Below are 283,302 nucleotides of genomic sequence, written 5' to 3'. Positions count from 1 at the left end.
TTGTTAGGTGGGCTTCCCCAAGTCCCCCCTTTATGATTTTCATTTTACCTCATCTTTAGTAGTTTGCATATAGCATAATTTCTAACCATTTTTTTTATCACACTTACTTTTACCATAAAAATCTTCACATTTTATCACTTACAAATAATACTGTTTTAAAATACACTCTCTTCTACTTCTAACCCTACAGCCTATATCCACTTCCAAAGCTATTCTAATATTTAAATATTAACATATATTTTTTTCAAATATTCTTTAAAATTCTTCCAATCTTCTTCCACCGTCTCTTCTCTCTGGTCTCAGAGTCTCCCCGTCAGTTCGGCAAGTTCCATCTAGTCCGTCATCCTCATCTGCCATTCTTCGATAGTTGGTAAATCTTGTTTCTTCCAATTCTTCACTAGTAATATTCTCGCAGCTGTTGTGGCATACAGAAAAAAAGTAACATCCTTTTTGGGGATTTCACCCCCCACTATACCAAGTAAAAAGGTTTCTGGTTTCTTAATAAATGTGATTTTCAACACTTTTTTCAGTTCATTATAAATCCTTTCCCAGAAGTCTTTTACCTTGGGGCACGTCCACCACATGTGATAAAAGGTTCCTTCTTTTGGCTTTGTTAAGATTTTGAGTGCTGCTTTGAGTGGGGCTGGTGGAGCCACAGTCCAAAGGCTCTGGCTGGCAAAATCTGGCCTGAATCCCGTTTCCCAGCCTTTGTCATGCTGGCTGAGTCTGTTGGGAGTTCAAATCCAGCCACATCTGAAAGGGCCACACACCTGTCAGTTGTTTCACAGCTGTGTCCTAGCTGAGATAGATAGATGTTAGCTTCATGGCCTACACTGGAGCTTCTCAGCCCCGACTCTATAATGCAAACTGCTCCCTTATCTCCATGAGGACTAGAACATTTGCTCCGGCAGGTATCAGCATCCTTCAAGAGCGTGATGAACTTGATTTACCTTCAACCAGCAAATTGCTTCTGGATGGACTGACCCTTCATTTAAAGCATGTGTGTGTGTCAGAAATGCAGCACAGCCAGCTTCTCCCTTAAGAACCTGGGTCTGCAGAAATTAGCAGATGGGACTTTTCATAGTGGGACGCAGGTGGCGCTGTGGGTTAAACCACAGAGCCTAGGCCTTGCCAATCAGAAGGTCGGCGGTTCGAATCCCCACAATGGAGTGAGCTCCCGTTGCTTGGTCCCTGCTCCTGCCAACCTAGCAGTTCAAAAGCACGTCAAAGTGCAAGTAGATAAATAGGTACCTCTCCGGCGGGAAGGTAAACGGCGTTTCCGTGCGCTGCTCTGGTTCTCCAGAAGCGGCTTAGTCATGCTGGCCACATGACCCGGAAGCTGTACGCCGGCTCCCTCGGCCAGTAAAGCGAGATGAGCGCCACAACCCCAGAGTCGGTCACGACTGGACCTAATGGTCAGGGGTCCCTTTACCTTTACCTTTACTTTTCATAGCAAGGCGTAATATGGCATTCCTGCCTTCTTGCTGCTGTTTTTGAGCTGCTCAAGAGCTCCAAAACGATGGCGATGGCTGCAAAAAATATATCTGCACACCAGAGAGAAGCGAAACAAACCTCTTCATTCCTTTTCCTCCCTGCGCTGGTATTGATTCATCGTCTAGTTTCGATTCTCCATTAGCCCCAAACAAAAGCAGAACAAAAACACTTGTTGCAAGAGCGTTTATAGCTTGCGAGAAGAGCTATAAGCCGCTTTGAGCTATAAGCCTGCTCCCCGGAACTGGAATCCCTTCTCCTAAATTCCAGGCACATGGGAAGTGGTTGCAGTTGCAGGGAGATGCCAGGAAAGCACTCTTTGCATGCTCAGAAGCACAAATATGTGGGGGGGGGGAAGGGTCTGATCTGGTGCTTTTCCGCTCTGCCTTGGGGTCCACTTTGGAATGCTTTCCTATTCATTTTCTGTTTTGTTTGTTTTGTTTTGTGCTATTTTTAACGGTTCTTATTTATTCATGCAAATATTTATCTACCCCTGTTTCATAAAGCACCTCAAAGCAGTTTACGGCAAAAGGACGTAAAAGCATGCAAGAAAAGCCATAAAATGAAGATTAAAACCAGACATCAATTTTATTCTTTGCATTGCTTTGGGACATATGGGGAAATAATAATAATAATAATAATAATAATAATAATAATAATAATAATAATAATACAGTGGTACCTCGCAAGACGAATGCCTCGCAAGACGGAAAACGTGCAAGACGAAAGAGTTTTCCGTTTTTTGAGCCATTCCACAAGACGAATTTCCCTATGGGCTTGCTTCGCAAGACGAAATGTCTTGCGAGTTCTTGCGAGTTTGTTTCCTTTTTCTTAAAGCCGCTAAGCCGTTAATAGCTGCTAAGCCTCTAAGCCGCTAATGGGCTTGCTTCGCAAGACGAAAAAACCACAAGACGAAGAGACTCGCGGAACGGATTAATTTCGTCTTGCAAGGCACCACTGTAATAATAATAATAATGGGTGCATTGTGACCAACTGAGTCTTTCATGATGCACAGTGCAGATTATTTCACTCCAAGTAGTCTTACAACAGCTTGAGAATCTGAGTTGCTACTAAAGCTGGTTCCAAACAACGGACTTATTCATCCTCATTTGTTTGCAAGATTAGACAACATTTGTCTATATAATGAGCATTCATTCTGATTCGTTTGGGTGCCGTTGCGTGAAAGCAAGTGTTGTCCTGATGATTAAGACAAATTAGCTGTGTTTGGATATAATATACAGCTAAAAGAATGGGAGAGGTTGTGGAAGGAAAGAATAAAATTTACAGCGTGTAATGCTTTGAAAGAGAATATGATGAAAATGATGTATAGATGGTATATCACACCTGTGACATTAGCTAAAATGTATAAGACAAGTAATAAATGTTGGAAATGTAAAGAAAAAGAAGGATCATTTTATCATATGTGGTGGGAATGTAAGAAAGTAAAAAGACTTCTGGGAAATGATATATAATGAGATGAAAAAGATGTTGAAATATACATTTTTTAAAAGACCACAAGCATTTTTACTTGGTATTAAGCAAGGACATTAATAGACAGGATATTAAAACTGTTTTTATATGCAACAACAGCGGGAAGAGTATTGTAGCCCCAGAAATGGAAGCAAAAAGAAATTCCGACGAAAGAAGAATGGCAGACGAAATTAATGGACTACGCAGAATTGGACAAAATGACAGGAAGGATTCGAAACCTGCGGGACCAGAGATTCACAGACGATTGGAAGAAATATATGAACTATTTGAAGAGCAACTGTAATCAACAAATTACACTAGTATGACTACAAGAAGTTTTGTAAGGAGGAATATATGAAACATTGCAAAGAAAAGAAAGAAGAGAGATATTATGATATTTAAATGTAACAGTGAAAGTAAGAAATATAAATTAAGTGGAAAACATTGGAAAATTTTCAGATGTGATTGATGGAAGTAAAAAAAAACTGTATAAGATATAAAAGTATGTTTAATAATTGTTGAAAATGATATGTTAAAAAAAACCAATAATAAAAAAGACAAATTAGCTGTGATTCCTGCATTGTAGGGAGTTGGACTAGATGAATCACAGCTCTGTGATTCTATCCAGCGCATTTCGCCGTCACATTCCTCACCCCAAAAACTCTGATCTCTCGGGGACGCAGGCGTCTTGTGCAAGGGCTCCCAACTATAATCGCACAACTCGCATTTGGAGGCATGGGGTGGAATCCCACCCATCTGGAAGCCCCCCAAGGGAGGCAGGATTATTTGTAACTTTGCAACTTCACCCATCGCCTTGGACCATTAAGGTGGAAGGTTTTGCTGCCAGGGTGGGGGCAAAGTTGCCGCATTACCTCTCTTGCCCTGACCTCGCCACTGTGATCCAGGCGACGGTCACCTCCAGACATGATTATTGTAACTCGCTCTACATGGGGCTGCCCTTGAGACTGACCCAGAAACTCCAGCGGGTGCAGAATGCTGCGGCGAGACTCCTTACGGGGTCCTCACCGCGGGATCACATTCACCCAGTGCTTTACCAGCTGCACTGGCTCCCGGTGGAGTACAGGATCAGGTTTAAGGTGCTGGTTTTAACCTTGAAAGCCCTATACGGCCTAGGACCCTCGTACCCACGGGACCGCCTCTCCTGATATGTCCCACGGAGGACCTTACGGTCTTCAAACAAAAACATCTTGGAGGTCCCGGGCCACAGGGAGGTTAGGCTGGCCTCAACCAGAGCCAGGGCTTTTTCACCTGTGGCCCCGATCTGGTGGAACGCTCTGTCCCAAGAGACCAGAGCCCTGCGGGACTTGACATCTTTCCGCAGGGCCTGCAAGACGGAGCTGTTCCACCAGGCCTTTGGCCAAGGCACAGTCTCACCCCCTCTCTCCTTCTGTAATCCTCATAGAACTCTAGCCCTATGATTGCCATTAATTTGATTTTGAATTGATTTTAGAAAGAATTGATTTTAGAATGCTGTGTTACTTTTATTGTTGTTAGCTGCTCTGAGTGCAGTTTCAGCTGGGGAGGGCGGGATATAAATAAAATTTTGTTATTATTATTATTGTTGTTGCTTAAAGCAGGGGTCAGCAAACTTTTTCAGCAGGGGGCCGGTCCACCATCCCTCGGACCTTGTGGTGAGCCAGACTATATTTTGAAGGGGGGAAAATGAACGAATTCCTATGCCCCACAAAGAACCCAGAGATGCATTTTAAATAAAAGGACGCTGATTTAAATAAAAACACACTCATTCCCGGGCCGTCTGCGGGCCGGATTTAGAAGGCAATTGGGCCAGATCTGGCCCCTGGGCCTTAGTTTGCCTACCCATGGCTTAAAGGCTATAATTCTGGATGACTTGGGTAGGCTGGGGAAGGCCCTAGAAAAAGAGGCAGGAAATTATTTTTCTGTCTCTTCCTATAACGCTACACAAGGGATGCAAGAAGGAAGCACTGATTTCCTTCGTCGCCCGCACCACCGTTTCCTTTCTGCTGCAGTTCAGCTTCTTCGGGGGGGGACCCTATGATATCTATCTCAGCCTGCTATGTTGTTCTACCCCATTCATTTCAACCCAAAGAAAGCACAATGCAAACTGTGAGCAGGAAAGGGGAGAACGATCATCCATTGCATATTGGGGCTACCCTTGAAGGTGACCCAGAAACTACAACTAATCCAGAATGCAGCAGCTAGACTGTGAGTGGCCGCCGAGACCACAGAACACCAGTCCTGAAAGACCTACACTGGCTCTCAGTACATTCCCAGTGTTGGTGCTGACCTTGAAAGCCCTAAACGGCCTCGGCCCAGTATACCTGAAGGAGCATCTCCACCTCCATCATCCAGCCCGGACGCTGAGGTCCAGCTCCGAGGGCCTTCTGGCGGTTCTCTCTCTGCGAGAAGCCAAGTTACAGGGAACCAGGCAGAGGGCCTTCTCGGTGGTGGCACCCGCCCTGTGGAACGCCCTCCCACCAGATGTCAAAGAGAAAAACAACTACCAGACTTTTAGAAGACATCCGAAGGAAGCTTTTAATGTTTAATAGACTGTTGTATTTTAATATTCTGTTGGAAAGCTGTCCAGAGTGGCTGGGGAAACCCAGCCAGATGGGCGGGGTATAAATAATAAATTATTATTATTATTATTTTGTTTGTGGGTGAAAACAACAACAGCATGCCCCACAAGGGATTGCCCTTGATGACTGGCTGTGGCTGTTGTTTTTGCCAGGACAAAATGCCTGAGGGGTGAGTTTAAAGCATTACTCCATACACACACATAAAAGAGACTTCCTTGTTGCAAATCTCCGTAACTGAAGTGACACAACTTCTTGCACGTACACAGCTAAGGTGCAGTTCTCCGTATTGTGTCAAAACAACAGACAGAAGTTGTGCCGCATTGCTTGGAGAGGAGAAACTTCCCAAATCCCAGCTGCGGGCAGCAGATTAATGTTTGCGCTCTGCACATCACTCAAGTCACTCTCCACTTTCCCCCCTTTCATTTCTGCCTCTGTCCTAAGACTGAAACCCTCTGGGATTGGGAATGAGGCTCAGGTGCCAAAGAGAGACAGGTGGGCAGAAGTGGGCGGGGCCAGAGGCAAAACTGGGCGGAGCAACCAAGGTGATTGCCGCCTTTGTGCAGTAGGCTAGCTTCGGCTAGCTCCAGGTAAGCAAGTTGGCATGGTCAGAGTTCGAGGGCAAACCCCAGCCAGGCAAAAACACCTAAGGAGGGTGCAAAACAGGTCCGACAAGGGGCACGGCTGGCTGGGAGAGGCTTGTGGCCTGGGGAGAGATCTGAGGGCCACATTGTGAGGCACAGGGGTCCATATTTAGCTCTTGGACCTGAGGTTTCTTTTAAAAAAAACCCTTTGTTCAGGCACAGGAAAATTGTGGGGTTTAATCTGAGTCGATTAGCACAGAATACTGTCTGCAGCATTAACGGATCAACAAGCATGGAAACCCGGCTGCTTTTTTAGAAGGGGACCCCCCCCCCGGTTTTTCCAAGCACGGTTGCCGGGCTCTGGATGGGAGGAAACATTCCTTTACGGAAGAAGGGGGGGGCGAGGTTTCGGCGTGACAAAAACCAGCCAGTTCGGGCCTGGCTCGGCTCAGCAGAGGAAATGAGAACAACGGGTGCTTTTATGGGACGAAGCGGGGAGGGGGCCGGATCGGCACAAAGTGCCTTTGTTAAGCTGCTGGGTGCAAAAGGGGAATTCTGAGGCTTGACAGGACTAGGAAGTACCAACCTCACTCTGCCCCCAACCCCACCAGCGTGAACGGTGCCAGGGCGACCCAGGCCAGGGTGGCAATGTCGTCTGCAGTCGGGGAAACAATGCTGCCACTCTGGTCAGGGAGAGCCAGACTCCACAACCGGGATGAAGGGTGCGTTTTGGGGAGCGTGGCTTAATTATTTGGTTTGGCTTTTGCCATCGAAGAACCCGTAATCCTTCTCAATGCCCTACCCTATCCCAGCTGTTTTTGGATGCCGTTCCCAGATTTCCCAAGACTTGGGTGGTGGCCACCTACGTCCTACTCAGAGTAAAGATAAAGGGACCCCAGACCATTAGGTCCAGTCGTGACCGACTCTTGGGTTGCGGCGCTCATCTCGCTTTACTGGCCGAGGGAGCCGGCGTACAGCTTCCGGGTCATGTGGCCAGCATGACCAAGCCGCTTCTGGCAAACCAGAGCAGCGCACGGAAACGCCGTTTACCTTCCCACCGGAGCGGTACCTATTTAGCTACTTGCACTTTGACGTGCTTTCGAACTGCTAGGTTGGCAGGAGCTGGAACTGAGCAATGGGAGCTCACCCCGATTTGAACCGCCGACCTTCTGATTGGCAAGCCCTAGGCTCTGTGGTTTAACCCACAGCGCCACCCACGTCCCTCTCCTACTCAGAGTAGACCCCCTGAAATACGCCAGCCTGGTGCAAACCTGGTGCTCTGCACTGCAACTCCCCAAGGCAGTTTTGCCGCAGTCTTTGCCGATACGCGTTAAACTGACGAATTTCCATGCGATCCTAAATACACCTCCCGAGACATATGTCCCATTGCATTCAAATGAGACTGAAAACAGCTGGCTTTCATGTGGAAGCGCCCAGCTTCAATTGCCAGCATCTCCAGGGAGTTCCAGGAAAGATCTGGACCAGTCAGTGTGGACATCCCTAACCTAGAATGATGCTTCATTTAAACGAAGGGTTCAAGGCAGACAAGAAAAGAGCCTTTACAAAGGAAATCTCATTACTAGATAAAGAGTTATTACAAAATCAGACCAAGGTACAGTGGTACCTCGGGTTACATACCCTTCAGGTTACAGACTCCGCTAACCCAGAAATAGTACCTCGGGTTAAGAACTTTGCTTCAGGATGAGAACAGAAATCATGCTCCAGTGGCGCGGCAGCAGCAGGAGGCCCCATTAGCTAAAGTGGTGCTTCAGGTTAAGAACAGTTTCAGGTTAAGAACGGACCTCCAGAACAAATTAAGTACTTAACCTGAGGTACCACTGTAACTTCTAAAATTTATGAAACGCTACTGGAGTGGGAGTTGAGGGACGAATAGGTAAAAGAGTTAATGATTGGATGGGCTATAGCTATAGGTAAAACTATCGAATTATCATCATGGGGAAAATTATGGAGAGAGTTGGAAATTTACAGCTTGTGAAGTGATAAGGGAAAATTTAATAAAGATGTTTTACAGATGGTGTTTAACACCAACCAAAATATGTAAACTGTATAAAACAAAATCAGATCTGTGTTGGAGGTGTACCAAAGCAGAGGGGACACTCATACATATGTGGTGGACATGCGGCAAAATCAAAGGCTTCTGTGATATATGAATGAATTTATTAATACGGTCATAGACCAGCTTCAACACACACAATATCACAGATCATAAAAAATATCAGGAATACAAGGGACAATATGCAATAACAAGAATTTAAATATAAAAATTAAAATTAATTGTTAGCGTGCCCCCTGTAATTAACATTTAAGGGATTGGACATTATGGGATACCACTTGCTTCCTGCGATTGATTGCAGACGCACAGAATTTAGCTACATTTAATGTAGTCTTGGGCTTCTTGTCCTCTAGCAGTAGTTTTAGACTATGGTATTCCGATTCTTTCCTAGATTTTTGCAAAACAGGTGTAATAAAAGTCAAACGTATATCCTCATAAAGACAACAACGTAATAGTACATGTGAAGCAGTTTCAACTTCCAACGAACCACAAGGACAGACCCGTGCTGTGTATGGTTTACCCTCAAATCTGCCCCTTCTGTGATATAGTGTACAAAGAGTTAAAGTAAATGTTTAAACAAAACTTTGTTTAAAATTAAAAATAAATAGAAGGGCTGACTCTCTGACTCAGAATAAAGCAACTTCCTTTCTTCTGCAATACAGAGTTTGGAAATAAAACAAAACAGGATAGAGGAACACTCTGAATGAACCTGTTCCCCTTCAGAAACAAGAGCAGGTCCAAAGGCTGGGAAAAATTTGGGCCAGGAGGAGAATCTTGGAAGCAGCCCTTGCTGCCAAAGATGGGCATGTTGCTAGGGTGCAATATGTCTGGAAGTACAGGGTCAGGTTTAAGGTGCTGGTTTTGACCTTTAAAGCCCTATGCGGCCTAGGACCCTCGTACCTACGGGACCGCCTCTCCTGTTATGCCCTGTGGAGGACCTTAAGGTCCACAAATGACAACACCTTGGAGGTCCCAGGTCGCAAGGAGTTTAGATTGGTCTCAACTAGGGCCAGGGCCTTTTCAGTACTGGCCCCGACTTGGTGGAACGCTCTGTCCCAAGAGACCAGGGTCCTGCGGGACTTGACATCTTTCCACAGGGCCTGCAAGACAGAGCTGTTCTGCCTGGCCTTTGGTTTGGACTCAGTCTCACCCTTATGTTTCCCTCCCCTTATGATCTTGATCTAAGGGCTACTATTAAAATAAGGCTGCATTTTAAATTGTATTTTAAACCTGTATTTTAAATTGCCCCCCCCCATTATGTTTTTATTGTAATTTTACTGGTGTTAGCCGCCCTGAGCCCGGCTCTGGCCAGGGCGGGCAGGGTATAAATAAAAATTTATTCTTATTATTATTAATACCGAAGTCGGCAGTAGTGTCCGGGCGGAAATCGGCCAGATGTCCAGGAAAATCCAAATTTACGGCAGCCCACAATGGCAGTGCTGTTCTTGCCAATTTTCCATAACAACAAATTTGGGCAAAACTAAAAAAAAGCGCAAAAACTTTGCCAAAAATAAAGTTCGACAACTTTCCTAGCATGTGCTTCCATCCTGTGCCATAAGAGATGGATGAGCCTTGCAGTGGGAAACCTCACCGGCTTCATGCAGGGAAACCAGCGCCAACAGACACCTCTCCTTTGCTGAATTGGAGCTGATAGCTCTTCTCCCTTTTCCAAAATTAGCAATCCTATTCGGGGCCTGGCAAACGTTTGGAGCATGACTCTCTGCGGTGATACATGTGGCAGAGATTGCACAGAGAATACCTGTTGCGGAACCGAAGTGAGAATCTAACTAGCAGTTAAGTTGCCCGTGTAAAAATACGCCCGTTGTCCACAGAGGCAGGGGCCGGCCGGATCATTAGGCAGAGTGAGGTAGCTGCCTCAGGCAGCTAATTCTGAGGGTCAGCAGCCAGGACAGATCTGTGTGCGACCACGGATGTAGGAGAAACTATTCGATTCACATTTAAAGGCGAACCTGTGGTTTTCCCAGTAGTGATGTATGGAAGTGAGAGCTGGACCATAAAGAAGGCTGATCGCCGAAGAATGGATGCTTTTGAATTCTGGTGCTGGAGGAGACTCTTGAGAGTCCCATGGACTGCAAGAAGATCCAACCGATCCATTCTGAAGGAAATCAGCCCTGAGCGCTCACTGGAAGGACAGATCCTGAAGCTGAGGCTCCAAGACTTTGGCCACCTCATGAGAAGAGAAGACTCCCTGGAAAAGACCCTGATGTTGGGAAAGATGGAGGGTACAAGGAGAAGGGGACGACAGTGGACGAGATGGTTGGATAGTGTTCTCGAAGCTACCAGCATGAGTTTGACCAAACTGCGGGAAGCAGTGGAAGACAGGAGGGCCTGGAGTGCTCTGGTCCAGGGGGTCACGAAGAGTCGGACACAACTAAATGACTCAACAACAACAACTGTCCAATCTGTGCTTTCCAAAACATTATGCAAAGCAAAATGCAGCCATCCTTCAAAACTCACGCTTCTTCCAGTGTTGTGATGCAGCTCTTCAGCCAAGGAATGCATAGAAAAATGTACATTTAACTGCGTAGATTGGTGAAAATATGCTACGAGAATGCATGACATTGGGGGAAATGGCTTTGCAAAAACGTATAAAGAAAATTTGTGTACAAAAAGTCCTATGCTGTGGGAGATTTGCATGAAAACGATGAGTTTTCACGAGGACCTGGAAAAAAATAAATTGGCATCCTGATGTGGAAATGAATGAATCTTTATTTGCGACAGCCATCAGCCATAGTAATAAAACAACAATACGATATACAAAGAATAGAAATAAAAAGTCCATTGTATAAAACACATTTTAGGGTTTGGGGATGTGGAAATGTGGAAAGCTGAACTTGGGATTGCAAAGGTGAGAAAGGAAGAAAAAGATGAAGTTGACAGACCTGCCTGTCCATTGTTGCAGGAGACCCTGTCACAATGACAAATCCCTCATTGCCCCACAAGTGTGATGCAAGTCAAATTGTTTGTTTGTGTGGGGGAGCAGGCGAGCCTTGCTGTGTAATTAGAAGGATCTGACTTCTTTTACTCTGTAGGGCAATCCTTTCCGGTTAAGTCACAACTGCTTCTGTTCCCTCTGTTTTGAAGAGTGATGCGATGATCAGCAAAGGAACGTGACGCAGAGTTTGATCTCAAAGCAAAGTCAGGGATGCCTGAGACCAGACTATCTGCATTCCCGTTACAGGAGCTGGGAGGGATGTCAGAGAATTCCAGCAGAAGTGAAAACAGGAGCGGAAATCGCTTCATGTTCGCTTCCTCGCCCCACATCCAGAACGGAAATCCGTCTGGTATTCACTCTTGTTGCTGCTTTCTGTCCACGAGAGACACGTAACTGATGGTGTTACTTCATTTCATTTCATAAAATTTATATACCACTTGCTTGCAAAAACAAACCAACCTCAAAGCAAAAGAGCAAAACAATGAAATAATCTGTAAAAAAAATAAAAACCCATCATCTGTTTGTTACCAATACCCAATAATATTTTTAAAAAACCTTTAAAAAATTGAATTAAATTCCCCACCTCCCATTGTGTTATCTTTTTATATATTGGAATAAATAATTTCATTAAAATGAATAATTTTATTAAATTGTACTTATTTATTAAATTTGATATATGGAAGTGGGTGGGATAATGTCACGACAACATAAATGATGCAATTAAAGATGAAAACGTTAAGTAATTTCACAATAGGGGACAGCAAGTTGAACACTGTTTTTGCCGGGAGACGAACTGCAGCACAATGGAAACAAAGCTGCGTGCAAGGAATCTGCAAAAGGAAAACGAGGCTTTCTTACATTTGTGCATGCCCGGCCCTATCTCTAATTAAGCTTGTTGTTGTTGTTTAGTCGTTTAGTCGTGTCCGACTCTTTGTGACCCCCTGGACCAGAGCATGCCAGGCACTTCTGTCCTCCACTGCCTCCCGCAGTTTGGTCAAACTCATGCTGGTAGCTTCGAGAACACTGTCCCACCATATTGTCCTCTGTCATCCCCTTCTCTTTGCGCCCTCCATCTTTCCCAACATCAGGGTCTTTTCCAGGGAGTCTTCTCTTCTCATGAGGTGGCCAAAGTCTTGGAGCCTCAGCTTCAGGATCTGTCCTTCCAGTGAGCACTCAGGGCTGATTTCCTTCCGAATGGAGAGGTTTGATCTTCTTGCAGTCCATGGGACTCTCCAGAGTCTCCTCCAGCACCAGAATTCAAAAGCATCCATTCTTCGGCAATCAGCCTTCTTTATGGTCCATCTCTCACTTCCATACATCACTACTGGGAAAACCAGAGCTTTAACTATACGGACCTTTGTTGACAAGGTGACGTCTCTACTTTTTAAGATGCTGCTTGATTTGTCATTGCTTTTCTCCCAAGAAATTAAGCTTGTAGCTTGCTATTTTCTTCTCCAGGACTTGGTTCTATGCCTTTAATGGTCCCCTGACTTCTCTTAGAACGATTAAGATGCAGAAGGCAGGACTTGACACTCTTGTCCTTCTTCATGTTCAAATTATTTGTGTGAGAGAGAGCATGAATGAAATCCACAAGCCCTGACACCCATCTCCCCGCAACAAAAAAATCCTGAGCACTGATTCTTCCCCACTGGGGTCTTCCTCTCCTCATCCCTTAGGGCAGGGGCTTCTGCAGAGGCTGAACTGCGACCTTCCAGGCACAAAGGGGGAAGAACGCTGCTGTAGAAATATAACTGTTAGAAAAATGCAACCTGTGTTGCTGATGGAAGCAGTGCGACTCATGCAACACGTTGGCGATTAATATACACAGAACAATAATTATGCATACTTTATCAACCTCCTGAAAAAAATACAAAACATTAAACAAAGACTTGCAAACTACCCAGCCTAAAACGATCTTATAATGTCTGGTTTCAATAGATTTTTTTCAAATGCTTCACTCGGTCTATTAGATAAGTTCATGAAGATACCAGCAAAAGGTAAGTTTGGTGATACAGTGGTACCTCAGGTTACATACGCTTCAGGTTACATACGCTTCAGGTTACAGACTCCGCTAACCCAGAAATAGTGCTTCAGGTTAAGAACTTTGCTTCAGGATGAGAACAGAAATCTCGTGGCGGCAGCGCAGCAGCAGCAGGAGGCCCCATTAGCTAAAGTGGTGCTTCAGGTTAAGAACAGTTTCAGGTTAAGAACGGACCTCCAGAACGAATTAAGTACTTAACCTGAGGTACCACTGTATTCACAATACCGAGAGATGCTAGTGGAGTTGTAGAGACAGGGTGCCGGCGTTTTGCACCTGTTTCGCCCTGGCAGTCCAAGGAATCAAAAGGCCGCTGTTCACCCCCCATGGGGCCCTTTAACTGGGGCTTGCAGGTAGCCCACTTCCAAGGTAGTTTTTCGGGCTTCTTCAGTGGTCTAATCTCAAAGTCTTGATATTGTATATTGATATTCAATCTTATAGAGAATGCTCTTTCTTGGCTTAAGCGACTGATTTGCGTAGAAATATAACTGACATTTACTGCTGCTGAGCTACCTCCTACAATCTCGAGACTTGCCAGCAAATGTCAACATCCACTAAGTTGCAGACATTTCCCATAAAGTGGATATACTTGTTTTTTTGTTTTTTAAAGTTAGACAGCGCCCGTGGGGTATCGAACTGCCGTTAAGCAATTGATGAAAGTGCAAAGACTGCTCCAAAGTAACCGCTAGGCTAAGCTGGCCCAAGTGTATATACTTATGTGTTTTTGTGTGCACTGGTGTGCATGTACCCTGTGATCCTCGTGAGCTTCATTGCCATCATTTATAATAGTAATTTATAATAATAATAATTTATTACTCATACCCCGCCCATCTGGCCGGACCTCCCCAGCCACTCTGGGCGGCTTCCAACAGAACACCAAAATACAATAACCTATTAAGCATTAAAAGCTTCCCTAAACAGGGCTGCCTTCAGATGTCTTCTAAAAGTCTGGTAATTGTTGTTCTCTCTGACATCTGATGGGAGGGCATTCCACAGGGAGGGCGTCACCACCGAGAAGGCTCTCTGCCTGGTTCCCTGTAACTTGGCTTCTCGCAGATAGAGAACCGCCAGAAGGCCATCGGAGCTGGACCTCAGTTTCCAGGCAGAATGATGGGGGTGGAGATGCTCCTTCAGGTATACTGGGCCGAGGCCGTTTATTCATCTTTTTTTTTGCAGGAAGTCTCAAAGCGACTACAAAACAGCTGAATAGTCATTCGAAACCATCTGTGCAGGGGGTGGGGTGGGGACAAAAACAATAGAAGATAATTACTGAAAATGGCCATCCATCAATATAAAAAGGATGAACTCTGCCCCTATGACTGTGTACACCCAAATAATCCTGGGAACTGCGGTGGGGAACTCATGAACAGGAGCACAAAGATAACAGACTCACACCCTTGTATATCCTCAACATCATGGGTAGGCAAACTAAGGCCCGGGGGCCGGATCCGGCCCAAACGCCTTCTAAATCTGGCCCATGGACGGTCCAGGAATCAGCGTGTTTTTACATGAGTAGAATGTGCCTTTTTATTTAAAATGCATCTCTGGGTTATTTGTGGAGTATAGGAGTTCGTTCATTTTTTCTTCTTCAAAATATAGTCTGGCCCCCCACAAGGTCTGAGGGACAGTGGACCGGCCCCCTGCTGAAAAAGTTTGCTGATCCCTGCTCAACATCTAATATTCAGATGTAGACTGCACCTGTACACAGAGGTTCTGGATATAGCTGACAGACATAGAGTTTCCCATCACCAGCCCCACTTTATCAGACCCCCCTTTGAAATCTGTCTAAGCCAATGCCTGTTTCCCTGTAGCGGTGAGTTCCGCAGGCTTTGTAACGTGTCATGCCAACGTGTGCATCTGCCGCCCAGCTGCTGCTTGTGCATTTAGCAGGTGACTAAGAAGTGAGGAGACAGGGAGGGAGGGGAAACTTTCACTCGCTTCTTTCCAGGGCCCAAGACGGTGCTCCTGGGAGCACGTTCGCAGCCAGGTGCCTCAGGCCTCGACATGTGCAATATATACAGATATTTGGCGTTGTCAGCTGGGTGAAGCCAGCTGGCAAGCGGGGCAATGCCCTTCTTTATCAGAACGAATGCATTGGGGCTTAAATGCCAAGCAGGTTCTTCACAGTACAGTTGCCACTCTGCCTCTCTCATCTGATATCAGGGCTGGCGTTTTACCACCTCCACCCCCGGTTAAAAGAACATAAGCACACGTGTTTCCAGAGGGCGAGAATTGCAGTTTTATAATGGACATAGTCCATAGGGAAGGAAAGTTCATTCTTAATGGCCTCAATAATATCATCGGAACTGGGTGTTACCGCTTCCCCATGCCAGGATTAGTCTCAAAACATGCAAAGGTCGATAAGCAAAAGCATCTGAGCCAAACTTTTCTCACACCCACCAGGGTACACAAAAACCCTTCGTATCGAAGTTAGATTGTTCCTGGTCACACCAGCTGCCTCAATTAACCTGCACCGGATCTTGCTAGCAGGAGCGGAAGGGAAGCGTGATTCAGTTGACATCGAAAGGCGACATTAACCAAACCTGCGCTTTCTGAAATGATGCATAAACAATGAAACACAGCCACCCCTGAATTTTCGCAATGCAATTCTCCAGCCGAGCAACTTGTACGAAAAGCGTGCGTATAAATTTGTCCGTTCACGAAAGCAACGTACCAAACGAAAACATTACACTGGTTTGCAAAAGTTTGCATATTCAACAAGATTGCATAGCGGGGAAATGGGGGGTAGGGAACCGAGGGGCCACATGCAGCCCTCTCTATGGCCCTCAAGTAATTTGCATGCATTGTTCCGCCCATTTTTGCCTCTGGCTCCTCCCACCATTGCCATGTCACTCCCGGAAGGCTGCTCAGAAAGGAATGTGGCCCCCCAGCTAAAAAATGTCTCTCCCCCCGCACCTCCGTGGGAGAGGGTCCCGGGGTCAGTTTCCTAAGAATCTCAGCTGCTTCTTCAATTAAAGAGGAAGACAGCATCTTAAAAAGCAGAGACATCACCTTGCCAACAAAGGTCCGTATAGTCAAAGCTATGGTTTTCCCAGTCGTGATGTATGGAAGTGAGAGCTGGACCATAAAGAAGGCTGATCGCCAAAGAATGGATGCTTTTGATTCTGGTGCTGGAGGAGACTCTTGAGAGTCCCATGGACTGCAAGAAGATCAAACCTCTCCATTCAGAAGGAAATCAGCCCTGAGTGCTCACTGGAAGGACAGATCCTGAAGCTGAGGCTCCAATACTTTGGCCACCTCATGAGAAGAGAAGACTCCCTGGAAAAGACCCTGATGTTGGGGAAGATGGAGGGCACAAGGAGAAGGGGACGACAGAGGACGAGATGGTGGGACAGTGTTCTCGAAGCTACCAGCATGAGTTTGACCAAACTGCGGGAGGCAGTGGAAAACAGGAGGGCCTGGCGTGCTCTGGTCCAGGGGGTCACAAAGAGTCGGACACGACTAAACGACAACATGTGGAAAATGCCTGCTGATGTCTTGGGAGTCAGAGCAGTCGCATCTGGCTGCATGCGAAGGACCAAATGAACCTCATCCAGTTCTTACATGACAGCAATAAATCACAGTGAGCAAGCTGGAGTTATCTCTCTCTTAGCGAAAACAGGGTGTGCACAGGAGTGCCAGGCCTTGTGAGCATAGCAACTTGTGTCTGGCAGGTCTTGCCCCCATGAAGCAGTCGCCGAGACTGAAGCTCCCTGCCTCCCCCCAGCCGTCTAATTCCCCTCCCCTCCAGGGCTTTCCCCAAGCAATCAGAGACTGTGCCTCTGCAAAGCTAACTTATCCTCTGCCCTTTTAATGCCTCTTCTGGGTCTGGGAGACAAGGCGGAAGAGGGACTTTTTGCAGCAAGAGAGGGAGACGCCTGTGACTCTTCCCCAGCCAGACTTAAACTTTGCCTCTTGGCACTGGCGGAGGAAGGTGGGTTCGGTAGGTGCGACCCACCCTGGGTGTCATCCCTGGGGGGGGGTCACATCGCTGTGCCGCCCCCTTGGGACACTCACTGCGGGATGCACCCTCTGGGGATGCTTGCCGCTCACCGCAGACGACACCCCCCTGGCACGATCGCCCCGCCCCTGTGGGTGACTAGCCCCTCCCCTGCAGGCGGCTAGCCCTGCCCCCAGGTGCACAACATGTGCGCTGCTCTGGGTTGCAGAGCAGATAGCTCTGCCTCCGCCTCTTGGCCTCTCTTCCTCTCCTGCTCCTGATTCTGGACTGCTCTCTGACACAGAATCTCCCCACTCACTAAGCCCTGTTGCCTCTTCAGCTTCCGATGCCTCCTCTTCCTCATCTTCTCCCTCTGGCCACCCATTGCCGTCCCACCGCCAATCCCCGGGCTCTGAGCCATCTTCCCTTGGGGGGTTTCCCACCTCGTTCCTCCCACCATTCCTCTTCACCCAACCAGTCCATGACCTTCCATCCAAGGCAGAACGCGACCACCTCGAGAGGCTATCCCTGAGCACGTACAGAGAGCGGCTCCCTGCGCACCCGCGTGCAGCACTTATCCGTAGCCAAGAGTCACAGGAGAAGCTGGGCGAGCTGGCCCTGATCCCGCATGCCTGCTCACCCAGCAGAACAGGGAGAAACCATCGCTCAGTTATGCGTGAGACCTCACGCTGGTTTCTCCAGCAACACGCTCATGCTCACACCAGCCCTGTCTTCCTCTGCCCAGGCAACAGTTGTTTGCAAAGGGCAAAACTGCTCACACAAGGGAAAACGTGCTCTGCTGAGTTGGCAGAAACAGGCCCTGTTGCACTCATGCACCACCCAACCCACATCTGCCTCGAGCGCTGCTTCTTCGCCCTGGCTCTGACACGGCCTGATCAGCAGCCGAATACTTTAGAGAAAGGGCAAGTGAGAGGGGACACGTTAAGAAATTTATAGATATCCAGATGCGATGCAGAAAGAGGATAGAAAATGTGTGTTTTTTATCCTTCTATCATATCTATTCTGAAGGAAATCAGCCCTGAGTGCTCACTGATCCTGAAGCTGAGGCTCCAAAACTTTGGCCACCTCATGAGAAGAGAAGACTCCCTGGAAAAGACCCTGATGTTGGGAAGGATGGAGGGCACAAGGAGAAGGGGACGACAGAGGACGAGATGGTGGGACAGTGTTCTCGAAGCTACGAACATGAGGGAGGCAGTGGAAGACAGGAGGGCCTGGTGTGCTCTGGTCCAGGGGGTCACGAAGAGTCAGACATGACTAAACGACTAAACAACAACAACATCATAAGGCTAGAACACAGGGACAGAGAATGAAGCTGAATGTTGGGACGTAGAGGACAGAGAGAAGAAAGTATTCGGACATGTAGCATGCCGTTAATCTGCGGAACTCACTGCCACAGTCGTGGCTTTAAAAGGGGATTAGGCAAATTCTATCAATGGCCACTAGCCACAATGGTCAGCGACACTAATTTTTGTGAATTGCTAGAAATCTAAGGGGGGGCATGCTCTTGTGTTCAGGTGAGGCCATGGTGAGAACTAGACGGGCCTCCTTTGGCCTGATCCAGCCACATTCTTGTGCAGCGCCAAGGTGGAGTGTCGAGCCTGTGCCTGCCCCGCCAAAAGAGATCGGAGGTCATGCACCGGCGCGGAGACCCCATAGCCTGGTTTGTCTACCAGCTCCATCTGGTATGCAGGATGAGACCATCCCTGCCTGCAGACTGTCTCACCAGAGTGGTGCATGCTCTGGTTATCTCCCGCTTGGACTACTGCAATGCACTCTACGTGGGGCTAGCTTTGAAGGTGACCCGGAAACTGCAACTAATCCAGAATGTGGCAGCCAGACTGGTGACTGGGCAGCCGCCGAGACCACAAAGTCCTACATTGGCTCCCAGTACGTTTCTCAGCACAATTCAAAGTGTTCCTGCTGACCTTGAAAGCCCTAAACAGCCTCGGCCCAGTATACCTGAAGGAGCATCTCCATCCCATCGTTGTGCCTGGACGCTGAGGTCCAGCGCCGAGGGCCTTCTGGCAGTTCCCTCATTGCGAGAAGCAAGGCTACAGGGAACCAGGCAGAGGGCCTTCTCAGTAGTGGCGCCCGCCCTATGGAATGCCCTCCCACCAGATGTCAAAGAGATAAACAACTATCTGACATTCAGAAGGCATCTTAAGGCAGCCCTATTCAGGGAAGTTTTTAATGTATGACATATTCGTGTATTTTTGCTCATTGTTGAGGCCGCCCAGAGTGGCAGGGGAGGCCCAGCCAGATGCGCGGGGTACAAATAATAAATTATTATTATTATGGCTCAGAAGACGCAGGGTTGCGAAGGGACGCAAAAGGATCAATGCTTCCTGGAACGCTCCGCAAACAGTGAGTTGTATAGGGAGCCACGCAGGAGGCAATGAGCCTTTGTCACTGCGGTTGGCAGGTACATGCTTGCAGCATTTTTGTAGCGTCCCTAGAAGTCTTGCTGCCACCATCACACACACACCACGCAAACCTATTTATGAAGGAATGCAGGCTGTCTCTCTCAGATGTCGGACTTTGCCCCTCCTTAGCAACACAAACTGTTCTCTGCTGGGAGCTTCATATGGACTCAACTATTCAGCTCCAGAGGGGCACTTTCCAATAATAATAATAATAATAATAATAATAATAATAATTATTATTATTATTATTATTATTATTATTATTATTATTTATTATTTATACCCCGCCCATCTGGCTGGGTTTCCCGGCCACTCTGGGCAGCTTCCAACTGAATATTAAAAACAATACAGTGGTACCTCGGGTTAAGAACTTAATTTGTTCTGGAGGTCCATTCTTAACCTGAAACTGTTCTTAACCTGAAGCACCACTTTAGCTAATGGGGCCTCCCGCTGCCGCCGCGCAATTTCTGTTCTCATCCTGAAGCGAAGTTCTTAACCCGAGGTACTATTTCTGGGTTAGCGGAGTCTGTAACCTGAAGCATCTGTAACCTGAAGCATCTGTAACCTGAGGTACCACTGTACAGCATCAGACATTAAAAACTTCCCTAAACATATCTTCACAAATTACTTCCCACCTGGCTCCACTCTGCTTAAGGAAAATCCGTTTCTTAGGCAATGCCCAGGTTTGGAATTACTAACGTTGCCGATCCGATCCAGGCTCGGATAAAAGTTTCTGGATTCTAAATGTTCCTGATATATATATCACAGGGAAACGGGAACACTTAACAACATAGCCTTTAAAAGAAAAAGCATCACAAACATTTGATATAAGAAGGGATGGGGGGGAATTCAATCCAGGTGCAAAAATGGCTTCTGCTAGGTTGAAGGGTGCACAGAAATGCACAGTTGAGCGAAAAAAACATGCAAAGTTGTGTCATGTTAGGGGCAATTGCATTGCCAAATTGTGTCTGTTAGGCAGTGTGGTGTAGTGGTTAGAGCACTAGACTAGGACCTGGGAGAGACCAGGGTTCAAATCCCCACTCAGCCGCATGAAGCTCCCTGACCTACTTTGCATGTGGGGATAAAATGGGGGCGAGGACTATGCGTGCCACCTTGACAGGATAAAAACGCAATAAATGAAATAAATGAAGAATCAAAATTGCATGCAAAAAGGTGTTCTATTAGGAGAAACTCACACTTAAATGCTGATGAGTTTTCATGAGAACTTTATATCTACAAATTGCTAACGGATACAGAAATGTAGATAACTGAACTTAAGCCTGGAAAGACTGAGCAACCAAAAGAAGCTGAAATTGATAGATTCGCTGATTCCTAGATAAAAGACAATCCGACGAGCCAATTGGCGCACTTGAAAACAGGAAGACGAGCTGTTTTGAACGAAGACAGAAAATTTTTTGTTTTTCTTATGTGGTTGGGTTTATGAACAGCTGGGTTATTTCTGCGATCCAGAGGAAAGCACCCAGAATCCCAGAAGGGGCTTGTCAACCTGGCTCTTCAGTGTCAACAAAGGAGATAAAAACACTCGCCAAGTTCTCTTAAAGTTTACCCCTCCCTGAGCTACATCATCACGCCATCTTAACAAACTACAGTTCCCAGAATTCTGTTTTTTCGGCGGGAGAGTCATGCACTTTAAACGTATGAAATTTTAAACCACTTTAAATCCTCCCATTTACAGTGGTACCTCTGGTTACATACTTAATTCATTCCGGAGGTCTGTTCTTAACCTGAAACTGTTCTTAACCTGAAGCACCACTTTAGCTAATGGGGCCTCCCGCTGCTGCCGCCCCGCCGGAGCACGATTTCTGTTCTCATCCTGAAGCAAAGTTCTTAACCTGAGGTGCTATTTATGGGTTAGCGGAGTCTGTAACCTGAAGCGTATGTAACCCGAGGTACCACTGTAAACCATTTCTGGGGCTCCATGATCACTGCAGATGGTGACAGCAGTCATGAAATTAAAAGACACCTGCTTCTTGGGAGAAAAGCAGTGACAAACCTAGACAGCATCTTAAAAAGCAGAGACATCACCTTGCGAACAAAGGTCCGTATAGTTCAAGCTCTGGTTTTCCCCGTCGTGATGTATGGAAGTCAGAGCTGGACCATAAAGACGGCTGATCGCCAAAGAATTGATACTTTTGAATTCTGGTGCTGGAGGAGACTCTGGAGAGTCCCATGGACTGCAAGAAGATCAAACCTCTCCATTCTGAAGGAAATCAGCCCTGCGTGCTCACTGGAAGGACAGATCCTGAAGCTGAGGCTCCAAGACTTTGGCCACCTCATGAGAAGAGAAGACTCCCTGGAAAAGACCCTGATGTTGGGAAAGATGGAGGGCACAAGGAGAAGGGGACGACGGAGGACGAGATGGTTGGACAGTGTTCCCGAAGCTACCAGCATGAGTTTGACCAAACCGCAGGAGGCAGTGGAAGACAGGAGGGCCTGGTGTGCTCTGGTCCAGGGGGTCACGAAGAGTCGGACACGACTAAACAACTAAACAACAACAGCAAAACCACCCCAAGAGTCCTGGGGCCTGCAGTTTGTTCAGGGTTGTGGGGGAAAACACCTCTCCTGAGTGCGTAAGGAGAATCTCCTAACTCTCTGCCCCCTTTGCAAACTAGTTTGTAGGATTCTTTGCACGGGGGCGCAGTTGGGGCAAGCCCTGACTTCTACAGTTTGCACAAAAGTGCTTTCAAAGTGCTGCGCGGCCGGCCAGCGGGCTCTCACCTCCTGCTGAGCCCCGGAGGACGGCTGGTCCGCATTCCTGGCATAGCGACCCATGAACTGCACCCCACGTGAATCAACAATGCTAGGATTGCAACAATATTTATACTTCTCTGTGGTACCTGGCAGAGCCGCAAGTCAAGTTCCGTAAACTTGCCCTGTTTATTTCCATTACAGTTTTTGGACCCAGGTTTCTCCAGTTCAGTGCCTGGTGGGAGAGGCTTCTGCAGTGGCTCAGCACAATTTTTTTGTTGGAAAAAATTGAAATCTGTTGCTGCAACATTGGGGGCGGAAGCTGAACAGCCATTGCCACCCCTGCCCTCCATTCAAGGCAAGGCTGTACACAATGGGGCATCTGCGAAACTGCAGGGTTTGCAGTCTTGCAAAACTCAGGTTTGAAATGCCACTTAAGGTTCTAGTCCTTATGGATTGCAAAAATAAAAAAGCTGGGTACTATAGTGGAACCGTATAGGTCCGTATAGTAAAAGCTATGGTTTTCCCAGTAGTGATGTATGGAAGTGAGACCTGGACTGTAAAGAAGGCTGATCGCCGAAGAATGGATGCTTTTGAATTCTGGTGCTGGAGGAGACTCTTGAGAGTCCCATGGACTGCAAGAAGATCCAACCTCTCCATTCTTAAGGAAATCAGCCCTGAGTGCTCACTGGAAGGACAGATCCTGAAGCTGAGGCTCCAAGACTTTGGCCACCTCATGATAAGAGAAGACTCCCTGGGAAAGACCCTGATGTTGGGAAAGATGGAGGGCACAAGGAGAAGGGGACGACAGAGGACGAGATGGTGGGACAGTGTTCTCGAAGCTACCAGCCTGAGCTTGACCAAACTGCAGGAGGCAGTGGAAGACAGGAGGGCCTGGTGTGCTCTGGTCCAGGGGGTCACGAAGAGGCAGACACGACTAAAAGACTAAACAACAAATAGTGGGACGTGAGGGCAATGTCTGCCTATCTTTTTGAAGAAACATGTGCACCAGAACAGAGGAAGCTGCCTTGTTCCAAGTGAGACTTCTGGTCCATCTACCTCCATATTGTCCACACTGACTGGCAGCAGCTGTCTCCAGTCATCTCAGGAAGGGCACTCTTCTGTAACTGCCGGGCTGAGGAACCTTTGTCAGCTGAGGGCCACCTTCCTTTCCATGCAGGCTTCCAGGGGCCACATACCACTGTGGGTGGGGCCAGAGGCAAAAGTGGGGGCGGAGAAACGAATGCAAATTTCTACCTTTGTGCAGGTAGGCTCATTTTTACATACACACAGTTGGTGTGAGCTTCTCTATCCTCCATCCAGGCGGAGCTCAAGGACAAAATTCAAGCTTGGGGAGAGGAGTGTGGTCTCAGAGAGAGTCCCAAGGGCCAGACAGAGAGTTATGGGGGCCGCATTTAGCTCCCCACCAAAGAAAGGGACACGGATATCATTTCCACGGGTTTATTTGCACCGTGGACCATGCCACGTGGTGGATGCAAAACCCTTGACTTGCTCTCTCTCTCTTTTTGCATTTTTCAAAAAGCTGGGATCGAGCGAGCCAATGGCTGCAGGTTGTTTTGCTGCGGGCTTCCCCCGCCCTCCCCATCAGGCCCCGATCAGCCGCAAAGAGCGTGTGGGTGGCAGAGAGAGGAAACCACCCTGCCGTGGATCCTCTTGCACCAGCCTTGCTCCTTCCTGCCGCTTCTTCTCCTGGTGCAAGCAGTACCGGATTTACGTATAAGCTAAACAAGCTATAGCTTAGGGCCCCACTCTCTTGGGGGCCCCCAAAAAATCTAAAGGGGAAAAAAAACAGATGTACATTTCCAAAAAATAAGATAAAAAACAAATGAAATAAAACCTACATACAGCAAGAGTGTTTTGTGTTGTGTAGGCTCCTATGATATAAGTCATGGCCCCCGCCGGCTAGCCTGCTCCCTAAAATATCACTGCTTTGCTCCTTTCTATATCTAGGGTGCCTACATTCTGCATGGACTGGTTGAAGGGCAACACGTGCAAATGGCTTTAGATACTTATTAGGTCCATAAATTAGCATATGGCATATATTCAACACAAAAAACGGCGACAATCATTATTATATTAGGGGGAACTGCTTTGCAGGAATTGGACAAAGGTTGCACAGAAAAATATTAGGAGAATTTTGCACTAAAATACTGGTGAATTTTCATGAAGGCTTTGAAAAATAAATAAATCGCAAACTGTTGTGGAAAACAATGTAAGGGTGGGGAAATCAGAGGCCAGAACTGACATCCACTCAAGAAAGCGGGACTGAATGGGCCTTTGGCCTTTCTTACGCTGACTTCTGAGCGCCACGAATTTGCCTAACCCTCTTTTAAAACCCACCAAGTTGCTGGCCTGTGGCAGAGAGTTCCACAGTTTAACTGTGCTGCGTGAAGTTTCTCCTTCCGTCCGAATCTTCCGCTAACAGTTGCACATTGCACATTGCTTCGAAAAGCTTTCCCCCCCACCACCACCACCAAAAAATGGGGGAGTTGCACTCTGCATTTGATCGGTAGGTACATTCCCTGCCCCCAAAAGGACGGCTATTCGTTTGCAGGGCACTCTGCATATGCTCAAAGCCACCCTGGCAGAAATATTTGTGCATAAACAGGGGGCAAAGTTATCTAAAAACAGCGGATCAGTGCTACTGAGTACCACTGAGTTAGAAACAAATGAGGAATGTAAATGGGTAAAATTGATGGTAACTGCAGCCAGACAGGTTATAGCGAGTAATTGGAAAAATGCAGAAGAGCTTGGGGTGAACCAATGGAGGGAAAAATTGAAAAATATTATAATCTTAGAATACCTGTGAAGATACATAAAATGAAAGAGTTTAAGGTCAGTGAGAAGGAGGAGGATTGGTTTGAGAAGATATTGAATTATCTGGGCAGGTTTGAACAATTTGGGGCAATTAAAATCTTAAAAGTTAAATAAACCTTGTGGAGGGAGGAGTGTTAAGGTATATAGAACTGTACATATGGTTGATTTGAATATGTTATTATTGATTATGTATACCCAATGTATCAGCCCCCTGGGGGCGGGGTTCACTGTTTGTGTTTTGGTTGTTGGTAAAAAAAATTTCAAAAACATAGCAGTTCAGCATTTAACGGAAAGAAAAATGCAGGGACACATATATAAATCTTTATCGGCGAAGCGGTACCCTGTCCCCCATTCCCACACGTTGGAACATGCCTTTTCCCTATCGCTGAACCGGGTGCATTCAGGTACAGAAACGCCAAGCTGGAATCCGATTTCCCTGCGGCTTGTTTACCTTGGAAGCGGCTGCGCCAGGCCAGAGCTGAGTCAGACCTCTGGAATGTCTCTCTGCGGGGACAGAATGTTCAAAACAGACCCAGCGGCCAAACAAACACGAATCCGGCCATATTGGAGGGTTTAGTCTGGGGAGCAATGCATTCCTCTGTGCGCACTCACAAGGGCAAATCCCCACCATGCTTTGGACGCACATTACTGCCTTCAAAGGGGACGCGGGTGGCACTGTGGGTTAAACCACTGAGCCTAGGACTTGCCGATCAGAAGGTGGGCGGTTCGAATCCCCGCAATGACGGGGTGAGCTCCCGTTGCTCGGTCCCTGCTCCTGCCAACCTAGCAGTTCGAAAGCACATCAAAGTGCAAGTAGATAAATAGGTACCACTCCGGCGGGAAGGTAAACGGCATTTCCGTGCGCTGCTCTGGTTTGCCAGAAGCGGCTTAGTCATGCTGGCCACATGACCCGGAAGTTGTACGCCGGCTCCCTCGGCCAGTAAAGCGAGATGAGCGCCGCAACCCCAGAGTCGGTCACGACTGGACCTAATGGTCAGGGGTCCCTTTACCTTTATGTTTATGTTCCTGATGGGATGCAGGTGGCACTGTGATCTAAACCACAGCTCCTAGGGCTTGCCGATTGGAAGGTCAGAGGCTCGAATCCCCGCGACGGGGTGAGCTCCCGTTGCTCAGTCCCTGCTCCTGCCAACCTAGCAGTTCAAAAGCACGTCAGAGTGCAAGTAGATAAATAGGTACCACTCCGGCAGGAAGGTAAACGGCATTTCCGTGCGCTGCTCTGGTTTGCCAGAAGCGGCTTAGTCATGCTGGCCACATGACCCGGAAGCTGTACACCGGCTCCCTCGGCCAATAAAGCGAGATGAGCGCTGCAACCCCAGAGTCAGCCACGACTGGACCTAACAGTCAGGGGTCCCTTTACCCAAAGTGCTGTGATACCGCTTTAGGCAGTCATGGTTCCCCTGAAGAGTCTTGGGAGCTGTACTTTGTTAAGAGTGCTGAGAGATGTTGAGAGGCCCCTGTTGCAGAGGTACAATTCTCAGAGTGGTTTAACAATCAGAATTGCTCTCCGCAGGGAACTCTGTGAATTGTAGCTCTGGGAGGGGAACAGGGGCCTCTTAACATCTTCTCCAAGATCTCACACCTGCCCTGTGGAACGTCCTCCCGTCAGATATCAAAGAGATAAGTAATGACTGGACGACTGGACCTAATGGTCAGGGTTCCCTTTACCTTTACTGCCTTCAAAGAATCCTGGGAACCGTAGTTTAAGAGGGCTGGGAACTGCAGCTCTGTGCGACGGGAAACTACAGTTCCCGGGAATCTTTGGGCAAAGGCACAGACACGTAGAATTGTAGCGTTGGACGGGGGTCATCTAGTCCAACCCCAGCAATGCCGGGAACACAGCTAAAGAACCCCTGATAGATGGCCGCCCAAACTCTGCATAAAAACCTCCAGTGGCGTCGTGCGCCTTAAATGTGCTTGCCATGGATCTGCACCTGTAAGCCAAGCTGGCTCTTGGAATCAGTTCTAAAACCAGAGTTTGAAGCAGGCGGACAGGGAAACATCACCTTGCTGGCATTATGAAACTACAGTTCCCACCATTATTCCTGAGTACTGACTGCACTGGTTGCTGGGAGATTTTTATGTTATTGGTTCATCACCAAGGTGATGTTCCCACCCTACATTTAAAGCACTACGATACCGCTTTAAACAGTCATGGCTTCCCTCCCAAAGAGTTCTGGGAGCTGTAGTTTGCCAGGTGTGCTAGGCGTCGCTCCCCTCACAGAGCTAAAATATCCAGTGGTCTAAGAAACAATCCCTCTTCCCAGGGAACTCTGGGAATTGTAGGTCTGTGAGCAAACAGGGAGTCTCCTAACAGCTCTTAGAAACACCCTTAACAAACTACAGTTCCCAGAATTCTTTGAGGAGGGGGAGCCATGATGGTTTAAAGTGCTTTAAATGTATGGATGTGGCCATCGGATCCTTTTATGGCTAGAGCCCAGTTAAAAGCGGGTGGTGTAAATGGATATTATGGCATCGTTGGATCCTCGTGAGTGGGGAACACACCGAGGCCTCGAACGGACGCTGTCATCCTCAAATGAAGAATCTAGAATGGGTTCGAGATGAGCAGAGTTCGAGTCCCACACTGGGCAAGAGATTCCTGCATTGCAGGGGGTTGGTCTAGATGACCCTTGGGATCCTTCCCCACTCTACAATTCTAGGAAATGCAGCAAGAAATAATTGCCGAGCTGAGATTTGGGGAGTTCTCCCTCCCCAAAACATCCAAACGGAATGCCAGTTAGAAACCTGGTCTGTGTGCGACGAACTGTTTCAAAAGGAGCAAATTTATTACATGAAAGAATATTGTAAATATCTGAAAACGTTTGTAGCTTTGAGTTCAAATGTTTTGTAATGACAATACAGTGGTACCTCAGGTTACAGACGCTTCAGGTTACAGACTCCGCTAACCCAGAAATAGTACCTTGGGTTAAGAACTTTGCTTCAGGATGAGACCAGAAATCGTGTGCCAGCGGGAAGCCCCATTAGCTAAAGTGGTACCTCAGGTTAAGAACAGTTTCAGGTTAAGAACGGACCTCCAGAACGAATTAAGTACTTAACCCGAGGTACCACTATATAAGGAACTGATTTACATTTAATAAGGGGAAATATAAAAATAAGAGTGAAGGTAAAAAAGTGGTTATAGAAATGCTAAGAGTAAAGTAAATATGTACGTAATTCAGGAAGAGGGGCGGGGGGAGGTCAATGCTCGGTTAGAACGATGTATGAGCTTATTGACTTATGTATGGATATTCTGATTACAAAAAATTAAAAACGTAATAAAAATTACTTTAAAAAAAAAATGAAACCTGGTCTGTGTTGTGTCTCTCTGGCCGTGGTCAAGCTATCTGCCTGTGCACATCGCGCACTGTGTCGTAATCCCAGGGAGAGTTCTTTACCTCTGGCATTTCCGGCCAGAATGCTCAGATGGTTGGGTAGCGACGCCTAGTGGTTTGAAGGGGGGAAGCAAAGCATGTTTAGGACTGATCAAATGACGCACCTACATTGAGGATCCCGGGAAGCTAGCTGGTTTACGCTCCGTCATCTAGCTCCGTATTGCTGACCCCGAAGGCCAACACTAGGGTTCCCAGGCTGATTCCTGAGCCAGATGTGGAGGCAGCCAGTCCAGCTACCAGACTTTTAGAAGACAGCTGAAGGCAGCCCTGTTTAGGGAAGGTTTTAATGTTTAATAGACTATTGTATTTTAATATTCTGTTGGAAGCCGCCCAGAGTGGCTGGGGTATAAATAAATAAATTATTGTTGTTGTTGTTTAGTCGTGTCTGCCTCTTTGTGACCCCCTGGACCAGAGCACGCCAGGCACTCCTGTCTTCCACTGCCTCCCGCAGTTTGGTCAAACTCATGCTGATAGCTTCGAGAACACTGTCCCACCATCTCGTCCTCTGTCGTCCCCTTCTCCTTGTGCCCTCCATCGTTCCCAACATCAGGGTCTTTTCCAGGGAGTCTTCTCTTCTCATGAGGTGGCCAAAGTCTTGGAGCCTCAGCTTCAGGATCTGTCCTTCCAGTGAGCACTCAGGGCTGATTTCCTTCAGAATGGAGAGGTTTGATCTTCTTGCAGTCCATGGGACTCTCAAGAGTCTCCTCCAGCACCAGAATTCAAAAGCATCCATTCTTCAGCGATTTATGGTCCAGCTCTCACTTCCATACATCATGACTGGGAAAACCATAGCTTTTACTATATGGACCTTTGTTGGCAAGGTGATGTCTCTGCTTTTTAAGATGTTGTCTAGGTTTGTCATTGCTTTTCTCCCAAGAAGCAGGCGTCTTTTAATTTCGTGGCTGCTGTCACCATCTGCAGTGATCATGGAGCCCAAGAAAGTAAAATCTCTCACTGCCTCCATTTCTTCTCCTTCTATTTCCCAGGAGGTGATGGGACCAGTGGCCATGATCTTCGTTTTTTTGATGTTGAGCTTCAGACCATATTTTGCGTTCTCCTCTTTCACCCTCATTAAAAGGTTCGTTAATTCCTCCTCACTGCCATTAAGGTTGTGTCATCTACATATCTGAGGCTGTTGATATTTCTTCCGGCAATCTTAATTCCGGCTAGGGATTCATCCAGCCCAGCCTTTTGCATGATGAATTCTGCATATAAGTTAAAGAAGCAGGGAGACAATATACAGCCTTGTCGTACTCCTTTCCCAATTTTGAACCAATCAGTTGTTCCATATCCAGTTCTAACTGTAGCTTCTTGTCCCACATAGAGATTTCTCAGGAGACAGATGGAGGATATTATTATTATTATTATTATTATTATTATTATTATTATTATTATTATTGAGGAGCCTGTGACTCTCCAAAAGTTGGACTCCAATCCCCAATATTTTGGGGGGGGGGTAGACCTCAAAATTGATTTTTTTCAACTTGCCTCAGATCCAGGACAAAGCGCCGCCTTTCAGAAATCCCTCCAGACGTCAATTCTGCCTTTGAAATCCCAGTAATGTCCGGGATAATCAAGACGTATGGCAGCCCTACAGTACTGCCAAAACTGGGTGGATGTTCATGTTACAGAAGATCAGCCTGCAGTTTAACGGGGAGAGTTGCTGACAGTCCGAGCGGGCAATACCAGCCTGTATGCCAGCCAATGGGAGTTGAGTCAACAGTCAGATGGCCAAAGGTTCCCCAGGTTAAAGCTGCATGGGCATCATTTAATAATAATAATAAATAGTAAAAAAAAATTATTTATATCCCGCCCTCCCCAGCCGAAGCCGGGCTCAGGGCGGCTAACAACAATAGGATAATACAAGATTCTAAAATCAGTTCATTATAAAATTAAATCAATTCAAATTGATGGCAACCATTGGGCTAGAGTTCTGTGGAGATTGCCAAAGGAGGGGGTCAGGCTGTGCCCTGGCCAAAGGCCTGGTGGAATAGCTCTGTCTTGCAGGCCCTGCGGAAAGATGTCAAGTCCCGCAGGGCCCTAATCTCTTGTGGCAGAGCGTTCCACCACATCGGGGCCACAGCCGAAAAGGCCCTGGCTCTGGTTGAGGCCAGCCTAACCTCCCTGTGGCCCGGGACCTCCAAGATGTTTTTGTTTGAAGACCGCAAGGTCCTCCATGGGACATACCAGGAGAGGCGGTCCCGTGGGTACGAGGGTCCTAGGCCGTATAGGGCTTTCAAGGTTAAAACCAGCACCTTAAACCTGATCCTGTACTCCACCGGGAGCCAGTGCAGCTTGTATAGCACCGGGTGAATGTGATCCCGCTGCAAGGACCCCGTAAGGAGTCTCGCCGCAGCATTCTGCACCCGCTGGAGTTTCTGGGTCAGTCTCAAGGGCAGCCCCATGTAGAGCGAGTTACAATAATCAAGTCTGGAGGTGACCGTCGCCTGGATCACAGTGGCTAGGTCAGGGCAAGAGGGTTATTACTAAATTATTATTTAGTAAACTTACTAGTCCTCTTTTTTTTTAATGAAACTTTTTATGAAACTAACTCCAAGCAACTTGCACCAAATAATAAGTAACATAGAACTAAGCACACACCGCTCACCCAAGGAATTCTGGGAAGTGTAGTTTCTTAAGGGAGTTGGGAATCGTAGCTCCATGAGGGGTAAACTACAGCTCCCGGGTGTCTTTTTTTTTGGGGGGGGGTGCTTTCAAAGCATTTTAAAGAGGCTTCTTGTCACAGCAGCAGTTGAGGTCTTCTTCTCCAAAAATTATTTATTTTTTTAAACCACCTTTCATCCGAAGATCAGAGGATGCTTTGCAAAATAGAAACACAAAAATACTTAATATCGTGACAAACAAAAACAGCAACCTCCTTCCCGGTTTAAAAAGCCACAGCTTGTTTAATCCCAGTATCCAAGAGGCAAAGGATTTTATACAATTGTGTTCTGTTCAGCATGGACCCACAAAAAAAAATAAGGGATTTAAGTTAGGCCTATCCAATAGTTTCAAGAGTAGAACTAACCCACCATTTATAAGATCCGGAGTGGCGGAGGCAATGAAACAACTTTTAACAAAACATATACAACCATTTTTATTTTTATTTTAAAAAATTAATGTGCATATGGTTTCTTCGGTATTTATAATGGAAACAAGAGGCGGGAAAGGAGAACTTAGAAGAGGCGAGTAACAACTCACACGAGTAACAAAAAAAGGAGCAAATATGGGTATTAACTTTTTTTAAACTGCCCCCAGGTCAGTGGACTCTCTGGGAGAGAGACTAGGGGATATGAGGGCGCCACTGGTCTGTGGCCAGGCTACGACTCCTGCTCTCCCTGACCACTAGGCCTGCTGGCTGCTGGGAGTCCAGCAACATCTGGAGGGACACCCCCCTTGCCCCACCAATGTCCCCAAGCCCCTGAGCTGGAAACCGAGAGGGGAGAACAACAAAACTCTTTGGGATGTTGGCTGCAAGGTGATTGTCTCTAAAGTTCAGAGTAGAAGGGGTTTGGGGGGTTCAGGGTCAGGATCCGCACTCGGAACGCAACACTATTTCGCCCCCTTTGGATCGAGAAAGATTTGTGCAGAGATTCCAAACGGGAGAAGATTCTCCACTCCCTGCCCAGCCCTTTGAAGTCCCAAGGAGAGCGATGGAGAGATTGGTGTCAGGGCGGAGGGGTCCCGTAAATATGCCCCCATTCCCATATGTGGCATGCCTAAATGACCTCCGCAAAAACCTTTCCATTCCCGACATTTTCACTCCCCTTATCAGAGTATGGTAGGCCGCTTGGACTTTTGAGAAAAGGATTTGGGTGTGCGGTGGCAGCTGGTGGGCCAGGAAGTGGGGAGCTGAACAGTAGGTGGCGCCAGAGCCCAGGTCAGGCAACTTCTCAGCCACATAGCCTTGCAAGGCGGCCAAGGAAGAGGCATGACAGGAAGTCGCTTTTGCAAGCTCACATCGCCGTGTATTTCCCCCCCTACACGCGTGCATTAAATTAGTAAAAGCAAGCAGAACCAGGGTGCCTTTGCGCGGGAGAGCTTGGCATTGGGAGACGCACACCAGAGCAGGGGTGGGGCTATGTTATCGGCTGGGGGCCTGCGCCGATGTCCCTGGCGGACTCGCCATCTCTGCTGCCTTCCCCTGGTTCGCACTGACCCTGTGCAAGTTTACGGACGAGGGCCGCAAGCCGCAGGCCTCCAAGCGACCCTTGGCGGGCGGCGGGGCAACTTTGCGCATGGAAAGATCGGTGGGTTGGAGTTCACCTTCTGAGGAGCTCTCACTCTCCGGATCCTCCCAGTCCCTCGTGACGGTGATTCTGGTACCAATCCCTGGCGCTCCTGCGCCTTCAGCAAACTGCGGGGGCTCCCCTGGGCCACTTCCTGTCTCTTTGGAGCCACTTCCTGTCTCTTTGGAGCCACTTCCTGTCTCCTTCCAGTCACTTCCTGTCTCTTTCGCAACAACGGGCATGGCGGACCTCCGGCCCCTGATGACGCTCACCTGGGTGGGCAGGACAGTGGCTTTTGGGGCAGGGCTGACAATGAGGCTGCCGGCCCGGGAAGGGCCCTCTTCGCCCGTCTCCTGCGGGAACGGGCTCTTGGGCTTCCCGACGTGGACCACCTCCACCTCCGTGCTCTCGTCCCGAGACCCGGAGCGGGAGGACGGGCGGGCGGCCTGGTCGCCGTAACCCACAGTCACGACAATGATATCCGACTCCTCCTCGGCGCCAAGCCCTCCCTCCTTGACACCGCTCTTCTCGGGCGAAGGGGGGTCCGCCTTCTTGCGCGGCCGACCCCGCTTCCTCTTTGCCGTCGCCTCCCCGGGCGCTTCCGCGGGCCGCTTGGCGGGGGGCTTGGCTCTCTGCGGGTCCTGGGGGCTCCGCTGGGCCTCGCAGCCGTTCACCCCTCCGCCGGCAGGGGCGCTCTTGTGCTTCAGCGGGATCTCGGCCACGGGCGGCACCGCCATGTTGATGACCGGCATCATGTTGATGACCGGCACAGCGCTCGGAGGGCTGACCACGCCGGCCGGCCCGTTCACCGCGGGGGCCAACAGAGTGGAGGGCCCCGGCCCCATGGAGAGGGCCATCTTGACCGTCCCTCCCGAGGCAGTCAGCTTGGGCGCCAAGACAGCGGGGGCCGGGTGCATGGCCGCCATCCCCGGAGACACCACCAGCCGGTCCCCGGGCTGGACCTGGACGCGGGGCAGCAACAGTGGCAGCCGAGCCACCAAGGCGTTGATCTGCGGGCTGCTGGCGGGCTTCGCTGGGGCGTCCGGCGGCTTCTTGGCCTCGCTCCGCGGAGCTGCGGCCGAGGGCTTGGCGGCGTTTTCCGCTTTGGCCTGAGGAGAGGAAAGGACGAGAGAAGCGTTGGGTTCAGCTGCCCTTTGGCCCTCGGCCAAGCTGCAGGCCCAAACCCAGGGATGAGCCACAAGGCCGGAGTTAAAATGGGTAAACTACAGGTGGGGCTGCAGAAATCGAGAATCTTGCCCAAATTGGGGGTGTGTTTCCCCCTCACAAAGCTGAATTTCGACTTTTGAATCTACGTGCCCCACCTGCCACCACACCTGGGTCTTTAGACTTCTTCCAGTGTGGTGTTGTGTATTTCCCAGACCAGAGGCAAATGGCACCAGATAACACCTTAGAGGCCTTTTTGGGCACGGTGGGAAGATGATGCTGAACTGGTCCAACTAAAAGGCCCTTCTGAGGTGCTTACATAAGCTCAATTCTGCGTCCAGGGCAGCTGTCTGCCAGCTCCATCTGGTATGCAGGATGAGACCCTCCTTGCCCGTGGACAGTCTCGCCAGAGTGACGCATGCTCTGGTTATCTCCCGCTTGGATTACTGCAATGCGCTCTATGTGGGGCTACCTTTGAAGGTGACCTGGAAACTACAACTAATCCAGAATGCGGCAGGTAGACTGGGGACTGGGAGTGGCGGCCAAGACCACATAACACTGGTCCTGAAAGACCTACACTGGTTCCCAGTACATTTCTGAGCACAATTCAAAGTGTTGGTGCTGACCTTTAAAGCCCTAAACGGCCTCGGTCCAGCAGACCTGAAGGAGCGTCTCCACCCCCATCGTTTTGCCCAGACACTGAGGTCCAGCTCCGAGGGCCTTCTGGCGGTTCCCTCATTGCAAGAAGCAAAGCTACAGGGAACCAGGCAGAGGGCCTTCTCGGTGGTGGCGCCCTCCCTGTGGAACGCCCTCCCTTCAGATGTCAAGGGGATAAACCACCACAGACTTTCCAGAGACATCTAAAGGCAGCCCTGTTCAGGTAATCTTTTATGCAGGATGCTGCCCAGAGTAGCTTGGGCAAAGCAGTCAGATGGATGGGGTATAAGTAATAAATTGTTGTTGTTGTTTACTACTACTACCTGGGTCTGCTTATTGTCTGCACTCTCCAGGCCTTCTGGCTCATTTTTCTTCATGGTTTGGGGCGGCCGTTTGTCACGGTGGTTCTCGGTAATTTCTGCAACCAGAAAAGATTTAGATCAAGAGACCCTTCTCCGTACAAAGCTCCCAGTTACAAAAAAAGTTAAAGAAAAAGTGGAGAAATCACTGGGGGATAGGAACACAGCTGTCTTATGCAGAACCAACCCATTGGTCCATCTAACTTAGTATTATCTACACTGGCCGGCAGCAGCGGGTCTCCAGGGTTTCAGGCAGGGGCCACCTCCAGCCCTACCGGAAGACGCCAATACAGGATTGAAATGGGGACCTTCTGTATGCAAAGCAAACGCTCTACCCCTGAGCTGGCTGTAAACATAAAGCAAGATTCTAGTCCTCATGGTTTTGACCAATTTAACTCAGGAGCTGCTCTTGACTGCATCACCGATCTAGCTCAGTGTTGTCTGCAGACTGACAGAGGCTTTCTCAGGGGCCAAACTGGACTCCCAAGTGTGGCCCACGATCCAGCAGTTCCCCATCTGTTTTATCTTGCAAGTCAAGAGGTTTATATTTTGTATTCCAATGTGGGCATCAGTCTCATCTACACTCAAAGGCCGCTTAGAAGCCTGCGGCAATTTACAAATTAAATTATATCAACAAGAAAGCCATCTTCAAATACCGTATGTTCCGGCGTACAAGGCGACTTTTTATCCCTGGGAAATCACCCCAAAAGTCGGGGGGTCGTCTTATACGCCGGGTATACGCGTTGGGAAGGAGGAGGGGGATTCAGTGAGCAGAGGTGCACCTTCTGGCATCGCTCCTCCTCCCTCCCCACAGAAGGGGACGCAGAAAGTCCTTCGGAGCGTGGCGCTCGCCCGCCCGCCCGCCTGCCCAACGCCTCGGGCTGCTGCTGTGATGGCAGAGGAGGGGTGCGCGCTCTGCCCCGGCGGTGCTCAAACTCTCTAACTCTAAAATTGAACAGCAAAAGTTGGGGGTCGTCTTATACGCCCAGTCGCCCAATACGCCGGAATCTACGGAATCTCAAGGAGCTTGTTTTCTCCTGCTCCCGAGGGCAGGACTCAAACCCGTGGCTTCAAGTGCCAAGGAAGGAGCTTCCGACTAAACTTCAGGAAGAACTTTCTGACAGTAAGAGATGTTTGGCAGGGGGACAGAGTCCCGGGAGAGGTGGTGGACTCTATGAAGAACCCGTTGGGCAGCGCGATGGAGGCGCAAGGAGCGGAGGCGGGCGTGAGGAGGGGTCTCCCACCTGAGACCACCATGGCCATGATGAGGTCGACGTGGGGCGAACGGGAGCTAATGATGTGCTGCTGGATGAGGAACTGGGCAACCTCCACGATGTTGTTGAATGAGCGCTTGAGGATCTTCTCGGCCCAGTCGCAGGTCAAGGCGCAGGCCGCTTCCATCACCTCGTCGCTGTAGGACTGGAACACCTCTGGCCGCTCTGGCTGCAGGAGAGGAAGGAAGAACAGGAAGAGTGAGGAGTGCCAGGCACCGTTTTCCCACATACCGTCAAAAGCGGATCTGAAGCACCGCTTTGGGCCCAGATATTCCATGCTTCTGCCATTCCGCTACTGCACAACGCAGCCTCCATCTTGAGCTCAGAAGGCTTTATTTACAGTCATACCTCGGGTTACAGACACTTCGGGTTGCGTGATTTTGGGTTGTGCACCATGCCGAACCCGAAAGTACTGGAACTGGTTACTTCCGGGTTTCGGCGCATGCGCTGCGGATTGCGAACACTGCGAGTTGCGAACATGCCTCCCGCACGGATCACATTCGCAACCCGAGTGTCCACTGCATTGGTGTTTCAGAAGACTCGCGCGCTGCTCAAAAGACCTCAAAACAGTTTACCAAAAAAGACATAACAAGAACCAGCAAGAAAAAAATTACAGACACACGCAAGAAAATAATGAGTCAACAACCAGGGCCTTACCGACTCCGTCTCTTTCAGATCCAGGCTGGGAAGAGGGGGCATGTTCACCACAGTCTTCCTCCGTATCCCGCTGTAGCAATACGTGGGGGGGGGGCAGAATTAAGGAGGAAACTCAAAAGGCTCCATTTCCATTGCGCACATCCATTTATTTCATGCCTGGGAAGGCTCAAAGGTGTTTGGGGGTACCCTTGGCGGAAAGAATCTGCACTGCATCTGTTTTTTGTTTGGAGGTACCAGTTTTGTGAAGGTGGGACATACAGCTGGGCCCAACACGCCTGTGTTTGGGGAGCGTGAGACGGACCTCTGCAGCCTTTCACTGACCTCACTGCCGCCCACACCGCCTGGCGACTTTTTACACACAAAAAAAAGGATATTTCGACTGCCCACGACCCCCCAGCCTCCTCGCTTTGATGTTCGGGAAGATTTCCCGGATGATCTTGCCGAAGTTGGCCGCGCTCAGAGAGCGGCTGCAAAGGTTATCGCAGTAGCGCCTGCCAGCGGAAGGACAAAAAGGAAAGGCGGTTTATGTGTCAGTTGCATTTAGATCCCATCTTCTTCCCTTCCCCTCAAAGCGGCATTTGCGGTTCCCTCCCCTCCTCGTTCGATCCCCACAACAACCCTGGGGGGCAGGTTGGGCTGAGAAGTCACCCACAGGGAGCTTCGTGTGGCCGAAGAGGGATCTGAACCCTGGTCTCTCCCGGGTCCACACCCGACACTCTAACCACTACACCACCGCTGCCTCGCTTATGGTTTACATGCTGTCTCCGAAAAATTTTACACATCACTTGGGAAGACAGGCAAACTAATACCAGCGTACTGGAAGAAGCAAAGATCACCAGTGTTGAAGCAGATTCTTCAACATCCACTTCGTTGGACTGGTCATGTCGTACGGATGCCTGATTATTGTCTTCCAAAGCAACTGCTCTATTCCGAACTTAAAAATGGAAAGCGTAATGCTGGTGGTCAACAAAAGAGGTTTAAAGGCTGTCTCAAGGCAAATCTAAAAAAATGTAGTATAAACACTGACAACTGGGCAACACCGGCCTGCGAGCGCTCCAGTTGGAGAACAGCCTTGACCAAAGGTGTCACGGGCTTTGAAGGCACTCGAAACTCAGGACGCAAGGGAGAAACGTACTAAGAGGAAGGCACGCTGGGCAAATCCACACCGTGATCAACTCCCGCCTGGAAACCAATGTCCCCACTGTGGAAGGAAGTGTGGATCCAGAATTGGCCTCCATAGTCACAGACTCACTGTTAAGGCCATGTTTATGGAAGACAATCTTACTCGGCTACGAGGGATCGCCAAATTAGAAAAGGAGGCAACCTCCGCACCCCGCAGAGACGCCTCTGGTTCCCACTCTTCGGAGCCAGAACTCACTTGTAAGCATCGAAGACATCTTGTTTTGGCAAGCAGGTGTCTGGGTATTCCTCCAGGTGATTCCGGATCCACGTGCAAGCATGCATGTGCTCAGCTGAGCTCAGAGAAGTCAGGTCCAGGCTGGTGGCCCCGAGAAAGGAAAATAAAATAAAATAATAATAATAATAATAATAATAATAATAATAATAATAATAATAATATACCGTCCTATACCTGCAGGTCTCGGGGTGGTTACAGCATAAAAGCACAATATAAAAACAGAAAGCACATAATGAAACCAAAAACACAATACAGTGGTATCTCAGTTGTCAACAGTAATCCACTCCAAAAGACTGTTCGACTTCCGAAATGTTCAACAACTGAGGCGCAAAGGGCAGCAGGCAATTTCAATGGAGAAAATGGAAAAACACGCATTCGAAAACGGAAGCATTTACTTCCGGATTTTCGGTGTTCGAAAACTGAAACGTTTGGCTTCTGAGATGCTCAAAAACCAAGCCGCTTCCCCTGGATTTGGCAAGATATGTGTAAATTCAGCACCCTCTTCCTTTTCCCAGCACACAGCGTCCCTTGGGGAACACCTGACATCTTTCGAACCCTGCCCCTCTCGCATTCAAAGCCTGCCTCGGGAACCATGAGGTCCACCAACTTGAATTTCAACGGTGGTTCCAAGGATGGATTCTCAGGCCTACACCTCACAGATTCCTGCATCCTCTGGATCCATAAGGACTAGAAACCTGCCCTTTGGTTTTTAAATTCCACGGCAGCACTTTGCTGAATTTTAGGCCTAGCTGGAAGTCTCACTGGTTCGGATAAGTCAGGGGTCAGCAAACTTTTTCAGCAGGGGGCCAGTCCACTGTCCCTCAGACCTTGTGGGGGCCGGACTATATTTTGAAGGGGAAAAAAATGAATAAATTCCTATGCCCCACAAATAACCCAGTCTTTTTTATTTAAGTGTTTAATTAAGTATTAATTAGGAAGATTTAAGTTTTTTTGTATATAAATTTGCTTTTTCTTCTTTCTTCTTTCTTCTTTCTGTATTTTCTTAATTGTTCTTTAATTTTCATTTTGTAGTATGAGACTGTAAATTCTTTGTTTCAGTGTGTAATTTAAATTAATAAAGATTTTAAAAAAACAAACAAACAAATAACCCGGAGATGCATTTTAAATAAAAGCACACATTCTACTCATGTAAAAATAGGCTGATTCCTGGACTGTCCACGGGCCAAATTTAGAAGGCGATTGGGCCGGATCCGGCCCCCGGGCCTTAGTTTGCCTACTCATGGGTTAAGTTGTAGGGTGCAGGCTGCCAACAGAGTGAGGCCATCAGGTGCTGTGTAGGGTTCACCTCTGCCTACAATAGTTTGCTTCCAAGTTTCATTCCTACACTCGTTTAGGTGGGCAATGAGGGCAGGCCCAGAATTATATCTCCCATGGGGTTGGTTTCGCTTGGAGGCTGCTAGTTGCTGACCCCTGAATGATCTTTTTATTTTATTTTAAAGAAAGCAGCTTTCTAATTTCCTTGCCTTTCCACCACACCGTTTCCATCCCTCCAGTATATACAAAGCAGTAAATGAACAGGATTAGGGAAACAAGGTGGCAACCACTCACTTTTTCTCCCCTGAACTTGGGCCGGAAGGGAGTTGGAGGTAGAGATACAGCTTGGCGTGGTCAGTAAACCTCTGGACATCTTGCTGTGTTCATAGAATGGGGAAAGAGAGACAAGTGAAGATCACCAGGAAATGAAAACTGCCAAGAAGTAAACACAAGCCATGTTTTGTGATCAGCTGTTGCGACAATGCACAGCTTTGCACCGGATACCTCAAGGACTTCCGCTCCCTATAGGAACCGACCCGGGCCCAGCAATCATCATCTGAGGCCCTTCTCCAGGTGCCCCTTCCAATATTATTATTATTATTATTATTATTATTATTATTATTATTATTATTATTATTATTAATTGAGTTCTTTATTAAACATATTTCACAAAATTATACAGCAATATATTATATTACAATTTGTATCCCATACGGCAGAAAAATTAAAAATACTTTTTTTAAAAAAAAAGACCTAAAATAGACTTCCAATTGTTCTAAAAAAAACCCCCTAAATTACACTTGTCATATTTTACACAGTATCCTATTAATATATCATTTTCTTAAATCTTTTTGATAACGGGAAAAAAACTCATTAAATTTAGATATATTGTCTCTACAACGCAAGAGTCATTCAAGATCTGCCAGGTGGTTTGTGCTGTCACAAGTAGTTTTTCAGGTACTCCTTGAATATACCGTATTTTTTGCTCTATAAGACTCACTTTTTCCCTCCTAAAAATTAAGGGGAAATGTGTGTGCGTCTTATGGAGCGAATGCAGGCTGCGCAGCTATCCCAGAAGCCAGAACAGCAAGAGGGATCGCTGCTTTCGCTGCGCAGCGATCCCTCTTGCTGTTCTGGCTTCTGAGATTCAGAATATTTTTTTCTTGTTTTCCTCCTCCAAAAACTAGGTGCATCTTGTGGTCTGGTGCGTCTTATAGAGCGAAAAATACGGTGATCCATTCTTGGTTTAGTTTTTGCGTTGAATTCCCTCTTACCCTCCAGGTGCCTCTTCCATGGGGGGATCTGGAGGGCGGCGACATGAGAATGGGGCCTTTTCAGTGGTGGCTCCCTGCTTGTCGAACGTTCTCCCCAGGGAGGCTTAACTGGCGCCACCATCGTTACTTATCTTTAGGCACCAGGCAAAACAGCATTTCTTTTCCACCGGGCCTTTGGCTTTTAATTATCTGTGGCCCCTGCAGCACAGTGGGTCAGCGCATCTGGCCCTTAACCAGAAGGTTGGTGGTTTGAGCCCACCCAGGGACAGTTGTGGACAGAATTCCTGCAATTGCAGGCGGTTGAACTTCCAGCTCTAGAGTTCTATTATTCTGTCCCTTCCAGTGGGTGGGATGTTTCATTCCTGCCTTTTAAAAGCATGAATAGGTTTTCACCCTTCCTCGCGCTTTCATTTTATGCTGCGCGAATGATCCACTGCTAAATTGTGTCAATGACCGATATGCTTTGGAATACACCTGGTGTTTGCCCTCCACCCCCTGACTTTTGCCCTCCAATTTTTCGGCGCGTCCTTTCTGGTTAAATGTCCTCTTCCCCTGCCAATAGCCTCTTCCACTGCCTGAGTTTCCTTTCCAGAAAAAAAGACAGGTAAATAAGGTTATCCGCCCACCGGTCTCCCTTCCTCTTCTTCATTTTATTCCTTTAACCTAGAGACACTTGCCAGAAACTCCTGCACTCATCAATTCTTTATTTAAAGGTCCAACCCGAGCATATTCCACTCCGAAAGTCCCACTTTCTCCTTATTTTGGGGCTTCTAACTTGCTTCTGGAGGGACGCGGGTGGCGCTGTGGGTTAAACCACAGAGCCTAGGACTTGCCGATCAGAAGGTCGGCGGTTCGAATCCCCACAACGGGGTGAGCTCCCTTTGCTCAGTCCCAGCTCCTGCCAACCTAGCAGTTCGAAAGCACGTCAAAGTACAAGTAGATAAATAGGTACCACTCCGGCGGGAAGGTAAATGGCGTTTCCGTGCACTGCTCTGGTTCGCCAGAAGCGGCTTAGTCATGCTGCCCACATGACCCGGAAGCTGTACGCCGGCTCCCTCGGCCAATAAAGCGGGATGAGTGCCGCAACCCCAGAATCATCAACGACTGGACCTAATGGTCAGCCGTCCCTTTATCTTTACTAACTTGCTTCTAGCTATGTTTTTGTAGTTAGCTTCTTATAGTAACCCTCTAAAACATCGGTCGGAACCCACAGGTGAGTCGCGAGGCTACACCGGACAGGACACGGCAAATCTTATTGCTGCCACATTCAACTCCAGCCAAGGCTCAACCAGACCAAAAGAGTAACCCATGCCATGTGCGCTAGGATACAATCTTCTGACAAGACACCCTTTCTATCAATTCCCATGAATGCTGCAAAAACGGAATGAGAAAGGCACGATCTATTTGTCTTACAAGATACAGATTTCTGGCCAACCATTTTTTCAACAGCTCCTCAACCTTTCGGCTAAGGCGTAAAAACTGCTGCTTGTCATTGAGGAGCAATGCTAATTTTAGTAAGCGCCGCTTTAGGATTAATGATGTGCACTGCTAGAATTGCTAAGAATAAATCGGAAAGGGGGAAAAATGCAGACGTGGGCCCCAGGTTGCAGGCTGGCAGCCAGTCTTGGGTCCAGACCAGGTGATGATCACTGCACTAGAAGAATATCAGAAGCGCTGCGTCAGGCGGAAGCTGCCCAGCATCCTATTCTCATAGAGGCTTATCAGATGCCTCTTTGGAAACCGCCAAGGCGACTCTCCCAGTCTCTGTTCCCAGCAGCTGGTATTCTGCCTCCGACACTGGAGGGAGAACTCAGCCCATATTTACCCAAAGCGCAATTCATCGGCCACATATTGTATGAACAGGTGCATGTTATTTTAGTTCCCCCAGCTGCTTTTGAAGTGCCCCATCCGGCCACTCACCAGTATGTAGTCAATTTTGCACTGCACAGACTTCCTGTAAGAAGAAAATCATGTGTTACTCTCTTGATTTTTTCAGCTCCCCTCACCCTCTAGGTCAGGCACCCCCAAACTCGGCCCGCCAGATGTTTTGGGGACTACAGTTCCCATCATCCCTGACCACTGGTCCTGTTAGCTAGGGATGATGGGAGTTGTAGTCCCAAAACATCTGGAGGACCGAGTTTGGGCGTGCCTGCTCTAGGACATATGCAGGCAACCTCAGGATCATAATAATAATAATAATACATTTTTATTTATACCGCACCCGTCCCTGTACAAAAACCGGGCTCAGGGCAGCTAACAACAAATTTAAAACACTTAATTGTAAAAACAGCATAAAAATATAGTATAAAAACATGAATAACAATAAAATTCAAAGTGCAGAAATCAATTTAGGGGAAATCCATCTAATAAGCATTAGATAAATCACCAGGGCTAGCTGGCTGAATTAGTCCTACTTGGGCCAGCGAGGAGGCCAGGGGAGAATTAGCTGTGGATCAGGAGTCTCTCTCCCTCTGTGTTGCTTGTTCAGGGTGCTGGGAGTGGTTAAGAGACCCCGTTCCGCTCAGGGATGGATCGCTAAACCCCTCCAAGAGTGGTAGGCCTGTGATGGGGAACAGAAGTCTCATCGCCCTGAACAAACTACAGTTCCCATGATTCCTTGGGGGGAGCTGTGACTGTTTAAAGTGGCATGTTCTTATTCGGGGGGGGGGGAATATATTTATTCATTCACAAAATTCAGATACCGCCCGATTGTAAAACAAACCTCAGAGCGGTTCACAAAAGAAAACGGTGACGTTACCAGTAAAAAAAATGCAGTTTCAAACGACTCTTTCTAAACATCCGGAATTAATTAAAACCAGCAATAAGCTGGAAACCAGACTAAAACGCGTGCCAACTTTCTACATGTCTGGATGCAGGCTGTGCCTAAGCAAAGACGTTTCTAGCAGGGGTCTAAAAAAGGACAGAGATGGGTCAATAGGCAGGGAGTTCCAAAGTGCTGCCACACTAAAAGATATGATTTATTGCAAACTGGTATGTCTGGTGCAAAGGGGGCCGAAGAAGGAAGGAAGGAGGGAAGGAAGGAAAGAAAGAGAAGGGAGAGAAGGAAGGGGAAAGGAATAAGAAGCGTCGCCCTTACGAAATAGTTCCTCTCAGTTTCTGTAGCAAGGTACTTGACTCCACGGAGACGCCCTGCGGATCCGCCTCTAAGCTTTCGCTCACGTTTTCCGCGATCTTCGTATACAGTCCGTTGTCGTCCGCCATGGCACCCGGTTCCCTGGTTCAAAGAGAGAAAGAGGACCCCAACGCCTTAGTCCAGGGCAGCGTGTGTCTGCACATAATAATAATAATAATAATAATAATAATAATAATAATAATAATAAATTTTATTTATATCCCGCCCTCCCCAGCCGAAGCCGGGCTCAGGGCGGCTAACAACAATCAAATAATCAAACAATCAAATAAACCAACATTCTAAAAATATTTCATTATAAAAATTAATTAAAATCAAGTTGGTTAAGATGTACAAAGTAGGATCAGATCTGCGTTGGAAATGCAGAGAAAACGGAAGGAACTTTTTTCACATGCGGTAGACATGGGAAAAGGTTAAAGACTATTGGGAAATGACATACAATGAGTTAAAAAACATGTTTAAAACAACATTCCCCCCCCCAAAAAACCTGAGGCCTTTTTGTTAGGCATAGTTCAGTCTGAAGAGCCCAGTTGTCAGAAAAAGTTATTTATGTACACAACCACAGCGGCTCAAATTTTGCTAGCCCAAAGATCGAAAGGGAGCGAGATCCCTCGTTAGGAAGATTGGCAAATTAAGATGGTAGAATTTGTGGAGGAAGCTGGTTTAATTTACAGAATAAGAGAGCAAGAAGAATCTTTATTAGAAGAGAAGTGCTGCATATTTAGAAAATAACTTTGTACAACTGCAAACGCTGGTAGCGTTTAGATAAATTCAACAGTATGATAAATATTTGAAGGATATAAAATGGAAAAACGAATAGATTGGTTATAATAAAATATGCAGGAAAGTTAAATAAGTAAAATAAACCATGAAAGAGGAAGGAAGGAAGTCAATTGTTACATGTAAAATGTTTATTTTGAGATGTATAAACTGAAAAAACAATAAAAATCGTTATATATATAAAAATAACCTTTAGAGGTTGCAACAAGAAAAGTGGAAATTCGGCTGAAAAAGCAAGCACCCAGCAACACGATCACTCCTGAATTTGTCCAGTCCTCTTTTCAAGCCACCCAAACTGGCGGTCCTCACTTGCCCCTGTGGCAGTGAGTTCCGCAGTTCCTTCCACACTTTCAAAAGCTGCCCGTCTTCCATGCATCCTGTGCACCTCAGATAAGATTCCTCCTCTTCTTCCCACCCCCAACGCCTCTGAAACAAAATCAGACTCATCTCCCCGGAGATATTATCTCTTCTCCGCAGCTCCTTTCACACCTCCTTCTAACCTTCACCTGAACTGCAAACTCTTCCAAGGTCCATGGCCCTGTGAGAGAATCCTGCCTAGCAACAGAGAGCTCCTCCACTTCGGGAGGCTGAGATTGGTCCGAAACCATGGCAACAGCAAGACGAGCAAGTCCACTGACTGAACACTGGCCGGGGGGGAGAAAAAAGAAGCTTTTAAAGTAAAAAAATAATAAACAGGAGTTGAAGCACACCCTCAACCTGAAACAACAACGACCCCTTTTTCCAAAGCGCAGAATACCATCTTCCAGGAGGGAAGCAGCCCCACAAAGTCCATGGATGAAAAACACGCAACAGCACCTGCCAGTGCGCCACAGCCTCTTGTGAACTTGTTCAAACTCAGCCATTTCTTATCCTTTTCACCCCAAATTCGGCAGGGACCGTCCTCAATCCTTCCTCCCCTATGCTGCCACGTCCCAAGCTGTTGCGCTGAAACGTTTCGGAACTATAAGCCGTCAAACCTGCTCTCCCTCACACACTATTTCTCATTACAGTGGACACATGGGTTGCGAATGTGATCCGTGCGGGATGCATGTTCGCAACCCGCAGCGCCGCGTCTGCGCATGCACTGCAATTCGGCGCTTCTGCACATGCGGAAAGCACAATTTAGCGCTTCTGCGCAACCGCCGAAACCCAGAAGTAACCCATTGCGCTATTTCCGGGTTTCGGTGGGTCCGTAACTCGAACAAATGCAACCTGAAGCGTCTGTAACCCAAGGTATGACTGTACAGTCATACCTCATGTTACATTTACTTCAGGTTGAGCGTTTTCAGGTTGCGTCCCGCGGCGACCCAGAAGTACCAGAAAGGGTTACTTCCGGGTTTTGCCGCTCATGCGTGCGCAGACGTGCAAAATGACGTCACGTGCATGCGCAGAAGCGGCAAATCGCGACCCGCAGGTTGCGTTCCGCTCATGTTGCGAACAGGCCTCCGGAATGGATCCTGTTCGCAACCAGAGGTACCACTGTATTATGGTGGGATGTGATCCTGCCCGTGCTCCCTTAAGCGTGGCCCTATAATTCTCTTTTTAAAAAAATAATAATTAGATCCCACATCAACCCAAAAGCCAGCTCTTTTGCAACCTGATATGAATATCTGGGCACTCTGCGCATGATCAAAGGCACTCACCTCTTGACAGCGGCACCACAGTATTCAGAGTAGAGCCCGGGTGATTTAAACCTGTAACCTCTTTGGGGCAGGGAACTTTCTCCTGACCATAAACAGCCCTGTACATTGCTAATATGTAAACAAGTTAACAGTAATTTCAGTTGAAAGTCCTGTCCGGCTCTTGTCAAACCGCCCATCATAGTTAAGTTGCCAACTCTTTTTTGCAGCCAAAGCCCCTGAGCCTTTAACAACAAACAGAAACTCACCAGCTGCTTTGCCAGAGAGATCTGGACTCATAAATTTAAACCACATCGCCCCAAAAGAATCATGGGAACTGTAGTTTACTCCCCAGAGAGTTACAATGCCAAACACCCTTAGCAAACTACAGTTCCCGGGATTCTCAGGTGTGACCCTGAAGCCGGCAGTCGCACACATCAAGCCTTACCTACCTCACAGGGTTGTTGTGACGATAAAATGGAGAGGGGAAGACAGCAACATGTATGCCACCTTCAGTTCCCTGAGGAAAAGAGACATACACACATAAGTTAATACATTCAATTAGAAAAAAGTTTTACTTTTTATCTTACGAATTTATTTTAAACATTTTTTCATTCTTCATTTCTGCCGGTCAGCCGACAAAGACACCTGCGGCAATGAACAATGCGTTAAACTCAGTTTTCCAACAAATGTAAGCTCCTTGGGGGCAGAGACCTGTGCCCATAATAATAATCATTTTTATTTATACCCCGCCCTCCCCAACCAAGGCTGGGCTCAGAGCGGCTTACAAGCAATAATAAAAACAAGTTAAATGATTACAACTTAAAAACAACATTAAAAAATACAACATTAAAATACTGAAACATTAAAATATTAAAATGTAGCCTCATCGCAGAAGGAGAAGGAAAAGAAAAAAGAAAGAGAGGGAGGGAATCAAATTGGCTCCAAGCCAAAGGCCAGGCAGAACAACTCTGTCTTACAGGCCCTGCGGAAAGAAATCAGATCCTGTAGGGCCCTGGTCTCATGAGGCAGAGCGTTCCACCAGGCCGGGGCCAGTGCTGAAAAGGCCCTGGCTCTGGTTGAAGCCAATCTAACTTCCTTAGGGCCCGGGACCACTAGGGTGGTGCTATATATGGACCTTAAGGTCCTCCGTGGGGCAGACCAGGAGAGGCGGTCCCGTAAGTACGAGGGTCCTAGGCCGTGAAGGGCTTTAAAGATCAAAAGCAGCACCTTAAATCTGATCCTGTACTCCACTGGGAGCCAGTGCAGCTTGAAAAGCACTGGGTGAATATGCTCCCATGGCAGGGACCCCGTAAGGAGTCTCGCACTCTGCACCCGCTGGAGTTTCTGGGACAGCTTCAAGGGCAGCCCCGCGTAGAGCAAATAACAGTAGTCAAGCCTGGAGATGACCGTCGCATGGATCACTGTGGCCAGGTCGGGGCGGGAAAGGTAAGGGACCAACTGCTTGATGCGGCAAAGGTGGAAAAATGTCGCCTTGGCTGTTGCTGTAACCTGCGCCTCCATGGAAAGGGAGGCGTCAAGGATTACACCCAAACTCTTAACGGAAGGCAATGGCACTAATTGGGCCCCCGCAAGAGAAGGGAGTTGGTCCCTCATCCCCAATGAAAGGCATGTGTGGGGAGAGAAAGCTGGGGACTGTTTTAAGCGCTGAACATGTTGAAATCAACCTTTCATGCTCTGGATTGATCGCAGAAGGCCAGCCACCCCCTCAGCGTACATTTTAGACGTTAAAGATCAGGCTTTTAATTTTAAATTCCTGCATCCCACGCGAAGCTGACTCAGAAGTTCGGCTAAGCATCCTCGTGTCAGGTTTTCAGCAGCTGTGCAAATCTAGACGTGACAATGAAATAGCTGCTGTTCGCCACAGTACCCTACCTATTATTTTGGTTTTTTAGCAACTCCCAAAAGGGTTCCAGGCAGAGCTCATGTGAAGGGCTGCTGGGTGCTTTTTATAAATATACAAAATATATCACTGATAAGACCATCTGTCTCAGCTGACGGTACATTTCTGCCTTGGGGGGGGGATTAACTCACCAAGATTGCTACTCCAAGTGGATCCCCTCTGTTGGATCCAGATTAAAATCTAAACACCCCATAATAAACACACACATTCCTTGGGCGGGAAACTTAAGTTGATCTCCTCTGTGCCCCAGAGGCGGGTGATCATCCTAGCAGCTGCACCACGTATTTAAATTCCAAGAGGAGGGAAATTCGAATTCCTGCAGTGAGAATGTGGGAAAACCCGAAACCTCCTTTTGCAAAAAGAGAGAGAGAGATTGGGTCAACCTTTTTTTTTGCTTCAGATCACACAAACCACCTCTTCTTCCCCATCCTCCTACCCTTAGAAGGAAACCCTTATTTTTCAGGAGTCTCCGCTGCACAGCTGCCAACTTTTCCCTTTTTAAAAAAGGGAAATTCCCTTATTCCGAATAGGATTCCTCGCAAGAAAAGGGGAAAGTTGCCAGCTATGCTCCCCTGCTTCTAAAATGCATGCATCTCAAGCCAAAAACTCGCCATGAAAAACAACAACACAGGCGCCTTTTTGCGAAGTTCCTCCATCAGCTCAGATGCATTTTAAGGGATCTGTCTTAATCCATGCCCTCTTTTTGGAAACGGATCTCCCTTGAACACACCCAATTCGATCCGTTTCCTTAATCCAGAAAACTCCCAGAATTGTAAACTCTTCCCCCCCCCCATCAACTCTCTCTCTCTCTCTATATATATATATATAAATTTATTTATTTGGAGAGAGAGGGTGAAATGGAACTTACCTTTTATTTCAGGCTGAGATTCCTCTTCCTGCAGCTTTTTAAGATCCGGGCCGCCTTTTGCAAAAAGGGAAGGCTCAGAAAAAACTCAGCAGCTGCAAACATCGCTGCTCCAAAACCCAAACTTCTCCCTGCCCCAAAGAGTTAATAGATTCCTCCCCCCCCCAAAAAAAAAACAACAACTAATAATATTTCCTGGATCTTTTAGGATCCCCTTTTCCCAATGCGGATTTCCTACTCCGCTTGCAAAAGGATCCACCCCTCTTGCAGTTTGCGCGGCGCATCTGAGCCCTTGCAAAAATAAAAGGGAAAAAGAAACTAGCAGCCGAGGGGGGCGGGGGGAAGAGGAGCGGGTGGGCGGGGCCGGCGGGGTTTTCTTTTTCTCTGATTGGCCCGCGCGCCTCTGGTCTGCCCGGATACGGCGCTCTTCTTTAATGCAAATGGCTGCCGCGTGGTTTTCTCGCTTTCCACCCGGATACAGCTCGGGCTCGGCACCGGATTGGCCAGCGGGGTCGGGAAGTCTGCCTAGCAACGGGCTTCTGGTTGGTGCGAGCTCTGCCAGTTCAGGAGCGGACGAGGAAAAGGGGCGCCTTTATATTTATATTTGATTTATTTTCTCTCTCCTTTTTTTGCAAGGAGTGGACTGGCTGCAGCAGGGTCACGTTAACCCCCGAGGGTCTCTAGGATGCAAAGGTCTCAGGCTCCAAAACCCAGAAAAAGTCATTTTCTTTCTTTTTTCCCCATTTTTTTTATTGATTTTCCAAAAAAATTTAAACAAACATAAATCTCAACCGCAATTAAACCAATCTTAGTAACCTTGTTAAGTGACTTCCTCAAATCCCCCTAGTTGAATTTCAGTGTGCATCATTTTAACAGTTTTCCAAGACCAGTTTCCTCATAAAATTAACTTAATCACTTAACATCTTCCATTCTTTCTATTTTAGCTTTAGACATCTTAATTCCTGTCATTACATATCTGAATCCTAAGCCTATCCACAAATAGTCATTTTCAAACTGATCTCTATTTATTCCCATTGCCCCTCGCTCCTCTTTCTCGAAAATCATACTTTTTTGGCAGGGGGATGGCAGGCACCTCGGCTGTGGTCTCCATATATGCCCGGAACAATTCCCAGCACCCTTGAAATACTATTCCCAGTGTTATTTGGTGACGGAGACCACGAAATACTGGGAATTGTAGTTCAAGGGTGCTGGGAATTGTAGCGCCCTGAGAGGGCACTCCGCCAGCATCCACATTTGCTGGTCCTTTTGCTCCCGCATCCTTAGCACACGGCCACATAATACATCTAAACCAGGGATCACCAACTTTTTCCGGATTCAGGACCCTGCTTTTAAGCCAAACGTGCATTTAGAGGCCTATTTCTTAACTTTTTGGCATCTATCTGCCTGGCCGTAGTGTTCCTGTGATCCACCTTGGATCAGGCAGAAACCCACTAAGGGGTCCTGACCTACCCAGTGAAAAGCTGTGATCCAAAGTATATGACTGTTTACATTATTTCAAACTGCTTTTTAACTGTGTTTTTTTTCTTTTTAAAAATTGTTTTTAACTGTTTTTATGTGTGTGGGGGGGTTTGGTGGGGTTTTATTTGAGGGGGGTTATTTGGCTGTTTCCATTTATATTTTGATTATGTATTTTGTGGTTCTATATTGAGACCTGCAGGTATAGGGCGACATATAAATTTAATTACGGTAATGACAGTAAAGCACTCTTAGGCCGTGTAAACACCTTAGCTCAGTTGGCAGAGCATGAGAGTCTTAATCTCAGTGTTGTGGGTTTGTGCGCCATGTTGAGCAAAACTCCTGCATTGCAGAAGGTTGGACTAGATCAGGGGTAGGCAAACCAAGGCCCGGGGGCCGGATCCGGCCCAATCACCTTCTAAATCCAGCCTGTGGACAGTCTGGGAATCAGCGTGTTTTTACATGAGTAGAATGTGTCCTTTTATTTAATATGCATCTCGGTGGTGGCACCTTCCCTGTGGAATGCCCTCCCACCAGATGTCAAAGAAAACAACAACTACCAGACTTTTAGAAGACATCTGAAGGCAGCCCTGCTTAGGGAAGCTTTTAATGTTTAATAGGTTATTGTCTTTTAATATTCTGTTGGAAGCCGCCCAGAGTGGCTGGGGAGGCCCAGCCAGAAGGGCAGCGTATAAATAATAAATTATTATTATATTATTATTATTATTATTCCAACTCTACGATCCTGTGATACACTTGAAGCACATCTAGAGCACCAAATAATCCCGAGAACTTCCATTTACCCCCCCCCCATCTAAATATTTTTCTATGCGATTTTTGACAAAGAGAGTTGTGGTGTGGTGGTTCGAGGGTTGGACCTGGGTTCAGATTGCCACTCGGCCATGAAGGTGCCCATGGGCAAGATCCTGCCTCTCTACCCAACCTACCTCACAAGAGTGGTTGTGGGGATTAAATTAGGTGTGGGGGACGCATGCATGTCACCCTGAGCTCCGGGAAGGGAGCAGGGAATGGAATATGGAGGCAATAAATAAATAAAATAACCCTTGCAAAGCGGCTTCATGGCTATTGCCTGTTCATTTCACTGAAACACGCATCCTTTGTCTCATTCAACCTTTGCATACCCATTTTTGCAGTGCTTTCCCCCCCTAGAGGGACGCAGGGGTACGCATACCCCTAAACTTTATGTGAATCTTTGTACTTTGGTCCATTTACTGTATTTATTTTTCCCAGTTTGAACGATAGAATGGTGGTTTTTCTTGAGTCCAAAGGAGAGTACCCCTAAACATTTTTTTAAGGGGAAAAAAAAGCACTGCATCTTTGCACCCATTACTTGGCTGCATTGCAAAATTAAGAAAAGGGCATGTTCTGCAGTGTGGCAGTTTGCAGATGGCTTCAGAAAGTACAACTTACACGGGCTTTGCCTTTAAATGCAGGCTGGGTCAAAATTTATCATGCACAGCTATTTGCTTCTGTCAAGAACTAGAAGTGGTTTAAGGACAGTCTCCCCTGGATCTCAGCAATAATGGAGGGAGACAATTTAGGGTGCCAGAGGGCTGGGCCCTATACTATACTGGATCCCTATACTGGATCCCTATACCTGCAAGGGATCTGGGTGGACTTTTTGCTACAGGAAGATGCTGTTTAAATTGCTAGGTGGCGGTTTGGGCACCAGGTGACGCTGCAGGCCCAGGAATGAATGAGCTTGCGGAAACTGTGGGTCTCACCCATTCGTCTGGGTCTGGAGGGTGTTTTTGGAGACATGGGAAGGGCAGATCTCCTGGGTTTCAGGCAGGGAGCATCGCAGCCCTATATCGGGAGATGCTGAACCTGGGAACTTCTGCATGGTAAACGGGTACTGAAAAGAGGCTCCATTTTAATGTTGTATTTTAATCTTGTTTTTAAGTTGCATTTTAATCAATTGTTTTTATACCTGATGTTAGCCACCCTGAGCCCGGTCTTGGCTGGGGAGGGCGGAGTATAAATAAAATTTATTGTTGTTGTTTAGTCGTTTAGTTGTGTCCGCCTCTTTGTGACCCCCTGGACCTGAGCATGCCAGGCACTCCTGTCTTCCACTGCCTCCCGCAGTTTGGTCAGACTCATGTTTGTAACTTCGAGAACACTGTCCCACCATCTCGCCCTCTGTCGTCCCCTTCTCCTTGTGCCCTCCATCTTCCCCAACATCAGGGTCTTTTCCAGGGAGTCTTCTCTTCTCATGAGGTGGCCAAAGTCTTGGAGCCTCAGCTTCAGGATCTGTCCTTCCAGTGAGGACTCAGGGCTGATTTCCTCCAGAATGGATCGGTTTTATCTTCTTGCAGTCTATGGGACTCTCAAGAGTCTCCTCCAGCACCAGAATTCAAAAGCGTCAATTCTTCGGCGATCAGCCTTCTTTATGGTCCAGCTCTCACTTCCATACATCATCATCATCATCATCATTATTATTATTATTATTATTACTCAACCAGGGCAGGAAAGTTGTGTGTCTCGTAATTGTTTCAAAACTCCCGGTTCTTCCCACGCAAACACATTGTCCCCTCTACCTGGTGGTGGTTTGGAATTCATTGATCATTCTCTCCCATTCAAAAATATACCGAAACCCCAAACCTCAGCCTCAATCGAAACCACGGTTTCCTGTTCCACTGAGCTGCATTCATTAACTGAGCCAAGATTAGGGGGAGATTTTTGAACACCGGGTGCTCTCTGCTTATCTTAAGCTCTGTTGCGAGCTGGGCCTATTTGCTTTTCATAGTTAGGTTGTTTCATAAGGCGGGGCTAGAGGGCTGGTCAAACAGCCACCCCATATCCTATATTGGGGCCCTTGGAGCTGGCTGGCTCATTAAAGGGTATGGAAGTCGCTCAGCAGTGGAAGGAGTGTTAAAGTTCACCTGGAATAGAATGGCAGGACATGGTTTGAGAGGGGCTTCTCGGTGGTGGCTCCCAGGCTTTGCAACTCTCTCCCTAGAGAAGCAAGACTGGCTCCTTCCTTGTTCCTCCACCACCAGATGCGGTGCTTTTTTTCTTTAAAAAAATGGTTTAGGGGTACTCTCATTTTGACTCAAGAAATCATATTTTTTTAGTTCAAATCAGGAAAAATAAATTCAGTAAATGGACCAAAAGATTCACAAAATGTTTAGGGGTATGCGTACCCCCAGAACAAAAGCACTGAGCAGGTGAATACTGTTTTATTTCAATAGGCCTTTGGCGACTGGCCTTTATGAAGGAAAAGGCTTTTAATGTTTCTGTGCTGTTTTTATTATCTGTATTTGAATAGATTTGTTGTTATAGAATCATGGAATTGCAGAGTTGGAAGGGACTTTGAGGGTCCTTTATTTCAGCCCTCTGCAATGCAGGAATCTCAGCCGAAGCATCCATGAGAGATGGCCATTCAACTTATAAACCTGCAAGGAAAGAGAGCCCACAATCTCCTCATGGAGACCATTCCACTGTTGAACAGCTCTAACTGCCAGAAAGTTCTTCCTGAAGTTTAGTTGGAATCTCCTTTCTTGTAGCTTGAAGCCACGGGTTCGAGTCCTGCCCTCCAGAGTAGAAGAAAACAAGCTTGCTCCCTCTTCCATGCCACAGCCCTTTAGGTATTTGAAGACGGCTATGATATCTATTAGGGAGGCGGGTGGGTTAAACCACAGAGCCTAGGACTTGCTGATCGGAAAGTCGGTGGTTCTAATCCCTGCGACGGGGTGAGCTCCCGTTGCTCAGTCCCTGCTCCTGCCAACCTAGCAGTTCGAAAGCACGTCAAAGTGCAAGTAGATAAATAGGTACCGCTCCAGCGGGAAGGTAAACAGCATTTCCGTGCGCAGCTCTGGTTCGCCAGAAGCGGCTTAGTCCTGCTGGCCACATGACCCAGAAGCCGTATGCCGGCTCCCTCGGCCAGTAAAGCGAGATGAGCGCCACAACCCCAGAGTCGGCCACGACTGGACCTAATGGTCAGGGGTCCGTTTACCTTTACCTTTATGATATCTATTCTCAGGACTCAGCTACACAGCTGCAAATAAAACGTTTTAAGTGTGGTGTAAAGTGCATCATACAAATGTGATACTAGATGGGAACAGTGAGCTATAGCAAATTCAGTCTATTTTTCAAAACAATTTTTTTAAATAAAAGCATTTTCACAACTTTTTTTTATGTGTCTAAATTCCACCTCAGAGGGACGCGGGTGGCGCTGTGGGTTAAACCACTGAGCCTAGGACTTGCCGATCAGAAGGTCGGCGGTTCGAATCCCCGCGACGGGGTGAGCTCCCGTTGCTCAGTCCCTGCTCCTGCCAACCTAGCAGTTCGAAAGCACGTCAAAGTGCAAGTAGATAAATAGATACCGCTCCAGCGGGAAGGTCAACGGCGTTTCCGTGCGCTGCTCTGGTTCGCCAGAAGCGGCTTAGTCATGCTGGCCACATGACCCGGAAGCTGTACGCCGGCTCCCTCGGCCAGTAAAGCGAGATGAGCGCTGCAAACCCAGAGTCGGCTACGACTGGACCTAATTTCCACATAAATTCCACCTCAGTCTCCTGTTTCCCTGGTTAAACATACCCAACACACTTAGGCAGGAAGAACCAGATGCACAAATATAAGGTAGGAGACACCTGGCTTGCCAGTAGTACCTATGAAAAGGATCTAGGGGACCACAGACTTAACATGAGTCAACCGTGTGATGCAGCAGCAAAAAAAGCTAATGCTATTCTAGGCTGCATCAACAGAAGTCTAGAGTCCAGATCAAGGGAGGCAATAGTCTCACTCTATTTTGCCTTGGTCAGAGCACACCTGGAATACTGTGTCCAGTTCTGGGCACCACAATTTAAGAAGGATCTTGACAAGCTGAATGTATGCAGAGGAGGGCGACCAAAATGATCAGGGGTCTGGAAACCAAGCCTTATGAGGAATGTTATATTGTTTTAATTCTATTACAGTTTAATTACCTTTTAACTATTACCTTTTATATATTTTTAGCTTTCTGTATTTTAACTGTGTTGCTTTCATTTCTGTTAAGCCGCCTTGAGTCCTCCTGGTCTGGGGAAAAAGTGGAATATAAATAAACATTATAATAATAAATGCTCTCTGAGCATTTAGCACAGTATAGATGTGAGGTGCAAGGGAAGATTAAACGTGGCCCATTTGATACCTCCCAGTTTCCCTTTTTCAGTTACCGTATTTTTCTGTCTATAAGACACCCCTATTTTGGGGGACTCAGATTTAAGAAAATGGGGAGAGATGTATCTGTGTACAGTGGTACCTCGGGTTAAGTACTTTATTTGTTCTGGAGGTCCGTTCTTAACCTGAAACTGTTCTTAACCTGAGGTACCACTTTAGCTAATGGGGCCTCCCTCTGCTGCCACACAATTTCTGTTCTCATCCTGAAGCAAAGTTCTTAACCTGAGGTACTATTTCTGGGTTAGCGGAGTCTGTAACCTGAAGCGTATGTAACCTGAAGCGTCTGTAAATTGAGGTAACACTGTATAAGACGCCCCCTAATTTTTGACATTATTTTTTTCAGGAAAAAATACGGTATGTAAATAAATCAGGCAATCGGACCACCTGCTACCCATTAATGAAGGGGCCATGTGTCAAGCATATGAGATTTTAAAAAATGTTTATTCATTTTCTGCAGTTCTGTTTTCAACAGTCTTGTCGTGCAATGAGTTGAGTGCCAAAACCACCCTATGAAGTTCTCTCCTTTAGACTGGTTTATTCTTGTACGAAATACATATTAAAAAAAATACTTTGGAGGCAGGCAGGGAAGAAAACCGCTGACTCAGGAGAGACAGGGACTCCCATGACTCAACACGTGCATACAGACATTTTTAAAGGGTGAAAACCTGTGATGAAGAGATGCTTCCGTAAAATTAGCTTAGCAGGAGGAAGGAGGGGAGAGAAATGCCTGCCCAGATCACCTAGATCCGCCTAGATCCAGATGTCCGAGGTGCAATCTCCCCCGGGGTAGCGCATCTCGTGAGCACGAGCGGGACCAAAGGGCTCCTTCCCGAAATCCACCAGGAAGTCCGGGTTCACACAGAGGCCGCCGTTCTCGGTGTCCACGTCTATTTGCAGCATGACTGAGCCTTCCCTGCAAAAGGCAAAGGCAAAAGAGAGCTCAGAGGCAGATCCTTCGCTTGGCATTCAGAAGGCCCTGTGATCCATTCCCCAGCATACAAATCTGTAGGCGCAGACCATCGCCCAACTCAAAATAATCCGGCATGAAAATCCCCAAACTCAGTTCCATGGGTGACTCTGAGTCAACTCCCTGGGATAGTTTATTGTTGTACATGGTTTCTAAATTTATTGTTGTACATTGTTTTAATTGTCTGTTTTAACCATATTTGCACATCAGTTTCTAATGTTGTGAGTGTCCTCTGTCTCAGAGGCTTCTACTCTGCAGCCTCTTACAGTTGTTTTAACTGCGTGTTTTTATTTGTTTTTAGTTCTTATCTGTTTTAATTATCAGTTTTTATCCATCCATTATCTTTGTTTAATTTTGCATTTTATTCAGATGTTTTATCCTATGCTTGTTTCTTTGTCCTTATTTGCTCTAAAAATTATCGGTTAAAAAATAAATAAATCCTAACTGCTATATTATTTTTATGTTGTTGTTGTTTTTTTATCCTGGTCTGTGACCGTAATAAAGTTCATTCATTCCCCAGCACCTCGAGGTACAGCTGGGAAAGACTCTGTGCCGGGAAGCAAGAGGGATGCTGTCGATCAGTGCCATAGCTGTCAACTTACAGGTTTGAAAATAAGGGACCAGCAGCGTCGAAAATAAGGGATCAGCAGCCAAAATAAGGGATTTTCCCAGCACAGGTATGTTCAACTTCTGAGCCCCTCTGAGCCAAAGGCAGAAAGCCCAGCCAGCAACCAAACGAAGCCTCAAGCGGTGGTTCCCACAGCGCAGCAACCCGGCAAAGGGGATGCAGCAAGGGAAACCACCATCACCTCTCCGCTGGGAAGCGCTGAGCAAAGGCGAGTCCCCAGGCAACGCGGCCGATTTGATCGGCACAAGGCATGCAGGCTCCACCCCCCCAGTCGTTCTTAGACTCCTTATTCGGTGAGCAACGTAGCCAAGCAACACAGTTGGAGCCTCCCTCCTCCCTGGCCGGCAGGGAGGGAGGGAAAGGAGCTGCTTCCTTTGAAACCCGGGGAATTTAAGGGACATCATCAATAAGGGACAGCAGCGGGACACGGCGCTAGGATAAGAGAGTTTCCCGCCAAATAAGGGACGGTTGACAGCTATGCTTTAAGCTGAACACACTAAACCAAAGACTGTCCAGTCTGATTGGTCCTAGAACAATAGGATCCAGAATGCAGCAGTCTGATTGGTCCACAGGAGCCACCCAATCTAGCTCCAGGTGGAAGAGAATCCACAACCTGATTGGCCTACAGGAGAATCCCGGAATTAGCCAATCACGTGGGGCCCATTGTGTAAATAATGTATATAAAGCAGATTCTGGGGGAACTTCCATTCCTTCTCACCACTATGAGCTGAATAAAGAGCATGAAATCCACTCTCGACTCCGAGTATATTTCAGCTTTAATAAAATATGTTTTAAGAAAAAGAGCCACGAGGACTGGAATCTTGCTATTATATTTAAGGGAAGGGGCATAGCTCAGTGCATTAGCACTTACTTTGCCTGCAGAAGGTGCCAGATTCAATCCCTAGCATCTCCCTGTCAGGGAGGCTGTGACACTTAAAGAATCACAGAATTGCAGCATTGGATGGGATCCCCCGAAGGTCATCTAGTCCAACCCCCTGAACTTATGATACACACATACCAGATTTCAGTACAGAGCAGGAAAGAAGGGGCGGAATCAGCCAGTTAGCAGCTTGATTTTCTTACCTGACCATCTGAGGGTAAAACTGCTTGTCCCAAGGTGTGTACAAAGAGGTCGTTGTGTACAGCCTCTTGCCATCCAAGCTGAGTTGAATCATTTGAGGTCCGCCATAGACCCTCTTTCCCTAAAGGCAGAGAAAACACGGGGTGAGGAAGGTTCAGTTTGGATTCCTCCCGCTCCCTCGCCACCCTTGCAGCTCCAGGTTTACTCACCTGGATCATAAACGGGTCAGGCTGGCAGTCCAGCTCATCGTCTTCCAAGACGGTCACGACGCCGCCTTTGTAAATGTTCCCGCCAACAAACACCTGGGGGCGCGACACAAGTCCCCCAAAACCCCAGAGAAAGAGAGAGATAATCATCTGAGCTCATGAGGAACAGCATCTTCCAAGGAGCTGTTTGGCTTGACAAGGTCATATCCATGCCGTACTTTTAAAACGTGGCTTTCCCCGCAAAGAATTATGGGAACTGTAGTTTGAGGAGGGTGCTGGGAGTTCTAGCACCACGGGGGGGGGGGACTACAGTTTCCAGGATTCCTTGGGGGAAGCAGGGAATTTTGCCTGGCGCCTTCATTATACACCTGTAGGCGCCAGGCAAAAACATTCCTTTTTAACCAGGCCTTTGGTTGACCTGATCAACAGCCCATACCCTTTTAAAAATATGACTCTTTGCAAGGGGTATTATTGGTTTTTGCTTTTATTTTTATTTTATATACTGTGATGTTTTTATGTGAACTGCCCTGAGACCTCTGGGTATAGGGCGGTATATTATTATTATTATTATTATTATTATTATTATTATTATTAATAATAATAATAATAATAATAAGTGTTAGAGCAGCAGTGGGGAGTTCCAGGAACATTGAACCCCCTGCTAAAACAGAGCCTTCTTCCTCCATTTTAACTGTGTTTTGTTCCCTGCGAGGTACTTTTAAATCCCCAGTCGTCTTCGTGATGTCCAGGGATTGACAGATGGGTGTTGATTGTGGCCCTTCTCAGTAGTGGCGCCCAGACTGTGGAACGCCCCCCCCCCCATCAGATGTTAAAGAAATAAACAACCACCTGACGTTTAAAAGACATCTGAAGGCAGCCCTGTTTAGGGAAGTTTTTCATGGCTGATGTTTTATCATGTTTTTAATATTCTGTTGGAAGCCACCCAGAGTGGGTGTGGAGGCCTGGCCAGATGGGCAGGGTATGAGTAATAAATTATTATTATTATTATTAATTATTATTATCATCATCATCCCTGAGGTGTAACTGAACCAAGAGTGTGGATGTGATAAGAATTCCGCGGTCATTTAGCCCAGTATCCTGTTTCCAACTGTGGTCAGCCGGAAGCCACAAAGTCTGGCAAGGGGTCAGGTGCTATTTTACCTGGCCAACCAGTTTAGGGCAGAATGGGTTGGTGATGTCATACTGGCGGAGATCGCCATGCAGCCAGTTGCTCAAGAAGAGGAACCGGTCGTCCATCGAAATGAGGATGTCGGTGACGAAACCTGGAGGAGAAGAGGGCAGGTCAGCATTCACTTTCTTTTATTCCTTAATAATAATAATAATAATAATAAAATTTTATTTATATTCCGCCCTCCCCAGGCGAAGCCGGGCTCAGAGCGGCTAACAAGAGTAAAAATAACATGTACATAAAATCACAATCAATTCATTGAAATACATTCTAAAATCAATTCATTCTCAAATCAATTCAGAATCAAATTAATGGCAACAGTTGGGCTAGAGTTCTATGAGGATTACAGAAGGAGGGGGTCAGACTGTGCCTTGGCCAAAGGCCTGGTGGAACAGCTCCGTCTTGCAGGCCCTGTGGAAAGATGTGAAGTCCCGCAGGGCCCTAGTCTGTTGGGACAGAGATCGGGGCCACAGCCGAAAAGGCCCTGGCTCTGGTCAAAGCCAGTCTAGTTTCCCTGTGGCCCGGGACCTCCAAGATGTTTTTATTTGAAGACTGCAAGGTCCTTTGTGGGACATACCAGGAGAGGCGGTCCCGTAGGTACGAGGGTCCTAGGGCTTTAAAGGTTAAAACCACTCACTAGGTTATTTTCTGCCACACAGATTCAATGACCACACCATTTGTTGAAAGCACTTCTGACACCACTTTAAGCCATAACGGCTTCCTCTAGCCCCCAAAGGATTCTGGGAACTATAGCTTGTTGAGGGTGCTGAGAGTCGCCAGGAAGCTCCCAAATCAGAACTATGATTCCAGGCTGCCTTCAAGGGCTGCCCTGTGCGGAGCACATTGCAGTAGTCTAATCTAGGGCTTCACAAAGCACGGAACGACAGTGACTGGTTCTCTGTCTTCCAGGAAGTGACGCTAGCTAGCTGCCCTATCAACCAAATCCGAGGCTAGGTTTTACTCCGGGAATAGTGGCTGCTGGATTCAGTTGAAAGGAACGTGGAAAGTGAAATATATTCGGAGTTGAGAGTGGATTTCATGCTCTGTATTCAGGTCATAGTGGTGAGGAGGAATGGAAGTTCCCCCAGAATGTCTGCGTTATATACATTATTTACACAATGGGCCTCACGTGATTGGCTAATTCCGGGATTCTTCTGTAGGCCAATCAGGTTGCGGATTCACTTCCACCTGGAGCTGGATTGGGTGGCTCCTGTGGACCAATCAGACTGCTGCATTCTGGATCCTATTGTTCTAGGACCAATCAGACTGCTGCATTCTGGATCCTATTGTTCTAGAACCAATCAGACTGCTGTATGCTGGGTCCTATTGTTCTAGGACCAATCAGACTGCTGTATTCTGGATCCTATTGTTCTAGGACCAATCAGGTTGCTGCATTCTGGATCCTATTGTTCTAGGACCAATCAGACTGCTGCATTCTGGATCCTATTGTTCTAGGACTAATCAGGCTGCTGCATTCTGGATCCTATTGTTCTAGGACCAATCAGGTTGCTGCATTCTGGATCCTATTGTTCTAGAACCAATCAGGCTGCTGTATTCTGGATCCTATTGTTCTAGGACTAATCAGGCTGCTGCATTCTGGATCCTATTGTTCTAAGACCAATCAGGTTGCTGCATTCTGGATCCTGTTGTTCTAAGACCAATCAGACTGCTGCATTTTGGATCCTATTCAACTCAGTACATAACAGAAAGCGAGCCGCCGGCCGCCTATTTATCGTTCTTTACTCACCTGGCATTTCAGGAAAGTACCATCCGGACACCTTCTTGTTTGGAATCTGGATCACCTTTTCGGCTGCCCAGTCCCCGTCCTGCAGCAGAAAAGCATGTTGAGAAGGGGGATCCACTGTGCCAAGACGCTACAGCATGGAGGGATCTCTGCTGAAGAGCCCAGACAGACCACTGCATTCCTCCCCAACCCCTGGCTTTCGATTTCCTCCGCTCCACCATCAGTCAGCATTCCTCGACCAATCTGCACACACAGCTCTCTGTGGGCCATGTTTTGGGGTTCCCTTTCTGGGATTCACCACGAAGGAAGGTCTGTGCTCCTACAAACCTTGGGTCTTCCTCTGAAACTGTTCAATCACAGGCCGTTCCATTTTTATCCCTCTTGTGCAAGGGATAGAATCCAAGAATCTTAAGAGCTGGAAGGGATCCACGGGTCATCTAGTCCAACCCCCTGACAGATGGCCACCCAACCGCTGCTTCAAAATCTCCAAGGAAGGTATATCTGAAGGTATATCCAGTATACCTGAAGGAGCGTCTCCACCTCCATCGTTCTGCCTGGACACTGAGGTCCAGCGCCGAGGGCCTTCTGGTGGTTCCCTCCCTGCGAGAAGCCAGGTTACAGGGAACCAGGCAGAGGGCCTTCTCGGTGGTGGCCCCCGCCCTGTGGAACGCCCTCCCACCAGATGTCAAAGAGAACAACAACTACCAGACTTTTAGAAGACGTCTGAAGGCAGCCCTGTTTAGGGAAGATTTTAATGTTTGATGGATTGCTGTATCTTAGTATTTTGTTGGAAGTCAGCCCAGAGTGGCTGACCACTGTTTAGACCACAGCGCCACCCGCGTCCCAGGTGATAAGTAAACAGTGATATTTTATTGCTCCTGTCTCATTTTCTGGCCCTTGGAATCTCTGTAGTTTGTCTTTCCTTTTTTCCTAGCAACCAGGAAGCGTCCTGGGTTCGTCTGAGATCAGGTACTCCCTAGAAGTTAATTTCTCCAAGTACTGCTACGTGAGAAGTGCGGGTAGAGGATGCAGAACCCCTTCCCCAAATGGGATGCCCAGATTTTGTGCAAATCTGCGTCCTCATTCCCAAGTGAGTCAGAGGGCCCAATCCACCAGCTGCTTAAAAAGGCAAAGGTAAAGGGACCCCTGACCGTTAGGTCCAGTTGTGGCCGACTCTGGGGTTGTGGCGCTCATCTTGCTTTATTGGCCAAGGGAGCTTCCGGGTCATGTGGCCAGCATGACTAAGCCACTTCTGGCGAACCAGAGCAGCACACGGAAACGCCGTTTACCTTCCCGCTGGAGTGGTACCTATTTATCTACTTGCACTTCGATGTGCTTTCGAACTGCTAGGTTGGCATGAGCAGGGATCGAGCAACGGGAGCTCCCCACGTCGCAGGGATTCGAACCGCCGACCTTCTGATCGGCAAGTCCTAGGCTCTGTGGCTTAACCCACAGCGCCACCCGCGTCCCTTACTGGGCCCCCAGACTCCTGTGGGCTCCCCTGCCCCCATTCATTCTAACCTCTGTCTTGAAGAAATGATGGATGGAACTCTGCAATGTGCAGCCCACCATTCCGTGTGCGGCGTCGGGGTTATGTAGGAACCGGATCTCCAAGGGGGCAGAATCCTCTCCAACGTCAATCTGCTGGATCAGGCAGTGAGTTGTCCAGTCCCAGACGTTCAGCCGACGCCCGTAGCGCTCTGCAGAGGAGCAAAACAAGGACAACATGAACCACAGAGGGACCCTGGTCGCGATCCTGCAACACCCAACGAAACAGGCTGCTCGGCGTTTTTAAGCCCTGAGTGTCAGGAGTGAGCCAGCAGTAAATCACACTGTGCAAGTTGGAGTTAACTCTCTAGTGGCAAAAACACAATATGTGAAGGAATCTCAGGGCTAACTCATGTCTGGTAGGTCTTGCCACAGACTCTCCCCACTCACTAAATCCTGTTACCTCTTCAGCTTCTGACACTTGCTCTTTCCTGTCTTCTCCCTCTTCTCCTCCTGACCAAACAATGTTGTTCCACCTCCCTGGGCTCTGAGCCTGCTTCCCTTGGAGGTTCCCCAGCTGGTCGCCCCCACTATTCCTCTGCGTTCAACCAGTCCACACGAGGGTCATGGGTCGGTGGTTCCCATCACCAGTCTAGGTGCCACTATGTCAGGCGTGCGTGCAGGAGCCAGGCCCTGTGACCAATAGGACTCTGCAGGACTGGGGCCTTCCAAAGTTTGTTCTGGAGAGGCAAGGCGCGGCCGCACAGGTGAGGCTGATTGGTAACTCACAGCACCTGGTGGCAGGAGCCGGGAAGGGATATAAGGGCAGCATTTCCCTTCGGCTCTTGGCCACAGCAACACGTTCCTTGCCTTGCTGCGTTTGGCTCCTTGACTCCTGGCTTCTTGATCCTCTGACCCCTGACTTCGTGACTCCTTGTTCCTTGGCCCCTGACTTCGTGACTTCTTGCTTCTTGATCCTCGGACCTCTGACTCCGCGACTCCTTGCTTCCTGACCCTCGGACCCCTGACTTCGTGACTCCTTGGTTCTCGACCCTCGGACCCTTGACTCCGCGACTCCTTGCTTCCTGACCCTCGGACCCCTGACTCCGCGACTCCTTGCTTCTTGACCCTTGGACCCTTGACTCCGCGACTCCTTGCTTCCTGACCCTCGGACCCCTGACTTCGTGACTCCTTGCTTCTTGACCCTCGGACCCCTGACTCCGCGACTCCTTGCTTCCTGACCCTCGGACCCCTGACTTCGTGACTCCTTGCTTCTTGATCCTCGGACCCTTGACTCCGCGACTCCTTGCTTCCTGACCCTCGGACCCCTGACTTCGTGACTCCTGGCTTCTGGACTCTTGTTCCTGCTCCCACCCCGCCATCTTGCCCCTGGTCCCGACGTCCCCAGCCGGGACTTTGATCGCCCATGAACCGGACCGTGACACACTAGGACAGGAATAAAGCCCCCTTCTCTGCTTTCTGACTCCACAAACCACTGGGATCTGAAGGCGGCCCTGAAATCGACCGCCTCAATGGCAGGTGTTCCCACCCACCCCCGTCTCAAACGAAGGATGTACCTTTCTTCAGATCCTCTGGGTTGAAACCGTTCGCAAAGTACTTGGGCACTCCCCACTCGGTGCTGATCATGACATTGTGCCTGGGCTGGTACCAGAAGTCGTAGCCTTGCGGAGGCTCGTCCCCCGGCCGCTCCCAGGTCCCTTTCACTTCCCAGGTCTCCGCGTCAATCAGGATGAATCCGCCTGGAGTCACAAGAACAACTGTTCTCAGAAAGCGACGTATTTATGGAGATAAGCGTGAACATACGATTTGGGTTGAGGGCATTGCGGGTAGCGGGGGTGCAAATTAATTCAAACAGGCGTGGGGAGGCACACATTTGTGCATGTGTGTGTAGACTGGGGTAGGGTGCAAGGATGTGAATAGATGCCAGGAGACAATATATTTCTTCGATATTAATAAATATGATGATATATTTATACCCCATCCATCTGGCTGGGTTTCCGCAGCCACTCTGGGCAGCTCCCAACAGAATATTAAAAACACAATAAAACATCAAACATTGAAAACTTCCCTAAACAGGGCTGCCTTCAGATGTCTTCTAAAAGTCAGATAGTTGTTTATTTCCTTAACATCTGATGGGAGGGTGTTCCACAGGGCGGGGGCCACCACCGAGAAGGCCCTCTGCCTGGTTCCCTATAACCTCACTTCTCGGAGGGAGGGAACCGCCAGAAGGCCCTCGGCGCTGGACCTCAGTGTCCAGGCAGAATGATGGGGGTGGAGACGCTCCTTCAGGTATACTGGACCGAGGCCGTTTAGGGCTTTCAAGGTCAGCACCAACACTTGGAATTGTGCTTGGAAAAGTACTGGGAGCCAATGAAGGTCTTTCAGGACCGGTGTTATGTGGTCCCGGCAGCCACTCCCAGTCCCCAGTCTAGCTGTTATTATCCTTCCTCCCTCATGTCTGTTGTTCAGCAGAGTGCATCCCTTTGCAGCTTAAAAGGGGAGCTTAGATAGGCTGATTTTAGGTTTTTATTTTAAATAATCCAGGATTCACTGTAAGTATCCCACATTGGGGAGCCTGTGGCCCTCCAGATATGGCTAGATTTCAACTCCCATCGTCCTTCCTGATCATTGTCGATGGTGGCTGGGGGGTGATGGGAGTTAACATCAGGAAAGCTCTGCTGGGTCAAGCCAAAGGGATCCTATTGGATCCAGTGCTGGGAATCACAGGGGGAGAGAAGGTTCTCGTGCTCAGCTCCTGCTTTTGGGTTTTCCACTGGGGTATCTCTGGGAGGGCTGCATTAAAACCGTTAGATGCCCCAAACACTTGAAGACTTTGGTGCCTCCATATAGATCTCTAATTCAAAATATAAACCGTAAAATAAAAAATTAATATTGTGTGTGTGTGTAATTTTTCCTTTTATTTTGGGAGGTTTTTTTGTGGAACCTGGTTCACAATACGGTCCATAGTAAATCCGGCAATGGAAAATTTCTGTGGTTCTCCACTCGATGCCCTTATTTCGCTGAATGGTTAATCCAGCCCTGGCCATTGTGAGAAGAGAATGCTAGACTGGATGACCCCCGCTTTGGCCTGATCCAGCGGCAGGGCTATCCTCATGTTTCTAAACTATTCTTACAGGATCTCTGGGTGCAGAATGCAGTGCTGGCGAGGTCCCAGCCACTCGCAATCTAAATATTTGCCCAGAGGCATCTATAAACATATACAGGCGTACCTTGGTTCTTGAACACCTTGATACCTGGACGTTTTGGCTCCTGAATGCCGCAAACTTGGAAGTGAGTGTTTCGGTTTGCGAACGTTTTGTGGAAACTGAATGTCTGACGTGGCTTTGAGTGCAAGAAGCTTCTGCAGCCAATCGGAAAGCTGTGTCTTTGTTTTCGAACGGTTTTGGGAGCCGAACGGACTTCCAGAACGGATTAAGTTTGACAGCCAAGGTACAACTGTAGTAGCATATGCCAACTGCATATACATTTTACACCATGGGTCTCTGCCTCCCACACCCTTTAAGATATAAGTGACACACAAACACAGCTGGCCATACCTTTCCCGTTGCCAAGTGTGTCGGCCAAAGCGCTGATCATCACCTCTCCGCTACCCAGGCAGTGGGATGTGTGTGGGAAAGTCAAGTTGCACTTCTCAAAGACTTCCCTGGGCTCAATAACCTGCGAGGAGAGTCAGGGAGAGAATTAAGTTTCTGGTGTGATTATTCTTCCTGTTCTTTACACAAAAGCACTTTTTTCTTAAAATCCAGGATTCAGCACACCCACAGATCAAACTCCAAAGGCCGTCACCAGTGAGGGCTGCGATGTGATCTTCCCCAGTGGATCATGTGAGTTTTGCTGAACTCACCAGTTCTTAATTGCTCCATGTTCTATAAAGATATGTTTTTTCTCAGAGGAACTTATTCTCCTGTTGATGGTTCTTTGCTCCTTATAAAACCTGTCCCATTTCTCTTCTAGATCTTTCTTCTTTCGATACTTTAGTTGTGTGGACACCACACATTTATATCACATGACTTCCCCCAAAGAACCCTGGGGACCGTAGTTTGTTATGGATGCTGGGAATTATAGCATCATGAGGGGTAATCAACAGTTCCCAGGATTCTTAAAGGAAGTCACTTGTTTTAGATATATGGTGAGTTTCTCTGTTATTTCAATTCTTGAGGTTGCGTGCTTGACCTTTTCAGAGTAGACCAATTGAAATTGCAAGACAACTAATTTAAGTACATTAATTTTGTAGATTAGAATTTAGAGACAGACTTTGTACTCAATTTACTTCCCATTTGCATACATACATACATATACACATACATGTATGTATGTATGCAAATGGGAAGTAAATTGAGTACAAAGTCTGTCTCTAAATTCTAATCAGAAATTAATGTACTTAAATTAGTTGTCTTGCAATTTCAATTGGTCTACTCTGAACAGGTCAAGCACGCAACCTCAAGAATTGAAATAACAGAGAAACTCACCATATATCTAAAGCAAGTAATTAAGCAAGAATTCTGGTGCTGGAGGAGACTCTTGAGAGTCCCATGGACTGCAAGAAGACCAAACCTGTCCATTCTGAAGGAAATCAGCCCTGAGTGCTCACTGGAAGGACAGATCCTGAAGCTGAGGCTCCAAGACTTTGGCCACCTCATGAGAAGAGAAGACTTCCTGGAAAAGACCCTGATGTTGAGAAAGATGGAGGGCACAAGGAGAAGGGGACGATGGAGGACGAGATGGTTGGACAGTGTTCTCGAAGAGACCAGCATGAGTTTGACCAAACTGCGGGAGGCAGTGGAAGACAGGAGTGCCTGGTGTGCTCTGGTCCAGGGGGTCACGAAGAGGAGGACACAACTAAATGACTAAACAACAACATGTATATGTATAAAAACTGCAATATAAAGTCTTGTTTCTAATACATTCATTTGAATTTTAAGTCATAGTTAAGAGGTGGAGGAACTCAAATCTGTTCTTTTTTGACACGTTCGTCGGCTTTCCGTCTGTTCTGTTTTCCTGATCTATTTCATCAGGAAAACCATATCAATTTACCCCTTCCTGGGCATGTTTACTTTTAATGCCCAATCTATTTCTGCTCTCACGATCTCGACTGCATCCTCTGAAAACATTTTAAACATCCCCCGCCAAAGCCAACACTTTTGATGGGAGGGGACCCGCCTCTGCTGATCGTGGCTCAATATCATCTACTCTAATTACAGCTTCCGGGCGTAATTGCTTTTGTATGAATTATGAATCATTCTCCTCCGACGAAGCCTATTCTCGGCTTCAGCAACGCAACAAACTTTTTTTACTCCAGCCAATAATGGAGTGAGCCAAAGGTGTTTTTCTGGGTCAGCAATATATTACCTATACGCCTTCCCTAATTTCTACTCCTCTTCTCATCAGCAACCACAAGGGTGGTTTCTTGTTCCCCTCGTTTGGACTCATTAAAAGCGGTCCTGTCTTAAGTGCTCATTTCCATTTTATTCATTGACGTGGGACGTAATAACTGGATCGTTCAGGGGTGGGAACCTCAGGAGAATAATGCGGCCCTCTATTTGTGTGGGATGTGATATATAAGTAGCAGTCAAGTACAACATTCCTTGTTTTCCTAGAGTGGACATGCAAAGGCGATGTTTGTTCCAGCCGGTCGAAAACTTCCTGTTTCCTCCTGGGCTGGAGCATCCTTCCTTTCGCATGTGACCAGAGGTGGGCGTGACCTTACCTGTGCAGGTAACAAAAGCACATGGGCACGCAGCCCCCCTCCCTTCTTCTCCATCTTCCTTTTGTCGTGTGAACTGCAGTGATTAACCCCCTATATGGTGTAGATCCATACGTACATATTTGTAACTAAGTCTGCCTTCAGGGATCCAACTGTGAACTGGTGATGTGAGTAAACTTCTTATACTTTACACAAGATTGTGGCGTGTTTATTCTTTTAAATAAATAAATAATTTTTTATTTATACCCCGCCCTTCCCGGTTCAGAAAACCAGGCTCAGGGCAGCTAACAACAAATTTAAAACACTTAATTGATGCAACAAAAAAACAGCATAAAATACCATACAAAACGTAAATAACAATAAATTCAGAATTCAAAAATCAATTTAGGGGGGGAAATCCATCTGATAAACATTAGATGATCACCAGGGCTAGCTGGCTAAATTAGTCCTATTTGGGCCAGCAAGGAGGTCAGGGGAGAGTTAGCTGTGGGATCCCAGAGCGGGCAATCTTCATAAAAAGGGATGGGGGAGGGAAAGGGGATATAAGGGAACTTACCCGGAACCTAATACTGAGAGGCTTCAACAAGCCTGCAACCAGCTATCTGCTCTGCGTTTAAAAGGGGAATGTAAACCTCTGCTAAGTTATAGAACTTGCTAGCACAAGTTAGGAAGGATATTAATAAACAATATATCCTCTCCTGTCTCCCTGAACATCTCCACAAATTGGCCCTCGGAAGTCTCCCCAGGCCAGAACCCCTACTGACCCTGCCCCACATCCTTCTTGAATGCTTTCACCTGACTGCAATGTGTGCTTGAACCCTGACCAGGCCTGAATGGAGGACAGAGAGGGGCGTGTGCAGGAATCCACCTACTTTACATGGGTATAATTTGCATCTGTTGCTCCTCCCACTTTTGCCTCTGACCCCGCCCACCGCTGGCACGCTGCCCATGGGAGGGTTGCCCGGAAAAAGTCTGATACTTTGTCATTCTCCATCCAGGCAAGCAAGGAGCTCAGCTGGCGAGACTTTTAATTTCAGGGTCACGGGTTTGAATCCCACATTGAGGCGAAATATTTCTGCATTTCAGGGGGGTCAGGCTAGATGACCCTCAGGGTCCCTCCCGACAGTTCTATGATTCTGTGATTTGACGCCTCATCAGAGTCCAGGGATCCATCCCAGCCAGGCAAGAACTCGAGGAGGGTGGGTAAGAGGTGTGGCCTGAGAAGGGGCGTGGCTTAGGAGGGGGCATCGCCTGGAGAGAGTCCTGAGGGCCAGACAGAGAGATCTGGAGGGCCACATCTGGCTTCCACCGCAGCATTCGCCATCCCTGTGTTCTAAACCTGCCACTGCCAACCTCAGTACATTTCAACACACATCGCGAATGCCATTAATGTGGCAGCACCAAAACTTCGGAACTCCCTTCCTACAGATGTCAGAGATGGGCTTTCACTGCCCTCTTTTCAGCGTCTGCTAAGAACATTTCCTCCCAGACACGCAGGATGTTGACCTGTGTCTTCATCTGGTTTTTAGCTTAGCATTGAATGTAATTTTTTAAAAGAAAATGTTTTAAATCAGTGGTTCTCAAAGGGCGTGCCACGCTAGTGTGGCAGAAGAGGATGGCAAGTGTGGCAGGAATATTCAAGGGCAATCAATGTTACATTTTGGGAATGATTCAAATGTTCTTAGGTGGCTGCTGTGCTGTTTTATACTTTCTTGAAGTTCCATGATCATATTACAGTACACACACAGTAGTTTTGTTCTTCTGTGTTACAAATCAAGCACGGCCAAGAGTTGTTTCTTTTCATTTTCCAATGTATTCCTTATCAATAAAAAATTTGTTGTGCTGCCACCGAATTTCTGAAAGTGTGGCCTAGAGAGAAAAGTTTGAGAACCACTGTTTTAAATATTTGTTTTTAACTGTTTCTCATTGGCGTTTTTTTCTGAAGGGTCCTGAAGACATCATTCATTTATTTCATAATATTTAGGTAAAAAGAATAAAAAAGAATAAAACCGCGGTAAAACCACTTGAGAGGTGGGGTTTTTTTATTCTTTTTACAATCAAGATGCACCTAAATATTATGAAATAAATGAATGATAACTTCAGGACTCTTCCGCTACATCCACCCTCCCCACACTCTACCGAAGCCTAGCTCAGTCCTGCTCCTTTGAGGGAAGGAAGACGTACTTTGAACATCCTGGGGGCTCGCAGGTCCGTCCCCGTATCCACTATGTAAATGCGGGAAGACCCCAGGCTGGGCAGGACCAAGCGGTTACGCTTCTTGCTGGTGTCCCCGAAGCAGCTGCTGCAGGCGTTCCACCCCGTGTGATGAAGCTCATCGTCGATATACAGCATGGGAAGCCGATGGATCACCTATTGGGAAGACGGGAGAGTAAGGTAAGACTTCTGGGCGAGGTGGGGGGGGCAGATGTCCACTTCCATGTTCGTCTCATTTCCAAAAGTGCAAACTGAATAGGTTCCCCTTGAAATGTGAACTGAATTCATTTTTTCTTCCATCCTTTCCTCCTTGCATAGCTATGCCCTCGCCACCGCCTGAGTCAGCTTGCTCACTTTGCCTAACAATCGGGCCGGCCCCTGCCTCTTCTGACGAAGGGCGTATTTTGACACGGGCAACTCTATTCTTTTTATTTTAAAAAACAGAAATGTTATTTACTGAGTTGAATAGGATCCAAAATGCAGCAGTCTGATTGGTCCTAGAACAATAGGATCCAGAATGCAGCAGTCTGATTGGTCCTAGAACAATAGGATCCAAAATGCAGCAGTCTGATTTGGTCCACAGGAGCCACCCAATCCAACTCCAGGTGGAAGTGAATCTGCAACCTGATTGGCCTACAGGAGAATCCCAGAACCAGCCAATCACGTGGGGCCCATTGTGTAAATAATGTATATAAAGCAGTTACAGATAGGTAGCCGTGTTGGTCTGCCATAGTCAAAACAAAAAAATTTTTTTCCTTCCAGGAGCACCTTAAAGACCAACTAAGTTAGTTCTTGGTATGAGCTTTCGTGTGCATGCACACTTCTTCAGATACACTTCTTCAGTGTATCTGAAGAAGTGTGCATGCACACGAAAGCTCATACCAAGAACTAACTTAGTTGGTCTTTAAGGTGCTACTGGAAGGAAAAAAAAATTTTTGTTTTGTATATAAAGCAGACATTCTTGGGAGAACTTCCATTCCTCCTCACTACTATGAGCTGAATAAAGAGCATGAAATCCACACTCGACTCCGAGTATATTTCAGGAAACGTTTTCCTTTTTCTTTTACGAGAGCCTCAGCTAGGCTATGAATACTGAAAGAGCAAATATACACGAGGTGCTTATACAATGAATAATGCGAAGATGCACATTAGCAAATATGGGGTTGTATACGATGGAATGAATGGGCCCAAATTAGTTGCTGCGGGGCTAGTGACATTTCCCAGACAAGTGATGCCAGCGTCATGTGCTTTCATTTAAGGGAGTGTTTATTTAAGGAACCTGAACAAGTTATCACTTCGCACTTCAAGTGGTGATTCCAGCGATATGAAAAAAGGTTGATTTTACCCCTGGGGTGCAGTTCATGCAAATGAACTGCAGGTGCACAGCTCTGCCCGATCTGGAAGAAACTGTTCTATTAATTTGACGCATGTTAATTGTTCTCAGGTCTTATTAAGTTGCTTCATCTTCGCCTTTCCAGCAAAAAGTATCTTGGAGATTGTCAGTGAAGGCCTTCCCGATATTTCTTAACTGGGAGAGGGGGTGGAAATAACACAGGGCATGTACAAAGGGACCCTGCAATGCAGAAATATGCAGCCGTACCATAAGGGGATTAGACCTGCAAATTTGGCATTATCAGAACCCGACTGAGCTAGCCAGGTTTCGGTATGGCTATTCAAAAAGCGAATGAAACAAGGAGGTAAGGAGAGCCCTGCTAGATTAGGTTGGGATCAGGAGAGGCAATATAAAGCTCCTTTTCAGACAGCGCATAGTTAAACTCCGGACCTCCTTCCCACAAGACAGAAGGGACATGATAAAGGTAAAGGTAAAGGGACCCCTGACCATTAGGTCCAGTCATGGCCGACTCTGGGGTTGCGGCGCTCATCTCGCTTTATTGGCCAAGGGAGCCGGCGTACAGCTTCCGGGTCATGTGGCCAGCATGACTAAGCCGCTTCTGGCGAACCAGAGCAGCACACGGAAACACCGTTTACCTTCCCACCAGAGCTGTACCTATTTATCTACTTGCACTTTGACGTGCTTTCGAACTGCTAGGTTGGCAGGAGCAGGGACTGAGCAACGGGAGCTCACCCCGTTGCGGGGATTCGAACCGCCAACCTTCTGATCGGCAAGCCCTAGGCTCTGTGGTTTAACCCACAGCGCCACCCGCGTCCCAAGGGACATGATAGATGCATATAAAATTAAGTATGGAATGGTGGAAGTGGGTGGAGAATTTTTTCCCTCCTCTCATAGCCCTAGACTTTCATGGGCATTGAACTCATCCAACGAAGCTGAATGCTAGAAGATTCAGGACAGAATCTCTGCTGTGCAAAGATCTGCCTTTTGCTGATTCCGCCTTTCAGCTTTTTGGCAACCAGTTTCTGCAGAGTCCTTTGGTTTCGGAGAATGAGGAGTGTTGAATAATGAACCCGTAAGAGGACTTCTAAGGCAGAGATGCTTCCCTAGAAACTCTGACCATCTTTGAGGCTCCCATCGGTGCTCGAAGGCATTCCACAACGCCTTCTGAAGTCTCTCCCCACCCCTTAGGTTTGAGTTTTGTTCCATCTTCCCCCAGGGGGGGTGTCTTTCCAGACGATTCTAATCGAGGTTGCCTGTCGCTGCTGTTTATAAGCGTCTAGCTCTGCATCTCCACAACGAAAGGGAAGAAAACCCTGCAATGGGAATAGCCCAACAAGGGAATAGCCCAAGCTCAGGTCCAGTTGGGAGCCTGGTGAATCGCCCTGGGGAAGATGCCCTCTGCCATTTGGGAGGGGCAAAGCAGCACCCCTCAGAGCAGTGTTGAGTGCCTGGGTTCAGCCGCCATCTCTGCCACACAGGCAGCGTGGTGAAGTGGTTAGAGTGCAGGACTAGGACCTCTGGGAGATTGCAGGGTTGAAATCCCCACTTGGCCACAAAGCTCATTTGGGGTGAGCTTGGGGCAGCCTCTATACCTCTCAGCCTAAAGTAATCTCACGGGGTTCTTGTGGGGATTAACTGAGGAGGGAGGGAACCATGTACGCCACCTCCTTGGAAGAAAACACAGGGTATAAATGCAACTGAAAGCTCAGTTGGTTAAGAGTGCAGTGCTGATAATACCACCTGCATATTCCTGCATTGCAGGGGGTTCAACTAAATAATAATAATAATAATAACAGTAATAATAGTAATAGTAATTTATACCCCAGCCACTCTGGGTGGCTTCCAACAGAATATTAAAATACAATAATCTATTGAACACTGAAAGCTTCCCTGAGCCTGGCCTTGGCTGGGGAGGGCGGGGTATAAATAAATAATAATAATAATAATAATTATTATTATTATTATTATTATTATTATTATTATTATTATTAAACAGGGCTGCCTTCAGATGTCTTCTAAAAGTCTGGTAGTTGTTTTTCTCTTTGACATCTGGTGGGAGGGCGTTCCACAGGGCGGGTGCCACCACCGAGAAGGCCCTCTGCCTGGTTCCCTGTAGCTTTGCTTCTCGCAATGAGGGAACCACCAGAAGGCCCTTGGCGCTGGACCTCAGGTCCCTTTCAACTCTGCAATTCTGTGAGTCTCTGCTTCTATCACAGTAACCCAGAGCAAGGCCAGGTAGGGGGAACAGTAGGGAATTTAAATGGTGGCTACACTTCATGTGAGGGGTGTGTGTGCTCAGGGCTCACGTTGGCAATCGATCTCCTCCAAGTGCCAAGGCCCCTGGCAGGTGCCCAGGCGCCGGTGTTCACCTTGCTAAGTTTCCCAGGCTATAAATCAGCTTGTGGCATAAAGCGTAATTAACCGCTGCTGGCAATACACAAAAGGAGTCAGAATCCATGTTTACATGGAACGGAATTGAGTCGCAATGCCTTTCCCGACCCACTTTGGGCCGTGGGTTATGAATTCGAATCCTGCCTCGCTGAAGTAAGGCTCTCTTCCCTGGCCAGAGATAGTTTGGCTGCTAAACAATTTCTTTCCTACATGTTGCTTTCCAACCTGAGAAGTGTGGATCTTTCTCAACCATTCTTGGAGGTGAATCTTTCATGAGGCTACAGTCCCCAAAGGCAGGCTTTCGGCTGTGTAGTAAAGATTCCTAAAGCCAGCTTTCCCAAGTCGGACGCCTTCTCCAGCTGCTTCGGACTACAGCTCCCATCAGCCCCACCTGCACTAGCTAGGGCTGATGGGAGTTGTAGTCCGAAGGAACTAGAAGGGGCACCAGGTGAGAGAAGGCGGATCTAATGCGATACCTGGCAATAGCAGGGAGATTCCGGATCCACATCCACCGTAGCAAGGTAATCAGGCTGCTGTGTTCCAGTCCCAGTTAAGATGCAAGGCACGTAGATCAGCTTCTCTCGTGGACCTTTGCGGGGGGGGGGAGTCGATATTTAGGGATGTGTCTTGGGTGAGGAAAGGGACGAGCTCTGAGCCGCTCAGCCCAAGCTAAGAGAAATCTTTTTGCAAAGCTTACCTGTATCTAATGCCATCCTAACAGTCTTTCAATAACAGTCTTGTCGCAATGATCCCTGTAGGATAGGCAACAATCTGTCCCAATATTACATACCGAATGTGATTTCTCTAAGGTTACAGTGGATGTTCGGGTTGCGAATGTGATCGCAACCCGCGTCTGCGCACGCACGGGTCGCAATTCAGCGCTTCTGCGCATGCACAAAGCGTGATTTAGCACTTCTGCGCATCTGCAACCGCCGAAACCCGGAAGTAACCCATTCCGGTACTTCCGGGTTTCGGCGGTCTGTAACCTGAAAAATCGCAACCTGAAGCGGCTTTTCCCGGGACAAGATTGTGGCACCCAAATGGCCGCTGCAATCTCATGTGAGAAAATGGGATGTCCTGTTTTTCCCAGCACATTTGGCGAGTATGACATTGCCATCCTGACTAACAGCCATGGATAGCCTTATCCTCCACAAGTTTGTCCAATTCTCTGTTAGTGTGCCATGATCCAATACACGGAAGCTGGAATGTTTACACCAAAGCCTAAAACTGAAAATCCTGCTTGAGGGATCTGGTCGGCCGCTGTGAGAACAGGATACGGAACTGGACGGGACACTGGCCAGATTCCGCAGACTCTCCTTATGTTCTTAATATTTCAGTGGAAGATTAAACTCCCATCTCTTGCGGGGGTACAATTAGTGCCAGCACCGTCCGTTAAGAGTTTGGGTGTAATCTTCGACACCTCCCTTTCCATGGAGGAGCAGATTGCAGCTATAACAAAGGCGGCATTTTTTCATCTCCGCCAAGCTAAGCAGTTGGCTCCTTACCTCTCTCGCCCTGATCTGGCCACTGTGATTCACGTGGCGGTCACTTCCAGGCTTGATTATTGTAACTCACGCTACGTGGGGCTGCCCTTGAGACTGACCCAGAAACTCCAGTGGGTGCAGAATGCCGCGGCGAGACTCCTTACGGGGTCCTCGCTGCGAGATCACATTCACCCGGTGCTATACCAGCTGCACTGGCTCCCGGTGGAGTACAGGATCAGGTTTAAGGTGCTGGTTTTAACCTTTAAAGCCCTATACAGCCTAGGACCCTCGTACCTACAGGACCACCTCTCCTGGTATGTCCCACAGGGGACCTTACAGTCTCCAAACAAAAATGTCTTGGAGGTCCCGGGACACAGGGAGGTTAGGCTGGCCTCAGCCAGAGCCAGGGCTTTTTCGGCCGTGGCCCCGATCTGGTGGAACGCTCTGTCCCAAGAGACTAGGGCCCTGCAGGACTTGACATCTTTTCACAGGACCTGCAAGACGAAGCTGTTCCACCAGGCCTTTGGCCAGGGCACAGTCTGACCCCCTTCTTTGGTAATCCTCGTAGCACTCTAGCCCAATGGTTGCCATTAATCTGATTTGAACTGATTTTAGAATGAAATGATTTTAGAATGTTGTATTATCTTATTGTTGTTAGCCGCCCTGAGCCCGGCTTTGGCTGGGGAGGGCGGGATATAAATAAATTATTATTATTATTATTATTATTATTATTATTATTACTATTATTTTATTAAAAGAGCTGCTTAGTTGTTTTAGGTACAAGAGGTGGAACTTGTGGACCTCCAGATGGCACTGGGCTCCAACTCAAATGCAGGTGGTACAATTAAAAGATGGTTGGAAGGTCTTGCGTCCACAAAATATTAGACTTTATGGGACAAAGAAGTGCCTGGAAACTGTGGAAGTGAAATCAGAGTGAAGCCTCTTTAAATAGCCGTACACATTCAAAACACATTCTTTCCCTCAAAGGATTCTGGGCACTGCAGTTTTACCTCACACAAGAGTTATAATTCCCAGCAACGAACTACAGTGCCCAGAATTCCTTGAGGGGGGAGAAGCGGCTTCAGAGGAGCTTTAAAAGTATTGTGCGCACCACAGCCTAAGATGAATGCTCAGTCAACAGGCCGCCTAGAAGCATCCTCTGAGTCACAATTCCCAGTGACTCTGCATTTTCTGAATTCAGGCGCCCAGGGAAATTTTAATAAGCTTTGATGAACTGAAAGTAATTTGTTACCTGCCAGCTTGGACAACTTTCCTTTATTGTGCTGAGTGTAATATGCGGCGCTGTTAAGAGGCGTGGAAGGTTAATATAGAAGACTCGAAAGACTTTGAGTGTGGTTATTAATTCTTATTTCACCCTTCATCCGAGGACCTCGGGGCAGCGTAAATGTCCCTGCTGCTGCTTTATCAAGGCAGGTGATGCCTGGCTTAATGTGTGTTTAGTGGGGAATTTAATTCAGGCCTCTTTGATGTCAATCCAGCGCTCTGGGTGCAGTTTCTTACACATTTCAGAAAGGGTATTTGAATGCAGACAACGAAGCAGCATTCATATAACCTGGCCATAATGATGCGGGCCTAGGTAACTACTAGGTAACTACTACCGTGATGCGCTCTATGTGGGGCCACCCTTGACGTTGATTTGGAAACTGCAGCTAATGCAGAATGCCTTGACTTTTGGCTGGAACAGTTCTGCACCGGTGCATTCAGCACTTTTTGTGTGTGAAAAAAACGAGGTGCCGGCACTCATATCTTGATAAAAGTGCCAGGCGTACCAGCACACAGTGAGTGTATTATTCCAAAGCTGAAAGCTTTGCGGTGGCTACTGGTATATTACCGAGCTAAGTTCTGTTAGTGTAAAAAGGTAAAGGAACCCCTGACCATTAGATCCAGTCGTGGCCGACTCTGGGGTTGCGGCGCTCATCTCACTTTACTGGCCAAGGGAGCCGGTGTACAGCTTCCGGGTCATGTGGCCAGAATGACTAAGCCGCTTCTGGCGAACCAGAACAGCGCACGGAAACGCCGTTTACCTTACCTCCGGAGCGGTACCTATTTATCTACTTGCACTTTGACGTGCTTTTGACCTGCTAGGTTGGCAGGAGCAGGGACCGAGCAACGGGAGCTCAACCCGTCGCAGGGATTCTAACTGCCGACCTTCTGATCGGCAAGTCCTAGGCTCTGTGGTTTAACCCACAGCGCTACCCTCGTCCCTGTTAGTTAGTGTAGAAATCCCTAAATGGACCAGGTTACCTGAAGAGTTATTTTTCATTCCTTATACACCAGCCAGATCATTGTGATCATCTGGAGACGCCCTCCTGACTGTCCGACAGTATTCATGTATTTATTTATGCCACATTTGCGCCACATTTTTAAGTGTTATGATAGCACTTGAACCAGTCATGGCTTCCCTCCCCCAAAGAATTCTGGGAGTTGTAGCTCAATATGGATTATCATTGTTATGATAACAATAACAACTTGTTTTTTGTACCCCACCCAGCTGACTGGATTGCCCCAGCCACTCTGGGTGGCTTCCAACATAATATTGCAGAAACACAACAACACAACACAACAGCACATATTAAAAGCATCCCGATACAGGGCTGCCTTCATTCAGATCAGTGCCGGATTTATGTACAGTGGTACCTCGCAAGACGAATGCCTCGGAAGACGAAAAACTCGCAAGACGAAAGAGTTTTTCGTTTTTTGAGCTGCTTCGCAAGACGATTTTCCCTATGGGCTTGCTTCACAAGACGAAAACGTCTTGCGAGTTTGTTTCCTTTTTTCTTAAAGCCGCTTGAAGAGGTGCAGCTGCGACCGACCGTGTTTCGCAAGATGAAAAGCCGCGCAAGACGAAAAGACTCGCGGAACGAATTAATTTCGTCTTGCGAGGCACCACTGTATAAGCTAAACAAACTATAGCTTAGGGCCCCATTCTTTTGGGGGCCCCAAAATTTTTTCACTATTACTATACTTCTATTTAATTGTATTTCAGTTCAACAATTACTTTGATAAAATACATATTTTGTTAAGTGCAAATGGCTTAGATACCTATTAGGCCCTTAAATTACCATATAGCGTATATTCAGCACAAAAAACAGCAACAAGACTGTCTTCAGATGTCTATGGAAGATTATATCATTACTTATCTCTTTGATATCTGAGGAGGAGGTTCCACAGGGCAGGTGTGAGATCTTGGAAAAGATGTTAAGAGGCCCCACCCAGAGCTACAATTCACAGATTGTTAAACCACTCTAAGAATTGTACCTCTGCAACAGGGGCCTCTCAACATCTCTCAGCACTCTTAACAAAGTACAGCTCCCAAGACTCTTCAGGGGAAACCATGACTGCCTAAAGCGGTATCACAGCACTTTAAATAAACAGTGCAAATGTGGCATAAGTTTCTTCACAAGCCAAGGCTTCTAGTGTGGTGGCCCCCACAATTTGGAATGTTGTTCCTACTGAAATCAAACAGGCGGCAACAATCCTGACATTTCGTCACCTGCCGAAAATGTTCCTGTTTTGCCAAGCATTTTCTGAGAACGAATGAGATCCTTCTGCATTTTATAGTTTTATGAAGCTTTGATGCTTTTATTGTAAAGGTAAAGGGACCCCTGACCATTAGGTCCAGTCGTGGCCGACTCTGGGGTTGCAGCGCTCATCTCGCTTTACTGGCCGAGGGAGCCGGCGTACAACTTCCGGGTCATGTGGCCAGCAGGACTAAGCCGCTTCTGGCGAACCAGAGCAGCACATGGAAACGCCGTTTACCTTCCCGCTGGAGCGGTACCTATTTATCTACTTGCACTTTGATGTGCTTTCGAACTGCTAGGTTGGCAGGAGCAGGGACTGAGCAACGGGAGCTCACCCCATCTCGGGGATTCGAACCGCCAACCTTCTGATCAGCAAGTCCTAGGCTCTGTGGTTTAACCCACAGCGCCACCTGCTTTTATTGTACACCACTATTATATAGCTATAGCTAGTGATGGTTTGTAAATTTTCTTATAATAAAATAAAAAAACTGAGCCCTGCTGGAACAGAGCAGTCCCCACACCTTTCCTCCCACTGCAGCTAACTGGATGTCCCTGGGAAGACCACAAGAAGGGCACAAACGGAACAGCACATCCTCTTTTACACCCTCAACAACTGGCCTTTCAATGTATCCTGCTCCTTTACCTGGAAGTTTTGCCATAATTATTAGCCACTGATAAACCACACCTCCTCTGTACTAGTGCCTAATCCCTTAATCTTCCTCCTGAGCAATCTTGATTTGGGAGCACTGCTAAACCTGATTGTCCTGTGGCTTGAAATAAGGTCTCAATTTTTTCTGGCCGGTGGTGGAATCAGTTTGAGACTTACCTCTCATAGCATCCAGAGGGGTTGCATAACCTGGGCCATGACATCCACACTGCTCTGTAGGTTTTGGAAGAGGGAGAGGGAAAGAGTCAGCATATCCACATCAAAAATATTATAATTATTATTAAAATTAACTTACAGCAATAAAAAGCACATACATTAAAACCAGCATTAAAAAACAGAGAAAGATGTCAAACTTACTCACATTTTTTAAAAAGGCAGGACTGAAACAGACATCCCACCCACTGAAGGTTCTTTAAATTATTTACTTCTAATGAGAGACTGACAATTAAGGGATGCAATCACAGGGGCAGTGCTTTTTTCTGGGGAGAAGCAGGGGTACACATACCCCTAAACATTTTGTGAATCCAAGTTTGGCCTCATTGAGGGGCAGTATTTCAATGTGAGTAGGAAAATGAGAGTACCCCTAAACATATTCCAGGAGGGGAATAGGGTGTGTGTCCCCAGTGCCGATTTCCGTATAAGCTAAACAAGCTATAGCTTAGGGCCCCACTCTCTTGGGGGCCCCCAAAAAATTTAAAGGAAAAAAAACCTGCATGTTTCCAAAATACAGTGGTACCTCGGGTTACATACGCTTCAGGTTACAGACTCTGCTAACCCAGAAAGAGTGCTTCAGGTTAAGAACTTTGCTTCAGGATGAGAACAGAAATTGTGCTCCGGCGACACGGCAGCAGCAGGAGGCCCCATTAGCTAAAGTGGTTCAGGTTAAGAACGGACCTCCGGAACGAATTAAGTACTTAACCTGAGGTACCACTGTATAAGATAAAAACCAAAAAAGCAAATAAAATAAAACCAGCATACAGCAACAGTCTTTTGTGTTGTGTAGGCTCCTATGATGTAAGTTATGGGCCCTGCACATAGCATATATTCACCCAAAAAAACAGCGACAATTTGTGGTTGACAAAGGACAGCTGGACGTATAAAGGGCCCTGTTACATTCAGTAGTGTTGTAAACAAAAATATGCCCTTTTCCCTTATGGGGTACCCAAGAGCCCATATAGAGTCCTTACACAGGTTCCCTATTGGTAGGAGAAAATAACAGAGGCCAACCAGAGACTATTGAGAAGCAAAGCAGCTAGTAAGCTTGATCTTTATTGATCTGTTGCAACAGAGTGCTCCCCTCACACGCAGGAAAGGAGGAGGACCCACAAAAATGCTGTGCAAGGGCTTATAAAGACTTTTGAAATTCCCCTCCTGTAGATCCAGACCACCCCCAGAAACATCATACATACATCACAGAAGGGGTGTAACCTAAGACCACCCCTCAGATACATCCCACCTACATCACAGAAATTTTAATATTGTTTTTCTCCTGTTGTTGTTGATCTCCTGCCTGGCAGGTTACTTGACTGGATTTCCTGAGGAGCCTGGCCAGTCTTTTGTAATGATAAGGCTCACACCCTTATTCAAACACAGACATACCCTTAAGACAGGATTTGTGAAGGAAAAGACAAGGGGGAGGCTTTTCCATTTTGACCTTGCAGAGAAAACATTTGGTCAGTTTAGGAATCAAAATGGTTCCAGGTTGGCCTTCCTGCGCTGATCTATGTATGTGCGGTTATGAACATTACCATATATCTAAGACCATAAAATTCTGTGTATCTGAAGAAGTGTGCATGCACACGAAAGCTCATACCAAGAACTAACTTAGTTGGTCTTTAAGGTGCTACTGGAAGGAAAAAAAATTTTTTGTTTTGACTATGGCAGACCAACACGGCTACCTATTTGTAACATAAAATTCCTATCACAGTAGCTGAGGGCCTCATCAGACCTCAATCCGGCCCTGTGCATGTCTCCTAACAACTGTCCACAGCACCCTTAAGAAACTACAACTCCCAAGATACTTGGGAGGTGGACGGATGGGAACACGGCATCATAACATTTTAAATGTACGCCGCCACCAAGAAAACACCCTCTGCCCCTCGATATTCAACCGAAATCTTCCACCCTGAGCCCGCTAGAGCTAATCTTGAGAGCAAGAAGCCTTTTGGCTGCTGCTTCTGCTTCTTCTTCTTCCTCCTGGGTATCCAGTTTTTGCACCTGCTTGCAGTTTGAGTTGAGCAAGAGTCGAGCTGTACACTCGTATAGCCATTCCCACAACCTCTGTGGACAGTCCTTCTGGTCTTTTGAAGGGAGGCAGGTGGCAAACCAGAGGGGGGAGCGCAATAAAGGACGGACCAGTCAAGGCTGGGGGGCACAAATAGGGGACGGACCACGAGAGGAAGACTTGGTTCCAGAGGCCCATGCAGATCAAATTGATGGATTTTATGCCTAAATGGCTTAAATGAAGTGTCAGAAATCAGGGAGACCAAAAATTTCAATAAGGAATGGGGGAAATTGATAAGCTATCTTAAAAAGCATTGTAAACAGTTAAAACTGTTATTGGACATTGGAATATCCCTTGTAGCTTAGTGGTGAATTTTGGATGAAGATTTGGATGATCATAAAAGATGCAGGAGGAAATGAGGAAAGTCCAAGAGATTCCTTGGAATCTTGTTTTTACTTTATGCATTCGATACAGGTGACTGTAAAATTTCAATCTGAAAAGCCAAATTTATTTTAAAATTTATTTTAAAAGAGAATTTTAAATTTATTTTAAATAAGAAAAGAAAACAAGAAAGAGCTCTGGTTTTCCAAGTTCACTATGATAATACCCAGATAACAGAGAGGTGTTTTGTTTTTTTAATGTAATTTTTAGGAGAGATTAAAAGGTAAAATAAAGGGTTTTTTTTATTAAAAAACATGTAATTAGGGTTGTGTTCAATACTCCCCACGCACCGACCGGGCCAATTTTACAAGTTATATTGTTTGTTTCAGTGCTTTAACAGTGTAAACCACTGTTGCAGAAAGGCAGCATATAAAGGCAATTCATAATTATTAATGATAAAATCATAATCATAATAAGCTACTAAGACATTGAAATCCCATTTTTTGAGCTATTTTAAAGGATTATCAGCTTACCATACACCTGAATTTTCCCGGACGTTTTTGCCAATTTCTGCCTGAACACTGCTTCCAACTACAGCATTCCGAGAATGTCAGGGGATATTATGGGTTGGATCCAAGTACGTTATACTGTGGGTAGACCTATTCAAATGAATAGCCCTAAGTTTGTCGGGTCCATTTATTCTTAATGGGTGCACTTGGACTAACGCTAGACACAACCTTCAGAATTTGTAAGGAATGTGGAGATAGTATGAAGTTGCATGATATAGAAATTATGGGATGCGTCCAGCTAAGTTATGCAATGTATCCTGAATAGACACATTGAAATTGAGGGATCCAAATCAGTCAGGTCCATTCACTTCAACAGATTTACCCTGAAAAGATCTAACACTGGCTACAACCCTATAATAAAGCTTTTTTTTAAGAAGAATTCTAGAGAATGTTTAGTTTGTCACTGTAATGCACACATAAGGTGTTTGCTTCACGATACCACAAGTCATGATCAATATCTCCATGTGCTGCCCATTAATTAATGCACTCCAGACTAGTTTTGAGGGTGCGTGGCCTGCTTTACAGAAGAGAACCCTATATTTAAAGGTGGCCTATTTGATGGGCTATCTAGTAGGGCTGCAGTACGTCCAGGTTTTCAGAAACACATCCGGGGATTCGGCCCGAAAATGGCGTCTGTGCGGATTTTTGGCAAATTGGCAAAATGTCCGGGAAAACCTAGACATATAGTAAGGGGGGGTAATGTTTTTTATAAAATCATTTAAAAATTCAAAAAAGGCCCAATACTTTTATCACTAAAAAAGCTCTATAACTTTCTCTGGATTTTCACTTTTGGGAATATGGCCACCCTATATCTAGTCCAGGTCTGATTTAAAGATGAAGTAAGGTACAGTAAGAAGGGAGAACAGAAAATGCCTTCATGCTGCCCGTCCACAAGGTTCTAGCCAATGTTATTCCTGCTGAGAGTAGACCAATAGAAACTAATCCACATGAGTAATTTAGGCCCTTTAATCTAGCTAGATCCCATCAGCAATTAGCTCCTGGTAGATGACTGTGCGCCCTTGAATGGAAACTCCCTTGTCCGTGTCAATCATTGTTGTTTATTCTCTTCCAATATCATTTGCATGGGTGCAGACCTCAAAACTGGTCAGACCACACCTGGAATATTGTGTCCGGTTCTGGGCGCCACAGTTTAAGAACCATATTGACAAGCTGGAATGAGTGCAGAGGAGGGCGACCAAGACACGATCAAGGGTGTGCAAGCCAAGCCTTATTGGGAATAGTTGATGAAGCTGAGTATGTTGAGCCCGGAAAGGAGGAGATATGCTTTACCAACTGCACTGGCTCCCGGTGGAGTACAGGGTCAGGTTTAAGGTGCTGGTTTTGACCTTTAAAGCCCTAGGACCCACGTACCTACGGGACCGCCTCTCCTGGTCTGCCCCACGGAGGACCTTAAGGTCCACAAATGACAACACTTTGCAGATCCCAAGTCACAAGGTGGTTAGATTGGTCTCCACTAGGGCCAGGGCCTTTTCTGTACTGGCCCCGACTTGGTGGAACGCTCTGTCACAAGAGACCAGGGCCCCGTGGGACTTGACATCTTTCCGCAGGTCCTGCAAGACAGAGCTGTTCCGCCTGGCCTTTGATACGGACTCAGTCTGACCCTTATGTTTCCCTCCCCTTATGGTTTTGATCTATGGGCTACTTTTAAAATGAGGCTGCATTTTAAATTGCAGTTTAACCTGTATTTTAAATTGCCCCCCCGCATTATGCTTTTACTGTAATTTTACTGGGGTTAGCCGCCCTGAGCCCGGCTCTGACCGGGGAGGGCAGGGTATAAATAAATTATTATTATTATTATTATTATTATTATTATTATTAAGAGCCATCTTCAAATATCTGAAGGGCTGTCACATGGAAGATGGAGCAAGATTGTTTTCTCCTGCTCTGGAAGGTAGGACTCGGAACAATGGCTTCAAGTTATAAGAAAAGAGATTCTAACTAAACTTCAGGAAGAACTTTCTGGCAGTAAGAGCTGTTTGACAGTGGAACGAACCGCCTCAAGAGGTTGTGGGCTCTCCTTGGAGGTTTCTAAGCTGAAGATGGATGGCCACCTGTAAGATATTATTCAGCTGTGGCTTCTGACGAAACCCTGTCGCCCCTTCAGCATCCAGACCAGGGGTCCCCAAACTAAGGTCCGCGGGCCGGATAAGGCCCGAGGGACTCGTTTATCTGGTCCGCGGCAACGCCCGCTGCCGCCGCTCACTCTTACCGGCACTGCGCTGCACAGCTGCCCACTTCTGGGTCGGAGGAACACCGGAAAGAGCTTGTGCGCATGCACAAGCGTTATTTGCGCATGCACAAGCGTTATTTGCGCATGCACAAGCGTTATTTGCACATGCACAAGTGTTATTTCTGGTGCACGTCTGGGTCAGAGGAGGCCCATGCACGTGCGCACAAGCTATTTCTAGTGCTCTTCCGCCCTGGAAGTGTGCCAGAAATAGTGTGTGCGCACGTGTATGGGCATGCGCCCCCCCCCGCCCTCTGGCTTGCTGCGCGATTTGCACTGGAGACACAGGCCCGAGGTGCGGTAAGTTTGCTGACCCCACCACCTATCTCTCAGCTCTGAGCCTTCCTCCTCTGGGGATGTGTGGGTCTCCCTCAAGGGTTCCCCAGCTGGTGCCTCGCAGCACTCCTCATCATGCTTTTCATTGCGCATTCATGACTATTTGTGCTCATCATGGTGTCAGAGCCTTTATACACAATCCTGCTTTCCAAAGTTTCAGGGAGGGCATATGGCTTCATTTCCAATCAGATATTCATTTCCCTTCACATCCTACCGAAAACATTCCCCTTTATTTTTCGTCCTGCTTTCGTTTTGCAAAAGTGCCCCCTCCTGAGGACGATTGTGCAGTAACGTTGGGGAAGCATCTCAGAAAAATAACTACAGTGGTACCTCGGGTTAAGAACTTAATTCGTTCCGGAGGTCCGTTCTTAACCTGAAACTGTTCTTAACCTGAGGTACCACTTTAGCTAATGGGGCCTCCCGCTGCCGCCGCACGATTTCTGTTCTCATCCTGAAGCAAAGTTCTTAACCCGAGGTAATATTTATGGGTTAGCGGAGTCTGTAACCTGAAGCGTCTGTAACCTGAAGCGTATGTAACCCGAGGTACCACTGTAATGGAAGTGGAATTCTGTGTGGACAGTCTGGTATCAATCCAGCACCGAGGCACTTTTATTGCATCAATGCCCCTACAGAAAAGCCTCGCCAGTCTGGAGAGACCCTGAATGAATGAATGAATGAATGAATGAATGAATGAACTAAAAGAGAATGCTAACTTCAAGTAGGCTTGCTAAGGTGTATAAGACTGAATCAGATAAGTGCTGGAGATGCCAAGAGGTGGAGGGAAAATTCTTTCACGTGTGGCAGACTTGTAAAAGGGTATTGGGAAATGATTCATAATGAATTGAAAAAAATGTTTAAAAGTTCTCCCCCCAAAAAACACACACACAATGTCCTTTCCGTTGGGGATAATTCAGACTGAAATTCCCAGGTGTCAAAAAAGGTTATTTATGTATGCTACTACTGCAGCCCGTATTTAGTTAGCCCCAAAATGGAAAACGAGCGAGGTCCCAGCTAAAGAAGAATGGCAACTGAAGCTGACGGAATATGCACAGCTTGCAGACTTAACGTATAGAATAAGAGAACAAGAAGAACATATCTTTAGAGAAGGTTGGAAAACGTTTATTGACTATATGGAGGGAAATTGCGTACACCTGAAAACGCTGTGAGCATTAAGATAAATTCAACAGTGTAAATAAGTTTTGATGGAATACGGAAGGGTTTAGTTTTTGTAAAATACGCAGGGATTTATGATATGCAAAATGAACCGTGGAAAGAGAAGAAGGGAAGTCATTTATATTTTAAGGATGTTAAAATGAGTATTTTAAATTGTAAAACAGAAAATTTAATAAAAATTATATATAAATAATAATAATAAAATAAAAGAGAATACTAATTATTGCTCCAGCCGGCTGAAGACAGAGAGGATCAATTCTTACCTCCTTTGTCGGGCTCCTCTTGTTCCGGGACAACCCCTCCTTTTGTCTGATACATTCTCTGGCAGCCCGGGCTTGTGCGTCTGACAGTAGTGAGAAGATGCTCGAGATCTGCTTATACCCAGAGGGATCCTCTAAATATATAAGTGTGCACACACACCCAAGAGGATGCCAAAATGGTGGGTGAGGAAGGTGTGGTCTTGTAAAGGAACTCATTAAGGGAAAAGCTGACTCCCAAGAAAGCTTTTTTCCTGCCCACCCACCCCATCCACCTGTAGCCAGGTGATCACACGCCCTTTGGAGATCTCCGACCTCAGGAGGAGACAGTCGCAGAAGATTTGGATTCCGGTTGGTCCAGTTCCTCTTCTCACACGGGCTTTAAGGAAAGCACATGCTGGGATGGCATGATCTCTAACTGTGCCTGTTTATCTGAAGCCCTCGTTTCTCTCTCTTTAGTCAATTTGGGGGCCTTTAAAAAAGGTAAAGGGATGCGGGTGGCACTGTGGGTTAAACCACAGAGCCTAGGACTTGCCGATCAGAAGGTCGGCGGTTCAAATCCCCGCGACGGGGTGAGCTCCCGTTGCTCGGTCCCTGCTCCTGCCAACCTAGCAGTTTGAAAGCACACCAGTGCAAGTAGATAAATAGGTACCGCTCCAGCGGGAAGGTAAACGGCGTTTCCTTGCGCTGCTCTGGTTCGCCAGAAGTGGCTTAGTCCTGCTGGCCACATGACCCGGAAGCTGTACACCGGCTCCCTCAGCCAGTAAAGCGAGATGAGCGCCGCAACCGCAGAGTCAGCCACAACTGGACCTAATGGTCGGGGGTCCCTTTATCTTGACCTTTAGGGGTGGTATTGGCTGGGGGGGGTCATTGGAAAATGGGTGGATGGGCGTAGCCAGGGGGTAGGGAGGGGTAGCTGCCTCCCCTAAATCAAGTAAATAAATAAAAATACTTAACTAAAAGTAGAAGTTATCAGAATATTCAAAATTGAAATGTTTGCTGAGGTCACTTGTACTGTGGAGCAGTCATTCAGGAGAGAGTAATCACCTGGCTAAGGAAAACGTCTCCATGGTCTCTGCTTACTGAGCGTGCAGAGAAAAGCTGCCTTGGGGAGGGGAAAAAGGAGTTATTTGAGAAGAAAGTGCTGAAAGGGTTTTCAGCAAATCCAAGAAAACTTGTTTTAGTTTAGATTTTTTAAAAACAAGATGTAAAAAAGGCGTGCTCTTTGTAATTGTGCAAAATAGGCTGGTTAACCGCATGGAAGGTACTCCCTGGTATTTATTTTTTGCTTAACTTCCTAGTTTTCAAACGACTGGAGATTTTGACAGGTTTTTCTGGGCACTTGGGATCAGAAGAAAGTAATTGAAGACAACTGGGGTTGAGACATTCCATCCCAAATCTGCCAGACAGAAGAAGGCGGCGACAGGTGGGTGTCGCGCACCCCTAACATAAATCCAGGCAACACCCATGGCGTTCTTTTTGTGCTCCCGCCACCCAGTTCATCATTGCAAACAGTTCATCATTATCACACCTTCTTTTCCGTCTTGTGTTGTTTGGCACTGATTGTGAGGCAGGTGGCACGGATTCTGCCTGGTGCCTGGAATTAATTGCAACTGAGGGTGAGCTACACACGACTCTGCCTTTATCAGTGAGCATGACGCAGCAAAAAGTTCCCATAAATCTTTTGGTTGCCTCGTTCAAGCACATGGCTGGGGTCCAGGAAGCAGCGGGGCGTGCCTGCAAGCATATATGTATGTATGCTCAGCAGTTCATTAGCGCTTCTTATTTGTCTTTGAACCGCCCTGTCGCCATATCGCCGCTTCTGAAATCACCCCAAGCTTAAGACGTGAGCCAAAGTGTTGGGGGGCTGAAAGGAGGGAGCCTGCCGTTCAAGAAACGCAAGACAGAAAGCCCTGCTGGGCGTCTGGGGATGAGAACATTTGAGATCTACACCGTGTGACCCAACTTGCTGATACGAGCTCAGCGTTTTCAGATGTGCTGGGCTGCGGGATGTGACAGAGAACAGGAGAGGCGATTGGTCAATTGGCTGCTGAGGTCACAGCAGCCCTTGACACTACATGAAAGTTAGGTTCTTATTTTTTTATATAAAAAAATTTACCGTATTTTTCGTTCCATAAGACGCACCTGATCATAAGATGAACCTAGTTTTTAGAGGAGGAAAACAAGGAAAAAAAATTCTGAATGTAACAGTGGATATATGATTTTTGTTGTTCATTCTGTGGCCCCAGACATGATATGTGATTTGATGGTGAGTTTGGGGTAGCCCAATGCAAAAATCCTGAGAATCCATGTGGATCCGTGCTTTGTAACCACATTTTTGCGCCACTGCGGCCCCACAAAACAATGGATGCATGGTTTTTTTGGTGCAGGCTGTAGTCATGGACATGCTATGTGATCTGATGGTGAATTTGGGGTGACCCAGTGCAAAAATCCTGAGGATCCATGGGCTTTTAGCCTCCTTTATCGACAGAGTCCCTAATCTCGCTCCTGATCACTTGCCGATCAGCTGCTTCCTTTCAACACCCACTTCCCTCTTTCTAAAAAAAGAGAGCATGATCTGCTTTTCACCTCTGGGCAATTCGGCTCCAGGGACCATGCATTCGCTCCATAAGACGCACAGACATTTCCCCTTACTTTTTAGGAGGAAAAAAGTGCGTCTTATGGAGCGAATAATACAGTATATGCCACAATTCGTTAAAAAAAATCAGCATGCATAAACCCTGCAATAAAAATTATGTAAAAAGTTATATAGTGGAGGACGAAGGCAGAATTGATGCCCAGGGGGAATTTATGAAAGGCAGTGCTTTGTCCTGGATCTTAGACATATAAAAGGTCAACAGTTTGGAGGTTTCCTAAAAGAAGCTCCAGTTGTGCAATATACACCTTCCTCAACACACCTTAACTGGATTCTGACCTGTCACCTACCTTCCCTGGAAAGGACTCGCATACCTTTCTGATATGTTGGTCCCTTCTGCTATTTGTTAAAACGCTTTATAAATTTCTCCAAAACATGCACTCAATTTCCACAGGAATGCCTGCAGCTTACTCTGTCATGAAAACATTCTCTAATAAAAAGTTACAGGATTTCAAGCTGGAAGTTACAGGGCATGCAACGACTGGAACCGAAGCAGTTATGTCCTCTCCAAAACTTTTGTAGGTGCAAACAGAATTGTGTATAACTGCCTCAGTATTATCATAAGCACGGATAATCATAGGTAAAGGTAAAGGGGACCCCTGACCATTAGGTCCAGTCGTGGCCGACTCTGGGGTTGCGGCGCTCATCTCGCTTTATTGGCCGAGGGAGCCGGCGTACAGCTTCCGGGTCATGTGGCCAGCATGACTAAGCCGCTTCTGGCGAACCAGAGCAGCGCACGGAAATGCCGTTTACTTTTTTATATATATATAATATTTATTAAAGTTTTAAAAGTTACAAAAGGAAAAAGGAAAAACACCATACCAAGCAAAAACAAAACAACACATCACAGTAATGAAAAAAGAAAAAAAGGAAAAAAAGGAAAAAAAACAGAAAAATAAAATCCTTTTAAAAAAAACCAAAACACAGCGAATCTTCCCATAACTTATCTTTCATTTGCTTGTTTCCTTGACCTCCTCACACCTCCCTTTTTTGTATTCTAGTTCGGTTAACTATTTCAGCAAATCCTTTCCATCTTTTCCAATTTTTGTCCTGTAATTTATCTTAATATAATGTAACTTTACTTTCCCTCCTTTCACCAATTAACAGTCTATTTTTTCTTAAACCTTTATAACATTTCTGCTAAAACCACATAACTTCATTCCAACATCCTTCTAACATTCATTGATTTTACAATGTTTCTGTAAATAATCTTTAAATTTCTTCCAATCTTCCTCCACCGACTCTTCTCCCTGGTCTCGGATTCTGCCAGCCATTTCCGCCAGTTCCATGTAGTCCATCACCTTCATCTGCCATTCTTCCCGGGTGGGTAAATCTTGTGTCTTCCAATACTTCGCTATAAGTATTCTTGCTGCTGTTGTCGCATACATAAAGAAAATTCTATCCTTCTTTGGCACCAATTGGGGAAACGCCGTTTACCTTCCCGCCGGAGCGGTACCTATTTATCTACTTGCACTTTGACGTGCTTTCGAACTGCTAGGTTGGCAGGAGCAGGGACCGAGCAATGGGAGCTCACCCCGTCGTGGGGATTCGAACCGCCGACCTTCTGATCGACAAATCCTAGGCTCTGTGGTTTAACCCACAGCACCATAAGCATTATTAAAAAGGATGTCTGGCAGGGGCCTTAAACCAATTTGAAACCTCTCCCTGGGGATTGTAGCCTCACTACGAATTCCAATAATTTTTGGTGAAGGCCACCTTCCGCAGGTTTGTTGGTCGTGATAACACAGTTGAACTTATCGTCAAGTTGGTTTAAAAGCAGTAATGTACAGTATTGTAGATGCAGGCACACCCCTAGTTAAATGGCGTGTGGTAAAATACGAATGTGACCTCTTGTGGCAGAAAGTGGTAGTTACCAAATAAAGAGCGAACCATTCATTTTTTGGACAGGAAGCATGAGTAATTTCAGACCTCACTGCAGAACCGGCCATTCTTGGGTCCCCAGATGTTGTTGGACTACAACTCCCATCATCCCTGACCCAAAGGTTCAGCCAGCTAGGGATGATGGGAGTTGTAGTCCAACAGCATCTTGAGAAAGGCTGCTGTAGACTGTGGGTATTTTAACACATTTTCATCATTCAGTAATGATGAAGGGTGAGAAATAAATTGTGCTTGGGTCCAAACCTTATACATTCAAAAAATCCATTAGCCTTTAGGCCCTGTTGACACTTTTAAAGAAGATGGAACGTTAAAATATGGTTACCAGATTTTTCTCAATGAATCCGGGGACACTTTTTTTCTTTGAAGCTGAGTAGCAACAGGGAGTCAGTAGCGGGGATGGTGAGGCAAAAGACCCTGGGCCCAAGCACACATGCATATTGTATAAAGGTGCAAAGCCCTTCTTTCGCACCCTGTGAAACATAAATGCGCAGTTTTTAAAAAACTGGGCAATGGCGCGCTGCCCGCCCGTGACTCCCGAGCCTCCCCTGATCTCCTGCCCCCTTCCCCCTTTGTTTTGACTGATGTGGGGAGGCTCAGGAGTTGCGGCCGGCCGTTGCCCATTTTTAAAAAAACTGCGCATTTATGTTTCACAGGATGCAAAAGAAGGGCTTTGCACCTTGCCTGGCAGAGAAACCACGCGCCTTGCACCCCTCTTGGGCAACGGCCACCCACCCGCAACTCCTGAGCCTCCCCCTATCTGTCAAAATAAAGGGGGGAGGGGTCAGGAAATCTGTACCCCCCAACGTCCCCGGTTCCCCCTCGGCAGTGACAGCGAGCAGCTCCTGAAGCCAGCCAGAGCCAACTGCGCTACCAGGCTGGCTCCGAGCTACTGAGGCTGCCGCTGCCACATTTCCCGGGGACAGATTTGCAAATCTGGGGACTGTCCCCAGGAACTGGGGATGTCTGGTAACCCTACGTTAAAATCCAAGTAGGCGGTAGGAAGGAAGCACCATATTTTTCGCTCCATAAGACGCACCCGACCATAAGACGCACCTAGTTTTTAGAGGAAGAAAAAATATATTCTGAACGAAACAGTGGATGTATGATTTTTGTGGTTCAAGCTGTGACCACAGACATGTGATCTGATGGTGAATTTAGGGTGACCCAGTGCGAAAATCCTGAGGATCCATATGGATCCGTGCTTTGTAACCACGTTTTTGCACCATTGCGGCCCCAGGCAACAGTGGGTGCATGATTTTTTTTGGTGCAGGCTGTAGCCATGGACATGCTATGTGATCTGATGGTGAATTTCGGGTGACCCACTGTAAAAATTCTGAGGATCCATGGGCTTTTACCTTCCACCTCCCAGGCAGCCTCCGCTAGCCTCCCTTATCTCTCTTCCGATCCCACCGATCAGCTGCTTCCTTTCAACACTCCCTTCCCTCTTGTTTGCCTTAGTTTCTTTTCCTTGAGCAGTTTTTTTGCTCCTCCTTTTCTTCTAATTTCTCTCCTCATTGCTTTAGTCTTCCCGTTTCCCCCCTTTGCAAGTGTGCTGTCTTTACCTCCCCCCTCCCAGGCAGCCTCCTTTATCTCTAGCGTCCCTTATCTCCCTCCTGATCGCTTGCCGATCAGCTGCTTCCTTTCAACACCCACTTCCCTCTTTCAAAAAAAAAAAAAAAAAGCACGATCTGCTTTTTGCCCCTGGACAATTCGGCTCCAGGGACTACGTATTCACTCCATAAGACACACAGACATTTCCCCTTACTTTTTAGGAAGAAAAAAGTGCATCTTATGGAGTGAAAAATACGGTAGTTTACGAGGGCAAAGCTAATGCCCGGATCCAGAGCCACAATAGCTGTGTGCACTGGAGGTAGGGTGACTCTGAATACCACTTCCTGGGGAGCACAAGTGGGGAGAAGGCCTTTTTATTTTTATTTTGCCAGTGGCCCTTCTAGTCCAGCATCCCTGTTCTCCCTCTGGGTAGCCAGATGCCTCAATGGGAAGCAGGATCTGAGCGCAGCAGGGCTCAACCCACCAGAAATTCCCCGAAACTGGTATTCAGAAATATTACTGCCTCCACCATCAAAGTCACTAGGTATTGCTAGCTTTCTCCTCCATGAATTTGTCTAAGACTTTTAAAAAACCATCAATACATCCGGCAGGGACCACATTCCACAGTTTAGCTATTCGTTTATTTATTTCGTAAGATTTATACACTGATTGGTTGTGAAAGAAAACTCTCCAAGTGCTGTGTGGAGAAGAACTTTCATTCATCCGCCCTGAATCTTTCCACATTCAGCTTCATTGAATGGCTCCAAGGCCTAGTGTGATGATCTATCACGTGCAGAATAAATCATGTGAGCAAGACTACAGTTTGCAATAGAGAGAGGCAGGCCGACCAATAAACACCCAGGACAGTCTGGTATCATTAAAAGCATCAGGTAATACACCTGTTCCAGAGATTCTCATAATCTACCCACTGAGCTATGGATGATTCCTTCAGCCTTCAGGAAGCGGGAGTTACATGTTGGAAAACTTCCCCTCCCACTCCCCCCAGACTCCCTATACATAGAGAAAGCTGATCATAAGCCTTACTGCTAATGTACTAGTTTTCTATGTGCATATTTTTTTTTTATCATTGTGTGGGAGAGTCCTAACGTGCCACACCCCGGCTTACTGCCTGAAATGGTACAGTCCAGGAAAAGCTGTACAGTCGTACCTCGGGTTACAGGTGCTTCAGGTTGCGTTTTTTCAGGTTATGGACCCGCCAAAACCCGGAAGTACCAGAACAGGTTACTTCCGGGTTTCGGCGGTCGCACATGCGCAGAAGTGCTAAATTGCACTTTGCACATGCGCAGAAGTGCCAAATCGCAACCTGCGTGTGTGCAGACGCACCACTGCAGGTTGCGAACGCTGCAGGCTGCGAACATGCATCCTGCACGGATCATGTTCGCAACCCGAGAGTCCACTGTACTGTTCAGTTCCACAGACTATAAACTTGCTCCCTGTCTGCAAGAACATGGAAATCTGGTTAGAGGCCCCACCAAGATCAATTTTCATATGTGGAACATAGAAAGGACAAAGGGTCAACATTAAGGGTCCAGCTGCTCTCTGCCCTGCTGCGAGCCTTCCTCAAATCCAGATATCGGAGGTGCAGTCTCCTCCTGGGTAGCGGATCTCGTGGGCGAGCGCAGGGCCCTCTGGCTCTTTCCCAAAATCCACGAGGAAATTTTTATTCACTTTCAAGCCGCCTTTCTTGGTGTCCACGTCGATTTGTAACATGACAGAGCCTTCCCTGAAGTGAAGAGGAGGGGAAACGGGAGTGGAGAAAACATGTTGTGAAGGAAGGCAGAAATAAGGCCATAATCATTTATTTTTGAGGACAAAAGGGAAGAGTCCAGTAGCAGAATCAGGCCAGTGGCCCATCTGGTCCAGAACCCAGCTATCTTTCTTTGCAGGTAGAGAAAGACCAGGCAGGTAATTTTCTGGTACACCAAACGCAGAAGCTTGCTGATGTATTAACCCGGCTGAATTTGGTTGATGCAAACCCAGCAGACACACCGATGGTAACAGGTTACCAGGTAGATGGTACTGCTGAAGCATTTTCTGACACTACGCTGTACAGATGCATTCCAGGCAAGTTGAATTTCATTGCTAGATGTTCAAGACCTGACATAGCTGTAAGCACTAACCTGCTTAGCAGACGTGCTAACAATCCTACTGTTCAGGATTGGAAAGCTGGACCAGATGCCTCAGTGGGAACCCGCAAACAGGATTCAAGCACAGAAGCCCTCTCTTCTCATCTGCGGTTTCCAGCAACTGAGATTCAGAAGCATCACTGGATTCCAGCCACGAAGTCAGACCATAGTAGCCATTGAAAGCCTTATCCCTCTACGAATTTGCCCAATCCTTTTAAAAAGAAAGCCGCGGAGACTTGCAAACTACGCAACCTAAGATGAACTTATAACATCTGGTTTCAATAGATTTTTCAAATGCTTAACTCAGTCTTTTAGATAAGTTCATGAAGATACCAACAAAAGGTAAGTTCGGTGTTATTCACAATACCGAGAGATGCTAGTGGAGTTGGAGATAGATATTAATGAAGCTCTGGTTTTCCCAGTAGTGATGTATGGAAGTGAGAGCTGGACCATCAAGAAGGCTGATGGCCGAAGAATGGATGCTTTTGAATTCTGGTGCTGGAGGAGACTCTTGAGAGTCCCATGGACTGCAGGAAGATCCAACCTCTCCATTCTGAAGGAAACCAGCCCTGAGTGCTCACTGGAAGGACAGATCCTGAAGCTGAGGCTCCAAGACTTTGGCATCGACCTACAACTCCACTAGCATCTCTCGGTATTGTGAATATCTCTGAACTTAACCTTTTGTTGGTATCTTCATGAACTTATCTAAAAGACTGAGTTAAGCATTTGAAAAATCTATTGAAACCAGACATAAGTTCATCTTAGGTTGGGTAGTTCGCAAGTCTCTGTGGCTTTGTTTATGTTTTGTATTTTTCTCAGAAGGTTGATAAAGTATGTATAATTATTGTTCTGTGTATATTAATCGCCAACGTGTTGCCTGAGTCGCACTGCTTCCATCAGCAACACAGGCTGCATTTTTCTAGCATTAATCCTTTCTTAAAGGCATCCATGGCCTTAAGGGAGCCAGTTCCATAGTTTAACTGGGCGCTGTGTGAAGAAGATGCTTTGAGCAGAGGGGCAGAGGCTCTCCAGGGTTTTAGGGAGGGGTCTTTATTGACCCAACGTGGAGTTTGAACCTGGGGCCTTCTGCATGCAAAGCAGGTGTCCGGCCACTGGGCTACAGCCCTGACTTTTAAAATATATCCAGGTGAAAGGCGAAAGGAAGTTGAGTGGTGGGGGGGGGGGTGTGTGCAGGAAAAACAACTACTCCTTAACTTAAAGAAAACAAAAGAGATTATTGTGGACTTTAGGAAATGTAAATTGAATATTCAGCCACTTATTATTGAGGGGAAGTGCGTGGAATAGTGCGCAGGATAGTGCGCACCCCAGAAATGATCTCTTTCAGCTTCTGCCTTGTGGAAGAAGGTACAGGGTTATAAAGACTAGGACCAGCCACCTGAGAAACAGTTTCTATCCAAATGCGATTTTGGTTTTAAATGCAGTGTAAGGAGTCTGTATGGGAGTATATTGTATTTAATTACGGGGTATCAGAGTTTTTAGGGGGCTAACCAGGTTGGGATAGCTGGGATAGCAGGCTTGTTGGTTTCTGCATGTCTTATGTAGATTTTTTTCAATTTCGTTGTTCTGTATGGGACAATGACAATAAAGATTATCGTATTGTATCGTCTTACTTGACCATGTCTGGGTAGAACTGCTTGTCCCAGCCGCTGTAGAGGGAAGTACTGACATACAGTCGCTTGCCGTCCAAGCTTAGCTGGATCATTTGAGGTCCGCCTTGAACCCTCTTTCCCTGAAAAAAAACCAGATATGTTAACACACTCCAGAGGATCGTGTGCTGCTTGGCGTACGTGGAAGGACAATTTGGAGCAAGAGTAAAGAGTGAAGCAGGGATGCAGGACATCTGTGCCCTTCCAGATTTTAGGAAGGTAAGAAGAACCTTCTGGACCAGGCCAATAGCCCGTCTAGTCCAGCTGCTTCCTGTGGCAGGGAGTTCCACTGTTTAACAATGTGCTGTTTTGTTGGACTCCCCTCAGCCCAAACAAACCAGCATGGTCAAGGGTTAGGGACAATGATGGTTGGAGTTTTAATCCAGCAAACATCTGATGGGCTACAGGACTCCTCCCAACCCCTGGGATAAAGCATTTGGGGTTTTTTTTGTTTAGAGGCAAGGCAAGCCTAGGGGAGAAATGGGAAGAACAGGGTGGAGGACCTGATGCTCGAGGGATGCTAATTTCATGCTGGTAGTGACAAGGGCAAAAACAGAAGGGGAGGAAGGAAGGAAGGAAGGAAGGAAGGAAGGAAGGAAGGAAGGAGGGAGGGAGTGTTTCTTGAGTGCCTTGGGTTAAAGGCATGATATAAAATGTGATAAACAATTAATAAATAGGGGGGAATGTGGTGGTCCTCATGCACCTTGATGATAAATGGCTCTGGCTGGCAGTCCAGCTCTTGGTCCTCAACCACAGTGACTGGCCCGCCTTTGACGATGCTGCCTCCAACGAAAACCTGCAAGGAAATATACCAGACTCAGGACAGGACAGAATCATGCTTGCAGAGTCGTCAGCTTCCTGGAGCAAATAGCGCAGCCAGCAATCTCCCTACTGTATTGGCCATCTGGCAAGATGGTGTAAATTAAAAAAAATCTGGCTGGTTAGTTGCTAGCTGGTTTTCCTTCCTAGGTATGTGTGACCTCTGCATCTTATTAGAGGTAAGATATTGACTACTGCAAAGGGGTCTACCTTGGGGTGCCCCTTGGAGACAGTTCACCTTTTTGGTTAGTGCAAATTGCAGCCGCCGGCAATGGGCATTCAGAAGCACATTGCCTCCCAAAGGGAAAGTAGAACATTATAGTCAGCACGGCTGATAGCCACTGATAGCCTTACCTACAAATTTGTCTAATCTTCCTTAAAGCCATCACTACATCTTGTGGGAGCAAACTCTATAGTTTTAACTATGTGCTGTGTGGCAAGGTTCTTCCTTTTAATATGTTTTTTGATTGATATACAGTGATACCTTGGGTTACGTTACCTTCGGGTAATGTAAAATTGAGTTATGAACGCAGCAAATCCGGAAGTGTATACTTCCGGGTTTTGCCGTGTGTGCATGTGCAGAAGCGTACAGAAGCATGTGTGCAGAAGCACATGCACAGAAGCGCTCTATCACACTGCGCACGTGCGCAGAAACGGAGCCTCCAGATACGGACTTTTGGGGCTAAGTACGGACCCCCGGGACAAATTACAGTATTTTTCGTTCTATAAGACGCACCAGACCACAAGACGCGCCTAGTTTTTGGAGGAGGAAAACAAGGGAAAAAAAATTTGAATTTCAGAAGCCAGAACAGCAAGAGGGATCATTGCGCAGCGAAAGCAGCAATCCCTCTTGCTGTTCTGGCTTCTGGGATAGCTGCGCAGCCTGCATTCGCTCCATAAGACGCACACACATCTCCCCTTACTTTTTAGGAAGGAAAAAAAGTGAGTCTTATAGAGCAAAAAATACGGTAAGTTCGTATCCAGAGGGTCCACTGTATGTATTTGCTGACTGCTGCTGATAAATGGAGTATGATGTTAAACACATGCATATATTGATGACTTTGCCAGGTATTAATTATCACTTTATTTACAGTTTACACTTCCTTTTTTATACACCAGTGGAAGCCTAGATATTTAACAAACAAACAAATTTATTTATTTATTTTGTTCTGCAGATAATACAATTTATAAAAAACAAAGAATTCCACCCCCCACCCTCCTTGCCAGTATGTTTCAGCATAATCAAAGAAAATAGTTGATTAACTTTGGATTCAATTTCAAAAATGAGTATCTGTCTATAGTCCACCACGTGTTGCTGGCAGTTGAAAGCCTTTTTCTTTTGTAAGTGTGTATGCAACAAAGTCCAACAATTTTTTATTGAAATTGTTCATTCTCTTATTGGTAAATTATTATTAGTAAATACCTTACTGGTAAATATTGATATATATTTTTAAAAAATTAATTAATTGCTCTGATCATTCATTCAAAGCCAGCTTTTACCTGTCCCACCAGTTTGGGCTGCTGGGTGTTGGTGATGTCATACTGACGGATGTCTCCATGAAGCCAGTCGCTAAAATACAGAAATTTGTCATCCAGGGAGATGAGGATGTCCGTGATAAGACCTTAAGGAGAATATTGGAGAGTAATAAAAGAAGCCACAGCGTTAAACTCTTGTGAGTCACCTGTTTGTGTGTATTGAGGGGGGGAGAGGGGGGGAAATATACTAGGTGCTACAAAGATATCACATATCTCATAATATTTTATTCTCTCCAGCGAACTTACTCTCTTTTTGGGGGGCCAGGGAGATGTAGTATTTTTCTTTTTGGTTCAGCCTCTTTAAAGAAATACTTTGTTTTTTGGTAAATTTGTTGTTGTTTTTTAATATTTTTATTAAGCAATTTCAACATAAGAAATTATCAAATCATACAATCACATACATTATTTCCCCCCCTTCCATCCCTCGCTCCCCCCCCCAACTAGGGACTTCCCTCAGCTCCTGTCTCTGATTTCTCTGCACATATTATTCTCTGCATGTTATAAAATTATACATATCCTTGCATTGTCTATCTATCATGTTATCAACCAATAAATTTGTGCATGTTTCTTCAAAACCTGCCAAGGAGTCCAGTTCATTTTGTTGTCTTTTTAAACAATTTGTAAAACTATTTAAAATTTGTAAAAAGTTCCCGTTCTTCCTTAAAGTCACAGTTGTCCTTGTCCCGCAGTCTGTATGTCCATATAGCCAGTTCTGCATAACTCATCCATTTTTCTTGCCACTGTTCTTTCGTTGGGACGAACTTACTCTCTTAAGCTGCCCTGAACTTCTTGCCTCTAGGGGCCTGGTAGGTGGGTTGGGAAAGCTGCTCAAAATGACAAGATAAATCCTACTTGTGGCCCAAATCTGAAACAACGTGGGACTGACCTGGCATGTCAGGAAGAACCCAGCCGTCCACCTTCTTGCCGGGCACCTGGATCACCTGCTTGGCCGCCCATGTCCCATTCTGCAGAAAGAGCAACCACAGCGGAGATTAATCACAGGAACGCCATCGTTGCGCTCAGCACAGATGGATATATTCTTAATATTGCAGGACGGATGGCGGCTAACGGATTGAGGTTGAATCCTGACAAGGCAGAAGTACTGTTCTTGGGGGGACAGGAGGCGGGCGGGTGTGGGGGACTCCCTGGTGCTTAATGGGGTAACTGTGCCCCTGAAGGACCAGGTGCGCAGCCTGGGAGTCATTCTGGACTCACAGCTGTCCATGGAGGCGCAGGTCAGTTCTGTGTCCAGGGTGGCTGTTTACCAGCTCCATCTGGTACGCAGGATGAGACCCTACCTGCCCGCGGACTGTCTCGCCAGAGTGGTGCACGCTCTGGTTATCTCCCACTTGGACTACTGCCATGCGCTCTACGTGGGGCTACCTTTGAAGGTGACCCGGAAACTGCAACTAATCCAGAATGCGGCAGCCAGACTGGTGAGTGGGAGCAGCTGCTGAAACCACATAACACCGGTCTTGAAAGACCTCCATTGGCTCCCAGTACATTTCCGAGCACAATTCAAAGTGTTGGTGCTGACCTGTAAAGCCCTAAACGGCCTCATTGTTAGGAGATGCTCAGGCCTTGGGAAGAGGGTTTGACCATTAAGCCACTCTGAGACCTGGAGCAATTTGAGGGGAATTGAAGTGTGTCTCCTAACTCTCAGCACCCTGAACAAACTACAGTTCCCATGATTCTTGGTGGAGGAGGGAAGTAGCTACTGTCAAAATAGTATAATGTTGCTTTAAATGTATGCTGAGAATGTGACCACACTCTGCGATGGGGCAAAAAGACTTAAGGAAGATCAAAGTCTACTAGCTGATCCCTTCGACTGATTTGCAATATGCCAGCAATTGTTCAATAATTGTTTAACGTCAGCAACAAATTGGGATCCCACCCTCCTAGGTGAAGGTAAAGGGACCCCTGACCATGAGGTCCAGTCATGACCGACTCTGGGGTTGTGGCGCTCATCTCGCTTTACTGGCTGAGGGAGCCGGCGTTTGTCCGCAGACAGTTTTTCCAGGTCATGTGACCAGCATGACTAAGCTGCTTCTGGCGAACCAGAGCAGCGCACGGAAACGCCGTTTACCTACCCGCCAGAGTGGTACCTATTTATCTATTTGCACTCTGACGTGCTTTCGAACTGCTAGGTTGGCAGGAGCAGGGAACGAGCAACGGGAGCTCACCCCGTCGTGGGGATTCGAACCGCTGACCTTCTGATCAGCAAGTCCTAGGCTCTGTGGTTTAACCCACAGCGCCACCCGCATCCCCCTACCCTCCTACCCTATTTCTAAATCAGGCTGCTGGGAGGGGAAGAGAGTTTTTTTGGGGGGATGGGTCCAGGCATGGACTTTTGTGTGACAACTGCTGAAAAGAAATTCTGGTGCTGAGCATGTGCTCAGAGGCATCTTGTTATTTTATTCTTAGAGAATGGGTGCTTCCAGGCCAGCTGTTGGAATAATCCACTTATGATCCCCCCCCACACCACTCCAGCCACTATTTTGCATCTGGTTCCAGTCAGTGGATCTCAGGGGTAAAAAAAAAAGGGGGGTGAGGAATGCTCAGAGCAGGTCCTGCAAACCTGAAGTGTGCCTGGCTCTGTTACAAGGCATGCCAAACATTATTAGTCCCATTTTACAGATGGAAGGGCTGAGGCAGCAGGAGAGAGCGAGTGCAGGGCAGAGGCGAAATCTCTGAATGCTGAGACTTCCTCCGTCACCACTGTCTCTTGGCCACTCCACAACGCACTGCAGAGTAAACAGCTCTTGTACAGTATCACAGCCGCCTATCTTATGTAGACAAGAGAAAGCTTAATGGCTTGAACCGCCGCACAATCGTATGTACACAGCTCGACATATGCGGAGGTGACATGAGACCTGAGCAAACAGCCATTACAATGGGAGCGGCGGCTCAATGAACCACCTCGGGTAAGCCAGGCGGGTTAATGATTGCGCTGTCCCATTATGCCAAAGATCAATAATTCACTCACTGAGATGCAAGGGCGATAACTGCGCATAGTGGGGTGGGGAGGGAACGGCTTGCAGATCTGGGCTTCCGTCAGACAACCGTTGGGATCGCAGAGCCTCCTGCTCACCGCCTGACAACACCTGTTTGACTCCATCGCCAGTTGGACTGGCGCCTATTCCTGCCGACACAGATCCGGTGCACTGTTGGCTTTTTACATGTTCAGAGGGAATCGGACTGTCAGCAATTTGTCCCACCGTGCTTTGCTGCAAGAAGGGATCTTTTGCACCAAGTTGGGGGGTGGGGAGATCCCTTTTGGATGCCCCCATTGGTAAAACTTAATTTCGCCTGCAAATACTTCCCTTTGCCCACCGTCACAAACTGCACAGGAGGTGTGTGTGTGCATCCTCAGTCCAGTATACCTGAAGGAGCGTCTCCACCTCCATTGCTCTGCCCGGACACTGAGGTCCAGCGTCGAGGGCCTTCTGGCGGTTCCCTCATTGCAAGAACCGAAGTCACAGGGAACCAGGCAGAGGGTCTTCTCGGTAGTGGCACCCGCCCTGTGGAACGCCCTCCCACCAGATGTCAAAAAGAAGAACTACCAGACTTTTAGAAGACACCTGAAGGCAGCCCTGTTTAGGGAAGCTTTTAATGTTTAATAAAGGTAAAGGGGACCCCTGACCATTGGGTCCAGTCGTGGCCGACCCTGGGGCTGCGGCGCTCATCTCGCTTTATTGGCCGAGGGAGCCGGCGTACAGCTTCCGGGTCATGTGGCCAGCAGGACTAAGCCGCTTCTGGCAAACCAGAGCAGCGCACAGAAACACTGTTTATCTTCCCGCCGGAGCGGTACCTATTTATCTATTTGCACTTTGACATGCTTTTGAACTGCTAGGTTGGCAGGAGCAGGGACTGCTCACCCCGTCGCAGGGATTCAAACCGCTGACCTTCTGATCGGCAAATCCTCGGCTCTGTGGTTTAACCCACAGCGCCACCTGCGTCCCTTTTAATGTTTAATAGGTTATTGTATTTTAGTGTTCTGTTGGAGGCCGCCCAGAGTGGCTGGGGAAACCCAGCCAGATGGGCGGGGAATAAATTATTATTATTATTATCCTCATCACCTCCAATGCTGGCTCCCTTGGACAAAACACCCTCCGTGAGTTCCCCTCCTCACCACCGCCAGCAGCAGCTCCTCTTCCTCCTCATCACTGCTGACCTGCTTACTTGACAGGCAGAGAAGGAATGAGGAAGCAGAGAGGGGTATCACTGTTTTTCCTGTTCACCACCACCAATGTCTGCCCCAGAACAAGAGGTGGGTGAACAAGCAGGCAGGTTGCAACAGTAGAGAGGAAGAGAAGGTCTGCAGTGGGGGCCGGGCTGTTGTTAATGCGGCCCCTGTTAGGGTGCAGAGCCTCAACAGATGCCCTACCATAGGGACCCTTGCCACATCCCTTCGCAATGTCGTCTATTTTATCATCTCTAACCACATACACTCAAATACAGTGGATGCTCGGGTTGCGAACATGATCCATGCGGGATGCACGTTCACAACCCGCGTCTGTGTGTCTGCACACATGCAGGTTGCGATTCGGCGCTTCTGCACATGCGCAAAGCGCAATTTAGCACTTCTGCGCATGCACAGCCGCCGAAACCTGGAAGTAACCCATTCCGGTACTTCCGGGTTTCGGCAGTCTGCAACCTGAAAAAAACACAACCTGAAGGAGAAGAGAAGAAGAAGAGTTTGGATTTGATATCCCGCTTTATCACTACCCGAAGGAGTCTCAAAGCAGCTAACATTCTCCTTTCCCTTCCTCCCCCACAACAAACACTCTGTGAGGTGAGAGGGGCTGAGAGACTTCAGAGAAGTGTGACTGGCCCAAGGTCACCCAGCAGCTGCATGTGGAGGAGCGGAGAAGCGAACCCGGTTCACCAGATTATGAGTCCACCGCTCTTAACCACTACACCACACTGGCTCTCACTGAAGTGGCTGTAACCCGAGGTATGGCTGTACACCAATAAATATTTTGCAAAAGAGAACGGTCCAACAGAGTATGCTCCCCAAGGCCATATCCAACTAGGCACCTGTCAATTTCGGATTCTGTTTTTCTCCCCTTCCCCCATCTTAAGTTCAGTTCTCCACATTCCCACATCAGTTTGGAATTTTTTTTAAAAAGTCCTCGTGAAAACTCACCAGCACTTTAGTGCAAATTTCTCCCAAACACATTTTTGTATGAAATTTCACCTACCATCCACAATTTTGCAAATCGATTTCCCCTGGTATTAAGTATTTTTGTGTGCTATCTTTCTGAACATATGCGTTTTTATGTACACTTTCCCCCAGTATATGCATTTTTGTACGTGATACTTGGTTGGAGAACCGCACTGCAAAATTTGGAAAAGGGCAAATTTCAATGGAAGGCTGTGTTTCAGTCCATGCATTGTTTCAGAAAGTGCAAACTGAGTGAGTTGGCCTTCCGGCGTGAACTGAATTTAAATTTCTCCCCCAAGTCTACAAAGAAATGCTCTTTTCTAATTGGAGGTGCCTGGGAGGATCTTATGCCAGCGAGCCATACCCTTTCCTCAAGTATTACTAAAAACTTTACTCCTTTTTGTTACCGCGGTCTTGTGGAAACGATGAATTGCACTGGTGAGGGCGCAGCCGATGAACCCTTCTGCCGCGTCGGGGTTGTGGAGAAAGCGGATTTCAAGAGGGATGGAATTCTTCCCCACGTCAATCGACTGGATGAGTTCATGGGTGGTCCAGTCCCACACATTAATGTTGCTACCATAGCAGCCTTCAAAGACGAAGTGGTTGTGGAGAAGGTAGAGTAAATAAAGAGCAGAAAAGTAAAGCTTACTGAGAGGTCACTTTTTCGATTTCCCCTAGCATGGTGTGTGAGGAGAGCTGTGTGATAGGAATTTTATGGTCTTAGATATACGGTAATGTTCATAACCGCACATACATAGATCAGCACAGGAAGACCAACCTGGAACCATTTTGATTCCTAAACTGACCAAATGTTTCCTCTGCAAGGTCAAAGTGGAAAAGCCTCCCCATTGTCTTTTCCTTCGCAAATCCTGTCTTAAGGGTATGTCTGTGTTTGAATAAGGTGTGAGCCTGTGACCTGGCTCAGGAACAAAGTATTTATCACTACAAAAGAATGGCCAGGCTACCCAGGAAAATCCAATCAAGTAACCTGCCAGACAGGAGATAAACAGGGACAGGAGAAAAACAACATGCAAATGTTCTGTTTTAGACAGGTTTTTTTTTTTGTGAAGGTGTGATGTATCTGAGGGGTGGTCTTAGGTTACACCCCTTCTGTGATCTATGTATGATGTTTCTGGGGGTGGTCTTGATCTACAGGATGGGAATTTCAAAAGATCACCACAGCCAATCACAAACAAACAATCACACCCTAGGCCAACCCCAACCTCTCTCACCACCAAAGGAACACAAGTGAACAACACAAGCACGCTGACACCAAACTCTACATACATTAAGCATAATAGAAACACCGCTACCCGACCCCACCCCCACCCATCTCCCCTCCCTCCACCCCCTTTCTTTTTTTTTCCTTTCTTTTTTCTTCTCTCCCTAATGCCTCATCAAATGAAACAGATTTGTAAAAATGTTACATGGAAGAAAAAAAAAATACGAGGCATTACACTTACACTGTAAAAGAAGAAAACCCTTAATAAAATATTTTTGTAAAAAAAGAAATAAAAGTCTTTATAAGGCCTTGCATGCCATTTTTGTGGGTCCTCCTCCTTTCCTGCGTGTGAGGGGAGCACCCTGTTGCAACAGATCAATAAATATCAAGCTTACTAGCTGCTTTGCTTCTCAATAGTCTCTGGTTGGCCTCTGTTATTTTCTCCTACCACTAGGGAACCTATGTAATAATAATAATAATAATAATAATAATAATAATAATAATAATAATAATAATTTATTATTTGTACCCCGCCCATCTGGCTGGGTTTCCCCAGCCACTCTGGGCGGCTTCCATAGAAAACCAAAAATACACTAGAATATCACAGATTAAAAACTTCCCTGAACAGGGCTGCCTTAAGATGTCTTCTGAATGTCAGGTAGTTATTTATCGCTTTGACATCCGATGGGAGGGCGTTCCACAGGGCAGGCGCCACTACCGAGAAGGCCCTCTGCCTGGTTCCCTGTAGCTTTGCTTCTCGCAATGAGGGAACCGCCAGAAGGCCCTCGGCGCTGGACCTATATGGGCTCTTGGGTACCCCATAAGGGGAAAGGGCAATTTTTGTTTACAACAGCTGCCTGTGAAAGACATTCTTTTGTGCACAAAATCCCTCCCATCTAACAATGTAAGAAGAGTTTTGCTGGATCAGGGCGATGGTCCAACTAGTCTAGCATCCTGTTTTCACAGTGGTCAATCGGATGCTCTTGATAGAAGCCCACAAGCAAGACCTGAGGACAATGGCCATTCTTCCCACTTGCAATTCCCAGCAAGTGCCATTCAGAATATAGCCTTATTGTCCTCCGTGGATTTGTCTAAACCTCTTGCAAAGCCATCCTAGCTGGCAGCCATTGCTACTTCTCACAGGAAGCAAATTCCATCATTTCAACTATGCACTGTGTGAAGAAATCCTTCCTTTCGCTACTCTCAATTCTTCAGCGTTCCGCTCCTCATAATTTCATAGAGGAATGCTGCATTGTGAAACAGCACAACAATGCAAGCAACACGAAGACCAGTATACTAGATAGCACTGTAATTCTTATTGCATAATACACATGATTTAGTACAACAAAAACAAAATGTGTACACTTGCAAATTCTCTAATATATTTGAAATCAAAAGAACACACGTCTGTCAATCTTTGAAAGTCCGTAGAAGTATAATAAGTCACTTACAACTTCGGCGCCATGAACGCCTAAAAATGTTTTACCGCTCAGCCCATAGGATAGCATCTATTACTTTCTTTCAACCATAGAGATATTACACTTCTACGGACTTTCAAAGATGCACTATTTCTGGGTTAGCGGAGTCTGTAACCTGAAGCGTATGTAACCTGAGGTACCACTGTAATTTGTTCCGGAGGTCCGTTCTTAACCTGAAACTGTTCTTAACCTGAAGCACCACTTTAGCTAATGGGGCCTCCTGCTGTCGCTGCGCTGCTGGGGCACGATTTCTGTTCTCATCCTGAAGCAAAGTTCTTAACCTGAAGCACTATTTCTGGGTTAGCGGAGTCTGTAACCTGAAGCGTATGTAACCTGAAGCGCATGTAACCTGAAGCGCATGTAACCTGAAGCGTATGTAACCTGAAGCGTATGTAACCCGAGGTACCACTGTATTACAATTATTATTCCCCCCACCCACCCTTTGCTTCAACAGTGCTTATGTGCCGAAGGACGCACTCACCTTTTTCCAGATCAGCTGGATTAAACCCATTTGCCAGGCACTTGGGCACTCCCCATTCTGTGCTCATCAGGACGTTATGCCTCGGCTGGTACCAGAAATCGTAGCCCAGCTTAGGGACTTTGGTCCCTTTTTCCCAGTTTCCCTTCACCTCAAACGTCTCCCCATCCAGCAGCACGAAACCACCTGACATTACAAATAAAAACAACAAAAACCATTAGGAATGTCGTAGGAACACAGGAAATTGAACCTGAGGCTTTCTCCATGCAAGGGAGATGCTCTGCCAATAAGCTACAATCGTTGCCATCAACAAGATGCATTATTCTAAATCCCAAAAGGTATTTGATATAGCCCAGCTGGTGTGTGTGCGTGTTGCAAAAAGACTTGCAGGTTTGAAGGTAAACATGCACCATCCACTGCTCAGTGGTCTGAAGTTCACGCTGCCCTTTCTACATTTGAAGGTAGATTATAATGGTTTGGTTGGCCATCCGTCTGTCAATGGAGGAGTGTGTCTTTTGGAGTGAAGTCAAACTGTTGGAAGGTTGTAGAAACCAATATAGGATAGACATGTTTTGTTGCAGATGAAGGTGCCCGGGGTGTGTGTGTGTGTGTGTGTGTGTGTGTGTGTGTGTGTGTGTACGTACACACACACACACACACACACAGAGTAGTACCTTGGTTTACGAACTTAATCCATTCTGGAAGTCCGTTCTTAAACCAAAACCATTCTTAAACTGAGGCACACTTTCCCTAACGAGGCCTCCCGCCGCTGGTGCCCTTCCACCATTCGGATTCTGTTCTTAGACTAAGGTAAAGTTCTCAAACCAAGACACTATTTCCGGTTTTGCGGAGTTTGCAAACCAAATTGTTCTTAAACCGGATTGTTCTTAAACCAAGGTACCATTGTATATAATGTGTGTGTGTGTGTGTGTTTGTGTGTGTATAGTTTAAGTCAGAATTGATGGATTTTTTTAAAATATTAATGTGAGCTGATGCTATTCCTTTCTTTTCTTTCTTTTTGCTATATTTGTATTAAATAAATAAATAAAAACCTCTCCTGGAGAGCATGCGTGCAAATTGCTGTATCTTGGTTGTGTAACTTTGCCCTAAGCAAGATAAAGAGACTAACAAATTTAACAAATAAATAAATAAGGAGCTGGCCCACAAGAATCCTAACATTTCAGTTTCCCAATTATCTCTGCTTCCTTCCACCCCCCCCCTGCCCTAGCCTTTTCCTTTTTTTAAAAAAAAGTTACATTTGTAGTCCTTATGATTGCAAAGACACAGTCTAGAATTGTGAGTCGTGCCTGTTGAAACCCAACAAGCAGATGAATACACCCAGGAGCTTGGTGGCAGGGGAAAACTGCTCCAGAGTCATCAGTATTGGAATAAATTATGCAAAATAAAAGGCAGGGTGCAAATCTGCATTTAAAAAACTGCATGTGGAAGAACAGAAATTTTCTCCGTTCAGAATTTGGACTGGGACTCGCTTTTGCGCTCTTGTTAACCCAGCCCAGACCACCTCCTTTGCCTGCCCAGCCCCCCAAAACACCTTTTCCATTGCCGGACGGGTCTCCCATGGTGCTGATCATAATTTCGCCACTGCCCAAGCAGTGGGTGGTGTGAGGATTAGCCAGATTGCACTTCCAGTACATGTCAACGGGCTCGACAGCCTAAGGGAAAAGGTGGCACAGAGAAAGCGAAGGTTAGTGCTTTGCTAGAAATTTCTCCTCTGTGTGCTTTTTAAGTTTCTAGCTCTTATGATTCCAAGGGTACAGCGCCGACAGAAATTGTGTGAATCGTGCCTTCTTCTGCACAGAGAAAGTAACGCTAGTGCAATATACTCAGAGTTGCAAAGTGATTTCATGCTCTTTATTCAGCTCATAGTGGTGAGGAGGAATGAATGAAAGTCCCCTCAAAGTTATCTGCTTGATATACATTATTTACACAATGGGCTGCACATGATTGGCTCATTCTGGAATTCTACTGTAAGCCAATCAGGTTGTGGATTCACTTCTATCTGGAGCATGATTGGGTGGTTCCTGCCAACCAATCATACTGCTGCATTGTTCTAGGACCAATCAGACTGCTGCATTCTGAATCCTATTGTTCTAGGACCAATCAGACTGCTGCAGTTTGGATCCTATTCAACTCAGCACATAACAGCTAGTGTTGTCCTGAAAACGTTCTATGTGTGTGTTCCTCACTCCCTAACCGTTCTCCGTCAATGAAGGAGAAGAGAAACTGCCGTAAAGGGAATATTTTTAGCATACATTTCTCCTATGATACTCTTTAAATGCCATTTCCCCTTAATGTATTAACCTTTGCAAGCAATTTCTCCTAATATAATGCATTCCTGTGCGCTGTTTTATCTAATATATGAATTTTTAGGCACACCTTCACTTAACATTTGCATTCTTGTACGCATTGTTGGAGAACTGCGTCCCAAAGTTCAGAGAAGTGTGTGAACTTTGGAGGGTGGTGGCATTTCGGTTCATGCATTGGACTTGGAAAGTTAGAACCGTTTGGCTCGCATTAAAATGCAAAACTAAACGGATTTGATTTCCCATCCATAAAGGTCCGTAAAGGGACCCCTGACCATTAGGTCCAGTCGTGGCCGACTCTGGGATTGCGGCGCTCATCCCGCTTTACTGGCTCAGGGAGCCGGCGTTTGTCCACAGACAGCTTCCGGGTCATGTGGCCAGCAGGACTAAGCCGCTTCTGGCGAACCAGAGCAGCGCACGGAAACGCCGTTTACCTTCCTGCCGGAGCGATACCTATTTATCTACTTGCACTTTGAGGTCCTTTCGAACTGCTAGGTTGGCAGGAGCAGGGTCCGAGCAACGGGAGCTCACCCCGTCACGGGGATTCGAACCGCCGACCTTCTGATCGGCAAGTCCTAGGCTCTGTGATTTAACCCACAGCGCCACCTGCATCCCTCCCCCATCCATAGTGCTAGCATTATTACCTCTTTTGTGAGGGACTGGTTCTGCTGCAAAAAAACCTCAATGCTGATGGCCTTGTAAATACTACAGCGAAGAGCCACTGCGAGCCACTCTGGTAGGGCTTCTGATTCATTGAGCAACAGAGGAACTTGCAAAATGGAGGGTGTGGTTTCTGGTGAACCCCAGAAAAGCCTGTACCTTATGGAGGCGCGGAGCTCGTGGGTCAGTGCCTGTATCAACCACATAAATCCTGGAAGAGATCAAGCTGGGAAGGATGAGCCTGTTTCGCTTCTTGGTCGTGTCCCCAAAACAGCTGCTGCAGGAGTTCCACCCAGTGTGGTGGAGCTCATCGTTCACATTTGGCATGGGCAGGCGATGGATGACCTATGAAATTAATAATAATAATAATAATAAGTGAGAGCTGGACCATAAAGAATGGATGCTTTTGAATTCTGGTGCTGGAGGAGACTCTTGAGAGTCCCATGGACTGCAAGAAGATCAAACCTCTCCATTCGGAAGGCAATCAGCCCTGAGTGCTCACTGGAAGGTCAGATCCTGAAGCTGAGGCTCCAAGACTTTGGCCACCTCATGAGAAGGGAAGACTCCCTGGAAAAGACCCTGATGTTGGGAAAGATGGAGCGCACAAGGAGAAGGGGACGACAGAGGACGAGATGGTGGGACAGTGTTCTCAAAGCTACCAGCATGAGTCTGACCAAACTGCGGGAGGCAGTGGAAGACAGGAGGGCCTGGCGTATAGCTAAAACTACTGCTGCAATCTAATACCGCTGATATTACTGTACTATCTCTCCTCTCTCTTTCAACTCTCTTTTTGTCTCTCTCTCTCTCTCTCTTCTCTTTTACTCTAATCTCCCGTCTCCCTCCTCCTTCTTTCTTTCTTCTTCTTCCTTTTTCTCCCTCCACCCTTTACATATAGCCTATCTGTCTGTCTGTCTCTATTTCTGAGCGCACTCCCAACCCCAACTTCCACCTTAACTGGACCCCAATACCCCTTTTGGGTATATACTGTACAACCCCCTCCTAAACACATATTTCCCCTGGCCCCACCCCTCTTATCTCTTGCATCTCTACCTGCTAACCCCCCCCCCTTTATAGCAGTGCCTGGCATGCTCTGGTCCAGGGGGTCACGAAGAGTTGGACATGACTAAACAACTAAACAACAACAACAACAATCCCAACATGTTGATCTTTAATCTGTCACTGCTTACTTTTAATTATCTTTTACATGTTTTTAATTACCGTATTTTTCGCCCTATAGAACGCACCGGCCCATAGGACGCACCTAGATTTTTTTGGGGGGGGATAAAGGGAAAAAAATTATTTCCCCCCCCCCCCGGCACAGGGCTGGGGCGGGGGAAGTCCGAGCTAGAACAGGCAGCTCTCCGCAAGCCTTGGAGGCCAGTGCGAAGTCGCGCCGGGCTCCCACAGCTTGCGGAGAGCTGTGCAAAGCCCGCTCTGGGAGCATGCGGGGCTGGGGGAGGGGGAAGCCCGAGCTTCCCCCGTCCCCAGCCCCCGGAACGGGTCCCAGAGCGATCCCGAAGCTGCGCACTGTCCCCCGAGCTTGCAGGGCTGGCGGCGGGGAGAAGCACGCGTCTCCCCCCCGTCAGCCTCCAAACCACATCGGGAGACAGCGGGATGGCGGTGTTCCGCCTCCCCGCTGTTCCTCGAGCTTGTGGGGCTGGCGGTGGGGCTCTCCTGAAGCCTGGAGAGCGAGAGGGGTCAGTGTGCACCGACCCCTCTCGCTCTCCAGGCTTCAGCGAAAGCCTGCATTCACCCCATAGGACGCACACACATTTCCCCTTCATTTTTGGAGGGGAAAAAGTGCATCCTATAGGGCGAAAAATACGGTATTTGCTCTTAACTGATTTTGTTGATATTCACAACATTTCTTGTAGACTGCTTAGAGGTGTATACAATTTTGTTAAATAAAAATAGATCTCAAGTGTAAAGAGGTGTGCCTTTGGCATACAGTGAAAGCTGTACAATGAAGATTTTGAGGCAGAAAGGGAGCCACCACCATTTAGGGGCTGCTATTCCCTATACTTCTGAGGGTGGCAGAACTCCCAAAAGGGTCTCCTCTGTTGATCTTAACACCTGAGAGTGTCTGTAGGGAAGGAGGGAGAGGCGGTCTCTCAGATATCTGGACGCTTAGTTGTTTAGAACTTTAACTGCATTTGCAAATGGGTAAAACTTATGGTAATTGCAGCCAGACAGGTTATAGCGAGTAACTGGAAAAATGCAGAAGAGTTAGAGGTGAACCAATGGAGGAAAAAACTGAATATTATAATTTTAGAATACCTAACTGTGAAGATACACAGAATGAAAGGGTTTAAGGTCAGTGAGAAAGAGGAGGATTGGTTTGAGAAGATACTGAATTATTTGGGCAGGTTTGAACAATTTGGGGCAATTAAAATGTTAGAAGTTAAATAAACCTTGTGGATGGAGGAGTGTTAAGGTATATAGAAGTGTACATATGATTAATTTGAATATATTATTATTGAATATGTATATTATTGAATATTGTATACCCAATGTATCAGCCGCCTGGGGGGGGGGGTTCACTGTTTAATTATTTTTTTTAAAAAAAACATCTTTAAACACAACTATCACTCTGAGGTTCCCCCACCCGCACCCCTCTCATACACCGACGTGGCAACTTGCAACATTTATTTACAATTTAAGGTTTTTGAAAATATACAATAAAATAAAATTAACAAGCTTTGACAAGATATCTTGCTGGACCAGATCAACTGCCCCACAAAGTGTGCGGCTAAGTATACAAAAGCCAACAAAAGATTTAGCAATCTGAACCGCTTGAGAATGAACGGGGAAGTGTTTGGAAAAACCACCACACCCCCACTTTTGTTCTGTAAGAATGCACTCTCCAGTTTTAAAGCGAGCAGCTGTCACAAACGACAGCCTGAATGAGGCGGATTGCGATGTTTGCACTTTTAAAAGTGTTTTTAGGGTGGGGTTTTGCTATGGGGATGGGTCAGGGTGTCTTTTGGTTTTCTTTTACGAGATACGACTTAGAATTATCCTTGGAAAGCAAACAGGACTTCTCACACAATTGTGGAGCAATAATGTAACCCTGAAGATATCGGTGCATGCCAAGCCTTGTTGCGTGACCAGCCTTCGCACACTGAAAGATACTTACTTGGCAATAGGTTGGAGATTTGGGGTCCACATCCACCGTGGCCAGGTAGTCTGGTTTCTTTATTCCAGTGTTCCTGTAGATGCAGGGCAGGTATACAATCTCTTCCCGGGGGCCTGTCCAAAAGCAAAAAACCTTGTATGAGCCACCGGGAGTGGGGGAACAGGGAAGCAAACACACTGGTGAAATAAATCAATTAAGGTCTTATGTATATAATAAACGTTCATAAATGTACCAGGCAAACACGTACATAGATATATAGGCCACATGTCTGAAGCTGCACAGGAGAGCAGCCATGGAGCCATTTTGACTCCCAGGCTGACCAGGTGTTTTCTCTGCAAGGTCAAATGGAGGAGCCTCCCCATTGCCTTTTCCTTCACAAATCCTGTCTTAAGGGTATGTCTGTGTTTGAATTTGGTGAGCCTGTGACCTGGCTCAGGAACTAAGTACTTATCATTACAAAAGACTGGCCAGGCTCCCCAGGGTATCCAATCAAGTGAGCATTAACAGGTAACCTGCCAGACAGGAGGTAAACAACGCACTCAGATTTCTGCTGTAGACCGCCTTCTCTGTGATGTAGGTATGATGTTTCTGGGGGTGGTCTTGGACTCCAAGGCGGGCAATTTAAAATGTCTATATAAGGGCAGGTACACCTGGGTACGGGGTTTTCCTCCTTTCCTGTGTGTGAGGGGAGCACCCTGTTGCAACAGTTCAATAAAGATCAGGCTTACGAGCTGCTTTGCTTCTCAGTATTCTCTGGTTGGCCTCTGTTTTTTCCTCCGACCGATGGAGAACCTGCAAAGGACTCTATAAGGGCTCTTGTGTCCCCCATAAGGGAATAAGGGCAGATTTTTTGTTTATTACACTGGTATTAAGGGGAGCCAGATGAGGAAAGGAGAAAAGCTCACCCTTTCTTAAAGACCTTCTTTGGAGGTCTTTAAGCAGAGGCTTGACCAACCATATGTCAGGAGTGCTCTGATGGTGTTTCCTGCTTGGCAGGGGGTTGGACTCGATGGCCCTTGTGGTCTCTTCCAACTCTATGATTCTATGATTCACCGCTGCGTTTGGATGTGACGAACAATGCAAACAGTGTCTTTCTTGGAACATCTCTGCTTTGCTCTCGAATGAAACGGTGGGCAAGTCTTCCATTAGACTTTGGCAAGGTCAAAGGAGTGGGGGAACGACGACATGAGATAATATCGCCCGAGGGGGCAAATCCCTCACGTGAGCCACAAGCTGGCCATTCCTGATTTGCCATGAAATGAGGCCAATTTTTAAAAAGCTTAGTTTATTAATTTATGCATGAATATGCACATGGGAGAGAAATAGTTCTAAAGGGTAGAAAGGGAAGAAACTTTGCTTTTTGGTGATGCAGGTACAGTGGTACCTCCACTATATTAAGGCAAGGGGGACTTTTTAGCCAATCAAAATGCTTTTCAATCCATCTAACCAATCTAACATGATTAAATTTGGCAGTCCTTTTATTTCCCAAATAACATTTAGGGGGAAACCAGATGCTTTTCTACTAGGTATTTTAGGTGCAGGCAATGCGGGTGGCACTGTGGGTTAAAACACTGAGCCTAGGACTTGCCGATCAGAAGGTTGGTGGTTTGAATCCCTGCAATGGGGTGAGTTCCCGTTGCTCGGTCCCTGCTCCTGCCAACCTAGCAGTTTGAAAGCACGTCAAAGTGCAAGTAGATCAATAGGTACCGCTCCGGTGGGAAGGTAAACGGCATTTCCGTGCACTGCTCTGGTTCGCCAGAAGCGGCTTAGTCCTGCTGGTCTCATGACCCGGAAGCTGTACGCCGGCTCCCTCGGCCAGTAAAGCGAGATGAGCGCCACAACCCCAGAGTCGGCCACGACTGGACCTAATGGTCAGGGGTCCCTTTACCTTTACTATTTTAGGTGCAGAGATCCAAAGGACCAGAAATGACTATTCATGTATGAGACGACAGCAGCACGAATGCTACTGGCCCAGAGATGGAAAGAAGAAAAAGTTTCAACCAGAGACGAATGGCTGGTGGAGATGATGGACTACCCCAAAATGGCAAAATTGGCCAGGGAAATAAAAAACCAGGAAGAGAAGGATTTTAAGAAGGAATGAGGGAAATTCACAATGTAGTTAAGAGAACACTGTAAACAACTAAAAACTTTGGCAGGATTTGAGTAATGCTTGTAATATATGAAGAATTATGGTAAAAATGGTTTATTTGTTTTTTTAAAAATAGAGAAAATAAGGCAGGCAGTTGGAAAAAAAGATTGAAAATGGTAACAATGGAAGGGTGGGGGAGAGTCATAGGATTCAGAGAATCCTAAATGATTATGTTGATGTATAATGCTTGAATTCAAATTGGTACTGTAAAACTCAATAAAAATATATTGGTGGGGGAGTGGCAGTCCTACATAATGTAAAAACCTACATGAAAACGTCTGTATTTCTTTTAACATATCACCTACTGGGGGTTATGAAGGCCTGAAGACTGAAGAGGAGAGCAGTCCAGGATCATTTCAGATACATTTGCAGCCGTGGCAATGATACCCTCAAAACCACAGCCTGTTATCTACAGTGCCCAGATGTGGATGAAAAATCGAAGAGGGAGTTTCTTTAGCTTGAAAGCCTTTCCTCATTATTGCTGGCGCTTCTCCCGAGTGTTGGGACACAGTTGCCACTCCCTGACGGAGGCTGCGACTGCAGTTCAGGAAACCTTGGGAGAGGGTGTGCAAATTTCATTAAATTTCTTTAATGCGCAAAAACGAAAACTGAAACATTAGTGAGCAACCAGTCCCAAGAGAGGGCAGGGCCATAGTTCAGTGTCCCATGCCTGGCACTCTGAAGAGCCCTGCCAGTCAGTGTGGACAACACTGAGTTTGGATTTGGATTTGATATCCCACTTTATCACTACCCTGGAAACGATGCCTTATGAGGAACGGCTAAGGGAGCTGGGCATGTTTAGCCTGGAGAAGAGGAGGTTAAGGGGTGATATGATAGCCATGTTCAAATATATAAAAGGATGTCACATAGAGGAGGGAGAAAGGTTGTTTTCTGCTGCTCCAGAGAAGCGGACACGGAGCAATGGATCCAAAATACAAGAAAGAAAATTCCACCTAAACATTAGGAAGAACTTCCCGACAGTAAGAGCTGTTCGACAGTGGAATTTGCTGCCAAGGAGTGTGGTGGAGTCTCCTTCTTTGGAGGTCTTTAAGCAGAGGCTTGACAACCATATGTCAGGAGTGCTCTGATGGTGTTTCCTGCTTGGCAGGGGGTTGGACTCGATGGCCCTTGTGGTCTCTTCCAACTCTATGATTCTACCCTAAGGAGTCTCAAAGCGGCTAAGATTCTCCTTTCCCTTCCTCCACCACAACAAACACTCTGTGAAGTGAGTGGGGCTGAGAGACTTCAGAGAAGTGTGAGTGGCCCAAGGTCACCCAGCAGCTGCAGGTGGAGGAGCGGAGACGCGAACCCGGTTCCCCAGATTACGAGTCCACCGCTCTTAACCACTACACCACACTGGCACTGAGTTAGATGGCACAAGGAAGCTTCCTTTCTCCTTCCTATGCTGTGCATGGCTTCAGAGGCAATCTGATCAGCACGACCCCTTCAGTGGTACAGCGCTGGCTTTGCAATGCAGGGGTCCCAGGAATCTGGAGTCTCAGAAGGTCTGCAGGTAGGTCTCCTGGCTGACCATTGAACTCTCAATAAACTATTTAGAGCAGGGGTCAGCAGACTTTTTCAGCAGGTTCACTGTCCCTCAGACCTTGTGGGAGGCCGGACTATATTTTGAAGGGGAAAAATGAACGAATTCCTATGCCCCACAAATAACCCAGAGATGTATGTTAAATAAAAGGACATATTCTACTCATGTAAAAACACGCTGATTCCCGGACCGTCCACGGGTCGGATTTAGAAGGCGATTGGGCCGGATCCGGCCCCCGGGCCTTAGTTTGCCTAGCCATGATTTAGAGGGATGCGGGTGGTGCTGTGGTCTAAACCACAGAGCCTAGGGCTTGCCGATCGGAAGGTCGGCGGTTCAAATCCCCGCGATGGGGTGAGCTCCCATTGTTCGGTCCCTGCTCCTGCCCACCTAGCAGTTCGAAAGCACGTCAAAGTGCAAGTAGATAAATAGGTACCGCTCTGGTGGGAAGGTAAACGGCGTTTCCGTGCGCTGCTCTGGTTCGCCAGAAGCGGCTTAGTCATGCTGGCCACATGACCCAGAAGCTGTACGCCGGCTCCCTCGGCCAATAAAGCGAGATGAGCGCCGCAAGCCCAGAGTTGGCCACGACTGGACCTCATGGTCAGGGGTCCCTTTACCTTTTTAAACTATTTAGAATGTATAAAGGTGTTTCCAATGTTTAATGGAAATGCCCAGAACGCAAAGGACATTTTATCATGCTTGGTGGACATGTAAAAAGGAGGGGGGAAAGGATACAAATACATGGATGCAGTAGATTTTAAAGCTTAGTATTCAATTGAAGCCAGAACTCTTTATTTGAGGTTTAATGGAGACACAACTGGAAAAGGACGATGGAAGTTCACTCCAATGTAAGATTACAGAGGCGAGATTGTTATATGCACAAAGATGGAAAGATACAGCCCTATCCACTATAGATGAATGGCTGATAAAACTAATGGACTTGGCTGAGATGGCAAAGGTAATGTGTTTAATTAGAGAAAAAATAATTATTGACATTTACTCAGGACTGGAAACTTCTTATGGACTTTTTGCATGAAAGAGAAAATGAACTTGTAATATCTGGATTCGAAGATGGAAAAAGTACTGGTTTATAGACGACAGAATGAGCGAATAATATGTTTAGGTGAAGGACAGAGAACTAGAAATCTTTTTTTATATATTTTTCTTTTCTCTTTTCCCAAGCTTTTCCTTCCTTCCTTCCTTCCTTCCTTCCTTCCTTCCTTCCTTCCTTTTTCTTTCTTTCTTCTTCATATTCTTCCTGCCTCTGTTCTTTTTTTAGATATTTCAGTGTATTATATTTTTGTGACAGGTATGCATTTTTGTACAAGTATCAATAAAAATACTATATATATATAAGAAAGAGAAAGATCACCGGCTGAATCGCTGGAGAGCCACTGCCAATCAGCGTATAAACATTACTGAACTCAGTGGACCAATGGGTAGATTGGATTTCACCATGCTCTTGTTTCTCATTTAGAAACTGTTCCTAAGCTGCACACAAGTTATAAACAAGGGAATCCCAGCCCACAGACTTACAACCTAGAACAGGAACTACACAAAAGGAACAAGCAGTGGGGAAGCAGAGCAAGCACTACTTTCAAATCCCCGTACGATGACACAGACAAGGCACTGGTTTTTCCCCCAGTACAGGGTTGTTGGCAAACACAAACAGTAGCCAGCAATTGGGACTGGCAAAAAAATAAATTGTGGGTCGCTTGTGCTGTTCGGGTACGCAAGCTTGCTCTGAACTCCTTGGAAAGTTGGCAAGATACAGGCATGCTTGTAATAAAAATAAAGTGGCCACAAAGACCCTGGCCCCTTACCTTTCATAGCGTCCAAAGGTGTTTTGTATCCAGGGCCGCACTCTCCGCATTTCGCTGCAAATTGAAATGGTTGAAAGATCAGCAGGTGACAGTTTTGCTGGTCCCAAAAGATGCCTTTCCTGGATATATTCCCAGGCTTTTTGTTTGAACAACAACAACAATTTATTATTTATAGCCTGCCCATCTGGCTGAGTCTCCCCAGCCACTCTGGGCGGCTCCCAATCGAGTGTTAATGTGATTGAATGTCTTTAGTTTGCTATCTTGGGACAGGGGAATGCAGGGAGTAAAGAATGACTCCCAGTGCAGAATTCAACTTCCTGCACACCTTAACTTTCTTTCTTTTAAAATTAGAAATAAATAATAATAATAATAATAATAATAATAATAATAATAATAATAATTTATTACTTATGCCCCGCCCATCTGGCCAGGCCTCTGTGGTTTAACCCACTGCTCCACCCATGTCCCTCGGTCTTCATCTACAGGGTGGCAATTTCAAAAGTCCATATAAGGCTTTGCGCGTCATTGTTTGGGGTTCCTCCTCCCTCCTTCATGTGGGGAGTGAGGACCCTGTTGCAACAGATCAATAAAGATCAGGCTTACGAGCTGCTTTGCTTTGCTTCTCGATATTCTCTGGTTGGCCTCTGTTCTTTTCTCCTACCAATAGGGAACCTACGTAAGGACTCTATATGGGCTCTTGGGTACCCCATAAGGGAAAAGGGCAATTTTTGTTTATAACACATGTTTCTAGCCCTCAGGACTATAGCAATTAGAATCCTCCAAAGTTTGTATCAAATAGGTCCATTCCACCCTTTGCGCATCCACAAGCCTGGCAGCGGAAACTTCCTTCAATGCTAAGGCTGGATAGTTGGTTAGAGAATGGTGCTGATAATATGCAAAGGTTGCAACTCTGTGATTCTAAGCCAAAGCACTAGATGAGGTTGCTCAGTAAGCATGAGGGAGCTCTTGCCTCACCCCACCCCATCCCTGAGGATCTTCCACCCGAGGCAGCTGCCTCACACTGTCTAATGGAAGGGCTGGCCATTGGGAATATCACATTGCGGGAAAGAGGACACTGGGCTACTATGTGAACCTTGGGCCTGTTGCAGGAATTTATGTATAGGTTGGGGGGGTTGCCCCTCCAGAAGATATCAGGCACACGCAGCCCACTACCAAAACCAGCACAATCACTTTTGTGACTTTTGTGATTTGTCCCCACGAAACACTTCATCACAGTTTCTTCCTATAAATCAAAGGGCCTTTGCTGCACGATACCAAATGTAAGAATTCACTGATAAATGTCTCTATGTACCGGCTCACTGGGCAAACTTCAGAAATTCATATAGACACATGAGCTCAGCTCCTCAGCAGCCCCTCTGCCTGAGTGATAATTCCTGGCATCCTGATACCTGAGTGCCAGACAGGTAGCCATTCCAGAAACAACAAACCCAGATGAAGACAAAAGGGTGTGATTAACTTGGCTGGGAAACAGGGAAATGTAAATATCTCTTTTGTTACACTTGATGGGTGTTTGGTGGGGGGCAAGGGGAACCATGGGGCAGGGTCCAGGATGCTCAGATTCCTGCCGCCAGACCTCCCCTTTCGTGATGTAACCGTGATGTATGAGTGATGTAGTTTGGGAGGGTGTAACATGGGGATTAGCAGCAAATAAAAGTTTGGGGGCTCTTTTGTTCAGGGCTTCCATCTTGTTCCACCTGGTGGCAGGTGGGAGTCCTGTCACGACAGTCTTCAATCAAGACCAAGCCTACAGGCTGCTGTTTTGCTCTGGTATTCCTGGCTGGGGTCCTTGTTTTTTGTCCAAGGAAGCCCTCAGATTTCTCCGTTAACAGGCCTGACCTAGCGAGGTTCTTCTTGCTAGCTCTCTGCATGGCTACACTGGAGAAAGCTGCCAGTGTAGGGCTGTGGGCTCACAGCTGGGGTAGATCCACACAGCAGTTCCACTTTTAAGGTTGGTTGAGATCCAAGAAATGGGTGTAAACAACATGAAGCTCTGGAATGGACAAACTTGGCACTGGAGTGAAAATGGAATTTTTGGCACCCAACAGCGACTTGTGCTAAACACACCCCACACTCTAAATTGTATTTTTTAGGAGTGTTCTGTTAAGCCTCTTAGGCAGCTGCTGTCACGCAAGAGATCGGGCGCCGACCCAAAGAGCCTGACCTGGGGTCATTGTAAAACATCCGAGGCCAGCCTTCCCCGACGTGGTGCCCTCCGAACTCCATCAGCCCCAGCCAGCATGGCCAGTGGTCAGGGCGGGGGCTGTAGTTGCAGCAAAACAGTTATCTGGAGATTGTCAGGGTGGGGAAGCTATTCAAAGATAACGTTTTCCAAAAATGTCCTGCCCTTGCTGCAGGACTCCTGTAAGTTGCAATCTGTCTTGGGGAAAGTTGCAAGGTGCACCCATGTTTTAGTTCAGCGGCCAAACCTGTTGCTGTGTGACGTGATATTGTGTGTGTGTGTGTGTGTGTGTGTGTGAAGTGGATCCAGAGAAAAGCTTTTATCTTTCTCACCATAGCACTAGAATCTGGAGGTAGTTAAGCAGAGGTGGCGCTGTGGGTTAAACCACAGAGCCTAGGACTTGCCGATCAGAAGGTCGGCGGTTCGAATCCCCGTGACGGGGTGAGCTCCCGCTGCTCGGTCCCTGCTCCTGCCAACCTAGCAGTTCGAAAGCACGTCAAAGTGCAAGTAGATAAATAGGTACCGCTCCAGCGGGAAGGTAAACTGCATTTCCGTGCGCTGCTCTGGTTTGCCAGAAGCGGCTTAGTCCTGCTGGCCACATGACCCGGAAGCTGTACGCCGGCTCCCTCGGCCAATAAAGCGAGATGAGCGCCGCAACCCCAGAGTCTGCCACGACTGGACCTAATGGTCAGGGGTCCCTTTACCTTTACTTTAGTGAGGCCAGCATTGTGAGAATCTGCATTTACGATACGTTATCTTTATTGTCATTGTCCCATACAGAACAATGAAATTGAAAAATCTACATAAGACATTCAAAAACCCCTAAAAACTCTGAAACCCCATTTTAAAATACAATATACTCCTATAGAGACTCCTTATACTGCGTTTAAAACCAGAATTGCATTTGGGTAGAAACTGTTTCTCAGGCGGCTAGTCCTAGTCTTTATAACCCTGTACCTTCTTCCAGAAGGCAGAAGCTGAAAGAGATCATTTCAGATCCTGCCTTAAATAGAGGTTTACACCAGAAGATTGCCAAGGTGCTACCTGACTCCAGAAGTCTACAAAATTAATTTGCAGCAGATTCTAAACAAAGGATGGATATATTTTTTCACCCAACGCCAAATTAATGCATGGAATTTGTTGCAAAAAAAAAATATGGTGGGTAGCCACAAGTCTTGGTTAATGGCCATTGGTCACAGTTAAACATGAGACTAAGAAGTGGATAAATGTGGCCTCTTCATAAGCTGCCCATCACTTTGGCCTTGGGTCTGCCAACATTTTGCTCCAAATTTCACAATGTTCTTTCCCTCTTGGGTTTTTTCAGGATCCATTTCAAAACTCCCTAGTGCAGTCAACGGTTTTTATGATACATAAAAACCCTTGTAATGTGTTTGCTTCATCTCAGCTTATCGAGTTTTATGAGCTGCAGGCTTTTCTTTTCTTTTTTGGCTTATCTTTAAGTCTTCAAGGCTACAAGCCTACACACATTTACCTGGAAGTAAGCCCTATTGAACTCAGTGGGGCTGAACTCAAAGTAGGCATGTCTAGAACTGTCCTGTAAAAGACGCTTTTTGAGTTGAATTTCCTGCAGCAAGCCAGTGGAGCTGGAATTTGGGCTCAACTGGAATTTGGGCTGAACAAGTCCCAAAGCAGTATATTTGATTTAATAAGTAACAGATTAAGCAAAAGAAGGCAAAGAGGAGACGACTGGTGTCAGATGGCCTTATCATAGCAATAAACTAAAGCGATATATCCAAATTGCAGCAACTCACTTTTCAGTTTGGAGATATTTTAATTGCCCATAAAATGACACAGCCCTCCAGTCGCACAGACTAAAGTGGAGTGGTTACTTTCCGTGCCTTGGAAACGGTGATTCTATCAGTGCAGCTTAAAATGGAATTTGCCTTTTTTGCAGCAGTGTTACATGGCTGGCTCAGCTTGCGATTGAATAATCCCACAATCATTTTCACATGTTCTGCTTCCAAGCCTGGTATTTCCCATTGTATACTTGTTTGTTTGGTTTTTGCCTAAATGCATCTAAGGTAAAGGTAAAGGGACCCCTGACCATTAGGTCCAGTCGTAGACGACTCTGGGGTTGCGGCGCTCATCTCGCTTTACTGGCTGAGAGAGCCGGCATACAGCTTCCGGGTCATGTGGCCAGCATGACTAAGCCGCTTCTGGCGAACCAGAGCAGCGCACGGAAACGCCATTTACCTTCCCACCGGAGTGGTACCTATTTATCTACTTGCACTTTGACGTGCTTTCGAACTGCTAGGTTGGCAGGAGCAGGGACCGAGCAACAGGAGCTCACCCATAATGGGGATTCGAACCGCCGACCTTCTGATTGGCAAGCCCTAGGCTCAGTGGTTTAACCCACAGCGCCACCCGCATCCCTTTTTAAATGCATCTACCACTGCTGAATTTCCATTCTATCAAAGTACAGTAATGCCAGAATTTTATCCCAGCATTCACTACTCCTCTCAGCTTTGTGTCAGTCCACAGATTTGATAAAGATTCCCTTCACCCTTTCATCTGAGTCACTAACAATTTTTTTAAACAATTTCTGGGCCCAGGACAGCTGCGTGGCACTCCCAGTGAAAACCTTCCTCCAGTTTGATGAAGAAGCACTGATGACCACAGTCATCTAGCCCACATTTAGCCAGTTTGCTAAACAAAATATTATGGGGGTCTTTGTCAAATGCGTTGCTGAAGCAAAGATAACTTATGTCCACAGCATTCCCACAAGATACTAATCAGGTTCTTGGTGCATTCCTAGAATAACCTGATTTTTGAAAAGAGAGAGACAAGATTAACCAGCCAGGATTTATTCCGAAGAAATCCATGCTTGCTCCTACTAATCATGCATGAACAAACTGATCACTTTACAAGCTGTTTTGCCATCTTTCCCAGTATCAAAAAGTCAGACTGGGGTTGGACAAGGTTAACTTTAAGATCCCCTCCACCATTGTGAGTCTGCTCTGCGAATTGTTTATAGGCTTATTGTCTCACTTTTATTCACTTTCCAGATTGTTTGATTCTCTTTTGATATGGTTGTATACAATTTTATATCGTGTTGTTAGGTGTTTTAGGCTGGCTTTTGGAAAAGCAGGGCACAAACAGATAATGGTGCATGACCAGTCTGCATTTTCCAGATCTTCCAGATTTTGTATTTGGACTTTCAAAAGGGCTGTCTCTCCATTCCAGTGGCACCTTGCGCAATTCATCTGCTGGCCCTAAAATCTCACTACTTATGCAGATTTGCCCATAGTTCTCTCTATGCAAGATAGAAGCAAAAAAGGAGAACACTCTGTTGGAAAACATTGAAACTTTATCTCCACGTAAACATGCATAGGACTGGGCAGGGGTTTCAAAGTGGAATTACTGCTCACAGGCTATGAAAAATATTAAAGCTCAATCCTAAACATACTTACTTGGAAGTAAGCCTCAGTAAAACAAAAACAAAAAAACGTATTTTTGAGGAAACATGTTTTATTTAACCTACATGTCTGTAGGTGTGTGTGTGTGTGTGTGTGTGTGTGTGTGTGTACCCACACATATTTATGTCAAATTTAAAATGTCATAGGTTCTGGTGCATCGATCTAGACCACAGTTTCCCACATTTGGGTTTCCCACTGTTTTTGTACTACAACTCCCACCATCCCTAGCTAGAAGGACCAGTGGTCAGGGATGATGGGAACTGTAGTCCGAAAACATCTGGAGACCCAGATTTGGGGGAACCTGCTAAATGATATTCATGGGTCTCTTTCAAGCCTCTGATTCTGTATCTGTGAGGTTAGAATCCATAAGAGTAAACCTGCTGAATCCACAGCAATGACCAGAGGAGAATGACCACTGGGAGGAGCGCAGAGAGAATAAAAAGCCATGGTGTACCTGTAGCAGCAAAACTGGGTGCCTTTATCTGCCCCGGCTGCAATAAAACATGTCTCTCCTGTATTGTTCTCTACAGCCGCAGCAAGCGCTGTAACTCTCCAACGGTTTGACTTAGCCCCAATGGTGACTCTTCCACTGTCTCCCGAGACAGACGGATGCCAGCAAAACCTGCTGAACCAGTCAAATCAGTTCTTTTAAGGTAATCGCTAGCCTTTCAGCTAACGTCCTGTCATCAGCATATTAAATAATGAGGTTGTGTATTTATAAGAAAATATTGTACTTGGAGAGCGTATTTTCCTGGAAGCCCCATGGATTTCTATGGAATGTACTCTCCAGACTGCCCCTGCGGGGATAAAAGTTGCGCAGTCCGCTTAAGACGGGCACGTTTACCTAAAAGCAAACCTCTCTTGGAGTTCCACAAGGCTTTACTCCCGAGGAAACATGCATGAAGTTGCAACCCAAACCAGAGACCGCATGGAAAGGTTCTGCAATTGAAACCATACCAGCGCCCACAAGTTGGGCTGGTTAAGCTGCAAAAGAAAAGCAAAAAACACGCACACACACAAACACTTTCAACCCTCCAAGATGTAAACTTGGAGGCAGTGGCGTAGCGTGGAGGGTGCAGGGGGGGCCGGCCGCACCGGGCGCAACATCTGGGGTTAGGGCAAATCCACGGGTTAGGGGGCGCAAATCCACGGGTTAGGGGGCGCAAATTACTTGCCTTGCCCCGGGTGCTGACAACCCACGCTACGCCACTGCTTGGAGGCGTGTGGGTTGTGTGTACAGGATTGCAGAGCAAAAAACCGTAAAACTGGAGCATGTTAGAGCTGGGAGCTACATAGAAAGCAGAAGGAGGGCAAGCTCAGCTTTCCCACAGATCACACAGCTGGGTGAAAAGCAGAAAGAGGTGGTTATTCTCTTACCCATACTGGAGTCCTCTGCTTCTCCCTTTTTCCAGATTCTGAAGAATTCAGCAGCAAAAAGGAGGCGCACAGACTCTGAGATCTGCTCTGCAGGGCTATATATACCAGCTGAATGGGCGGAGAAGGGGAGTGTTGAGTGAAAAGAAGCTGTTAGAGGAGGCAACTGGAAGGAGGAGAGGCTGAAGTGGGAGGAGGGATTCAGGGTCAAAATCCAGTAGTTTCCCTCACTTTCAGTAAGCCACAAAGGACAGATTTGTTCCCTGGCTTGGATGGTGTTTATTTCCCCCACACAGAGACGCAGTTCAGGATGAGATCCAACTCTAGTTTCAGAAGGCAGAAAAAAACATCTTGGGTTCCTGGGCTGGAGAGGAAAGGAAGCAAGCAAGTGGAGTTTAGCAAAAACTCTTGGCTCGAGGTGGTGTTGCAAAATGCAACCCGCCAGCCAGCGCATGCCTGAGCTGACAGGGCAGTTTTGAAACTAACAGGCAAACGGGGCAGTTTTTTTTTAATTAAAAAAGAAACACCATTTTGCTTGCATGTCAGGTGCAAAGCAACCGCTGGCAGGCTCCGGAGGGGTTGCGAAAGCAGCCAAGTTGTGAGTTGTGCCAAGAAGCGCAACGGATGCCCAGTTCTGCCTCAGTACAACATATGGTTGTGTGCCACCCCAGGCTCCGAGCGGTGCAAGACTCCAGGGGTTCCCTGAAATCATAACAATACAGTGGTACCTCGGGTTACAGACGCTTCAGGTTACAGACTCTGCTAACCCAGAAATATTGCCTCAGGTTAAGAACTTTGCTTCAGGATGAGAACAGAAATTGCATGGCGGCAGCGGGAGGCCCCATTAGCTAAAGTGGTGCTTCAGGTTAAGAACAGTTTCAGGTTAAGAACGGACCTCCAGAACGAATTAAGTTCTTAACCCAAGGTAAAGGACCCCTGACCATTAGGTCCAGTCGTGACCGACTCTGGGATTGCGGCGCTCATCTCGCTTTATTGGCCGAGGGAGCCGGCGTACAGCTTCTGGGTCATGTGGCCAGCAGGACTAAGCCGCTTCTGGCGAACCAGAGCAGCGCACAGAAACACCGTTTACCTTCCCGCTGGAGGGGTACCTATTTATCTACTTGCACTTTGACGTGCTTTCGAACTGCTAGGTGGGCAGGAGCAGGGACCGGGCAACGGGAGCTCACCCCCTCGTGGGGATTCGAACCGCCAACCTTCTGATCGGCAAGTCCTAGGCTCAGTGGTTTAACCCACAGCGCCACCCGCGTCCCTATTAACCCGGGGTACCACTGTATAAATCTATGGTGTGCACTTGGAATACTGTGTACAGTTCTGGCTGCCTCACCTGAGGAAGAACATTGCAGAGTTGGAAAAAGGTTCTGAAAAAGGGAACCCAAAACCATCAAGGGAGCAGAGCAACTCCCCAGTGAGGGAAAGTGACAACTTGGGGTGGGTGGGGGACTTCTTAGTTTAGAGAAAAGGCAAGGAGGGGGCAGCATGATAGGTGTATATAAAAATTCTGAATGGCATGGGAAAAGTGAACGGGTGGTTTTTCTTCTCTCTCAAAGCTCTAGACATCAAATGATTCTGAATGTCAAGGTAATTCAGAACAAAAAAAATTGTTTTCCTTCCAGTAGCACCTTAAAGACCAACTAAGTTAGTTCTTGGTATGAGCTTTCGTCTGCATGCACACTTCTTCAGATACACCGAAACAGAAGTTGCCAGATCCTTCTATATAGTGAGAAGGATTTTTCACCTTCTCACCCCTTGCTTTTTCCTGTAAGACCTATTGCAGTCGTTAAGAGTCGTCAACAGGCTCATCACAGCTATCTGCCAATCACCCATTCCCACCACCCTTCTGAGTAATACCCCTCCCCACCTTCTCACTATATAGAAGGATCTGGCAACTTCTGTTTCGGTGTATCTGAAGAAGTGTGCATGCACATGAAAGCTCATACCAAGAACTAACTTAGTTGATCTTTAAGGTGCTACTGGAAGGAATTTTTTTGTTTTGTTTTGACTATGGCAGACCAACACGGCTACCTATCTGTAACTGGAACTATGGAAGGTAATTCAGAACAGACAGAAGGAAGGACTTTTTCACGCACCTCATGGTTAAACTATGGAATATGCTCCCTGTCAGGGGACTGCCATCGGAACAGGGGAGGGAGGCAGGGGGGCCGTTGGGATACAGAGAGCCTTGGAAGGCCTGAGGATCAGTTCCTCTTCCAGAGGTGGGAAAAGCCACACCTCCAGCGGAGAAGAGAGGGAAGGGGCCAGCCAAGCGAGGAGAGGGCTCGAGGATGCTGAGGAGAGCCCCAGCGCCTCACCTGGCCAGGCTCGAAGGAAAGGGCTCAAGGATGATGCAGAGAGCCCCAGCGCCTCACCTGGCCAGGCTGGAAGGAAAGGGCTTGAGGATGATGCAGAGAGCCCCAGGGCCTCACCTGGCCAGGCTCGAAAGAAAGGGCTCCAGGATGATGCAGAGAGCCCCAGCGCCTCACCTGGCCAGGCTCAAAGGAAAGGGCTTGAGGATGATGCAGAGAGCCCCAGGGCCTCACCTGGCCAGGCTCGAAAGAAAGGGCTCCAGGATGATGCAGAGAGCCCCAGCGCCTCACCTGGCCAGGCTGGAAGGAAAGGGCTCCAGGATGCTGCTGAGAGCCCCAGCGCCTCACCTGGCCAGGCTGGCCAGGAGGGACGCACGCCACTTCCGTCGCCCAGCTTGCGCAGAGGGGTGAAACGTAAGGAGGGGAGGAGGAGCCTTGGGTGCCAAAGTTCTTATGTTGGGAGAGAAGCCGGAAGGGGCCACTCCCGGATTATGCAAGTGACTGAGACGGACATGAACTTGGTAGATCTGCACTGTAAATAGTTTGCACAATAAAACCTGTAAAAGACAGGTCGGGGTCCTGCCTGGTTACTCACAAGCAACCACCCCCAGCATCTGACACTCCCACCAGAGATACTGATGGGCACCAACTTAGAATCGTAGAACGGTAGAGATGGAAGGAACCACAAGGGTCATCTAGTTCAACCCCCTGCAACGCAGGAGTCTCTTGCCCAACGTGGGGCTCCAGCCCCTGACCCTGAGATTAAGTGTCTCATGCTCTACCAAGAGAGCTATGGCTTTAAAAGAGGGCTAGACCAATTCATGGAGGGTAAAGCTATCAGTGGCTATTAAGCCCAATGGCTAGGCTCTCCCTCCCCTGTCAGAGGCAGTAGATCTCTGAATGCCAGTTGCTGGAACCCACAGGAGGAGAGAGAGTTGTGTTGTTGTGCACAGGTCCTGCTTTTGGGTTTCCCCTTGGCATCTAGCTGGCCCCTGTGAGAACAGGATGCTGGACTACATCCTTGGCGATCCCTCGTAGAAAAGTAAGATTGTCTTCCATAAACACGGTTATATACACACACACACACACATATATACATACATATAAGTGGTACCTTGGGTTACAGACGCTTCAGGTTGCATACACTTCAGGTTACAGACTCCGCTAACCCAGAAATATTACCTTGGGTTAAGAACTTTGCTTCAGGATGAGAACAGAATTCAGCAGGAGGCTCCATTAGCTAAAGTGGTGCTTCAGGTTAAGAACAGTTTCAGGTTAAGAACGGACCTCCAGAACAAATTCAGTTCTTAACCCGAGATACCACTATATACCGTATTTTTCGGCCCATAGGGTGCACCGGCCCATAGGGCGCACCTAGTTTTTTTGGGGGGAAATAAAGAAAAAAAAATTATTTCCCCTCCAGGCGTGGGGCTGGGTCGGGGGAAGCCCGAGCTTCCCCCGACCCCAGCCCCCAGAACAGGCAGCTCTCCACAAGCCGTGGGAGAGCTGCACGAAGCCCAAAGCCTGGGGGGTGCTGAGCTCAGCGCGCCCCCAGGCTTCGGGGTGCAGGCAGCTCTCCAAAAGCCGTGGGAGAGCTGTGCGACTTCGTGCAGCTCTCCCACGGCTTGCGTATAGCTTCCTGAAGCCTGGAGAGCGAGAGGGGTCGGTGCGCACCGACCCGTCTCGCTCTCCAGGCTTCAGCAAAAGCCTGCATTCGCTCCATAGGAAGCACACACATTTTCCCTTCATTTTTGGAGGGGGAAAAGTGCGTCCTATAGGGCGAAAAATACGGTACATACACACATACACACACAAACATACACACATTTTTATTAATTTTTTAACATATCAGTTCCAACAGTCTTACAACGTAACTTCTCCTCTTATACAATATTTTTAGACTTCGGTCAACACCTCTGATGATTTTTCGTTCTTTATCACTTATTATGCATTTCTTAACTTCACATTACCTTTAATTGTCCTTAACTAATAATTCTCCTCATTATCTTTCTTGCAATATTTCAAATAATTCATCTTACAAAACTTCTTGCAAACCTACTAGCGTAATCTGTTCATCACAGTCGCTTTTCAAATAGTTCGTAAATTTACTCCAGTCTTCTGAGAATCTCTGGTCCCGCAAGTTTCGAATCCTTCCTGTTAATTTATCTAATTCTGCATAGTCCATCAATTTCATCCTCCATTCTTCTTTTGTCGGTAATTCTTCTTGCTTCCATTTTTGTGCCAGTAATATTCTTGCCGCCATCATAGCATATAAAAACAATCCTTTCTATTTATATCATCTCCTACAATGCCAAGTAAAAATACTTCTGGTTTCTTAATAAATGTATATTTCAACATCTTTTTCATCTCATTATATATCATTTCCCATAACTTTTTCACTTTTTTACATTCCCACCACGTGATAAAATGTTCCTTCTTTTTCTTTACATTTCCAACATTTATTACTAACTTTATACATTTTAGCTAATTTCACAGGAGTAATATACCACCTGTACATCATTTTCATCACATTTTCTTTTAAGGCATTGCATGCAGTTCTTTAATCCTTCTTTCCACAATTTTCCCCAATCTTTTAACTGTATATTATACCCAAAGTCTTTGGTCCATAAACATGGTTTTAACAGTGAGTCCGTAAGTGGCTGTGGAGGCCAATTCTGGATCCACACATCCTTCCACAGTGGGGACATTGGTTTCTGGGCGGGAGTTGATCATGGTGTGGATTTGCCAAGCGTGCCTTCCTCTTAGCACATTTCTCCCTTGCGTCCTGGACTACATAGGCCGCCACTAGCCTGACCTAGCCTGCTCTTCTTACGTTGACCAAAGGAAATCCTGTTAAATATGCCCATGACAAATGTTGTGCATGTAACACAACTACAGTCCTGTAATTTGGTTATCTCTGGATTCGAGTGGCCAAGGAACAAATGTCCTCTAGGATTTCACAGCTGAAAGAAGGAATAATCTTATCCTTTTATTTGTCATGTCTTCTTTCATGCATCTCTCCATTTCTTATGTTAATTTTAAAAGGCAAGAATATGCGATACACATTTTATTAATCTCTATCCCATTAACTGTCATCTTCTGGGGTCTTGCTTTCTATTCCATTTGCAGAAACCTAAATGCTTTGTGGTGGTAAATGCTCATAAAAGTGCACTTATTTAATGACATTAGCAGCTCTGAATGCCCTTCTGAGATATTTTAAAAAGTGTGTCCATTTTTTACTTTAGATAATCAGAAATATTTGAAATCAATTTAAAAATGTATGTAAAAATTTGGAAATTATCGCTCCATGTTTTATGGTTGTGGTTTTGATTTTTTTGCAGTTTAAAGATTGGGAATAAATTGGACTATAGCACATAATAGAATTTGTTGTGGGGGTTTAGGCTTAAATTTGGAAAACAATTTTTTTAAAAAGCTAGAAAATACCAGAGTCCTCAAAAAGCAGGAAAGGTGAAACCGTGGGAACACGTTGTGATCTGGGAATAGGGTCTTCGATTAAAGACTGAGGAAAGCTTGTAGAAGGGGATATACATTATAAATGCTTCTAATTTTACTGGCTTCTTTAATCCGTTGCTGATCTACTGCAGAAAGCTTATTTTGTATCACTATCAGAGTATGTGTTGAAGGCAAACTCTTAGAAGAGATATACTCTCCTGCATGGCAGAAGATATCATGTTTGCTATCTGTTGCTTTTATAATTAATTAAAGCATTCACATTCCACTTTTCGACTGAAAGTGGCTCCCAGGGTGACTTACAAAGATTGGAAATGAGATTGTCATTGCTTTAAGCTTACCATTAGAAAGATACAATACAGGAAGAAAAGGCACTGGTAGAGAAGAAGAAAGTAAACTCAGACACCGGTCCTTAGTCACAAAATTATTATAACAATAGGTGGAATGAAAAAGATTCTAGGAAATGTATTGCTGCAAATCTCTCACCCAAACTAGCTGAGTTGCCCAGCCTCCCTCTACTAGTCTATATACTTACATCATTATCACCATCATTATTATAGTCTATACACTACTGAAATATACTCAGAGTCGCAAAGTGATTTCATGCTCTTTATTCAGCTCATAGTGGTGAGGAGGAATGAATGAATGTCCCCTCAAAGCATCTGCTTTATATACATTATTTACACAATGGGCTGCACATAATTGGCTAATTCCGGAATTCTACTGTAAGCCAATCAGGTTGTGGATTCACTTCTATCTGGAGCATGATTGGGTGGTTCCTGCCAACCAATCATACTGCTGCATTGTTCTAGGACCAATCAGACTGCTGCATTCTGAATCCTATTGTTCTAGGACCAATCAGACTGCTGCCTTTTGGATCCTATTGTTCTAGGACCAATCAGACTGCTGCAGTTTGGATCCTATTCAACTCAGTACATAACAATATACTTACATCATTTGTTGTTTAGTCGTTTAGTCGTGTCCAACTCTTCGTGACCCCCTGGACCAGAGCACGCCAGGCACTTCTGTCCTCCACTGCCTCCCGCAGTTTGGTCAGACTCATGCTGGTAGCTTTGAGAACACTGTCCCACCATCTCGTCCTCTGTCGTCCCCTTCTCCTTGTGCCCTCCATCTTTCCCAACATCAGGGTCTTTTCCAGGGAGTCTTCTCTTCTCATGAGGTGGCCAAAGCTTCAGGATCTGTCCTTCCAGTGAGCACTCAGGGCTGATTTCCTTCAGAATGGATAGGTTTGATCTTCTTGCAGTCCATGGGACTCTCCAGAGTCTCCTCCAGCACCAGAATTCAAAAGCATCCATTCTTCGGCGATCAGCCTTCTTTATGGTCCAGCTCTCACTTCCATACATCATACTTACATCATTATCACCATCATTATTATAGTCTATACACTATCATCACCATCATTACTATTACTATTGTTGTTGATGTTATGATCATCATCATCATCCAATTGATGCTGGGCATCTTTTCATACATCAGAAGCAGTTTTATTGGATTAATCTAACCCAGGGGTCAGCAAACATTTTCAGCAGGGGGCCGGTCTACTGTCCCTCAGACCTTGTGGGGGGCGGGACTATATTTTGAAAAAAAATAATGAACAAATTCCTATGCCCCACAAATAACCCAGAGATGTTTTAAATAAAAGCACACATTCTACTCATGTAAAAACACCAGGCAGGTCCCACAAATAACCCAGAGATGCAGTGGCATAGCGTGGGTTGTCAGCACCCGGGGCAAGGCAAGTAATTTGCACCCCCTAACCTGTGGATTTGCGCCCCCTAACCCGTGGATTTGCGCCCCCTAACCCGTGGATTTGCGCCCCCTAACCCTAACCCCCAGATGTTGCGCCCGGTGCGACCGGCCCCCCCTGCACCCCCCACGCTACGCCACTGCAGAGATGTGTTTTAAATAAAAAGACACATTCTGCTCATATGAAAACATGCTGATTCCCGGACCGTCCACGAGCCAGATTGAGAAGGCAATTGGGCCTGATCCAGCCCCCGGGCCTTAGTTTGCCTACCCATGATCTAACCAATTAAATTAACTTAATAAATCAACTGAAAAAGGATGGTTTCTTGTTGGTATTTTACTAATGGTTTGGATCCAGACCATGTTAGTTACACTGTATCAATGGAACCTGAATGAACTGCAACAAACATTTTGCATTGATTTCAATGGAACTAACTTTAGTCTTGATGCAACCCTATGGCCTCATAATTAAATCTATCTGTGCGCCTCTATGAGGCACTGGTCATAATCCCATACAGATCTGTACACCTTCAATCGCTCCCTAATGATTTCGGGAAGATCCCCACCACACATTAAAAGAACACCTAGCACACATTTAAAGCACTTGACTTCCCCCAAAGAATCTTGGGAACTGTAGTTTAAGGGTCTTAGGAATTCTAGCTCTGTGAAAGGGACACTACAGCACCTTGGAGGATACCTTGGAGAAAATCATGTGCTTTAAATATGCATTGACCGTGCCTCAGATGTGTAGTGTGAATCTTCCCTTCCATGGGATAAGCATGTCTAACTGTGCACTGATTTGTGGCTATTGTACACTACTATTGTAATAAGAATTTAAGGTCTCAAATATATATAAATTAAATGTACAAGGCAAACACGTACATAAATACATAAACCACATGTCTGAAACAGTACAGGAAATAAAAATAAAAAATCCTTCCAGTAGCACTTTAGAGACCAACTAAGTTTGTTATTGGTATGAGCTTTCGTGTGCATGCACACTTCTTCAGATACACTGAAACAGAAGTCAGCAGACCCTTATATATAGTGGGGGGGGTACAGTGGTACCGGGTTAAGTACTTAATTCGTTCCGAAGGTCCATTCTTAACCTGAAATTGTTCTGAACCTGAAGAACCATTTTAGCTAATGGGGCCTCCCGCTGCTGCCGCGCCACCAGAGCACGATTTCTGTTCTCATCCTGAAGCAAAGTTCTTAACCCGAGGTATTATTTCTGTAACCTGAAGCGTATGTAACCCGAGGTACCACTGTATTACTCAGAAGGGTGTTGGGAATGGGTGATTGGCTGATAGGCGTGGTAAACCTGTTGACGACTGTTAACGACTACAGTTGGCCTTACAGGAAAAAGCAAGGGGTGAGATGTATAATGAGATAACAATCCAATGTCTCTATTCAGACCAGGTCTCTCCATGGTTTTAAGTTTGGTAATAAGTTGCAATTCAGCAACTTCTCTTTCCAGTCTATTTCTGAAATTCTTTTGTAATAAGACAGCTACCTTGGGATCTTGTATAGAATGTCCTGGGAGATTGAATCCTACTGGTTTCTCTGTCTTGTGATTCCTGATATCAGGACTCTCCCAAACTGACCAAATGTTTCTCTGCAAGGAGGGAAGAACTTAAAAAACCTCCCCATTGTCTCTGTGCTCAAAAATCCTGCCTTAAGGGCACATTTAAGGTGTGAATAGGGTGAGCCTGTGACCTGGAATTAAGTAGTTATAACAACAAAAGGGACGCGGTGCCAATCGCATGGTCGGCGGTTCGAATCCCCGCGGCGGGGTGCGCTCCCGTCGTTCGGTCCCAGCGCCTGCCAACCTAGCAGTTCGAAAGCACGTCAAAGTGCAAGTAGATAAGTAGGTACCACTCCGGCAGGAAGGTAAACGGCGTTTCCGTGCGCTGCTCTGGGTCGCCAGAAGCAGCTTAGTCATGCTGGCCACATGACCCGGAAGCTGTACGCCGGCTCCCTCGGCCAATAAAGCGAGATGAGCACCGTAACCCCAGAGTCGTCCACGACTGGACCTAATGGTCAGGGGTCCCTTTACCTTTATCAACAAAAGAGTGGCCAAAATCCAGATAATGCAAGCAGGTAACCTGCCAGACAGGAGATAAACAACACACTCAGGATTCTGTTTTAGACAGCCCCCTGTGACGTATGTATGATGTTTCTGGGGGTGGTCTTGGACTCCAGGGTGGGCAATTCCAAAAGTCTATATAAGGGCGGAAACATCTTTGTTCTGGGTCCTCCTCCTTTCCTGCGTGTGAGGGGAGCACCCCGTTGCAACAGTTCAATAAAGATCAGGCTTACGAGCTGCTTTGCTTCTCAATATTCTTTGGTTGGCCTCTGTTATTTTCTCCGACCGATAGAGAACTTGCAAAGGACTCTATAAGGGCTCTTGTGTACCCCATAAAGGAATAAGGGCAGATTTTGTTTACGACACTAGTTGATACCGTAGAAGAAAATTCCTGGCTTAAATGTTTCCAACAAATAACATCAACATTATCAAAATTCTGTGAATGGGATTTATTTGCCTAGACTTCATGAACCTGAAAGATGTGTCATAATGCTTTAGTCATATGTGAGAATAAAAACATGATTTGTGTTTCATGTAATTAAGTTTAAAAACATTAATTATGACTGCATTATGCCTTAAAGTGGTAAGTGAACACACTACTTGTTATGCCCGCAGTGATCCCCAGCATCAAACAGAAATCATATGACTCACACATACTCTTCTCTCTAAAAAAAAGAAAGTTCTGTCACTTTGTAAGTGTTCCCAGACATTGCTCTTTCGTTCTGCCACTTTTCCCTCTAGATGCTGTTGGAGTCGACTCCAGGTGACGGAAATCCAAAAACACCTGGAGGGTCACAAATTACCGTATTGGCCTGAATATAAGCCTCACTTTCCCCCCAAATTCCGACCATGAAAAGTTAACATGTGGCTTATTTTCACGACATTACAGTATGCAGCCAGGAGCGTGGGGCAAACAGCGCCAGGAGTGCGCAAAGCGGTGCCCGCCCCATGCGTAGTCCCCCATCCTCTCCCCCAAGGCCAGGAAGGGAGAGAGCGAGGAAGGGGAAAGGCCGCCGCCAACGCAGCGTAACTCCTCCTCCCACCCAGTATGCAGCCAGGAGCAGCGAGGAATAGAGTGGCTTATATTTGGGTATTTTTTCTTTTTTTCTCCCCCCGCTCCAATTTTAAAGGTGCGACTTATATTCAGGTGGGGCTTATATTCGGGCCAATATGGTAGCTACCCCTGCTCCAGAGGTTTGCACTCCTGTTACTATGAGTGTGGGTACACCATAACATTTTATTGTAGATCCCACACATTTGCTCCATTTGTAAGCTCAGCTGATCGAGGGCTGACAGTCACCCCAAAATAAGGCATAGCATGTTTTTGCTGTAACCCACCCTGAGACATCATGGTAAAAAATGGGGAAGAAATTCAATCAATCAATCAGTCAGTCAGTCAGTCAGTCAGTCAGTAAGTTCCAGAGATCTTCCACTTTCAGCAGACATTGCATCATCAGTGATGAGCAGGCAGCAGCACTAACTAAATACATTTATATTTCATGATGGCTGCAGTTATTTCATATGACAATTACAATTTACAGTTTACAATTACAGTTTACAATTAGACATCCTTAAGGCTGTTACCTTCCCAACTAGAAGCTAGTAGATCCATATGTTGAACAGGTAAAGTTACTTTACTGGCCTCGGTCTAGTATATCTGAAGGAGCGTCTCCACCCCCATCGTTCAGCCCGGACACTGAGGTCCAGCGCCGAGGGCCTTCTGGCGGTTCCCTCCCTGTGAGAAGCCAAGTTACAAGGAACCAGGCAGGGGGAATTCTCAGTAGTGGCACCCGCCCTGTGGAACGCCCTCCCACCAGATGTCAAAGAGAAAAACGACTACCAGACTTTTAGAAGACATCTGAAGGCAGCCCTGTTTAGGGAATCTTTTAATGTTTGATGCATTACTGTATTTTAATATTTTGTTGGAAGCTGCCCAGAGTGGCTGGGGAAGCCCAGCCAGATGGGCGGGGTATAAATAATAAATTATTAGTAGTAGTATTACTTTCAGTAAAGTGTATTTTATAGCTGAGACCACACTCCCCACTGATTTCAGACAGAGACAAACACAACTAACTGTGCTCTCTCTAGACCAGTCTAGACCAGGAGGTGGCGAACCTGTGTCCTTCCAGATGTTGCTGAACTACAACTCACATCACCCTTGACTGTTGGCCATGCTTTTCGGGGCTGATGGGAGTTGGGAGTCCAATAATATATGGAGGACAATGTTAGCCAACCCAGGTCTATACTATGGTCTACTGTTTTATTTTAGATTTTAGTTATATGTTACTTTAACGTACTGTGAGGCATTTCTGCCCCCAGGAGCTTCACTTGGGCCCCTTTCCTATGACTTCTAAATGTGTGTTTGTTTGTTTTTTAATCCACCAAGCTGTTAATTGATTTTATTGCTGGCACCCTATTCAATTTTATCTTATGCTGTTGTTGTTATGTGTTTAGCCAATCATTTTAAGAATTTTATTGTAAGATGTATCAAGAGGGCTTCTCCTAAAAGTCAGGGCAAATAATAATAATAATAATAATAATAATAATAATAATAATAATAATAATAATATATTATTTATACTCCGCCCATCTGGCTGGGCTTCCCCAGCCACTCTGGGCAGCTTCCAACAAAACACTAAAATACAGTAATGCATGAAACATTAAAAGTTTCCCTAAACAGGGCTGCCTTCAGATGTCTTCTAAATAAAAGGTGAAAGATTTATACAATCTGAAGAGAAACCAGAGTATATATGTCAGATGTCTTCTAAATAAATATAAATAAATATTACTACATCATCACCCTCATTATTATCACAACCAATAGCATGAAGAAGGTCTGCCAGGCCTGCGTGTTGAGCTCACTGCTTTATGGAAGTGAGTCATGGGCAAAGCACGTTAACCCCGCCGTATGGGAATCCCTTGCAGGTGATCGCAGTGCCTGGAGACAGACAGACAGGTTGTGTAGCGGCAGCAGTGACCAGAGGAGGAATGAGCACTGGGAGGAGGGCAGAGAGAAGAAACGCCATGGGGCATCTGCAGCAGCACAAATGGGCCCCTTCATCTGCCTTGTCGGCAATAAAACATCTCTCTCCCGCATTGGTCTCTACGGCCACAGCAGGCGCTGCAACTCTCCAACAGTTTGACTTGCCTCCAAAGGTGCACTTTTGCATTGTCTCCCGAGACAGACGGTTATCAGAAACAATATTACTTTCATAAATATTGTTATCACACCAGAAGCATTCAGGAACAAAGGATGTTGTTGTTGTTAAACTAAATAAATCTGTTACCCGCTATAGGATATATAAATTTGGGGAACCATTTCAATAGTCAAACCCTTCTGCTACGGTAGCTTATTTTAATTAATTAAAGAAATTTAAAATTAGCTAGAAAGGTTTTTTAATTCTCTGCCCCCCAGAAGTCCTGTTACTGAAGGGCAGTTTGCAACTTAAGCCAATAAATAAATATAAATTTATATCTGTATGATATTATTTGCTTCTGTGCGTTGTTAACAATGATTTTAATTGAAGCACATTACAGGATACTGTTTTCTCTGAATTAGTGGCCTGTCAGGCAAAATGTTTTTAAAATAAATATATTATGTGTGTCTCAGGGAACATATTTTGCATAACTAGCACAATACTATCATTTTTATGGATGTGGTATGTGAGACAGCTTAGGCGACACCATCTATTAAGAATCAAGACTGCCCCTTCATCTGAATTCATTTTGAATTCTGTTGGTCACATGACAGCATGACAGGAGGTTGGAAACCAATATTTACCTGTTCTGATGAAGACTTATTGCCTCTCCTAAAGCTGCCAATAACTTCTTGCCGTTTTCATAAAGGGCTACACATATTGCAATCAATATGATAATGTTGCGATCCTGCTGCCAGCTGGCGTTACCTTTGGCTGCAGTTCAGGTCTTGGCAATGCAACATCTTTATCAAAACAAGTTGTATTTCTGATCCGTCTAGTTTGAGGGGAAACCAAAGAAGCATTTCCAGATACAGCGTAACCTCTGCTTGAAACATGCTGGGAAGTTGCTGCTTTTAAATAAAACTTTGGGTATCCACTGGAATTTGCTGACTTGTTGACTTTGTGGCATTGCCCACTCGCTGTGGAAACATAATAAAACACCTTTAACACCTTTATAGTGCCCAGAGCTACAGAAATTTGTTGGCCCTTCATTCATAATTTCCAACTAACAGAATCTGTTGTGGCAAAGCAGCCCAAGTAATATTGCACTAGGGGACCATTAAGTCGTTATGAGACACGGGTGTTAAGCCAGCACACTTTGCCACCTACATATCCAGCTGTAATTAACTACTAGCTAAAGACCTTCAGCGTTAAAACACTTAGTCAAGTAGGACGGAGCCTCTGGGCACTTGCTCAACGTATACAACAGGAACAACTGTGTTCAGTGTCTTGTCAACAAGACAGAGGAAATTACAGGTATTAATTCAGAGGAAGAATCCCAGGAGCCACAAACTATTTACTGTACAAAGGGATGTTCCTCATTTGGATTTCTACCATCAAGTCCTATCATTAAGCACAGTGACCCCAGTTCTAAGAAGACAGATTCTGGAAAAAGTCAGCTAATCATCAACTACAGTATTTCACTTATTATATATATTCTTACTGCAGCCAGTGGCAGAACTTGGGAGTCTCAAATTTCTGCGGCACCCTGCACAATGCCAAAATTCAGTGCCCCCCGCCTCTCGCCTTCCATTCTACCTCATAGTTGAGGTGCCCCCAATGCTCCATGCCCAGGGCAACCGAACACATGGTGCTCCCCTAAGTCCACCTCTGTAGTAGCCAAGGGTGCCATTTTGATTTTCTGCCAAAGTCACTGGGAAGTCTTAGACCTCAGTCCATTTTGATGGCTTTAAAAGTTTGGGTCAATCCCAACGATGAAGTAAACTAATGACTGATAATTTTTTTAATCTTCCGAAACCCCACATAATCCCTCATTATAGTCAAGGTTTATGTAGACATCAATTTTTTTGGCCTGATGTGACGGAGCAGGTTTATTTTTCCTGATCACATTGTATCAAATGCTGTTCTCTTTGATAACTATGCTATTAGCGTCTTCTTTTTGACTTTAGAACACTTTTGTCTCCACCAGGCCACTTGGACATTTATTTATTTTTTCGGGGTGGGGTGTGTGGGGGCTATTCAACACATGCTTTGTTTGGACCTGGTTTCAACCGGAATGATGATTTTATTGTAATCTGCAGTTTTTTTAGGCAATCCTGTTATGAAAAGTTATGGATGTGAGCTGTCTTGTAAGTTCTTTGAGTGCAAAGGCACTATTGGAACGTTACTAAATAATTATTAAATAAGTTATTAATTAATTAAATGTCCCAAGAGACAACTGATCATCTAGCGGGGAGAAGTAAGACTGCCCACATAATGGGTTGAAATCCATCGGAGACTTTGTTGTAGTTGAGTAATCTCAAATGCTTCTAAAAAAATTATATGTATGTCTGCATAATTTAAATAATCAGTCTTCAAAATCCCAGTGGCGGGATTATTTCTGATGCCTCGCTTCTTTTCAACACTCGTTTGATGGAATGGTGCGGCCTTCCGCGCTTCTACTTGAGCGCCAATCAGTTCCCAACAGCAGAGTCAAATCAAACCTCCAGAACTTTTGCATCTGTTGGAAAAGAGGGAAAAAAATGAAAATAAAAATGAGTAACATATTTTAGCGCAAATGCATCAATAGCTGAATATTTGGCGTGATGCGCTAGCACCACAATGTCTGCTTCAATGGGGAATGGCCAACCTTGATCCCCTGCTCTCCCCACCACCTGTTCTTCCCTTTCTAGCTTGAAAATACCTTTTAAAAAAAGACACCCCCCCAATAAAACACTGGCAGGAACCAGAGGGGAGGGGGGGGGGAAATCACCCCAAATAATTTATGCCTCAGACAAACTTCACCAGGTTGGGTTAGGGTGTGCCAGCCTGCCAGTGACGTCACTCCCCCAGCCAATCCGCCTGCCGCTTGGCGGGACGGGGGAAATGACGTCACCGTATCCCTCCGCCAGCCAGGACCCCTTTTTGTGTGTGTGTGTGTGTGTTGTTCCTTCAGTATCAACCCGCAACCATATTTTTTATTTATTTTTTTTTCCAACGGGGGGAAAAAAAAATAAACCGGAGCTTGGAGGGAGGGAGGGAGGGGTGTGTGGGTAGAAGCTCATGCTAGGCCGCTCTCCTCCGAGGAGGGCTGTGCGTGTCCCTTTAAGAGTGTGGACGCGCCAAGCCTCCGAGGCTCTGAGGAGGGAGACGGGAGGCGCAGAAGCGGCGGCGGCGGCGGCAGCCGCGGCGGCCCGAGCCTGGAAGGTGAGTTGGCGCCATTCCGTTATGTAGGGGAGAGGCGGACGCGACGGAAGGCACGACCCGCTGGCTGTGGGGGGAGGGGAGCGGCAGCGCGAGAGGGAAGAAGGGAATGTGTGTGAGGGGAGCGCGCGTGCGCCATGGCGGCGGCGGCGCGCGGGCGCCCGCCAACGGAACGCAGGTGGCGGTTGGAGACCGTTGGAAACCGGTTCGAACCGCCCGGGTCTCTTTTTCACCCCCTCACTCGTCTCCTCACCGGCCCGCTTTCCTCCCCTTTTTATATATATATATATTTTACCTCAGCCGCGTATTGGGGGGGGGGCAGCGAGGGAGAAAGTGCGCGCGCGCCGTACACAAAGCGAGACGTTCCGCGGAGGGGGGAGGGGTCGCGGAGGGGCGAAGCGAAAGCCGGCGATTGGAGGGATTTGGGGAGAGGGCGGGGCCTCGTCCTTAGAGGGGGAGGAAGGGGGCGGGGCTTCGCTCTTTTCCCGCCCTCTAGGCGGCGGCATACCTCGGCCTTGTTACTTTTTCCCTCCGCCCTCTGTGAGGGGAAGGCGCGGAGTGATCCCGGACTATTTCGTCCTGAGGGGCGGGACGAGAAAGAGAGGAGAAAAAGGGAGTGAGGCGGCCGCGGCTCCCTCCGCCCACTCCCAATCTTCTTTTTTCGTCCCTCAAACAGAACCCGTTTCTTCCTCCCTGCTAAACCCCCCCCCCCAAATCTCGTTTGAGGTACTAAGTAAAAGCATAAATGCACGCTAAAATCAGAATAAACCTATGGACTCCATGTATCTACACACCATCCACACACACACACACATATATATATAGTACAAATTTATTAATATATTAATCTAATGCACCCATCCTTCCCAAGCTGCAACTCAGTTGCTGGGTGGGCGGCCATGTTGGGCAAAGGGATTATTTTTCTCCCCCCCCCCCACTAAAGCATGAGGTGTTGGGCTTTCTAAGGTGGTTTTTAAATTCATACTGGGAGGAATAATGATATTTCGTTGGGGTCCTCTGGAGTGGGAACTAGCTGGTTTTGAATTTCCCTCACTTTGAGGGTGGGGGGGAAAAAAGAGTAAGGGAGATGCTTCAGAAATCGCTTCCCTCCCCCTCACATACACACATAATTATAATAGAATATAAGAATATGCTTGCTTGGGGGGGGGGCTTTTAATATTCTGACAACCCCCTCCATTTCCCCCCCATCAGAATTAAGAAAGGAAGCTTCATCCCTTGACCTGACTTTGTTGTCATGTCAACCACCTCGAGGCAACACGGCTCCTTTTATTCTGCATTAAATAGAATTCCGCATTTGCCGTTGCCGATGTGAGTTCTGTGAGAGTTGCAGGGGGGGAACCCACCCTTTCCATACTAATTCATGCCGAGGGCTGTTTTTGTTCACTGCCAAAGTCTTCTTGTGCAGGGAGTTTGCGGCCATGTGACAGTTGCGGCCGGGGCTTCCCCCTTTCCCTTTGCTTACGATCAGCTGTTGGGCTAGGAGCTACAGGTGAGCTTCCCATTAATTTTTCTTCTGTGCATTATAACATAATGATCGTCCGCGCAACATAGGTAGGAAAGCCTCCGTTTCCCAACTCTGCAAGGAAGCTGGTGGGTTGACACCTTTATGGCTTCAGGGATATGTCACATTTGTATACAGTGGCCTGGTTTAATAAATGGCATGAGCATGGGAGATTAGGATATCAGTGGCTACAAGGCATGATGGCTGTCTTCTCCACTGTCAGAAGCAGTATGCCTCTTTGTACCATATGCCGGGAATCGCAAGTGGGAAGAGTGCTGTTGTTTAATTTCATTGTACACAGGTTGTACAATGACAATAAAGGTACAGTGGACGCTCGGGGTGCGAACGTGATCCGTGATCCGTGCGCGATGCGCGTTCGCAACCCGCAGTGGCGTATCTGCGCACGTGCGGGTTTAGCGCTTCTGCACATGCGCGACTGCCAAAACCCAGAAGTAACCCATTCCGTTACTTCTGGGTTTTGGCCCGTAAAGGTAAAGGTAAAGGTAAAGGGACCCCTGACCATTGGGTCCAGTCATGGCCGACTGGGGTTGCAGTGCTCATCTCGTTTTACTGGCCGAGGGAGCCGGCGGACAGCTTCCGGGTCATGTGGCCAGCATGACTAAGCCGCTTCTGGTGAACCAGAGCAGCGCACGGAAACGCCGTTTACCTTCCCGCCAGAGCGGTACCTATTCATCTACTTGCACTTTGACGTGCTTTCGAACTGCTAGGTTGGCAGGAGCAGGGACTGAGCAACGGGAGCTCACCCCGTTGCGGGGATTCAAACCGCTGACCTTCTGATGAGCAAGTCCTAGGCTCTGTGGTTGAAGCCACAGCGCCACCCACGTCCCTTTTTGGCGGGTGCATAACCCAAAAAAACGCAACCTGAAGTGGCTGTAACCCAAGGTATGACTGTATTATTACTGTGCCCAGGTCCAGTGTGTGGGCTTTCCAGACGCATCCGGTTGACCCCTGCATGAATAGCATGCTGGGTTAGACAGGCCTTTGCAGGGCCCTTGCGCGCTTAAACTATGGTTTATTAAACCATGGCTTAGTGTTGCATGCAAAGGCCAGTTGCTTAACTGGTTTGTTTACTGCCCAACAGGCAGTGATCTGAAACCCTGGTTTGTTGTTGGCTTGCAAAACTTGGTTTGCTTTAACCACATCTTGGGTATTATGTGTTAATTCTCTATGAATCGCCCCTAAGATCTTTTGATGAAATACAGCATATAAATTTAATAAATAATAATAATGGTTTGTTTGGCCACCCCATCCTCAGATGCTCAGTAACCCACAAAGGCACTAAGCAAAAGCAGCTGGGAAACAAACCAAACGCTGGAGAAAAGCCATGGCTTCTTTGATTGTCTGTGGGACAACTCATCGCTTGTTAAACTGTGGCTTAAACCTAGTTAAGTGTGAACCATGCCATTATCTTCATGTGCTTATATAACAAGACAGTAAGTTGGCCCATTTTTCTTAACTCCAAATTACAGGTGGGCATTGAGACAGACATATTTGTTGCTGTTAGGGCATCCTGTGAATTCATGGCAGGTGGTATAAACTTATAGCTCACAGATCACAGTGCAAATTGGCACCTGTATACATGGTGGCAAATTCTGTGAAGGGATTGTCTGCTGTGTAGGGATTTTGTAAAGTGTCAAACAGTTGAAAAGGTGGTACCTTTTAACTTGATTGTGATGTGTAAGCCCTGCTGTGGAAAGGTGACGAACTTCCCCAGTTTTGATATACTAGAAGGCTCCTAAGAGTTTTCCTTTTGAAGTAAATCCTACTGTATTCAGTGGGATTTGTTCCCTAATAAGTGAGTTCAGGAGTCTTAAAAACACAGGATTTGGGCATCCTTAGTTAGTTACAAGGTCTGGGGGTAAAAAATCCAAGCAGTCCACCCAGGTCTATAAGAAAAATAGTTTGGTGATAAATTTAGGATAATAGTTTGCATAAATTTAGGGCACACTCTCTCAGTGCTCCTGCCTTTATGTGCCTAGAACAAAATACTGTAGTCCTTTAAGAAGGGTGTTTTTATTTTATTGCCATATATCACTGTTTCTCTAGCACTTGTTCCTATTGTAATATCAGACACCAGCATGGGCACCATAATGGATTAAATTATCTACATGTTCAGCGGAGTTTTCAATGTCAAGGCTGTATTTTTTAAAAAAAACAAACAAACAAAGCACTCTGTGCATAGGAAACTCATTGAGATGAGTGTTAATGTACTTGCTGCTATCTGCAGCTCAAACTGCTACTGAGGTTGTAGATTCATGGGCTCTTTCAAAAGCTGGCAATCCTACTTCCATGAGGAAGAAGGACACTCTCTTCTTCAAAGTAGGATGGTATTGTCTAGGTAGGACTCTGCCACGTTGTTTAACAATAACAACAACAAATGAATAAATAAATAAATAAACTGTTGAATTGGTTGGCTGGTTCTAATATACCATGCTCTGAACTGTCACTTAAATTAGTCAGCATTTAATTTTGACACATTTTTAATATACCATTTCCCAATGTGCTTAGGAGAGTGTGCACAGAGTTTACCTACTTAGTGTTCACAACAACCCTGTAAAGAGATAAAGACTGAGAGTAACCCAACATCACCCAGTGAATTTCTTCACTAAGCTGGGATTTGAACATCCTTTGAAGGGTGACCAACCATTCACTTTCTTCAGTTTTATCTATCTATCTATCTATCTATCTATCTATCTTATCTATCCATTCTGTCTGAAAACACGAGCAGTAAGTCCTGTTTATCTTCCTTAATCTATGCTAAATACACCCCGTATCTTCAGACTTTCCTCAGACTATCTCCTTATTTTCCAACTTCTTTGGGTTGCCCAAGAGATGCTTCACTGGTCCAAAATAGACCAGTTCCATTGCTTCCAGAATCTTGGCTGTGATATTTCATTGATGCAACATTCTTCTGTATCATAGCAACCTATTGTTGGCTTATCTCATGTCCATTTTGTCGTACTGTAATTCCTGAATCTTCCTTTCGAAGTGCGAGTAGCTAGTGAGTTTTGCCCCATCATGAAGTTAATGTATTCAATAACCTTCTGTGTAACACTTACACTTAACTTCTACTTCCATTCAATTGCATCTTGATTTCTCCTTCGTTTCAGGTCATTTTGAATTTTTCCTCAGAAATGGTTGCACGTCCTCCTACTTTTGTCTCATTTTCATAAGCGTATATGTCAGGGGCGCGGAACCTCAAGCACAGGAGGTGAAAGTGGCCCCCCAGTCCTCTCTCTCTGGCCCTCATAACCCTTCTTGAGAGTATACACCCTGCTTCCCAGGCAACCCCCCTCAGTAGCCCTGCTTTACACCCCCAGTGCTTTTGCCTGGCTGGAATGTGTTGTTGAAGTCTGATAATGCCTCTTGCTGGTCTGGATAGAGGATACAGAATGGTGTGTGAGTGTGTGCAGAAACTAACTTACCGTATATAGGTGAAATTGGTATTAGTTGCTCCTCTCATTTTACCCTCTGGCCCTGCCCACTGCAGACATGTCACCTTCAAAAGCTTGCCTGAAAGTGAATGCGCGGCTCAAGCTGAAAAAGTCTCTATCCCTGTTGTTGTTGTTTAGTCGTGTCCGACTAAACCAGAGCACGCCAGGCACTTCTGTCTTCCACTGCCTCCCACATTTTGGTCAAACTCATGCTGGTAGCTTCGAGAACACTATCCAACCACCTCGTCCTCTGTCGTCCCCTTCTCCTTGTGCCCTCCATCTTTCCCAACATCAGGGTCTCTTCCAGGGAGTTGTCTTTGTCCATGGAGTTTTCTTGGTAGGGATACTGGAGTGGCTTGCCGGTTCCTCCTCCAGGTGGATCACGTTTGGTCAAAACTTTCCACTATGACCTGTTCATCTTGGGTGCCCTGCTCGGCATAGTTCATAGCTTCTCTGAGTTATTCAAGCCCCTTCACCACGGCAAAGCAGTGATCCATGAAGGGGTTATCTATCCCTAGTTTATGTAATTAATGTGGATTTTGAATAGTGCGTGACCCTAGGTCTGACCTCTGCAGAATCCTCTGACTGAATTTCTCTGTAAACATGCATGTAATTGAACAATGTGTAGTATCTTGTCAGTTCCTTCAAGACTAACCTTTGAGTGTGTGTTTTAAACCAGTTCTGCTGTCTGTCAGGTGACTGTGTCTTCTACCCACCTCTTCCCAGGAGTTCTCCCAGGTGCCATGCTTCTTGTTGAATCAGAATCTCCTGCTAGGAAAATGGACCTTTTGAGTTGGAAAGCTTCTCTTCTCTTAACAGTACTTTGAGGAAGTCGTAGACTCTTTGGCCTGAAAAATGCGTCAGAAGAAATTGGATCTAGGGCTGGTTTGTTGCATTCCAGAATCATCCAGCCTCAATCCCTCTGGCCAGTATGACATTATTAACATACCCTTTTAAAAAATAATAATAATGTGTTGATGAAAATGTGAGGGGAGGAACTGCAGCTCAGTGGTAGAGCAACTGCTTTGCATGCAGGAGATACTGGGTCCAATCCCCAGCATCTCCACCTAGGGCTGTGAAGAACTCCTGCCTAAAATCTTGGGAGAACTGCTTCCAGTCAGTGCAGATAATACTGTCTGACTCAGTATGGCAGCTTCCTATGCCCCTGTTCAAATCAGCCGATCATTCAGAATCATGAGGACTGGAATCCTGCTTTAGTTTTGAGGCAAGGACCACAGCTCTGTTTTAGAGCACATAGTTTGCATGTAAAAGGTCCCGGGTTCAACTCCCTGCACTTCCATGAGAGCCACTGCCAGTCAGTGTGGACAGTACTGAGCTAGTTGAATCAAGGATCTGATTCAATATAAGGCAGCTTTCTGTGCCATGTTGTTGTTGTTGTTTAGTTGTTTAGTCGTGTCCGCCTCTTTGTGACCCCCTGGACCAGAGCAAGCCAGGCACTTCTGTCTTCCACTGCCTCCCGCAGTTTGGTTAAACTCATGTTAGTAGCTTCGAGAACATTATCCAGCCATCTCGTCCTCTGTTGTCGCCTTCTCCTTGCGCCCTCCGTCTTTCCCAGCATCAGGGTCTTTTCCAGGGAGTCATCTCTTCTCATGAGGTGGCCAAAGTATTGGAGCTCAGCTTCAGGATCTGTCCTTCCAGTGAGCACTCAGGGCTGATTTCCTTCAGAATGGATAGGTTTGATCTTCTTGCAGTCCATGGGACTCTCAAGAGTCTCCTCCAGCACCAGAATTCAAAAGCATCAATTCTTTGGCGATCAGCCTTTATGGTCCAGCTTTCACTTCCATACATCACTACTGGGAAAACCATGTACACCTTCAATATTCCAAGTTGCTGCTGGAGTAAGGGGGGAAATCTTACATGTTCCTAGGTGCCATTTGTAATTGTTGGAACCACACCCTGGGACCTGCTGGTGAAGAGTAGGCAATAAATTTAACCATCAGTTAATTGATTTTGGGAGCACTATAACCAAATTTGTCAGTGATGGGCAGCCTGGAAATTCCACACACACACGCTGGCCAGTCCCAGGACAATACCTTCCTTTCTTCTTTTTCTGCTAAAAATAAGCTCCCCATTTAACCACCCCATAGCTTCAAACAGCTGAGTCCTGTGGCGTCTTAAAAGACTGTCACTTCAGAGGACCACAGGCCACGTGGTCAGATTTGGAAAAGTGGTCTCTAGCCCAAGAAACCTTATAGCATGAGAAACGTGATAATCTTTCAGGTGCCACTGGATCCTTGGTTTTTTATTCTTACAAAATGTGGTCAGCCCTCTGGAATTGTAAGCCTGATTCTGTTTCAGGGATGGGTAACCTGTGGCTCTCCAGATGTTACTGAACTACAGTTCCCACTGTATCTGATTATTGGCCATGGTGGTTAGGGCTGATGAAAGTTTGAGCCAAACAACATCTGGGGGGGGGGGCAAAGTTTTCCCAGCCCTGGTCTAATTAATTGCTGGATTTCAGCCAATGGACTAGAATGCACAAATGTGGCATTGCTATCTTTCTTTTCTTCTTGGAATTTTTTTAAGAGAAGGGGAAATATTGAAAAAAGGCAGGAAGTAGAGAGAAAAGCAGGGGGGAGTAATAATAATAATAATAATAATAATAATATAATGAGTGTGTGCAGGTTTTTTTTTTATGAAGCAGATTGGTCCTATGTTGTGTGTTAGGGTTAAAGGTCTGAAAGCTTTGGTGACTGCTGTAATGCAGGTGCCTGTGGGCCCTCCAAATATCTCTAGTCTCAAGTTCTCATCCTCCCTGACCAGTGGCTGGCCATCCTAGGTGGGGACTGATGGAGTCCAACAACTCCTGGGAGAGCCAAAGCTTTAGCCACCTTTTCTGTAAACAAATTCCTTCTTTCCACTGTTCTCAGGCTGCCTTGCAACATCTAGGGTTTTTACACACTTTGTATCTTTTACATACTGCTTTTCTGTCAAAATATCCACAGCCGTTAACTCTGTGGTTATGGCCGTGGTACCCCTTGATAACAACCGTCAGTAAACAAGCCACTCACTGTGTTTCACCCAGGCATAATATGTTTTCATCATCCTGACTTTTAATATGCTAAAAGCAGGTTGGCACTATGTGCTCCTGGTTGGAAGAGGAAGACCAGTTTCCTAGACAGACTGGCTGGCTGCTCCTGAGTTGCTTCTTATTGGAGCACGGTCCCTGCGCATCCTCCCCGCATTCTTCTGTTACTGTTGATCAAGTGTGTATCCTTGCCAACCTGCGTGGGTGTTGTGAGGTCTCGGTTAAATACTGGCTGTTGAGTGCACTGGGTTTCTGAGAGAGGTGACACCGTAGCAGTCTCTGGGTATTTACTTGCTGGTAGCATTGTCAATGTGCATGATGCTTTATGATGTACAAGAGGTCCAGTGTGAAATTTAACGTGGGAGATAGTGTTGGCTCCAGGTTTCAGAGAACCTCCTCCCCTCAGCAAATCTACCTCCTCTCCACCATCATCACCATCTCCTTCTCTTCCTCTTCATGGCAACAGAGCTGCTTGCTTGACAAGCAGAGAACGAATAAGATACCTGAGAGTGTCATTTCTGATCCACTTTCTCACCACTAACACTTTCTGGACCAGAGTGAAGAGGCTGATAAACAAGCAAGGAGGTTGCAGTGGTGGAGAGGAGCAGGTCTTGCGGGGAGGTGCTGTTGCTATTCTCACACACACACACACACACACACACACACACACACACACATATGCTCCACCAGTGTGGGCCCCCAGCAAATTCCCAACCATTCCAACCACTGGGGCCAACCGTGGTGGAAGAGGCAACAGAAGCAGGAGAAGAGTAACTACAGGAAGAATATGCATTTCTTTCTAGATAAAAGGCGAGGTGCCTGTCCCAAGGGGACTTAAATTTTAAAATTAGTCAAATGGGAAGTGTGTGTGTGTGTGTGTGTGTGTGTGTGTGGTAGCAAGGAGCGGAATAATATGTGTTTATTCCAGTTGCAATCATTACAATGTAATTTCACACAGGCTTTTTAAATAGCTTTTTAAAAAAAGTTCAGGACCAAATCAATAACCTAAATATGAGTACGATGGTTTTAGCCTCTCATTTTCCTCAGCAATTTTTCAGCCATTCTTTTTCCTGGGGGGGGGGGTGCACGGAGCGTTGTAACACTTGGGGACTTATATTACGTGGGCTTATTAACTCTGTTCATTTTGTATGACTTACTAACAGTGGCGCACAGGGTTTGATGCTGCTGGTTGGAAAATAAAATGGAAACGCAGTTAATGAGCTTCACCTAATAGCGTTGATGTGAAAGGAACAAGGGAGCGTCAGTCAGCGTTAGATGCTTCAGGGATACCCCCCCTAATATCCCCCCATGACAGTTGTAAGGTGAACTGAGTCAGCCTGTGTGTCCTTCCTCATTCAGGGCCATAGCGCCCACCTATATTAGCAGAGTGGGATTAAGAACACATTAAGAGTCTGCTGGATCAGGCCAGCATCCCATTTAGTCCAGGATCCTGTTCTCACAGTAGCCAACCAGATGCCTGTGGGAAACCTGCAAGAGGGATCTGAGCTCAAGAACCCTCTCCCCCTCTTTGGTTTTCTAGCAACTGGTATTTGGAAGCATCGCTGTCTCCAGCTGTTGAGGCAAAGCATAGCCACCAAGGCTAGTATACATTGATAGGCTACTCAATGGATTTGTCCAGTCCACTTTGATCAACACTCCATGGCCTCCATCCTTCAAGGGGTATAGATGAGCAGAAACCTCACCAGTGTGCTATCCTCTGTTTTGAACTATAACTTCCATCACCCACAGCCATCCAGATCTGGAGGTTTTCATCAGATTGGTGAAGGCTTGGTTAGTGGGTACATCCATCATACCCTTTGTATGTGGGTTATAATATTGTAATTATAATATTGAGTATGAGTGCTTTATGTATGAGTGGTTGGTTGAGGTAGTGGAGGAGTATGGTGGTTGCATGGAAGGTGAGTGGACCAAGTGAGTGGGTGTAACGACAATGTGTCTTAGCTGGTTGAAATGTTACGTTGTGCTGCCTTGTAGTGCTCCCCGATTTCATTTACGTGAGTATTGTGTTTATGTATGGATATTGTTTATATATTTGTTTTACAAATCACTTGGTGGAAGATTTTATTGTACTTACTTTACTGTGCTCATATCTATCCATTGTAAATTGCTTTGAGATCTCAGACAACAACCGGTCTGTATATGTAAATAATAAACACTGTTTTCATTTTTCATGGCACTCAGTTTGAAAATAATGGAATGATTCCTTTCCTTGTTGTAAGAAAATTTAAAACTGGTTTGGCTGCTTAAGTTAAGGAAGTGGTCTGCGTTTATTATTATTTGTGCCAGGTTGTTAATCAATTAAGTACACTAAGTACGGTAACTTAATTACTTAGTGCCCACAAAGGTCTATTTTAATAGAACAAATCTCTAATATGTTCGAATCTGGTTTAGAAGGGGGGGGAAAGATATCTTGTGATATATTTAGCACATTCTGGGTCCATGTTTGCGAATGAGCATCTGCCTGTGAGGTGGCAGAAAGCAAAATGTTAGCATTATTTATCACTTGGATTAAATAATTGGATTGAATCAGGGAAGCCTTAGGGTCTCAAAATTATGTACAGCAAAGGCTTTGGGAGGAAAACTGAAGGGAAGAAGAAATGGGGAAGATTTCTACTTAGTTGAACTGGTGTGTGGAAGTGGTACAAATTTGTGCTTGAGGCTGGACACAGTGGCCTGCTTAGAATTTGTCTCTTTGCAGTTCTTGAAGAGTTCTGGAGGTTTAAAATAATGTGCAGGGGTTGTAGGTAGACCAGTGAACCTTGATGCCAGGCTGTATTTGTTCTCAATCTTCAAAGATGTTGATGCAGACAACCAAGAGAATTATCAGAGTTCAATGGGACATCCCAACCAAGCAAAAAGATTCAAGTAGGCTATGAAGTAAGGCTGGTGGAGGTATGTGGCCTGGAGAGAATCTCGAGGGTTGGACAGAGAGGCTTGGAGAACTGTATTTGGTTTCCAGGCCTGTGGCTCCCTGCCTTTGATCAATGTGGACCCAAGGGGTTTGAAAACAGCTCTATCGCTTGAGCAGCATCCAGCTTTCTGCTCAGAGCAGACCTGCTGAAATGAATGGACCTCAGTTGGATGCAAACCCTGGTAACAGAGGACCCACGGAGGTTGTGAGGAAAAGAGGATGAGTCATGATGGGAAGTCAAAGGGAGTTGGCTTCAGTAGGTGACCAAGAGGTTGATGGCAAATAGCACAATGGACAGAGAGTAAAAGTTTAATGAGGTAGGAAATGGAATCATCCACAAGAAGGTGGAATTTAAGCCAAGAAGTGTTATCTGAAGAGTTGAAAGGCAGGAGGCCGAACGGCAAAAGTCTCTGTTCACTTTTAGTTGCTTGCTACAACACCTTTCCAACCAAAGCAGCATCTGCAATAGTGACTTTCATGCTAGTTTCAAGCTTGTTAAAAGCACATAGGAATAATAAAATGAATCATGCAAACTAACACAACCAGCTAAAATGGAAACAGTCCATTCAAATTCTCTTGCACGTTGCTTAGAGAGGACCGCGATTAAGCGGTATGCAAATTGTTGAAATAATATAACAGTAGAGTAGTAGACACATTGAAATTACTAATAGACATGACTAACTTAGGTCCATTGATTTCAGTAGGTCTACTTTGGGTAAAATTTGGTTGCAGACAACCCATTAAAATTGAAACTACTAGGGTTGCCATATTTCAGAAACAAAGAACTAGGACACCCCGAAAGTTGTTGAGCTTTGAAGTCTTAGAGAGTCCAGACTCTCAGTGCTTCTCCAGGGCTTTGTCAAGGAGCTTGTTCAGCCAGTTCACTGTTGGCCAGGGGGTCATCATTCAGGCCTGCTGCTATCATGGCATTGCCATAGATCTGGCCAAGCAGCATATGGGCCAGATGAGGCTGGATGGCTGGAGCAGAGCTAGTTGAGCTGCTTGATCAAAAAAACCGGCAGTAAACATCAACTTTGTTTTGCAAATGTAATGCTACATATATGGAAGAATAGCAAGAAGTATGGCAAAACTGGTCCCTTAAGAGGACATTTTTTAGCTGCCCTGTGAATGTAATTTTTTGTTTAGGGTGTATGAATTAAGTAATAATAATAAAGTCGCCTCCTCTAGAGTGGTTAGAATTGTAGCATTTGGAGAAGCTGGACATTTAACCAGACAAATAACTCTCAAGCATTAAATTAGAGCAACAACAACATAACACTGAATTATCAATAGGTTTAGGCTTTAGTGTTAATTACAAAATCCACCCCCAACAAATCTGTTAACTGTTTACAGTACTGTATTGTGAAATTTTGCTTCAAACAAGCAAAATAAAATTGCAGTGAATCGTTTATAACTTTGAACCATGTCAGCAAGCTTTGAATGCAGAGAGAGTTCACGGGATGGTTCTTCTTTGGCACTTTCTCTCTCTACCAATGAGAACACCTTTTTGGATGTGGCACCTCAGCTGGTTCATTCCATATCAAGTGATCCAACTTTTTTACCTTGTCATCCAATTTTCTTAATATTTTGTACACTTGTTGAATGATCAAAACAAAGTTTAAATCTAAAATTTTAGCTTTTTATCTCATCCCGTTTGTGAGCTATGAGGGTTTGAAATTGTCAAAAAATTTGACAATTTTGGCCTTGTTGGAGTACACAAAAATCTTAAAAGCTCAACCCAGCATTGAGATACGTTAAAACTAAAACACCAATCTCTTCAGAACTTCTTGGGATTTTAATATGATATGTCAAAAGAAGAACTTACTTTAAATTTTAGATTTAAGTTACAAAATTAAAAAATTAAAAAGTGATTAAAAATTAATGATGAAACTTTTTCAAAAAATATTGTATTGATTATTTAATATTTCTAAGACCTACCTGCAAAATTTCATCTTGGGCTCTCAATGGGATCACATTGGAAAAAATATTTTGTACGTATCTGCCTTACTGGGTTCTATTTAGGGTGAATAGGTCTTCTTGGAGTAAAATATAACAGAAGAAACAAGACTTCAAACTATAATATCAGTTACTTCAGGCATTCATTTAGAAAGTTATGCAATTATAAGGTATCTGAAAAGCTAGTCAGGCTTTTCTTTTAAAAACACGTTCTAAAGTAGAGTGATAGCTTGCTGCCGCGTTATAGAATTGCTTTGAAAGAATTAGTGTTAGTGCTTCATTTCATGAACATTACAACAAAATGCATATCAGACTAAATTATAGGGGGTGGGGGTGGAAACCTTACACGTGAAACGGGTCTGAAAACATTTATTCTTCCATTATTTATCCTTCACACCAAACTCTCTTAAAGAGCATTTGTAGCAACACAACGTTTCATTTTTTGTCAAATTGTAAGTGCGGCCAGTTGCAGTTCTTGGTTGACCCTTGTTAGAACTTGTGCTCACCCTACCTTAAGAGCATCCCGGCTAGATGGGTAAACAGAAGATGATACTGGGCTTGGCGGGTGAAAGAAGTCACGGTTCCTTTTTCACTTTCATAGTCCACCAACAGCACATATCCAGAGATTTTGTACCTCCTTCAGTGTCAAACTTCTCAATCTCATTGCTAAAGGAGTACACCTCGGTCACAATTTCTGTTAGACTGGATGTAGATGGAAAAAAGCAGTGAAATCCTTGTGTTTCCTTGATCACCTTCGCTCTTTCAAAGCGTCGTTTTAGGAACATTTCTTCTTTTTTGTACTCCTCATTTGTTGAAAATAAGAACTAGATAGAAGAAATGTTATCTTGGCACTAGTTAAAGCAGGGGTAGGCAACCTAAGGCCTGGGGGCCGGATGCGGCCCAATCGCCTTCTAAATCCGGCCTGCAAACGGTCCGAGAATCAGTGTGTTTCTACATGAGTAGAACGTGTCCTTTTATTTAAAATGCATCTCTGTGTTATTTGTGGGGCATAGGAATTTGTTCATATTTCCCCCCCAAAATATAGTCCAGCCCACCACACGGTCTGAGGGACGGTGGACCGGCCCATGGCTGAAAAAGGTTGCTGACCTCTGAGTTAAAGAGTTCCCACAGTGTCATAATTTGGTTTGATGGGTATTTTGTTGTAATATTAATGAAATGAAGTACTAATAATAATTCTTTCAAAGCTATATAAGTGTGATAGTATGTATCACAGCCAACATACAGTTACAATTTAAATGACTGAAGCAAAACAAAGTAACAGCAAGTATTTTTAAAAAAACAAAACACAAAGCCAGTTTTTAAACTTTCAGTTTAGCAGTTGTTCTAAATAGGCATTGGGCCAATTCCTCAAACACTTTCAGCATCATGGCTTTGTGGAAGATGTGACAATATTTCCTCTTTACTTTAGTTATTAAATAATATTTATAATCTGTCCTCTCATCTGTTCTCTGGTGGGGCACAGATAAAAACAAACAAATAATAAACAACATGCTGAAATATACCATTGAAAAATAGAGCAGGTTAAAACAACCATCAACTTTACAAAACTTGACATGCCTGGGTGAAATGATAATGCTCTTGGAAATGGCTCTACCTGTAAGGGAAGGGCTGTCCCCATTTGGGAAGCCACCACACTGAAGGCCCTGCCATGCACTACCACATAGCCACATTCCCCCAGTCGTGGAATACAGAGAAGAGATCCTTCCAACAATCTCGGTACACAGACAGGGCTGGTATTTGACCAGTCTTAGGCAGGTGTTGAGCACTTCCCAGCATGATCAAGAATTGGGGGCCGCTAGAATGCATAAGGAATTCTGAAACCACTACTGTCAGAGGCATTGTGCCTGTCAGTTGCTGGAAACGGGGTGTGGAGGGAAGAGTGTCTTTGTGCTCATGTCCACCTTATGTGGACTTCTTATTTGCATCTGGTTGGCCACTGAGATGATCCAGCAGGACTCCTACATTCATTGAACGTGGAGAGAGTTCCCAGAGGGGAGGAAGTTTGAGAACCGTTCCATTGGACCGATAGCATATGTTTTCCTGGCTTAGGCCTCAGCTCTTCATTTCCCCACAAAAGACAGATTGAGAAATTTTATTTTCTTCTCCCCCACCCCCAGGATGGCGGACACAGACCTATTTATGGAATGTGAGGAGGAGGAGCTGGAGCCGTGGCAGAAAATCAGCGATGTGATCGAGGACTCTGTGGTTGAAGATTACAATTCGGTTGACAAAACCGCTACAGGTAATGATCCTCTTCCTTTCCTTCTTTAAAAAAACAAAACAAAACTCATGTAAGATGATACACAAATTCTACATCACGTTGCTTGGCAGTTTTCATTTCGGGTGGTATGCCATCCATACCCAGTTTAAATAATTCATCTGCCTTCCAATCTGATGTACTGCAGCATTCATTTTCCAAATGCTTTAAAAAAAAAAAAGAAATCTTGCATTTGGTTCTGTTTCTGTGTCTCACCATTTTCACAATGCATGAATTGAGCCTTTATGTATGTCCCTTCCAGGTGGGCATGGAACAAGAGTCTCCTGGAATTTGACAATTGATTCATAAGAGAAACATGGGCAGCTGCCTTATACCCAGACAGAATTGATCTGTATAACTCAGACTCCACGCTGACTCTAGTTGCTCCGCAGGGTTTCAGACAGGACATTCCCAGCCCTACCTGGCAATGCCAGGGGGTGGGGTTGAACCTGGGACCTTCTGCATGCAAAGCAGATGTTCTGCCACTAAGCTGTGGTCCTTCCAGAATTATCCTTATTACAGTGGTACCTCTGGATATGAACGGGATCCGTTCCAGAGCCCCGTTCGCATACAGAAGCAAATGTAACTAGTGACGGCACGTCTGCACATGTGCATGTCGCTTTTCGCCGCTTTGCGCATGACGTCATTTTGAGCGTCTGCGCATGCGCAAGTGGCAAAACCCAGAAGTAATGCGCTCCGTTACTTCCGGGTTGCTGTGGAGCACAACTCGAACACGCTCAACATGAAGCATATTCAACCCGAGGTATGACTGTACTAGCAAAAGGCTTGTCAAGTCTTGGCGGAGCAGAGAGTTCCAGTACTCTTCTCCGGCCATACTTCCTGCAAGTAATCTCCCTGGCTTTTCACTAAACGTTAGCAGTTCTATTAATTTCAACAGTGATGTGGTTTTTAGGGTTTGGGGAGTTATCATCTTTCTTCTGCTGACAGATTTTAATGTTGTTTATGGGAACCCTTTTCGCACAGCTTTGTAAAATGGCCGTTGATATTCCTATGCGGTTGTATTTATGGATTTTTTAATTGTATTTCCTATTTTGTATCTTGTAAGTCACCTTAAAGACTTTGGTGGGAGTAATGCACACAGTTAATAAATAATAATCATAGCCAGGTGCCCTTGAGAAGCCCACAAGCAACACCTGTGTGTGACAGCACCTCTCCCCATTTATAACTTGGTATTCAAAGACATCCTGTCTCCCAGCAGTGGAAGGTAGTTGTACAAAGCTGTTGTGGTTAGCGGGCCTTTGATAGCATTATTCTTCCATGAATCTGGCCAGTCCCCTTTTAAAGCTGTCTTAAGTTGGTGGCCATCACCCCTTCTTGTGGTTGTGAACTCCACAGTTAAACTGTGCACTGTTTGAAGAAGTCGTTCCTTTTGTCTCTCCTTAATCTCCCCCAATTCAGCTTGCTTGGATAGCCCTGAGTTTCAGTATTATGAGATAGCAAGAAAAACATACCCTTATCCACTTTCTCCACAGCATGTATTGTTTTATGCAGTTCTATCATGTCCCTTATTCACCCCTTTTCCCAACTTAAAGCGCCTTAAATGTTGTAACCTTTCCTGGAAAGAGAGTTGGTCCAGTATTGCACACATAGTCCTGGTTATTTTGCTTGCCCTTTTCTGGCTCTACAATATCCTTTTTGAGGTGTGGTAACTAACCAGAACTGTTTCCCAGTGTGGTTCCACTATAGAGTTGTATAAGAATGCTATGATATTGGTAGTTTTATCTTCAACCCCTTTACCAATGGAATTCAGTCTCTGTTCTTTAGTCTTACATGCAAAGACACAGGGGGGAAAACCCCATTATTCCTTCCCTAGCTATTAATATCCTTGTGGGTGTAACAGATTGGCACATTTAATAGCTTGTCTTCTTGTCTGGCTGTTCTGATTTGCTCCTTCCCTGCCTTCTGGCTGATATAAAGAATAGCTTCAATTTGAGATTGGTATGTGAGACTTGGGTCTTAGATTCTGAGAAGCTGCTGGTGAGATGTTCGATCTTTTTCTGAGCTATATGATTGCAGGTACATAAGAACAACCCTGCTGGATCAGGCCAATGGCCTGTTCTCACGGTGCCTAGCTGGATTCCGGTGGGAAACCTGTAAGCAAGACTCAAACACAAGAGTCTTCTCCCCTCCTCTGGCTTCCAGGAACTGGTATTCAAGAAGCATTGCTGCTTCTGCCTGTGGAGGCAGAGCCTAGCCATTGTGGCTGGTAACCATTGATGTCCTTGTCCTTCAAGAATTTGTCCAGACCTCTCTTAAAGCCATCCATCTTGGTGGCTATCATTGCCTCCTGTGGAATCGAGTTCCATAGTCTATGCACTGCATGAAGAAATACTTTCTTTTATCTATCCTGAGAGGGACGTGGGTGGCGCTGTTGGTTAAACCACAGAGCCTAGGACTTGCTGATCAGAAGGTCGGCGGTTCGAATCCCCGCAATGGGGTGAGCTCCCGTTGCTCGATCCCTGCTCCTGCCAACCTAGCAGTTCGAAAGCACGTCAAAGTGCAAGTAGATAAATAGGTACCGTTCCAGCAGGAAGGTAAATGGCGTTTCCGTGCGCTGCTCTGGTTCGCCAGAAGCGGCTTAGTCATGCTGGCCACATGACCCAGAAGCTGTACACCGGCTCCCTCGGCCAATAAAGCGAGATGAGTGCCGCAACCCCAGAGTCGGTCACGACTGGACCTCATGGTCAGGGGTCCCTTTACCTTTACCTTCTATCTGTCCTGAGCCTTCCAGTGTTCAACTTCATTGGATATCCCCAAGTTCTAAGGTTATGAGAGACAGAGAGAGAAGCTATTCTCTAAACCTTTGGGCCCATCTAGCTCAGCATCATCTACACTGACTGTTTCAGTTCTCCAGAGTTTCAGACAATATGTCTTTCCAAAGCCTTACCTGAACATGCCGAAGTTTGAACCTAGGACTTTCTGCATGCAAAGCAGATGACCCACCACCAGGCTGTGGACCTTCCCTTAAAAATAATAGCAATATTCCAATCCCCATGGTTCTGGAGAGGTCAATAGGAAGCTGCCCTATACCATACCAGACCATTTGTCCATCTAGTATTATCTATGCCAACTGGCGGCAGCTCTCCAGACTTTCAGGTAGGGACATTCCCAGCCTGCTTCTACACAGGAAACCAAATATGTCCCTGCATGTAGAAAGCTATCACCTTTCACTCTCAGCCATGACATGCTAATTTTCTCTGCCCTGGGATTATTGGTTTGTTTACTTTCAGTGGAGGATCACTCTTCATGCTGAAGGTGGGGGTTCATTCATCTGTTTGGATTCTCCTCTAATAAAGAAGGAATCTTTGCATATAGACAACTAGTGTAGTAGAGTGAGATAAGGCTCCATCATATACTGATTTTCTGTCTGCAAGGATTTTTATTTTATTTTCAGTAAATTGATTGATTGATTGATTGATTGATTGTATGGAGGACCATTCCATCCTGTTAGTTCCCTTCCAGTGCTGCTGCACTGGTTTTCAGATCCAGAGCCTTTCATTGTTGGCAGATACTTATTTTCCCCCACAAAATTTATGTACTGCTTCATTGTAAGAAAGAGCAAAAAATCTCAAAGTGGTTTACAGAAATAATAAGATAATAATAATAATAATAATAATTTTTATTTATACCCCGCCCTCCCCAGCCAAGGCCGGGCTCAGGGCAGCTAACAAGCAATAATAAAAACAAGTTGAAGGAATACAACTTAAAAACAAGATTAAAATACAACAATTAAAATATTGAAACATTAAAATATTAAAATGCAGCCTCATCACAATGAAATTATCAGTAAGAATAGTTAAAGGGAACTGTTTAAAACATTAAAACAATAATTAAAATCACTGATGAGCTAAATACCAGATGTCTAGATAGACTTTGCCTAAACAAAAATGGTTTTTTTAGCAGGTGCCGAAAGGAATAGAGTGAAGCTGCCTTCCTGGTGTCAGTCAGTCACTAAGTGTTTCTGCACAAGGAGCTAAGCCATGTGGATGTTCTCTCTGTCCGTACCTGCAGGCAGTAAACCATTTTGAATTTCCTTCCCGGCAGTTTCGGTGAGCGTGCAGCCAGTTGCCACCCCAATGCCGATCGTCGCTCACGCATCCATTGGTGGCGGCCTCACAACCTCCACATCTGTCAGCGGCAGTGGAGGACCCAACAGCGACAGCACAAAGAAGACACTAGTGACGCTTTTTGCTAACAACAGCGGTAAGGGGAGAGGCTTTGGATGGGGGGATCTTGGTTTGGGGGCAAGTGTTAGGATCTGCAGGCCACACACTTCAGATATCCCACTCACCCTAATACTTTGCCAAGGAAAATGGGATTCTGTGGCCAGTACCAATCCTGCCAATTAAGTAAATGACCCACTTTCACATTTGCCACATTCATGCTTTGATGCCACTTTAAGAAGTTGTATTTTCCCTCAAATAATATTGGGAATCCCAGTGTATATGCAGTAGATAATTTGCTCCATCCTGCTGGAGCGCCATTTTGCATCTGACTCCACCACCAGTCCTCCAAGCCGCTGTTTGGCCCTGAAGTGACAAAGCTGATCCCGCAAGAGTTGTAAGTTGTAGGGCAGGTGACAATGATGATTTTGCCCACTTGCCCTTCTCTTTTGTCCAGCTGGGACTCCTCTCGTTCAGCAAGGCGGGCAGCCTCTGATCCTCACGCAGAACCCAGGCTCTGGCCTCAGCACAGTGGTGACACAACCAGTCCTCCGGCCTGTGCAGGTCATGCAGAACGCCAACCATGTGACCAATTCCCCGGTGACCAGTCAACCCATCTTCATCACGACTCAGGTGAGGGAGGGGCAGCACCGCTTCTACGTCTCGATACCAGTTGCTGGGGGGGGGGCAGTCAACAGGGTATGCTCCCCCCCTTCTTGCCCAGCTTATGGGTTTTCCAAAGGCATCTCATTGGCTCTTGCAGGAAGTACAGGGTGGCCGCAAAGTAGGTATACAGTTGAATCAGTGAAATTCACCACAACAGATTATATGGGTACACATCACTGACACACAACAAAGTGGCAGTTAAATTTCAGGCTGGCAGTTGGAAAGAATAGTGGAGTCAGATAAAAGGATTATTATACTGCTATTGTGAATGATGACTGCGAACTTGAGTTACGAACAAAGAAAGTGGATTCTAAAGCAGTATACTTTTGGACCACTCTGTATGTTGCCACATTGAGGATCCGACAGAGCTCTTCTTCTGTTGATAACTCTTTATGAGTACCTGGCACATTCCTGGTTTGTTTTTATGCAGATGTGTAGTTCATTTATTACTTTTTCACATTTGGAGCTGGTGGATGGTACCATTGGCCTGTCACTGTGTTCCGTGGTAGACTTTGACTGGGCCAGCAGGGTGACACCTTGATCAAGGAGCTGACTGAAATGTTAAGAGAATCCACTCATCCCCAGAGCTGTGTACGCTTTTTACTCAATGTTATAATAATTCAGAAACCTCTATAATACGGTGCCAGACTGAACAATTCTATGTAAAAAAATTCTGCACTATTAATTTATTTGTACAATTTGTATTTAATTTAAATGCTAAAAATGTTTGTGTTTAGACAAGCCTACCCAGGTCCCTTAGTTCCTGTGGAATTGCAGCATGCAGCAGTCCTCATTGTCTGCCCCCAGGCCTGCTGTTGAGATAAGCCTGCTAAATCCACTTCTTTTTGCTTGCACGTTGCAGGGTTTCCCCGTGCGAAACGTCCGGCCTGTGCAGAACGCGATGAACCAGGTTGGGATTGTCCTAAATGTACAGCAAGGCCAGACAGTGCGGCCCATTACCCTTGTCCCAGGTAAAGCAGAGGCTGGAAGTGTGAAAGTGAGGAGGGGTCAGGCTGCTGGGCCAGTAGGTGTCAAAAGGGAAGGAAAGAGGCCCAGGAGATTTCCCTCCAGCACCAGAGTATGGGCTGCAGAGGCAGGGCTATGTGTAAAGCTTCACGTTTTTGCTGTCACCTTCAGTGGGAGGGGCTTCCACAGTCCCAGCCCCGCCTCCTTTGAAGGTACAGAGCTCCTATGCACCTGTGTCTCCTTAGCCAAAGAAAGTGTGATGAATATATTATCTTCATATATATAATCCTAGAGGTTCGCTTATCTAGCATCTTTCTGCCTCATTTGGGTTTACAAAAAATGCAGCGCGAGGGCAGGCTTATCAAAGGCGGGACAAAAAGTACAGAAGTAGAAAGAGGGTAGCAGGAGGTGGAGGGAGAGTGGGGGCCGCACCAGGTTTCAGCCACAAAACCAGTTTGCACTGCATGGTAAACCAGGATTCATGGCTGACCGAAGCCATGGCTTAAAGTCTGCAGGGGTTTTTTTCCTGCGTACTTCTGTTAAAAGCAAGAGAAAAGAGAGAGCGCATTTTCCCTGCTGGGGGTAGGGAAGACTGCCTACTTTTGGATTATGGGTGGGGAACATCAGTGGCCCTCCAAATTTTGCTGGACTCCCAACTCCTGATCCCTGCCCAATGGCCATTCTAATTGCTGGGACTGCTGGGAGTTTTGATGCAGCAGCAATTAGAGGACCACAGGCAATCTTCCCCCACCCCTGGTTTCAGCCTGTGCAGTTTGTGTCATACAGACATTAAAAATAAGAACATTAAAATCCGTTTTTAAATCTATCAAACATCAACAGCCCAATATGCAATTGTTTTAGAGAATTGTACAAATCATATTTGTGCAAATATGAGCAAGTTGTTTTAAACTGTTTTTAATATTGTGTTTTAGTGTTGTAACCCGCCCTTGGACCTTAGGGTGAAGGGCAGGTAATAAATGTCTTCCAAGCTTAATATTTCCTAGATTCCTATTGCAATGATCTATGAAGTATGGCCACCTCTCAACTAGTGTCTGTAACGTTTAATTGGATTGAGGGTGATGTGTTTGCAGGATGGATGTATTTGGTAAAACACACACACACCAAAAACCCTGGTTAATCGCAGTCAGAAATTGAGAGACTTTCCTGTTCCATCTTTATGGAGATGGCTCTAAAGTGCCTTGAGTTAGCATAAATGGGCAAGTTACAGATAGGTAGCCGTGTTGGTCTGCCATAGTCAAAACAAAAAAAAAATTTTTTTCTTTCCAGTAGATTTTCTTTCAGAGATCTACAACCTCTCCTGGACAATGACAGTTCTCTTTCTCAAGCTCTGGGAGGAAGACCTTTCATTGCCTACAGACAGCCACCCAATCTTAAACAACTCCTAACCCACAATAATACTACAACCAGACGTAACACGGACACTGGCACCAGAGCCTGCAATAAACCCAGATGCCAACTTTGCTGCCACATACACCCGGACAACACCATTACTGGCCCCAACAACATCACACATACCATCTCGGGACTATTTAATTGCTCATCGTCTAACATTGTATATGCCATCAAATGCCAACAGTGTCCCTCAGCTCTCTATATTGGACAAACAGGCCAAACCTTACGCCAAAGAATAAACGGACATAAATCGGACATCAAGAATCACAAGACAGAGAAACCAGTAGGAGAACACTTCAATCTCCCAGGACATTCTATACAAGATCTCAAAGTAGCTGTATTACTACAAAGGAATTTCAGAAATAGACTGGAAAGAGAAGCTGCTGAATTGCAACTCATTACCAAACTTAAAACCATGGAGAGACCTGGTCTGAACAAAGACATTGGATTCTTATCTCATTATACATGACAAAGCCATTTTTCACCTTCTCACCCCTTGCTTTTTCCTGTAAGACCTATTGCAGTCGTTAAGAGCCGTCAACAGGCTCATCTCAGCTATCTGCCAACCACCCATTCCCACCACCCTTCTGAGTAATACCCCTCCCCACCTTCTCACTATATAGAAGGATCTGGCAACTTCTGTTTCAGTGTATCTGACGAAGTGTGCATGCACACGAAAGCTCATACCAAGAACTAACTTAGTTGGTCTTTAAGGTGCTACTGGAAAGAAAAAAATTTTTTTTTTGTTTTGATAAATGGGCAAGTTGACTGATTTGCCCCATAAGTGGAAGGGCACTTCCTTATAACAGCAGTAATAATTTTTCCAGGAGAGTCTCCTGGAACTGATTAGAATTTCTGGAATTAATGGAAATGAGCAAGCTGATTAGATCCATTGGAGGAATGGCACCTCCTTAATAGTTTTGTTTTAGGAGAGTCTCGAGGACCGACGGGATGGTAACTGTGCCCTCCTTTCCTTTGCAGCCCCAGGCACCCAGTTTGTGAAGCCTGCAGTCGGCGTCCCTCAGGTTTTCTCCCAAATGGCCCAGGTGAGACCTGGTCCGGCCATGCCGGTCCGGCCGTCTTCCAACACGTTCACGACGGTCATTCCAGCCACCCTTACCATCCGGAGCACAGTACCGCAGTCCCAGGCCCAACCGCAAAGTAAGTCCTCTCCCAGCACCTCCTCCACCACCACCACTCCTACTCCAGCACAGCCAACCGCACTGGGACAGTTAACTGTACAGCAGCCAGGGCAGTCCACTCAAGCTACTAACCCCAAATTAGGTAAGACTTCCCATGGAGAGGGAAACTAAAAATGAAAGAAAAAGAAAAAACTGGTATTACTTTGGTCCTCATTTGTCTGGAGGAGCTGGGAAACATTGCGGCCCCTGGGTTTTGCTGCGGCCCCTGCATTATGTGGGGCTCATGGCACAGCAAGTGCTCACCGTTTGTCCATCTGATTGGGAGGTGGGCTAAGGAAAAACACTCCCGCTCTACTCCAGGGAAGGGCAGAATGTGAAAGTATGCAAATATAAGAAAAACAGCTCATGTTGATTAATGATTAATTTTAACCAGTGCATTACAAGACTATTTGTTAATTACATTTTTTTTAATTATTCAAAGCATCTATGCATTTACTCTTCAGTTGGAACAGGTGACAATTTTTTTAAAAATGTTGCAATCCCTGCCTCTCAGGTTTACAGCCTGAAAAGGCATGGCACAAAAGGAAAAAGGGATGGGGAGGGAAGAAGAAAACCTTCCGCTGAAGAACTCAGGATAGCATACATGATCCCACTGCCACCATTTCATCCCTCACACAAGAAACCTGTGAGATCATTCAGGCTGAGAAAAGATGGGCCCAAGGTCACCCAGTAAGCAGGGATTTGAACCTGGGGCACCCCAGCCCAGTAGCTCCTGCTTATTAAATGGTACATTCTCTGACATTGTCCCTGCAACATCCCTGTTAATAACACCTCGCTTCCATATATACAAAAGGTACTTAAGTCAATCCATCCAAAGGCCGATGACCAATGGGCTCCATGTTCTCCAGTTGCTTATTACTAGTCCTTAGTTGTCAAGTCAAAGGAGGGAAATAAAGTGATATTAAAATCCAGTCTACAAGAGGGAAGGGATAGACCATGGCTTTCCTGTCCCTGCCATTTCCAGCACGCTTACAGGATACGTCTCTCACTCTTGCAAGCCTTTATCTGTCTTTCATTCCAAGAAACTTAGGATACTGCTTTATATCAAGTCAGACCTTTGCTCCGTCTATCTCAGAATTGTCTACACTGACTGGCAGCAGTGCTCCTGGGTTTCAGATGGGAGTCCTTTTCCCAGCTCAGCCTAGGCTTGAACCTGGGACCTTCTGCATGCAAAGCAGATTCTCTGTCTACCTATTCATCTCTTTTGAAAGGGTGTGTGTGGAAGGAATGCACTTCCTGCATTTTGTTACCAAAACGCAGAAATTGCGGGGGTCTATATTTCCAAAGGGAATATAGTTAATGTTTTTCTATTAACTGCTTTGCCTGCCCTGTAACATACCTTGAAAGCTTGCCAGCCCTCTCCTGCTTTCTCCATCTAACAACAGTAATAAAAACATTCTGCTCCATCTCCCTGTTCTTCAACTAAAAATGCTTGTTTCCCTGACAGTGAGCATTGCAAGTTTCGTGACGGTGAAAAGGCCCGGGGTGACGGGGGAGAACAGCAACGAGGTGGCAAAGCTGGTGAACACCTTGAACACGGTCCCTTCCCTCGGCCAGAGCTCGGGCCCCATTGTGGTCTCCAACAACAGCCCGGCCCATGTCCCCCAGAGAGCAGGCATCTCGGAGTCTTCGTCGCAGAAAGGTAAGCTCTGCCAGCAGCCTGGGCTTGGGCAGCTTCCGACTGTAACTTGGTCCCAAACCACAGCATCAAGTTTCACTTTGGCCCATTGCACAGAAAACGGGAATTCCCTAGTGATGGAGGATGGTACTACGTGGGTGACTCCTCCCACTCACTCTGGGGGTGGTGCCATGCAAATATGCCCTCCCAATTCTGCTTCTGTGCGCATGAAAGAGATAGGGGTGCACTATGGGAGCGTTGACAGCACAGCCTGGACAGCTCTTTCCTCCATTGTTACATAGGGTGGGAAAGGAGATCCAGGGGAAAGGAAAGGAAAAATGTGACCAGCCCAAGTGAGAAGTCCAAAAAGGTAGTTGAAGGCCTTCTGGATGCTAGCCATGACCTTTTCTCCTTTTTTCTTCCCATTACAGTCAGCTCCTCCCCCATCCCCGCCTTCGACCTGCAGGACAGCGGGCGGAAAGTCTGTCCCCGGTGCAATGCCCAGTTTAGAGTCACTGAAGCTTTAAGAGGCCATATGTGTGTAAGTAACCCCCTTCCCGAATTATGAGATCAAGGCCATTGCAGCGTTACACCCTGCTGGCAGCCGAGAATAAAGTCAAAGGACTATGGTGTCTGCCCAGAGCAGAAGCTCAGGTCGATTGCTGTTGCTAAAAAAACTGGGAGCTCAGGGAGCGGGGCGGTGGTGATGTCACCCTGCAAAGTTGATAGGCAGTGAGATTCAGGACTGAAAGGACCTTTGTTTAAGCAAATTCACAGTTGGAGGCAGGAATGCTTCCGAATACTAGCTGCTGGAACGGACGGGAGTGTGCTCTTGTACTCAGATCCCTCTCACAGGTTTCCCAGAGTCATCTGGTTGGCCACTGTGAGAACAGGATGCTGGGCTGGCCTGATCCAGTAACTCTCTTCTTTCATTCATATATTAACCTTAACTCAAGGACCTCCTCCTTCTTTCCTCAGTACTGCTGCCCTGAAATGGTGGAGTTCCTGAAGAAAGGGAAGCCCCTGGAGTCTGAACCAAATATCCAAGCCCCCAAGCCCCCTTCCCCGGAGAAAGCAGCCGCCGTCGCTTCGCCCCCCTCCTCCACCCCCATCCCCGCCCTCTCGCCGCCAGCCAAAGTCTCTGAGCACAGCGACGGCACGGGCGACGGGGCGCAGAGCAAGCTGATAATGCTGGTGGATGACTTCTACTACGGCCGGGACGGCGGGAAGGTGAACCAGCTGCTCAACTTCCCCAAGGTGCCAACGTCCTTCCGCTGCCCACACTGCACCAAGAGGCTCAAGAACAACATCCGGTAAAACGGCGATGGGTGAAGCGTTGTCAGGGAGGGGAGGGAGAAAGGGCTGCGGCAAAGCCAGCCGGAGGAGGAGGTGTGGCCCTCCGGAAGATTCTGGGGGCGGTGGGACATTTGCTGTCCAGCATCAGCTGGAGAGCCACAGACTCCCCACTCTGGTCTTAAAGAGAACCAGCCCAGTTTAAGGAGGTTTATCTGTTGTGTTTGGCCGCTAGCCTTGATGGCCATGCTCTGTCTCCACAGACAGAGCCAGTCATGTTTCTGGATCCCAGATGCTGGGAACTGCAGGAGGGAATAAGGCTCTTGTGCTCGGGTCCCGTTTGAGGATTTGCAAAGGCCAAAGGGGACCCATCTCCTTCCAGCATCCCCTTTCCCACAATGGCAAGCCAGAGTGCCTCTTCCGGGAAGCCCCCGTGCAGGACACAAGCCCAATGCCAACACTCCCCAACAACCAATATTCAGAGATGCACACTTTGCACTCGGAGCTGCTGCCTCTAGTGAGCAGCAAGGGGAAACAGGCCGGAAGAGATTTCTTCCCCGCTTGAAGTAACCACAGAAACGTCTGCTCCTCTCCCCCACCCCTCCAGGTTTATGAACCACATGAAGCACCACGTCGAGCTGGATCAGCAGAACGGTGAGGTGGACGTCCACACCATCTGCCAGCATTGTTACCGGCAGTTTTCTACGCCCTTCCAGCTCCAGTGCCACTTGGAGAATGTACACAGCCCCTACGAATCGACCAGTAAGCTCTGCCCCAAAGTGTCTCCCCCTGTCCGTCTGTCCCCCCCGCAAAACATCTCAGCAGGGGGAGATGGGAAGGGTCTCCACGATGGTCACAGCCTGCACTGGAAAAAAGGCTTCCTTCAGAGGTTCCCTTTTCCTTTGGTGCAGAGGAGGACTGTCCGCTCTGCTCACCAGGGACAGGGCAGGAAACAGTGGCATTATTTACAGAGTACCAGGGGCTGCTCCCTGCCCCAAGGGGATTGCAGGAGGCGATAGGGGAAAGGGGAAGAATTTGCATTTTTGAGCTGCATGTAATTAGGCATAGTTACAGTTGGGTCCAGGGACGCGGGTGGTGCTGTGGGTTAAACCACAGAGCCTAGGACTTGCCGATCAGAAGGTCGGCGGTTCGAATCCCCGCGACGGGGTGAGCTCCCGTTACTCGGTCCCTGCTCCTGCCAACCTAGCAGTTCGAAAGCACGTCACAGTGCAAGTAAATAAATAGGTACCACTCCGGCGGAAAGGTAAACAGTGTTTCCGTGCGCTGCTCTGGTTTGCCAGAAGCGGCTTAGTCATGCTGGCCACGTGACCCGGAAGCTGTACGCCGGCTCCCTCAGCCAGTAAAGCGAGATGAGCGCCACAACCCCAGAGTCGACCACGACTGGACCTAATGGTCAGGAGTCCCTTTACCTTTAGCTTTACAGTTGGGTCCAGGAGAATGGGAAACTAAATCTAAATATGATTTTGTTTCATGACCAACAGGGACCCTTAATGGGGTGTGGGGATGGTTATCTGAGGTTCAACCCAGACTTTGTTCCTGGGCCAGGCCCTGCAAGCCTTCTGCAGTTTGGGGTGGCATCTGAATCCTCCTGGCGTCCTCCTTTTTGACAGACTCCCTCTTGCGTTACAGCGAAATGCAAGATCTGTGAATGGGCTTTTGAGAGCGAGCCCATGTTCCTGCAGCACATGAAGGACACTCACAAGCCAGGGGAGATGCCCTACGTTTGCCAGGTATGGAGAATCCCCCCCCCCAAAAAAAAACCCAGTTGGCTTCAACAAACTGAGAATCCACACTGGGTCTGGCCAGCCTGCTCTCCCTTTTGTTAGCTACAATGTAGTAGGAATGGAACTTCCATGCACAGAGGCAGTCTACCCCTGAATACTAGTTTCAGGTGTATGGGAGTTTCTGTGCAGGGGGAGAAAGTGATATGGGAGAGCCATGGCCTTCGCACACACCTTATTTATTTATATATCTCTTGACTTTTATTTTTATTTTAATTTTTAAAACCGCCTCAAAGTTGTTTACGAAATAATTATGAGCTTCCCACATTAAGCCATTGCTGAAGGCAAAATGCCAGACAAGAAAGGTCCGGTCCTTCTCTTGAGAGTTCACAGCCTCCAGCTACCCATGCTGGAATTTGGAGGGCTTGTATCAGATAGTTGCTTTACTTATCGCTCACCTGATTTTGATGCTTATCACTTCTTTCCAAAAACATCCTGTAACATACGAGAAATCTGTGGCTGTTCGTTTCAGTGTTGCTGTTTTTTCCCCTGTAATGAATTTGCAAAAGAAAACAAAACCGCCTACCCCTGCTTCTGTGCTCGTGGCTCCCTCCAGGTCTGCCAGTACCGCTCGTCACTCTACTCCGAAGTAGACAGCCACTTCCGAATGGTCCACGAGGACACGCGGCACCTCCTCTGCCCTTACTGCCTCAAGGTCTTCAAGAATGGCAATGCCTTCCAGCAGCATTTCATGAGGCACCAGGTAAATTGGCCTTGCAGGTGAAGCGCTCGCCTGGTTCCCTTGGTGACTGGGAATGGCATGCAGGCCAACTGAATTCTCTGGCCCTCCTCCTCCTCCTCAGCTCAACCCCTGAGGCCATAGAGGTCTCTGAAGCATTTCCCAGAGGGGCCTTGCAACTCCATCTGGTTTCAGCTTCCCTTTTAAGGGGTAGTTGGAGAATGTAACAGAAAGGAAAAACCAGGACTAAAAATTCTAAAGGGGGTGGGGGTGGGGAAGATGCAGGGATATAGAAATAATTATTTATTTCCCACCCTTATTGTTATTTTTATTTTGAAGCCTACCTGTGCATTAGAATGAGGCAGGAGAGTCCGGAGGGTAGTGGTTAGAACAGGGGTCAGCAAACTTTTTCAGCAGAGGGCCGGTCCACTGTCCCTCAGACCTTGTGGGGGCTGGACTATATTTTTTTTTGGGGGGGGGTGAACGAATTCCTATGCCCCACAAATAACCCAGAGATGCATTTTAAATCAAAGCACACATTCTACTCGTGTAAAAACACCAGGCAGGCCCCACAAATAACCCAGAGATTCATTTTAAATAAAAGGACACATTATACTCATGTAAAAACATGCTGATTCCTGGACCGTCCATGGCCAGATTGAGAAGGCAATTGGGCCAGATCCAGCCCCCAGGCCTTAGGTTGCCCACCCATGGGTTAGAATGTCAACCTAGGGCCTGGACAAGACCAGGGTTCAGATCCCTGCTTGGCCACATGGCGCTCCCTGGGGGTGACCTTGGGCCAGTCACTGCCTCTTAGCCTAAGCTACCGCACAGGATTGTTGTGGGTATATAATGGTGGGTAAGAACACCAGCCAAGTGGTGACCACACTGGCCATGTCAGCGGCATCTGGAGGGGCCGCGGGTTCCCCACCCTCCCTTTACGACAAAAGACACTGTCTGCTGTTGCGCCAACGCCGCTTCCATGCCACTCCAATTCCTCCCGCAGAAGAAGAGCATCTATCACTGCAACAAGTGCCGGCTGCAGTTCCTCTTTGCCAAGGACAAGATTGAGCACAAGCTGCAGCACCACAAAACCTTCCGCAAGCCCAAGCAGCTGGAGGGGCTAAAACCAGGCACCAAGGTACGGAGAGGGACGCCTGGGGGGTGTGAGGGGTGGGCAGAAGCACCCGCACACCTCTCTTTTAAATCAAGCCAGGCCTCGGAAACAGACAGGCAGTCCTCACTGCGCAATCTAGCAGGCAGACATTACTAAGGTTCCCTGTCTATGTGGTTCCCCATGCCACTTTCTTTTTTAAGACACAGAGTGACAGGCAGGCTGGTTGAAATGTTTGTTGACCAGAAACTTGTGTGGACTTGTTTGCATTACTTCCCTGGGCTCCCCACTTGACTGTAGTGGGTAGAGCGCTGGACTTGGTCCTGAGAAAGCAGGATTCAAATTCTCTCCCTCTCCCACCCCACCCCCATCAGAAATGAAGCTCACTAGATGTGATCCTGGCCTGTCTTTCAGCCTAGCCTACCTCACAGGGTGGTTGTGAGGATAACCTGGGGAGGAGATGTCTGTAGGCCACCTTGAAAGGTGGGATATAAATATAAGACATGAATAAAATACATTTCCAGCTAGTTCCTCTGTCCCCATCTTTAATGCTGATCGATTTCTGGCTTCCCCTCAGCTGGTGAGGAAGGTTACTTGGGAGTGGGTAACCCCTCCCACTTTCCCCAGGGGTGGGGCTATGCAAATGAGGCACAGGAATCATTTGGAGATTTTTTTCTTTTTCTTTTCTGTATCTGTATAGCGCTCGAGTGTTCTCATTGCAGTCTCTCTCCCCCTCTGCGCCACAGGTCACCATCAGGGCCTCCCGAGGGCAGCCGCGGACGGTGCCCTTGTCTGCCAACGACATGCCCCCAGGCCTGCTACAAGACACCACCTTGCTCTCAGCCTCGGCGGACCCCCAGCCCAACTTCCTGTGCCCACCCTACCAGAGGAACATCCAGAAGAAAGCTGTCAGGAAGATGTCAGAGCTCATTACTAAATTTCCCACTAAAATATCCCTTAGAAATAATAACAATCTGTGGCGGGTGGGAGGGTGGGAACTGTACAGTTCAGTGGTTCAGATTCTGCAGCTTCCTCCTGACATTCGACAGCTGGTGCTTTCCGGGCTTGCTGGAGGGAGTTTTGGGAGCCATATTTGGCCGTTCGGCCAGAGGTTCCTCCCAACCCCTGGTATAGATGCTTCCCTGCACTGTCCCAGCCAGGGGAGCAAGGAGGAGGCCTTCTCTGCTATGAGCTGAACACCTGGCTAGTTGTGGGACTCCAGCTACAAAATCCAAATCCTGCACTTTGACTTGGGTGCACAATGACCCAAACGTCCTTTACAGAATTGCTCGTTTAATTTGGTGGTGTTTTGGTTTGTTTGTTTTTAATAAAAAAAAGCAATAGGGCTCCATTTTCAAGGTTTTTCTCTTAACTCAAGTGTCTGGTCCTTATGGCTTAAGGCGATACAGGACAACAAGCCAGGAAGGAGTCCACAGCTGCGGCACTAGCCTGCCACTTCGTCAACCGTGGTCCAACTCCTGCCAAAGCCTCTTGCAACCTCTTAGCGAAACCCACATCCTTTGTTGGAACCCAGCCCCTGACCGGCTCCCCCTTTCTCTCCGCAGGAGCGTCCTTGGCCGGCAAACGTGTCTGGAGTGCAGCTTCGAAATCCCGGATTTCCCAAACCACTTCCCCACCTATGTCCACTGCTCGCTATGCCGTTACAGTACCTGCTGCTCCCGCGCCTATGCCAACCACATGATCAAGTAAGTCAGGCCAAGCGGTTTTCTCTTCCTCCTCCTCTGATCTTTTGGTGCAGCGGCTAACTCTTCCCTTCTGGCTGAAGCAGGAGGGGGCAAGAGTGTGCCTGCTCTTCTCTTTCTGTGACCTGTGCACCCACTTTTGCTGGGCTGAAGTGTTTGCTGGGCCTTGTTAAGGAAGTGGGTGGCTTGTGGGAGTCCTTAAGAATTGCTCTCTTTCCTCATTTGTGTGTGTTTGCTTGCTCTCTTTTTACCAGCAACCACGTTCCTCGCAAGAGTCCGAAGTACTTGGCCTTGTTCAAAAACTACACTGCTTGGTAAGGCAGAAATTTCCCTGGAACAACAATTTCCTTTCTTTACCTGCTAGCTAGCACCTTTTTTATGTTCTGGTGTGCCGTTCGTCTACACCGTGGACCTAAACCTGCCTTAATAATCCTTCTCTCACACCTAATATTTGTAACTCTCTGGCCCAGTTGGGGGGTAGTCAAGCCAAGAATGACTCTCAGCCTCTTCAGCAACCTACAGTTCCCAGAATTCCTTGCAGGGTGGCTGGAGCTATGACAATTAAAACGAGAGGGATTTGGTTCATGTGCAAGGTTAACCCTGCTATGTTAAAGAAAGTGATGGCAATGACAATGAGGACTTTGCTTGTGGTTTGTTTGGAGATAAGCAAGCCATGAATCAATAAGTCACCTGAAGCCTCTGCTGGAGCCCTCAGGTTGGGAAACGCTGGTTTAGACCATTTTAAGTCTGTGAGCTGAACTGGTGTTACGACTTGTATTTTTGTAGTGTAGATTTGCCTCATGAGCTTTCCTGTGTGTGATTTATCTAATCGCTTTTGTGCTAATCGCAAATGGCAGTTCCTGGGTCTGGAGAACGAATGCTGCAGAACCTCAGCTCAAAATGCCTTTTGAGCCTTAGTGGAGAGAGCACTTTGGGGGGTTGGCTTTTCAAACATTGAATTAATAACTTTTTAAACCAGCCCTCCAAGGTCTGTGGTTGTTTTAGAAACCTTGTTTTCTGACATGCTTCATCAGTGAGGCTTAGACAGTTTTCGTGTGTGTGTGTGTGTGTGTGTGTGTGTGTGTGTGTGTGTGTGTGTAATGAATGTGTTGGAATTCTTGGCACTTATAACAAGATTGCCAAAGAATCACATCAAGGGGCTTCAAGTTCCCCACCCTGATGTGATTTATCTTCTGAGCAGCTAAATCAAGATGTGCATTGTCAGGGAAGAGGGGGTGTTGTTGTTGTTGTTTGTCTACAAGGGAAGATGTTTGGGAATCAAATATGCTTGCTGGTGGCAAGATCCTACCACAAGGGATGACCTTCCTTCTTTTTCTTTCTGCCTCACAGCGGAGTGCGATTGGCTTGCTCGGCTTGTCTCTTTGCCACATCGGAAGGCGATGCGATGGCCAAGCACCTTGTCTTCAACCCCTCGCACGAATTCAGCAACGTACTCCTACGAGGTGAGGGCTGGAGGGGGCAGGTGGAAATCGGATGATGCAGCACAGCTCCTCCCAACTCCTCCATTCCCAGCATTTGCTCATTTAAACAGACTTCCTCACCAAAAAGAATCATCACCACCACATGTGTCTTATAACCTAGGAAATGGCTTTATACTGGTCCGTCTCAGTATTGCCCACACTGACTAGTAGCAGCTTCCCATGGTTTCGAACGGAGACTCTCTTTTGAGAGAGAGAGAGAGAGAGAGAGAGAGAGAGAGAGAGAGAGAGAGAGAGAGGCATTTCCTCTCTGTTTTATTGCAAGCTTGTTTGAACACTTCACTCTTGCCCTTGCTGCAGTTCTACTCCCTCTGCCATCCCCACCATTCCCGCTGCCTTGATACTTCCAGCCTTTTTGCTCTTCCTTTCCCAACCAGCTCAGAGACTGCGATGGAAGTCCTTAGAATCATAGAATCATAGAATCATAGAGTTGGAAGAGACCACAAGGGCCATCGAGTCCAACCCCCTGCCAAGCAGGAAACACCATCAGAGCACTCCTGACATATGGTTGTCAAGCCTCTGCTTAAAGACCTCCAAAGAAGGAGACTCCACCACACTCCTTGGCAGCAAATTCCACTGTCAAACAGCTCTTACTGTCAGGAAGTTCTTCCTAATGCTTAGGTGGAATCTTCTTTCTTGTAGTTTGGATCCATTGCTCCGTGTCCGCTTCTCTGGAGCAGCAGAAAACAACCTTTCTCCCTCCTCTATGTGACATCCTTTTATATATTTGAACATGGCTATCATATCACCCCTTAACCTCCTCTTCTCCAGGCTAAACATGCCCAGCTCCCTTAGCCGTTCCTCATAAGGCATCTTTCCAGGCCTTTGACCATTTTGGTTGCCCTCCTCTGGACACGTTCCAGTTTGTCAGTGTCCTTCTTGAACTGTGGTGCCCAGAACTGGACACAGTACTCCAGGTGAGGTCTGACCAGAGCAGAATACAGTGGCAGTCCTTGGGGGCAGCTGCCTAGGAAACTCTGGGTTCAAAGAGCAGTGGATCTGGGTTTAATGCTCAGAACGTGGCCACAGAACTTGTCCTTGAGACATACACATTGGGGTATCAACAAGGGATGAGGAAATAAAGGGAAGGCAATGGTGTCGCCCACTAGATAAGTACAAAACGGTCCAGGACTCTTCCAGGAAGATCACCAGGCCACAGCGGTGCTTGACTGAGGGGCAAGACAGATTTGCAGGCTTGAACAGGAGGGTGCCAACAGGAGAGCAAGGCCAGTTTCAGGAAGGCAGAATAGGCAGGGAGAGGATAGGGGAGCTAGTCTGCTGCGTAAGGGAGCCAGGGAGGAGCAAAGCATGGCATGGTGTCTGTGAGCTGCTTGCAGCTGGTTCTCTGTCGCCTTCCTAAGAGGCAGTTTATATGCTGATGGAAAAGGGTAGTGATGGATTGCTGTGCAGACTTAGGGCATGGCTACTAGTTCCCAGAAGGCCCCTGGATTTTCCTCTGCCCCCGTGCTGTGAGTCCACCTGTTGCCACTGACCCTGGCTGGCTGTCCAGTCCCTTTGTGTGTTCCTTGTTAACAAGCCGCCTGGTGCAAGCTCAGCCTCTCAATACTTTTATTTCCTCTTTTTTTCTAACAGGTTCCACCTGGAGTTCACATTCAAGGTAAATTTCCCCCAATTTCCCTCCCATCTGGGCAGATTCATGAGGGATTTTTCTCTTTCTTTACTGCAAAACTGGCCCTGTTACAAGTGCCACATCATACCCATTCCACATTTGTGAGAAATATTTTATTGTGGCAGCACCCACACTCTGAGACGCCCTGTGTATCGACAGGGAAGGTGACTTCACTGTACTCTTCTTACTGCCTGCTAAAAAACATTTTTGTTCAGCCTCCCCAGACGTGCAGAATGTAGATACATGTTTTAATCTGCTTTTAGTTAATTGCTGTGATCGTTTCTCTTTTGAATCATCTTGAGAGTTGTTTTGTATGGTTTTTACTGATAATTTTATTGCTTTATTTTCTTTGTAAACTGCTTTTGACATCACCCCCCCCCCTTAAGCGGTGTGTAAAATTGATGAGATAAAGAAAGAAAGAAAAATACTCAAGGACCTTCCCCGTCTTTCTTTTTTTCTCCCACCCTTCAGGCCTGCCCAGCCCTTTGACAGAGGCGTGAAGGCCCCCAGCTCCACCTACCCGCCAATCAAAGCTGCTACCGTGAACACGGCCTCGCCTCTGCCTGAGGACGAGAAAGAGAAGGAGGCGCCTGAAGCTGGCAACAGACCCCCTGTCGTCACTCCCACTCCGGCTCCCGCCACTATCCAGGAGGACGAAGACGAGTGCTTGAACGTGGAAGATGAGGATGAGGAGCCACCGGCGAAGGAAGTGCCTGAGCCGGCGAGCCGAAAGGAGCAGCTCTCGGTGAAGAAGCTACGGGTGGTCCTCTTTGCCCTGTGCTGCAACACGGAGCAGGCGGCGGAGCACTTCAAGAACCCCCCGCGGCGGATCCGGCGCTGGCTTCGGCGGTTCCAGGCTTTCCAGGAGGAGAACGTGGCCTCCCTGTCAGAGGGGAAGTACCTGAGCTTCGAGGCGGAGGAGAAGCTGGCAGAGTGGGTTCTCACCCAGCGGGAGCAGCAGCTGCCGGTCAACGAGGAGACCCTCTTCCAGAAGGCCACCAAGATCGGGCGGTCCTTGGAAGGCGGCTTCAAGATCTCCTACGAGTGGGCTGTCCGCTTCATGCTCCGGCACAACCTCAGCACGCACAACCGCCGGGCGGTGGCCCACCCTCTGCCCAAGGACGTTGAGGGCAGTGCCAGCTGCTTCATTGAGTTCGTGCAGCGGCAGATCCACACCCAGGACCTGCCTCTGTCCATGATCGCCGCCATCGACGAGATCTCCCTCTTCCTAGACGTGGAAGTGCTCTGCAGCGACGACCGGAAGGAGAACGCCTTGCAGACGGTGGGGACGGGGGAGCCCTGGTGTGACGTGGTCCTGGCCATCTTGGCTGACGGGAGCGTGCTACCCACCCTTGTCTTCTACCGGGGCCGGGTGGAGCAGGCCGCCAACGTCCCGGAGACGATTGTCCTGGAGGTGAAGGAGGGCGGCTACAGCGACGACGAGATCATGGAGTCGTGGTCCTCCACGGTGTGGCACAAGCACATAAAGAGCCAGAACAGCAAAGGCATGCTGGTCCTGGATTGCCACCGGACGCACCTCTCGGAAGAGGTCCTCTCCGTGCTGAGCTCCTCCAACACGCTGCCGGCCGTCGTCCCCGCCGGCTGCAGCTCCAAAAACCAGCCGCTGGACGTTTGCATCAAAAGGACCGTGAAAAACTTCTTGCACAAAAAGTGGAAGGAGCAGGCCAAGGAGATGGCCGACTCCACGTGCGACTCGGACATCCTCCTCCAGCTGGTCCTGTGCTGGCTGGCCGAGGCCCTCGAGGTCATCAGCGACTGCCCCGAACTGGTCCAGCAGTCCTTCCTGGTGGCCAGTGTGCTGCCGGGCCCCGATGGCACAGCCAACACACCCACCCGCAACGCCGACATGCAGGAGGAGCTCATTGCCTCGCTGGAGGAGCAGCTGAAGCTCAACAACGAGCCGCAGGAGGAAGAGGAGGAGGAGGAAGAGGCAGAGCTGCAGGACGGGGCATCGGTCGCGCCAGCCGAGGAATCCGCCAACCCCGAGATCCTCCACCAGCTCTTTGAAGGGGAGAGCGAGACAGAATCGTTCTACGGCTTTGAGGATGCTGACTTGGATCTGATGGAAGTCTGAGTGCTTTCCCGCTTGATCCAGAGAAAGAGTTCTTTTCCTCTCTCTTTTATATATATAGATATATATAGAGATATATAGATATATATATAAAAGAAAATCAATGTTGGATGAGACCATTTTCACTTCCCTGTGGATCTGTGGGTACAGGAGATTAGTAGGTGAACACGCAGACTAATAGCCATTTTATGCTGTCTGTTCATTTCTTTAAAAAGAAAAAAATGTGCTTAATTTGTTTTTGTTTTTTCTTAAATCACTGTGTTGCTATTTTCTGAAGATACATTGTGGGTGAATTATTTTTTGCTTTTCATTTTCTTTACCTCACTGTATTATAGTTTCTGGGTTGTGTTTGTTTTATACTGTGCAAAAAAAGGTTTTTAATTAAGCCACATCATCAATGTGACCTTTTTTCTTTTGAAAAAACCAAGGAACACCAATATGTAGCTAAAGAATGAAAATCTCTACACCCCACCCCTTTTTAAAAAATTTGTCATAACACAGACCTCCCCTACCTTCCCCATTTTAACACTTGGATCCAGAAATGTTGATTTCTAGGTGATAACATCTTTTCTTTCTTTTAAGGTATGAATGTTTCCTTTAACACATTGAACATTCTGTAGCCGCCCTTTGAAAATTTGATGTTTCCTTATTAACAAAGAGGACAGCAATTAAAGGCCGACACCGTTGTTTAGGGACAGGAAAGGGGTTGATCCGGCCTCTTGGTCACCAGCAAATGGATCTTTATAGACATAGAAGTGCCATGCTTTGGGTTGACTGATGATCCACTTTGGTTGAGAGTTATCTGGACTTCCAGGCAGCTGCCGCAACTTCCTCACTTCCTCGTCCGTTGGCTAAACTACTGGGCACCTGCTCCTTCTGATTCCTAACAAGAGTATAAACTGTGGAAGCTTCAAGCCTTTTGACAACTCCGTTCAGGTTGGCAACATCCTTTCCGGTTGGCTCCTTGGTTGCAAGCTAATCCTCTCCTGGACCATTGACTTTAAACCTTCTGGAAACTTATCGATAGCTACTGAATCCTGCTTTCTCCGACGGCGCCAAGACACACTACGTACCCCGAATTTGCTACTTCGGTTGAACCCAGCTGCACACTCAAAAAAACAAGGGAGAACTTGTTTTTATTTTTCACTGCCAGCGTAAAAAACAGAGACAAAAGAAAGACAAAAAGAGAGATGTTTTTTCTACTGTTTGCATGTTTGAGAGTTTTTTAAAAATCGTAACGTATTATGGTCTGAACAATGAAAAGCATTTTGACATGACGAAAGAACGTGGGAGCCTCCCCCGCCCTTCACGCCACTTCTGGTTTTACTTTTTTCCGTTGAAGTTTTAAGACTCTCCTCTGTGGCCGACGCCTTCCCTCCCTTTCCCCGAAGCCCCCAATATGCCCACCCCGCTCCCCACCCCAGTGACTCAAGGGAAGAAGGAAACAGGGTGGGCTGACCTGTAAATGATTAATCTCTAAAATGTACATACGTGGAACATTTAATAAAGCCAGGGAAATGGATTTATAAACGCTGTGTTTTTATTATGGAGAATGACAGCTGGATGGGGCAGGTTGAAGTTTTGTGCGCATTGTAAATTAACAGGAGCTTCAGGCAGGATGCCCAATACACCTGGTTCCTCCATCCAGGTGTTTTCATCTTCCATCAGCCCAAGGCAGCACAGCTGTATGATGCTGAGGTTACCGGGAGGGTATGGATGCTGATGGAGCCTAAAGCAGCTGTGGTGCAGCAATAGGGCACTCAGCTGCATTTTCAGTTGTGGGGTCCAGAGGAAAGTTATTTGGGCCAGATCCCCAAAGAGTCTTGTCTCTTCTGTACATTTGGAATACTGTGTACAGTTCTGGTTGCCACATCTCAAAAAGGATAATGGTAGAGTCGGAAGAGGTTCAGAAAAGGTCCACCAAGAGGTGACCTTGTAGACAAGCATAAGATTAGCATGATCTGGAGCAACTGGATAGTTTTTTCTCTCCCCGTTACACACTAGATTCCCTTCCTTCCTTCCTTGGACGCACAGATTACCACCCCAGCCCCTGCCCAAAGTGGATCTTGCCATCCTATCATCTTTCCCCTTTCCAGTCCAAGGGGCTCATCTCCCTCCCCATCCCCACCCCAACCATTTTAGCTGACTCTTCCCCTCTTGTTTTTCCTTCTCTGCAGACACTGTCATGCCCCCTTATCCCGCCCTCCCCTCAAGACTGTAAGCAGCTCTCAAACTTGGTGCCAGGGTGCTTTGAAAATTAGATAGCCAACACGGTGCTTATTCAGATGTTTTGAATGCCTCTCAGTGGCCCCATGTGTTGGTAGTTGTACTGGCTGCTCCTGAGCTTATCAGGGGTTTAAGAATGAGATTGGTAACAGCAGGGGGGGGGGCAAACTCTGAGCCTGTATCTGCCTGTCAAATTGCAGAAAGTGGGCTTCCAATCTCTGCCACTTTTGTCTTCTCATCTTCTTTGCAAGCAAAGTGTCCATGTGCATTCTCTGGATCTGTGTTGGAACTGATCCACGCAGGCCCAAACAGCACCATTCATTAGCACAGCTGTCAACTTTTCCCTTTTTTAAAGGGAAATTCCCTTATTCCGAATAGGATTCCTTGCAAGAAAAGGGAAAAGTTGACAGCTATGTTCATTAGTGATTACGTTAATTTCCCTCTAAAGGACAGACCCATTCATACGGTCACTAACTGCATGACTGATATGCCACATTCAGTTTAGCCCTCAGCCCCAGAGCCTGATCAATTCCCCTTACATCAAATAATACATTCCCCTGGTAGTAGAAAATCAGAGTGTCAAGAAAGGCTGGACTGCAGGCTTCTTCCTTGATGTGTCAGCTTTCTACAATGCAGTGAATTTTCTGGGAGCTTTCAGTAGACGGAGAAGCATTTCTTTAAAAATGCACCTTCCACTCTACTTTCTTTAATTATAATTCTTTAATTATAAGTATCACTCCCCCTGACACACACAAACAGCCTCACCACAAGATTAGTCTGACAAGCTCAGAAAGGGGAGAAGCCAGCAATGCTTTTAAGATGACACAGGATCAGGAATGCCCGATTCAGGTCGACAGGAAGCTTACAGCAGAGAAACCTGGAAAGTTACAGTGAAAGTATAAGAATCATGACATGTGCATACAGGCAAAGAGTCTAAACCTCATTTATTCTGTTTACAAAAAAAGAAAACGTGTTCTGAGGAGCTGCCGAAACATTAGGCATCAAACAGCATCGCAAGGGATTTGGGATTATCTCTCGACAGGAACAGAGTCTGCCCACGAGCTCTTGAGCTTCATTCAAAGCCACTGCAGAGAAAGGGGGAGGAAATGGGGAAAAATTAGGTTGGCAGTACCCAAATTAGCAGGAGGCAAGAGTTGCACGATGTCTAGAAATGGTTGCAGAACAGGAAATTGTGTTTAAGACAAAATGAAACACAGTATTTAGGGTATGAATATGGAATTACTATAGCCTTTGGGCCCAGGGATACTAGATAAGACATTTAACCATGTTCAGAATGTCGCTATGAGACAGTTTGGTAAGTGGTCACAGAGGTGTGCGTGCCTCTTGCTAGGAGCCAGTCATTCCTTCTAAAACCTGTATATTCCTTTCAAAGTTCATATATAAACACCCAAAACCTAGCTAATGAGGCAGGGGGACCTTTTATACACCGAGGGCCACATTCCCTTGTGGGGAGCTTTAGGGGGGCCATTGATAAGAAGCTCACCCTGCCCAGTAGGCTAGAGGCCAAGCAAGGGTCAAGGAGATTTCTACACACCCTTCTATAGGCATCATTGCAGTTCAGGGATGGCTTTTGGCCAGGAAAACACACTTGAGGGCACAGGCAAGAAGCTAAGAAGAGTTTGGCCCAATGGCCCATCCAGCCAAGTGTCAGCTCTCACAGGGGCCAACCAAAACGCCTGTGCGAAAACGACAGATCATGGCTGGTAGTAGGTTTAGCATGCTGAAGAGGTGTGACCTGGGAAGAGCTCTAAAGGGGTTGGATGGCTCCCTGGACAAGAAAAGGAAAATCTAGTGGCCTTTTCAGCTCCTGTTCCCAAAGGTAAGGTAATGTGAGGTGAGCCAAGCCAAGAAAATGGCAGCAGAACAAAGAGTTCTAGGATAATCTGAAATACGTTATTTATTTGGTTTATTTCCCCATCTTTCCTGCTAAGGTCCCAGGGCAGGCAACCACAATTTAAAAACACATGACTCAAAACAGCCCAAAACATGTGACAATCACAAAAACAGACCCTAAAAATGCACCTAGCAACCGTGTTGAAGAGGCAAGTCTTGAGCCGAAAACTGCATAGCTGGCCTCGCCTCTGTGGGAAGCAGGTTCCACAACTTAGGGGAACCCCAAACTTCTGAGGGAGCTGGAACTTCCATGAGGGCCCTCTCTGATGTTCTTGGCAGCCGAGGGGGTTTCTGTGAGGGTGTCCAGACAGTGCAGGGTCCAAAAATGCAACCTTCCCAAAGGTCATGTCGGTAAATTGGGAGTTTTCCTGTACTGTGCCAGCCGCAAACTGCTTCATTTGAAAGCCCATCCAAAGGGAGGTGTGCTTACCTGACCAGGTGTGCTATTTCCCAGTTGGTCTCGGAGGAGATGGGCCCTTCTACTTCCACGCCTTTCTCTGTCACCGTCGTGAGCTCGTACTGAGAGAAAGAAGAGTGAGAGGTTAGACCCTCTTGCCAGACACGTTTGCCTTAAGCAGGACCTCCTGATGCCGTCCACCAGCATCAGTTGTGACCTTTGGCCAGGGCTGGTGAGAGATGCAAATCCGGACATCAGGAAGGTCGCTGCCTTAAGAGAGAATATTATGAAAATGATTTACAGGTGGTACATGACACCAGTCAAGCTCGCAAAAATATATCATTTGCCTGATAATAAATGTTGGAAATGTAAGGAGGTTGAAGGTACATTCTTTCACCTTTGGTGGACGTGCCCAAAGATTAAGGCTTTCTGGGAGATGATTTTTAATGAAATGAAAAAGGTATTTAAATATACCTTCTTGAAGAAACCAGAGGCTTTTCTCTTGGGCATAGTCGGCCATTTGGTGCCAAAGAAGGATAGAACTTTTTTTATGTATGCTACAACGGCAGCAAGAATACTTATAGCAAAGCACTGGAAGACGCAAGATCTACCCACTCTGGAAGAATGGCAGATGAAGTTGATTGACTGTATGGGACTGGCAGAAATGACCGGCAGAATCCGCGACCAGGGAGAAAAGTCAACAGAAGAAGATTGGAAGAAATTTAAGGACTATTTACAGAAATATTGCAAAATTAATGAACTTTGAAAGATGCTGGATTGAATTTATGTGGTCTCTAGCTGTTATGGTAAAAAGAATTGGTATAAATATTGTTTAAGTTACAAAATTTAAGAAGTTGATTGGAAAATAAAGTGTTAGTTAAATGGAATGTTAAGAGATTAGGATTTGCTGGATAAACAATTTGAACTAGAAAACAAGAAGGGGAGGTATGAGGAAGTCAAGGAAATATGTTATTGAAAATTGGTATTGAAATTGATTTGTTTTTAATATTTTTCTTCTTTTTCTTTTTTGTTTGTATAAAATTGAAAATTCTAATAAATATTTATAAAAAATAAATAAATCAGGAAGGTCGCAAAGTCCCACCCTTCCACGGTTCTAAAGCCAAGATACACAGTGGGAGACTCACCCTGTTGAACGAGCGGGCGTCTCTGTAGTAGAGGATTTTCATGCAGCGTTCAAGGAGGCTTCTGGCCTCCTGCTTGGACAGGACGGGCTTTTTTTCCAAGGCTTCCCTCATCAGTGGCTGTGAAAGAGCGGGAGAAATAAAACCGTCAGCTGTGCAGCCGCAAGCAGTGGGAACTAAGAAGGCCAGAAGAGTCCTGTCCATAGCTCATCGGGCACCCTGGTCTCACAGTGGCCAACCAAAAGCGGCTGGGCACAGACCGGATCTTTGGCACCTCTTAACATGAGACCGTGTGCCTCCTCCACACAGAGACGCTTACCTGTGCCACGTAAGAACCGTATCCCGTCGCCAGAGAAGCGGCTTCATACGCCACCCCGAGCATGTCAACGTAACCTAGGAAACTGAGAGGAGGGGAGGCTTTAGTAGTAGTAATAATAATAATAATAATAATAATAATTTTATTTATACCCCACCCTGGGCTCAGGGCGGCTAACACCAGGTATAAAAACAATTGATTAAAATACAACTTAAAAACAAGATTAAGTACAACACGCAGCCTCATTTCAGTAGAAACTCAAGGCAAAAACTTTTGGGGGGATGAAAACGTCAAATCTTCACCAAGGCCAACTATCCAGACTGGTCCTATGTGGGCCAGAAAAAAGCCAGGGAGGGAAGTTCCCAAATATGAGTTCCATCACAGAGAAAGGAAAAAGGAAAGAGGGGGAGGAGATCAAGTTGATTCCAGGCCAAAGGCCTGGCGGAACAACTCTGTCTTGCAGGCCCTGCGGAAAGAAATCAGATCCCACAGGGCCCTGGTCTCATGAGACAGAGCGTTCCACCAAGTCTGGGCCAGTACTGAAAAGGCCCTGGCTCTGGTTGAGGCTAATCTGACTTCCTTAGGGCCCGGGACCTCTAGGGTGTTGCTATTTATGGACCTTAAGGTCCTCCGCGGGGCATATGTATTGAGATATCAATAAATAAGTAAATAAACAAAACAAAAAAAGGAAAATCGGAAGAGCCCTCTAGCTGGATCAGGCCAAGCACCCACATATTCCAGCACCCTCTTGTCACAGCGGCCACCCAATTGCCTAAGTGGGAAAACCACAAGCAGGACACAAGAGCCTGGCTGCTTCTGGCAGGGAGGCAAGAGCATAGCCAACATGAATAGTAGCCATTAAAAGCGTCATCTTCCAGAATGAACCCTCTCCACATAAAAAGGCAGGCAGGCAGAGCACTTTAGCCAGAGGTCTCATGCCATCCTATCTGAATGCTGATTCCAACAGTGCTCCCAACCTTTCCGCCCATCGCACCCCAGGATGACTTACCTTTCTCCGTTGCTGAAGCCGCCTATCACCACGGTGTTCCAGAGGGGGTTCATCTTAGACCGGCGGCTGTACATGGCTCGGGTGAGCCAGGAGTGAATGGCCTTGGGGCTGTAGCTGTGGCCGTCTCCCAGGAGCTCCTCGTCGATCCTGCAGGGCGGAAGCCAGATTAGATGCAGCACCCGATGCTCTACAGCAAGGAGTGGGGAACCTCAGGCTCGGGGCTGAATAGGGAACCCCCCATTTTGACGCCTGAATCCAGCGATATCCCAGACACAGACTATATAAGGGCCAGCTAAGGAACCAGGCCAAGTTCATGTTGGCGCACTATGCCAATCATTTGGGGCTCCTTTCTCGGTCTGCAGTCACCCAGAAAGTCTTCCAAGCTCTTCTTTCTTGGTTCAGCTCATCTGTTGGTGAATACCCATGCGGGAATAAACACCTCATCCATTCCTGTTCTCCTTAAAGTATTTGCTGAAGAATTAACATTACAGTGGTACTTCTAGTTACGAACTTAATTCGTTCCGGAGGTCCGTTCTTAACCTGAAACTGTTCTTAACTAGAGACGTGCTTTCGCTAACGGGGCCTCTTGCTGCTGCTGCGCCACCGGCACACGATTTCCGTTCTCATCCTGGTGCAAAGTTCTAGGTAATCAAGGTAACTCTTCCAGCTTAGAGGAGTTTGCAACCTGAAGCGTTTGTAACTCGAGGTACCACTGTACAACTTATGCAACTACTGGTCTAAGAAAAACAAAGTAAAACTGTATACACGGAATCATTCCATCTCTCTGCTCTTCAATCATCCGGACAGAGTAACAGCCACCATCAGAGAACGTCTAATATAGAAGTCTATTGCTAAGGAAACCCGGCTGCTGGGAGGCAAAACTATGCAAGAATCATTTCAAGCCTATTTTTAGATTACACTAACAGTTCAGGGCTCGGAGCTGGCTGCTGGATATCGGAGGGACACAGAGCCTGACAGACAGAAGCCCCCAGAATAACCTCCCGGACCCCCAGGGCCAGAGCTGGGACTCTCATAGGTGCCTCTGTCAGTCCAGCAGTGTAGGAGGTGCACCAGGAGGCAGGTTATGGGACAGAGGAGGAGTGTCTATCTTCAGGTTTGTTCTTTAAGGTTCTAAATTTCTGGAGAGCCTGGAGGAGGGGAACTGGAGACAGAGGCTTAAAAGGCCTCCATCTGAAGGTGAGAGACTGGTTGCACTATCATCAAATAAATGAAGCGTTTAAACTGGACAGTAAAATTGGCTTCCAGGTGGAAAAATCAAAATTGGAGACAGAACTGTTAGAACCCAGTACTAAGAATTTGTCCAAAATGTACAATTTGCTGCTGAAATGGAATACACAAGATGAAACGGTTAAATCGGTTATGATTAAATGGGCTCAGGACATTGGTCATAATATTTTGTTTGCTGATTGGGAAAAGTTGTGGACCACCGGGATGAAATTTACGGCATGTAACGCCTTAAGAGAAAACATTATGAAAATGATATATAGGTGGTACATAACCCCAGTCAAGCTTGCAAAGATTTACCATTTGCCTGACAATAAATGTTGGAAATGTAAAGAAACTGAAGGTACATTTTTTCATCTTTGGTGGACTTGCCCGAAGATTAAGGCATTCTGGGAAATGATTTATAATGAACTTAAAAAGGTATTTAAATATACTTTCCCCAAGAAACCAGAGGCCTTTCTCTTGGGTATTGTCGGCCAAGGGGTGTTAAAGACGGATATAACTTTCTTTATGTATGCTACAACAGCAGCTAGAATACTCATTGCGAAGTACTGGAAGACGCAAGAACTACCCACACTGGAAGAATGGCAGATGAAGGTGATAGACTATATGGGCTTGGCAGAAATGACGAGCAGAATCCGAAACCAGGGAAGAGAAGCAGCGCAAGAAGAATGGAAAAAATTCAAGGACTATTTAAAGAAATATTACAAAGTTAATGAAAGTTAGAATGATGTTGGACTGGAAAGTAAATGGTTACTATTAGTAATGGTTAATACAAGGAGAATAAGGAAGAATAGTCTAAATTTAAATTAAAATAAGGGAAGATTTGCTGAACAATCGATAAGAATTTGGAATACAGAAAGGGGAGGCATGAGGAAGTCGGGGAAGATAGGATATGAAATTAGGATATGAAATGATACATGTTTTTTGTTTTGTTTTTGTATGTTTATGTTTGTTGTATTGTGTTTATATCGAAAAATAAAAATATTATAAAAAAAAAAAAATTAAAAGGCCTCCATCTGCTCCCAGCTCTCGTTGGGAGAAACTTTGGAGAACTTCAGACTTACACCATCTGCTCAATGACTTGCTTGAGGTACTGGAAGTCAGCATAGTCACCCGAAGCCCCCAGCACGGTGCTGTCGTTGACCTTCATAATCCTGGAGATGTTGCGGAAGCGGGCAAGCGACCCATAGGAGCCCAGCATGTCGGCCGCAATCATCACCCCTCCGTTGAACTTCACCCCCAGGACTGAGGTGCCTGTCACCATGGGGCTCCTTTGAGGGGAACAAGAAGCATCAGAGGGTCAGCTTGCAGCTCGCCTAGCTCTGCGGGGAATAACTTGAGTTGGAAGAAATGGCAAAGCAGCCCCACATCTCCTGCCGTGTTCGAGTGCCTCTTCCTACTTGACTCCTTATTGGGGGAAAGGGCTGTAGATCAGTGGTAGGGCATCTGCTAGGCATGTAGAAGTTCCCAGGTTTAATTCCTGGCATCCTCAGACAGGGCTGGGAATGTCCCCTGCCTGAAACTCTGGAGAGCTGCTGCCAGCCAGTGTGGACAGCACTGAACTAAATGGACTGACATGGTATAAGTCAGCCTCCTGCGCTAGCATTTTGTGCTGTCTCCCTTTGAGGCAGTCAAATCTAACCCCACAAAATGCTGCTTGTTCACTCAACACCTATTTCCCACTCTGCCCCCGCCGCCCTGCGACAGACACACCACCCCAGGCAGAGCTAACAAGTCCCTCCTAACAAATAGTAAGAGGGTATTATTTTCTATTAGGCTTCTTAGCTGCTTATTACCTGAAAGTCTCCAAGTGACTAACAACACATTAACTCACAATAAAGGTAAAGGTAAAGGGACCCCTGACCATTAGGTCCAGTCGTGACCGACTCTGGGGTTGCAGCGCTCATCTCACTTTATTGGCCGAGGGAGCCGGCGTACAGCTTCCGGGTCATGTGGCCAGCCTGACTATGCCGCTTCTGGCGAACCAGAGCAGTACATGGAAACGCCATTTACCTTCCCGCCGGAACGGTACCTATTTATCTACTTGCACTTGACGTGCTTTCGAACTGCTAGGTTGGCAGGAGCAGGGACTGAGCAACGGGAGCTCGCCCCGTCGTGGGGATTCGAACCGCCGAGTCCTAGGCTCTGTGGTTTAACCCACAGTGCCACCCACCGGGTCACAATACCTATACCTAAAACCTTCATAAATAAAACTCACAATACCTATATCTAAAACCATACATAGCTGCAGCATATCTCTATACGCTCATCCGCGCCAGATCAGGATATGGTCTGTAAATTTGGTCCATTTATTTAGATGCTGATGGGCTAAATGGGGAAAGAGGTATATAATGGGACCCTTGTCCATTGCTTGGGGTGTGTGTGCTGGGAGTTGAGTCCAGCAACATCCGGATGGGGCCACAGAGGCCCCCACCTCTGAAATAAACAAATGCCCATTTAAACAAGATTTAATTTGTCTAATTTAGCCATTCTTCTCCCCCAACCCCCCTCCTGCCCACCCCTCACCCAGAGACGTCATCAACCTGGTGTGACGTCAGCAAGGTGACATCACAGGCGCATTTTCTCTCCCCTCCCCCCTTTTAGGCCTAACTGGGGGCGCTTAGCCTCTCCCCCCCCAGCTTCCTTACAGAGTCCTGGTGACGCCCTCGGCCTGGACCCCGGGTGCGTTTCCCGGGCAGGGCGGTGAGTAAAGCGCCCCCGGAGCGGGACCCCCGGCCCAGAACGGCGGCAGCGAGAAGGGCGACGGAACCTCCATCTTTCCCCGAAGAGCCGCAGCTTAGTCACTGAGCAGGAAGAGGCGCCGGCATTCTGCGCGTGCGCGGCGCTCGGGGATTCGTTTTTGTCCTCGGCGGCGACCCGTACAGGAAGCCGAAGACCGTGAGGAGCCGCCATTTTGTGTGTGGCGGAACTGAAGCACCTCTTTAACTTTTTAAAAAAGGTAATATATCATACCTCCTAACAAGCGCAGACCGCAGAGAGTTACGAAAGTGCTTTTTAATATTGGGAAGTTGTGGTGCGAAGGGGGCCGCAGGGGCTGTATAATTTAAGAGGGCATGTTTCCCCCCCCCCCGGTGTCGCCATCTTGAGTGTTGCTCAAAACTTAGCTAGAGCCCGTAGAGTAGACCAAGCAGGCCTAGAGTGACGAACGCCGTCGTAGACTTTATGAGCACTTCCGCTATCTCCAAGGGAATTAGTTTCCCGCGCTTCCGTCATAGAGATGCGAAAGGCTAGAGCAACGGCTTGCTGCCTACGCTCACATTTTGCCGGAAGTTTCTGCTAAACGTGTCGCTCTACCCTTTTGAAACCTCTATGGGTTAAGCTGAGCACCAGTTTCTGAAGCTTTCTTTCCTCGAGGGGGCGCTCTTCCCCCGTTACTTGAATGGAGAAGCGCCATCTTGAGTGTGGCATAGTTAACGCCACACCTCTGTTACCCATTACTGTAGTATTTAAGTGTATATTCTGTAATTATTATTATTATTCCAGGAATTGGCTCATGTAATAGTAATGAATATATACATTCTCTCTCTCTCTCTCTCTCTCTCTCTCTCTCTCTCTCTCTCTCTCAATATTGTATGTCATTCCTTGCATTATACACCTTTTTATTTATTAGAATACAAATATTTTTAAAGAGTTTTTTATGTATGCCACTACAGCAGCCCATGTTTTTGTTAGCCCCAAAATGGAAAATGAGCGAGGTCCCAACTAAAGAAGAATTGCAACATAAACTGATGGAATATATGCAGCTTGCGGACCTAACATATGGAATAAGAAAACAAGAAGAACACAAATTTAAAGAAGATTGGAAAATGTTTATTGAATACAGTATACGGGGGGAACTGTGTACACTTGAAAACGTTGGCACCATTAAGATAAATTCAACACTGTAAATAAGTTTTGACGGATGTGATAAGGGAATACTGAATGGTTTAGTTTATATAAAATATGCAGGGATTTATGTTATGCAAAATGAATCATGGAAAGAGAAGAAGGGAAGTCATTGATGTTTTAAATGAATTTTCTAAATTGTAAAACAGAAAAGTTAATAAAAATATCGCAGATGACTCTGGGGTTGCGGCGCTCATCTCGCTTTTTTGGCCGAGGGAGCCGGCGTACAGCTTCCGGGTCATGTGGCCAGCAGGACTAAGCCGCTTCTGGCGAACCAGAGCAGCGCACGGAAACGCCGTTTACCTTCCCGCCGGAGCAGTGCCTATTTATCTACTTGGACCAGTGTGCTTTTGAACTGCTAGGTTGTCAGGAGCAGGGACCGAGCAGCGGGAGCTCACCCCGTGGCGGGGATTCGAACCGCCAACCTTCTGATCGGCAAGCCCTAGGCTCTGTGGTTTAGACCACAGCGCCACCTGCGTCCCTAGATATAGATATAGATATAGAGTTGGATCAGGCCATTGATCCACCTAGTCTGACTTCCTGTTCACACCATGGCCAAATGCTCCTAATAACCTAGTAATCAAGGTAGACTGCTTTTGAACCTGGAGGTTCCATGAGTACATCAGAAGATCCCTCTCGCTCGATCAGGCCAGAGGCCCAAGTAGTTCGGCATCCTCTTCTCCCAGTGGCCACAGAAATGCCTCAGTGGGAAACCCTCAGGATTCAACCACAACAGCCCTCTCCCCTCCTGTGTTTTCCTTCAGGTAGTTAAAAAGGTAAAGGACCCCTGGACGGTTAAGTCCAGTCAAAGGCAACTATGGGGTTGCAGCGCTCATCTCACTTTCAGGCGGAGGGACCTGGCGTTTGTCCACAGACAGCTTTCCGGGTCATGTGGCCAGCAGGACTACTAAACCGCTACATGGAGGAACATGACGAGTGCCAGAGCGCATGGAAATGCCATTTACCTTCCCGCCGTAGTGGTGCCTATTTATCTACTTGTGCTGGTGTGCTTTCAGACTGCTAGGTTGGCAGGAGCTGGGATCGAGCAACAGGAGCTCACTGCGTTGCGGGGAATCAAACCACCGACCTTCTGATCGGCAAGTCCTAGGCTCAGTGGTTTAGACCACAGCGCCACCCGCATCCTGTTTTCCTTCAACTGATATTCAGACGCATTCCTGCCTCTGACTGCAGAGGCAGAGTACTGCCATCACGGCTAGTCATCACTGATAACTTGATCCTCCAGGAATTCGTCTAATCCTCTTTCAAACCACCCAAGTTGGTAGCCATCACTGCATCCTGAACTGAGGAGAAAGCCATGCTAACCTTTTGCTTGCCCTTTAAAAAAAGATTTTCCAACTCTACAATATCCTTTATGGGGAGAGGTGCCCAGAACTATAGGAACAGAAGATTGATTTAGGGTGTGTGTGTGGCTATATTGGGTAAAGTCATTTGCCGAGGGATTAGAGGCAATGCCAGGATTATTGGGAAGAGCAGACATTTCTCATAAATTGCGACGTAATTGTAAACTGGAAATTAAAATGTGTCTTGCAGTGGAGTTTAGTGCAAGCTTAACTCTGTCAAAACCAATACAGCTTCCTTCAGTCAAATAGAAAGCAGATTTGTAAGTCAGGAGCATCAATAAGAAAAATATTTTTATTTCTGTTTTCAGAAATCGAATGTGGGACAAAACATGTGTTCCTCCTTTGCCTCTGCTGGGCTCCCCTCTCTCCCCACACACTGAAAATGAAGTCTCTTCAAATCTCTCCTAGATATGGGAGACTTCCTTTCCTTTTTTAGCCTTTAAAGATAAGAGGTGAATTGTCTTGATGCTTCTATCTGCTTATCCCTCTTTTGGAATGTGAGTGGAATGAAACCATCTTGATTTAATTTTAAGCATTCCAAATATGCAAAATATACAGCACTTTACTGTAATAAAGAAATTAGGAATAACTTTCTCCTAGTAAAGATGATTGTATACAACTAAGTTATGCTTATTGGAATGAAAAGACCCACGTTAGTAACACCCTTTGTTTTTAATGGGGTCTGCTACTCTGAGGACTAACACTGGGTGCAATCTAGAATATATAAATTGTTTTGTGTGTGTTGCAGAATAAGTGCTTTTCTCTATCTCTTAATACTAGAACCGCAAGGTGTTCCAAATGAGATTCAGGACAGACAAGAAGATGTATTGTTTCAAAATGTTTACTCTTTCTAAATTGTTGTGTCTAATGTAGATTACCTCTATCTTTATACTTTTTGCACCATTTTTCTCTTTCTTTAAACCCTGCAAAGCTTTGAGGTCTTAGAACAAAGGAAGGAAGTCAATATGTGTATATGTACGTAATGATTAGAATGATGATATGGTTTTATTTGTAGATGTGTGTTTTTGTTTTTTGTTTGTTTGTTTTTCTTCTTGTGTTTTTTTCTTATTTGTACTGCTTTTATTTTGGATTCAATGTTTGTAATTTTTGCTGTAATTTCGCATTGAAAATAAAAGTTTAAAAAAGAAAAAAAGATGTCTTGTTTCACAGTCAAAGTCTGGAATTTGCTTACAGATGCATTTTAAATGGCTTTAAAACGGGGATTAGATAAGTAAACTCACAGAGGATAAGGCTATCAATAGCTGCAAATCAATGGTTGCTTTATTATTAACTCCAGGGTCAGGAGGATGTCCCTGAATACCAGTTGGCTGGGGACTGTTAGTGACAGAGTGCTGTTGCGCTCATGTTCTCTTTTCAAGATTCCCCTTGGGCATCTGGGTGGGAGAACAGGATCCTATACTAGATCCCTTTGGCCTGACCCAGCTGCAGCGTTCTGTGATGTCCTTGTGGAACCCCCAGGCCCAGAGGCAGTCTACCTGGGATGGGGTAACTGTGCCCCTGAAGGACCAGGTGCGCAGCCTGGGAGTCATTCTGGACTCACAGCTCTCCATGGAGGCGCAGGTCAATTCTGTGTCCAGGGCAGCTGTTTACCAGCTCCATCTGGTACGCAGGATGAGACCCTATCTGCCCGCAGACTGTCTCGCCAGAGTGGTGCATGCTCTAGTTATCTCTCGCTTGGACTAGTGCAATGTGCTCTACGTGGAGCTACCTTTGAAGGTGACCTGGAAACTACAACAAATCCAGAATGCGGCAGCTAGACTGGTGACTGGGAGCGGCCGCTGAGACCATATAACACCAGTCCTGAAAGACCTACATTGGCTCCCAGTACGTTTCTGAGCACAATTCAAAGTGTTGGTGTTGACCTTGAAAGCCCTAAATGGCCTCGGTCCAGTAGACCTGAAGGAGCGTCTCCACCTCCATCATTCTGCCCAGACTCTGAGGTCCAGTGCCGAGGGCCTTCTGGCGGTTCCCTCGCTGCGGGAAGCCAAGTTACAGGGAACCAGGCAGAGGGCCTTCTCGGTGGTGGCGCCTGTCCTGTGGAATGCCCTCCCACCAGATGTCAAAGAGAAAAACAAGTACCAGACTTTTAGAAGACATCTGAAGGCAGCCCTGTTTAGGGAAGCTTTTAATGTGTGACATTTTAATGTATTTTTAATCTTTGTTGGAAGCCCCCCAGAGTGCTGGGGAAACCCAGCCAGATGGGCGGGGTACAAATAAATAATAATAATAATAATAATAATAATAATAATAATAATAATAATAATAATTCCAAGCATCTCAGGGGTATTTGGTCACTGTGAGAACAGCATGATGAACTAGATGAGCCTTTCTCCTGTTTGTAGTCCTTTCTGCAACATCTAATACGTGGCCTAGTTTTAAGGAGCATTCACACCTGATAAATAACCATAGCTGAATAATACACCTGTAAACTGAACGAGGAGGAAGCCACGCTAGCAAGATTTTATCTCACCCCGCCTATTTCCCACCTGCTTTTCGTTTCACATTTTACAACGCCCATAAAGTTGGCCAGGACACATTCCTTATCTGCAGTTGTGGCTTTGTCCTTCCTGGCCAAGCAAGTGGGTAGGGCCTTGTGGAAGCAACTGGAGGAACCTGAATCTAACATTTTGTTTCACTTTCCCCCATTGACAGGTAGGCAAAGGATATAATTAACTTCCCCTTCTACCTTGCACCCCCCCGTCTTTATTATTATTATTTTTTAAAAAGGCCAACAGCGGTATTGCAGATATCATGCTTACGGCCATAAGGAGACCAATTCATCTTTCTTCCTAGCTATTAATCAGACAAAAGACTTACATATTTTCTTTAATAGGCACCAGCGAGCCGATTCTGCTTGCTCACTAGGTTTTTGGATGGCTATAAGCCAACCACCTCGGCTAAGGCCTGGAAACAGCTTGTCGCTGGGCAGGCATCCAAAGAGAGAAAAAGAGGTACAGATTTCTGCAGCTGGCTCCAACAGCAGGCTGTTTTCCTGGAGGAGGGAACTGGCAAAAGTGCATCAGGAAAGCTTTGCTGGATCTGACCAGAGCATAGCTGTCAACTTACAGATTTGAAAATAAGGGACCAGCAGCCTCGAAAATAAGGGATCAGCAGCCAAAATAAGGGATTTTAGTCAACCAGCAGCCAAACGAAGCCTCAAGCGGTGGTTCCCACAGCGCAGCAACCCGGCAAAGGGGATGCAGCAAGGAAAACCACCGTCACTTCTCCGCTGGGAAGCGCTGAGCAAAGGCGAGTCCCCAGGCAACGCGGCTGATTTGATCAGCACGAGACATGCAAGCTCCACCCCGCAGTCGTTCTTAGACTCCTTATTGGGTGAGCAACGCAGCCAAGCAACACAGTTGGAGCCTCCCTCTTCCCTGGCCGGCTGGCAGGGAGGGAGGGAGAGGAGCTGCTTCCTTTGAAACCCGGGAAATCTAAGGGACATCATCAATAAGGCAGAGCAGCGGGACACGGCGCTGGGATAAGGGACTTTCCCGCCAAATAAGGGACGCTTGACAGCTATGGACCAGAGGCCACCTGGTCCAGCAGCCTATTTTCGCTGGGGCCAATCAGATTTCCACAGGCAAGAGCCCTCCATCATCAGAACAGAAAACAGCATCCTGGATCAGGCCCATCTAAGTCCCCCATCCTTTTCTAGCAGTGGCCAGCCTGCAAGCAGGACGCGACTCTTGAGTACAGTACTTTTTGCCCACCTGTGACGCCCCTGGGGCTGTTTGCTCCTTGCTGCTGAACTTAGAGGCACTCGTAAGGAAGAAGGCAGTGTGATAAGAGTTTAAAGTCTTAGATATATAATAAATGTTCATAAATGTACCAACCAAGCACGTACATACATCAGCACAAGGAAGACCGACCTAAAACCATTTTTGATTCCCAAACTGACCAAATGTTTTTTTCTGCAAGGTCAAAGGAAAATGGAAAAGCCTCCCCATTGTCTTTTCCTTCACAAATCCTGTCTTAAGTGTTTGAATAGGGTGAGCCCGTGACCTGGTTCAGGAACTAAGTATTTATCATTACAAAAGACTGGCCAGGCTCCCCAGGGTATCCAATCAAGTGAGCATTAACAGGTAACCTGCCAGACAGGAGGTAAACAATGCACTCAGATTTCTGCTGTAGACCGCCTTTTCTGTGATGTAGGTAAGTGGGGGTGGTGGTCTTGGGTTACACCCCTTCTGTGATGTATGTATGATGTATGGAGGGGTGGTCTTGAGCTCCAGGGCAGGGAATTTAAAATGTCTATATATAAGGGCAGGCACACCTTGGTTCTGGGTCTTCCTCCTTTCCTGCGTGTGAGGGGAGCACCCTGTTGCAACAGATCAACAAAGATCAGGCTTACTAGCTGCTTTGCTTCTCAGTATTCTCTGCTTGGCCTCTGTTCTTTTCTCCTACCAATAGGGAACCTACGTAAGGACTCTATATGGGCTCTTGGATACCCCATAAAGGAAAAAGGGCAGATTATTTTGTTTACAACAGCAGAGGACTCTCCACTGTTGGAAGCAGGGTGCCTCTGAACATGACACGCTGGAAACCGCAGAAGGGGAGAGTTGCTGATGCTCTCAGCTCTTGCGAGTGGGCTTCCCACAGGGGCACCCAGGGGCATGCGGTGAACTTTTTCAAAGGGAGACAGTTAGGACCAGAGGCGCCAGCTTGCAAATGTGATGTCACACATTTGAGTATTGCTCCTCCCTCCCTAGAAGGGATGCGGGTGGCGCTGTGGGTTAAACCACTGAGCCTAGGACTTGCCGATCAGAAGGTCGGCGGTTCGAATCCCCGCGACGGGGTGAGCTCCCATTGCTCGGTCCCTGCTCCTGCCAACCTAGCAGTTCGAAAGCACGTCAAAGTGCAAGTAGATAAATGGGTACCGCTTCAGCTGCTTAGTCCTGCTGGCCACATGACCCGGAATAATAATAATAATAAATTTATTTATTATTTATACCCCACCTATCTGGCTGGGCCCCCCCAGCCACTCTGGGCGGCTTCCAACAAAATATTAAAATACAGTAATGCATCAAACATTAAAAGCTTCCCTAAACAGGGCTGCCTTCAGATGTCTTCTAAAAGTCTGGTGGTAGTTGTTCTCTTTGACATCTGGTGGGAGGGCGTTCCACAGGGCGGGCGCCACCACCAAGAAGGCCCTCTGCCTGCTTCCCTGTAACTTGGCTTCTCGCAGGGAGGGAACCGCCAGAAGGACTTCGGCACTGGACCTCAGCGTCCAGGCAGAAAGATGGGGGTGGAGACGCTCCTTTGCGCCTGATCCCACAGGGCTCTTCAAATGCCCCTCTGCGCAGGAAAAAAGATTGCAGCGGACCCTTCAAAATGCCGTCACTGCACAGAGATGTGGGGAAAGCATAATGCAGTGTTGTTCTTCTTTTGCTGTTATGCACAGCTGATGCCTGCCCCCCTTCGGTGTCTCTCCCGTTGAACTTTCCCTGCTTCCAATTAAAGGATTGGCCTTCGCCATCCCTAGAAAAAGCTGGCAGTGTCGCATGGAGGCGTTCTCATGAGTGATGGCGCCAAACATTCGTGGTTGGTCCATTTCCGTCCCCCCCCGCGCACCCCCCCCCGGCCGTCTTACACAGGCAGAAAAGAAAGTGACAGTGCGGTGATATGATTAAGGTTAACGAGCTGCTGATTACCCAGCGCAGAGCATAATTTGGGTGACAAGGTTTCTGGAACGATGCGCTGCAGCAAATCGCTTGTGGGGCTGCAGAAGAATGGGAGCTGGCTGGCTTCCATCCTTTACCCTCCAGGATCGTCGTTCCAAACTGGTGTGGTTTGGTACAAGATTCCCACAGCCTGAAGGGGGAAAAGTTCGCTGACGTCTAATTGCTGCAGGGGGAGGTTGTCAATACAGGATGGTTTTGACCTTAAAAGTGCAGGTGCTATATTTTCTGTTCCTTGTTTATTTGTTTGTTTTGCAGCACAAGAAAAAATTTAACAACAACTTTTTTAAAAAGCCAGTTGAACAGCGTGGCATATCCAAAGAAGAGATTAACATTCCACACTCCGGCGATTCACATAGTTTGTAAATTAAATGAATTGCACTTGCAACGGTGCTGTGGTCTAAACCACTGAGCTTGCCAATTGGAAGGTCGGCAGTCCAGCTTCTGCCAACCTAGCAGTTCGAAAGCACACCAGTGTGAGTAGATAAATAGATACCGATGCGGCGGGAAGGTAAATGGCATTTCTGTGCACTCTGGCACTCGTCACGGTGTCCTGTTGCGCCAGAAGTGATTTAGTCATGTTGGCCCCATGACCCAGAAAAGCTATCTGTGGACAAACGCCGGCTCCCCCGGCCTGAAGCAAGATCAGCACCGCACCCATTAGTCGAATTTGACTGGACTTAACTGTCCTTTACCTTTACCTTTTACCTGCTTCCACAATGGTTTTGTTCTGTCTTCACTTTCAGAGGGAGTATTCCTTTGAATACCAGTTGCTGGGAACTGCAAGTGGTGAGAACATTATTGCTCTCAGGTCCGGTTTGCAGGTTTCAATCTACTTGGCTACTCCAAGAGAAGGATAACAGAATCGTAGCATTGTCCTAAGGGTCATCCAGTCCAACCCTCTGCAGTGCAGGAATCACAGCTAAATAATCTCTGACAGATGGCCATCTAACCTCTGCTTTAAAAACTCTAGATGGACCTTTGTCTTGATCCGGCAGGACTTTTCTCATGTTCTTGGCGTGTAAGTGTATTGTATGTAATAGGATTTTCAACTGCAACAATTATCAGGTGTCTTTAAAGAGCCAGCAGTTCACTGAACTGTTGTTGTTGTTGTTCAGTTGTTTAGTCATGTCCGACTCTTCGTAACCCCATGGACCAGAGCACGCCAGGCACTCCTGTCTTCCACTGCCTCCCACAGTTTGGTCAAACTCATGCTGGTAGCTTCGAGAACACTGTCCAACCATCTTGTCCTCTGTCGTCCCCTTCTCCTTGTGCCCTCCATCTTTCCCAACATCAGGGTCTTTTCCAGGGAGTCTTCTCTTCTCATGAGGTGGCCAAAGTCTTGGAGCCTCAGCTTCAGGATCTGTCCTTCCAGTGAGCACTCAGAGCTGATTTCCTTCAGAATGGAGAGGCTTGATCTTCTTGCAGTCCATGGGACTCGCTGAACTACTGGATTGTAAAAGCTGCGCAGTCCACACTCTTGAGGGAGTTTTGGACTTCGGTTTCACCAGGGGTGGAAGAAGAGTGTTGGTATTTCCTTCTGATCTGATCTGATCTACAGAGCTCTTGAGACACCTGATTAGGAAAGGGACCTGCTATTTGCTTTGGTTTGTGTACAAGCAAACAGAAGGCCTGAAGACTCCCCCCCCCCCCATCAGACATTGATGTTTAAGCTCCTGGATTTTCTTTTGACTCTTGCCAGTTGGCTCCACAGAGGGAGCAGTCCACAGCGTCCAAGGTTTAAGTGTTCCCAGCAGACTGCTTAAGATGGTGATGTCTCGGCTAAGATTTCTTAGTATACCCTTTTTTTTTTGGTCCTGCCTTACTTTTAAAACTGTGCAGGACCAATGACTGCAGAGCATATGAATGCAACTGGCGCAGCCACTGTTGGGATGATCGAAGAACCACATTCCCTACTATCATCTGTCGTGGGAGCCGGGTTCAAACTTCCCGACTGCTGCTCCTGAGAGAGAGAACAGGCTCCCCTACCGCTGCGGCAGACAATAAACACTTGTTCTTAATTTGTTCTCTCCGGCGATGGGTCTGGCAAATTAGTTAGGGCCAAAGGAGAGGGATGCGTCGTTCTGCAGCGAGCCGTCCGGTTCCTGGGGAGTTGTGTGTTTGCAAGGCCCAGGGCAGAAAAGCAGACCAGGTTTCTCCACCACCGTGAAAACACAGGCTGGTCCAGACCGAGTCATACCTGTTCTTTGCCCACCTCTGCCCTGTCGATCCGGCTGTTCTTTTCCGCCATTCTCCGCTGCTGCCTGGTGCGGAGGAAGAGGCCCTTCGGGGGAATGCAGTGGCGGCAGGTGATAAAATGGTCAGCGCAAGGGAAGGAGACAGGCCCGACAGGAGCCCAAGGTGAGAGGTGGCGTGCCGTCTTTGCATTGCCGCCTGGAAGGGGAATCGGTGAGGTGAGCTCTGCATCCAGTTGTCAGGAGCGGTAAGGCTCAAACCAGACTGTGCAAAGCTTCTCCGCGGCTGTGCCAGCATCACCAACGGTGTAGAAACTGAAGGGAATGTGATGGGTCCAAATCGAGTGATCCAAATGTTCCCTGCTGTTGAGCATTATCTTCTTATTTTCCCCCTCTGTGTTGACAGGCAAGTGACCATGGTGACCGGCATTTGTTCTGTTTGCCGCAAAGGGTTGCATGGTGATTCTTGCCAAGCTTACCTGCAGCAGACTAGTTTCTGGACTGAGCTGGAAGCACAACTTCACTTTGACACACACCTTCCACATATTTTATTTTAGAGCTAGTAAGAGTAGGAACTTCCCAGGGTTAAAGAGAGCATCTCCTGTATTTGTGGGCATGTTGTTGATGATGACGACAACAACAACAACAACAATAACATGTATGCATACTCCGCCCATCTGGCTGGATTTTCCCAGCCACTCTGGGTGGCTTCCAAAAAAAGATTAAAAATACATTAAAACACCAGACAACAAACAACAACAACAACAACAATTTATTATTTGTATCCCGCCCATCTGTCTAGGTTTCCCCAGCCACTCTGGGCGGCTTCCAACAAAGATTAAAAATACATTAAACATCAGACATTAAAAACTTCCCTGAACAGGGCTGCCTTCAGATGTCTTCTAAACATCAGATAGTTGTTTATTTCCTTGACATCTGACGGGAGGGCGTTCCGCAGGGTGGGCGCCACCACCGAGAAGGCCCTCTGCCTGGTTCCCTGTAACTTCGCTTCTCACAGAGAGGGAACTGCCAGAAGGCCCTCGGAGCCGGACCTCCTTATTTGAAGGAAGCAGAGCAGGAGCTCAGAACAGTGACTCTCACAGAGATGCAACAGGAGTTTTCTCCTCTGACGGTGGCTAAAGGTGCCTTGCGCCTCAGTCGGGAATAATGGACTACTCCAATTGCACCTGACACATAACAGCGCAAAATTAGGTGTTGCTGGTTTGGTTGGCGCGGAGGCTGGAGCAGAGAATGAGAGGCAGTGGATCTCTTCCTTCGTAGTGCTGCTGTTACTCCAGGTAGCACACAGTAGAGGGCTTTACAGGAACAGGAGACACAAAGGAGGTGGAAGTTAAATCTCTTGACCAGTTTAGGTCTGTTTCGTACTTCGGGAGCATGAAAGCTTTCGAGCTACACAGAACCCTTTCGCAAGGCAGAGCGGAGCGGCCTGCAGCAATCTGAAATGGAAGTGCAGCCAGTTGCAGTTGCTTTGAACTTGTCTAGAAAAACAAGAATAAAAGGTTAGCAGCAAATAATGAAAGGATGATAGACTGCTGAGCCTGTGGCATAGCAAACAGAGTCTCAAACCTGGGTTGCAAAGACCTGCGTTCAAATCCCTACTCTGTTATTAAACGAATGAGAAAAGCCCTGGGCAAATCGCTGTCTCTTAGCTTAGCCTCCCTTGCGGGGCTGTTTTGAAGCCAAACTAGACTGGCACCATATGTTTGCTGCCCTGAGCTGTTTATTATGAACTGTGAGCAGTGAATAATAAACATTGCACTTTTGTATACTGTATATATCTTTAAAAAACCCTGAAATTAATGACCGGTTGAGCCAGGAAGTGTCAAGAAGAATCTTAAATCTGGTTACAGTTTAGAGAGGAGAATTGCCCAGGCGGCCGTAGCTGGAGACGTCTCTTTAAACTTCGGCTTTCCCCATCAAGGATCTAATCTGATCTCCCCGGCGCCCTCAGATGTGGCTCACGGCAATGTTTTCTTAACTTCTGGGCTCACTACCCAAAATCAAATCGACATGCTATCCGAAAGGGGTCAGCCACGGCCATGTCTGAAGCGCTGTTTGTTTGTTTGCAAGAGGGTTGCAGAGATCATGCATCGATCTCAAGCGGAAAAGGCTTCGTCTTCGATGGCCTCATCCCTCTTGGGGAAGAGTCTCCCTCGCCAGTGCCAGTTGTCCTGAGATACTCTTTGCCCGGACATAAGAAGTTCGGCTCGAGAACTTTTTTTGCAGTCGCCGATGCAGCCATTTTCAAACAGGGGGTCAGGAACTGGCGTCCCCCAAGTCAAACCCGGCTTAATTAAGACAAAATGTCGTTCTGGCCTCGTGGAGAGCCACCAAGAGTCAAGGAAAGGGGCATATGAGGGAACGGAGCGGGGTTCTTCTTCACCCACCAACCCTTCTGTTTTTGACAGGCTGGTCATCCTGACCACACGTCAATCTCCTAGCTGTGGGAATTCGGCAAGGCTTCAGTTTTGACCCAGGCAGCGGCCCAGCCAGTTTGTGAGGCCAAGATCCAGCCTTGGAATATGCAAAACAAAAATAAAGAGTTCCATGGAGCATGTCCAGAGTGCTTTCTCCTCCCTCACCCACTGTAATTTGACCGTGTGTTGTTGCAAAATGACAAAAGGGTCCTGTGTCACCCTGAAGACCTTTATTAAGCCTCACAATTTTGACTTTTTTAAAAATAAAAAATGGCCTGCATTTTAAAAATGGATTATATATACAGAGTCGGTCACAACTGGACCTAATGGTCAGGGGTCCCTTTACCTTTATATATATATACATATATACATGTTTATGTATTATACTGTATACGTATGTATATGTATACATATATGTATACATGCATATATGTATACATATGTATGTATTCATATATATATATGTGTGTGTGTTTGTGTGTATAATATAAATGGGCCACACAACACAGCTATCTTTATTTCCAGTTTTTAAAAAGATGCTTTCTACACTTAGCCAAAACAAAAGCTCTATGAAAACAACAAATTAAAAAAAATAAAACGCCCTTTCTTCTGAAAGGCCAAGGCCTGGCCTGGTTGCTAAGGCCGAGGCAGCCTCACTGCCCGGTTGCTAAGGGCTCCTTCCAGCCCCGCCCCCTCGCCCGAAACTCGGCGGCCATTTTTTATCCTCCGCTCCATTCCCGCCCGATGACGTGCGGACGCTTATGCCACGCCCACCAGGCTCGTGGAAGGGGAGAAAGAAGAGCGGGGGGGGCGAAGGGGAGAAGGAGGGGCGTGGTCGCCCGGGGAGGGAGGGGCGAGCGAAGGGGCCGGGCCTCCCGGAGCGCCGGAGCCAATGGGGAGCGGCGTGGGCGTGGCCCCGGCGCCTGGCTCAGGTAACAGGTTGCGCCCGCCCGGGCAGAGGCGCAGAAGGTGTGAGAGAGGCGAGCGGGGCAGGTGGGGGCGGCCGAGGAGGAACCAGGAGGGTGAGTAAGAGGGGAAAAACCCCCTTTTTGCTCGTGAATAAGGCTCTCTCCTTCCCTTCCCAGCCTCCTTTTGAAAGCAGCGGTCCCAGCCGTGCGCCCCACCCCATTTCCTTTTATGGGTATCGCCCCCCACCTTAGTTTCTACCCTTCCCCTGTTCACTGTCCCCAAGCGAGGACGGCCGCTCTTTTCCCTCCGCCCAGCGGCTGCTTTGATTTGTGGGAGGGGGTGGTTAAGGTGCTGGACCCCCGCTTTCTCATTTTTGCCCTTCCTCAGACCTCCACCTTAGCTACTATATCTCCTTTCCGTCCCGGGAGAGTTTGTGGATTATTAATTATTATTAATCATTAATTGTTAATTGTTATAAGCCCTCCAGCTGCTATTGATGTCCCCCCTCCCCGCTGCCTTTTAAAGAATTACTATGTTTCCTTGGAAAGAAATCCACGCACTCTCTCTCTTTCTTGGCCCAGCTGCACTCTGTTTGGGGTTTGTACTCCTCTTCAACTTTTTCAGAGCCAAGACCCCCTTTTAAAACCCAAACGTGCATTGGATTGATCCGGGAATTGGATTGATCCTGCCCACCCTCTCCAGTCCTCAGGGGACACTGTCCGTCTGCGTCTCCCCAACTTAAGTACCTACCTAACACTGATTTTTATCACTGGGATTTCTGGGTTGCATCCAGCGAAGTTCCAATTTGACCCATTAGAATTCATGGACTTGCATTAGTCACAGGGGTGGACTTTGGTAATCTGGTGCCCGAAGCAAGGACAAATTTGATGCCCGCCTCTAAATATTTATTATTTTCACAATAATTCCTTTTTTCCTGTATTGTTTTGTGCCCCCTCGGCTCAGCGCCCTGTGCAGGGGAAGCACCCGGGTTGCCCCAAATCTGGCACTGTTAGTTAATTTCTAGAGTGGAACTAACATTGAATACAATCCTCTTGGTGCTGTTTCTGGTTTTATACTCCCACCATCTAGGGGTGTGGTACACCATTTGTGATAAATACTTCCTGTGTGTGTACACACACACACAGAGTGTGTTTATGGTCACTATTCCTGCCCCCACAATCTGTCACAGCCTGACACTTTCTCTCTCTCTCTCACACACACACACACACACACAAAACACAATTGTAATCCTGATTTTCTGCCCTGTGCACACTGAATTCCCCCTACAGCTACACCCCATACCTGGAATTTTGCTCCCCCTCGTCTCAAATCCCCCCTTCCCTTCCAAGATTGCTGCCCCAGGGTGGGGCTGGGCTGCCTCTATCTTCCATTCTGGCTATATTTTCCCATAGTGGAACACCTTTAAAAAACGCCAACTGAGATAACTCTGGGGAGGAATTCTTTGCTGGCATGCTGCTTTCTGAGCGGTGTGGACTGGCCTCTTTGTGGGGCTGGCTAGCAAGAGCCGGCAGAAATTCCAGGAGCCTAAATGTTGATTCCTGGTTCTGGTGCCTGGGAACTTTGAAATCCTTGCTTGGTTTCCTTCCACGTAAAGTGGGAATAGGGATTGAAAGTCTTCCTTTACATTCTTTGGGATTTGCACCATGTTATTTGATCACATCTTGCGTCAACGTAGCTCTGTTTGTGTGATGGGTTGGTGCAGGATAGCAGGAAAGGAGGTGGTGTTTTCTGCTGTCGTAACTATAAACGAACCCAGAAGGGCTGGAGGTGGTTTTAAGTTAGGTGCTCCTTCAGAATACTGTGGAGGCAACCCACTAGTGGGTTTTCTCTGGTGTAAATCAGGACTGCACTGGGAGCCACAAACTTCATGCGTGAAAGCTGCTCTGAGGCTGCCCTCTTGACCAAGGTTGGTGTACACAAGATGTCAGCCAAAAGCTGTATCTTAGCCCGTCATTCCTTTTGAAATACTGTATTCTGCTGCAGCTTTGATCCAAATTGAGGAAAAAGAATAACCTAGCTGTTTTTTAAAGCTGGTAGTGTATATTCAGCCAAAAAGGGACTTTGATCCTGGAAGGGGGTCTGTTTGTGTTAGCTAAGGCTTCAAACTTTGAGCAGTTTTGGGGATGGTTTATTTTGATGCGATGTGTATGGCATTGGTGACTGATGGCTCCAAAAACCACCAACTCAGGATAAAATCCTCCTTTTATTAGCTCTCTGGTCATTGCACTGTTTTACTGAAAGGGATGCTTTGATTGTGAAGGCAGGCCTGTCTCTCTCTTTTTCCTGCTCCAAGCTTGCTCTTCAATAAATAACCTCCTGATAATGTTCCCATGCATGTAAACTAAAGGGTAGCCTTTTTAGAGTCACATTGGTGTTGGCAATTGCTATAAGGTAGGAGGCGCAAAATGAGTACTGTAAAACTAGATCAGGCTTCCTCAACCTTGGCCTACAACTCCCATGATCTCTAGCTAGCAGGACCAGTGGTCAGGGATGATAGGAATTGTAGTCTCAAAACATCTGGAGGGCCGAGTTTGAGGAAGCCTGAACTAGATGAGAGAGATGTGTGCAAGCCTATGAGCATCACAGAACTCTTTGGGTGGAAGGGAAGAGTAACAGACTGATGCATTTATGCGCATAAACCACAGTAGCTCAGAGGCCTGAAACAAAATGAATTAATCCAGCACCCCACTTTCCACAGTGACTAGAAAGAGGGCCACAAAATCCCCCCCCCCCTTTGCCTGACTTGCAGCATCTAGTTTTCAGAGGTAGTGTGTCTTGGAAGATGGCGGTGCCATTCCCAAGCGTTATATGGCTACTGAGAACGGGAGAGTTTTGCTAGATTAGATCAGGATGTCCAAGTTATGGCAATCAGAGGTATACTGTGTCCAAACATGGAGGCTCTATTTAGACTTATCTTCCATTAATTTGCCTCTCTCTCGGGAGGTTTCCTGCCTGGCTCCGTAATAATCCCTGATTGCAAGCTCCAAATCCCTCCTCTGTTATTATGATTATTATTATTCATTTGTTGCAGCATTTATATCCTGCTTTTTCTCCAGGGATCTAAAGATGATGAACATAGTTCTCCCCTCCATCTCCGTTTTATCCTTACAATAGCCCTGTGAGGTAGGTTAGACTGAAATGCAGAGACTTGGCCCAAGGCCCCCCAGCGAGCTTTATAGCTGAATAAGGGGATTTGAACCCTGTCTTCCCAGGTCCTAGTCCAACAGTCCTTACCACCGCACCTGGGGGATCAGGGTTCAAATCGCCCACGCACAGCCTCTTAGCTTAACCCGCTGGGTCTGCACAAACCTACCTAGAAGGGTTGCTGAGAGGATAAAACAGGGAGATCCTTGGAGGAAAGGCTCAAGATACATAAAACGAATAAAACAACTTTCTTCCTATCCAAGAAGCAGCATAGGGTTCTTTTTTAAAAACACAACCCTGCAGTTAAAGGCAAAGCTGGTGGTGTTCCTTTGCCCCGGGAGGAAGGGATTAAAAGAGGCCTTTGACTACGTGACCTTTTGGAATGCGAAGGAATCCTATTATAAGTCGCTTTGAGGTGGGGGTGGAGGAAGGAAGTGACCCCAGCTATATCAGCAATGCAAAGATTTGCTCTCTCTCTCTCAAAGGATAGGGAACCTGATGCCCTCAAGGTGTTGCTGAACTATCATTCCTGGCCATTTGGCTGCGCTGGAGATTTGGAATCCCAACAACATTATATATGGTTATTACATTCATATGTACACCACATTTTCCCAAGGAACTCAAGGTGCTCGTCCTCCCCATTTCATCCTCAACGACAACCCTGTGAGGTGGGTTAGGCTAAGAGATTCGTGACTGGCCCAAGGGCACCCAGTGGCTGCGTGGGGATTCGAACCCTGTTCTCCCAGGTCATAGTCCAACACTCTAGCCATTTGTACCACTGGCTCTGGTACAAATGGCAGGCCTCAGGTTGCCTGATAGAGCAAAACTTTGCATTGCTGATAGATGGGAGTCATTTTCTCTCTCTATTCCCCCCCCCCCACTTTTTCTAACTAGAAACAACCCCCCTCACCATGAAGCCCCTCTGTTGCTAAATCCTGTTGTGGTCATCTCTGCCCCCCCCACCTTGTCCCACTCCCAAATTTGCAAAAAATTAACTGGCTTTTGATTTGGAACAGTTTAGGAAAGTTACAGTGAAATAAGATTTCAGCCTTAAACTGCTATCCTAGGCACACATACAGTCAACATTATTGGGGCTTACTTCTGAGTAAGGATGCGTAGGGTCAAGCTCTCTCTCTCACGCACGCACGCACACATGCGCGCGCGCACACACACAGAAAGTGAACTACACACTTGCATTGAAATTGACAATTGCTTTCCCGTCACACTGCCCCTTCTTACAATTAAAATTTAGAACGACCTTCTTGGTGCGATACATCTTTGCATTGAAAAACACAGCTGCTTTTGTGAAATCTATCCAGTGGAACCTTGGTTTCTGAATTTAATCCATTCAGGGAGTCTGTTCGATTCCTGAAACAGTTCGGGAACCAAAGCGCAGCTTCTGATATAAGTCTGGTGCTTTTTTTCTGGGGGTGCTCAAGAGTACAGAGTACTGGCAATTTTTCTTTCTAGGCAAAAAGCACTGCATAAGACCTCCTGAATTCAGCCAGGCTTCCTTCCACGTAAGTAGGGTTAGGATTGCAGCCTTCGTTCCAAAGTGACTGCAAAATTCGTCTTTTCTCCGATTTTTGTATGTGCTTGTAGGAATTTCGACCACCATCCTCTCTCTCCAGGTATTCAGTTTGAGGTTTCCTCTTACACCTTCAGGGTGTATGTCCTCCTCTCTCCCTTCCATCACCTGATTGAAACTAGAGTAAAGGCTGAAATTGTAGTTTTCCCCATGAATGGAGAACAATATCCCAGTGTCTGGGGCTGCTGCCTTTAAGTTGCTGGGGGTTGCGGTTTCTCGCATCCATCTGGGAGACCTCATTGCTTAATTGGCTATTTCTGCAAAGAATTTGCCCATTGTCAAATCCTGTTTGGATAAAGTAAGCGAGGACGGGGGTGGACTTAGATCTAGCTAAACCGCTGACCTTTTTTCTTTTCTTTTTTGAATAAAATAAATAAATCCACAAGGGCCAGCCCCCTGGAGATTTCGGCTTCAGCAGGAGCTGCTGTCAAAGGTCAACGGCCGAGAGGGCAAACGAAGGGCGATCGATATCAATTCTTGCCCTGCTGAGAGGAAGGGCTTCTAAAAATATATAAAAACGAACCAACGTGGCTAGCGAGTTCAAGTTTCTAGGTCCTGTGGCGTTAAAGAAACAGCCCCCTCCAGATCCAGAATCCTAAAATCCTGCTGAAATCTTTTATATTAATGTCCTGACACATCACTGGTTTGCTAGATGAGATGGGATGGGGCTGTTCTGTGGGGAATGCAGGTCCAAAGTGTCTTTATACCACCACCTTAGGCATCCTGTATGAGTCATACAATCGGCACACACTCCTTTTAACAAGAGTGGCTGGGGAAACCCAGCCAGATGAGCGGGCTATAAATAATAAATTAAAATAATAATAATAATATTATTACAGTGGACGCTCGGGTTGTGAACGTGATCCGTGCGGGATGCAGATTCGCAACCCACAGCGTTTGCAACCCACAGCGGCGTGTCTGCGCACGTGCGAGTTGCGATTCAATGCTTCTGTGCATGTGCAAAGCATGATTTAGCGCTTCTGCGCATGTGCGACCACCGAAACCCGGAAGTAACCCGTTCCAGTACTTCCGGGTTTCGGTGATCCGTAATCCAAAAAAAGCAACCTGAAGCGTCTGTAACCCGAGGTATGACTGTATTATTAAATAATTTAAATGAAAGCTTGGTATGTTGTGCCTCATGCCTATGGTGTACGTATAATAATAATAATAAATAATAATTTATTATTTATACCCTGCCCATCTGGCTGGGTTTCCCCAGCCACTCTTCTAACAGCTTCTAACAGAATATTAAAATCCAATTTAATATTCTAACAGAATATTAAAATCCAATTGTCTATTAAACATTAAAAGCTTCCCTAAACAGGGCTGCCTTCAGATGTCTTCTAAAAGTCTGGTAGTTATTGTTCTCTTTGATACCTGGTGGGAGGGTGTTCCACAGGGCGGGTGCCACCACTGAGAAGGCCCTCTGCCTGGTTCCCTGTGATCTCACTTCTTGCAATGAGGGAGCCACCAGAAGGCTCTCGGAGCTAGACCTCAGTGTCTGGGCACACATAGATTGGCAGATAGTCCAATCCCTGGCATACCCACGAAGGGCTGGAAAAGATTTCCTGCCTGAAACCCTGGAGAGCTGCTGCCAGTCCGTGTAGGCAATACTGACCTAGGTGGACCTGTTTTCTGACTCCGTAGAAGGCAGCTGCTACCTGCATCCCTGTATGTAGCATCTATGTTTTTTTTTCTGTACGCATCGTAGAGAATATGTCTGATCATTATGTGAGATTACATCCCTCCTGGGGGGTGCGTCTCCAAAATCGCTTGCTAAAGACAAGACCCCCTGCATGCATCTATCTTGGTGAGTTTATTTTGTTAATCTCTTCGGTGTCAGTCTTGAACGTTGGCATGAGCTGAACCCTGCACCTCCCTTCTGTAATGCGATGCCTTTAAAATTTTAATGTTCCAACTCTCAAGTGGCAGTTTCCACGGCAGGCGATGATAACCTGAGCCCTTTGTGAGTTGTCGAAAATCTGAATAATTCCACTGTTCGCCTGCAACCTTGAGTGACGGGTCTGGTACTTCTGGTTAAGGGCGGTGTCCGAATGTCATACTTTCAGGGTGTCGCCAGCTGAAAAGTTTAGCCACCTGTCAAGAAACGGAGAGGTGATCGAATTGAGGTCACCTGCTGGTCTTTGCGTTGACCTTGTCACAGATGCGTCATTTGAGAAACCTTGTTCCTGTCGCAAAAGTCCACCTCCGCAAACACCCCTGGTTTAAAATATACCCATTTCACAGATCGGAAGGCAGTGGCACCCAGGGACTGGCATATCCCTGTCTCTGATAATAAAAACGCTGTCCTTATTTCACCTCTGGGGAAGGTGTTGGGGATTACTGCCCTAAAAATAAAATAAAATGTAAAGTTCGCTCACGGTTGCTAGATTTTCCTGCTACTTTCCTTGATATAAAACCTCTTGCGTGGGGTTTGGCTGCATCATCGTGTAAGTGTGTGTACACCTGAGGAAAATATTCAGAACACACCTCCCTTTCCAGATAGCACATTTTGTCGGTTCTGTCATAATCACAGCCAGATTTGTAATGTTGTTCATCCCCTGACAATGCAATCCTATCCATATCTACTCGGAAGCAAGCCCCACTGAGTTCAATGGGACTTGCTCCCAGGTAAGCCTAGGATCGCAACCTCAGGATTGGCTGCCAAGTTCTCGAGATCCTGGTGGGAAGAAAAACCCCTTTTATACTGGCTTCACAGTCCAATGTTTTGGCAAAGAAACTGACTTTTATTTTCTTCCCAAACTAATTTCACCCCCTTTCCCTTATCCCACTCCAACCTGTTAGGCTGGTTTTTTGCTCCTGTCCCCACCAGGTTCAGGTTTCTGTTGGAAGAAAGTATTTTAAAAAGTCCTCTGTATGTGGTTAAAAAAACACAACTTGGCTGCTGTTCGTGTCTCCAGGTTGGAACAGTGTGTGACCACAAAATGGTGGGTGGCTTTTTTAAAAAGAATTGTTGGTGGTTACATTATATTATACTTTTTTTATTTTAATATTTGCATAGCCTCATCTGTTGCAAGGAGCCCTGAGTCTTTTTTTTTTTTTACAGAAAGAGGCTTTAAATAAATTTAATAATACTGAAACTTAACTACAGAATTTCCCACTCTTCCATTTTCGCCCAGAAACCTCCCCCAGCCACAAATTTGAAATTAAATAGCTTCAGCCTACCCCGCAAGGTTGTTGTGATGAGAAAGCTACTCCCTCCACCAACCTGAATGGCTTTCGAAGGGGTGTAGGCGCTGGTTTTTGGCCATGTTGACAGCTGGTCCCAGACCAGGAAGCTGGGGTTTAGAATGCCCTTTTCCCGGGGGTCAAAGCTCACCTCCTTTCCCCCATTGAAAGTCTCACCTTTGCAAGACGCTCTTAATTGTCGGCTGGGATATTTTGGAGTGGGCGGGGAAGGAGTGATTTTTTTAATGCTTTGATGGCGCACACTCTGATGAACGCTTCAGGGGCATCCGAAAAAGCAGGAAGCAATTTCTATGCATTGTTTGTTTCTCTTTGGGGAGCGTGGCTTATGATTAACGACGCTCGGGGTTTTGTTCTTTTTTTGCTTTCCTTGCCTGCGGAAGGATAAAACCTGAAATGCACGCCCAGCACATCCTCCTAAACCAAGGCGGGGAACTGTTTTCAGGCTGAAGGGCTGCATTTTGGGTGGCCATGTAAGGTGGGGCTCTTAACTCCTGGTTTGGGATTCCCCCCCAAAATATCTGAGTTCAGTGAGCCGCTGGGGATCCATGGCAGGTCTGTACCAGACATCGAAAGCATACCCTATGCACATTTAAAGGCACTCCTGTCTTCCACTGCCTCCCGCAGTTTGGTCAAACTCATGCTGGTCCCTTCGAGAACACTTTCCCACCATCTCGTCCTCTGCCGTCCCCTTCTCCTTGCGCCCTCCATCTTCCCCAACATCAGGGTCTTTTCCAGGGAGTCTTCTCTTGTCATGAGGTGGCCAAAGTCTTGGAGCCTCAGCTTCAGGATCTGTCCTTCCAGTGAGCACTCAGGGCTGATTTCCTTCAGAATGGATCGGTTGGATCTTCTTGCAGTCCATGGGACTCTCAAGAGTCTCCTCCAGCACCAGAATTCAAAAGCATCAATTCTTTGGCGATCAGCCTTCTTTATGGTCCAGCTCTCACTTCCATACATCACTACTGGGAAAACCAGAGCTTTAACTATGCGGACCTTTGTTGGCAAGGTGATGTCTCTGCTTTTTAAGATGCTGTCTAGGTTTGTCATTGCTTTTCTCCCAAGAAGCAGGCGTCTTTTAATTTCGTGGCTGCTGTCACCATCTGCAGTGATCCCCAGAGACTACCTTACACTGTGTTTAAAACCAAAATCGCATTTGGATAGAAAGTGTTTCTCAGGCGGCTAGTCCTGGCCTTTATAACCCTGTACCTTCTTCCAGAAGGCAGAAGCTGAAAGAGATCATTTCTGGGGTGCGCACTATCCTGCGCTATCTCTGCAGCTTTCTTATGGCATCTGGAAGCGTAGATTTGATCCAAGGTGGGAGGAGAGCACCCAGTTATTCTCTCCGCAGTCTTTACAACCCTGGACAACATTATTTTTCCCCTGACAATGGTATGATGTGAACTTGTCCCCATCCCCATCTTGGGCAAGCACTAGGCCAGCGGTCAGCCATCTTTTTCAGCCGTGGGCTGGTCCACCGTCCCTCAGATCACGTGGGGGGCCAGACTATATTTTGAAGAAGAAAAAAATGAACAAATTCCTATGCCCCACAAATAACCCAGAGATGCATTTTAAATAAATGCACACATTCCACTCATGTAAAAACACGCTGATTCCCGGACCGTCAATGGGCCAGATTTAGAAGGCGATTGGGCCGCATCTGGCCCCCGGGCCTTAGGTTGCCTACCCCTGCGCTAGGCGGTCTCCTAGTTCAAGGGACAGGTTCCAGCCAGGTAAAATCACCTGAGGAACCTGCGGAGGAGCATGGCCTGAGGATGGCAGTTGTGTTGTTGCCTGGGTCGAGTTAGAGAGGTCTGAGGTCCCTTTCTCCTTTCCTAAACTCTTCTGCTGGGAAATGGCCACTGCTGCCCCTTGTGGAAGGGAGTTCTGCAGCTTAACTACGTGCTCTGTGCCGAAGTACTTTCCCCTCTCTGCCCTGAATCTTCCCACAGTCTTCAGATCCTGTGCCTGGAAAAAGCGAGAGCGACTGCAGGCCCTTCTCCTCCCTGCGTGGCAAGGACGTCCCTGCCGTCCCGATCGCTGCTATTTACCCGGGACGGCGAGTCCTTGCGCAACAGGTGAAGGGCTGCTCTCATGCCTCTGGAATTCCATTCCTCTTGCTGCACCTGCAAGGACGGATCGATGATGCAAGCCCAAGGTGTGGCGGTTTCAGGTTGCTCCCTGAACCAGCCCTCTCTAAGCACCTGCCAGCCTAAAAACCAGCAAACGAAAAAACACACACGCTGCAAAAGCCCGTCTGAATAATAGAGTTTGGGGAAGGCTGGAACGATGGTTGCCGGACCTGTGGCAGGGAGTTCCACAGGGCAGAGCCTGTGGAGAGAGCTGGTGTGCGGTAGTTGTTAAGAGTGCCGGACTTAGACCCAGGAGGAGACCAAGGTTCGAATCCTACTTGGCAACATCACTTTGGGCCGCTGCTTATATCTCAGCCTAACTTGCCTCGCAGGGTTGTTGTGAAGATTAAACGGAGGAGGGTGTGCTGCCTTGAATTGCTTTTGAGGTGGGGGGGGGAGAACAGGCGGGATTTTATTTTATTTCTGAATTTGCATTTTATTTATTTGTTAACATCCTTATATTACATCCGTAAACGTTGTCATATTCCATTACAGGACTTGCTATAATATAATTTCCAACACGTATACAAAAATTATATACACATTTTATATACCTAGAAAGAAAATGAAACAAAAAAAAGAACAAAGAGAAAAAACAAAAACAACCCCCCCCCAAATCATATACATACCAGCACACTAGACTTCCTGTCTATCCCGTTGTATATTCCTTTTTTTATAAATGAATGTACTCTTATTATTGTATATTTCTTTACATTTTATCTAATACATTCCTATACCAATATGTGCTCTTAGTTGGGAACGGGCGGGATATAAATGCAGTAAAATAAAGGCTCAGCCCTTAGTAAAGGTTGCTCAAATCTTAGGGGCCTGTGGGCGACTGTATTAAGTGCCCCATCAGATAATAATATATAATAATAATTTATTATTTATACCCCACTGATCTGGCTGAGTCTCCCCTCTGTTAGAGGATCTCTAACAGTAACAGTTAGCTTTGTCATAAGAAATAATTGTGTTGTGTTTAGTGTGTGTGTCCCGTGGGCCCAGCGGCTTTTAGTAGTGATGGCTCAGTGGAGCCTCCATGTTCAGTAGCAGCATACCTCAGAACACCAGGTTGCAGGGAGTCAGAAGAGGGCTGTACGTTGTCTTCCTGCCCTGCTCATGGTTTCCTGAATGGCCTCTGTGGGGAGCTGGACTAGACACACCTTTTTGTAGAATCATAGACTTGTGGAGCTGGAAGGGACCCCAGGGGTCATCTAGTCCAACCCCAGAAATCTCAACTAAAGCATCCCTTACAGATGGCCATCCAACCTCTGCTTAAAAACCTCCAAGGAAGGAGAGTCCACAAGCTTCCCAGGGAGTTCGTTCCGCTGTCTCAACAGCTCAAGTTCTTGGTTTTAATTCAAAATCTCATTTCTTGCCATTTAGAACCGTTAGTTCCCATCCCTGCCATCTGGGAAAACAAGCTTACTCCATTTACAGATGTTTGAAGACGACTGCTCCCTCTTTTCTTTCGTAGTCTGAATCTGCAAGCCTCTCGTCTTAAATCCTTACGACTGATTTTCCTTTTTAAAAAAGAAAAATGTAATATTTTATTAAGCTTGTTTGTTGTCGTTTAGTCGTGTCTGCCTCTTCGCGACCCCCTGGACCAGAGCACGCCAGGCCCTCCTGTCTTCCACTGCCTCCCGCAGTTTGGTCAAACTCATGCTAGCTTCGAGAACACTGTCCCACCATCTCGTCCTTCGTCGTCCCCTTCTCCTTGTGCCCTCCATCTTTCCCAACATCAGGGTCTTTTCCAGGGAGTCTTCTCTTCTCATGAGGTGGCCAAAGTATTGGAGCCTCAGCTTCAGGATCTGTCCTTCCAGTGAGCACTCAGGGCTGATTTCCTTCAGAATGGAGAGGTTTGATCTTCTTGCAGTCCATGGGACTCTCAAGAGTCTCCTCCAGCACCAGAATTCGAAAGCATCCATTCTTCGGCGATCAGCCTTCTTTATGGTCCAGCTCTCACTTCCATACATCACTACTGGGAAATTATTAAGCTTAAGAATAGACAATACAGTACATTACATCCAATACAGTCATACCTCTTGTTACATTTTCTTCAGGTTAAATCTTTTCAGGTTGCGTCCCACGGCAACCCGGAAGTACTGGAAAGGGTTACTTCCGGGTTTTGCTGTTCGTGAATGCGCAGGTGCTCGAAATGACGTCACACACATGCACAGAAGCAGCGAATCGTGACCCACGCATGTGCAGACACGGGTTGTGTTCTGCTCACGTTGCGAACGGGGCTCCGGAACAGATCCCGTTCACAACCAGAGGTACCACTGTACATACAATACATACTTTACCTATATACATACCCAATGTGAATACACCCAAGTGTTTGACTTCCAACTATTCTCATTGTGCTATTTTACATTTTGGTGGTCTATACACATTTTTATTATTTAGGTTTCCACTTTTTTTCTCTCTACGAATTTTACTATATATTCCTCTATTTTCTAGATTCATTCTATATCTCTCAGGAGATTTGTCTTGTCCATGTAGTTTTTAAGATATTCATTGAAAACCACTGATTTTCCAATATGCTTCTACAGCACAGTCCCACTAAGGCTGCAGGCTGGTGTTGGGAAGAGGGAATTTTTAAGCCTTTCCCACTCAACATCCCACCCTCCCAGCAAATTTTCCCCTTCCCACCCGAGAAAAATGGGGTGTGTTTTTTCCCATCTATTGCATCGCATCGGAGAACCGTACTCTGCGTAACGTGAACTCTGCTGGAGAGGTTATGCTCCTCTGCACAAATCTTGTTGCGCTAATGATCTAGAGAGGATTGAAATAATGAGCTGTAGATTATGGGATTGGTCAGGCATCTGTATATATTTCTTCCCCAGGAGGGGGCTGGTTTCCTAGGCTCTGAGCTCCGGGGAATTTCTGGTGGCAGCCGACGCGCTGCGATTTCCTCCCCCATGCGCACATATCTGCCATGGCATGTGCAAAGATTTCACTAGGCTTCGCTGTCTTTGCAGGAAATCCCTGGCATTTGCAAGGGGCTGGACTAGATGGCATTTTGAGGTCCCTTTGGGCACCAGAATTTTATGGTTGTTCGATTCAGGGAGGTGGACTTCCAGAGAAGTTTGGATCTGCTTTTTTATTTTCCCCTTGCTGGGAAACTGATAGAAAACGGTGACACGCTTGTGTGATTGACGCCGTTGTATGTCCACTGTATTCGGTTTGGGCTTAACACTAGGTTGAAATACAGTGGTACCTCGGGTTACATACGCTTCAGGTTACAGACTCCGCTAACCCAGAAATAGTGCTTCAGGTTAAGAACTTTGCTTCAGAATGAGAACAGAAATTGTCCTGCGGCGGTAGCAGGAGGCCCCATTAGCTAAAGTGGTGCTTCAGGTTAAGAACAGTTTCAGGTTAAGTACAGACCTCCGGAACGAATTAAGTACTTAACCAGAGGTACCACTGTATGTATTGCATTGGAGCCCTTAATATGTTTCCTATTCTGTGCTTTGATTGTGTGTGGGGGGCGTATTTCAATGGAAATTGTAGTTTGTGAACTTGTTTTTAATTTACAAAATCATTGATATTTTTAAAGTTTGCAGTACTTCTGCAATACAGTGACTAAATTTCCAACAAAAAATACTTTACAAAAAACTGAGAACATCACACGTCATTATACTTGGCTGAGCCAACACCTATTTTTTCATAAATGTGGTTGGTTGGTTTGCTTGTACAGGAGTCTCCTGCGATAAGTTAGACCATTTTCGCTGTGCTCCAGATTAAGTGCACTCATAAGTAATCAGAGGTGATTTTTGCAACTTATTATTTTTGGTGCAGTAATCAAATTGGTTTCCACCTCTTGATCTCTCTGTTTAAATATCCAAGCAGGAATATCTTAGGCTCCGTTGGCACATGGTCTCCTAATTTTGGAAATAGGAGTCGTCCCCCCAAAAAGTATGGAGCATCTCTAGCAATTATCCATCTTGGTTTTCAGTTTACTGTACAAAATCAACAACAAACAAACCAGATAGAAAGCGAGATGAGGGGGTGATTGGCCCCAATCGCAGGAGGATTTTCTTACGCTCTTTTTGAAAATCTGCATGCTTGGGATCGCCGGGAGGAAATCCTGAATATGTACTCCTGGCTTTGTGCAGATTTAGGAAAGGGTCATTGCCTAGTGGTTAGAGCACCTCCTTTGCGTGCGGAAGTTGCAGATTGCATCCCCAGTGGCACCTGCAGGAAGGGCTGGGAATGTCCCCTGGCCGAAACCCTGGAGAGCTGCTGCCAGTCTGTGCGGACAATACTGAACTAGATACGGTGATAGTCTGATAAGCCAGCTTTCTATGTTCTGGTTTAAGTCAGAACCATGAGGACTAGGATCTTGAGTCTGTTTAGTGGAAGGACAACAGTTCAGCGGCAGACCTCCAGGTTCGATACCCAGGTGAGGCTTCCAAAAGCACCTGCCAAAGCCTGGAGGGCCGCTGCCAGTCAGAGCAAGCAGTGCTGAGCTTGATGGAGCAATGGCCTGACTGCTTGTAAGGCCGCTTTCTGTGCCCCTGTTTAAACCAGCCATTTTTGTCCGTAACCATGAGGACTGGAGTCTCGCTTTATTCCTGCCTGAGAAGGGCCGTAGCCCTGTGGTGGAACATCTGCTTTGCGTGCAGAAAGTCCCAGGTTCAGTCTATCGCAAGCTAATAATTATAATTATAATAATAATTTATAATTATTTATACCCCGCCCATCTGGCTGAGTTTCCCCAGCCACTCTGGGCGGCTCCCAATCAAATGTTAAAAACAGTACAGCATTAAATATTAAAAACTTCCCTAAACAGGGCTGCCTTCAGATGTCTTTTAAAGATAAGATAGCTGCTTATTTCCTTCACATTTAAAGGGAGGAGGTTCCACAGGGCGGGTGCCACCACCGAGAAGGCCCTGTCTGGTTCCCTGTAACTTGGCTTCTCGCAGTGAGGGAACCACCAGAAGGCCCTCGGAGCTGGACCTCAGTGTCTGGACAGAACGATGGGGGTGGAGATGCTCCTTCAGGTATACTGGGCCGAGGCCGTTTAGGCTTGAAAGGTCAGCACCAACACTTTGAATTGTGCTCGGAAACGTACTGGGAGCCAATGCAGGTCTCTCAGGACCAGTGTTATGTGGTCCCGGCGGCTGCTCCCAGTCCCCAGTCTAGCTGCCGCATTCTGGATTAATTGCAGTTTCCGGGTCACCTTCAAAGGAAGCCCCACGTAGAGCGCATTGCAGTAGTCCAAACGGGAGATAACTAGAGCATGCACCACTCTGGCCAGACAGTATGTGGGCAGGGAGGGTCTCATCCTGCGTACCAGATGGAGCTGGTAGACAGCCGCCCTGGACACAGAACTGACCTGCGCCTCCATGGACAGCTGTGAGTCCAAAATGACTCCCAGGCTGCACACCTGGTCCTTCAGGGGCACAGTTACCCCATTCAGGACCAGGGAGTCCCCCACACCAGCCTCTCCCCTGTCCCCCAAAAACACTACTTCTGTCTTGTCAGGATTCAACCTCAACTGTTAGCCGTTAAGCCTGGGAAATGCTCCTGCCTGGGCATAAAGCAGATCGCTAGTTTCCTAAAAAGCCAGTGGACTCTCATTAAAAACAAGTAAATCATGCGGAGTTGAAGTCATGAGTCTGTAGCCGGGGAGGGTCAGAGAGGCTTCACATTCCCGCGGCTCTCACTTTCCCAGCGATTCTGAAACCACGGTGGTCACTTGACCAGGTACATGGGAGGGTGGAGGTTCCTGGCAGCCCCCCTTCCCCTCTCCGTTTGCTGGGCCCAGGGAGTGAATGCCAGCCTCGGACGGGCACCTGACTCACCTCCTCCTCCTCCCTCCGCTGATACAGAGCTGGCGCCTGCCCAGCGATTGTTGGACGGAAACTGGCAGCCGCGTTCTGCCTGGGTTGCTTGCCGTGTTCCAAGCCCTGCTGGGGCCGAGTCCGTGGCCACGTCGGCTGCGTTTGCAGAAAAGCAACGGCCTCCTCCGTGTCAGATCTTCCGCCGCCGCTGTTCCTTCTGATCGGAAAGGTGTGTGCTTGAGCCAAAGAGATGCGGGATTTATTCTTATTATTTTGGCTCAGATCCTGAGAGCTGCTTTGGAAGTTTGCTCCCCTGCCCTGCCTCCGTAAATCCTGCTCACTGGTTTCCCTCTGGTTGGTTGGCTGCTGTGAGAGGAGGATACGGGACTTAGACGGGCCTTTGGCCTGATCCTGCCGCCACCTCTTGTGTTCTTGCCATCCCAGCTGATGGGACCTGGAGCCCAGATGTCCACAGAGCTCCCACCCCAAGTCTAAAATAAGAATTTAAGCTATTCCAGCGCACCATGCTTCTTGCAGTAGCCAGTCAGATGTCTCTCACACAACCTGTAAGCAGAGCATGATGGGAATATCCCGCCGCTGCTCTTTCCTCCCAGTATTTGGGGGTAGGCTGCCTCTGGACCTGGAAGTTCCATTTTACTCTCACATTAATAGGCAGCAACAGATTTTTGCGGTTTTGATTAATCCCTCTTTCCCCTTTTTGTTTTTTCAAATGTAAGTTAGTGGACCTTGCCGCAGGGAGTTCCACAGATAGGATTCTTCTTTGTGTGTTATTTGTGTGTGTCAGGGGGCCTGTAATTCTAGTCGAAGAGACAAAAGCTTTATTCACCCTCTCCTGTTTTTCTTCTCCTCAGCATGCGTGATTTTTATAGGCCTACATTCCCCCACCCCTTAATTTTCATTCCATCCCTATCCCCTAAACCGAAATTCCTCCCACATCCCATTTTGAGGGACATGTTATATAATCAGTTTTAGTCCTTTAAAAGTGTATAAACCGCTTTGGCCGAAAGGCAGTGAATACTTAATAAATAAATAAGGTAGCTGGCTCGTTCCGCTGCATTCAGTTTAATTTATTTCATTTTTAGCCCAACTTTTTCTCCAACGAGTTGAAGGTGGAACGCATGGTCCTGTCTTGCCCCTCCTCAATTGATCCCCACAACAACCCTGTGAGGTAGACCAGGCTGGCCGAGGCAGCGACTGGCCTCCAAGGTCACCCCTGCCAGTGATCTTCATGCCAGAGTGAGGATTTGAACCCTGGTCTGCCCCAGCCTGACACTCTTAACCACTATGCCTCCTCTTAGCACGCAAACAGCATCCTTATCATGTCTGACAACCGTCACCTCTCTCTGCAGCAGAGGCTGTTCCGCATGGGACAGCAAATCTTGTCTCCCAAAGACCTGAATCCCCAAATCTCATTTTCCACACCGCCTCCTCCTTCCTCCCACCACCCTCAAATCCCTCCTGCTCCTCCTCCTTTCCCGATCTGTGATCAAACCACATGCACACAAACACACACCTTCCAGCTGAGGTTGCAAATTCCGCACCAGCCAGCTCCATTCGCTTGCCTGCCTTCTACCACCCAGAACACCCCCCTCTTGCCCAGGCTGTTTCTGATGCCCTTCGCCCCTGTCTGGAGAAGGAAGAAGACCCCCTTTGTGCTTGTTTTCCTGGCTCTCTTTGGAAGCCTGCGTCCGGGAGCAGGCAGGACAGCGGAGGGGAGAAAGCGGGCGAGATAAGTGTTCCGGCTGACCGTTGGCTCAAGGACATCGCTCTCCCTCAGCCAGCCGGCCAGCCAGCCAGCCGCTCTCCTCCCAACGGCTGGCCGGGAAGCTTGCCTGATCTGCGGAGCCTGCGGCAAGGAAGGAACTGGCCGGCGGGGGGGAAGCAGGGCCGTTTGGCTCTCCCTCTCCCAGCTCCCCGCCTGCCGTGGAACTGATGCCACGATGCAGCCCAGCCACGCCGCCACGTGCCGCCGGCGCCGCTAAACTGCCACCGCATTGCACTGCGCTCAAAATGTCAGGTCTCGCCGGCACCCGGACGCGAGCGGGGCTGCGGGCCGGCCAGGTTCCCACGGCGTTCAGCCACGGAGGACGCTGGCTGCCTCTTTAGCTGCGCCAAACTTTTTTTAATTTGTTTATTTCTCTTCTCTTCTGCACACACCTCTGTCCCTTTCTGGATGCACTTCTAACCCCCTCGTCTTTTCGGATTGCTCCAGTCGCAGTGAGTACGCAGCAGTAATCTGGCAAGCTGCAGAAAGCAAGGTGGGTGGGTGGAGAGCAGCACCCTTTTGTTTTTCCGCCTCCCATTCGGCTCGGCAGCCTGGCAGCTGGTGATGGACACAACGTTCGCAGCCCTGCGGCGGGCGATGGACACAATGGTACCCCTTCCTGCCGCTCCCCCAGCTTCTCTGCTCGCGAGGTTCTGCCGGTCCATTTCCCGCTGACACTGCGTTATTGTCGTTTTGGTTTTTTTTAATTGATGCTCTTGACGGTCCCCGATCGCGTGATGCTCTGATGGAGTTGAAAGGAGCCAGTTTCTGAGTGAGACTCTGGCGAAAACAATCGCCTGTATTGTTCCTGGCTTCCCTGATAAACCTCGCAAGCCCCCTCTCCCTTGCAGGCTCCAGCACTCTTTGAAATCCATTTCTGGTTTAAAGGTAGCGGCTTCGTTCGGCTGAGCAAAAAGGGAGCGTGCCAGCTGGTCGGGGAGCTAAGAGTGCGAGGCAGGAAGTTTCCTCCGGGAAACGGCGAGCGAGAGATTTCCTCAAGCTGTGAGCTATGTTGGACAGTTTCTCCGTCTCTCAGAATGCTTAGAACGTAGGAAGACGCTGCTGGAGAAGGCCAAAGGAGGCCCAATTTCGCCCAGTGTCCTGCTTTCACAGGGCCAACCAAATGCCCCGAGGGGAGGCCACAACAACTGAGCGTAAGAGCTGTCTCTCCCCTCCTGTAGTTTCAGAGGCATTGCTGGAGGCAAAACATAGCCATCATGGTGAGAAGCCATCAGTAGCCTTGTTTTGTTGTTGTTTAGTCGTCTAGTCGTGTCTGCCTCTTGGTGACCCCCTGGACCAGAGCACGCCAGGCACTCCTGTCTTCCACTGCCTCCCGCAGTTTGGTCAAACTCATGCTGGTCCCTTCGAGAACACTGTCCCACCATCTCGTCCTCCGTCATCCCCTTCTTCTTGTGCCCTCCATCTTTCTCAACATCAGGGTCTTTTCCAGGGAGTCTTCTCATCTCATGAGGTGGCCAAAGTCTTGGAGCCTCAGCTTCAGGATCTGTCCTTCCAGTGAGCACTCAGGGCTGATTTCCTTAGGAATGGAGAGGTTGGATCTTCTTGCAGTCCATGGGACTCTCAAGAGTCTCCTCCAGCACCAGAATTCAAAAGCATCCATTCTTCGGCGATCAGCCTTCTTGATGGTCCAGTTCTCACTTCCATACATCATGACTGGGAAAACCATAGCTTGAACTATACGGACCTTTGTCGGCAAGGTGATGTCTCTGCTTTTTAAGATGCTGTCTAGGTTACCCTCCGCGAATTTGTCTAATCCATCCAAGTTGGCTGAGATGTCAGGTGGCATCCTGGCATCTCCACTTGGTTGCAGGGGGCCGATGGCCAGGTGCGAAATGTGCCTGGCGCCTGGCTAATTTCAAACGCTGCTGGACATGGCAGAGTTTGAACCACAGACCTCCTTACTTCAGAGCACGTGCTCTGCTCCTGAGCGACTTCCCCATGCGCAGGCGCTCCCAGGGCACACCTGGTTTGCCCCCAAAGGGCTCGAGCCATTCCTGGGTGTGAGGCAAGCTGCTCAGATGCTCCTGAGGACTAGAAACTTAGGCTGATTTAGAGGCATGGATGCTCCCCGCCCCCTTGAGACGCCCGCTGCTCACCAGGACAGATGGGTGGACCCACGACAGGCAGGTCTGCCAAGTGTGAATCGGACAACAACCTGCAATTATTTGGCCGGATAGGTGGAGCAATGCTGTCTTTGCGAAAAAGTACTGTGGGATGACACCCTCCGAATGGTCCTGCTGTGTAAATAAAAATCCTGGGTTGTTTACGCATTCCTGACGGTGAGGTCATTTTGGCAGGGCTCATTGGAACATCTGGTTGGCCGCTGCAAGAACAGGATGCTATCCTGAACCCCTTTGGCCTGATCCAGCAACCAGGTTCTTCTGACATTCTTATGGAACCTCCAAATCCAGCAGCAGTCTATCCCGATTTCTAGGTTCTTAAGGGCATTTGGCCTGATCCTATACAGGATCTTCTTTTGTTTTTATTTCAGAATCTCACAGGGTGTGTGTGTGTGTGTGTGTGTGTGTGGTCTGGCCTGGCCTCCACCACACTTCCCGCCCATTTTACAGACATGGACGACTGAGTCCTTGCAGGTAGCCTCTGTACTGGGATTCGCACCCTGGTCCCCAAGTTCCGCTGGCGTTATTCACCCACCCTCTCGGTCTCCTTGCATTCCTGCATGGCGGCAGATTTCTGACGGCAGCCGGGTGTGTTTTTCCACCTGAAACGCTTTCAACCTGCACTCTGCCTTGACCCGATAAGAGCGCTTTGCATATTTATTTGTTTTTCCTTCTCGCTCCACCATCGTAAAAGGGAGTTGTCGGACGGGCCGTGTTGTGTGGAGGTGAAAGTGCAGCTTTGCTGCTGGTCTCCGAGGGTGCGACTAATCCCTGAATTAATGCAGGGTTTTAAATCTCTGGCCAAGGCTGTAGCTCAGCGGCAAGAAGGTCCCAGGTAAAATCTCTGACATTTCCAGGTATTTACATCTGAGACCGTCCCCTACCTGAAACCCTGGAGAGCTGCTGCCAGTCTGAGCAGGCAGTATTGGTCCAGGGGGACCCTGTCTGCCTCTGCTCCTGTTTAAATCCAGCCTTTGGCTCAGAACCATGAGGACGCGGATCTTTTATTTTGAGGCTCAAGGGTAGAGCGTCTGCCCTGCGCACAAGGCTCCAGGTTCAGTCCCCGATGGCATTTCCTGGGAGAGGCTGCCTGCCAGCCTAAAGCCCCTGGAGAGCTGCTGCCAGTCAGTGTGGGCCGTACTGAGCTCGGTGAAGTTGTGTTCAGACTTAGCGCAAGGAAGGCAGGTTCATAAAAATCTTGAGAGCAGGAGATCATGGCGGCGGAGGAAATAATCTCAAAACCCAGGAAGTCGTCTCTCTCTCATCCCCCACCCGCTCTGGGTTCAAATTTCACCTCTACCGTGAACTCTCCCTCCCCACCCACCCTCTAATCCATAATAAGAGGACAATACTGACCTACCATGCATGGTTGTTGTAAGAATTTACATTATTTTCGATTTGTTTCCTGCTGTTCACCATAAACGATCTCAGGGCAGGTTACAGAAATTAATAATGCAATATTATTTTTAAAATCCTGTTGAGTTGAAGTTGTAGTTATATACAGAGCTAGGATTTTGCAGGATTGGCCCCAATGCTGAGCCTCCTGGGACATCTCCCCCCCCCCACCGCCTCATTAAAATGTTTGATGCATTTATATTGTTTGCTATTCATTCATTTATTTATCTACATACCGCCGCTCCAATGATCTCAAGGTGCTGCGCGTGGTTCTCGTCCAAACCCCATTTCACCCTCACGACAACCCTGTGAGGTAGGTTAGGCTAAGAGGTGCTGACTGGCTCATCCCCGCTCATCTGAGCTCTCCCAGGGTTTGGCTTCCTTGGGAGGAAGGGCAGCGGTGCCTTTACGATGTAGATATTCGCATTTGCATGCATATATATATATATATAATGTCAAAGAGATAAACAACTACTTGACATTCAGAAGACATCTGAAGGCAGCCCTGTTCAGGGAAGTTTTTAATGACTGATGTTTTAATGTATTTTTAATCTTTGCTGGAAGCCACCCAGAGTGGCTGGGGAAACCCAGACAGATGGGCAGGGTACAAATAATAAAATATTATTATTATATATCCTGAGCCTAAGATGTAGGGGCTCGCAGGTGTTAGCTAGCACAAGAACATCAGAAGAAGCCTGCAGGATCAGGCCGTTGCGATAGGTAAAAACAAGTCCTGGTGATCATCTAATGTTTATTGGATGGATTTCCCCCCTAAATTGGTTTTTGAATTCTGAATTTATTGTTATTCACGTTTTATACTGTATTTTATGCTGTTTTTTGTTGTATCAATTAAGTGTTTTAAATTTGTTGTTGGCCGCCTTGAGCCTGGTTTTCTGAACCGGGAAGGGCGGGGTATAAATATTATTATTATTAGTATTATTATTATTTATTATTATTCCAGCACTGCAGTGGGGATAGGCTAGATCCCTTCCAGCTCTATAATCTACGATTCTGAGCCTGTGTTCTCTGTCCCCCTTTGCCAGGATCCTTTCAAGGCCCCAGACCCGCCGAGGATGGACCACCACGTGAACGGCACCCTAGCCGAGAAGCCGGGCCCCATGGACTACGGGGTCCAGATCCGCTTCATCAACGACTTGAAGGAGCCCAGCAAGTCTCAGAAGATCCGCCCCAAGCCCTCCAAGCCGGGCTCCTACGGGGTGGCGGTGCGGGTGCAGGGCATCGACGGGCAGCCCTTCGTGGTCCTCAACAGCGGCGAGAAAGGGGGAGACTCCTTCGGGGTGCAGATCAAAGGCGAGAGCAAGTACGGGCCCCCCGCCCGCAGCCCCCAGCGGGAGGACTCCTTCCCCGCTTCCCCCGGGGCTGCTTCGTCCTCCAAAGATGCCTCGGGCTCCTTCAGCTCCGATTCCGACCTGCCGGAGAACCCGTACGGGGTCAGGCAGTCCCGGCACGGCTCCCGCTACAGCACCTCGGACGAGGAGCCCGGCCTGCGGCGGACCCCGAAAGCAGGCAGCTTGGAGGGGCGGCCCGCTTCGCAGCACCGCACCGGCGGCTACCGGACACTGCCGCACAAAAAGACGTTCGGGGAGCAGCTGCGGCGGACTCAGTCGCACGGCTCCTTGCTCGACCCCGAGCTGGACGAGCCTCCCCAACCCAGCACCCCTGGGGCCGGGTCCCCAGACACCCCCCAGCCCCTGCCTCCGGGGGGCGCCGTGAGGAGCGCTAGCATGATGAACCTGCCTGGTCGCCGGCAGCCCAGCCCCAGTGAGGACTCTGCAGGCAGCCTGTCCGGCTTGAGACCCGTCCGCAAGCCGGCGGTGGCGAACTCCCCTGAGCCCGCTGCTCCGGCCGGCGACATCGACACGAAGCCCCTGTCCTCGGTGGACTCTCTGATCCACAAGTTTGACGCGAAGGCGCAGCAGCGGGGGCGGCCGTCCCGGAGAAACCGGCTCTCTCTGGAAGAGCGGAAACGGTCGAAGAGCCTTGACGGAAGGGTGCCTTACCATGACACGGCCGACGGCTGGGAGCTGGGTGCCGGGGAGCCCCAGGCAGGCTCCGGAGGAGGGGCAGGGGGCTCGGCGGCCGACCCTGAGCCCCCGGGAAGCAGGAGCCTCGGCCGGGCCTCTGGGCGGCCAGTGAAGGAGAACGGACTGGACAAATCGAAGCTGACCCGGGAATGGGTCAACAAGAGCCTGGAGGCACCAGCCTTGGAGAAGCAAGCGAGGAAATCACAGCCAGACCTTCAGGTGATACATTTTTCTTGTGTTTTTGCGGGGCTGTCTGTGCCAATTTCTCCTGATGGCAGCCTACAGGGCCCAGCGTCTTTAGAAACAGAGACCAGGGGGCCCCGCCGGGAAGGTAGTCAGTTCAGCACGCTTGTCTTGAGAAGGTTGCCGTGCTTGTTATCAGTTTGATGCAACTCCGTGGCAGAACAGCTGCCGTGCGTGCAGAAGGTTTAGTCCCTAGTGACATCTCTGGGTAGCGCTGCAAGGGGCTCATGCCAGAGACCCTGAGAAGCACCTGCGCACCAGCATAGACCTGTAACAAAGGAAATCCCCTGTGTTGCAAAAACAGACAAACTTTAAGCAATAGCGGGCAAAACGTGGCTAATAATGTTGTAACAAAATATATGTAATATAATAATAATTTATTATTTATACCCCGCTCATCTGGCTGGGTTTCCCCAGCCACTCTGGGCGGCTTCCAGCCAAATATTAAAAACAATACAGCATCAGACATTAAAAACTTCCCTAAACAGGGCTGCCTTCAGGTGTCTTCTAAAAGTAAAATAGTTGTTTATTGCTGTGACATCTGGTGGGAGGGTGTTCCACAGGGCAGGCGCCACCACCGAGAATGCCCTCTGCCTGGTTCCCTGTAACCTCACTTCTCGCAGGGAGGGAACCGCCAGAAGGTCCTCGGAGCTGGACCTCAGTGTCCGTGCAGAACGATGGGGGTGGAGATGCTCCTTCAGGTATACAGGACCGAGGCCGTATTATTTCGCAATTCTTGAACAGAGAACACTGAGGTCCAGCACCCACCCTGTGGAACGCCCTCCCACCAGATGTCAAAGAGAAAAATAACTACCAAACTTTTAGAAGACATCTGAAGGCAGCCCTGTTTAGGGAATCTTTTAATGTTTAATAGGTTGTTGTATTTTAGTGTTTTGCAAAACCCAGCCAGATGGGTGGGGTATAAATAATAAATTGTTGTTGTTGTTGTAATAATAACATATGGTGGAGCTGCAAATAATAAATCAATATTGCATGAGCAATATTAGAGAAGGTAGTCAATATCACTGAGGCAAACAAGCCTCAGTCCCAATCCTGCGATCATGCGATAATAGAAGCTCCGGGCGTAGCAATTCTTAAACAGAGAATATGTAATAGAGTCACAGAAAATAAAAGTGTATCACTATTGCACACACAAAATTAGACAATATAGTCCATCGGTATTGAGGGAGGCAAACAAGCCTTTCAGCAGTACCCGTGTGGTCATGGATGATCCAAAAACATAGTATGTTTTTTCCGGATGACAAGCTGTTTCAATAGTAATTCTTCATCAGCCGGTGATGATGTAAAATAAAATCCATTATATTCACATGCAATATAAATATAAGAGTGACAACCCTGTAGACATAACCAACCATGAATAACGAATACATGCCGTATGAATGGTCCTAACAGGTACCTCAAGTAGCATAAGATCAGCAATCACTAAGGAATGTTAATTGGATGACAAGACCCATCATCCCTGGCCACTGGTCCTGCTAGCTTAGGAGAATGGGAGTTTGCTTCCAGCAAATGAAGACCTCAAACAGAGGCTGGATGCCCATTTGTAATGGGTGCTTTAGTTGAGAATCCTGCATTGCAGGGGGTTGGTCTATAAAACACTGTAAAACATAAAAAACTTCCATATACAGGACAGCCTTCAGATGTCTTCTGAAAGTAGTTTATCCTTGACATCTGACAGGAGGGTGTTCCACAGGGTGGGTGCCACCACTGAGAAGGCCCTCTGCCTGGTTCCCTGTAACTTCTCTTGCCGTGGGGGAACCGCCAGAAGACCCTCAGAGCAGGACCTTCAGGTATACAGGGCCGAGGCCGCTTAGGGCTTTATATTATAGTATATTATTATTATTATTATTATTTGCTTGTTACGTATTTAAAGGTTTGCACCAACACTTCAAATTGTGCTCGGAAATGTACCGGGAGCCAATGAAGGTCTTTCAGGACCGGTGTTATGTGGTCTCTGTGGCCACTCCCAGTCACCAAGTCTGGCAGCCACATTCTGGATTAATTGCAGTTTCCGGGTCACCTTCAAAGGTAGCCCCACGTAGAGCGCATTGCAGGAGTCCAAGCGGGAGATAACCAGAGCATGTATCACTCTGGCCAGACAGTCTGTGGGCAGGTAGGGTCTTATCCTGCGTACCAGATGGAGCTGGTAAACCACTGCCCTGGACACAGAATTGACCTGCACCTCCATGGACAGCTGTGAGTCCAAAATGACTCCCAGGCTGCGCACCTGGTCCTTCAGGGGCATAGTTACCCCATTCAGGACCAGCGAGTCCTCCATACCAGCCTCTCCCCTGTCCCCCAAAAACAGTACTTCTGTCTTGTTGAGAGTCAACCTCAATCCGTTAACCGCCGTCCACCCTGCAACCACCTCCAGACACTCACACAGGACATTCGCCACCTTCCCTGCTTCCAATTTAAACGAGCGATATCATCTGCATATTGGTGAACACCCGTTTATAAGGTCCTGGGTTCAATCTTTGCCGTCTCCTGGCAGCATGAACATGTCCACTGCCTGAAACCCTTGGGAGCCACTGCCCATCAGAGAGGTCAGCACTGATCCAGATGGACCAAGGCTGTGTCCTATGCCCTAGTCTAGCCCTCTGTTGTCTACTCTGGCAGAAGCCTTTTGAAAACACTGCTTCCCTCGCTCTCAAAAATGCTGGGGTTTAATCTTTGGGGTTTTCCTTCCAGCTGAAGTCCACCCCAGACCTCCTGAAGGACCAGCAAGAGGTATCTCAGCCCGGAAGCAGCGACCACACCAAGGAGCTCATCTACAGTATTCTGAAGGATGGGTAAGCGTTGGGGCGGGAGCAGAGGAGGGGCTGTGACCAATCAGATGTAGGGGGAGGGGCATGGAGGCAACTGTGTCTGGTAGATTGCTCCTGAATCTGGAAGCTCCATTTAGTCATCATACCCATTCATCGGCCCGTTCTTCACAAATGGGGGTTTAATCCCTTAAAAAAATAAAAAGAACTACTATTATTGCTATTTTATTTTAAAAGACATTTCACAGGAGCAAATTAAAATATAATACGATGCACAGATGACTTATTTATTTGCGTCTTGCCAGTGTGGGCCATATTTTAACCCTATCTGATAAAAGGTAAAGGTAAAGGGACCCCTGACCATTAGGTCCAGTCGTGGCTGACTCTGGGGTTGCGGCGCTCATCTCACTTTACTGGCCAAGGGAGCCGGCGTACAGCTTCCGGGTCATGTGGCCAGCATGACTAAGCCGCTTCTGGCGAACCAGAGCAGCGCACGGAAATGCCGTTTACCTTCCCGCCGGAGCGGTACCTATTTATCTACTTGCACTTTGACGTGTTTTCGAACTGCTAGGTTGGCAGGAGCTGGGACTGAGCAACGGGAGCTCACCCCGTCACGGGGATTCGAACTGCCGACCTTCTGATCGGCAGGCTCAAGAGGCTCAGTGGTTTAGACCTCAGCGCCACTCGCGTCCCTAACCCTATCTGGGTCTGCTGTAAAAATTTTTGTAAATGTTTGGATTACATTTTAGGAGCACACAAACATACACGGGGCTTTGTTGGATCCTATTTAGAATAACAGGATCTGACATGCTGGCGATTTTCATTCTCAGCTGAGCTGGTGGGTTTGATTTGTTTTTTTAACGTTTTTGTCACTTTCAGAAACACGGAAAGCGACGCCACGGTGAAGAGGAAGACCAACCTTGTCTTCGAGAAGGTCCAGGCGCTATCCGTAAGTACCTGGCGAAAAACACCATGTCACAGCTGTGAGACAAAATCATTTCCTCCTTGGCGTGATTCCTGCCCTCTCTCTGGTCGATGCGTCCCAATTCTTGGGTTGGGGGCGAGGTGGACACAAGGACAGACTACTGAACCCACATCCGTTCCGCCGGGATGCCAATATTCCCGGGCTTCTCCCCAGAACAATGAGGACTAGGAACTTGCCCTCGGATTCTCCAAATCCCGAGATGGCTACGGTTTGTTTGATTGTGGAGATTTATTTACTGTGCTCTTGGGAGACCATGCCAAGGAGGTCACGAGGGGATTAAGGGAAAGGATAGGCCTTAAAAGCCTGCCTTTTAAGAAAGGAATAGCTAAGCTCTGCATTAATCCCAATGCACACTCTACAAAGAACACAAGTAAAGCCCAGCTTTCTAGATCAGGCCAATAGCCCATATAGCTAGTATCCTGTTCTCCCAGTGGCCAGCCAGATACCTGTGGGAAACCCGAAAGCCGGATTTTCCCAGAGTTTCCATTTGTAACTGCCTTCCACCAAGCGAGAAACATCGTCTTTTGAGACTAATACTGTCTGCTAAGCTCTGATGGGCAGGGCTGAGAAAGGCTTTCTCTGCTATCGGCTGCTAGCTTGTTCTTCTAGCTGGAGACACCAGGAATTGAACCTGGAGCCTGTGTGCAATTATAATATAATAAAAATTCATTATTTATACCCCGCTCATCTGGCTGGGTTTCCCCAGCCACGCTGGGCGGCTTCCAACAAAACACTAAAAGACAATAACCTATTAAACATTAAAAGCTTCCCTAAACAGGGCTGCCTTCAGACGTCTTCTAAAAGTTTGGTAGTTATTTTTCTCTTTGACATCTGGTGGGAGGCGTTCCACAGGGCGGGCGCCACCACCAAGAAGGCCCTCTGCCTGGTTCCCTGTAGGTTTGCTTCTCGCAGGGAGAAAACCGCCAGAAGGCCCTCGGTGCTGGACCTCAGTGTCCGGGGAGAACGATGGGGGTGGAGACGCTCCTTCAGGTATACTGGACCGAGGCCATTTAGGGCTTTCAAGGTCAGCACCAACACTTTGAATTGTACTCAGAAATGTACTGGGAGCCAGTGTAGGTCTTTCAAGACCGGTGTTATATGGTCTTGGCGGCCGCTCCCAGTCCCCAGTCTAGCTGCCGCATTCTGGATTGGTTGCAGTTTCCGGGTCACCTTCAAAGGTAGCCCCACACAGAGCGCATTGCAGTAGTCCAAACGGGAGATAACTAGAGCATGCGCCACTCTGGGCAGACAGTCTGCGGGCAGCGAGGGTCTCATGGTGCAAACCACGAGCTCAGTTCAAGAGTCCCCACTCTGTTATACAAAACCTCCCAGACCCGATCCCTGGTATCCCCAGCTAGACTGGGAATCTCCCCCCTGCCTGAAACCCTGCTGCCAGCCAGTGTTGGCATTGCTGAGCTAGATGGGCCCAGTGGCTTGTATTAAGTTAGCTTCCTCTCCTCTTTAAACCAGCCTTTTATTTGGAATAAGAGGGTTGGAGCCCTACTTTGTTTTGAAAGGCAGGACCCAAACTCAAGACCCCAGTCTCCCCAGCCTCAATAAGACTTCATCTTGTGGGTTGTCTAGAGTTGCACCCAGTGCTTTTTTTCCTTTGGGGACGCAGGGGTACACATACCCCTAAACATTTTGCGAATCTAAGTTTGGCCTCATTGAGAGGCAGTATTTTAATATGAGTAGGAAAATGAGAGGACCCCTAAACATTTCTTTTAGGGGAAAAAAAGCACTGGTTGTACCAGGCCTGGAACGACAATTGCTCTCTTTACTGGGAAGGTGATTATTATTATTTTTGAATGTATTTTCTCCACAAAGAAAGAGGATTTTCTTTCTTTCTGATATGGGGGGCAGCTTTTTCCCATTGCCCTATCCAACCAAAACTAGTCTCTCTTCTCCCCACTTTCCACATGAGACCCCCGAAACGTGGAAAAGGGACAGATTAACTCCCGCCTGCCAGTCCTCTACTCTGTGGGGCAAAGTGGAATTTCTTTTTACAGCAAATATTTTGCAGAGGAAAAACAATCCCTGTGTCAGCAAGAGTTTGGATGAAACCATTTCCAAGCCCAGAAGCTTTGATCTCTGCTTAGCTTCAGATAGGGATGAATTCCTGCTGTGCATCTTCGGGGGGGGGGGCGCTGTTAGCACTTTTTCAAACATGAACTCAAACATCTTTCTTTTTTTCTTTTTGCAAACTTCAGTTCTCTTTTTAAAGAGCTCTCCCGGCAAATCTTCCTCTCTCTCCTGCCCTCCCTCCAGCCCTCATTTCTTGACAGGGATCTCTTTCTCTCTCTATTGAAACTGACACCTCATGAGGACCGGCTGCTTGAGGGCGGAGGGAGGCTGCAAACAGATGACTCTCCAGTTGAAGGGATGTGGAAAGGGCCTCGGGTGCAAGAAGGCTGCTTGCCCAAGCTTTACATTTCAAAGCGGAGAGCTTCGTGGGGTGGGGGTCATGCTGCTGCCTCGTTCTCAGTCCCGGGGGGGCTGGGGCAGACGATACGATATCTTTATTGTCATTGTCCCATACAGAACAGCGAAATTGAAAAATCTACGTAAGACATTCCAAACCCCCTAAAAACTCTGAAACCCCATTTTAAAATACAATATACTATAGAGACTCCTTATTTTGTTGTTTAGTTGTGTCCGCCTCTTCGTGACCCCCTGGACCAGAGCACGCCAGTCCCTCCTGTCTTCCACTGCCTCCCGCAGTTTGGTCAAACTCATGCTGGTAGCTTCGAGAACAATGTCCCACCATCTCGTCCTCTGTCGTCCCCTTCTCCTTGTGCCCTCCATCTTCCCCAACATCAGGGTCTTTTCCAGGGAGTCTTCTCTTCTCATGAGGTGGCCAAAGGCTTGGAGCCTCAGCTTCAGGATCTGTCCTTCCAGTGAGCACTCAGGGCTGATTTCCTTCAGAATGGATAGGTTTGATATTCTTGCAGTCCTTATACCGTGTTTAAAACCAGAATTGCATCTGAGTAGAAACTGTTTCTCAGACGGCTAGTCCTGGTCTTTATAACCCTGTACCTTCTTCCAGAAGGCAGAAGCTGAAAGAGATCATTTCCGGGGTGCGCACTATCCTGCGCTATCTCTGCAGCTTTCTTATGGCACCTGATAGCATAGATTTGATCTAAGGTGGGAAGAAGGCACCCAATTATTCTCTCCGCAGTCTTTACAACCCTGGACAGCATTGTTTTTCCCCTGACCGTGCAGCTCCCAAACCACACACAGAGACCATAAGTTAATACACTCTCTGTTACGAAAAAGGAGCAATGCTGCTGAGTGCTCCAGATGGCTGGAAAGCCAAACAGGATGTTGATGTTTTGGGACTGTACCGTGGGAACAAGGGACAGTCTATTATGTGCACTGAGCACCGGATGTTAGCTCAGAGTGTCACATGACCCTGTACTGGAAGTACATGGGTGGAGTTATTCTCTCTCTGCTGCTGATATCAGAGGGTACAGACATGTTTTCTCTGTACTGCTGGAACGACAGAAATAAAGACATGTAGATATATTTCTGTCTGTCTCTTTCCCCTCCCTGGGAGAGGAGGGGGAGGAATGGTGTGTTCTTCTTTCACGTTGGGAAGAATCACCGATTGGAGACCTCCCTTCACCTGCCGGGAGTCGCAGACAGGAGGTCACAAGGATTCAAGCCGGGCACCTGGAGAGTGCCAAATTCCTCTGACTGACAAGGCTTGAATCAACACTCTCCACAGTACAGTGGTAAAATGCCATCAACAGGTCCTTTGAGAGATTGTTTTTCCGGAGGATTCTCAGAAAATATAAGCTCTGCTGTGCTCTCTTCATCAGGTCTTTGCTGTTTTCTCCCCAGGTTAGGTCATCTCTCAACTCCATTCCCAGAAATCGAAACACCGAGACCTGTTCCATGCACTTCCGCTTGATAACAAGTGGCTGAATGTTCAATTTACATTTCCTAAAGTCCACAATAATCTCTCTTGTTTTCTTTAAGTTAAGGAGTAAGTTGTTTTACCTGCTCCACTCCCCCAACTGCTCAACTTCCTTCCTATAGACCGTCTCCCCCTCTCCAGCCATGATTAAACCAACCACCGTTGTATCATCTGCAAACTTAATGATCTTATTACTGGGGTATTTGGGGGCACAGTCAGCTGTATAGAGCATAGATAAAAGCAGGCTCAACATGCATGTCCAGGTTATGGGTTTTTTGGGATGGTGGTGGTTTCCCCCCTAGAATTCAAAGGTGCCAACCGTATTCCATGTCTCCAGTGTCTCCCCATCTGATGCCCTTTGCTTCTCCCCCCTTTCTTTTTTTGGGAAGGCTGCCCCCACGGCGCAGTCGACAGCCTCTCTCCCCCCGGCGGGCGAACTGAAGCAGAAGGTGGAGGAGCTTCAGCGGAAGTTGGACGAGGAAACCAAGGTGTGTTGGCACTGTTAACGGCGAAATCTGAGGGCTCCCTTGGGCAAAAAACAAGGACACCAGCCAGGAATACGAGAGCAATACAGCAGCCAGTTGGCTTGGTCTTGATTGAAGACTGTCGCGACAGGACTCCCACCTGCCACAAGGTGGAACAAGATGGAAGCCCTGAACAAAAGAGCCCCCAAACTTTTATTTGCTGCTAATCCCCATGTTACACCCCCCCAAACTGCATCACTCATACATCACGGTTACATCACGAAAGGGGAGGCCTGGCAGCAGGAATCTGAGCATCCTGGACCCTGCCCCATGGTTCCCCTTGCCCTCCACCAAACACCCATCAAGTGTAACAAAAAGGATATTTACATTTCCCTGTTTCCCAGCCAAGTTAATCACACCCTTTTGTCTTCATCTGGGTTTGTTGTTTCTGGAATGGCTACCTGTCTGGCACTCAGGTATCAGGATGCCAGGGATTATCACTCGGGCAGAGGGGCTGCTGAGGAGCTGAGCTCATGTGTCTATATGAATTTCTGAAGTTTTCCCAGTGAGCCAGTACAGAGAGACATTTATCAGTGAATTCTTACATTTGGTATCGTGCAGCAGAGGCCCTTTGAATAGATAGGAAGAAACTGCGATGAAGTGTTTTGTGGGGACAAATCACAAAAGTCACAAAAGTGATTGTGCTGGTTTTGGTAGTGGGCTGTGTGTGCCTGATACCTGCTGGAGGGGCAACCCCCCCAACCTATACATAAATTCCTGCAACAGCACCTCTTCCCCTTTTGTTGGAACAAGACTCTCACCTGTATTGTCTTTTCCCTGAGGACATGGTCCTACTCAAAACAAACAAGAAAAAGAACACATGGGGCCATTGTTCTCCTTCCTGACTTGCAGGCAGGAGGTCCCAGATTCAGTCTCCCGGAAAAAAGGAGTGTCTCCTGTTCCCTGTTTAGAATCAGCCCTCGATTCAGAACCATGAGGACCGGAGTCTTGCCCTTATCTTTAGGGAGAGAGGTGCTGTGTCTCCAGGGGCAGAACATCTGCTTTGCATGTAGAAGGTCCCAGGTGTCGTCAGGTAGCCCTAGGAATGTCCCCTGCTTCTGCCAGACAGTGTCGGGCAGCCCTGAGCTGCATGGGCCAAGGGGCTGGCCCAGTACAACGCAGCTTCCTCTGTTCCCATTTAGTACAGCCATCTCCTTAAAACCACAAGGACTAGAAACTTAACACATACCCGTATTTTTCGCTCCATAAGGCGCACCTAGTTTTTAGAGGGGAAAATCAAGAGAAAAAAAATTATCCTCCCCGCCCCAAAGAGCAAAGAAGCCAAGACAGCTTCTGTCTTGGCTTCTGCCATAGCCGCATGCAGCCTCTCCCAGCCGGAGGGGCTGTGTGTGGCTATGGCAATACCCCCACCTCCCGCAAAAGCCCACAGGAGCTGCGCACCCTTTAAGGAGCGCACGGCTCTTGCAGGCTTTTCTACGAGGAGGGAGAAGGGATTGACTGGCCGCGTCAGTCCCTTCTCCCTCCTGGGGAAAAGCCCGCAAGAGCCGCGCGGAGCTTGTGTGCGGCTCTTGGGGGCTTTTCCTGCCTGCCTCCCCCCCCCCTGCATTCGCTCCATAAGACGCACACACATTTCCCCTTACTTTTTAGGAGGGGAAAAGTGCGTCTTATGGAGCAAAAAATACGGTATATCTAAAATGCGGCATGTAGGTCGGTGGTAGAGCAAATGCTTGGCATGCAGAAGATCCCAAGTTCAATCCTCAATATCCCCAGGTAGACCTCGGAGCGTTCCTTCCTGAAACCCTGGAGAGCTTCTGCCAGTCAGTGTAGACAATACTGGGGTTAGGTGCCTGGGGTCTCTGCTCCTTCCTCCCCTCCCCACTGCTCCCCAGTCGGTGGGTTTGTGGCCACCATATTTGTCACGCCTTCCCATCCAAGCTGTGGAAGCAGAGGCTTCTGGGTAATGCCGGAACATCTGGAAAAAAAACCTGTAGATGGTTGCATTCTGGGCCTATTTATTTTCTTTCTTTCACCGCCCCCCCATTGCAGCTCCGTCAGAGGTTGGAGCTGTTGCAAAACGGCCACAGGAGCGGCGCCCCCCACGACCTGGAGGTCCAGCTGGAGGAGTCGGAAGAGGAGTGCCACCGGCTCCGGGTGGCCTTTGAGAAGAAAAGCCAGGAACTCCAGGGCAGCGTACAAGAGTAAGTGCAAATCTGTGGGGGGGTTTTTTGGGGGGGAACCCTCCCCCTGAGTTAAGTGCAAGCCCACCCTTCCCTCCAGATCTCAAGACCCCCAGGTCCTGCCCTCCTTCAGGTGGGGGCTCTTGTTAGCTGAACGTCTCCACGCGACTTACAGCAAAAAAGGATATACCATACCTTTGGGGGGAAAGAGGGAAGCAGGGCTGCTATACAGAGGTAAAAATTTGCATGTGTTGCCCCTCCCACTTTTGCCTCTGGCCCCGCCCACCACCACCAGGTGGCGCCCAGGAGGAAAGGGCAGAAATACATCACCTGGGTGAAAGAGGGGTAGATTTGAGCCTTCAGCCGCAGCGTCCGGATCTGCCGTTTCTGGATCCAGAGGGCTGGGGGAACAGAGTTCGCTGCGGCCGAATCGCAGCTCTTGCCACTGTCGCCGCCATGCAGCCTCACTGTGCTGGGCCTGGGGGTAGCCGGAGTGACGCGGTCCAGGTCTGGTCCTGAATCCAAGGGTTCCGCAAGGAGTCAGTCCGACAGGACACGAGGCAGGAAAGCAGGCAAGGTCAGGCACAGGGCAACAGGCAGGTACTGGCAAACAGCAATGTTGCTCCCGCAACCTGGGGCGGGGTCCGACAGCCTTTTATCTCTGTCGGGGTAACGGCCGGTCCTGATCCCTCGGTGACTCACCTCCCTGTCTCGCCCGAAGGCAAGCACTCCTCCTGCGAGAACTCAGGTCTCTCCTTCTCTCAGACCTCAGTCTCTGCAGCTCGGGAGATGTCGGTGGGTTACTAGACCCAGAGGCTGCCTCAGCCTCCCCTGACCCAACTGGTAGTGGAGCAGCTGTAAGTGATGGCCCAGCTGGAGGCAACGAGGTCATCCCTGCATCTGGAGCCAGGGCAGGCTCAGGCCCCGGACTCAGCCCAGCTGGTGCTTGTTGCAGGGGAACCTGTGCAGCCTGGGGCTCTTCAGAATCAGGCCCCAGACTTGGTTCAGACGCCGTGTGAGGCAAAGGATCTGGTGCAGACTGAGACTCCTCTGGCTCCGAGCCCGAGTCCCAGGCCATCACACTCACCTGTGTCACTTGCGGTCTCGGTGACACTTGTATTGCAGGCTCACGGGGTGAATAAACTTTGTAGGCAAGGATACAGCAGAAGGACTTTAATTTAATCCTCTACTCCAGTGGTCCCCAACCCTACAAAAAGCATTATTCAGACTAGCGGCTTGCACATCCCACTAAGGAAGATGAACAATAACAACAACAACACAATCAAGTTCAAAAATAGCAATGAGTTGCGATCCGATGAAAACTGTTTGGTGTAATTGATTCGACAAAATTGAACTTGATCAAGTCATGCCGGCTTTTCAAAGTCTGATAGTTACCCACGTACCTATGGGACTGCGTCTCCTGGTGTGTCCCACGGAGGACCTTACGGTCTTCAAACAAAAACATCTTGGAGGTCCCGGGCCACAGGGAGGTTAGGCTGGCCTCAACCAGAGCCAGGGCTTTTTCGGCCGTGGCCCCGATCTGGTGGAACGCTCTTGTCCCAAGAGACTAGGGCCCTGCGGGACTTGACATCTTTCCGCAGGGCCTGCAAGACAGAGCTGTTCCACCAGGCCTTTGGCCAAGGCACAGTCTGACCCCCTCCTTCTGTAATCCTCATAGCACTCTAGCCCAATGGTTGCCATCAATTTGATTCTGAATTGATTTTAGAATGAATTGATTTCAGAATGCTGTGTTACTTTTATTGTTGTTAGCCGCTCTGAGCCCGGCTTCAGCTGGGGAGGGCGGGATATAAATAAATTATTATTATTATTATTATTATTATTATTATTATTATTATTATTAATGCCTCTAGCCCTACCCAGCACAGTTAAGATGAACTCCCACCCAACCTTCTCTTTCCTCCTTCCTGATTCTTAAGGCTGAAGGACATGAAAACAATCAAGGAAGAGACAGAAGCCAAGTTGGCCGACTTGGAAGACCAGCTGATGGAGATGCAAGAGGAGCTGGACCGGTTCCGGGAGCCGATGGGAGATTCTCCAGACAGGGATGCTTTGCTGAAAGTAAGTGGCTCCATGGAGTCTCTGCGTAGCTCCGCAACGTGCTCCTGTAATAGAATCAGAGTTGTAGGGGTGTAAGGGACCTTGGGGATCATCTAGTCTAACCCCCTGCGATGCAGGAATCACAGCTCAATAATTCCTGACAGGTCCCCCTCCTCCCAATTTTGGATTTAAAACTTCCAGCATAGGAGAGTTCACTGCGTTCCGAGAGAGTCCATTCCACGATTGAACAGCTCTTCCTGCATGACGACAGCCTTACATTTCTGTGTCTATAGGAAGATAAGCAAAACCACCTTTGTGGTTAAGAGTGTTGGACAAGGGCCGGGTGTGGGGGATCTTTGGCCCTCCAGATGTTGCAGCGGCTGATGGGAGTTGTAGTTGGTCAGCATCTGGGGGGCAAAAGATTCCCCCAGGCCTGGGAGACCAGAGTTCAAATCCCTACTCAGCCATGAAGCTCGCTTAGGCGTGATCTTGGACCAATCATTGTATTTTGCCCTAACCTGTTTCACAGTGTTGTTTGTGAGGATGAAATGGGGTGTGGCCTGGGTAGATTCCTGAGGGCCAGGTAGGCTATCTGTGCCTGAAGTTGCTCACCCCTGTTCTAAGAAAAACTCCAAGTGGGCGCAGGCTTTGTCTTGCAAATTATTTATGTGCTTATTTAGAGCATTTGTACCCTTGCTCTTGCTCATTTAGAGCATTTGTACCCCTGCTCTTCATGGGACGTGGGTGGCGCTGTGGGTTAAACCACTGAGCCACTTGGGCTTGCCGATCAGGTGGTCGGCGGTTCGAATCCCCGCAAGGGGGTGAGCTCCCGTTGCTCGGTCCCTGCTCCTGCCAACCTAGCAGTTCAAAAGCACGTCAAGTACAAGTAGATAAATAGGTACCACTCCGGCGGGAAGGTAAACTGTGTTTCCGTGCGCTGCTCTGGTTCGCCAGAAGCGGCTTAGTCATGCTGGCCACATGACCTGGAAGCTGTACGCCGGCTCCCTCGGCCAGTAAAGCGAGATGAGTGCCGCAACCCCAGAGTTGGTCACGACTGGACCTAATGGCCAGGGGTCCCTTTACCTTTTTACCCTTGCTCTTCGTCCAAAATGGCTAGCAGAGTGGCTTATGTTTGACGGTCCCTTATAATCAAACTTATAATCTTAAAAACAACAACCACCCCTCAACAACCACAACACACAAGGAAAAAGGGACACGGAGGGAAGAGGAAAAAGTCAAGCTCTAAATGCTGGCCCAATTCAGTGCCAGAAGGTGCCTGATGGAGCCGGCCTGGCCAGGCTGAGCCGATGGGGTGAGAGCCAGTTCTGCCCTCTTTCCCCAGGAGCTGCTGGAGACCAGAGAGGAGCTGGAGGAGGTTCTGAGGGCCCGGCAGAAGCTAGAGGATCACCTGCGCCAGCGGGAGAGGGAGCTGACAGCCCTGAAGGGGGCCCTGAAGGAGGAGGTGGCCAGTCACGACCGGGAGCTGGACCGAGTGCGGCAGGAGTACCAGCACGACATGGAGCAGCTCCGGCGCAACATGGAGGACGTGTCGCAGGTGAGCCTGTTGGACTTGACCATCTCCAGTTGCAGATGGGAGGCCCACGTAGATGGCTTTCTTTCTGTGAATGAGAACGAAGCCCCTCGCACTTAGAAATCTAGCACATCAGGGAGAAGCGGCCTGTCCTCTCCTTGACATGCTAGTTTTCTGTGTGCAGGGATATCAGGTTATGGGCCCTCACCCACAGTCTCGGTGGGAAGACTTAGACCCTCATGTCTGCTTTTATGTGAACTCTCCACATCGTTCTGCCCAGACACTGAGATCCAGTGCCGAGGGCCTTCTGGCGGTTCCCTCCCTGCGAGAAGTGAGGTTACAGGGAACCAGGCAGAGGGCCTTCTCGGTGGTGGCACCCGCCCTGTGGAACGCCCTCCCATCAGATGTGAAGGAAATAAGCAACTACCTTCTCTTTAAAAGACATCAGAAGGCAGCCCTGTTTAGGGAAGTTTTTAATATTTAATGCTTTATTGTTTTTAACCCTTGATTGGGAGTTGCCCAGAGTGGCTGGGGAAACTCAGCCAGATGGGTGGGGTATGTATAAATAAATAAATAAATAAATAAATAAATAAATAAATAAATAATTAATGCTGCCAGTCAGAGCCATTTGGTCAGAGTTGGAGATAAGGCAGTTTGTTAGAAAAAATTGGCACAATGGGTCCATCCTTTATAGCCCAGGGACCATTGTGCTGATCTAGGCCATCACTTAACTTGACATCTTGTCCAGGGACCGGTTCTACCGTTAGGCAGAGGGAGACGACAAAACATCCTTTGTGCCCCAGAATCATCTTCCCGACACCAGTCGCTGCTGACAAACAGGTCCAGTCCTACTATTAGGCCAGGATAGCAGCAGGCATCATACTTCCTGGTGTGGAGGACTCCCTGGTCCTGAGTGGGGCAACTGTGTCCCTGAAGGACCAGGTGCGCAGCCTGGGAGTCATTTGGGACTCACAGCTGTCCATGGAGGTGCAGGTCAATTCTGTGTCCAGGGCAGCTGTCTACCAGCTCCATCTGGTACACAGGATGAGACCCTCCCTGCCCGCAGGAAGTGCATGCTCTGGTGCATATCTCCCGCTTGGACTACTGCCTTGCGCTCTACGTGGGGCTCCCTTTGAAGGTGACCTGGAAACTGCAACTAATCCTGAATGCAGCAGCTAGACTGGGGACTGGGAGCGGCCGCCGAGACCACATAACACCGGTCCTGAGAGATCTGCATTGGCTCCCAGTACGTTTCTGAGCACAATTCAAAGTGTTGGTGCTGACCTTGAAAGCCCTAAACGGCCTCGGTCCAGTATACCTGAAGGAGCGTCTCCACCCCCATCGTTCTGCCCAGACTCTGAGGTCCAGCGCTGAGGGCCTTCTGGCGGTTCCCTCATTGCGAGAAGTGAGGTTACAGGGAACCAGGCAGAGGGCCTTCTTGGTGGCGGCACCCGCCCTGTGGAACGCCCTCCCATCAGATGTCAAAGAGATAAACAACTACCTGTCATTCAGAAGACATCTGAAGGCAGCCCTGTTCAGGGAAGTTTTTAATGTATGACATATTAGTGTTTTTTCGGTCTTTGTGGAAGCCGCCTAGAGTGGCTGGGGAAACCCAGCCAGATGGGCGGGGTACAAAAAATTATTATTATTATTATTATTATTATTATTATTATTATTATTATCTTCCGGGCCGCTTCCCCATCTGTTTGAGTCCAGAGCTGCGCATAGCGCACACATGCGCCGTCCAAGCTATCCTGCCGACTTTGCTAGACGACGCTGCCTTTTGCCGCAAGGTTCAAGCACCAGCCTGCTTTTGCACATGGGGGTAGCTTTGCTTCTCCTCGTCTCTTGCCAGGATCAGGCCAGCCTGGAGTCGGAGAGGCAGAAGATCAACACCGTGGTGAGAAATCTCCAGAGGGAGTTGCAGGAGAGCAGCGAAGAGGCTGCCCATTGGAAAGAGATGTTCCAGAAGAACAAGGATGAGCTGCGAAGCACCAAGCAGGAGTGAGTCATCCCATGCTCCCCGTTCCCTCCCCAAATCTTTAAAAATTGAGCCAATTGATTTTTATGCGCAAGGCCAGCGTGTGGGTCGCTGGTGCCTCCTGCGTTTCTGCCTCAGCCTTTTAGGCTTCTGTAGGGAGGGGCAGCCTAGACAGCGCTTTGATTTGAGACAGAGAAACTCTCCTCTCCTCGTCAGCACAAAGGAGCCTTTGTCTTTTCTGACCTTTGGTATCTGTCAGAGTTGAAAACCCCTGTTCGAAACAATATGTCGTGGAGAACTCTGGGAGGATAGCCAATCCTTTTGAATATCTATTCCTATTCTGCAAATTAAAAAAATGCCCAAATATTTTGATACTACACTACACTGAAAGGTTTAAATGTTTCCTTGATTGCCCTTGACTCTTCATGCCACGCTTGCCGCCATCTCCTGCCACGCCAGTGTGGCACACCGCCCCCTAGGTGATCTCACTGCCCCGCATAGGAACATCTATCCTGGAAGCTTTTAGACCAGCCTTTCTCAACCTGTGGTTCCCCAGATGTTGTTGGACTACAACTCCCATCACCCCTAGCTAGCAAGGCCAGAGCTCAGGGATGATGGGAGTTGTAGTCCAACAACACCTGGAGACCCGCAGGCTGAGAACCGCTGTTTTAGATGTTTCACTTACCTCGCCTTTAGCGGAAGGGTGGGTGCGAATTTAGCAAATCGCAATTAAATGCCTCCTTTTTCTGGCTCTCCTTCCTTCGACCGCCTCCAGGCTGTTGCAGGTGAAGGTGGAACGCGAGGACTTTGAGGAGGAGCTGAAGGAGCTGAGGGAGCGTTTCGCGGCTGTGCGGCAGGAAGCGGATCAGGCCCGGAACGGCGCTGGCGATTCCGGAGAGGCCAGCGCCCTCAGAAAGGTGCGCTCGGTTCACGGGGGTTCCTAGGGCAGACTCTGGCTTGCAGCAGTTTGGGCGGGCTTATGGGGAATGTTCAAAGGTTCTGTGGGCGGGGCCAGGGGCAGAAGGAGGCGGGGCTAATCACAGAAGCTTTTCGTTTCACTCTAGCGCTGTGGTCTAAACCACAGAGCCTAGGACTTTCCGATCAGAAGGTCGGCGGTTCGAATCCCCGCGACGGGGTGAGCTCCCGTTGCTCGGTCCCTGCTCCTGCCACCCTAGTAGTTCGAAAGCACGTCAAAGTGCAAGTAGATAAATAGGTACCACTCCGGCGGGAAGGTAAACGGCATTTCCATGCGCTGCTCTGGTTCGCCAGAAGCGGCTTAGTCATGCTGGCCACATGACCCAGAAGCTGTATGCCGGCTCCCTCGGCCAATAAAGTGAGATGAGCGCCACAACCCCAGAGTCGGTCACGACTGGACCTAACAGTCAGGGGTCCCTTTACCTTTACCTAGTACAGTGGTACCTCTGGTTACGTACTTAATTCGTTCTGAAGGTCCGTTCTTAACCTGAAACTATTCTTAACCTGAAGCACCACTTTAGCTAATGGGGCCTCCTGCTGCCGCCGCACGATTTCTGTTCTCATCCTGAAGCAAAGTTCTTAACCTGAGGTACTATTTCTGGGTTAGCGGAGTCTGTAACCTGAAGCGTATGTAACCTGAGGTACCACTGTATTTATTAATTTAATGGTCATACCGATCTCTTGTAGCCCAAGAACTCTTCTCTTCCACGATGGATGCTTGCTAGGCTATGTGGATTTGTGTGTGTGTGTGTGTTCATGGCTTTCTAATTCTCTCCTTTTTCCCCATCCTGGCAGGAGCTGCGTGAGGTCCGGGATCAGCTGAGAGACTTGACGTTGTCCAAGCAAGCCCAGGACGACCTCCTCCGCCAGCGGGAGAGGGAGCTACTGGCTCTGAAAGAGGCTTTGGAGGACGAAGTGGGCGGCCACGACCAGGAAATGGCTGAGCTGAAGCAGCAGTTCCAGCAGAACGTCCAGCAGCTACAGAAGGATTATGAAGAGGCCTTCAAGGCAAGGATCCCTGGTTTGTTTGTTTGCTGGGGTGTGTGTGTGTGTTTTTGCAATCAGCTACCTGCCCAGAGTTCCCACTGTGATGTCAGGTTGATTGACACACAGCTGACCCCACCCCCCTGTTGAAGTTGGTCCTTGGGCATGGGGTGGCGCATCCATCCTGCCCATCTTGGCCCAGCTCCCCCCACCCGTCACAGAAGAACATCCCTAAGGAAGTCAGACTATCCTCCACCAGGGCCAGGTATTAAAAATAATGCAGCATTTAAATATTAAAAACTTCCCTAAACAGGGCCTCCTTCAGATGTCTTTTAAAGATAAGATAGCTGCTTATTTCCTTGACATCTGGTGGGAGGGCGTTCCACAGGGCGGGTGCCACCACCGAGAAGGCCCTCTGCCTGGTTCCCTGTAACCTCACTTCTCACAATGAGGGAACCGCCAGAAGGCCCTCGGTGCTGGACCTCAGTGTCCGGGCAGAACGATGGGGGTGGAGACGCTCCTTCGGGGATACTGGGCCTTTGAGGCCGTTTAGGGCTTTCAAGGTCAGCACCAACACTTTGAATTGTGCTCGGAAACGTACTGGGAGCCAATGCAGATCTCTCAGGACCGGTGTTATGTGGTCCCGGTGGCCGCTCCCAGTCCCCAGTCTAGCTGCCACATTCTGGATTAGTTGTAGTTTCCAGGTCACCTTCAAAGGTAGCCCCACGTAGAGTGCATTGCAGTAGTCCAAGCGGGAGATAACTAGAGCATGCACCACTCTGGCGAGGCAGTCCGCGGGCAGGTAGGGTCTCATCCTGTGTACCAGATGGAGCTGGTAGACAGCTGCCCTGGACACAGAATTGCAGGTCAATTGCAGGGAGTCCAGAATGACTCCCAGGCTGCGCAGCTGGTCCTTCAGGGACCCCATTCAGGACCAGGGAGTCCTCCACACCTGCCCACCCCCTGTCCCCCAAGAACAGTACTTCTGTCTTGTCAGGATTCATCCTCGATCTGTTAGCCGCCATCCATCCTCCAACCGCCTCCAGGCACTCACACAGGACCTTCACCGCCTTCACTGGTTCTGATTTGAAAGAGAGGTAGAGCTTGGAAATGCAGCATGAGTTTGGATATGCAGAAGATATGAAAAAATCAATTTAAGGAACCACAGAAATAGAGGGAAGGAGGTCAAATTTTGAAACGTTGAATGGATTGTAAAATCAACGAAATGTATAAATTTGAAAAGTACAAATAAAAAACTTAAATGCCTAACTCTTTTTTTATTTTTAATATTAACCTATCTGTCTCTTTCCTTCGTCCCACCACCATCAGGTAAAGTCCTCATTGGAAGGTGAGAAGGAGGCGACCGAGCAGATGAAGAAGGCCGTGGAGTCCACCTTGAGGGAGACGCAGGAGGAGAACGACGACCTTCGGCGGAAGATCCTTGGCCTGGAGACTCAGCTGAAGGAATACCGGCACTTTGCAGACAACTGGCAGGGGACAGAGGCCAGGCTGAAGGAGAAGATTGCCAAACTGGAGGTACCTTTCTTTCTGCGGGGGGGGGGGGGGAGAAGATCACAAGGGAGAGGTTGGGGCAGTTTCTCGCAAGCCTCTTTATTTTCCCACCGTGGCGGGGAACTGTATCCCAACCCAGACAAAAGTTTTCCATCACTGATCCCTTGGCCGCCAGTTTGCTTAGCCCCGGTGCAGAGCCCTGCATCAGATGTCAAACAGATAAATAACTATAGGATCACTGCAAGACACCTGAAGGAAGCCCCGTATAGGGAAGTTCTTAATGTTTGGTGTTTTATTCTGCTTTTATATTTTGATGAAAGCTGCCCATCTCGTCCAGCCCCCTGCAGTGCAGGAATATGAAGCTGTCCCATATGGGGTTTTATTTTTTGATTGTGTTCTGTGAACCGCCGTGGGAACCTCTGGGTATAGGGCGGTATATAAACTCAGTAAATAAAAATAATAAAAATAATATGGGGACTGAACTTGCAACATTGGCATTACCAGCGCTGTGCTCTAACCCACGGGTAGGCAAACTAAGGCCCGGGGGCCGGTTCTGACCCAATCGCCTTCTAAATCTGGCCCGCGGAAGGTCTGGGAATCAGGAGTAGAATGTGTCCTTTTATTTGAAATGCGTCTCTGGGTTATTTGTGGGGCCTGCCTGGTGTTTTTAAATGAGTAGAATGTGTCCTTTTATTTAAAATGATTCTCTGGGTTATTTGTGGGACATAGGAATTCATTCATTTCCCCCCCAAAAATATAGTCCGGCCCCCCACAAGGTCTGAGGGACAGTGGACCGTCCCCCTGCTGAAAAAGTTTGCTGACCCCTGCCTAACCATCTGACCTATCCAGGCTGACTATCACAGTGGTACCTTGGTTGTCAAATTTAATCCGTTCCAGGAGTCTGTTTGACTCCTGGAACCGTTCGAAAACCAAGGCGCGGCTTCCGATTGGCTGCAGGAGCTCCTTGCACTCAATCGGAAGCCGCGGCAGACGTTCGGCTTCCAAAAAAAATTCGCAAACCGGAACACTCGCTTCCGGGTTTGCGGTGTTGGGGAGCCGATTTGTTTGGGAGCCAAGCCGTTTGACAACCAAGGCACCGGTGGCTTTCTGGACTTTGGGTTCTCAGATGTTGTTGGACTACAATTCCTATCGTCCAGGATTCGGGATCAGGACGATCAGAGATGCCAGGAAAGTTGGAGTAAATTTATGGTGCATTTAAAGGATAGTTGTAAAACTCTGAAAACACTGGCAGGATTGAAATAACTCCTACAGTGTAAAGATAAAGAGGTTTAGTATTAAAATACGCGATTTAAAAGAATAAGGGATGTATGTTGAAGGGAAGGAGGGAGAGCTAAGAGTATATATGTGGTTTGATGTACAGTGGTACCTTGGGTTGCATACGCTTCAGGTTACATACGCTTCAGGTTACACACTCCACTAACCCAGAAATAATGCTTCAGGTTAAGAACTTTGCTTCAGGATGAGAACAGAAATCGTGCTCCGGCGGCGCAGCAGCAGCAGGAGGCCCCATTAGCTAAAGTGGTGCTTCAGGTTAAGAACAGTTTCAGATTAAGTACAGACCTCCGGAACGAATTAAGTACTTAACCGGAGGTACCACTGTATTGTATAAAACTGTGTTAATAAAATAATAAAAATTTATTGGGGGGGAATACAATTCCCATCGTCCATAGCCAGCAGGGGCAGCAATCCAGGATGATGGGAGTGGTAGTCCAACGACATCCGAGAAGGTTGAGAAAGGCTGCCTGAAACTGTAGGTGGACGGGGTCCGATCCAAAGTGCCCACGTCCTTAAGTAAGAGGTACTTGAAGGAGCAGCCGCAGATCTTTTGCGCTATGTCCTACTGCCATCTCCCGTTTTTGACGTGAGTTCCTGCGCTGTTGTCCCCCCTGTTCCCAGTCTGACCGCAAGCAGATGGAGGAGTCTCTGGGGGACGCCACCGACCAGGAACAGGAGCTGCTTTTGGTGAAGCGGTCTCTGGAGAGCCGCCTGGAAGACGCCCAGAGGAGCCTCAACCGCCTCTCCCGGGAGCACCAAGACCTGAGCGCCTCTCTCCACGAGGAGCTGGCGCAGAAGGAGCAGCTCAAGAGGGCCAAGAATGAGCTGGAGGAGGAGAAGCGCCTGCTGGACAAGAGCATCGGGAAGCTGACGAAGGAGGTGGGTGCCCCCGGGCTGGCTGGCCGCTGCTAATTAACCAGCAAGCATCTATAAAAATTATTCATGGCATGGAGAGCTTGGTTTTCTCCCTCCTAACACTAGAGCTCATGGGCATTCGGGGAAGCTGAACGTTGGAAGATTTGGGACTGGTGAAAGGAAGGACGACTTGACGCAGCTTGTCGTTAATCTGTGGAACTCCTTTCTGCAGGAGGCAATGAAGCCCACTAACCTTGTGTTTAGTCGTTTAGTCGTGTCCGCCTCTTCGTGACCCCCCCTGGACCAGAGCACGCCAGGCCCTCCTGTCTTCCACTGCCTCCCGCAGTTTGGTCAAACTCATGCTGGTAGCTTCGAGAACACTGTCCCACCATCTCGTCCTCTGTCGTCCCCTTCTCCTTGTGCCCTCCATCTTTCCCAACATCAGGGTCTTTTCCAGGGAGTCTTCTCTTCTCATGAGGTGGCCAAAGTATTGGAGCCTCAGCTTCAGGATCTGTCCTTCCAGGGAGCACTCAGGGCTGATTTCCTTCAGAATGGAGAGGTTTGATCTTCTTGCAGTCCATGGGACTCTCAAGAGTCTCCTCCAGCACCAGAATTCAAAAGCATCCATTCTTCAGTGATCAGCCTTCTTGATGGTCCAGCTCTCACTTCCATACATCACTACTGGGAAAACCAGAGCTTTAACTATATGGACCTTTGTTGGCAAGGTGATGTCTCTACTTTTTCAGATGCTGTCTAGGTTTGTCATTGCTTTTCTCCCAAGAAGCAGGCGTCTTTTAATTTCGGGGCTGGCTTTAAAAGAGGATGAGAGACATCCATGGAGCAGGAGAGGGATATCAGTGGCTCTTGGCCACGATGGCTTCACTCTGCCTCCACGGATGGAAGCCCATTGTGAATCCCAGTTGCTGGAATCTGCAGGAGGGGAGTCTTGCTCCCACGCTCAGATCCCTCTTGTGGGTTTCCCTTGGGGTCATCTGGTTGGTTCCTGTGAGAACAGCAGGCTGGACCACATGGGCCATTGGCTCTTCGTAAGTTCTGCTGCCCTTTTTTAATTTTTGTAGAGGACCTGCTGGAAGCTGCCTAATTCTCATTCTCAGACCATTGCCCACCTAGTTCAATGTTGTCAGCACTGGCTGGCAGCAGATCTCCAGGGCTGCAGGCAAGGGATGTTCCCATCCCTGCATGGAAGATTGTGCCAGGGCCCTTCTTTGTGCAAAGCAGATACTCTGCCATGGAGTTAGGGTCTCTAGAGTACCAGGCCTCATGGTCAGATGTAGAAAAGGCTGGTTTAAGCCCTGTTCACTTTGAAATTATCCTGTGAAGGCCCATCGAAGCAAATGGCAGTCGCTCATGAGCACCAACCTGCTAGCGGCCGTGACCTCTCCAACCAACTGCCATGCTCTTGATTTGGCTCCTGTCCTTTTTTGAGAAGGCTCTGCGCTCAGATTACTTCGAAGTGGGTTGTCCCCCAGTGGGGTTAAAGCTGCCTGTTCTCCTGGTGTCCTTGATTTGATCGCTTTTACAGTGGATGCTCGGGTTGCGAACATGATGCATGCGGGATGCACGTTCGCAACCCACGTCTACGCACCCACGGGTTGTGATTCAGGGCTTCTGCGCATGCGCAAAGCGCGATCTAGTGCTTCTGCCAGATTACTTCTGGGTTTCGGTACTTACGGGTTTCGGCAGTCCGCAACCTGAAAAAACACAACCTGAAGCGGATGCAACATGAGGTATGGTTGCATATTTTTAAACATGGAATACTTGGGACTCCTAAGGGATGCGGGTGACACTGTGGGTTAAACCACAGAACCTAGGACTGGCTGATCAGAAGGTCGGCGGTTCGAATCCCCACGACGGGGTGAGCTCCCATGCTTGGTCCCTGCTCCTGCCAACCTAGCAGTTTGAAAGAACGTCAAAGTGCAAGTAGATAAAGAGGTACCACTCCAGCGGGAAGGTAAACGGCGTTTCCGTGCGCTGCTCTGGTTCACCAGAAGCGGCTTAGTCATGCTGGCCACATGACCTGGAAGCTGTACGCCGGCTCCCTTGGCCAGTAAAGCGAGATGAGCGCCGCAACCCCAGAGTCGGCCACGACTGGACCTAATGGTCAGGGGTCCCTTTACCTTTACTTGGGACTCCTATCAATGCCCTCACCCAGGCACGGGCCTGCTCAGCTTTGGCAGGCCTGCAAAACCAATTTCCTTGGCGTGTCTCTGCCTTGCCTCGCCTCACGTTAGGGCTCTATGTGGACTGAATTCAGCTCCATCTCAGGCTCTCTGCTGCGAAGCCGGCTGCCGCAGCACTGCGGAGGGGGGTGGCGTTCGCTCCCAGCCGGCCATGAGAAGACAGCCAGATCATTAGGCAGCAGGCCCTTGCTGCCAGCTCCCATTTTCTGCTGAGGTTTAAGGAGCTGACACGGGTGATCTGGCGGGGCTTTTAACAGAGCAGCAGGATTGTGACAGGGTCCGCGAGGGTGGACAAGGCGATGACAGAAGCAGCCAGCAGATGATGCCTTGGCCTTCGCTGGTCCTGAGAGGGAGCGACGCAGAATCTTGGTCAGGCTGTGCAGAGAGATGCCCAGAGACCCTGTATTTCATGTGTGTGTTAGAGAGGACCTTAGATGCTCTACCACTGAGCTATGGCTCTTCCACAGCTGTATATATACATGTATTAAAAATGCAAACTACTGAGGTTCCCCATCCCTGCTCTGGTCTTATGAAATAGGAGACAATTGGGGGACCCAGCCATCCTCCCACTTCTTGGAGATGGGGGGAAATTGGGAAGGGCATTAACCATCTTCCTGGTCCTCGGAGCCAGACTTAACTGTTGTTGTTTAGTCGTGTCCGACTCTTCGTGACCCCCTGGACCAGAGCACGCCAGGCACTCCTGTCTTCCACTGCCTCCCGCAGTTTGGTCAAACTCATACTGGTCGATTTGAGAACACGGTCCCACCATCTCGTCCTCTGCCGTCCCCTTCTCCTTGTGCCCTCCATCTTTCCCAACATCAGGGTCTTTTCCAGGGAGTCCTCTTCTCATGAGGTGGCCAAAGTCTTGGAGCCTCAGCTTCAGGATCTGTCCTTCCAGTGAGCACTCAGGGCTGGTTTCCTTCAGAATGGAGAGGTTTGATCTTCTTGCAGTCCATGGGACTCTCAAGAGTCTCCTCCAGCACCAGAATTCAAAAGCATCCATTCTTCGGCGATCAGCCTTCTTGATGGTTCAGCTCTCACTTCCATACATCACGACTGGGAAAACCATAGCTTGAACTATATGAACCTTTGTCGGCAAGGTGATGTCTCTGCTTTTTCAGATGCTGTCTAGGTTTGTCATTGCTTTCCTCCCAAGAAGTCTTTTAATTTCATGACTGCTGTCAACCATCTGCAGTGATCATGGAGCCCAAGAAAGTAAAATCTCTCACTTAACTGGTCTTGATTAAAACATGGTTGCAAGAACCAATGATCCCTATATTCTGAACAAAATGCTTGTTTAACCTGGAGGTAAGCTGTATGAATTGTGCATTGCTTTGTAAAGATTTGTTGGGTCTCTGGACCGTAATAAAGGTTGATGATGATCGAAACATCCTCCTTGAGGTTTCACCTGGAGTCCCTCTCCTCTCCTCCAGCTAGATCAGATGGCTCAGGAATCCCACAGCGCCCTGTCCAAGCTGCAGACTCAGCTGGAGGAATACAAGGAGAAGTCCCGCAAGGAGATCACCGACTCCCAGAAGCAGGCCAAGGACAGGAACACCGAGGTGGAGAAGATGCAGTACAACCTGGGGCGGTTGCAGGACGAGGTATGATGGGGTGGGAAGAGGGCCCTGCTCCCCTTTTCTCTGCTTTCAAAATCAAGAGGCGAACACAATGCAAGGAAGGGGCTGTGGAATGAGCAGGGGGCTGCGAGACCCCAGAGGTAGCAGCGGACACTGGGCCAGGTGGGGCCAGTCGTCTCGGCCAGGTGAGCTTTCTCCATGAGACTCAGCAAGAAGGACCAGGATGGGGAGGAACTAGAGTTAGCTGGCTCTGCCTTTCATTGCCACTATAATATAATATAATATAATATAATATAATATAATAATAATAATTTATTATTTACACCCCGCCCATCTGGCTGGGTTTCCCCAGCCACTCTGGGCGGCTTCCAACACAATATTAAAATACAGTAATGCATCAAACATTAAAAGCTTCCCTAAACAGGGCTGCCTCCAGATGTCATCTAAAAGTCTGGTAGTTGTTCTCTTTGACATCTGGTGGGAGGGTGTTCCACAGGGCAGGTGCCACCACCGAGAAGGCCCTCTGCCTGGTTCCCTGTAACTTGGCTTCTCTCAGAGAGGGAACCGCCAGAAGCCCCTCGGAGCTGGACCTCAGTGTCTGGGCAGAACGATGGGGGTGGAGACGCTCCTTCAGGCATACTGGGCCGAGGCCGTTTAGGGCTTTCAAGGTCAGCACCAACACTTTGAATTGTGCTCAGAAACATACTGGGAGCCAATGCAGGTCTTTCAAGGCCGGTGTTATGTGGTCTCAGCAGCCACTCCCAGTGCCCAGTCCCCGAGGCTGCCTCCGGCAGGAGAGTCGGTGTGGCCACAGGGCAAGTGTGGACCTCAGCTCTCTGCAGCCCCAGCCAGCAGCCGGGGATGATGGGAGATGTAGTCCAGTAACACCCAAGGGTCACAGGGTTTTCCCACAAGGGGAAAAGTGCCAGGTTGCAGGCAGGGCCTGGGTTCGAATTTCTGACTCCTCCAGAAAGGCATGCTGGTCTACTCCCTCGCAAACCCGCTTCCGTTTCCCTCCCTTCCAGGTGATGCGTCTCAAGCAAGCCCTGCAGGACGCCCAGGCTGAGCGTGAGAACGCCGTCCTGGACAAGGAACTGCTGGCCCAGCGCCTCCACAACTTGGAGCAGGAGATGGAGTCCAAGCGGAGGTCGCAAGACGATCGATCCCGGCAAGTCAAGGCCCTGGAGGTTTGCATTTCCACCCTACCCTGCCTTTCCTTCTTTTCCTGAGCTGAGAATCCCAGCAGACCTCCAGACCCGTGGCTCCAGCACACATTTAAAGTGGTGTGATGCCTCTTCGTAAACAGCCTTTGGCTTCCCCCAAAGGATTCTGGGAGCTGTGGTTTGGCAAGGGTCCTGACAATTGCTGGGAGATGCCCCCTGCCCCCATTTGGCTCCCAGAGGGGCTGAAGAATCGCTCCCCCTTCACAGAGAACTCTGGGACTTGTAGGGGAATAGAAAACTGGAAATGAGGGAGCGTTCCTTTCCTTGTCAAAGCAAGAAAAAATTGCAATTTGTGCCTTCTGGTCTGAGTCCCCTGTGCATGCAACACCTCCTAGCCACCAGCAGGAGGCAGCAGTGCTGCTTTTCAAAAAGTCTCTGTCCGTCCCCCATACAGCTGTTTGGTTTGTCTGTCTCTGCTACAAACACCCCACCCCCAGTACAGAGCAATTTTGGTAAAACCTGATAATTTTTGCATGTGCTTAAAAATAGCAACACAGCACAGATGTGTTTTCCGGCTCCTCCTGCTGCAACACGTTTGCAAACACTGCATTTTTCCACATGAAGCGCCTTTTTTTTGTTGTAAAACAACCACAGCAAAAACCTATTTCCCAAGTTTAAACAGGCAGAAATTAAACCAAGTGGTCTGACGGTTTTGTTGTTTTGCGATCAGAAGGTCGGCGGTTCGAATCCCCGCGACGGGGTGAGCTCCCGTTGCTCGGTCCCTGCTCCTGCCAACCTAGCAGTTCGAAAGCAAGTGCAAGTAGATAAATAGGTACTGCTCAGGCGGGAAGGTAAACGGCGTTTCCGTGCGCTGCTCTGGTTCGCCAGAAGCGGCTTAGTCCTGCTGGCCACATGACCCGGAAGCTGTACGCTGGCTCCCTTGGCCAGTAAAGCGAGATGAGCGCCACAACCCCAGAGTCGGCCACGACTGAACCTAATGGTCAGGGATCCCTTTACCTTTCCTCCAGGGAGCTCCAGGTGGCTTGTAGAATTCTTCCCTCTGCTGATGTTACCTTCCCAGCAGCCCTGTGATGTAGGTCAGGCTGAGAGACTGCGGGTTGGCCCAAGGTCACCCAGCGAGAGCTTTGTGGCTGAGTGGGGATTTGAACCTTGGTCTCCCAGTTTGTAGTCCCACACTCTGGCCACTGCACCCCACTGGCTAGAGGTGGTCAGGGTTGTAAGACTTATGACCTGGGAGACGCGGAACTTGATAAATTAACAGGAAGGATCCGGAACCGACGTGACCAGAGATTCACTGAAGACTGGACTAAATTTACAGAGTATATGCAAACATTATGTGATGATCAAATAACGTTAGTAGGTTTTCAGGAAGTTCTGTGAAAATGTAAGGCAGAAGTATTGTTAAAAAAATAAGGGATAAATAAGATATGAAGGTAGTGCAGTATTAAGTAAGAAATGTGCAAGAAGTAATAGAACGGAGAATCATCAGAGAGGCTGAGGGAAGTCAAAAAAGAGGATGTTGGTGATAAAAAAGATGTTTGTTTTGTATGTTTTTTATATTGGAAAATTAATAAAAATATTTATTAAAAAAAAAGAAATGGGGAGGGGGAGAACAATGCAGCTAATTATTATTATTATTATTATTATTTATTTATTTATTTATACCCCGCCCTCCCCGGCCAGAGCTGGGCTCAGGGTGGCTAACACCAGTAAAATTACAATAAAAACATGGAGGGGGGGAACCAATTTAAAATACAGGTTAAAATACAATTTTAAAATTGAGCTCCTTGGAGGAAAAGTTGGTATATAAATGAGATAATTATTATTAAAGTCATACTTTCTTTTCTTCTGGTCAGGTTGGGTTTCCCCCATTTTATTGTGGCCTTTTCCCACACAGTTCCAGAGCTTCAGTGCCATTTCTGAAGCCAGCTCAATGCGCCGCCTGTATGTCGTTGCCTTAATGATACCAGCACTCATGGGCGGGATAGCAGATAACCTTTGATTAAACGTGTAAAATGGCTTTCCAGGACAAATCGAAACGCCTCGAAGTGGAGCTGGACGAGGAAAGGAACACGGTGGAACTCTTGACGGAGAGGATCAACCGCACGAGAGACCAGGTAGGGGAGATGGCGCCTGTCGAGATCTTGGCCGCTTGCAAAACGCGGGCTGCGTCTAAAGCAGTGTTGTGCCACTTTAAACCCCAAGGAATTCTGGGAAGTGTAGTTTGTTGAGGGTGCTGAGATTTGTTAGAATATTCCAGGCATCCCCAACCTGCGGCCCTCCATATGTTTTGGCCTACAACTCCCATGATCCCTAGCTAACAGGACCAGTGGTCAGGGATGATGGGAATTGTAGTCCAGAACATCTGGAGGGCCGCAGGTTGGGGATGCCTGGAATATTCTATCAAATCTCAGCACCCTGAACAAACAAACTAGTTCGTCTGGTGGCTGTACTGAGATGGGCATAGCTGGCTGCAGGCTGCATCAGCGCGCTGGGTTGGGATACTATGGTGTACTACGGGACCGCCTCTCCTGGTATGTCCCACGGAGGACCTTGTGGTCTTCAAACAAAAACATCTTGGAAATCCCGGGCCACAGGAAGGTTAGATTGGTCTCAACTAGGGCCAGGGCCTTTTCAGTACTGGCCCCGATCTGTGGAACGCTCTGTCCCAAGAGACCAGGGCCCTGTGGGACTTGACATCTTTCCGCAGGGCCTGCCGATCTGCCTGGCCTTTGGCCAAGGCACAGCCTGACCCCCTCCTTCGGTAATCCTCATAAAACTCTAGCCCAATGGTTGCTATTAATTTGATTTTGAATTGATTTTAGAATAGATTGCATTTCAATCAATTGATTGTGATTTTATGTAAACTGTGTTACTTTTGTTGTTGTTTGCAGCTCTGAGCCCAGCTTCAGCTGGGGTGGGCGGGATATAAATAAAAAAATATTATAATATTCATTATCATGATTATTATAGTCCAATGCAGTCAGGCTGCTCTGCCAACAACCCTGTCCCCTATCAAAACCTTGTGGTTTTGATCTATGGGCTACTTTTAAAACGAGGCTGCGTTTTAAATTGCATTTTAACCTGTATTTTTTTTTCCTTTTATGATTTTACTGTAATTTTACTGGCGTTAGCTGCCCTGAGCCCAGGCAGAGTATAAATAAAATGTATTATTACAGTGGTACCTTGGGTTAAATACGCTTCAGGTTACAGACGCTTCAGGTTACAGACTCCGCTAACCCAGAAATAGTACCTCGGGTTAAGAACTTTGCTTCAGGATAAGAACAGAAATCGTGCTCCGGCGGCAGCGGGAGGCCCCATTAGCTAAAGTAGTGCTTCAGGTTAAGAACAGTTTCAGGTTAAGAATGGACCTCCGGAACGAATTAAGTACTTAACCCGAGGTACCACTGTATTATTGTTGTTGTTGTTTATTATATTATTATTATTATTATTATTATTATTATTATTATTATTATTATTATTATCTCTGTCTCCCTCCAGATCGACCAGTTGCGGGCTGAACTCCTCCAAGAGCGCTCCGTGCGGCAGGACCTGGAGTGTGATAAGATCTCGCTGGAAAGACAGGTGAGGCTGCCGCCGGCGTGTTCGGTCAGGTCTGCATCTTCTCTTTGCCGACTCAGCGATCGGAGGCTGCAGGGATCCTCCCGCTTTCCTCCTCCCGCTGCCACCGCCTATGATTTTAAAGTTATGTGGATAATAACCAGCTGATTCTGCTCCCCCACCACCCAAAGGATGGAGAGTCCACAGCTTCCTGAAGGAGTCCATTCCACTGCCAAACAGCTCTCACTGCCAGAAAGTCCATCCTGATGTTTTTAGCTGGAATCTCTTGGAACTTGAAGCCATGGATTCAAGTCCTACCCTCCAGAGCAGGAGAAAACAAGCTTGCTCCATCTTCCATGCAGTAGCCCTTGAGATATTTGAAGGTGGCTCTCATATCTCCTCTCAGTCTCCTCTTTTCCAGGCTTAAATGTACCCAGCTCCTTCAACCATTCCTCATCAGGTTTGGTTTCCAGACCCTTGATTATCTTGGTTGCCCTCCTCTGCACACCTTCCAGCTTGTCAACATCCTTCTTAAATTGTGGCGCCCAGAACTGGACACAGGATTCCAGGTGTGCTCTGACCTCTGGGAAGGGGGACCAGAGATCTATGAACTCTCAGCACCCTTGTTGTCGTTTAGTCGTGTCCGCCTCTTCGTGACCCCCTGGACTAGAGCACGCCAGGCCCTCCTGTCTTCCACTGCCTCCCGCAGTTTGGTCAAACTCAGGCTGGTAGCTTTGAGAACACTGTCCCACCACCTTGTCCTCTGTCGTCCTCTTCTCCTTGCGCCCTCCATCTTTCCCAACATCAGGGTCTTTTCCAGGGAGTCTTCTCTTCTCATGAGGTGGCCAAAGTCTTGGAGCCTCAGCTGCAGGATCTGTCCTTCCAGTGAGCACTCAGGGCTGATTTCCTTCAGAATGGAGAGGTTTGTTCTTGCAGTCCATGGGACTCTCAAGAGTCTCCTCCAGCACCAGAATTCAAAAGCATCCATTCTTCGGCTATCAGCCTTCTTTATGGTTCAGCTCTCACTTCCATACATCTCTCCTGTGGAGACTATTACTTCTCTTGATCTGGACTCTAGACTTCTGTTGATGCAGCCTAGAATAGCATTGGCATTTTTTGCTGCTGCATCACACGGTTGACTCATGTTAAGCTTGTGATCTACTTAGACCCCCAGAAGCTTATAATGTTGGTGACTTGGGGCTGGTTTATTTATTGATTTTGATTTTAAAGTCCGGCGTCTTTTTATCCAGCCCATGTCTCACCCCAAAACGATATTCTGGCGATTGTTGCTTCTCTTTCTAATCCTTCTGAGTCCCAAGTTCACACCAGAAATAGAGAGCGCTTTGCCTCCCCCTTCAAATAATTTTGGCAGCGCCAGATGGTGGAAGGGAAATAAAATCCAAACTAAATTGGAATGGCAGGCAAAGTTCTTTGAATATGTTGAATTGGCAAAGATGACAGGGAAAATTAGGAATCAAACAAACCAAGAGTTTAATAAAGAACGGGATTTATTCAAATGATATTGTTCTCAGATAAAATCTCTGACAAGTTTTGAATAACTTCTGCAATGATATATTCTACCATGAATACGAACAATTAACGATAAGTTTAAAAATATTCAGTCAACAAGGTAATGATGGACCCATATTGAGGATTAGGGAAGTCACAATTTATGGAAGAATTTTATGATTTGTATGTGAGGTGATTTGCTTTCTCTTTTTTTTTTTTTTTTTTGTTCTTTTGCGGTGGAGGGATTTAATACTTAAAATAAAGATGAGAATTCAAAAATAAAATAAAATTGGCAGCTGCGGTTTGCTAGGAGGCCCCTCTCTCCCTATTCCCCCTCACAGAGCTGAAATTCCCAGAGTGGTTTAATATTTGCCCCCCAACTGGCATTCGGGCGGTGGAAGGGGGTTCAGGCTCTGTTCGAAGCAGTTGTTGTTCAGAAGTGGGTTTGGACCTGGAAACTTCCCCAGCAGTCTCTTTTCCCACCAGATCTGCCTTCTGCGTCTGCAGGAGCCCTGCCTGTCTGGGCTTGTAGCAGTTGGGAGGTTGGGGGGGGTGACGAGACAGGTTATGTAATTTGCACCATTTCAAAATCCAGCCAACCCCCCGAGTCATTTCAATAAACGAGCTGCTGTTGCCGTGCAATTAACGAGGGCGAAAACAGCCCCGGCGACACTCTGCTTGGACGCCGGCCACGTGTGGCTCGGAGCGTTCCCCGTAGAGACCTTTATTGTAGATTTTCAGAGCTGGAAGGGACCCCACAAGGTCATTCAGACCAACCCCCTGCAATTGTCCTTTGCAAACAGACTTTCCTCTTGTATTATCACCCTCTCCCAGGCCCCCAGGTTCACGAGAAGCTGAGCTACGTCTTGCCTCTCTCTCTCTGTGTGTGTGTGTGTGTGTGAAACCTGCTTCTTTCAACAGGGATGGGGCTAGAACATCTGCGATCCTCTGGGCGCTGCCGGACTACAACTCCCAGCAACCCCAGTGGCTGCTGGGAGTTGGAGCCCTGGAGAGCAGCAAATTTTAGACTGGTCTACGTGCCATACATTCAGAGCACATTATTTCCACCCAGAGAATCCTGGGAATTTGCAAAGCTACAGTTCCCAGCACCCTCAAACTATAGTTCCCAACATTCCTTTTTGCGGGTGGGAGGGAAATGGAAGCTTTCTTACAGCGCCGAAAACCAGCCGTTGTAGGATGGCTCTTGTTTGTTTGTTTTTTAAAGCAACAGATCAGAAGCTTTCTTGCATAAACTTCTACTCTGCTCCGGGTTGTATGGGAAGAGACCTGCAGCCGTAGGATTTTATAGCGTTAGTCATGCTCTGAGGAGGCCCATTGACATTAATAGACATGAGTCACTCGACCCATTAGTTTCAAATGGGTCTACTCTTGTGTATGACTAATATTGCCTGCAGAATCATAGAATTGTGCAGTTGGGAGAAACCTTAAGAATCATCTAGTCTAGTCCAATCCAGGAATCGCAGCTTACCAGAGTTTTGTTTTTAAGCTGGTGCATTTGAGCCAAAGTATGAAAAAGTTGCAAGGGACGCGGGTGGCGCTATGGGCTAAACCACAGAGCCTAGGACTTGCCGATCAGAAGGTCGGCAGTTTGAATCTCCGCAACGGGGTGAGCTCCCGTTGCTCAGTCCCTGCTCCTGCCAACCTGGCAGTTCGAAAGCAAGTGCAAGTAGATAAATAGGTACCGCTCAGGCGGGAAGGTAAACGGCGTTTCCGTGCGCTGCTCTGGTTCACCAGAAGCGGCTTAGTCCTGCTGGCCACATGACCCGGAAGCTGTATGCCGGCTCCCTCAGCCAGTAAAGCGAGATGAGCGCCGCAACCCCAGAGTCGGTCACGACTGGACCTAATGGTCAGGGGTCCCTTTACCTTTACCTTTTATGAAAAAGTTGCAAGGGGTGCGGCTGGGTGCTTCCGATCCCTTTCCTTGCTGGAATTTTACTGGATTTTAAAATTGCATTTATTGGACCACCCTCTCTCACACCGCGGGATCTGTGGATGGTGGGAATACAGTGATGAACTTAAGCGACATCAGTTAAAACCACATTAGATAGTAAAAAGCAAATTGGTGGCAGGCATTGCATCCTCTGACCTGCCTTCCCCATCCTGCCTTCCCCATCCAGTCCCAGGGGCCAAGGGAAGGGGTCTGGGGGCCACATTCACACCTGGGCCTTTTAAAAAAGACATTGCGGGGGATTCGGCTAGAGTTCCTCCAGACTCTATAATTCTACTATTCTATGTGAGGAATAAAACTGAATTTGGGGAGCAAGGAAGGGGATATTTGAGCCTGTTCCTCGCCGCCCCGTTTTCTCGCACTCGGAGCCCTCCCTCTTCGTCCCCGGGGAAGGAAGACAAGCGCGTGTACAGGCTCGTGCCTCGTTTGGCCCTTAATTGGGCCAAATGACCAAATGCTTACTAATTAACGCATTACATTACTCCTAGTTTTAAGCAACAAAACAGAACCGGTTTGTTTCGAAACATTGCAGAGCGGTGAGCAAGCCTCTGAGCTCAGCAGAGCGCTTCTTCATTTCTGGATGTTGGGAAAGGGAGGGATCGCCCGGAGAGGCGTTCTGTGGAACAGAGAAGCTTGCCTGCTGCGGTGTCGATTTTTGCAGCGCGTCCTCATTTCGCTGCAGTTAATTTAGGATTATTATTCATATTGCCATTTCCCTAGTAGTCCAGCCTGCCTGCATGCTATCCTTTTGCACCAGCCGTAGAGTTTTAGCCCAAAACTCAGGTTGCTTTGCGGCCTGGAAGAAAGCCTCTTTCCGATAGGCCCCTGCGTTTTTCTCGGCCGCCATGAGGACTAGCCTCTTTCTTCTTCCCCTTTTGTTTTGTTTAAACGAAATCCAGATTTCTAAGGGATTTGGCAGAGGTCTCTGTGGGCTGCGCTTCCCTGTCTGTGCTACTGTTTGGGAGCTGTGGCCCAAGACATGTTTGAACACAGATGAGAGAGAACAGGAGCTCTTTTTTGCATTCCTCCTGAGGCTTTGCGCTCGCTGTCTCTCTCTCTCTTTCATAAAGAAAAGCAGCAAAACCGGGCCCACCATCACCCAACTTGGCTGCACTGCAAAGCAAGGGGAAAGCAATTATTACTGTTATGTAACTCTGCTAATCAAAATTCCTGCTTTCTGAAGCGGGGAGGGGAATTTTGTTCAGCCCGGCCCGGGACGTTACATAACCCTGTGCAGCCGGAGTTTGTGTTTTTGTGTGTGTGTGTTTCTGTGTTTGCTCTCCATCTTGTTGCTCATAACCCCAAGTTGCTGACTCAACCAGAAACCACCTGAAAGAGGCTCCCCCCCCCAATTTTTTTTTATTGATTTTCACATTTATCACGTAAAAAGAAAAACCTTACAAAAACACGCAACAAAAGAAAAATTATTACTTCAAATTCCTAATTTCAATAACTGACTTCCTCAAATCCCCTCTAACTGAATTTCATTATATCACCTGTTTAGCAGTTCTCCAAATTCTTATGTCTAATAATATTAACTTCTTTCATTTACTAACGTCTTCTCCTTTATTAATAATGAAATCCAAACTAATTACTAACACATATTCTTATTCTACCCCTAAGCCTATTTGTTACTTCCAGGAATTTTCTATTTATCTTATATTACAATATTTAGCTAGATATTCTTTGAATTTCTTCCAGTCCTCTTCTTTCTGGTCGCGGATTCTTCCAATAAGATCGGCCAGCTCCAAAAAGTCCAACATCTTCATCCGCTATTCTTCTGCTGTTGGTATCTCTTGCGATTTCCAGTTTTTGGCTAGTAAAAGTCTTGCCGCTGTGGTGGCATACGAAAACAATCTACCATCTATTTTGGGCAATTCCAATCCTATTATTCCAAGTAGAAAGGCTTCTGGTTTCTTAATCCTGCAAGAGGCTTTTAATGAAAGTATTGGTCCAATGAAGATCAGAGCGCTGTTCTCTCCAGTCCTTTTCTGCCTCAGTTTCCCCATGCACGCAAAGACCTTCTGAAAGGCTGGTCCCCTCATCTCAAAAAGGATATTGTAGAGAGTGTTTTGCCGGAGCAAAGGTGGGAATCCAAGCCACAGAAGTCCCTTCCAGGTCATGCAGGAACTTGTCCCCGGCCGCTGGTCATTTCTTCTCTAAACCTCCTCGCTTCCAAATCTCTCTTTCCAGAACAAAGACTTGAAAAGCCGCCTGGCCAGCAGCGAGGTCCTCCAGAAGCCCAGCGCCAACGTCTCCCAGCTGGAATCGCGTATTCAAGAGCTTCAGGACAAACTCCAGGCTGAAGAGAGGTAAGTGGCGGAGAGGCAGTGTGGGGTAGTGGTCAGAGTGTCATGGGGGAAACCAGGGTTGAGGTACCCTGCTCAGTAATTAATAATAATAATAAAAATAATATTTATACCCCGCCCTTCCTTCAAAAACCGGGCTCAGGGCGGCCAACAACAAATTTAAAACACTTAATTAAAAAAGCAACATAAAATACAGTATAAAAACATGAATAACAATAAAAAATAAAAAATCAATTGGATAATCCCCAGGGCTAGCTGGCTGAATTGGTCCTACTTGGGCCAGCAAGGTGGTCAGGGGAGAATTAGCTGTGGGGTCTCAGATGACATCTGGTGGGAGGGCCTTCCACAGGGTGGGCGCCCCCACCAAGAAGGCCCTCTGCCTGGTTCCCTGTAACTTGGCTTCTCGCAGTGAGGGAACCGCCAGAAGGCCCTTGGAGCTGGACCTCAGTGTCCGGGCAGAACGATGGGGGTGGAGATGCTCCTTCGGGGATACTGGGCCGAGGCCGTTTAGGGCTTTCAAGGTCAGCACCAACACTTTGAATTGTGCCCAGAAACGTACTGGGAGCCAATGTAGATCTTTCAGGACCAGTGTTACGTGGTCTCGGCGGCCACTCCCAGTCACGAGTCTAGCTGCCATATTCTGTATTAGTTGCAGTTTCCGGGTCACCTTCAAAGGTAGCCCCATGTAGAGCACACTGCAGTAGTCCAAGCGGGAGATAACCAGAGCATGCGCCGCTCTGGCCAGACAGTGTGCAGGCAGGGAGGGTCTCATCCTGTGTACCAGATGAAGCTGGTAGACAGCTGCCCTGGACATAGAATTAACCTGCACCTCCATGGAGAGCTGTGAGTCCAGAATGACTCCCAGGCTGCGCACCTGGTTCTTCAGGGGCCCAGTTACCCCATCCAGGACCAGGGAATCCTCCACACCCGCCCGCCCCCTGTCCCCCAAAAACAGTACTTTGGTCTTGTCAGGATTCAACCTCAATCTGTTAGCCACCATCCATCCTCCAACCGCCTCCAGACACTCACACAGGACCTTCACCGCCTTCACTGGTTCTGATTTGAAAGAGAGGTAGAGGCTGGTGAGAGTTGTAGTTCAGCGACACCCTGAGGACCAAAGTCCCCCCCCCATCTGTGCCTCAGATAAGCGACACAGCACCTGCCTTGCTTGCAGAAGACCCCCAGAACCTCCATTGTTGTTGTTTAGTCGTTTAGTCGTGTCCAACTCTTTCTGACCCCCTGGACCAGACCACGCCAGGCCCTCCTGTCTTCCACTGCCTCCCGCAGTTTGGTCAAACTCATGCTGGTAGCTTTGAGAACACTGTCCCACCATCTCGTCCTCCGTCGTCCCCTTCTCCTTGTGCCCTCCATCTTCCCCAACATCAGGGTCTTTCCCAGGGAGTCTTCTCTTCTCCTGAGGTGGCCAAAGTCTTGGAGCCTCAGCTTCAGGATCTGTCCTTCCAGTGAGCACTCAGGGCTGATTTCCTTCAGAATGGAGAGGTTGGATCTTCTTGCAGTCCTTGGGACTCTCCAGAGTCTCCTCCAGCACCAGAATTCACCTCCACGTTTTGCTGGAAATCTCCCCTGCCTGAAGCCCTGGACAGCCGCTGCCGCTGCCGCTCAGTGCAGGCAGTGCTGAGCTCAGTGGTCGGACTCTTCAGAAATCAGCTCCCCCCTTTTCCTTCCCTGTCGCCGCAGGGAGAAGAGCGTCCTGGTCTCCTCGAACCGCAAGCTGGAGCGGAAGGTCAAGGAGCTGACCATTCAGATCGATGATGAGAGACAGCATGTCAACGACCAGAAGGACCAGGTGAGCTGGGGGTGGGCAGGGGGGCTCAGAAGACCCCCAAGGCATCTCCAGGCAGGGCTGTAGAAAGATGTCCCTTTCTGAAATCTTGGACCACCACAACCAGCCTTTGTGGTGTGTTTTTAAAAAAAATATTTTTATTAGACCATTTCAACATAACAAATTATCAATCCAAATATTCAATTTCATTATTTTCTCCCCTCTCTGGTTTCTTTGCACATATTGTTCTCTGCATATTATAAAATTGTCCCTATCCTTGCCTTATCCATCACGTATTCAACTGTAATAAATTTGTGGGTGTTTATTCAAAACCTGCCAAGGAGTCCAGGTCTTTTTGTTGTCTTTTTAGATAATTTGTAAAAAGTTCTTCCTCGAAGTCACGATTGTCCTTATCACACAGTTTGTATATCAATTTAGCCAATTCCGCATAGCTCATCAGTTTTTCTTGCCACTGTTCTTTCATTGGGATTTCCTCATTCTTCCCTTGTGCTAACAAGACTCTTGCCGCTGTTGTAGCATACATAAATAAATTCTTTGTTTTTCCTGGCAGGTCTTGTCCTACAGTCCCTAACCAAAATGCTTCTGGCTTTTTTTTACAAATGTCATTTTAAACATTTTTTTTCAGTTCATTATATATCATTTCTTTTCTTTTTTGGGGGGGGGAGGGGGAAATTGGGGGGGGGAGGGAAATAATGTGGACGATGTATTTTTGTTAAAATTGTTATGCTGGAATCCCTAATAAAAATATTATTTTTTAAAAAGTGTTCAGCGAAGGCTGCCTCCCTGGTGTCCATTGGCAGGGAGTTCCAAAGGGCAGGTTCTGCTGCACTGGAAAGTTTAAAGGAGAAAGGCCTTTCTGTATGGTGATTCCACTCCTTACAGGGGGTTTAAATTAGCCAGCATATATTTATAAGGTCTCCACTGGGCCCTTCAGTTGCCGGGGCATCCCAGATCTCCCTGCTGCTACCCCCGGGTCAAACTGAGCAGGCCTTCCTTCCTTCCTCCATAGCTAAGCCTGAGGGTCAAGGCGCTGAAGAGGCAAGTGGATGAGGCAGAAGAGGAGATTGAGCGGCTGGAAGCTGCGCGCAAGAAGGCCCTGCGGGAGCTGGAGGAGCAGCATGAGACCAATGAGCAGCTCCTGAGCCGCGTCAGATCCCTGGAGAAGGACCTCTGGTAAGGAGGGCAGACCCTTTGTGGGGACTGAAGAAATGGGTCTTGCTTGGGGGCCTCTCCTCGGCTGCCCCACATAGGACCTTAAGGTCCATGAACAGCCATAGTTTAGAGGCCCTAAGGAAGTCAGACTATGCTTCCCCAGGGCCAGGGCCTTCTCAGTGATGGCCCTGACCTGGTGGAATGCTCTGTCCCAGGAGACCAGGGCCCTGCAGGATTTAACCTCCTTCCGTTGGGCCTGTAAGACAGAGCTATTCCGCCTGGCCTTTAATTTGAATTCAGCCTGATCTTTTATTTCCCTTCTCTTCCCTCCCCTTTTATGAAGATCATCCACTCTGAGACCCCACAGCTAATTCTTCCCTGGCCGCCTCACTGGCCCAAATAGGACCAATTCAGCCAGCTAGCCCTGGGGATTATCTAATGCTTATTTCCCCTAAATCGATTTTTGAATTTTATTGTTATTCATGTTTTTATACTGTACTTTATGCTGCTTTTACAATTAAGTGTTTTAAATTTGTTGTTAGCCGCCCTGAGCCCGGTTTTTGAACCGGAAAGGGCGGGGTATAAATAAATAAAATTATTATTATTAATATTATTATTCTCTTTGGGGCGTCCGGTTGGCCTCTGCAAGAACAGGTTGCTGGACTAGATAGACCCCCTTTGGCCTGACCCAGCTGCGTGGCTCTTCTGATGCACCTATGGAACCTGCAGCCCCAGTGGCAGTCTACCTTGATTCCCAGGTTCTTAGGGGCACACGGCCGCTATGAAAACAGGCTGTGGGGCCCTGATGCGTCCCCTTTGGCCTAACCCAGCTGCATGATGTTCTCATTTTTTTTAAAAAAAAATACCCTATGCACCTTGCTGTCCCTAAGAGAATGGGAATCTGCCCCCTGACCTTTCTCTCCCTTCTCCACCAGGCGCAAGGCAGCCCGGTCCACAGCCGAGTCGTCTCTGAAGGACGACCACCTGAGCTCCGATGAGGAGTTTGACAGCGCCTACGGACCGTCCTCCATCGCCTCGCTTCTGACGGAAGGGAACCTCCAGACCAGCTCCTGTTAGCGTCTTCCGGCCGACCCCTTTGCGGATCCCGTCGGAACGCCTGAACTTTTAAAACACTTCGAAACCCGTCCGAAGTGCCGTCCTCGCGTTTGCCGGTCCCTGGCGGAGCAGCCGGAAGATTCTCCTCCCCTAAATGTTGTGTGCCTGAAGATGGAAACAGACCTCTTTATCGAAGTGAAGGATATATTTTTATGTTTATTCTTTTTTCTTTTGCTTGCTATGGGGCAGTGAGAGGCCGGTCGTAAAACAGAAATGATGACAGTTAGAACTTTCTCTCTCTCTCTCTCTCTCTCTCTCTTTAAACCTCCCTTGATCTGGTTCTCAGGGCAACTGGTGAATGATTAAGAAATAGAATCTTCCAGTTTTTTGCTTTTTCTAAACCAAAATTTTAATTTTCTGCATATGTATGTGTACATAGATATATATATATATATATAGGGCCTGTGTATGTATGTCAATTTTGCATGTGTTCCAAATTTGGATGTGCAATAATGTTTCGTGGAGGGATCTGGGGAGATAGTGGAATGTGTCTTGGGGGAGGTGGGGACCTGGAGCCTCTCCCTCCTTTGCGGTACATGTATATATGGGTCTGCAGAAAACAGATCCTCAGGTGGCCTTAACTACTGATACTGATCGCTGTGCCCTTGACCCTCCCATTGAGTCTTCAAGACCAGGCGCTTGGGTTGGGAAGAGATGATTTGTGACTTTCCTGCTGGGCAGCTATCTCAGCTTATAGATTTTTCTCGCCACCGAGACCCTCGAAGCCGATCCCTGCTTCATCTTTGGACATCTGCCCTGCTCCCCTTTCCAGAATTTACCGTTCACGTCCTTGGAAAACCCTCTCCTAAATGCGTCACCTGAAACCGTCTCACCCAGGAAGTGAAGATGAATCTTTCAGCAACAAGATTCTGAAACGTCGTTTGGGATTTGCCTGGGATGGCAACACGAGCGACGGCCTTGACGCAGAAATTGGGCAAGCAGCCATTGAAACGCCGATGGCGAGGTCAATAGTGCTTGCCTCCATTTTAAGCTTGTTGCTGACTGGCGCAGCGTAAATTAGAACCATCTTGTGTTACCACCATCCCAGGAAACCAGCCGCCATTTCGCAGAACTGGGGCTCTGTTCCGAACCGTTCCCAAAATGTCAGTCCTTTCATTTTGCAGGGAGAGAGGATCTGGCTGGAGCCATCGAGCGATGGTCGCCGACTTGGCACCCTGCAGACAGCTCTTTGTCACCTCTGACCCTTGGCCATCCCGGCCGGGGCTGATGGGAGTTGTAGGCCCATCTGGAGGGAACCGCATTCCCAGTTTCCGATAGCGAGGCACCAATCCTTGGCTTTCTAAATGATGTTGGTGGACTCCAGTTGCCATTGGCCAGGACCGACCCTGCTGGATGGCGGCCGCGTCAGGCAACCTTCTTGGCTGCTGACAAGTGCATGAAATCTGCCGTCTCCAGCATGGAAATTTTAAAGAGAGGGAAATCTCCATGGTCTTCTCCATGGTGTGGAGCCAGATGTTCCTGGACTTCCCATCAGCCCCAAATGACAGAAGTCGGGAGTCCGTGAGATCTGGAGAAGCCATGGCTTCCCGTTCCCTATTTGTATATAAACTATGTCCCATCGTGGCTGTGGGGTTTTCCACTCCTGATTCCTAAAGCAACAGCAAAGCCAGACTCTGGTCTCGCAATCCTATCGTGACGGCCAGTTCTGAAGATACTCTTCTCGGATCCAGGCTGACAGTTTCCTCTGTCGGGGGGACGGGAGAACAGCAATAGCTCTTTTTTCTGATTGCCATTTGGAGCCCTCGCTTGGCTAAGACGCTACCTAACAGCCGAGGGTACGATATTGCCCCCGCTGCAACCACTGGCTCCGCACCGCACGCAATCCTTCGTGCGCGACTGTCGGCGTGTTTGCAAAACGCACACCCCTCTGCCCCTTTTCTTCCCGGGCCGATCGCTGTGCCGTGTCTTCAGTTGGGGCGTGACGAAGGAGGAACTTGAGCACCGAACTCCGTGGAAGAACGCCTCCGTGACAATTTGGGGATTTGTGGACTTCTCCTTGGGAAAACTCTGCTTCGCACAAGACTGGGCGTCGGAGAATGCTACTGTGTCGCTCAGCAGAATACGGCTGCGTTATCAAACCTTAGTAAGGGCTGCTTTTTCCACCCGGTCCCCTTAACACAGTGCGTGGGGAACCTCAGACCCACAGGCCAGATGTGGATGTGGCCTGGCGTGGATCTCCGTTTAGCCTCCGAGGCTGTTTCCGCCCCAAACCACAACCACCTGTGACATCAGTTTTGGGGCACGTCGATGTGGCGAGGTCGGCTGCGCAGAAGAGTTCCTTGTAGGGGGAACTTGATTGCACAGCCAGTCTATGAGGTGGGGAGGCTCAGTCGCCACACTTCACAGCCGCATTCCCCGTGAGGCAAACGGGACTACACAGCCGCTTCCTGCAGAAAGCGCTTTTGCCAGACCTCGAGAAAGGCCAAGTTCAGATATCACAAAGGGCTTTGCGCTCCCCAAACTCAGTCAGGCGCCTGCGAAGCACTGCACAAGGAGCTTTGATGGGTTGGGTGTGACTGCCCACCTGTCAAAGCCCCGACATCAGGGGAATTGACAGGAGCATTGCGCCACCCATATGTCAGAGCTGGTCTGCTGGGCCAAAAGGATTCCCTACACCCTCTTTAACAGTACCCAGGTGCCCCAATTTAACCTCTCCAGGCCTTGCACCAAGTGCCTTATTATGGAAGTGTCCCAGGACAAGGGCTCACTCTTAATGTACTTGTTTCACGCGGGAACCGACTGGCTGTGCCATGCTTGGAATGGCACCATCAAAGGCATGATGCGCACCTCTGCCTTTTATACTTCTGCATACACATGGGCCGGCCTCGAGGTTTTGCTAGGTCCCATCTTTGCTTGCCTCGTGGCCCCTCTCAAAAGCGGGCGCTGTGCCGTCATCGCCACAATGGCGCTAAAAAACAGGGATTTCAACACGACTTTAAAGTGCTGGTTCCTGGCTGGCTACCCTGTTTTGCACTGAAACGAGCCCTGCTTAAAGGGCTGTGCATTCTGCGGGGAGGGGAAATTACACCTTCGGCAGAAAGAAGTGAGGCAAGATTGTTTCCACCACCCCTGGCTGGCACCACCTTGCCCCCACAACTATTTTGGCAGTCTCTGGAGGCTCATCCCTTCTGCCAGCACAAGTCATCCAAATACTAAGATCAGAGGGGAGATCTTGGCTTCTTTGCTTCAGTGGTTGCAGAAACGTCCAAGAGGTTTTACTGGGTGTGTTGCCGAGAACACACAAGGCATCTAGTCCTCAAGAAACTCGACTGCATTGCAGCGAGCATCAAAAGCAGAGCGACCATCTTATTTGTGGAAGATCGCTCCCCTTTCCCCCTCTACTGCTCGACCAATATCTCGGCTGCAGGCTTCCCTGTATTTTTCCCTGCTCATTCCTCCCTCCACCTGCCCCAAATGCAGCAAGACATCAGCTTTGCCAGAACATTGACAGGTTGCACAAGCTCGGTGGGTCTTGGAGAAAGAGGCCGCTGAGCCGTTGTGCCCATGTTTTCCACTTCCTGTTTGACTTACGACACGTTTTTGAGCTGCAGATTCCACACCCAGCTGGTGGGTTTATTTGGTTTTTGTTTTGGAAGTGTTCTCATGCAAATGTCTTCGAACCAATGTTTCTGCAAATCGTTCTCTCAGGAGAGCTTGTGTTTATATTTCGTTGACACCGTCCATGTCTTTGAGCTATAGTCATGTTAAATTGGGGTGGGGATAACGTCTTGTTTGTTCTCCACAACCCTCAACATGGCTTCGGACTGCGGAAGTCGCTGGGCGTCAGGAATTCGGTGGAATGAGTTAATCTGCAGTGTCCACCGGCAGCTGGAGCAATGCACAGCCTTGAAATCAGCCTCCTGTGTTGTCAAATTTAGCCATTACATTGCAAATTGGGTGTGGAGACAGTTTGACCATCCAAAAGTTGCTGATGTACATCATCCCCGGCCATCCTCACTAAGACTAACGGGAGTTCGGGAACATCTAGCGGGCCAGAGTTGTGGCAGATCTTTGAAATGTCATTTGGCCGAGATGGAGAAAAAAACTCCTCTGCCTTGTTTTCATCCCTTTTATCCAGCTTCTGGGCTCAGATGAGTTTCCCGCTTTGCCCCTCCCTCTCTTGAAGGTTGCATGAAGTGATTCAGACCGGTAATCGTCTTGTGAAGGGGTCCGCAGGCCGCTGACCACCCCGCTCAGATTTACGGAGAGCAAAAAAGGAGCAGGCATCTTCAGGCCTCAAGCCGCGATAACAAAATAAACCGCCCGGTTCTACCTTCTGGGTACATGAAAACCCAATCGGGGTCATTTGTTTAGAGATCAAGCTTTTGGTAGCCGGCGCCGCTGCATCCATCAGGGCAAGACGGGCGGCATTTTGTTGGAACCTGGTTCTCAAAACTGGATGTCTTGAAAACGCTCCCTTGTTTTGGATGCCCCCACCCAGCCTGCCCCTTTCAGTTTCCCTGGGGCAAAACTTGAGGGTGAGGTTTTTATACCTAGGTCTTTGGAGCTGTGATTCTTTCTCTCTCGTTCTTTTTTAAACAGTAATGCAATAATTTAGAAGCGTGTATATTTGGGGGAGGGAGAAAAACCTGATCAAAGAGGATTGTTTTCATAACGAGGGTTCCCTCGTCCCCAGCACAGTGGATTTGTACAGTTTTAAATGGCTGCTATAATATACGATCTGGGTTGGTTTTTATTATTTGTAATTTTTGATTTCCCTCCAGATTTATTTTCCTTTAATAAAGAACAAAAAAAAAAACCCCACACCACAACCGTGTACATTGATTTCCCCCAAAAAAACACCCCCTAAAGTCCTATACGAATTGGACTTTCTGACCACCACCCCTCTCCCACCCCACAAATCGGTGTGTGGTAAAGGCCTTGGGTGAATCTATCCTTTCCTCATTAAAATGTCTGATTATAATGGTTTAAATTAAAACATTTAAAGATAATTTTTTAAAAAAGATTTTAAAATGTCAACATCTACTTGTCTGGATAGGTTTGCTTAAACGAAAATCGCTTTCAGTCCATGCTGAAAAGAATACGGCAAAAGCCAAACATCAACAGGCAGGGAGTTTGAAAGATCAGAGAAGTGGAGTGGGCATGTATGGGGCAAGGTGATCCACAGGTAAAACTGGTCCCAAGATCGTTTAGAACACGGGTAGGCAAACTAAGGCCCAGGGGCCGGATCCAGCCCAATCGCCTTCTAAATCCGGCCCACGGACTGTCCGGGAATCAGCGTGTTTTTACATGAGTAGAAGGTGTCCTTTTATTTAAAATGCATCTCTGGGTTATTTGTGGGGCATAGGAATTCGCTCATTATTTTTTTCCAAAATATAGTCCAGCCCCCCACAAGGTCTGAGGGACAGTGGACCGGCCCCCTGCTGTAAAAGGTTGCTGACCCCTGATTTAAAACATAAGAGTTGTGAGTGGAGAAGTTGTGCTGCTTGCAGAGGTTAGATGTTAGCTGCTGTCATCACTGACTATTGGCCATGGTGCCCAGGGATTACAGTGGTACCTCGGGTTAAGAACTTAATTCGTCCTGGAGGTCTGTTTTTAACCTGAAACTGTTCTTAACTTGAGGTACCATGTTAGCTAATGGGGCCTCCTGCTGCTGCCGCGCGATTTCTGTTCTCTTTTTTTTTTTTTATAAATTTTTTAATGATTTTCCAACATAAATTAAAACACATTACAACTGACAATACATAGACAAACAAACATATAAACACGTATAATTTCATAACCTCTTTTTCTTAAACCTTATTTCAACGACTTCCCCATACCTCCCTTTTCTGCATCCCTATTTTAAATTTTTCAGCAACCCCTAATTTCAATGACTTATGATTCTCTTTCTTTAATCCTTTTTCTCTCACCCACTCATTTATCACTGTAATTCTGTTTTACATTAGCCATGACATTTTAGCACTCATTAATTTTACAACAGTTCTTAAGATAAACTTTAAATTTCTTCCAATCTTCTTCCACCGTCTCTTTTCCTTGGTCGCGGATTCTGCCAGTCATCTCAGCCAGTCCCATATAGTCTATCACCTTCGTCTGCCACTCTTCCAGCGTGGGTAGTTCTTGTGTCTTCCAATACTTTGCTAAAAGAACTCTTGGTGCTGTTGTAGCATACATGAAAAACGTCCTATCCTTCCTTGACACCATTTGGCCTACCATGCCCAGGAGAAAGGCCTCTGGTTTCTTGTGAAAGGTACACTTTCTGTTCTCATCCTAAAGCAAAGTTCTTAACCCGAGGTACTATTTCTGGGTTAGCAGAGTCTGTAACCTGAAGCATATGTAACCCGAGGTACTACTTTATAGGAACTGGAGTCCAGTGATACAACTACACCTTGTCTTCACAGACAGGCATCTCTCCCAACTCTGCAATGACTCTGTGATCCCACAGGAGCTCAATTCGATTCAGCGACAGCATTGAAAACAGAAGGGAGGGAGTCATTGACATTGAGTGGTAAGGTAAAGGTAAAGAGACCCCTGACCGTTAGGTCCAGTCGTGGCCGACTCTGGGGTTGCGGCGCTCATCTCGCTTTATTGGACGAGGGAGCCAGCGTACAGCTTCCGGGTCATGTGGCCAGCACGACTAAGCCGCTTCTGGTGAACCAGAGCAGCGCACGGAAACACCGTTTACCTTCCCGCCAGAGCGGTACCTATTTATCTACTTGCACTTTGACATGCTTTTGAACTGCTAGGTTGGCAGGAGCTGGGACTGAACAACGAGCTCACCCCGTCGCGGGGATTCGAACCGCCGACCTTCTGATCGGCAAGTCTTAGGCTCTGTGGTTTAACCCACAGCGCCACCCGCGTCCCGACATTGAGTGGTACCTCGCCCAAAAACCCAGAGGGGAAGAATTTTCTCCCTTGCCGGGCACCTAAAATGACAATAATCGCACTGGTAGCCCACAGAAAAATCCAGGAGCATGGTTCTCAAGGCCTGGCGCTGTCCCTTGCCGGTCCCTAAGCTCTGAAGCGACTGGATTTCTCCCTATGTGGCCCTCTGGTTCTTTGCATCGGCCCCCAGACTTACCCTGGGGCATATGTGTGTGAAAACCTCTAGCTTTTGCCTAGCAGTTGTACAAAGGTAAGCCTCTCATCCATTGCCCCTCCCACTTTTGCCTCTGGCCCCGCCCACCTCGGGAGGCAAACTTCTGCACCCTTGTCTTGGTGCTATAACTCACCTGGGCCACCAGGAAGTCCCAATATTTGCGACGTGTCACTTGATCCCTGCCCCACGCAGAACGGTTCTGCAACGTGGTGCAGCTCAGTCATAACACATTTTGCTGGGGAAACGTCACAGAGATTTGTTGTATAACTCAAAAGAGTGAAGGCAGTTTGCTGGAGAACTGGGCTGGGTGCCTAGGAATGGGTTTCCGGCACGCCTTGAAATCGAATCCTCCTCTCCTGGCCTACATATTGAGCAAAGCTATGGGAAGCCGGTCTGATAAGCTGATAAGCTTTCCACGCCTGCCTGGTGATTATTCTTCCCAGTCCTTTGAAGGAGCAAAACTCCACCCTGTGGTGTGTGGCTCCGGCCTTTGGGAATTTAGGAAGCTGTCTTGTATACAGTCAGATAATTCATTCATCCATAGCTGTCAATTTACAGATTTGAAAATAAGGGACCAGAGGCCTCGAAAGTAAGGGATCAGCAACCATAATAAGGGATTTTCCCGGCACAGGTATGTTCAACTTCTGAGCCCCTCCGAGCCAAAGGCAGAAAGCCCAGCCAGCAGCCAAACGAAACCTCAAGCGGTGGTTCCCACAGCGCAGCAACCCGGCAAAGGGGATGCAGCAAGGAAAACCACCATCACCTCTCCGCTGGGAAGCGCTGAGCAAAGGCGAGTCCCCAGGCAACGCGGCCGATTTGATCAGCACGAGACATGCAAGCTCCACCCCTCGGTTGTTCTTAGACTCCTTATTGGGTGAGCAACGCAGCCAAGCAACACAGTTGGAGCCTCCCCCCTCCCTGGCCGGCAGGGAGGGAGGGAGGGAGAGGAGCTGCTTCCTTTGAAACCCGGGAAATTTAAGGGACATCATCAATCCGGGACAGCAGCGGGACACGGCGCTGGGATAAGGGACTTTCCCACCAAATAAGGGACAGTTGTCAGCTATGAGCTGGAGATCAAACCTGGGACGTTCTGCATGCAAAGCTGAGCTACAAATGGTTTCAGATCGGATTGGGAATTGTGGGTTGAGATTCCTGCATTGAATAGGGTTGGGCTAGATCAGGGGTAGGCAAACTAAGGCCCGGGGGCTGGATCTGGCCCAATCGCCTTCTCAATCTGGCCCACGGACGGTCCGGGAATCAGCCTGTTTTTGCACGAGTAGAATGTGTCCTTTTATTTTAAATGCATCTCTGGGTTATTTGTGGGACATAGGAATTCGTTCATATATTTTTTCCAAAATATAGTCCAGCCCCCCCGACATGGTCTGAGGGACAGTGGTCCGGCCCCCTGCTGAAAAAGGTAGCTGACCCCTGGGCTAGATGACCCTACTTTACAATTCTATGATTCTCCCAGGGATCACGGGGAAAGGTTTAGCTAGGCGGCCCACATATTTGCCTAGCATTATTATTATTAATAATAATTATATTAATTTATTGCATCCATACCCGACTTTTTTCTCCAAGCAGCTCAAAGTGGCATGCATGGTTCTCATTTAATCAGCTGAGGCTGAGAGGCAGTGACTGGGCTAAGGTCACCCAATGAGCTCTGCAGCTGAGTGGAGATTCGAACCCTGGTCTCTCCTCCTGTGACCACAACGCTGCGCTGGTTCGTTGGCACGCCCTTGGCTTTGAAAGAGGATTAGACAAATTGATGGAGGGCAGGGCTATCAGTGGGTACGGCTGAGTTCACCACTGGATGAGGTAGTAATAGTAATTTATTATTTGTACCTTGCCCATCTGGCTGGGATTCCCCACCCACTCTGGGCGGCTTCCAACAAAGATTAAAAATACATTAAAATGTCACACATTAAAAACTTCCCCAAACAGGGCTGCCTTCAGATGTCTTCTAAATGTCAGATAGTTGTTTATCTATTTGACATCTGACGTTCCACAGGGAGGGTGCCACCACCGAGAAGGCCCTCTGCCTGGTTCCCTGTAACCTCACTTCTTGCAGAGAGGGAACGGCCAGAAGGCCCTTGGAGCTGGACCTCAGTGTCCGGGCAGAACGATGGGGGTGGAGACGCTCCTTCAGGTATACTGGACCGAGGCTGTTCACGGCTTTAAAGATCAGCACCAACACTTTGAACTGTGCTCGGAAACGTACTGGAAGCCAATGTAGGTCTTTCAAGACCAGTGTTATGTGGTCTTGGCGGCTGCTCCCAGTCACCAGTCTAGCTGCCACATTCTGGATTAATTGCAGTTTCCAGGTCACCTTCAAAGGTAGCCCCACGTAGAGCGCATTGCAGTAGTCCAAGTGGGAGATAACCAGAGCCTGCACCACTCTGGCGAGACAGACAGCTGGCAGATAGGGCCTCATCCTGCGTACCAGATGGAGCTGATAAACAGCTGCCCTGGACGCAGAATTGACCTGTGCCTCCATGGAGAGCTGTGAGTCCAGAATGACTCCCAGGCTGCACACCTGGTCCTTCAGGGGCACAGTTGCCCCATTCATCCCCCACACCTGCCTGCCCCCTGTCCCTCGAGAACAGTACTTCTGTCTTGTCAGGATTCAACCTCAATCTGTTGGTTGCCATCCATCTTCTAATTGCCCCCAGACACTCACACAAGACCTTCACCACCTTCACTGATTCCGATTTAACAGAGAGGTAGAGGTGGGTATCATCTGCATATTGATGCACACCCAGCCCAACCCCCCTGGTGATCTCTCCCAGCGGCTTCATGTATGCTTCTGAACAGCAGTTGCTGGAATCGCAAGCAGAGACCGTTGATATTGTGCTCAGGTGTGGCTTGCGGGCTTCTTCCCATTTGGGAGGTCACCGTGGGAAAAGGGATGCTGAGTCTCTTTCGGCCTGATCTGGCAGGGCTCTCCTGGCGTCCTTATGGAACCTGCAGGTCCAGGAGCAGTCTATCTGGATCCCTTGTTCAAAGGAGAATTTGAGAACAAGAGGCTGATAAATAGACCGTTGTCAAACGGGCATCTCACTTCTCTCAAGGGAAAGAGATAGCCTTTCGTACAACGACGGGGCTACTGCTCTTGTTTTGGTATAATCTATGTAAAATCACATGCGCACCCATGCAGTATATATCACGTTTTCTTTCAGTTTTGTTTGTAATTAGACTGAAGTCGTGTTGCGGCCTTCTTCCCCAATCTGGCAGTGTAATCCCAGTAAGATCTGCAGGAATAAAACCTTCCTTGACACAACTTCACGCCATTTCTGAGCTGTGCTTTATTCTAGCCCTCTCAGCTCTGGTCCACAGCCCTAAATTAGGGCTTTCCCCCTCCCCGCCCCCCCCTTGTCATTGTGGGCAAATGCACCTGTAACCGTCAGGCAGAAATCCAACTGGTGCACCTTTCCCCTGGATGTCTGCATCTCACATTCCGTTTCTCAAATTGAATCAATATCGAAGGCAATGATTTGCTCTTAATAGGGCTGTCGCCTGATTTAAACAGAGCTTTATTAATTGATCGATTAATACCATCTTGGAAAAGGCATTCTCTGTTCCTTGCTTGAAATGTACCAAATCCCACCCCCCACCCCAGTAAAAGAGAGAATTGTGCCAAAAGACCCTGAAATGTATTTTCAGGAGAAAAACTGCCATAGGGCAGATTTTGTTTACAACAGCAAGCAGAGCAAGAAGAGAAAAGCAGGATATGGAAAGAGAGAGAAAGCAGATGAGCTCTGCGCCTCGTGTCTTCCGGCCTCCTTGTTGTGATCCTGTAAACACCACCTTTGGCCAGATGTTGCGTGTCTGCCAGGTGATTCACAGGGCAAAAATGATCCGCTCAGCCATCTGCGGTGATGGAACCTCTCTGAGACGGCAAAGGAATCGCTCTGTAATTGGACGCCTGGTTTGCAGAACTCGCCTCCCTCCTGCTCAGGTGTGACATCATACCTGCGGCGAGACGGAAAACATGACCATGTTGGGTATAGAGAAAGGGCAACCTCAGTAGGATGAAGGAGCCAGTGAGGTTTGCTCTGATCTTCCCTAATTTATGCAACAGTTCCACGTAGCTTTAGGTCAGGGGTCAGCAAACTTTTTCAGCAGAGGGCCGGTCCACTGTCCCTCAGATCTTGTGGGGGGCCGGACTATATTTTGAAAAATATATATGAATAAATTCCTATGCCCCACAAATAACCCAGAGATGCATTTTAAATAAAAGGACACATTCTACTCATGTAAAAACACACTGATTCCCAGACATTCTGTGGGCTGGATTTACAAGGCAATTGAGCCGGATCCGGCCCCCGAGCCTTAGTTTGCCTACCCTGGTTTAGGTTCTCATTCACAACCACTCATATTTCTAGGTGAAAAACAGAGAGAGAGAGAGAGAGAGAGAGAGAGAGAGAGAGAGAGAGAGAGAGAGAGAGAGATTCACACCAGGCCAGAATGAATATTTTTATTCATCCATTCAAAGCATTTTTAACCCGCAGTTCACTGCTGGAAAAGCCTTCCAGGTCAGCTTGGAAGCATGAAGGAATAAGACAGACACAGCACAAAAGGAAAAGCGATTGGGAGGGAGGAGGAAAAAGCAACGTGGGGCAGCAGCACGCAGGCCCATTTTACATCTGTGGAACGCCGAGGCTCAGAGCCAGCCTACAGTTAGAGCAGAGTTAAGAAAGGCTTTCTGGTCTACTGAGAAAGACTTGGCAGCCTGCTGGCAATCTACCAATTTCCCAGATCCTTTGCATCCCACAAGCTCCTTCCCTCAGGACCAGGCAGGAGAAGGAAAGCAGCTTTGCTACATCTCAAATATCTAAAATCTGCCGAACCGGCCCCGGTTACCAGCTGCTGGGGTAAGTGGCAAACTGTGGGCTGGGCTGGGCGTTCCTTGTGTTTGCCCAGCTGGTCAGGACAAAGTTCACATCCAATTCCGCTGTGCAACTTTTGCAGGCTCCTGTCGCTCAAATTTCGCTGAGTTTCCTTAGGAGGAGCTGCCAATCAGAGATCATTGCCTACCTTCCCAGGTAGAAGTTTCCAGGGAGCACTGGGCACCTTTCCTGCCTGCCCTTCTGCTTCATCCGGTGGCTGATCTTCTGTATTTTTAAGAGCAAGCTGTCTTGCATAAGGATAGAATCATAGAATCATAGTTAGAAGGGGTCCCAGGGGTCATCCAGTCCAACCCCCTGCAATGCAGAAATCTCAGCGAAAGCATCCATGACAGACGGCCGTCCAACCTTTGCTTAAAAACATCCAGGGAATGAGCGTTGTAAACAAAATCTGCCCTTTCCCCCTTATGGGGTATCCAAGAGCCCATATAGAGTCCTTATGTAGGTTCCCTATCGGTAGGAGAAAATAACAGAAGCCAACCAGAGAATATTGAGAAGCAAAGCAGCTCGTAAGCCTGATCTTTATTGATCTGTTGCAACAGGGTCCTCACTCCCCACACGCAGGAAAGGAGGAGGACCTCGAACAACGTCTAGACATTTTAAATTCCCTGCCCTGGAGCTCAAGACCGTGAGCAGTCGATTTTAGAATTCTCTGCTTTCTTTTGTCCGTGATGTGTTTTAGATGAGGTTCACCCCACTGCCTTTGGTCTCATTTTGCCAATATATCTAATGTAGGAAATGTTTCTCCTCTGAACCCCCCCCTCCAAAACGTGTCACTTAAACCAATGTGTTACAAGGTCTTTTGATGTTCTTGGGAGATCTTTGAATGCTGCACACATACATTGTCACTTGTGTTTATAGCCCTCTGTTGACAAGGGGCTGCGGTTTATGCTTTGACTCTGTTCTCGTTCTTTGAATTAAAAGCTTAGAATTGATTAAAAAATAAAAAAAGTAAAAGCCACTTTGGGAAACCTAGTCCTATCTGGTTTAGTGTTCTTATTCATGTTAGCAGCTTCCAGAAAGATAAAATTAAATCTGTAACCCTGTTAAGCTGGAAAATCTCTGAAGTTTTACATTGTAATCTTCCCACTGTTTTCATGGCTGAGTGGGGAGAACCCTGGTCTCCCACTATGCCACAACTGGCTTTCAACTACATCACACTGGTTTTTCATGGTGGAATCACTGAAAAACGGAAGCATGCACACACACACAAAAACCTGTTGTGCAAATACATTTTGAATAAATGAGATCCTCATATGTTTCCATCTTGTCCACTGGCTGAATCAGTAGAATCTCACCCCCTAAAGCATAGTATACTCTATGGGGTTTCTCACACTGATTCCGCCAATCTCTACAGATGGGACATAGGTAGAATACAAACCTATGCTACTGTCCCAGATTAGTTCTGGAAGAGCATCAATGCTTGGCAGGGGTTGCAATCATAGGAGGACATATCAGCACTTGTGCTGAGGCTGCCCAACAATATTTTTTTTTATAGCAGGGGTATTTTCAGAAATTATTGATATTATAGATGAATAAATTGATTTTAGCTCAGCTTTTTTGACTTTCACATTTGAAAGAGTCCATATGTTCATTAGGAGAAAAGAACTCCTGGTAATTTTGCTTGTTTCTGAGAGACTTTCTATTGCCCAAACATGGTGGAATCTACAAGGTTTGGGAGGAGACTCATAGTATAAAAATGTGTGGAGGTTGGCTATAGCTTTGAAAATAACCCACAATACAATGATAGTGACAGGAAAGAAGGGAGAGGATGCCTCTTATCTCATGTAGTGTTTGGTTATTTACCAGATGGAGGGAGACACCATTCCTGATAGTGATGACTCCCCTGTGGGAAACAGGCAGGGTCTTCAACTTGCAATGTCCTCTCCAGAAGGGAGGAATCACCCCATCTCTCCGCAACAACCCTGCCTTCTGCAAAGGTGGTTGTGTCGTCATTTCTTTCTCTGTGTGTAAAGAGAAACACTTGAGTGCTTGCTTGAGTTGCGGGGTTTCCCCCTTTGTCCTGTCCTCTCTTTCATCCTATTTGCTAGATCATCATTCTGATGATCTTTGTTTTACTGTGTTTTCCAGTTGCCTCCCCCCCCCCAGCTTCTTCATTCTCTTCATGCTTCTCCCCTCCCCTGTGTTGTCTGGGGAAGGAAGAATCTAGGGGGCAACTGGATTCTGTCCTGATTGTCGGGCAGGCACAAGAGAAGTCCCCAGAAGCACCTGGGCCAGGAGCTTGTGTTTCCCTCCTATTTCATAAAATGTCATGGGAGCCAATGTAGGTCTTTCAGGACTGGTGTTATATGGTCTTGGCGGCCGCTCCCAGTCACCAGTCTAGCTGCCGCACTCTGGATTAATTGCAGTTTCCGGGTCACCTTCAAAGGTAGCCCAATGTAGAGTGCATTGCAGTAGTCCAAGCGGGAGATAACTAGAGCATGCACCACTCTGGCGAGACAGTCTGCGGGCAGGGAGGGTCTCATCCTGCATACCAGATGGAGCTGGTAGACAGCCGCCCTGGACACAGAATTGACCTGTGCCTCCATGGACAGCTGTGAGTACAAAATGACTCCCAGGCTGCGCACCTGGTCCTTCAGGGGCACAGTTACCCCATTCAGGACCAGGGAGTCCTGCACACCAGCCCACCCCCTGTCCCCCCGAAACAGTACTTCTGTCTTGTCAGGATTCAACCTCAATCTGTTAGCCGCCATCCATCCTCCAACCGCCTCCAGACACTCACACAGGACCTTCACCGCCTTCACTGGTTCTGATTTGAAAGAGAGGTAGAGCTGGGTTTCATCCGCACACTGATGAACACCCAGCCCAAACCCCCTGGTGATCTCTCCCAGCGGCTGCATGCAGATGTTATGTGTAATCCCCATCTTTCCAGTCTGGAGCAGTTTTATCTGTTTCTTTTAGAAGCCGTTTTAAGTTTCCCTACATATGTTTGCTTTAAACAAAGCCCTCTAAATTGAATTCAGGAGACATCAGCCTCAAAGGGAGCTTCCCTGTGTAGTCTGGCCGTTGTTCCATCTAGCTCAGTATTATCCTCCCCTTTGTGGCTTGGGGAGTGGAGGATTCAGTCTTGATTGGGGGTCTATTCTGAAG

The 283,302-nt window shown here is 47.5% G+C and overlaps 6 protein-coding genes and 2 long non-coding RNA genes across 17 annotated transcripts; 3 read left to right on the top strand and 5 right to left on the bottom strand.

The window, feature by feature from the left end:
- Positions 1–31,601: 31,601 nt before the first annotated feature.
- Positions 31,602–49,490, bottom strand: RFX5 (regulatory factor X5). 5 transcript variants are annotated; one of them, XM_083591125.1, is made up of 12 exons: positions 49,179–49,488; positions 48,442–48,659; positions 46,839–46,906; positions 43,934–44,071; positions 42,757–42,790; positions 39,857–39,939; positions 38,249–38,368; positions 37,245–37,361; positions 36,871–36,952; positions 36,184–36,382; positions 34,904–34,998; positions 31,602–33,868 (listed from the first exon to the last, which is right to left on the bottom strand). In XM_083591125.1, exons 4-12 carry the CDS (start codon positions 44,056–44,058, stop codon positions 32,615–32,617), a joined length of 2,109 nt encoding a protein of 702 aa, XP_083447251.1. In that variant the 5' UTR covers positions 44,059–44,071; positions 46,839–46,906; positions 48,442–48,659; positions 49,179–49,488; the 3' UTR covers positions 31,602–32,614. The 5 variants fall into 5 exon arrangements, with proteins under 5 accessions (XP_083447251.1, XP_083447254.1, XP_083447252.1 ...); XM_083591128.1 differs by having other exon boundaries at positions 36,871–36,951; positions 37,244–37,361; positions 46,835–46,906; positions 48,442–48,626; positions 49,179–49,484; XM_083591126.1 differs by having other exon boundaries at positions 36,871–36,951; positions 37,244–37,361; positions 48,442–48,626; positions 49,179–49,484.
- Positions 49,491–56,248: 6,758 nt separating this feature from the next.
- On the bottom strand, positions 56,249–87,942 carry LOC310751715 (methanethiol oxidase-like). Of its 2 annotated transcripts, none has more exons than XM_083591264.1 (12): positions 87,722–87,942; positions 80,687–80,740; positions 75,311–75,423; positions 71,060–71,245; positions 66,708–66,828; positions 64,707–64,889; positions 63,163–63,341; positions 61,645–61,723; positions 59,870–59,991; positions 58,712–58,804; positions 58,505–58,623; positions 56,249–56,739 (listed from the first exon to the last, which is right to left on the bottom strand). In XM_083591264.1, exons 1-12 carry the CDS (start codon positions 87,774–87,776, stop codon positions 56,577–56,579), a joined length of 1,467 nt encoding a protein of 488 aa, XP_083447390.1. In that variant the 5' UTR covers positions 87,777–87,942; the 3' UTR covers positions 56,249–56,576. The 2 variants fall into 2 exon arrangements, with proteins under 2 accessions (XP_083447390.1, XP_083447389.1); XM_083591263.1 differs by lacking the exon at positions 87,722–87,942 and adding an exon at positions 82,745–82,873.
- Positions 87,943–92,317: 4,375 nt separating this feature from the next.
- On the top strand, positions 92,318–95,046 carry LOC310752000. Its single transcript, XR_014542775.1, has 2 exons — positions 92,318–93,381; positions 93,439–95,046. It is a non-coding gene; the product is annotated as an uncharacterized lncRNA (long non-coding RNA).
- On the bottom strand, positions 94,441–127,322 carry LOC310751685 (methanethiol oxidase-like). Its single transcript, XM_083591142.1, has 12 exons — positions 126,982–127,322; positions 119,968–120,021; positions 114,456–114,568; positions 111,479–111,664; positions 109,888–110,008; positions 108,339–108,521; positions 105,565–105,743; positions 100,877–100,955; positions 99,955–100,076; positions 98,339–98,431; positions 97,600–97,718; positions 94,441–95,565 (listed from the first exon to the last, which is right to left on the bottom strand). Exons 1-12 carry the CDS (start codon positions 126,983–126,985, stop codon positions 95,403–95,405), a joined length of 1,416 nt encoding a protein of 471 aa, XP_083447268.1. The 5' UTR covers positions 126,986–127,322; the 3' UTR covers positions 94,441–95,402.
- Positions 127,323–142,800: 15,478 nt separating this feature from the next.
- Positions 142,801–181,542, top strand: POGZ (pogo transposable element derived with ZNF domain). Of its 3 annotated transcripts, none has more exons than XM_083590960.1 (19): positions 142,801–142,970; positions 158,020–158,144; positions 162,225–162,383; positions 162,801–162,976; positions 163,872–163,980; positions 166,370–166,549; positions 168,038–168,232; positions 168,640–168,749; positions 169,187–169,521; positions 170,109–170,263; positions 171,152–171,252; positions 171,860–172,006; positions 172,989–173,123; positions 173,843–174,015; positions 174,662–174,802; positions 175,054–175,113; positions 176,150–176,262; positions 177,892–177,916; positions 178,400–181,542. In XM_083590960.1, the coding sequence occupies exons 2-19, from the start codon at positions 158,021–158,023 to the stop codon at positions 180,021–180,023; spliced, it is 4,062 nt and encodes a 1,353-aa protein (XP_083447086.1). In that variant the 5' UTR covers positions 142,801–142,970; position 158,020; the 3' UTR covers positions 180,024–181,542. The 3 variants fall into 3 exon arrangements, with proteins under 3 accessions (XP_083447086.1, XP_083447084.1, XP_083447085.1); XM_083590958.1 differs by having other exon boundaries at positions 166,370–166,672; XM_083590959.1 differs by lacking the exon at positions 142,801–142,970 and adding an exon at positions 144,394–144,477 and having other exon boundaries at positions 166,370–166,672.
- A 1,631-nt stretch (positions 181,543–183,173) lies between these two features.
- Positions 183,174–191,102, bottom strand: PSMB4 (proteasome 20S subunit beta 4). Its single transcript, XM_083591558.1, has 7 exons — positions 190,921–191,102; positions 189,337–189,543; positions 187,025–187,171; positions 186,019–186,100; positions 185,703–185,819; positions 184,591–184,679; positions 183,174–183,331 (listed from the first exon to the last, which is right to left on the bottom strand). Exons 1-7 carry the CDS (start codon positions 191,046–191,048, stop codon positions 183,319–183,321), a joined length of 783 nt encoding a protein of 260 aa, XP_083447684.1. The 5' UTR covers positions 191,049–191,102; the 3' UTR covers positions 183,174–183,318.
- Positions 191,103–204,785: 13,683 nt separating this feature from the next.
- CGN (cingulin) lies at positions 204,786–272,990 on the top strand. Of its 3 annotated transcripts, none has more exons than XM_083590963.1 (21): positions 204,786–204,896; positions 227,030–228,250; positions 230,987–231,087; positions 231,940–232,009; positions 236,354–236,452; positions 238,496–238,647; positions 240,564–240,705; positions 242,027–242,239; positions 244,071–244,219; positions 244,972–245,113; positions 245,967–246,179; positions 247,485–247,691; positions 249,585–249,842; positions 253,453–253,623; positions 254,625–254,786; positions 256,811–256,900; positions 258,285–258,368; positions 264,016–264,134; positions 265,830–265,938; positions 266,945–267,108; positions 268,023–272,990. In XM_083590963.1, exons 2-21 carry the CDS (start codon positions 227,060–227,062, stop codon positions 268,162–268,164), a joined length of 3,978 nt encoding a protein of 1,325 aa, XP_083447089.1. In that variant the 5' UTR covers positions 204,786–204,896; positions 227,030–227,059; the 3' UTR covers positions 268,165–272,990. The 3 variants fall into 3 exon arrangements, with proteins under 3 accessions (XP_083447089.1, XP_083447091.1, XP_083447090.1); XM_083590965.1 differs by lacking the exon at positions 204,786–204,896 and adding an exon at positions 222,196–222,902; XM_083590964.1 differs by lacking the exon at positions 204,786–204,896 and adding an exon at positions 222,291–222,943.
- Positions 211,334–213,184, bottom strand: LOC310752021. Its single transcript, XR_014542796.1, has 2 exons — positions 212,723–213,184; positions 211,334–211,633 (listed from the first exon to the last, which is right to left on the bottom strand). It is a non-coding gene; the product is annotated as an uncharacterized lncRNA (long non-coding RNA).
- Positions 272,991–283,302: the final 10,312 nt, after the last annotated feature.

This window comes from Podarcis filfolensis (genome assembly GCF_964270895.1).
Source record: "Podarcis filfolensis genome assembly, chromosome: 16".
NCBI classification, from domain to species: domain Eukaryota; kingdom Metazoa; phylum Chordata; class Lepidosauria; order Squamata; family Lacertidae; genus Podarcis; species Podarcis filfolensis.
Note: the sequence above shows the minus strand (reverse complement) of the source record. Positions and strands in the feature narration are given on the sequence as shown.

Excerpts from the sequence above, each read along its gene's own strand:
- LOC310751715 (XM_083591264.1), bottom strand. The coding sequence starts at position 87,776 with ATGTATCAGACAAAAGGAGGGGTTGTCCCGGAACAAGAGGAGCCCGAC. Across the intron at positions 66,829-71,059 it reads GAGCCCCCAGGATGTTCAAA|GTTATTGAGCCCAGGGAAGT; the intron begins GTACGTCTTCCT and ends CTCTCCTCGCAG. Across the intron at positions 56,740-58,504 it reads TTTTACCCTCAGATGGTCAG|GGAAGGCTCAGTCATGCTGC; the intron begins GTAAGAAAATCA and ends TGCCTTTTGCAG.
- POGZ (XM_083590958.1), top strand. The coding sequence starts at position 158,021 with ATGGCGGACACAGACCTATTTATGGAATGTGAGGAGGAGGAGCTGGAG. Across the intron at positions 168,233-168,639 it reads GGAGTCTTCGTCGCAGAAAG|TCAGCTCCTCCCCCATCCCC; the intron begins GTAAGCTCTGCC and ends TTCCCATTACAG. Across the intron at positions 172,007-172,988 it reads AGCATTTCATGAGGCACCAG|AAGAAGAGCATCTATCACTG; the intron begins GTAAATTGGCCT and ends TTCCTCCCGCAG.
- RFX5 (XM_083591124.1), bottom strand. The coding sequence starts at position 44,058 with ATGGCGGACGACAACGGACTGTATACGAAGATCGCGGAAAACGTGAGC. Across the intron at positions 42,791-43,933 it reads AAACTGAGAGGAACTATTTC|GAAGTCTGTGCAGTGCAAAA; the intron begins GTAAGGGCGACG and ends TTCTTCTTACAG. Across the intron at positions 36,383-36,870 it reads ATCTGAAAGAGACGGAGTCG|CCAGAGCGGCCAGAGGTGTT; the intron begins GTAAGGCCCTGG and ends CCTCTCCTGCAG.
- CGN (XM_083590963.1), top strand. The coding sequence starts at position 227,060 with ATGGACCACCACGTGAACGGCACCCTAGCCGAGAAGCCGGGCCCCATG. Across the intron at positions 238,648-240,563 it reads CTCCAGGGCAGCGTACAAGA|GCTGAAGGACATGAAAACAA; the intron begins GTAAGTGCAAAT and ends CTGATTCTTAAG. Across the intron at positions 265,939-266,944 it reads TCAACGACCAGAAGGACCAG|CTAAGCCTGAGGGTCAAGGC; the intron begins GTGAGCTGGGGG and ends CTTCCTCCATAG.
- PSMB4 (XM_083591558.1), bottom strand. The coding sequence starts at position 191,048 with ATGGAGGTTCCGTCGCCCTTCTCGCTGCCGCCGTTCTGGGCCGGGGGT. Across the intron at positions 186,101-187,024 it reads GGCTTCAGCAACGGAGAAAG|TTTCCTAGGTTACGTTGACA; the intron begins GTAAGTCATCCT and ends CCCTCCTCTCAG. Across the intron at positions 185,820-186,018 it reads ACGGTTCTTACGTGGCACAG|CCACTGATGAGGGAAGCCTT; the intron begins GTAAGCGTCTCT and ends GCTCTTTCACAG.
- LOC310751685 (XM_083591142.1), bottom strand. Across the intron at positions 111,665-114,455 it reads AATCTCCAACCTATTGCCAA|GTCATCCATCGCCTGCCCAT; the intron begins GTAAGTATCTTT and ends TTAATTTCATAG. Across the intron at positions 98,432-99,954 it reads AGCCCAAACTGGTGGGACAG|GTTTTCGTTGGAGGCAGCAT; the intron begins GTAAAAGCTGGC and ends ATTTCCTTGCAG.